Source organism: Phocoena sinus, chromosome 3 (assembly GCF_008692025.1).
Source record: "Phocoena sinus isolate mPhoSin1 chromosome 3, mPhoSin1.pri, whole genome shotgun sequence".
In the NCBI taxonomy this organism is placed as follows: domain Eukaryota; kingdom Metazoa; phylum Chordata; class Mammalia; order Artiodactyla; family Phocoenidae; genus Phocoena; species Phocoena sinus.
Window position 1 is genome coordinate 113,745,366 of NC_045765.1, and position 218,753 is coordinate 113,964,118.

General features: G+C 36.6%; 2 protein-coding genes and 1 non-coding gene across 8 annotated transcripts; 2 read left to right on the top strand and 1 right to left on the bottom strand.

Moving 5' to 3' along the window:
• Positions 1-6,238: 6,238 nt before the first annotated feature.
• POLK (DNA polymerase kappa) lies at positions 6,239-81,996 on the bottom strand. 4 transcript variants are annotated; one of them, XR_004349071.1, is made up of 16 exons: positions 81,898-81,957; positions 50,030-50,193; positions 43,664-43,783; positions 34,714-34,866; positions 30,729-30,860; positions 26,471-26,624; positions 22,512-22,751; positions 21,222-21,346; positions 19,742-19,908; positions 17,331-17,363; positions 14,047-14,143; positions 11,518-11,689; positions 8,832-9,791; positions 8,294-8,336; positions 7,873-8,059; positions 6,239-7,065 (listed from the first exon to the last, which is right to left on the bottom strand). XR_004349071.1 is itself a non-coding variant. In XM_032625711.1 (16 exons), exons 3-16 carry the CDS (start codon positions 50,183-50,185, stop codon positions 7,975-7,977), a joined length of 2,637 nt encoding a protein of 878 aa, XP_032481602.1. In that variant the 5' UTR covers positions 50,186-50,193; positions 78,516-78,681; positions 81,898-81,996; the 3' UTR covers positions 7,146-7,974. The 4 variants fall into 4 exon arrangements, 3 of the variants coding, with proteins under 3 accessions (XP_032481602.1, XP_032481604.1, XP_032481603.1); XM_032625711.1 differs by lacking the exon at positions 6,239-7,065 and adding an exon at positions 78,516-78,681 and having other exon boundaries at positions 7,146-8,059; positions 81,898-81,996; XM_032625713.1 differs by lacking the exons at positions 6,239-7,065; positions 81,898-81,957 and adding exons at positions 62,077-62,154; positions 63,470-66,868 and having other exon boundaries at positions 7,146-8,059.
• Positions 81,997-82,189: 193 nt separating this feature from the next.
• CERT1 (ceramide transporter 1) lies at positions 82,190-211,437 on the top strand. 3 transcript variants are annotated; one of them, XM_032625715.1, is made up of 18 exons: positions 82,197-82,722; positions 87,541-87,675; positions 120,371-120,487; positions 138,740-138,847; positions 139,641-139,779; positions 144,819-144,902; positions 155,112-155,269; positions 159,432-159,524; positions 181,679-181,765; positions 184,088-184,180; positions 184,687-184,764; positions 191,050-191,145; positions 198,930-199,062; positions 199,909-199,979; positions 202,551-202,679; positions 203,229-203,358; positions 204,575-204,711; positions 211,282-211,437. In XM_032625715.1, exons 1-17 carry the CDS (start codon positions 82,627-82,629, stop codon positions 204,700-204,702), a joined length of 1,875 nt encoding a protein of 624 aa, XP_032481606.1. In that variant the 5' UTR covers positions 82,197-82,626; the 3' UTR covers positions 204,703-204,711; positions 211,282-211,437. The 3 variants fall into 3 exon arrangements, with proteins under 3 accessions (XP_032481607.1, XP_032481606.1, XP_032481605.1); XM_032625714.1 differs by lacking the exon at positions 211,282-211,437 and adding an exon at positions 208,171-211,248; XM_032625716.1 differs by lacking the exons at positions 184,687-184,764; positions 211,282-211,437 and adding an exon at positions 208,171-211,248 and having other exon boundaries at positions 82,190-82,722.
• On the top strand, positions 133,634-133,706 carry TRNAG-CCC. The gene has a single exon. It is a non-coding gene; the product is annotated as a tRNA-Gly (tRNA).
• Positions 211,438-218,753: the final 7,316 nt, after the last annotated feature.

Below are 218,753 nucleotides of genomic sequence, written 5' to 3' on the forward strand. Positions count from 1 at the left end.
CTTAGGCCGTTCTTCGTACAGTTGGGAGAAGTGTCGAGGTTTGCTTGATGACCAACACTATCGGAACTTAAGTACTGAATCATTTTTAAATGGGCTTCCAGAATTATATCTAGAATAAAGTAAGACTCAATAGCCTCTCTGAAGATGGAAAACCTTGGTACCCCATTTTAATGCAGTGGTAACCTACTGGACTCCCCATCTTGGGTTTTATTTCTTTCTTAGTGGTTTATAAAATAAAGAATTGATGAAATATAGTAAATTATTCTGGGCAATCATGTGCCTAGCTAAAATTCTAATAATATGGAAGAAAAGTAGAATATTGAAGGACAACCAGGATATCTCCATTGAATCCCTAGTACATAAGCACTGTTTGATGGATTACAAACAAATAAAACCATGGCACATCTCATGCCTGTGGATGGGTTCAGAAGTTAAATTAGAAGTTGAGCATATTCTATGAGTGAAAAAAAAATTGAGTCCTAATAAAATAGAACTAGATCTGACCCCAGAACTGACCCACCTTTTTGGTACACACAGATGGATATGAGTGATGTTAGGAAAGCCTTGTCTATAAAAATGCACAGAATGGTTTAGAGAAGGGAAAGAAACTGATGAAAGCTGAGAAATAAGTTGGAAGGCCAGAGATTAGGCAACTGTTGGGGATTTGACAAAAGGAATACAAAGAAGTGGATGTTTTCAACAGGCCCTACAAGGGTAGACAGAATTCAGTAACAGATATGGGTTCAGGTGAGGTTGTGTGTGTGTGTGTGTAGTATGTATATACACACATATATATATGGTGTATGCACATCTATGCATATGTATATGTAGGTATATATGGGTTTGAAATCATAACAAACTTAAGAGACCGCGATTACAAGGAAGTGCGAAAACTATTTGCCTCTGAATTATCTTCTGTCTCCCTGAGCCTTTTGTAGACAGCAATAATTAGAAAATAAATTACCTCACACTTGTAAGGGGAGCAGTCCAATATACAATTTAATAAATGGAATCATGTTTTCAATACTCACCATAATATCATTTGAGTTTTTCTTAAACAACTGTTAATCCAATTATGTATTACAAAGCAAAAGTGATTATCCCTTAATGATTCAACAAAAATACAGCTTTTGCTTTAGGGGTATAAACACCACCTCTCTGTGATGTTCACTAGAGCCCTACCAGCACCAGGTATGCTCAAATGTATTACTGCTTTTCAAAATGGAACATTACTGGACTCCCTGGTGGTCCAGTGGTTAAGACTCCACCCTTCCACTGCAGGGGGCACAAGTTCAATCCCTGGTTGGGGAACTAAGATGTCACATCCCACAAGGCATGGCCAAAAAACAAAGGGGAGATTACTTATGAAAAAAAAAAAGAAAGCAGACAGCAGGCACCAGGTGTGATTTTCAAAATGGAATATTTCCTCAAAAATCATTTTTTTTAGCCCTAGATTAATAGTCATATTTTGAGCCTTTTTCCAAATATTTCCAAGCGACCCCAAAAGAACACAGCAATAAAACATTTATAAAGCAAGCAATTACCCAATAAAGGGAAAGAAGTACAATTCTCTCTTTCCAGAATGCCCATCCTTAGGGCCCAGCTTGAGTGCAGCCATCTATGTCGGCCACCCTGTCTTCACAGAGAAAATTAGTATGACAGTAATAGACACCAGTCTTTGGGCAAACATTATTCATTCATTTATGGGTCAACAAATGATAGTTAACACCTACTGAGTGCTGGGCTTTACACTTCACACTTATAATTCAGAGATCATTGAAAGACAGTCCAGCATCTCTAGCAGCCTACAACCTAGAAGGGAGAGACCGCAGCAAAGCCATAACAAAGAATGTTTCAGTGTCTTCATAGAGAAACAGGAGCACAAAGGAGAGACTAATCAGTTTTCCTATGGGACAGAGAGCCTTTCTTGAAGGTGGTCCTTGGGATGAGTTGAAAGATGAATAGCTGTGTATGGTTACTGTGTATGGAGAGGGCAAAGGGGCATTCAGGAAGCACATTCTGGGCAGAGGGAGCAACTGAGCACGACACCAGAAGGGAGAAATAGCTTGGTTAATTCAGGAGACTGCAAGCTATGCAGTGTGACTTGACCGGGCTCGAATGCCAAGCCAGTATTTGGTGTGCACCATGAACACTGATTTTTGGGAACTCGCTTGTGCTGGCACCCAAGAGCCAACTGTTAAATTTTCAGGAACTTTGTGAACTGGTTGACATCGTGTCAATAGCTTGAAATCTGTCATGGTATTTGCACCATAGAAATCATCATACGCTGAAAATCAGTCCCCTTCTCAGCTCCCACTGATCCTGGACAGAATTGAGAGCTTTGAAATCTTTTTTTGTTTTGTTTCTAATACGAGTGACGTTATGAAAACATTATAGCTAATGTGCAAAAAATGCACAAAATGGTTTAGAGCAGGAGAAGCTGAGAATCAGTCGGAAGGGTCAGAGTTTAGGCACTATTTATTAAATAGTAAATACTTTTTGTACTGAGCTGTCTAAAATGTCCATACCCAGGCCAATACTACTCTATTAGTGTACGGTATTAATTACTACAGCTTTATAATGAATCTTGCTATGTAATAGGGCCTGTCCTTCTACCTTATTTTTCTTGGGCCTTTGCTCTTCCATATAAAATTTACGATCTACTTAACAACTTCCAAGAAAAACCATGAGAAGTTTTGTTTTGAATTTTATTGAAATTATAGAATAATTAGGGGAGAAGAGTTATCTTTAAGATAGTTATTATTCCTATTCATAAATAGGATTATTCTTTTAATTTACTCAGACTGCTTGTCTTTCAATAATATTTTGTAGTTCTGAAGTACTTGCACTTTTTTTTTTTTGCGGTACGCAGGCCTCTCACTGTTGTGGCCTCTCCCATTGCGGAGCACAGGCTCCGGACACGCAGGCTCAGCGGCCATAGCTCACGGGCCCAGCTGCTCCGCGGCATGTGGGATCTTCCCAGACCGGAGCACGAACCCGTGTACCCTGCATTGGCAGGCGGACTCTCAACCACTGCACCACCAGGGAAGCCCCTTGCACCTATTTTGATAGATACCCGTCCCGCCCCCCTGACAACCCGCTGCCCCTTTAGGCCCTTATAGATTGTTGTCATGAAAGAGATTTTTATATTTTCTAATTGGTTATTACTGTTGTACAGGAATGCTACTGATTTTGTACATTGATTTTGTAGCCATAACCTTATTGAACTTTTTAATTAAATGTAGATTTTTTTTGGCTGCGCTGCACAGCATGTGGGATCTTCCCTGACCAGGGATTGAACCCATGCTCCCTGCAGTGGGAGCATGACTCTTAACCACTGAACCACCAGGGAAGTCCTAAATGTAGATTTTTAAAGATGTGGACAAACACATCATCTGATAATAAAGTTATATAGTTTTTTTTAATAGGTGAGGCACAATTTACTAACAGAACCTGATTTTGTTTGGGTGTAGCAACGTAGCCAGCTAAAAACTACATTTCCAGGTTCCCTTTAATATGGGGAAGCCACATGACACTGTTTGGTCAATGAGATGGAAGTGGAAATTGTTATGTGGGGCTTCCAAGAAAGTTCTTTAAAATGGGACAGACTTGCCCTTTTGTCCTTTTTACTTCCTCATCTTCCTACCTGGAACTCATGTGTAAGGCTGGATATAGAAAAGTCCATCCATCTTGCGGCCAGAAGTTGGCCATGTGAGGCCAAGAAAATCAGACTGTGAACCCATCTTTGAACTATCGAGCTAAAGTTAACCAATGAAATTTGTGTTTTGTGGGAACACTAGAACTGATTTTTTTTTTTTAAGACACTGATTGGGTCTCTGTAATTCACAGCTGAAGTAAAATTCTGAAGTGATACAGAAAGCAGGGTGCTGAAAATAACAAAATCTAATATACAGAATTGGCTTAGTGTTTGAGGGAGGGGCTTTGAGGAGTGGTGATATATATCACAGGTTGGGAAGCTGGTGACTTGTCTGGAGTTGATAAAATATTTGGTCAAATTGTCAACTTCGGCAATTTGACTTTGGAGAGCAGACCAAATGCTGATTGAGGCTGTAGCATTAGGGGAAACATTAGGAGAAAAACTCAAAATGTTGTCATGGGATGACTCCTTGCTGTGTTCAGCAAAGTCCTAGCAAAGAGAAATGTACTGTTTCTCTGTTGAAGCTAGTAGCCTGCAGAGATGAAGGAGAACATCACCTTACTAAGGAAAGCGGTTCCTGCCATTTTTTTTGTGTTACTTTTTATCATGATATAGGCCACATATGAACAAGAATCTATAAAATACATACATACAGTTTAAATAATATTTTTAAAATAAACATCCATGCAGTCACCACCCAAGACAATAGAAGACTGTCAGCATCCCAGCAGCTCCATGTGCCATTTCTCAATCACATTCCCTTTCCTCCCCACAGAGGAAGTCATTATTCTAACTCTGGGGACAATAATATACTTGCTTCTCTTAATAATTTGATCTCATATGAATACATCCTTAAAGCAATATACACTGTTTTGAACTATATAAACGGAATCATGCCGATGGCATCCTTCTGTGATTTGCTTCTTTTGCTCCACGTTATGTTTGTGATATTCATCCACCTTCTGATTAGCTATTTCCTTCATTTTCACCACTGTGTAGAATTCTACTGTTTGAATCTACGTGAATGTACAATGGTAGACTCTAACCATTCTACCAGTGCTGAATATTTGGTTTATTTCCATTTTTTGGCTATTACAGTGCTGCTATGTGCATTCTTGCACGTGCTTTCTAAAAAACATGTTCAATCGTTTTCCCAAGACATTGTATCAGTTATGGCTCTGCCAGGAAAAAAACTGTATTTTGAGATGACTTTTAAGAAAGGGACAGGGCTTCCCTGGTGGCGCAGTGGTTGAGAGTCTGCCTGCCGATGCAGGGGACACGGGTTCGTGCCCCGGTCTGGGAAGATCCCACATGCCGCGGAGCGGCTGGGCCCGTGAGCCATGGCCGCTGAGCCTGCGCGTCCGGAGCCTGTCCTCCGCAACGGGAGAGGCCACAACAGTGAGAGGCCCGCGTAACGCATAAAAAAAAAAAAAAAAAAAAAAAAAAAAAAAAAAAAAAAGAAAGGGACAATTTACAAAGGTGTGGGCAGGGTGTGGGGAAACCACAAAAGATAGGGCAGCATCTCAGGGCTAGTAAGGGCAAGGCTCTGTTGCCACCCCTAGGATGAGGGGGTGAGGGCAAGGAAAGGATTATCAGAACCTGGAGAGAGAGCAGAAAATGACATATGAAGAAGTTGTGACCTTTCGTCAAGGGACTTAGCCAGCTTGACATGATTCTTCAAAAAGGTATATGAGGGAATAAATAAACAACTTCATCTTCTTTCCTCCCTGAAACCTACTGCAGTGGCTGCCCGCTGCCATGATGCCTCACTGAACTTAAAGCAGGGTGGAGGGCACAGAGTAAAATCAGGAGGGCAAATGGAAGATAACCAGCAAAGGCGTATATTTGGGAGTGCAGTTGCTGGGGTGTTGAGTGTGCACATCTTCAGAGTTACTGAAGAAGGACAAACCGTTTTCCAAAGAGATTGTTTTCAAGTAAGAGTTCATATTGCTCCATATCATCACCAAAACTTAATATCATTGGATCCTTTCAGTTTTGTGAATCTGGGAAAGGTATTACAATACCTCTTTGTGGTTTGTTTGTTTTTTTTCATTTCCCTATTACTAAAATGGCTGAGGATGTTTTCATGTTTCTTGGCCATTTGGATTTCTTTCTATGTAATGTGTCATCTAAAGACTTGTCCAAATTTCTATTGGCTGTCTGTCTTTTTCTTAATGATTCATAGGAATCATTTAGATATTCTGGATTATATATATACTGGATACTAGTATTTTGCCAATTACATGTGTTGCAAATATGTTCTCCCAGGTGGTTCCCTATATTCTGACTCTCTAAGTAGGTAAGATTATAGGTGCTTATTCTTTGTGGTTTTGTTGTATTTTCTTTTAATGCCCCCAAACAAAATTATAATAAAAAGAAAATGAGTTGGATTATTAGATAAAACAGAAAGGGATGTGGAGAAAATTCTGGGCAAAGAAAATAAGAGTGAAAGCAACAGAGGTGGGAAAAGAGTGGAAAAGTAAGGAAACCATTTCTACTGGCTAAAGATTAAACATTTAAAATTTCATTTTAAATTTTTATTAAATATTACTAAATGATAACATTCAATTAAATGAATCATCTAAGTGAAAATAATTTAGTATTCACTCTAATGTTGAAAACACAATAAAAATGAACTTGAAACAAGATAGAATAGAAAAGAACAAATATGGTTCTATCTACTTTTCAATACATTAAATCAGTGCTTCATTGAACTTAATTTTGTAGAGAATTAATGTAAGCAAATCACACAATCAAGAAGCGTAGCTCTACAACTAGGTATTAACCATAGCGTATAATAATATTAGGCATGACATTCGTATGTTAATAAACTTAATTAAGCCTAATTTTAATCCATCTAGTAATTTAAAGTCCAATTACCACTTTGGCCAAAGGTTGTGCGAGATCCTAATTTACGGTACTCCTGAAACATTGTCTTTATACATTTAGGTAATGAGCTATAAAATATGAAAAGAAACATGAGAACAAAAGATTCAGTTCCTTAAAGCAGTAATAGAAAATGGGTTCCATCTTCATGTTTCAATTAAATAATTGTTTTTTTGATAAAAACTCCTCTATTGATAGCACAAAAAATATTTGGAACAACTACTTAAGCTAACTACTGTTAAGCTGTCTTCTTTCGTGAATATTAATGAAAACATGATAGAAATATAACTAAGATAAATGAGGTGTTTTAACACACATTAATCTTTTGAATTGCACATTCTTCTCCAGAAGGTCATAATAAAAATGAAGTGGGGGCTTCCCTGGTGGCGCAGTGGTTGAGAGTCCGCCTGCCGATGCAGGGGACACGGGTTCGTGCCCCGGTCCGGGAGGATCCCACATGCCGCGGAGCGGCTAGGCCCGTGAGCCATGGTCGCTGAGCCTGCGCGTCCGGAGCCTGTGCTCTGCAGCGGGAGAGGCCACAGCAGTGAGAGGCCCACATACCGCAAAAAAAAAAAAAAAAAAAAAAAAAAAAAAAAAAAATGAAGTGAGTGTACAATTTATCCTTTTTTACAGATTTGTGTAAAGTACAAATATAACTGCCAAGAAATGAAATATTGCTATTTAAAAGTCCTAGATAAGAAAATAATTACCTTGAATCTTAGACTAAATATCGTTTTTAAAGTGAACCAAGTGCTTATTCATTAGATAAAGAAATTTTAAATTAAAAAAAATCAAATGAATAATCATATTTTACAAAAATTCTTTTAACACAGCAAATAATACTGTGACATTATTTTCCTGAAGGTAACAAAACCACTCATGCTAGTTCTGCTAAGCTAATGCTCTTCATAGAACTTAAGATGAGTATTAATTATGAATGTTCATGAGGTATCTGAAGATACTAGGAGCTAAAGTATAATTATACAAAGTTGTAGAAGATACTAAGATCAAACATAGCAGTCCAGTGCCAACAAAGTGGTTAAGTGCTGAAAAATTCTTATGCTAAAATAGGTTTATCTGAACTTCTGAGAGCCCTTATAAACGTAAGTTTTTATAGTCACTATAAAACATAATAAAGAAGGAAATCACTTCCTGATCCCACTCCTAACTTCTCATTTTAAAATTATCTCTAACAGGACTGATTTCCAATTGAAGTATAATGGAAGTGGAATTCTCATTGTCATCAAAAAAATATACAGAAGTAAATTAGTATATATTCCAAATTCATATAAAGGAAATGTCATTTGGGGAGGGCTTATTGCACTTGCCTTTCACTCAATGAATCTGTAAGCCTGGAATGAGGAAGAATACATTCATTGATTATAAAATAACAAGTTTCAATCAAAAATTAATGATAAAATGTTCAACGTTCATTTAAAAAATATATCAAGGGTGTGTTTGGGACTGTTTGGTTTTGTTTTCTTTGATGCCGAGTACTTTGTCATCAGTCCTGGCCTGGAATAAAAAAGAACATGCAATTAAAATGCATGAAGAACTACAAAACAAAAAACAAAAAAATATAAAATAATAAAATGCATGAAGAGATTTAAAAAATTGTTTATGCAAATAATTGATTTTAAAACTTTTACTTAATGATTTCTAAAAGCAAATTTTAACATTTCTTAAAAATCAGACCTCAAAATATAACAATTTCACAGCCAGCTTTATTAAAACTCAAATTAGCCATACCTGTTTGCTTTTGTTCCAATCTTCTGTATTTTGCCTGAGTTATCTTTAGAGGGAAGAAATTCCACAATGAATGACATGAAATAATTAAAAAGCTTTCTAAAAATTTAAAGAGTTAAGGTTGACTGATTAAAGATAATAAAAACCTCCTTAGTACTACATTGTTCGAATTTATATATACCAGAAGCTAATGTATAGCATAATTTCTTTGTAACTTACTTGTTTCATTAGTATTACAGCTGATTTTGAAGTTGGGTTAGAGTTGGAACTACCAAAAAACAAGTTAAAGAGACTTTTTGGCTATATAATTATAGTTAAGTTACCACTGTGCCTTGGCAAGTGTTCTCTGAAGGAATTTCTGTTTTGATTAGATCACTCAGCTCCCTAAACCATTAAGTTCATTCTGTGCTAAATCAAGCCCAAACCAGAGGTTTCCCAAAATTTAGAATCTAATGTCTTCAGCTAATTCTAACCCACCGTTAAGGTAACTAACATTTTCCTAAATGGCAGCGTTCATGGACTATGTAAACTGTAAACTTACCAGTACTTGTGGTGCTTTCTTTGGGTTGGTTAACTGGATTAACCTTATCCTTTCTCAGTTCCTGGATAATGCCTTTATTTAAGCAAACATCTACATGCACATTGAATAGGGTAAGATCTGAAGTCTTTTGTTCTAGGTTACAAACAGGACAAACGAGGACTTGGTCACTGATCACTTCATATAAATAAGGTTGTAGGGGCTCTTTCCTTCCTAATGATGCAACATCTTCATTTTCCAGTGACACAGCGCAACAATTCTGAGGACAGTGTTCCATATTAAATGATTTGCTTGGAAGACTAGAACATTCCTCTTCACTGTGCTTATTACTTAGCGCATCTACACCTTCTGTATTAGATGGATTACCAGTAGTCTCTGCCAAGTCTACAGAATCTACTGATGTGATCTCTGTATTCTTCTGATGAGTTTCATAATCCTGCTTCTCACAGACAGAAACAGAATCATGTACATTTTCTTTCTCGTTCACTTCTGTAGAGGAAGCATGTGAACGTGAGGACATTTTAGAGTTTCCACTGACGGAAGGTCCATCAAGACACGCATCTACATGTTTATTAAAGGCTTCCAGACTGATGCTTCTTTGCTCCCTGAAGCAAACAGGACAAGTAAATATATGACAGTTATCTGAATTCTCCAATGTTTCTAAATTCTCACTCATCCTTTTCTTTAAAACGTGGAAGAACTGTGATGTCTGTAAACTTTGTTTATCTACAGTTTCACATTTAAATGTGTCCTGGTAGCTCCAATTCCTTTCAGATCGTTTTTTATCAAAGAAACTCTTCTTATGAGACATTTCTAGAGGTTTTAGAAACTGATCTTTGTCAGTTTTCTCTGGTATACACCTGGTGGCTGACAGGGCTTGGTTTCCAGGCTGTAAGAAGCCAATAATGCTCCTTTGTTGGCATTTCTTCTCCTCTTCATTGGGAAAACCAGATAGTCGCACCCCTAAATTAAACCAACCATAATTAATCCATTTCAAATTCAATAGAGACATTTTGCATAATACTATTATAACATATATGAAAAAGGCTGTTTAGCCAGAAATAATAAGCAACACTGTATTTTCTGAATTAAAGGATGCTTTTTCAAAGTGGTATTATGAGTAGAAATTAACTTTCTTCATAAAGCTGGGTATACTAAATAGTAAGTATCTACTGGAGTTAGCATGATTATATAGGTCTTTCAGTTAATACCTGACACATGATACCATTAAATATCGAGTAACTAAATGGAGTCAATTGCATAGATTCTTTAGCTCCCTTTTTTGCAATAGGCACTATTTTTTAGAGCAATTTTAGGTTCTCAGCAAAGTTGAGTAGCAAGTACAGAGAGTTCCCATATACTACTTGCCCCACACATGCACTCCTCCTCCACTATCAACATCCTACACCAGAGTAGTACATTTGTTACAATCAATGAACCTATACAATCTATCTATACTGACATGACATTATTACTCAAAGTTCATAGTTTACATTAGGGTTCACTCTTGATGTACATTCTATGGGTTTTGACAAATGTACAATGTACATGTATCCACCATTATAGCATCATACAGAATAGTTTCACTGCCCTAAAAATCCTCTGTGCTCTGCCTATTCCTCCCTCCCCCGACCCCTGACAACCACTGATCTTTTTAGTATCTCCATAGTTTTGCCTTTTCCAGAATGTCATATATTGGAATCATACAGGATGTAGCTTTTTCAGATTGGCTTCTTTCAGTTAATAAACTGTAATAAACTGTATATAAGTTTCCTCCATGTCTTTTCATGGCTTGACAGCTCATTTCTTTTCTTCTCCCCCACCCTCTACTCCAATAGCTCATTTCTTTTATGTGCTGAATAATATTCTGTTGTCTAGACATACCACAATTTCCATTCACCTACTACTGGAGGACATCTTGGTTGCTTCCAAGTTTTGGCAATTATAAATAAAGCTGCTATTAACATCCACTCTTTAGCTCTTTTAGTTAACATACTTTATTCAAATTGACTTCAGTGTGTGCTATTTTTCATATGTGAAAGTATGGCTAATGACGCATTCTTAGCAGTAAAGTTGGCATTTGGAGTGCTTATCCGTAAACATTCTCTCACTCGTTCACTTTGGAAACATGGTTTATTTATCTTTTTTTACCATGTGATGGCTAGAAATGTGGTTTTATAGTGCCACAATCCCTTATCTGTAATTCTGAAATCCAAAAAGCTCTGAAAATTGTAAGCAACAAATGGTAATTGATGACAAGATTGGTGTGAGACTATTTAGAGTCTTTACAACTCAGTGTGAATATTTTTTTGTTTTCCTACAGAAATAATAATGTGTTTGATCATGAAGCGCTGCTTCAGATCCCAAAGGAGTATTATATAATATACTCAACATGCAGTGAATTTGCTTTCTAAAATCTGAAAAGTTTAAAATTTTGAAAGATACCTAACCCCAAGGATTTCAGTAAGTAGTAAGGAAAAGAACGACTTTAACTGGTTCTTACTGGAATTAAACTAATGATCGTGGCTTCACATGCATCAGGTCCTAAGAATCAAGAAAAATGGCAGTAGCATAAGTACAACTTCCTAAACAGGTTTAAGAAATAAAATAGAGGTAAGAATATTTCCCAAGTTGATTCTATGGAAAAGTCTAGCAGATTTAAGGAAAAACAAGTAAAGAAAAGTCATACCCATAAGTCTTAATCTCAAGGGATGTGGAAAATCAGCATCAATTTCTGTTCTTAGTAATTCTTTAGCAATAGCAAATATTTCTTCTGCAGTAGAAACAACAGATGAAACTGTAGATGCACGAGTTTTTACTTCAAAATTCACATTCTTTAGCTTAATGGTAACAGTTCTACCCTGTAACAAACAGAATACATTATTATATATGGCTCTTTAACTTCCAGAAAAAAGTTATTTTACAGGATAGAAAAATTCAGAAAGGTCTCTTGTGTACACAGAGTGCGGAAGTATAATCAATTATTTACAAAAAAACATGGTAATGTGGAGCTTTTGTAGGAGGAGGAGGAGTTGTTGCCCTACCCGCTGTGCCTAAACAAAACAGTAATGAAAGACAGCAAAAACACAATTTTGGCTTATGTTATAAAATAATGACTCAATCTATAATGGTCTAGGGGCTGATCATAGAGTTTTCGTATCCACACTCCCTTCCCTGTGTTTGTCAACTGCATCATATAATAGTTTCTATATAAGAGAAATTTCTAGGAAGGAAGAACTCCAATGACACACTAGTTGACAGGTCTTATAACAACAAAACACTAAACTTACAATTTTAATTCTCTGGGGTTGAGATCATTCAATGTTAAAGATCAACATTCATTAAATAAAGACCCTAAAACAGTGCCTGACGTATATTAAATGGCAATAAATATTAACTATTACAATTACAAAAAAAAACCCATGGTAATGAAAATTGTCATAAAGAGTAACTGAAATCCATAAGTAATCTAAAAATCCCATTTTAGTCAGTAATTATTACTTCCCTCCCCAACTGACTTTTTATAAAAGACTTTTATATAAAGGGCAAAGTTAACTGATTACTTTTCTTTTTACTGAATCCTTTTTTGAGGTTAATTCAGTACCTAAAAAGATAGGAAAAAAAAATCTTTCTGAAGGGACCTCATTGAAAAGATCTTCTGGACAGCTCACACTTATTGTGTGCCTACTATATGCCAGATATTATGTTAAATTTACGTGTTAGAACTCCTTTACAGTTATTGCTTAATGGATACAGTTTTACTTTGGGATAATGAAAAAGTTCTGGAGATCAAAAGTGTTGATGGTTGTACAATCTGAATGTACTTAATGCCACTAAAACGTATACTTAGAAAGTTAAAACAGTAAATTTTGTTTTGTATATTTTGCTACCTCCTGGAGGTTGTTATTGTAGGTTAGGCTTATTGACTCACTTCCAAAGAACAGAGTATGGAAAGGGAAAAGTAGTAATTTCACAGTGGAGAAGCCTAGCAAACACTACTTTAACCAAGTGAGGATGGTTATTCTCACGTGTGATATCATGTGGCTATCATATACCTTGATGGGATGTGATGAGAAGGATACTTCATTTCTGTGGTATTCTTTCTAAAAACCTATAACCCTGGTCTAATCATAAGAAAATCATCAGACAAACCCAGATTGGAAGACATTCTGCAGTATACCTGGCTAGTATCCCTCAAGACTGTCAAGGTCATGAAAAACAAGGAAATACAGAGAAACTGTCAGACTAGAGGAAACTGGGAAGACATGAAAACTAAATGCAATGTGGTTCCCTGGACTGAACCCTGGAACAAAGAGAAGAAGAACATGAATGGAAAAAAACAGGTAAAACAAAAATACTGTCTGGATTTAGTTAACAGAAATGTGTTAGTGTCAGTTTCTTAGTTTTGCAAATGTACTATGATAATATAAGATGTTAATAATGAGGGAAACTGGAAATCTTGATAATATCCTTATACCTATTCTATAAATCTGAAATGATTCTAAAATTAAAAGTTTACTTAAAAAATTTTAAAAAAGAACTCTCTATATATTTAAGGTATAAAAGAGAAGGATTATAAGAAAATATTCATCAGATATCCCTTTCTTTGTAATAACTTTTTATTGCTTTTGTATTATACTTTGTAATAACCCTACCTCTGTTTTGAGAATGTTGGAAAAATACTAAACATGGATTGTTGTGAGTGAAGATTATACAATACAAAGTTCAAAGCCTTCCAGGTTTTGTTCTCAATGTGTTAAGCAACCTGGATTAAGGCCTTGAAACAAAATGCCTATTCCAGAAGGTCACTGTCTACCTGACAATGACATTAAAGGATAATTGGAAAGGCATTTATAACAAGCACAGTTCTAGGGAAATTCTTCCCTATCCCTTATTCTTTACTGCCAATATAACTCTGATTTTGAACTTATTCAAATGTACTCCCAAGGTAATATAAACTTCTCTGGAATTATACTGGAATCACTCCAACCTCATAAGTTGCTTCTCATAAAATGACCTCATCATAGGCCTCAGATAAGGGTCAGAATTCAATGTCTCTATTGAAGACAAGAATTCTCTTTTCTGACACATCCCAATTTGTATTTAAATGCAAAATCTAACTCTTGGTTTAAGGTAGCTTTTTATTATTAAAAATTTAAGGTAGCTTTTTATTATTAAAAATTTAGAAAACTAAGAACACTGCATAAAAATGAAGTACCTTAAGTCCTTCTTTCTGCAGATCTTGAGCAAGTTCACTGCAAAGTTCTTGGCACAAGCTGTACTGTTCTTCTGCTTTACTTATCTCACTGAATGTCCTAGAAAGGCAAGAATGATTTTGGTGCACAAAGTAAACTACAATTCAGTATACTTTAGAAATGATATAGTACATGTAAATGGCCTAGCATTAAGTTATATTTTCTACAGTACAAAGTTTTCAGATGAACTAAGATATGATTAAGTAAAAACATCCAAGATCTTCTTAAATAATGGGAGATTGTTTATAGCTAAACTGATTAGCAAAGGTGCATTTGCTCTCTACAATATGTTTTAAAAGATGATTAAAGTCACCAACATATAAGGATAATGCCCTCAAAACTTACAAAACATTAGGATACATATGTATACAGACTCTGCTACAGAGGATTATCTTAAGAAAGTACAAATGAGAACAACATTCCAATTACTGCATGTGTATTTTCTGTAAGCGAATTATCTTCAAGTAGATTTAAGGGGTTGGTTCGTGGCACCTACATAAAGTCATCTAATAGGCAACCGGAAATGGAGGGCTGGTAAGACTAAATGTAGAACTTGTGACTTCATCCGCACAAGGGTATTGAAAGGTCATATTAACATAAAGACACTAAAGAGAGAGTGGGGTAACCAGTAAAAAAGCCCGAGCAAACCCTGAATAGTCATTCAGTGAAAAGTCCCGCTTCTAACTATTCCCAGCTACCCAGTTCTCTTCCCTAGTGGCAACCAATATTGCCAGCTTCCTATTCATTATTTATTCCTCTAGAATACTGTATGTATATAAAAGCAAACAAGCAAACATTTCCCCTATATAAACAGTAGAATATTAGATACATTATTTACCACTTTGCTTTTCTCATTCATCCTGGTGAGAGTTCCCTATAAATAAATAATTTCATTTATATATGGCAGCATAAATTCTAATTTAAAGATGTAAGATCATTTAACCAATCCTCTATTTGTAGAAACTTATTTCCAATCTTTTGCTATCACAAAAAAAAATGCAGTGCATAACCATGTATACATGTAAAATGACATGTGATTACACCAGTGGAATGTATGCCTAGAAAAAGAACTGTGGGATCAAAGTACATGTGTATCTGTGATCTTGGTAGATACTGCCAAATTGCTTGCCCCCTGTGGTAGGCAAAATAATGGTCCCTGAAGATGTTCAAATCCTTATCTCTCAGAATCTAGTACTTTACATGGTGAAATGAACTTTACAGATGTGGTTAAATTAAGATGAGGTGATTATCCTGAATTATCCAGGTAGGATATCCACTGTAATCTCAAGGGTCCTTGTAAGAAGAAGGCAGGAGGGTAAGAGTCAAAGAAAGACAAAATGTGAGAGTTGAAGATAGAGAATGGGGCCATGAGCCAAAGAATGCAAGAAGCCTCTAGAAGCTTTTAGTAAGGAAATGGATTCTCCTCTGGGGCCTCTAGAAGGAATGCAACCCTGATGACACCTTAATTTTAGGACTGCTGACCTTCAGAATTGTAAGAGAATAAATTTGTGGTAATTAGTTATACCACCAATAAGAAACTAGTATACCCTCCTTTAGAGTTTAATAGCTTTTTCACTCCCATAGTCTTGCCAATAGAGTGTGCATCTTTGCCAACTGAATTAGTGAAAAATGCTATCTCAGAGAATTTTCAATCTGAATTTCTTAAATTATACGGAGACTGAGATTATTTTCACATGTTTATAAAGCCATTTTTACCATCTTTTCTGTTAACTAATTAGATCTTTGTTCACTTTTTTCTATTGGTTTGATGGCCCTTTCTTAAGAAATATTAATATTAGTTAATATTAATATTCTTGTACAGCAAGCAATGTTCTCAATAACAAGACAAAATAGAAGAAAAAATCATTAAATAGGACGATACTATCTCACTTTTGGATGCTTTTTTCCCCTCTTTTCCTTTGACTGCTTTTATGTAAATCACAGCCTAAAACAACAATTTTTATCAGTCATTTACTGAGTGTGTTGTCTTGTAAAAGTCATTCATCTTTTCTAGGGAACCCCCTTGCACTGTTGGTGGGAATGTAAATGGATACAGCCACTATGGAGAACTGTATGGAGATTCCTTAAAAAACTAAAAATAGAATTACCATATGATCCAGCAATCCCACTACTGGGCATATACCCAGAGAAAACCATAATTCAAAAAGACAAATGCACCCCAATGTTCATTGCAGCACTATTTACAATAGCCAGGTCATGGAAGCAACCTAAATGCCCATCCACAAACGAATGGATAAGGAAGATGTGGTACATAGATGAATATTACTCAGCCATAAAAAGGAATGAAATTGGGTCATTTGTAGAGATGTGGATGGACCTAGAGACTGTCACACAGAGTGAAGTCAGAAAGAGAAAAACAAATATCGTATATAAACACAAATATGTGGAATCTAGAAAAATGGTACAGATGAACTGGTTTGCAAGGCAGAAATAGAGAACAAACATGGGCACCAAGGGGGAAAAGGGGGGGTGGTAGAGGTGGTGGGATGAGCTGGGAGATTGGGATTGACATGTATACACTAATATGTATCAAATAGATAACTAATAAGAACCTGCTGTATAAAACATAAATAAAATGAAAAAAAAAAGTCATTCAGCTTTTCAGATCATGAATAATATATGTGCAAAATGAACACAACCTTAAACTAGGTCCACGGTTCTTAAATGTCTTAGTGGAACTTTGGTTCTTTGAGGAGATAAGCGAGGGACTTTTCAAACAATGACATATTTCCCAAAACAATAAGGTTCCATCAAGATTTCATTTGACTTCAAACAAGATTGTAAACCACTGAACTAGATCACCTCTAAGCTCTTGTTCATCAGTATCTTACTATTTGATGTCTATGGTTATTCACCAATATTTGAAGAACTTCAGGAAGAATTTCCATCATCATTTCTTAAATTTCCCAAATAACTACTCAGTATAATTTTTCTTATAAATAAGCCTATAAATTAAGATTTAGAATCCTAAAATGCTTGGTTTTCACTGAATAGGAACAAAACCAACATTTAAAAAAATAACTGCAGTTAAATTTTTTTCCCATTGAGAGCACAGCAAGCAAAGATAATAAAGTATTGCACTGGAATATTTACTGTAGGAGTATCAACTGATGAAAATTGTTACTTGGTTTGCAAATAGATTTTTAAATTTCAGTGAAAATTTACTAAAAATTAAAAATTAGTTTAAAATAATACAAATTATGAATAATTAGTAACAAAACATTACCTCTCAACACTCATGCTTTTCCTCTCTCCATCCCTTGAAATTAAAAAAAAAAAGCTTTTATTTGCTTTCTCAAAGAAGACTGAGTTTCTTTTAGTCAACCAAGATGATTTTACATCAGTTACCCTTTAGAGATCTCAATGTTTTAGATTAAAAGTTATACATCATGCAACACAGTGAGTTTTTTAATCTAAAAATAAAACTATCACCAAAGAATGTAGAAAGATATGCTAATATAATTACATGTGTGATGGATCAAGTCTATATCTATCAAAGACAACAAATTTGAAAACAGGATGATATTATAATTTGTTCCTATTAAAAGCCTGAATATAAAAAATCACAACTTACAAAAACCAACAGAAGGTAGTAGCATAATGGCTTGCAGTTATAAGATATAATTAAATTTTAAATAATTTAGTATCAATTATCTAGTTTTTGGCCTAGTACATTAATAATAGCCTATTTATTATTCACTTATACCACTTTATAGAAGCTCAGTCAAAATTTGCCATACAGCAATAGGATGATGGTTGGGAATCTGAACCACCTAGTTTGGTTGGATTCTAGCTGCTCTGGTAGGAGCAGTTAAAACCAAAAAGCTGAAATGACATGTAGATTATTCATTTTCCTAATATTTCACAAACCAATTATGAATCAAGCACTGTTCTAGGCCTTGGAGATAACAGTAATGAACAAAACAGACCAAGTGCCTGACTTTAAGAATCTTATATTTTAGGGACTTCCCTGGTGGCACAATGGTTAAGACTCCATGCTCCCAATGCAGGGAGCCTGGGTTCGATCGCTGGTCAGGGAACTAGATCCCACATGCGTGCCACAACTAAGAGTTCACATGTCACAACTAAGGAGCCTGCAAGCCACAACAAAGGAGCCCGCCTGCCACAACTAAGACTCAGTGCAACCAAATAAGTAAATTAAATAAATGTTAAAAAAATAGTTATAAAGAAACTTATATCTTAGTGGAGGGAGACAAATAAACATAGCAGTAAATATGGAACAGGTTAGAAGGGGAGAAGTACTACAGATTAAAAAATAAAGCAAATTAGGGAAACAGAGAATGTTGATAGAAGGGAAGGTAAATTTGCTATTTTATATGGTTAAAAATTACCTATGAATTTTACTTAAAAGCATTATCTGCATCTCTACCACAGGTTAATATGTGCTATATTATATTAAAAACAGTATTGTTTTCAAGCACTATGGAAATAAAAAGAGGATAATTTTTGGATTAAAGAAGAAAGTTTTATTTCTCATCACCTTCATGTACTGGATAATTTATAGTACTGTGATGTCTTTCTCTTATCTTTCATTATATCCACTCAAGATCAAAGTCAGCTACCTGGACTTGAAAGAATGAGGAGCATGGAGAGATGAGAAAAATAATAGCACATGCCTTGCAATCTCTGTAAGATATAGCAGGTCTAATTGGTTAATCAAACTTATTTTACATGCCTCCTCAGTAATCTTCTTGTTTTCCTTTAGTTTAACTATATGAATATAAAAGAGTTATTTTGAGGGCAGGCTAACAAGATGATAACAAAATCGTAAAAATAGTGCCCAGTGTTAATTTTCATTCTTGTTTCTAGTGCCTTCTTTTCACCCACCCTAAACAGTGTACCCTTCTAGCTCTGGGATCCTTCTTTTTAAGACCTGGATGAAAGAGTGGCAGGGAGGAAACACAGAGCCTCTCCTCTAGCCGTTTCCTCTTCTCTTAGATCTTTGCATGGCTGGCCCCTTCAGGTCTCTGCCTCTGGAGAACCGCTGCCAACCCCATCTCTTACCCCCTAAGTCAACATCTATGCGCCCCCACTCTGCCTTACTTTCTCCATTTGTTTATTTGGTTACTTTTTATTTCCCACACTACTCTGCAAACTCCATGAAGGCAGGACTTTGTCTTGTTTACTGCTATTATCCCCAGTGCCTAGAACAGTGCCTAATGCAAAGTACTCAGTACTGAATGAATGAATCATTTACAAATCTGGAAAAGAGAAGAAATACAGGTAGTTCATGAAGGCTTTCAACGAATCGTTAAGTCTACTTGCTTTAAAGGGTGAGTTCTGCAGTATGAGCCATCTTTCTCACCCCCACAATCTGATCACCAATATTCTTACGTTCTGAACAAAGAACAAAGCAGGTACAGAAAAGAAAGCACCCATCATTCCTCTTATCCCTCTATCCAAATGTTGTAGCCAACAACCTAGGAGTGATTTTTTATTCCTCTTTTCCTTTTCTCTCACATCCAATCTTTTGACTCTATTCAAAAATTATATTCTGAATTGAGCTAGCCTAAAAGAAATTTAAAACATGTTATCCTTGTAGTCTCTATCTCAATGGTGAAAACTGTTATTTCAGCAAATGCTAAAAAAAAGCAGAATAATTATAAATACAGATACCTTGCCAGCTGTGTTGAACCTAGACCCAGGGAAATATGAAGGAAATAATGCCAAGATGTTTCAGAGAAAAGGAGAGAAAGTAATGCCCTCTGTTGGTATAGTTCTGTACAAGTAATAATTCCAAGGGCCTTCAACATTTTCTCTGTAACTTTTCCTATCCCAGAAACCTAGAAAAGAATCAACTTATCATTAATACATTTTGAAATTAAGATAAGAAGTGATATTATAATCTCATCATATATTTTATAACTAATAAAAGGTATAAATAATGTGCCTAGTTTCAAAAGTCACACAAGAGAACGGCTTTAGTACTTTTTGGCTATATTTCCTAAACTAGTGTTCCATGAAAATTAAAAATTTTAAATTTCATGGAATTTTTAAAAAGCATTTAAAAAAGAGTTCTGTGGTCATATAAACTTGGGGAATGGTAGGATAAACAACTTTTTATTCCCTTTTAATTTTTTAAAACTGAAGTATAGTTGACGTACATTATATTAGTTTCAGGTGTACAACACAGTGATTCAACATTTATATACATTATGAATCAATTACCACAATAAGTCTAGTAATCATCTGTCACCATACAAAGTTATTATAATATTACTGACTATAGTCTCTATACTGTACATTACATCCCATGACTTTTTTTTATAACTCCAAGTTTGTACCTCTTAATCTTCTTTACCTATTTTGCCCAACTCCCCACCCCCTCCCCTCTGGAAACCACCAGTTTGTTCTCTGTAACAATCAGTCTGTTTCTAGGATAAACAAACTTTAAATGAACTTTTTTACTGTAAGAGTTATGAATCTTCAATAAATTAATATCTCTTGTGACCCACCAAGGGTGGTACATTCCAAAGTTCTTTGACCCCAGAACGTTTTTTAACAGAACACCCATTCATACCTTAAAAATACATTGGAAAACACTGCTTTATAGCTATGTCTTATATATACTAAGCTATTCAGTAGTCATTATACATTATATATCTTGATATAGACTTTCTTCTGAGTGTTGAAAATGTTTATTTAGATTCACTAATATACATTATGCTGAGTCAGGAAAGCAAGCCCTAGAACATCAAATAGTGTATAGTACAATTATTATTTTTTAAAAAGCATATATATACAGAATAATCTAGAAGCTGTAAAAAATAATAAAATATACCCTTTCTATAATCCCTGAGGAATCATTTTACCATTTTAAAGATGGTAAAGTATTTGGGTTTTTTTTTTCTGGTCAAAAACAATTAAAATTCTAAATCTTTTCAACAAACTTTTCAACAGACAAGCTTCCTAAACCTCACTTTTAGGATTTCATAGAAAGATTTCTTCAAGTCCTAATTAAATCATCCATTATCATTCTTGCTTGTTAGCTATCATTTTAAAAAGTTTCTGAAAGAATGATTACTATCATCCTAAATAGTATTTCTTCAGAACACCGAGTATATATATAGATGACAAATTTTGCATAAAATTTCACCTTTCTAATGGGTAAGTCCTTGATGAAGTCCATCACAGCTTGTCTATTAGGGAGAATTTGGTATTGTCCATTTGGTTTATTCTTATCACTGCATACTTTCGCTAACATTGTATTTGGTGCAATGCCTTAAAAGAAGAACACTCTGATGACTCAAAGAACATGATATGTATGATTTTAAAATATGTGATAACAACACAGAAAAAAAATTAAATGCAAAAATCTGAAATGAGGAATGCTACTTTAAAAATAACATTTGATTACTATCTATTTCCCCAGGGCTTGCTATGGTTTTAGGAAAAGGAATTGTATTAGTTATTGTGGCAGCAGAAATGAGGAATATTTAAATCTCCATGGTATTTTAAAGTCTAAGAGTAATTTCTGAGTTTAAGTGATATTATTAGTTTACTTACTGTATTTAGTAGGAATATAGGGCTGTCTTACAGAAAAGATGGAGAATATAATTTAGGATGGATGTTTACTCTTTGAAAAGGTCTTCTGTATAGATTATCCACATAAAGAAAAAAATAATCAAAGATTCTGTTTCCAGTATATTTAAAACAATGATAATGAAATGCGTGTATCCTTTTTATGCTACTCACAAAGCAAATTACCCCTTTTCAGAGAGGTGTTTTATAATTTCTAGGTGTCTTAATGATTAAGATAACTTGAAATAGGCATATTCAACTATGATCATCAAATAGTTCAATTTTTATACACATTTTTCTAAAATTTATTACTTATTCTCATGCTTTGGCATAGGAAGAAAAGACTAACCCAATCATAATATGGCTTTCTTAAGATAATCTAGAGTCCTCCTGAATATCAGTTTCTATGCTAAGACACAGTGATACCCTCATGAGTTATTGGCATATGTAAAGCTCTTTTTCCTTTCACCAGATGATCCTAGATTGCTATGTTGCTAGTTGGTGTTTTTTCCTGTCTCATCCATATTTTGTGTGGACATCTGTGGTCTCTCTTGCACTGTAAGTCTTCAAAGGGAAAACAAAGTATTATGTCCAAAACCAATTAAAATATATTTTGTGTTTCAAAAAAGATAGCTACATGAGATTTATGATAAGTTTTTGCTTTGGACACATGGGTTTTTGTGCTTAATTCCAATTTACCTATAGGTTCACAGTATTCTGAATAGGTATATTGTCAGAAGTTAATAAAAAAAACAGCTAAGTAAAATGTTATTCTACACTTTATAGTGAGAAACTACTAATATTACACTATGTTAGCTAGTCTGAAAATTATAACTATTGGAACCATCAATATCCTTTTAAGTACCTGCACTGGCTGTCAGTGTAGTTTTTTGCTCGATTCTGAAACGCATTTCCTTTACCACTTCCTCAGCTGATGTTCCAAAAACAATTGAGTTTTGGAGTATTTGAAGATTATTCAGTTCTTCAAAGTTCACTTGGAAAGGATTTCCTGGGGACTGCAAATCAGGAGGACTATCTTCAAAAAGTAGAGGAGAGATGGATCGTTCTTGCTCACGCAGTTTATTAACTTCCTTTCCTGGTTTATCTAAATTATAAACAGCAACAGTAATTCATCTTCATTTTAAAAAGTACATACTTCATAAATTAGGTTTTCCTACAGTCTTTCTAAAGACAAAACAAATCTAGTTTAGTTTGCTTTCTAAGAACCAAGGTCAGAAATGTTAGCATTTATATTTTTAACTGTTTACCAAAGAAAACACTGATTCTAAGTTTTTCTTAAAAGGAATATTATCCATTTCCATTGTATACATTTTAAAACGAAATATCTTATGTAAATCTCACTAATTTTTGTACTGAAATTAATTGAAACCCAGAATTGGAATTAGATTCACAGTACTTTTTTCTCAAAAAGATGAAAGGTTTTTTTCCTTTACTCATCTCTAGAGGAAAAAAAGAACCTTCTTAAATTAGAATTTAGGAATAAGGAAAAAGGTGTTAAGCAACACAGAGCAATTATGCCTGAAAGATAAATTTTGCTTTTGGAGGGGGAAAAAAGCCTAAAAAATTTTTTCATTCAAGGAAGAACTTTTCAAATGTTAAATAATCTGAATTTTCTTTTCTCAAATGCTGATTTTAATTTTGACTTGTTTGTTTATAAAGTATCACTTTTACTAAGAGCACATCTGAAATCAATAGAAATTACTTCTGGAAGTCATATTTCTTTAAATATATAAATTCTTAAGGTCTAATCAGATTAACCATGGTCCAAGTTTAAGAGCGAGAAGCCTTCGTTATTATCAAAAGGCAGTAAACTAATATTAATATTAAAAAGTAAAGTAAAAAAACTAATCTGGTTATTATCTCATTTTAGTTGCATTTTTCATAAATGAACTGTGAAATACACTTACATCTATACAGATACTAAAAATGTCCTTATGAACAAATCCATTGAAGACTTTACTTTCCGGGCTTAATGGAGGAGAAATCAGTTGAAGTGTAAAATTGATAAAAACTAAGATTAACAACAGAGCTTTCTCATCCATTTCATAATTTTATTACACATAAATGTTTTCCAAATTAAGGTAAATACAGATGCAAAAATTAAATTTCTAGTTTCAAGACACATATACTTAAAAAATGAAGATGGCCTTTTCAAGAGATTTTATAAAGATAATATAAATAAAATGACAGACACCTAATTAGTTTCAAATTTTTAAGTATGCAATATGAATTAAGTTACAGACAGGTATTTTCCAAACCTGAATTCCCAGGCCATATACAAAACAAGCCTTATTTTCAAACTTACACTAGCTGTTATTTATGTACTTTAGTTCCTTTCATTTTCCATTATCTGGTTTTAAAATGCAGAGCAATTCAGGGGGATTAAGACTAAGGCACAGCTGAAATGGTATTTACCTGGACCCTCTTGTTCCCAACTAGATGTGTGAAAGTCAAGGTAAAGAGCTACGGAAAACCTGCAGGCCACGTAAGGCACGTTCACAACCTCCTTCGGCAGTTCCTTATGCCATGTTTTGTACCTCATGCTTCTATCACACTGCCCTCAGGGGAGCCACTGATCGCAGGACACTACAGCAGAAAGCAAAGCATGCTGTTTTCAGGCTCATTGTTTAGAGCCGCTGCTGAATGGTGTAGTTATCGTTTCAATCTGTCTACTTCTCTGCGAGGCCTGGCTATGCAACCAACCGCTGAAGTGGTTTCTTATTTGCTTTCTGAAAGAAATATCTTTATAAGCCTCATAACTGAGGTGATCAGCATATAAAAGTAAGGTTTCTTATAATTTGAAACAGTAGGATTAAGATCCCATCTGGATGGCAAGTGCTAAAAAGTATACAGTACAGTATTTTAGTTTTTTACGTTGTCTGGCACCATCTAGATTTATGAGAGAATAAACATAAAATAATAATAATTATTATTTTATTTCTTTACAGACTGTGCCTTTTAGAAAAGGGGCAAACAGCAGAAAAATCCCTTGGACTTTAGAGGAAGGTATATCAACCACCTGCCACGACTCCAACTCACTGTTGACAGCTTCTCTGGGCATAATGTGAAATCAGACATGCCTGAAAGTCCAGCCAACAGGGACTTATATATGAAAAAAAAAAGTTAAACTATTTAAATTGCTTAAGAATATGAAATACATGAAGAGGAAAGTACATAAATAAATGTTAAAAGCAACGATATTAAAAATTCACATCCTCATAATAAGTGTGGACATATAGTAAATGAAAAGAACATTAGTAGAGAATGAAAACATTTACCTTAGTCCCAATATAATTTTTTTATAACATATTTTGAAAGTAGTTATTATAGGACACCCTCAGGGGATGCTTTGACATAACTATTTAATGGCTCCCCTCCTTTCTCCTGTGAAAAGTAAGGAACTAACAAAATAAGATTTTAAGCAAAGTGACATTAGACTTTTTTTTTTTTTTTTTGCGGTACGCGGGCCTCTCACTGTTGCGGAGTACAGGCTCCGGACGCGCAGGCTCAGCCGCTCCGCGGCATGCGGGATCCTCCCAGACCGGGGCACGAACCCGTGTCCCCTGCACCGGCAGGCAGACTCTCAACCACTGTGCCACCAGGGAAGCCCGACATTAGACTTTGTGTGTCACTTCCTCAAACAATAAAGTTATACTAAGAGCAAAAAACCTTTTGCTCCAAGCCTCTGTGTCCAGAAGTTATGTTTGTTTATTGTTTAATGTTTCTCTTAAAGAGAGAGACCTACGCCATTAGAGCTCTAAGTAAGGTAATAAAATTATGATTCAATGTCCATACTAAATTTGCTCCAAAGATGTGAGCCCCAAACAATGGTAAAGTTAGAATTTTATGGCATTGAGGATCTACCATTTTTGCTTCAGGGAAAGTTACAAAGAGCTTCCCCACCACAGCTTGTCCCCTCTGAAGCACTTAATGAGTTGTACACATAAAACATGGCTATGGGTTTTGAGCAAACCCTCTATTTCTACCTTTTCATCCAGGTGAACTTTGCTCAGGGGTCCAGGGCAGTGCTGGCATTTGAAGTAATCACACCTCTGACAGAGGACTGAAAACAGTACATGTATTATCTGCATGATTTTTGGCATTGTTTTGGGTAGGTAATAAGGGGCTCATTTGAAAAAAACCTTGGGGTCATAAACTTGTTTCATTATATATAAAAAGAATCAAAATAAGATCTAAGGCCAAGAAGGGAGTTGGGGAGTCATTAATTTCGGCAAGGTTAAGAACAGCAATCACTGTATAAACAGATTATAGAAAATTTGGGAAATAAAGAAAAAAAACCCATCCAATATTTTGATATGTTCGAGGCTAATTAAAAAAGAATCTATTTTCTATTAACAGCTACATAAAAAGGCCACTATAAACAAAGAACCTCCTCAGATTCAAGGCAATCCAACCCCTGGTTAGTTATATCTTACGGAAAAAACTGCTATGAAATTACTTTGTTTAGGGACTCCGCACACTCTTAAAGTCTCGAGATTTAACAATCTCATTTGATTTAAAAGTGGCATTCCACATATTTATCTCAGAAAACCCACTTGGTTGTGCCGTGCAGCTTGTGGGATCTTAGTTCCCCAACCAGGGATCAAATCCGTGCCCCCTGCAGTGGAAAGCGTGGAGTCCTAACCACTGGACCACCAGGGAATTCCCTGATTTTTAATTTTTAATACTTTTTCATAATAAAGCTATATTTAGTCCTGCACCTATGCATCCTAATGAGTTAACTGGTTAATTCAAAGGATTTTTTGTTTGTTTTTAGTCTGAGTATTCTAATAAATTGCTTACCATTTTCTAGAGAGTTCCCTGTTTTGATGAAATACTTCCTTTTGTCCTCAGGCCAATTTTGTCTTTCCTCTAAATGCTTTGTTATATTCACGTAGGCTTCATCAAGACTCATGGCCATAAAATTGGGATCATAATCAGCAAGTATTTCCTTAACCTTCAAAAGGAACAAAATGGTTTAATTTTGCTGCCAAAGTAAAACGTGCCACATACAGCTGATAAGAAACATTAATAGTCTTACTTTGCAACTATAGTAAGGATTCTATAATCAATAGCTCATGGATTTAGAGAATAAATAATTTACTGCTAGGGCAAGTTTGTCCAAATTCTCTTTTGTATTAAAGTAGATCACAAAGGCAGAAGACCATGAAATAGCTTCATTTGATTCAATCTCTATTTAGCCACCTATATCTATATATAATAAGTGATTCAAATAAACAACGACATCATTCTGATAGGCCCAGAAAAAATGGTTAAGCAACATAATTTTAGGTGGCAAGTCAAAAGCAGAAGTGGGAACAATAGGATCCTGCTCTCCCATACCTTTTACTATTGTTTTTGTTCTTCTTTTTCTTAGGTAAGAAGTGGATTTATTTATTTAGTTAGTTATTTTTAAATTTTATTTACTTATTTATTTATTTTTGGACTGCGTTGGGTCTTCATTGCTGGGCGCGGGCTTTCTCCAGTCGTGGTGAGCGGGGGCACTCTTCGTTGTGGTGTGCAGGCTTCTCATTGCGGTGGCTTCTCTTGTTGCAGAGCACGGGCTCTAGGCTTGCAGGCTTCAGTAGCTGTGGCGCATGGGCTCAGCAGTTGTGGCTCGTGGGCTCTAGAGCACAGGCTCAGTAGTTGTGGCTCATGGGCTTAGTTGCTCCGCAGCATGTGGAATCTTCCCAGACCAGGGATTGAACGCATGTCCCCTGCACTGGCAGGCAGATTCTTAACCACTGCGCCACTAGGGAAGTCCCCAAGTCAACTTGTTTAGAGAGAGACACACTCCACAGCCAGAGCGCGGGCCATTTCAGAAGGTGAGAGCGGCCTTGGGAGAAACACACTCCACAGACAGAGTGTGGGTCATTTCAGAAGGTGAGAAAGGCCCGTTTTTGTTCATTTTAAAAAGGAATAATCTTACATGAAGGTATTATGTTGCTTTAGAAAGTAGTTCTACTCCAATTAATTATAAAATGTCCATAAAACTTCACTCAGTACACACACTAATGCATGTATCCATTCAGAAAACAAAAATCAGGATTTAGAATGGAAAAGATGACAAAATCTGTAGTGTAAGTCTGTGTCTATATTAAATGATGGGGAAAAGTCTGGAGTTGCATCTTGGGATAAAAGAAATATGTAAAGAGATCAGAATCTCTGCATGATTCCAGAAATGCCTTTTATATAAGATAGTTTTATTATATGAAAGTTTTTTTTAACCACTTAAGTATTAGCTGAAGTTAGAGGAACTGGTTGCCAAAATAATATGTATATTAGAAAAACATACTTGCTGAATTATGTTATGTTTCACCTAGTGTTTAAAAGCTGTCTGCCTTATCATGAGAAAATTTTTTTTGATGCCTTATAAAAAGAAAGCATTTTAGCTTAATATAATTATGAACAGCTGAGTCAAGGGTAATTTTAGAAAATGGTGGCATAAAACTTGGCCAAGCTTTACTCAGAGAGTACCTTAATTAGCTTTGTTCTTGTAGAAGAAACCAATTCTACAATGTGCTCAAATGGAATCTTTCTAGTGAAAATGAAACTCTGGAATGTCTGTAGTTGGCAGCCAACTAAGATTACTCTGAATGAGAAGTACTCTCTGGAGACAATGAACACTCACTAACTTCCTTTACACAGGATACTGCTTTAAGAACAAAAATAGACTCCAGTAAAAATCAAGCACTTAGGCTTGGAGAGCAGTTAAAGCTATTCCATTCTTTTTGGATAAAACGAAAATGCCTTTTTCTTACACGTTTAAACCAAGCCATAAATATTAATGCATTTATAATCAGTGAATTTGCACTGTAGTTCATTTACAGATAAGAATCCATTTGTCATCTGCAAATAAACTAGTTAGATCCTGATTGAATTTGAAGAAAGATTTCTCCATCTTATGTACATAACTAAAGAGAACTAAAAGCAATTTAGTTCTCATTGTCATATTGTCAGAAGTTTTACTGAGTTAAAGTAGAAGTTAAAAAAACTCTTACAAAGTCTTTGGAGGATTTTCAAACTTATTAAAAGCTCATAATATGATATACAGAATGCCAACAAACACATGAAAGAATGCTCAACATCATTAATCATTAGAGAAATGCAAATCAAAACTACAATGAGATATCATCTCACACCAGTCAGAATGGCCATCATCAAAAAATCTATAAATAATAAATGCTGGAGAGGGTGTGGAGAAAAGGGGACACTCTTGCACTGCTGGTGGGAATGTGAATTGGTTCAGCCACTATGGAGAACAGTATGGAGGTTCCTTAAAAAACTACAAATAGAATTACCATATGACCCAGCAATCCCACTACTGGGCATATACCCTGAGAAAACCAAAATTCAAAAAAAGTCATGTACCAAAATGTTCATTGCAGCTCTATTTACAATAGCCCGGAGATGGAAACAACCTAAGCGCCCATCATCGGATGAATGGATAAAGAAGATGTGGCACATATACACAATGGAATATTACTCAGCTATTGAAATTGAGCTATTTGTAATGAGATGGATAGACCTAGAGTCTGTCATACAGAGTGAAGTAAGTCAGAAAGAAAAAGACAAATACCGTATGCTAACACATATATATGGAATTTAAGGGAAAAAAAATGTCATGAAGAACCCAGGGGTAAGACAGGAATAAAGACGCAGACCTACTGGAGAACGGACTTGAGGATATGGGGAGGGGGAAGGGTGAGTTTTGACAGGGCAAGAGAGAGTCATGGACATATACACACTAACAAACGTAGTAAGGTAGATAGCTGGGGGGAAGCAGCCGCAAGGCACAGGGATATTTGCTCGGTGCTTTGTGACAGCCTGGAGGGGTGGGATGGGGAGAGTGGGAAGGAGGGAGACGCAAGAGGGAAGACATATGGGAACATATGCATATGTATAGCTGATTCACTTTGTTATAAAGCAGAAACTAACACACCATTGTAAAGCAATTATACCCCAATAAAAATGTTTAAAAAAAAAAAGCTCATAATATTTATGGTTGGCATTTTATCTCTACTTAAGAATACAGTAAAACAGATAAGCAGTAACCTGTGTGAACCTGCTTCCCCTTCCCCACCACCTCTGCAGATGTAGGCACAAAAGCACTTGCTCTCACAGGCTGTTTTTCAAAGAATTTTTTAAAACTTAAAAAAAACTGGGGGTGGAGTATCATTTTGATTTGGGGGAGGTTTCACTGCTAGGGGAAATGTGGAATACAAACAAGAAGAGCGAATCTAAAGGCAATTTACGAGACTAAATGGTAATAAGTGGGAGGCCAGAGTTTTTAAGTGTTTCAATCCAGACGGTAGGCTTTAACGCACTGCATTTTGCCACAGTAGTCTAAAAATGTTTGAGGTCATATACTAAAATTTCAATTTATGACTGAAGTTTTAGCAGTGCCATGATAGTCCAGCTGTTACCACAATTAGAGAAAAGGGCAGTTTTTCATATATGACAGTTTAGGCAATTTTAGTGAATCATCAAATCTTTATTTTTCAGAGAACCTTTTCAAAGCAATAGATTATTCCCCTTTTTCTTTGATTACACCCTCTGGATCTTAAATGCTCATAAGCACCTTCCCTAGATTATGGGGCAAGGAGAGAAGCTAATCAAAATAAATTAATTTTGTTACTGTTTAAAAACATTGATAAAAAATTTACTCAGAAAAGAGCTTGGAATTAATGACTTGGAATTAATTCTGTAGGTTATAAATAGAAGGTGATTCTAGAAGAAAATGTACATTGCACATTAACAGAAAAATAGCTAAAGTTAATTTAGGTTATAATTAAGGCAATTCAGAGTTTTCTGGAGAGATAAGAGTTTTCTATGCAGACAGAAAAACACATGGAAAAGCAAAGAACTGGGAAATAGAAGAGTGTATTCTGGACACACATGCAGCTCAGTATTTGACATATAAGCTGAGGAAGTGGTAGAAGGGAGACTTAAAGGGATAAGCTAAGGCTAAATTCTGATGTGCTACAGTATTTGGACTTGACTCTGTAGATGATAGGAAATCAGCAGAAGGCTATAAGTAGGGGTGAGACATCAGACTTACCTCTCTACTCACAGCTCGGTATTTGTCAAAGTTTGGGGGCACTATAATAAGTTGTGGGCAGAGTCTTTTTGCAATGAATCCTGGCATGGCTGCACGAACACCAAATCTCCTTGCGTGGTAATTCGAAGTAGACTGAAAGAAAATGGACCACGTGGGGAAAATATTCAAACCTAAATGGACATATTGATCCATGCTTTCAAAAGAAACATTACTGATGTGCATTTTCAATTCAAGGACATTTCTTTTATAGGCCACTGTCTCAAATCAAGCTTTGATTTTATCCTGTTATGGTATAACACCATGACCCTCTCCCATTGCTGTACCATATTTATAACGTGACGTGAGGTAATAAGCAAGACTGTGCTAATAAAAAGGTTCTCTTACATTTCCAGTAACTAAACTTCATTGGATTTAATGCATACCTGTAATATAGTATATATAAAAGTTTAGATGATAGTGGGTGATGTTACATTAAAGTAATAATATAGTAGTAGTCAAGTAATAGTTATAAAGCAATATAGTACAAATAGTATAGAAGTTACAAAAAGTAATAGTATGCAAAGTAATGGTATAGTATAATAGTATGGATTTGGAATTTTGTAAATTTTTGATCTAGAAAAAAACAAAACAAAGTTCTAATATATGGTCAGTTAAATCAAGTCTCAAACATGAAGTGATTAAAGCATAAAAGAACTTTAAAAATTAAGCTTTATTTCTTAATGCTTGAATATCTTTTTTGGTGAAAACATTTTGACTACGAGATGGTACTAAACAATTATGAGAGTGTTGCAGCAAAAATAGAAATGAGATTTTTGTTTTCTGATAAACAAGGAAATAAGGAAACAATGAATAGGCTGGGGAAACAACATAAACAGTACTGAAAGAGTTAAGCAATCTTGGTTATTCTTTTTTTTTTTTTTTTTTTTTGCGGTACGCGGGCCTCTCACTGTTGTGGCCTCTCCCATTGCGGAGCACAGGCTCCGGACGCGCAGGCTCAGCGGCCATAGCCGCTCCGCGGCATGCGGGATTTTCCCGGACCGGGGCACGACCCCGTGTCCCCTGCATCGGCAGGCGGACTCTCAACCACTGCGCCACCGGGGAAGCCCAATCTTGGTTATTCTTTAGCTGTTACTACTAACAAACACTTGTAGCTAGACTTGTCCTTCACAAAGCTGATTACTCTCTGACTCCATACAAATTACCCTTTGCACCTGGCACTTCTTCTCCCCCTACACTCCCTTGTAGCACTCTTCATTTCAGAAAGAAGGTCACGGGCCGATAATCACTGTCACCAGACCCAGTTGCTGAGCCTCCTGATGCCAGCTTTGTCCATGAATTTGCAGAAGAAAAGAAATGCAAGACCTTCATTACTCTGAGCCATATCACCTACCCTAGACCACGAGCCCCAGGCTATACAAACTTCCCCTATTACCCAGGGAAGGGGCACAGCTCTTGAGGTGCTACCCTGCTGTTACCCCCTTTGCCTGGCAAAAGGAATAAAGCTACTCTTTTCTACTTCCTCCAAACCCTGTCTCCGTATTTTTTATTCGGCGTTGGTGGACAGGGAGCCAAAATTTTGTCATCGGGAGTAAAAAGAACATTACTTATTAAATCCTGTTGATGAAGATACCTGACAACAATCCAGATTAATGTGGCAGGCCATAGTACCATTTAAAAAAAACTAATCACAAATGGAATCTTTGGAATCTCAACTGAAAATTCAAAGAAAGCAAACAAAATCTACCAAATGAAAGCATTATTTCAGAATGATAATATAAATTTGCCATTAATGGTTTTCAAATGGTGTTTAAGAAATCTTGATAGTATTCAAAACTATGCTAATCCTTGGTCAATATTCTGCACTAGAAAGTGCAGACAGCACTTGAAGGACAAACCAATGCTTTAAATATAAATAAATCTAATGGAACTGATATAAAAGCTAGATCTACAATAGAGTACAAACACAACTTTAGATGTCACTTCCTTTAACTTTTAGGTTTGTGGGGGATTATGAATCACAGCCACAACCTTTTACAGTTCCTCCTGTCAAAAGGTGGGTTCTGGTTCCTCATACCAAGAGACTTGGTTGTGACTTGTTTTGACCAAAAGAATGTGAGGGAGTGACATTATGCGAGTCCTGAAACCTAGGCATTAAAAAGTCTGCAGCTTCTGGAGAGATTGGTTCAAGATGGTGGAGTAGAAGGACGTGCGCTCACTCCTTATTGCAAGAGCACTGGAATCACAACTAACTGCTGAACAACCATCAACAGGAAGACACTGGAACTCACCAAAAAAGGTACCCCACATCCAAAGACAAAGGAGAAGCTGTAATGAGACAGTAGGAGGGGCGCAATTACAATAAAATCAAATCCCATAACCGCTGGGTGGGTGACTCACAAACTGGAGAACAATTATACCACAGAAGTCCACCCACTGGAGCGAAGCTTCTGAGCCCCACATCAGGCTTCGCAACTGCGGGGTGGGGGGGCCAGCAACAGAAGGAGGAATTCGAAGGCTATCGGGATTTGACTGCAGGACTTCTACAGGACCAGGGGAAACAGAGACTCCACTCTTGGAGGGTACACACGAAGTAGTGTGTGCATCAGGACGCAGGGGGAAAGAGCAGTGACCCCACAGGAGACTGAACCAGACCTACCTGCTAGTGTTGGAGGGTCTCCTGCAGAGGCAGGAGGTGGCTGTGGCTCACTGTGGGGACAAGGGCACTGGCAGCAGAAGTTCTGGGAAGTACTCCTTGGCGTGAGCCCTCCCAGAGTCCGCCATTAGCCCCACCAAAGAGCCTGTAGGCTCCAGTCCTGGGTCGCCTCAGGCCAAACAAATTACAGAATCGTGAGCATAAATGGGTGTCCAGTAAGTACTGAAGGGGTTCATATACATAATTTCACATAAATATATGGTGATATATATTCTTAATAAAATTAAATATATTTTTTTCAAATATTAGTTGATGATTTGTAGGAGAGGAGAGTATCCTTTCCTACAAACACTACTTTGGAACCAGGATTGTTAGTTGCCTGCATACTTGTGGGAGCAGAGATAATGAACAGATTACAGTTTTATAATAAAATAACTCGGGAATCAGGTTAATAGTTATCTAAGGCATTGAAAGGAGTAGAACAGGAAAGAACCTTCCTTATTTCTTTTGTATTTTTTTAATACCAAAACCCATATACTCCAGTTGCTGTTTCTAATTCCCAACACATCTTTAGCTACACACAGCTATCCTGGTCACCTTTACCTTCTACGGTGAGGGTGGCAATAGGAAAAGCAACATAGTCACAGAAGTGCAAAGGTTTCAACTCATGGAAAAAACCACATAATTACAGTACTTACATTAATGAAACATGTTACTCCTAAACTGGTGTTGGCAAACTTTTTCTGTAAAGGTTCAAATACTTTAGGCTTTGCAGATCATATGGCCTCTGTTGCAATTACTAAACTCTGCTCTTTTAATGAAACAATAATAAATGAATGGGTGTGACAGTATTCCAATAAAATTTTTAAAATTTTTATTGGAGTATAGTTGATTTATAATGTTGTGTTCAATAAAATTTTATTTACAAAGTAAGGCAGCAGGCTGGATTTGGCCTGTAGGCCATTGTTTGCAAACCTCTGCTTTAGAATAACATTTCCTTTTCTTTCTTTTTCAGTTCTCTTTAACTAGAACAGTTACTTAAGAAAAATATAATTTGCAACAGAAAGATACAATGCCACTCTACCATTTACCAGGTTTGTAACTTTGGGGACATTATTAAACCCCTCTCTGAGTTTGTTTTCTTATCTGTCAAATGGAAATAAAAATTTGTACCTCAAGTGATGTTGAAAGGATTCAGTAATTGAACACATATAAATACTCTGATAGAACTGGTGGAACTCAATAGTCTTTCCCCTTCGTGAACCAGTAAGGATTACTTGAATATGAATATGTCATGAACTTCCTATTTGTCTTTGATCTTTATCTACTTACCAACATACTCACTGATCCTACAGCAATGGGTTTATCCTTCAGTTCTGGATTGTCCCTCATTTCTACAGCTGCATAGAAAGCATCCATGTCAATGTGTACTATGGTATTGCTCAGATCCCGGCTGTGTTCCAATTCCATTGCAAATCTGTCAACCTTAATTTTTAAAAAGTTAACATATTTTAGACAACACAATATTGAAGTACCACTAATCATAACACTAATCTTTTTTTTTTTTTTTTTGGCCAAGTGACTTGTGGGATCTTAGTTCCCCAACCAGGGATCGAACCTGGCCCCATGGCAGTGAAAGAACCAAGTGCTAACCACTGGACCGCCAGGGAATTCCCAACACTAATCTTACTTTTAGTAGGTGTCAATTTGTCTGTCTGTCCATCCATCCATCTGGCTACCCACTCACCCACCCATCCCCACACCTATCTATGTATATTCGATTATTGTTTATTAAGGCTTTTATTTTCATGAACATAGGCAGTCTGTTCTCAAATATCATTCCCTACTAACTCTTTCATTTTTCAATACCTACAAGTACATAACAGGTACTTAATAAATATTTACTGAATGAATAAAGCATTCCAACTGTTTATGTATCAAATGATTCTACTGCTTTATAAATTTGGAAAACAACTTACTGTAACTAAAAGCTTCAGTTTAGGTAAAATAAACAACAACTCCCACCTGACCCATAATATTAACATCTTAAAATATTAACAAAGGAAATGTACAATAAAAGATTATACTTCTTTGGCATATGATGTTTATGCTGAATACTACTGTACAATCGATCATCCTAAGGCATACTGTAAACATTTCCTCTGTAGAATTGCTTTTATAAGGCTAAAATTTGATAACTGTTAGTCTATCCAAATCAAAATTGAAAATTTAATCTGTAATTTATCCTTTCATGAAATTTCAACATATATAAATATAGCAAATATAACAGTGAAGAATCTTTAAGGAATATTTTTTTACAGAAAATTTTACAGAAATTTTTTTTACAGGAATTTTCTTTACAGAAAAAGAGTTGGATTGATAAGAAAGAAGAAAGAGAAATGAAAGAAATAACCAAAGTAGGGCAGTAAGAAAAGGGTTTATGTAGCAGACATGCCCATTCCCAAGTGTTCTTTTTTTGTGGCCTCTACTACACAGGCTGAAAAAGTTAAATACACAGTTTTCTAGCTTCCCCTGCAGCTGGGGGTGGCTGTGTGACCATTTTGATTTAGTAACATATAAGGAAGTCAGTAAGAGCATTAAGTCAAATCATGAAGAGAAGAGAAAAGAAAGCTATTGAATGAAACAGAGTACATAGAGAGCATGGAAGAGTGTCTTGGCACATGGTACAAGTTCAATAAATGCAATCTATTACTAGAAGGATCACTGGAGAACTGCATAACAAAGCAGTAAAAAATTAAGGGAAAAGCAGCCAGAAAGAAATAAGCAAGTGGGGTGAGCTCTGGAATGAAAGCAATTTCCATCATGTGGAGATCCCTAGAGTAGGTTTCCTAAAAGGTGGAGAGTTTCAGGGGCATAATTTAGCTTTTTCCCCTCGTTGGACTTCAACCTTGTTTTCATTCTGCAGAATTTTTTTTTCAAGGTCTTCCTTCTTAACATTATAGTGATGCCTGGCCTACTAGCTACAAGTTAAAACCGCAACTCCTCTTTTTTTTAAAAAAAAAAATTTATTTATTTATTTATTTATTTATGGCTGCATTGGGTCTTTGTTGCTGTGTGTGGGCTTTCTCTCGTTGTGGTAAGCAGTGGCTACTCTTCATCGCGGTGTGCGGGCTTCTTATTGTGGTGGCTTCTCTTGTGGAGCGTGGGCTCTAGGTGCACAGGCTTCAGTAGTTGTGGCACATGGGCTTCAGTAGTTGTGGCACACGGGCTTAGTTGCTCTGTGGCATGTGGGATCTTCCCGGACCAGGGCTCAAACCCATGTCTCCTGCATTGGCAGGTGGATTCTTAACCACTGCACCACCAGGGAAACCCCGCAACTCCTCTTTTAGAAACAATCACCCTGATTCATATTTGTTTCCAGTAGCCACAGTGAGACTTTCTAGAGGATCCATTCCTGTTTAGGCTGCAACTCACTGAATAACCTGGGGTACTCTGTGCCTTCTTCAGGCTGTTCCTCTGTGCAGAATGCCCTTCCTAGTTCTGTCACCAACCCTTCAAGGATCAGCTCAGACGTGTCTCTGTAACTTAATTGGATCTCTGTCCTCTATGCCACAGAATTCAATGTTCCCTTACTTGTTTTCCTGCTCTTACTATGGCACTTACTGTAATATTAGACTCTAAATTGTGAGTTCCATCAGGAGAAAGACCTTATCTGCTTTAAAAAGTTTTCCTCAAAGGGAGATAAAGGGTACAGACTTCCAGTTACAAAATAAATGAGTCACAAGGATGAAGTGTAAAGCATGGGGAATAATACTGTAATAACTTTGTAAGATGACAGATGGTAACTATAGACTTATCCTGGTGATCATTTCGTAACATATAGAAATATTTAAACACTATATTGTGCACCTGAAACTAACATAGTGTTATAGGTCAATTGACCTACTTCAGTTAAAAAAAAAAGATGAGTAAGATTTGGGGTCTAAGGTACAGTATGATAACTATAGCTAACAATACTGTACTGATATGTGAAAGTTACTAGAATGTAAATTTTAAAGGTTCTCACAATGAAAATAAATAATGGTAACTATGTAAACAAGCAAACAAACATAAATTCTTTCCTCATAAAAGAGAAAGGGAGGAGAGACTTGTACACCCATTTATACATATCAGTATAAATTGTATTCTTTTATATATATATTTATTCCATATATATAATATATATATTTCTGATTAAAAAAGAGAAAGTAGTATTTGTAGAAAAAGTTTGGAGAAGGCTGATCTCATGCAGTGAGATAACACACCTAATAAATGGAATGTTTTAACATTACTCCAATTTATCATCCAGATTTAGAATAACTATTTCTTCTAGTATGTCAATTTCAAACTAGAGAATAGCATCCTGGCATAAAAAAAGATGTAAACAGGGCTTCCCTGGTGGCACAGTGGTTGAGAGTCTGCCTGCCGATGCAGGGGATGCGGGTTTGTGCCCCAGTCTGGGAGGATCCCACGTGCCGTGGAGCGACTGGGCCCATGAGCCATGGTCGCTGAGCCTGCATGTCCGGAGCCTGTGCTCCGCAACGGGAGAGGCCACAACAGTGAGAGGCCCGCGTACCGCAAAAAAAAAAAAAAAAAAAAAAAAAAAAAAGATGTAAACACTTCATGGAGACTAATAAAAACAAGGGTAGATTAAAAACGACTCTATATCAATCCAGAAAATGTGCCTTAGATTTGAGTCAACTGAGAATAAGGGAGCAGCATCTGAAATACCTTAACCCAGAAATGCTGAAAAGGAAAAAGATAATAAATAGAAAACAAACCAAATGGGAAAAAATTCTCCTTAGACTCATACATTAACGCTATGACAGTTTCCTCAGCAATCTATTGTCTTTTCTGTGCTTAAAACAAGTGTACAGGTGCCAAAAGGAAACCTCGCCACTGAATGACTCACATTCCACTTTGCTTTACTATCTCTCATTAGTCACCCTTATCTGAACTCTTTTCTTCTACATCTACCAAATGCACACCACCACTGCTTTTTTTCCAGTTTCTTCTACTGAAATTCTCATTCATGCTTTCCTTTCTTCCATTTTTCCTTCCAAATGACTTCCAAGTTCTGATCTGAGTCTCTAATATGTACCTAGTCCCTCTTGCTACAGTTCAGAGCCAGTGTGTATCACAGTGGGTTTTTGTTTGGGTCTCAAGCCTGTCACTTACTAGTTACATGATAGTGGGTAAGTTAATCCCTCTCATCCTTTCTTTATTTGTAAAGAGGGACTAAACCATTTTAAAAGGTTGAAAGAATTAAGAGATACCCATATGACTCACTTATCTAGGGATATGGTAAGGGCTTAGTGATATTAACTATAATTTTTAAAGTAGAAATGACATTTATAAGTATATTATATGTAATATGAAGAATGCTTCTTATGTTAACTCACCTAATGGTCAAATTAATTGAGAGAATAATTATTATTCCCATTTTATAGATGAAACTAAAGCTCAGTAAAATTATTAAATTTGCCCTAAGTCATAGAGCTGGTAAATGTTAGAATTAGACCTGGAAAACAGGTTACTCTAAAGCCTGTGCTCTTTCCATTATTTTATGATACTTCCCTAAAATGAATTCTTAAAGTGTTTAACACTGAAATAAGCTCAAATCAAGCTCTAGTGGTATATTTTATATCATATTATGTCTTATTTATGTTTTAAAAATCCCCCTTTTGGATTACATTTAGGAGACTACTTCAGATATATTGTTTTCCATTTTCTTGACTTAATATTACCCTAAAAATTGTTAAGTAAATCTGGGTTCTCCAAATCAAGTGTTAAAGTGGTCAAAATGCACTGATTTGCTGTGTAGTTGCCATTTAATATAACATGGATGTTTGTCTATTCAGTTCAAGAGCCCATGTTACAATAAGATGTTTTGACAGCTACAAAAATGATTGTGCTTTTAAGAAGTTTAATGGGGATGGGATGGGGTGGGGAATACTTAGGGAGTTTCTCAAGAAACATCAAGGGAGTTTATGCCTACAGAGCTTTCTTATCTTATCACACATAATAAAATCTACTACTTGGAAATTTCATGACTCTAAAATAGAAACACATTTCCCATGAAAACCTCTCTGTTCTTTCAGACCTTCTAGACTCCTTAGGATTTCCTCAATACCCTCCCACTTATACAACTTCTTTTAAAGGAAGCTCAAAAACTGAAACAATTTTACAATCAACATAAAACACATTTCCTGCCATTTCCCTTGCAAAAGATGCCTCAGAGCCTCCCATGGAATATCAACTAAAACCGTAGCAAAACCTGAAGTACTGCTACACAATGTACGGTATTTTCTGTTTCCTCAGATTATTAGCATATTTAAGGAAATGAGCTTTAAAAGTAGTATAAACAGCAAGAAGTTGTTATATTGTACCACTCCTATGTATTACATTTTTAAAACTTTATTAAAGATATTTGTAGACTATAAATCAATAAAAGTTAACAAAAAGGAAAAGTAAACTGCCTAAGGATTAATATCAACTTAAAAACAGTGTTACTGCGGGCAGAATAGAATTTCTTTTTAACTTGATGAAATAATGCTTAAACTTATGTGAAAGAAACAATGCATGAGAAAAAAAATTTTTTTTCTAAAGAGTAGTGAGGGGGAATATTAAACTATATTATTATGATTCAATAAATAAAACTGCATGGTACTGATATGGGGAAAGATTCAATTGATTAAAAGACAGTCCAGGGACTTCCCTGGTGGCACAGTGGTTAAGAATCTGCCTGCCAATGCAGGGGACACGGGTTTGAGCGCTGGTCCAGGAAGATGTCACGTGCCATGGAGCAACTAAGCCCATGTGCCACAACTACTGAGCCTGCCCTCTAGAGCCCACGAGCCACAACTACTGAGCCCATGTGCCACAGCTACTGAAGCCCACGCACCACAACAAAGAGTAGCCCCCACTTGCCATAGCTAGAGAAAGCCTGCGTGCAGCAACGAAGACCAGACACAGCCAAAAATAAATAAATACATTTAATTAAAAAAAGAGGGCTTCCCTGGTGGCACAGTGGTTGAGAGTCCGCCTGCCGATGCAGGGGACACGGGTTTGTGCCCCGATCCGGGAAGATCCCACATGCTGCAGAGCGGCTAGGCCCGTGAGCCATGGCTGCTGGACCTGCGCATCCGGAGCCTGTGCTCTGCAACGGGAGAGGCCACAACAGTGAGAGGCCTGCATACCACAAAAAAAAAAAAAAAAAAAAAGAAGAGAGAGAGAGAGAGAGAGAGAGAGAGAGAGACCAGAAACAAATCCAAGCACAATGAAAATTTAGTATATGGAAGTGCCTCATTTCAATTCAGTGGAGAAAGGACTTATGATTAAATAAATGATGTTGGGACAAGCGGATCACCATTTAGGAAAAATAATACCATTTAAGGAAAATATAATACTATTTAAGAAAAATATACTTCATACATTACATCAAAACAAATTCCAAATGGACTAAAGATTTGAATATAAGAAAACTATAAAAATACTAAAAGAACATACAGGCTTGGTTGTGAGGAATAACTTTCTATGCACAATACTAAAGCCAAGAAAAAAATTTTAACACTGCCGGATTTGATTACATAAACATTTAAAAATGTATAGGGAAAAAAATCCCTGCAAAATTAAAAGACAAACAACATATTAGAAAAATCTTTACAAGTGGCAGAGAAAAAAATTTTTTCATGTATAAGATCTATAAACGAGGAGAAAACAAACTCCTCTAGAAATGTGGGCAAAGAGTACTGCTTTAGACTGCTAGTTGAACCCTGAAATCTACTCTCTCTTCCTTCCATAGTAATAGATTTTTAGCTGACACATGGCCACCCAGCTAGAGAACATATTTTACAGCTTCTCTTGCACTTAGGTGTGGCCGTGAAACTTCAATGTGAGCTAAAGTAATGTGCGCAAATTCTTTTTCACTTGTTTAATAGTAAATTACTTTCCTTCGATGATATTTTCCTGGTTCTTTCTTCCTTCCCAGAGGCTGGAATATGGATTGAAGGTAATCCATTTCTGTCAATCCAGGTAAGGATAACACTAGGGGATGATAGAACAAGACAATGTAGAACCTGGGTCTCTAAATTACTATGGTGATCAGAACCACCAGACCAGCTGGGACTACATACCTATTATGTGGGAAAGAAATAAACTTATTTGAAACCATTATATTTTTGAGTCTCTTGTGCTAGCTACTTAGCCTATATCCTAACAAACAGAATAAAGGAGGATATTCCCACAAGAAGGAAATATTGATGGCTAATTCATATGTGAAAAGACATTCCTTCTCTGTCATAGTCAAAGGAAGGCAAATTAAAGCAACCATGAAATAATATTTTAGACACTGTATCAGCAAAAACTAAAAGACTGATAAAATTGATAAAATCTAGTTTTAAACAAGTATGTGAGGAAACTAGCACTTTTATGTTGAAAATGTAAAATGGTACCATCTTTGGTGAAAATAACAGAACGGGAGAGTACAAAGATACATGAATACAAATGATCATCCCAATGTTGTACATAAAGCAAAAAACTGGAACCAAGGTGGGATGAGGTAAATAAATTATGCACCTCCATACAGTGGACTGCTATGAAGCATTAAAACTGATGATTTGACTGACAAATCATCTTTAGTCATGATAGCAGACCACTTAACACAGAAGATAAAAAACTAGCTTGGGGCTTCCCTGGTGGCACAGTGGTTAAGAATCTGCCTGTCAACGCAGGGGACATGGGTTCGAGCCCTGGTCCAGAAAGATACCACATGCCGCGGAGCAACTAAGCCCATGTGCCACAACTACTGAGCCTGTGCTCTAGAGCCCTTGAGCCACAACTACTGAAGCCCGTGCCCCTGGAGCCTGTGCTCCGCAACAAGAGAGGCCACTGCAATGAGAAGCCCGTGCACCGCAGTGAGGAGTGGCCCCCGCTCGCTGCAACTAGAGGGGGCCAGTGCACAGCAACGAAGACCCAACGCAGCCAAAAATAAATAAATAAAAAATTTAAAAAAACCCCAAAACTAGCTTGTGCTCTAGGAAAGCATATATCAAAAAAGAAAATGACACACTGTAGTTTGATAAAGAAAACAAAATTTATAATCTTTGAACTCTATCATGAAAATAATTTTGCAGCACAGTAGATTAATATTATAATTTTATTGTTATGTTATAGCTTAAAGTGCTTTGTAAAACTGAATCCGATTTTGATAGAGGGTAAAACCTTTTTTTTTAAATTAATTTATTTTTGGCTGTGTTGGGTCTTCTTTGCTGTGTGCGGGCTTTCTCTAGTTGCAGAGAGTGGGGGCTACTCTTCGTTGCGGTGCGCGGGCTTCTCATTGCAGTGGCTTCTGTTGTTGCAGAGCACAGGCTCTAGTTGTGCGGCCTTCAGTAGTTGTGACACATGGGCTCAGTAGTTATGGCTCACAGGCTCTAGAGCTCAGGCTCAGTAGTTGTGGCGCACGGGCTTTGTTGCTCTGCGGCATGTGGGATCTTCCTGGACCAGGGCTCGAACCCGTGTCCCCTGCATTAGCAGGCGGATTCTTAACCACTGCGCCACCAGGGAAGTCCCAGAGGGTAAAACTGTCTTTAAAAGTAAACTTTAATGTTACTGCTTCGAGTTCTCAGTCTACCACATGATGCTTTGCAGCTTGGCTCTTCTCAAACTCTTCTATTGAAATAACTTTTAATACCACAGAAACTGAGTATTTACTCCCCAAAGATGCTGAAGAAGCCAAAGGCCCCACAGTTTTAGAAGTCTTGTGTTTTATCTTAAAAGTTCACATACATTTGGCACTCTACCATTTACATGACTTTTCGTTTTACTGTAACACAATTATGTTTTAAAGTACTTTCAAATTTAATTGGCTAACATGTTCCCCCAAATCTTTTTTGCAAAATTACTTTTGCAGAAAACATGCCACATTTATCTTGTGGGCTTTTCTAGCTGCAATGTACATACATAATAAAAAGAACAAAAGCTTTGGATTAAATCCTAGCTTTGCCAACTACCTGTCATATGAAGCTGGGCAAGTCACAACCTAACTAAGGCTCCATTTACTCTTCTGTATAATGCAGGTGATGATGTCTAGGGGTGGGTCTTCATGTAAAAGGGTAGAGCAGTATTTAACAAAGTTGTATGCACATTTGTTAAATTTTATGCTTTACAATGTAATGAACATTTACATTTCACCTTGTTTTCAGTTATGACTTGACCATGATGCATTTTAACTATCAATTATTATTCTACCAGCTTCCACTTTATTTAGCAATTGAATTAATACCTGTAATTGTGCTTTCCTTAGCTGCTGGCTGGTAATTTGAGCTTTTTGTTGCATCATATTTTCAATTCGTTGGTTGACTTGCTTTTCTTTCTTGAGCTCATTTCCATAAAATCTGGACCCCTACAGAGGAAAACAAAATAAAGTATAAGAAGAATGTTTGAAGGAAGCATCACTGCGAACCTGATGGCTAAGAGCACAGACTCTAGAAACAGAATGACTGAATTCAAAACTTACCTCCATTACTTACTAGCTGGGTTACCCTAAAATTAATCTTATTATGTTTTAGGTTTCCTTATCTGTAAAATGAATTTATAGTTACCTAAATCATAGGAATCTTGTGAGGCAGGATGTAGCACAGTACAAACTCTAGAGATGAGTACAGATCTGCACTCAGAAATAACAATGTGTCCTAGGTGGGATCCTCCGGGCATATCCAAGGTCTTAGTCAGCTGGGTCATCAGTTATCTCCTTCACTTTCACTTAAAAATTATTGTAAAAAATTAACTAACAGAAACCTCAATTAAATAGAGTCAGAGATCAGAAGGGGGAGCTCTCATGCCCTTTGATGATAGTAGAAAGCAAGACAAAGAAGACTCCTCTTCTTTTCTGGCAAGAACTCAGCCAATAAAAAGTCATGGACTCTGTTTACTATACCCTTGCCAACTTCCTTTTCCCTTATTGGAAAGAGTTTTCCTCTTCAGTTTTGCTGGGGACTTGCATTTGGCTTGTCATGGTTGCAGACCTTGAACTGCAATTTTCCGCTGATCTTGAATAAACACATTTTTTTTAGTGGAGAAATAACTGGCAGTCTAGTTGTTTTAGGTAAACAGTACTTTAACAAATTTAATGTTAGCCATTAAATAAAATGTAGAAAATAACTTTTAGAAAATCATCTGTCATTCCATCACTGAACATACTATCTATTTATAAGGTTGATGGACATTTAATTATTTTCACTTTTTGGCTACTACGAAAAACGCTGCAATGAACAATTGTGTACACATTTTGTGTCGACACATGTTTTCATCTTCCTTGGATATGTACCTAGGAGTGGAATCTCTGCGTTATATGGTAACTCCATGCTAAACCTTCTGAGGAACTGCCAGACTGTTTTCCAAAGTGGCAGAACCATTTTACAAACCTACCAGCAACGTATGAGGGTACCAATTTCTCTATATCCTTGCAACATCTGTTACTGTCTATCTTATTTTTTAAATTAATTAATTAACTTATTTATGGCTGCATTGGGTCTTCATGTGCGGGCTTTCTCTAGTCACGGCGAGCAGGAGCTACTCTTTGTTGCGGTGTGCAGGCTTCTCATCGTGGTGGCTTCTCTTGTTGCGGAGTGTGGGCTTCAGTAGTTGTGGCATGTGGTTTCAGTAGTTGTGGCGCACGGGCTTAGTTGCTCCATGGCATGTGGGATCTTCCCAGACCAGGGGTGGAACCTGTGTCCCCTATATTTAGGCGGACTCTTAACCACTGTGTCACCAGGGAAGTCCTGTCTTATTTATTACAGCCATTCTAGGCTATAATACTATGAATGGCATCTCATTGTGGTTTTAATTTGCCTTTTTCTAATGACTAATGTTGAACATCTTCTCATGTGCTTATGAGCCATTCTTATATCTTCCTTAGTGAAATGTCTATCTTTTGCACATTTTTTGATTGGGTTGTCTTCTTATTTTGCAAATATTTTACCCTAGTATGTTGCTTATCTTTGTATTTTTTAATGGTATCTTCTGAAGTACAAACATTTTGAAATTTGATGAGGCCCTATTTGTCAACTTTTTCTTTTACTGGCTGTGCTTTCAGTGTTGTATCCAAGAAATGTTTGCCTAACCAAAGATCTCAAAGATTTTCTTCTATCTTCTAAAAGGTTTATTGCTTTAGTTCTTACATTTAAATCAATTGTGAGTTAATTTTCAGTGTATGGTGTGAGTTAAGGGTCTAATAAGTTCATCTTTTTTGCATGTGGATATCCAGTTGTCCCAGTATCATGTGCTGAACAGACTATCCTTTTGCCTTGGTACAAATATCAATAAACTATAAACATTTATTTCTAGACTCTCAATTCTGCTCCATTGTTCTATATGTCTAGCCTCATGGCAGTAGCACATTGTCTTGATAACTGTAGCTTTATAGTAAGTTTTGAAATAGGAAAGTCAGACCCCCATGCTTGTTCCTTTTTACAACTGTTTTGACTATTTTAGGTGTTTCTCATTTCCATATAAATTTTAAAATCTGTTTGTCAATTTCTGCAGGAAAAAAAAAAGCCACTGGAATTTTGATGAGGGAAGTACACTGAATCTACAGATCAGTTTGGGGAGAATTGCCTTCTTAACCATATGGAATCTTCTCATCCTTGAATAGGCATATGTCTCCATTTTTTAGGTCATTACCTTCCCTCACCAAGTTTTTGTAATTTTCAGGGTACAATTGTTGCACTCCTGAAATTCCTTAAGACTTTCTATGTATTAGATCATGTCATCTGTGAACAGATAGTTTTAGTTCTTTGTTTCCAATCTTGATGCTTTTTATTTCTTTTAGTTGCCTGACAGCACTGGCTAAAATGTTCAGAACTAGGTTGAAAAGAACAGGTGAGATTGGACATCCTTGCCTTGTTCCTGATTTTCGGGCAAAAGTGTTTAGTCTTTCACCATAAAGTATAATGACAACTATAGGATTATTTTTTTTGATTTTTTTGTTTTTAAATTTTTATTGGGGTGTATATGTTTTTATAGATGTCCTTTTTAGGTTGCAGAAGTTCCTTTCTATTTCAAATTTATTAAAGAGTTTTTAGCATGAATGGGTATAGGATTTTGTCAGGTATGATTTTTCTGCATCTATTAACATGACCATGTGTTTTTTGTCCTTAATTCTATTAACATGGTATAGTACATTAATTGATTTTTGGAGGCTAAACCAACCTTGCATTCTTAGGATAAATCCCATTTGGTCACGCTACATAATCTTAATATTTTGTTGGATCCAGTTTGCTAATATTTTGTTGAGGACTTCTACATTTATAAAGATCTATAATCTTCTGCTTGTCTGACTTTAGTATTAAGGGGATACAGGCCTCATAGAAAGAGTTGGGAAGTGTTCCATCCTTCTTTATTTTTTGGAAGAACTTGTGGAGTATTGGTATTATTTCCCCTTTAAATGTCAAATAAAATTCACCAGTGGATACCCAGGAAAAAACCATAATTCAAAAAGATACATGCACCCCAATGTTCATTGCAGCACTATTTACAATAGCCAGGTCATGGAAGCCACCTAAATGCCCACTGACAGATGAATGGATAAAGAAGATGTGGTACATATATACAACGGAATATTACTCAGCCATAAAAAGGAACAAAATTGGGTCATTTGTTGAGACGTGGATGGATCTAGAGACTGTCATGCAGAGTGAGGTAAGTCAGAAAGGGAAAAACATATATTGTATATTAATGCATGTATGTGGAACCTAGAAAAATGGTACAGATGAACTGGTATGCAGGACAGAAATTGAGACACAGATGTAGAGAACAAACGTTATGGACACCAAGCGGGGAAAGTGGCAGGGTGGTGGTGGTGGCGTGATGAATTGGGCGATTGGGATTGACAGGTATACACTGATGTGTACAAAATGGATGACTAATAAGAACCTGCTGTATAAAAAAAAAAAAAAATCACCAGTGAAGACATCTTGACCTGATCTCTTTTTTTTCTTTGGCGGGGGGGGAAGATTTTTAATTACTAATTTAATTTCTTCCCTTTTTATAGGTCTATTTGGATTTTATGTATCTTCTTAAGTCAGTTTTGGAAAATTGTGAATGTCTAGAAATTTGTCCAATTTATTGGGATTTGTTTTAAAATACTCTAATTTCCACCTCCAAAATTCAGTAGGGAGAGGTAAGTGAGAAAGATGAAACAATATTTGTAAAAACGTTGATAACTGTTGATGCTGGGTGATGATTACCTGGGATTCACTATACTATTCTAATTTTGGGTATGTTTAAAATTTTCTGATTAAAGTTTTTAAAAAGTAAATTGCTATGGAGCGGCAAGAATTAGAAAATTTCAATTTAAGAAAGATATTTCAGATAAACTCACCCCTCTTCCCTACTAGAGGAATATATATTATATAAAGTATACAAATATATTAATATATAAAATACATAAGTATCTATTCTATGATTGCTACATATTAATATCATACAAATTTATATGGAAGAGCAAAGATTCAAGAATGCCTAAGATACTCTTGTAAAAGAACAAAGGCCAAAAAAAGAGAACTTGTTCCAACAGATATCAAGACTTTAAAGTATTGTATTTAAGATCATGTTGTACAGTGCAAGATCAGACAAATAATCTATTAGAACAGGAGAAAGCACTGCAGATCAGTAGGAAAGGATGGACTATTTAGTAAATGGTACTGAGACACGGGGAAAGAAAGAGGGAATATCTGATAGGGTCATCTAAGATAACTTAAATATTCTATTTCTTAACTTGAAAACTAGGATCATAGGTTTTACTCTTTGTCTTTTAAAAAATTGCTATGATGAAAATTTCAAAGAAGTCTGAAACAGAAAAATATAGAGGTTGCTATAATAAATATAATATAATAAATATAATATAATAAATATATAAAACTATCACTGAGATTTAACAACTGTTAACATTTTGCTTAATTTCCTTCAATGATTTTTTTAAGTGAACTGTTTTAAAGTAAATTACAGATATAATGACATTTAGCTATTCTATGGAGTATTTTAGCATGCATCTTTAAAAATAAGGCCATTTTCCATATAATATGTAATCATAATAACATTTCATAACTAATAAAATTAACAATAATTCCTTAATATTATCTAGTATCCTCCCTATATTCAAATTCCTCTAAATGTTCCAAATGCATTTGTTCCAACCAGGATCCAATCCATATGTTATACTTCCTTATTTCATCTCTTAATTATCTTTTATTGATACTTTAAAAATTGTATCTACATTTTATATGCTTAAAAAATTATTTTTCCCTCAACTCTTTATTTTAGAATTTCCAAATATTCAAGAGTTGAAAGAATAGTACAAGGAACACCTATATGTCCTCACCTAGATTGACCAATTGTTGATATCCTGCTACATTCGGTTTCTCTCCCAACTCTTATGTGTGCTTGTGTGCGCACACACACACATACACACACACTCACTCTCTCTTTCTCTCTCCACCCTCTTTTTTTGGCTAAATCATTTGAGAGTAAGTTGGTGCAGTTATCAGCATGCATTTGCTAAGAATAAGGATATTCTCTTAAATTTTACACCTTTCTGCATGGATATTTCATAATACATAAATGAAACCCCCCAAATGGTAGAAAAAAAACCATTAAAGAACTCTTTTATGATCTTGGAGAAAGTCATATGTAGTTAACTAATTCAAGTACGTGAAAAGAAGCAAACGAAAAACTACTGCACAGGACTAAACTACCATGAGCAAAGTCAAAAGGTAAACAATAATCCAATGGAAAATTGTGCAAAGGGTAAGAAGAGACAGTGTGTAAAAAATACACATATAAGTGGCTTTTAAACATATGAAAAAGATGTACAATCTCACTTTTCATAAGAGAAATATAAATTAATGTGACCCTATGTTACCATAGACTGGCAAATCCAGAAGTATAGTAACACATTACATTGGTATGGTTGCAGCATGGTAAAACATACTCTCACATATTGGCAGTGGAAATGTAAATTGATACAACTACTATGGAGGGCAATTGCACAATTAATTAAAAACTGCACATGCATATATTCTTTCATGCTATATGTATTTGGTGGAATAATTCCACTTCTGGGACTCTCTCCTATAGTTATATTTGCACATATGTAAAGTTATGAAATACAAGCTTATTCACTATAGTATTGTTTGTAAAAATGGAAGACTAGAAATGACTTATTATATGTCCATCCATAAAGATTCTGACTAGTTCAATAAAGTATAGGATATCCACATATGCAGGCATAAAAAAGAATGAAGATCTCTAGTTTCTCATACAGAAAGACTTCAAAGATATATTAACTGAAATAAAAACAAATAAACCACAATTGTACTATTCTCCTATTGGGGTGAAAAAAAATGGGTGAAAAAAGAAGATATATGTTATTTTGCTTTAACATGCATACTATGTGCATGTGAAGTAGAAAACTGGATGGCAAAAGCAACAGAAGAGAAGGGAACTTATTCTATATGCATTGTAGCTTAATAATTTTATATATTAAAATATTTAAAATTATAATTAAAAGGATATTTAAAATACTAATTTTCTTTTAAACAAAGTTAAAAAGTTACTAAATTAAAGATATTTAAAGAAAAAAGAAACATACCTTTGTGGCTTCCATTATAATTTTGTTAATTTTCTCTTTATCTAATCCTTCCATTCCGGCTTTATTATCATTAAGTCCCACCCTTAGCAGAAGATCATCTTTGTAATTGTCATTCTTCTCCTTTGTGCTGTCATTCTTCTCCTCTGTGCTATCCATGGTGTAAACTTAAAGTAAAAAAAAAAGTTAAGGTTAAAATGGCTTTTTTGGGAGAGGGGTGGACATTTAAAAGTTAAAATGATATAGAAATCAGCAAAATAAAAATGACAGTTAAGATTTTTTGGCTATGGAGAAATAATTATTACTCAGATTTTAAAATTATTATTCCAAGATTACCATACTCTTGGAGGGAAGAAAGGAATCAACATTTCCTGCCAACCTATGCTAGCCACTATGCTTGGTGCTTTACACTTGAATTTTACACAGCAGCCCTGAAAGGTAGATATTATTATTATTATTTTTTTTTTTTTGCAGTACGCAGGCCTCTCACTGTTGTGGTCTCTCCCGTTGCGGAGCACAGGCTCCGGAAGCGCAGGCCCAGCGGCCATGGCTCATGGGCCCAGCTGCTCCTCAGTATGTGGGATCCTCCCGGACCGGGGCACAAACCCGGGTCCCCTGCATCGGCAGGCAGACTCTCAGCCACTGCGTCACCAGGGAAGCCCAAAGCTAGATATTATTATTCCCAATATAAAGAGAAAAGAAACCTAAGTTTTAGAACATGCCTAGCAACACAAATTTGATAATAAGTGACAACATCTGTGTCCGACAGTTCATGTTTTTCCCATATTAATACACTGTATAAGAAATAAATACAAAATAAGTTTCCATGCCTAACATTAAGATCAAAAACATTTATTACCTACTGTTTGCAGAATTCTATTCTTAAATCAGTGAAAAAATATAGGAAGAAATATCTATCTACTTCCAGGAAATCATTACATTTTACAATGTTATGTCACTTCTAAGATTAATTTCAAATAATAATTCTTTAGTGTCTTTATATAATTCTTTATAATTTACCTTCACATACATTCACTTTTAAAAACAATTATTACAACCATGCAAAGTAGACTTGCTCATTCTCATGTTAGGGAGAAAGAAATTTGAATTTCAGGAAGGTTAAGTGAATTGCCCATCACAATGGGTAATTATGATAATAATTGATAATAAGCAATTGTGATAATTATCTGATAATATGCAAAAGAACTAGGATTTCAATCCAAGTCTTCTTACTCCAAGTCTAAAGCAGCTACCATGACATCACAGCTACCTCCAATTTGGGGCTCACTTATACTACAAATAAATGGCCAGGTGAATATCTGCCATGAATCTACAACAAATTATGGCAGTGATTTCTCATTTGCATGATTTACAGAGGGTTCACTTATTCTACTCTGCCTTGAGGACCTTCCCTCCCCACCGCTCCCGTCCTCTACCCTTCCCTTCTTTTCTTTTCTTTCTATTTAACATCCATCACCATATATAGTTGTTTTTTTTTTCGTGTGATGAAAACTTTTAAGATCTACACTCTTAGCAACTTTCAAGTATACAATACAGTATTAACTATAGTCACCATGCTGTACATCTCCATGACATTTTATAATTGAAAGTTTATACCTTTTGATTCCCTTTACCTATTTCCCCCATCCCCCTATCCTTCACCCCTCCCATCCACACCCCATCCCTGCCACTGGCAACCACCAATCTGTTCTCTGTGAGTTGTTTTTTGTTTTTGTTTTTAGATTCCACATATAAGTGAGTCATACAGTATTTGAATTTCTCTGACTTATTTCACTTAGCATTAATGACCTCAAGAGGACCTTTTCTTGATAGCTGCTTCCATTTTTGACACCAGCAAAGAATAAAATAAATTATGGAAGGAAATTTGAATACTGTGATTATTAGTGACAGTCCCATTAGAACAAAAAAAGTGAATAACACAGTAGTTCTCAAACTTTGTGACACATTAGAGGGATGTCTGGAGGGATCTTAAAACGCCGGATGGCCAGGTTGTATCCCATACCAAATAAATCAGAAATTCTGGGAGTAGGAGCCAGATACCAGTATTTTTAAGAGATGCCCAAATAATTCCAGTGTGCCCTAAAGTATTGGAACCACTAGTGATGTTGTTTCTAGGTACCTAAGGGAATATAGGTTGATTTTCTGTTCTTATCATTTGAATTCTTTTCTCTTCAGCTTTCACATTCAGCCTAATATTAACCTGTATTTTGCCTTATGCTTTAGTAATCCAATAATTTATCATTTTCTAGTAAAACAGGTGAATGTAATTCATTCATAATTTCCCCAAACCAACACTACTGAAGAGGGAAGAGGCTAAATACAGACATCCTACATTTAAGCTGCCTTGTCCTTTAAATGTTAAAATGTACGAAAGGAAAAGAAACAATTATTGAATGCCTGCTACTTCACATATAGTATATTACTTAGCCCCAAAACTCTGAGAATTGGTTTTGGTCCTTAATTGGCGAGAAGAACTGGGCTACCAGCAATACTGGCGCCAGGCAAAGTTGTGAGATAGGTAAAGTTAGTTTTCATTACCTTGCTGCCTTTTTTTTTTTTTTGGCCGCACTGAGTGGCTTGTGGGGATATTAGTTCCCCAACCAGGGATCAAACCTGGGCCCTTGGCAGTGAGAGCCCGGAGCCCTAACCACTGAACCGCCAGGAAATTCCCACCTTGCTGCCTTGTTGATTGATGCCCCATCACCAGGTAACATACATCCAGTTTCACGGGCACAGACTTACTATCATCTACATGCTAATGACTTGCAAGTTTATAGCTCTAGTCCAAATGCCTGCCTGACATCTCAAATTTAGCAAGTCTGAAATTGACCTTCTCATCTGCCTCCATCCCCAAAACCAGCTCTAATTTCAGCTTTCCTCATCTCAGCTGAGGGCAACTCTAATCCCCTCCAATTGCTCATGCAAAAAACCTTGTAGTGATTCTTGACTCTCCTCTTTATCACACCCCACATCCAAACTGTCAGGAAATCCTGTGGGCTCTACTTTCAAAATGCACCCTGAATGTAACCTCCTCTCACTATTTTCACTGCTTTCACACTAGTCTGAACCACCATTATTTCTTGCCTGGATTATTGCAACAGCAATAATCTTAAATAGTCTCTGTTCCTACCCTTGCCCTCCTATAGTCAATTATCAACACAGTAGCCTAACTGATTCTTCTAAATCATGAGTTAGGTCATATCACTCCTCTAATAAAAACTGTACAATGGCACCTCATCTCACTCCAGTATAAAACCCCAAATCTTTACTGAATCTGTATCCCTATTACCTGTCTATCCCTATTACCTGTACCCTATTACCTGTCTACCCTCATACCTAATACTCTCCCCCTAGCTCACTGCTTTCCAACTTTGCTGTTCCTCAAATCAGCGAGGCACACTCTGACCTGGAGGCCTTTTGCACTGGCTGTTCCTTCCTCCTCGAGGGTTCTCTGGCCAGATATCCTCTTGTCTAAACCCCCTTATCTCCTTCAAGTCTTGGCTTAAATGTCACCTTCTTAATAAGGGCATATCCTGACTTCCCTATTTAAAATTGTAGCCTGATTATCCCTCCTACACCCTCTTTCCAATGCCCCATTGCTTTTCATAGTTTACTTACTTATTATGTTTATTGTCTACCTCTCCTGTGAAAATGTAAGTTCCATGAGGGCAGGGAACTTTTTCCCCCACTGATGTATACCAAATGCCTCAAACAGTGCTTGGCACAGAGTAGGTGGTCAACAAACATTTGTTAAATGATCAAACTCAGTTTATATCATTTTCTCATTCTTTTATTCACATAGCAAGTTCACATAATCACATTAAAAGATTGGGAGAAAAACTGCTTTTCTGAAGTTAATTTAAAAATACTTTGTTTTCCCTTATTTCAATATTACATATGTAAGGACAAGTATATGAGCTTAACCACTTTTGATTTTATAAGCCTTATTTTCCTATGATATTTCATGGTTAAATTGGTTTATTAAAGCTTTCAGGACTTCTCTTATAAGAATATTTTGAATTTACATATTAGAATGTTTGCTAGGCTCCATTAATATTAAAAAATTCTAGCTCGTACAGTATTTGAATTTCTCTGACTTATTTCACTTAGCATTAATGACCTCAAGAGGACCTTTTCTTGATAGCTGCTTCCATTTTTGACACCAGCAAAGAATAAAATAAATTATGGAAGGAAATTTGAATACTGTGATTATTAGTGACAGTCCCATTAGAACAAAAAAAGTGAATAACACAGTAGTTCTCAAACTTTGTGACACATTAGAGGGATGTCTGGAGGGATCTTAAAACGCCGGATGGCCAGGTTGTATCCCATACCAAATAAATCAGAAATTCTGGGAGTAGGAGCCAGATACCAGTATTTTTAAGAGATGCCCAAATAATTCCAGTGTGCCCTAAAGTATTGGAACCACTAGTGATGTTGTTTCTAGGTACCTAAGGGAATATAGGTTGATTTTCTGTTCTTATCATTTGAATTCTTTTCTCTTCAGCTTTCACATTCAGCCTAATATTAACCTGTATTTTGCCTTATGCTTTAGTAATCCAATAATTTATCATTTTCTAGTAAAACAGGTGAATGTAATTCATTCATAATTTCCCCAAACCAACACTACTGAAGAGGGAAGAGGCTAAATACAGACATCCTACATTTAAGCTGCCTTGTCCTTTAAATGTTAAAATGTACGAAAGGAAAAGAAACAATTATTGAATGCCTGCTACTTCACATATAGTATATTACTTAGCCCCAAAACTCTGAGAATTGGTTTTGGTCCTTAATTGGCGAGAAGAACTGGGCTACCAGCAATACTGGCGCCAGGCAAAGTTGTGAGATAGGTAAAGTTAGTTTTCATTACCTTGCTGCCTTTTTTTTTTTTTTGGCCGCACTGAGTGGCTTGTGGGGATATTAGTTCCCCAACCAGGGATCAAACCTGGGCCCTTGGCAGTGAGAGCCCGGAGCCCTAACCACTGAACCGCCAGGAAATTCCCACCTTGCTGCCTTGTTGATTGATGCCCCATCACCAGGTAACATACATCCAGTTTCACGGGCACAGACTTACTATCATCTACATGCTAATGACTTGCAAGTTTATAGCTCTAGTCCAAATGCCTGCCTGACATCTCAAATTTAGCAAGTCTGAAATTGACCTTCTCATCTGCCTCCATCCCCAAAACCAGCTCTAATTTCAGCTTTCCTCATCTCAGCTGAGGGCAACTCTAATCCCCTCCAATTGCTCATGCAAAAAACCTTGTAGTGATTCTTGACTCTCCTCTTTATCACACCCCACATCCAAACTGTCAGGAAATCCTGTGGGCTCTACTTTCAAAATGCACCCTGAATGTAACCTCCTCTCACTATTTTCACTGCTTTCACACTAGTCTGAACCACCATTATTTCTTGCCTGGATTATTGCAACAGCAATAATCTTAAATAGTCTCTGTTCCTACCCTTGCCCTCCTATAGTCAATTATCAACACAGTAGCCTAACTGATTCTTCTAAATCATGAGTTAGGTCATATCACTCCTCTAATAAAAACTGTACAATGGCACCTCATCTCACTCCAGTATAAAACCCCAAATCTTTACTGAATCTGTATCCCTATTACCTGTCTATCCCTATTACCTGTACCCTATTACCTGTCTACCCTCATACCTAATACTCTCCCCCTAGCTCACTGCTTTCCAACTTTGCTGTTCCTCAAATCAGCGAGGCACACTCTGACCTGGAGGCCTTTTGCACTGGCTGTTCCTTCCTCCTCGAGGGTTCTCTGGCCAGATATCCTCTTGTCTAAACCCCCTTATCTCCTTCAAGTCTTGGCTTAAATGTCACCTTCTTAATAAGGGCATATCCTGACTTCCCTATTTAAAATTGTAGCCTGATTATCCCTCCTACACCCTCTTTCCAATGCCCCATTGCTTTTCATAGTTTACTTACTTATTATGTTTATTGTCTACCTCTCCTGTGAAAATGTAAGTTCCATGAGGGCAGGGAACTTTTTCCCCCACTGATGTATACCAAATGCCTCAAACAGTGCTTGGCACAGAGTAGGTGGTCAACAAACATTTGTTAAATGATCAAACTCAGTTTATATCATTTTCTCATTCTTTTATTCACATAGCAAGTTCACATAATCACATTAAAAGATTGGGAGAAAAACTGCTTTTCTGAAGTTAATTTAAAAATACTTTGTTTTCCCTTATTTCAATATTACATATGTAAGGACAAGTATATGAGCTTAACCACTTTTGATTTTATAAGCCTTATTTTCCTATGATATTTCATGGTTAAATTGGTTTATTAAAGCTTTCAGGACTTCTCTTATAAGAATATTTTGAATTTACATATTAGAATGTTTGCTAGGCTCCATTAATATTAAAAAATTCTAGCTGGTATTTCTACTTTGGGAAATTAAGTTACTTTGTTAAATTTAATTTGTTTGATTAATATTTTTCAATTATATCTAAATCTAACAAAAATCAATGGACAAAGGTAATAACATACTAAGTTTTAGTATACTTGGATCTCTATGAGTTCCTTTTGGTACTATCATTTGTGTTACTATGGTGAGTCTGCTTTTGTTGTTATTGGTTAGTATTTCTGTTATTTTCAAATTTCTAAAATTTCTCATTAGCACTGGTTATCTGTATTCTTCCCATTAGTGCTGAGTTTCTTTATCTAGAAGTCCACAAATTGAAAGGGGGAGCTTCTAGCAGAGATGATCACATAATATAACAAAGTATGATAAATTCCATATTTTTCTGGGAAGTGAGATTTAGTACTACTTCAAATGGCTTTGTACGGACAGCATATAATGGAAGTGCCTAGTATGATGTCTGGTACATGATAAACTCACAATCAATACTTATTATTTATTATTGTTATTAAAGTTAAGCCAAATTTCCAGAGCTGTGAAAATCACTAGTCCTACTTTTCTTACTTCGCTCTTTAAGATAAAGAGACTCTAAAAGGGAACAGGGTACACTGTGAGCATCCTTGAGAAAAAGCTAATGTTCACAGATCATATAGATGAATTTTGTTTTGCTTCCAAAGAAGTATTTGTCCTACGATTACTATGCACTCACATATAGTCACATATATAGTCCCAAGGTCTATGAATGGATATAACTGTGACTTACAAACAAAAAAATTTTTTGAGAAAGAGAATAGTCAAACATTTTTATAGTTCAATATTACAGAATACAGTCTGTTAACTTCAATTCAGAAGCTGCACAAACAGTAATGCACACCTCAAAGGAAAGAACTTTGGGTTCCTGTGGTTTAGCATATTGGTTTAAAAGCACATTTTCTCTGAAAATATTCAAATTCTTCCAGTCTGATTCTACCACTGACTATTCTGGTTACCAGTTTAAAAATGTAAGGGCAACCTCTGTTTTGGTGATAGTAAGAAAGGAAAATTAGAATTTTTCAGAAGGAATTCTAAGAAAGAAGTTTTCTGTGGTAGGGTTCCTCCTCCGTATAAAAACCACACAAAACTATGTAAACAGTATCAAAAGTGCTTAGCATATTGTCCAAAGTCACCTGGAATTAATCTACCAGGAAACAGGTAAAATATACTAAGGGTAACAGAGAGAGAGAAGGAGAGGATCAAGCAGGAGGGGAAGGAAGAGGGGAAAGAGGAGGAGGGAAAACTGAACTATAGTAGGCTCCCAGACAGAGCTTGCTTCCTACTTCTAACATACTGTAAATAACCAAACTCAATAACCACCACCACCCCCGAAAACCTTTATATGTCTTAAGAACAAATATTATTTTTAAATCCCTCAAATGTTCAAATATTTAATATCTGAACAGATTAAGCACCCACTATAAAACTTCAGACTGTGGTTAAATGTTCTTTTTACAATCTACACTTAAATACAGTGAATTAAATGTATCAAATTAAGAATATTACTCTAATTTTAATGTAGTAATTTCCAAATTAATGCCTGACTTAAAGTTTCTTTATCATTTTCATTTCTTTTTTATTATTATTATTTTTTTTTTCTTGCGGTACGCGGGCCTCTCACTGTTGTGGCCTCTCCCGTTGCGGAGCACAGGCTCTGGACGCGCAGGCTCAGTGGCCATGGCTCACGGGCCCAGCCGCTCCGCAGCATGTGGGATCCTCCCGGATCGGGGCACGAACCTGCGTCCCCTGCATCGGCAGGTGAACTCTCAACCACTGCACCACCAGGGAAGACCTCATTTTCATTTCTTATAAAAAAGTTTTTTAAATTTTCAAGAAAATTAAAAAATCACAACCCCAAGACTTTAACAGATTAATTTGTTAACATGTTCCTCTCCAATTATTTTACACACACATATATGAACATATATACTCAAACTGCATGCCTACAATTTTTTAAAGAAATTAACATTTAAAAAATAAATTTATTTATTTAATTTATTTTTGGCTGTGTTGGGTCTTCATTGCTGTGCACGGGCTTTCTCTAGTTGCGGCGAGCGGCGGCTACTCTTCGTTGCGTCACACGGGCTTCTCATTGCAGTAGCTTCTCTTGTTGTGGAGCATGGGCTCTAGATGCACAGACTTCAGTAGCCGTGGCACATGGGCTCAGTAATTGTGGCTCGCGGGCTCTAGAGCCCAGGCTCAGTAGTTGTGGCACATGGGCTTAGTTGCTCCACGTGGGATCTTCCTGGACCAGGGCTTGAACCTCTATCCCCTGCATTGGCAGGCGGATTCTTAGCCACTGTGCCACCAGGGAAGTCTCTACAATTTCTATATGATGGGAATTAAAGTACAGAGGCACCTCTGTATTTTTAGCTTTAGTTTTTTATATCTTTTCAAAATAAGATGTACAAAAATTTCAAAATTATTTGAGATAGGATTATTTGCAATATTTAAAAATTTATGTGTATCACTGAAATAACAGAAATTATGTAACCCCACAGATCTTAAACCAAGGGGATGTATGCTAAAAGAAAACTTAAGTTGGGAGTTCTCTGGCGGTCCAGTGGTTAGGACTTGGCGCTTTCACTGCTGTCCCCTGGGTTCAATCCCTGGTTCAGGAACTAAGATCCCATAAGCCACATGGCTTGGCCAAAAAAACCCTCAACCTTTCACCAAGGATTTAAGGTCTATTCTTTAAGAGAGAACCATGCATATATTCTCTTCAATTGTCTTTTTCCTTCCTGAGTTGCCTATTAATTTAATTTATTTCAAAGATGAATGAGACAGAAGGCAGTCAAAAACCCTACACTCTACATAATCCTACAGATGTATAACATTCGCACTTAGAGAATAATAAATTGAAATTATCTGCTTCTTAGTACAGAATGAAATATATCCTGATACAAAACACATTAACTAAACATCAGTTCAGGGACTTCCTTGGCAGTCCAGTGGTTAAGGTTCCACACTTCCAATGCAGAGGGCACAGGTTTGACCCCTGGTTGGGATACTAAGAGCCCACATGCTGTGTGGTGTGGCCAAAAAAAAAAAAAAAAAAATCAGTTCAAAGGTAAATTCCCAAAGCTCAGTTTATACATTCCTATTCTGATGATGAGTTGCATATTTTGTAAAAAGTCTTCCAGGTTCTTTAACAAGGAAAACTTTGTTTATACTCACACAAAGGAGGTAGGCCAAGAGGTTCTTTCGTTGGGTATTAGATCAAGTCAGCAAAAATATTTACTTTTGTAGACGTGATACCAAACAGATTAATTGTTTTAGTTGAGGTATATAGTAAAGCATACAAACCTTCAGGGATAGTTGAATACATATGGTCTTAGAAAAGGAGGAAAAGGTTCTCTTGTGGTACCATTTGGGTACTGTAATAATTTTTAAAATTCTACAATCTCAAATGCTACCATTTTAATATAGAATTGCATAAGAAGCCAGGATAATAAGGGAAGGTTACACCACTAGTAGGAAATTTCAACTATTATATTATCACTATACTATCTCCTATATTATTGGAAGGAAAATATTTAATAAAGTCAGAAAGAGTTGTACAGGATATTATTTTATTTTCCTATCCTGGGAAAATGATCACTTCAATTACCCCCTCTGCCAAATGGCTCCAATTTTTTCTGAGCCCTAATCTTGATCCACTGCTGATTTCTTAAATTTCTCATAGCTCTAACAGTCTACGGCAGGAGTTTAAAATATTTTTAGCAACGTAACCCTTTCACATGAAATCACAAACTTTTCCTTAAATCTTTGTTCTACAAATGCTGTACAGCTTTCTTATAATTTCTTCATATATATTCTATCACTAAAGTAAAAGAATAGGTAGCCTAAAGAAAAGGAAAAGTTAATAATAACATTCATTTCTTTGGTTCTCCTGATTCCTTAGAAATACCTGTGTGAACACTGATATATACTGAAATTGTTACCAACTCCAAGACTGAACTAACAGTTTTCAGCTGACAATTGTTTACTATTGATGAATTTTAAAAGATGGTTTCCATAAGAAGTCAGGCTCTAAAAATCATTATTATTATGTTTTCTTCCTGGTCTCATACATGCCTGAAAACCAGAAACAAAAACTTAAATTAAACATCCAGAAAATCTGCCAATCATAGGAAAAAAAAATTAGTAAGAAGTTGTGATTTTGTAGTAGTTAACCCAAAATGATTTAAAATATATCCACATGCCTCCCCCCCACCCTAATAAATAAAAAACTCCATAAGTATCTGACTTTTGTTCAGATTATACTCTGTTAAAAGAACTTTGGTTTTAAAAATTAACAACCTATTTGTAAACTATTACTAACATAGTTATGAAAATACATTTAAATAGACATGACATAGAAGAGCATCTGATAACAATGGATCTGGAATTTATATTAAATTAGCAAAAATAATTATTCTTGATGAGATGATCTCTTTCAGGGTTATATGCTATAAATGGGGGGGTAATAATGATTTGGTTTTAGTGATACTAAATTTGCTCTGAAGCATCAAATAACATTAAAGGAAGGTTTGTGAAAGGAGCATAAATTTAAAAACCCTTGCAAAACACTGAGCTAGAATAATTTATTAAACTATCATCTCTTATACAATAAGTCATTTATGTTAACTAATGTTATTAACCCATAAAAGCAAAAGTAGTCCAGACTTACTGATACCTATTTTTTTCATAACTAGATCTAAATATGCTAACTGCTTATTTTAATATTCAGAAGACTTAATAAAAAGAGTTCAGTTCTAAGAGGAATTTTGACACAGTGCAAAAAGTATGTGCTTTGGGGGCTTCCCTGGTGGCACAGTGGTTAAGAATCTGCCTGCCAGTGCAGGGCACATGGGTTCGAGCCCTGGTCTGGGAAGATCCCACATGCTGTGGAGCAACTAAGCCCGTATGCCACAACTACTGAGCCTGTGCTCTAGAGCCCGTGAGCTACAACTACTGAGCCCACGTGCAACAACTATTGCTGAAGCCCGCATGCCTAGAGCCCATGCTCTGCAACAAGAGAAGCCACTGCAATGAGAAGCCTGCGCACTGCAATGAGTAGCCCCCACTGGCCGCAACTAAAGAAAGCCTGAGCGCAGCAACAAAGACCCAACACAGCCAAATATGAATAAATAAATAAATTTATTTAAAAAAAAAGAGTATGTGCTTTGAAGCCAGAAAGACCTGAACTGAAACTTAAACTGTGAAACTTAACTAAATTGTGTCTTCTTAGGCAATTTATGTGATTTCAAGGTGTATGAATCTTGGTATTCTGCTCTGCAAAACTTACTTTTCAGGGTTTCTGAGGATTAAATGTGTGATATATAAGAGCCCACAGTGCAGTAAACATATAGTATGCATGCAACAAATGTGGAGTCTCTCCTCTCACTTTCATTCTTACTTATTTCTCTAAAATGTGATGAAGCCTACAGGCCTGGCTGTAAATATGAGCCTGTAATCGATTGAGAAATGATAGAAAAATAAGAAAAATCTTCATTACTCAATAAATGACAGTGAAAAAAAATCACACACACACTCTCCCTCATCTCCATACACAAAAAATGCCACCTAACTTTAGGGAAGTTGGAAAGAACAAATGGCACCCACCCTTTGGATCCTGTGGAACTCAGTGAACCAAAAGGGAATATTCTTCATGGCATTTAAGGCTATACCACTGACATGATCCTAAAATTCAAGTCAAGATACCAAGCAATTATATTTTAGTTTACCTTAAGTGTATGAATATAATATTAAGGTAATCAAGTCTAGACATATTTGAAATTTCAATATTAATACCTAATGTTGAATTCAATCTCATAATGATTAACTTGTATGAATGTACTGTCATGTTTGGCATGGCTGATTTAAAAATCACATATATTACTGTCTAGAATATGTACAGAAATACTTTATATTAATGAAGGTTGACAAATAAATGCATTTTTAATATTAAAAAAATCACATTAATATACTTGTAAGAATAAATCAAGTTTTCAGAGTAAGGTTTTTAATTAAATTCCAGAATATTCCCAAGACAATCTCTGGAACTCTAGTTTAGAACATGTATATTCTAAAAATGTAAATATCTGCTAAATGCTCACATTAACAAATAATTTTCATCCCTTAATCTAAAAATGCACTTGTATTATATAACCTTCACAGGTAAGCAAGATGTATCTCTGCCTCTGTAGGACACCGTAATTTTCTTTAAAAAAGGAAAATGAATCCCTTGCTTTGGTTTCCTTATGGAATTTTTCTTTTTGATTTCCAATCTAATAATCATTGGAAATGTTTCTACCTTCCTTACCAGCCTGAAAGGTTGGGAGTCAAGCAGACTCTGAAAACAGCATCCATTTATTTCAACAGAGATTAGAAGCACATAACTTGTTACCTCCTTTACTCAAAGGTTTAGAGCTAAGACTAATAGCAACCTTGTTTTGGGACTTAAAATCTGGCTTCTTGCTATGTGATTATAATTATAAACTGTTAAAATAAAGTATTGGTTTTTACTAAAGGGAGAACTTCAATTTATCAGATTTCAGAATTTTAAACCATAATGGCATTAGCATATTTGTAAAACCTACTAAGTTAATATTTTTGCCAAAAAGCCCCTGCCCAATGCCAGTAAATTATGGTTAGCTAACCCTGCTATTAAATCTGCACATGATATAAAATTATGAAAATTGGTCAAGCGTTGACAGTAGCTTGAGGCATGTGAAGCACTCATTTCTTTACTGCCAAGTACAACAAGAAACAAAATTTCATTTATAAATGAAATACCCATTTCCTAATACTACTAAAATAATTATCTTTAATAATACTTCACAGATGCTAGGAAAAACAAGAAAAAGGCACAACAAAAAAATACTATGTGCAATTCAATGACCCACTTCTTAAAGACAGAATACAGCAGAAGTGATAAGATGTCATTCCCAAGAATGGGTTATAAAACAATGTGACGTCTATCTCGAATATTCTCATTCTCACTTGGATTACTCACTCTGGGGAAGTCAGCTGCCATGTGAAGCAGCCCTGCGAGGAGCTCCATGTGTGTGAGCTTAGAAGTCGATCCTCCTCCAATCAAGTCTTCAGATAAGACTTCAGCCCTGCATAAGAGCTTGACTGCAACCTTATGAGCCACAGGCACTCAGTTAAGCCCCACCAGGATTCTTGATGCATAGAAACGGTGAGATAGTTAACATATATACTTTTAAATATATATATATATTTACAGCTTACTATCAAATTTTGTAATTATCTCAGCATGGAACACCACCAGTCTACAGACCACATTTTGAGTAGCAGTGCTTTAAAACAGCTGTTTTCCTTCTTCCCTCCTTCCTTCTACCCTTCCCTCCTTCCTTACTTCCTTTCCTTCTTTCCTTCTTTCTTTCTTCCTTTCTTTCCTTCCTCCTTTTGCTGCCCCACGCAGCTTGTAGCATCTTAGTTCCCAGAGTCCTAACCACTGGACCACCAAGGAACTCCCCATTTTCATTTGAATAAAGGTGAAAACTGAAAACATACTAATAAACTGATCAACTAAGTAACTTTTATGCCAAATAACTTTTTGTCCTAGAATCTGTGCAAAAAAAATTAGGCAATATTTTTTATACTTAGTACAACTAGAATATAAACTTCCAAGAGGGCAAAAACTGGTACAGTGCTAGGTCACTGAGCCTGTTATTTAATACATGTATGCTGAATGAGTGGCTGATGGGCAGATTAATATACAGGAAGCAATAAAATTAATGGTAACACCTCAGTTAAGTCTTTTTAAATGCAATCAAAAGTTAGTATTTGGATCTTACAGTGTTTTACATGCATTATCCTATTTAATTTTCTGGAGAGATGAGGAAACAGAAGTGCAGATTTAGTAAATGTCTTAGATAAGGTCATAGAGATTTGCAACTATTTCAGATCTGGCTTCAAAGCCATCACACTTAACCACTACACTATAAATACAAAGAAGATGAAATAGAAAATTAGTAAAATTAAAAAAAAAAAAGAAGAGTACTTGTTTTGTAGACTGATATGGAAGTAACATCAAAGTGGTGTGAATGATAATAGATAAAATATCATACATTCACTGTAACAGAAAGCACAAGTTAGGGTCTAAATTTATTTTTAAATGACATCATGGTCTTGAAAACTCTCTAAAAGCCTAGGAAGTCTTCAGATGAAGAATATGAAATAATAACAAGAAAACTAAAATAAAATTATGAAAATATGATGTTCATTCAGACTTTTCTAAAAACCAGGAACTTTTGAAAGAGTATCCTGAAATGTGAGAAACACTATACAAAGAAAAATGCATTTGGGGATCAAATGCAGATCTTCCTAGTGATCCAAAGGGCAATTTCTTCAATAATCATAGCAACTAAAATAAACAGTTCGTTTTTACCAGGCACTGTCTTACCTAATAACTTAAATAAAAATCAATTATCAAAATAAAAGGCCCTACGGACTTCCCTGGTGGCACAGTGGATAAGACTCTGCACTCCCCAATGCAGGGGGCCCTGGTTCGATCCCTGGTCAGGGAACTAGATCCCACTTGCATGGCACAACTAAGAGTTCACATGTCACAACTAAGGAGGCCTGGAGCTGCAACTAAGGAGCCCGCCTGCTGCAACTAAGAACCATTGCAAACAAATAAATAAACATTTTTTTAAAAAAATAAAGTTAATTGTACTTTAATGAAACTGAAAACAAAATGGGTACTGATTATATCTTGAGACCAGAACCTTGTCCCCCCACAAAAATAAATAAATAAATAAAAGGTCCTATATTTCTCCCTAAAGTGACACATGAAATAAAGGGAAAGCATTATTCATAAAAAGAAAGACTTCCTCTGAAAATGAGAGCTTCTTAGGTATGGTCTTGGTACAAGTCAAAGTAGCAGCAAAAATGATTTCTCTTTTACAGTACTGTCAGCCAAACTCTCTAAAGTTGGGGGAAAAAATAAAACAGATGAAAATAGAAAATATGAATAAACAATAACATTTTCTAACAACTTACCATATGCTAGGCAGGTACTAACTGCTTGAGAAGCATTCTCTAATTTATTCTTCATGATTATTCACTAATTTAGATATTATCCCAACAGAGCAAATATTAGTAAAATATATAAGGAAATTGAGGCTTAGAGAATTTATGTAATTCACCCATGATCACAGGAGGTGTCCAGGCTGGAATTCAAATCCAGATTCTGTCTCCAGAGCCCACATTTTAAATCTGTACACTAAATATATAAATACTGCCTAAGATGCCAGTAGGTTTATTTTACCTTCATTCTTTTTTTTTAGGGGGGGTTGTGTTGGGTCTTCGTTGCTGCATGTGGGCTTTCTCTAGTTGTGGTGAGCGGGGGCCACTCTTCATTGCGGTGCGCAGGCTCCTCATTGCAGTGGCTTCTCTTGCTGTGGAGCATGGGCTCTAGGTGCGCAGGCTTCAGTAGTTGTGGTATATGGGCTCTAGGACATGCGGACTTCAGTAGTCGCAGCACGTGGGCTTAGTTGCTCCGCAGCACGTGGGATTTTCACGGACCAGGGACTAACCCTGTGTCCTCTGCATTGGCAAGTGGATTCTCAACCACTGCGCCGCGAGGGAAGTCCCTTACCTTCATTCTTGAAAGATATTTTTATCAGACATAGAATTGAGTTGACAGTTTTTTCTTTCAGTACTTTTCAGATGTCTCTTCACTGTTTTCTAGTCTCCATTGTATCTGTTAAGACCACAGTCATTCAAACTGTTGTTCCTTATATTTGATGTGTCATTTCTTTCTGACTGCTTTCAAGTTTTTCCTCTTAATCTCTGGTTTCAACAGTTTGGTCATGACGTGCCTAGACACACAACTTCCTTCAAAGGACAGATCTAGACCAGGTTCCTATATTCTCCGTGAACAGTTCCTTCTACTCCTGCTTCCTCTTCATCTGCCCTTTTAAAGATCTGAAGGTTTTCTCTGTCTCTGATATGCAGCAGGGCTGCCTTCCTCATCCCCTCCTACCCTCATATTGCATATATTTAATTTTTTTCTCTTTTTCTAAAATTTCCCCTAATGAGAAAGAGAAAAAATGCTTTCCAAGGCTTCAAAAATTCCCAACATTTCTTTTCCAAGACTATGACCTACAAAATTTATTTGAATTATATACCCGAAATATCAAGCATTATACTAATCTTACTCACAATATAGTTTGGGTTCTCATTCCATAAAAAACTAGCAATAATCCCTAGAAAGAAGCAAAGGGCTTTGTGGAGAAGGGCTTTGCCTCTGGAATTTACCAGCGTTTCTTTACTTCGTACATCTTTTAATATGTCTGCTTGAGGCTAAAGTAAATAATAACCCATGTTGGTCATTGATTCCCTTGAATTCCGGTTGATTTTTGATAATCCTCTTAGATCATGATGTATAAAGTATGGTTCCACTGTGAAATGCTTGCTACAATGGGATATACATGATAGCCATGCATTTTTTATGTGAAAAAACCGAAAAATTCTGTTAATATTTTAGATATTTCTAACAAAAATGACCTATTGAGGTGTCCCTAAGGTCAGATATTTATTATATACTTTATACTTTTTTTAAATTACTCTAACTAGTTCAGATTTGGTTATGAAATAAGATTAGAAATGTGGTCATATTAACTCTTGGTATACCACAAAGATCTATTAGACTCAATTGTAGTTTTCGAGTTTTTTTCTTTGAGCAAGTTTATTGTAAGCATTGATATTTCAAATCTTATTCCTTCTTAGGAATCTTCCAAAGAACAAAAAAATTTATTCTTTTTTTATGAGAATAAAATTCACCTCATCTTGCAATTTCTGTAAGGATCTATTTGAATCCTTTGTAAACTGAAGATACATTATGGTGATCTCTATAAACTGAAGATATTTTATGGTATCTTAGGGGTTTTATTCTTCCTATATCTTGTTATTTTATCATCCTAGGAATTATTTAATCATTACTAATCAATTATTTTTTCAAATAATAAGAAAATGGAATGGAACCATCTAGAAAGATGATCTAGTAGTAAAATAAATCATCACTATTACATTGTTCTTCAGTTTTCTTATTGTGTTGCCCATAGTATCATATCTTTGAAAGAAAGTAAAGAGAAGCATAAAGACACTTTTTTTTTTTTTTTTTTTTGTGGTATGCGGGCCTCTCACTGTTGTGGCCTCTCCAGACGCGCAGGCTCAGTGGCCATGGCTCACGGGCCCAGTCGCTCCACGGCATGTGGGATCCTCCTGGACTGGGGCACGAACCCGCGTCCCCTGCATCGGTAGGCGGACTCTCAAGCACTGCGCTACCAGGGAAGCCCCAAGACACTATTTTTGCAGGGTTTTTTTTTGTTTGTTTGTTTTGGGGGGCTTGTTTTTTTGTAGTTTTCATTAAACATAGTTGAGAGTTCTAAATTTTTCATTTTCTGCCCATACTGGCAAGAAGAGGAAATTTGACAGAAGAGTTTCACAATTATCAGACAAATCAGAAGATAAATGTAAAGAGATTAATAGCATTCTAAACTATAATGATGGTGAAATTAATTTTATAAGCAAAATCTCAGACTGAAATTTCAGATGATTCAAATAGATATATTTTCTGAAACTCAAAAATCAATGAGTAAACAATTCACTTTTAAGAATAAAAAGCAAATATGGCATTCCCACCCAGTTTGTCATTCAACAGGAAGGACTTCATCACAGCATATTTTGCAACAAGAATTTGGAATATCCCATTTTGCTAACAGGATGTATGACACTGTTCTTTCAGCCTTTATGATGTTTGTGCACTGTTACTTAATATAGTTTGTAAGTGCACAAATGCTTAATGCAGATATTATACAAAAGGGATAGCAAAGAAATAGATGGTGAAGAAGTGAAAACTTTATTGGCCTTCATTCTAACTAGTGTTTATAAATATAAAAATGAAAATGTTTTACAATTATGAAGGAAAGAAAATTTTTTTTTCTTTGACAAGATTATGAGAGGTCAAAGTTTTTAATGTTATTGTATTTGGATGATCTAAGTGCAAGATAAAGAGCCAGAAGTAATGATAAGCTAGAATCTATTAAAGATGCATATGAAATCTGGGATATTTATTTATTTATTTATTTATGGCTGCGTTGGGTCTTCATTGCTGCGCGCGGGCTTCCTCTAGTTGCAGGGAGTGGGGGCTACTCTTCATTGTGGTGCGCGGGCTTCTCATTGCGGTGGCTTCTCTGGTTGCGGAGCATGGCTCTAGGCGTGCGGGCTTCAGTAGTCGTGGCACACAGGCTCAGTAGTTGTGGCTCGTGGGCTCCAGAGCACAGCCTTCAGTAGTTGTGGCGCATGGGCTTAGCTGCTCCGCAGCATGTGGGATCTTCCCAGACCAGGGCTCGAACCTGTCTCCCATGCATTGGCAGGCGGACTCTTAACCACTGCGCCACCAGGCACAGTGGCATGTGGGATCTTCCCGGACCAGGGCTCGAACCTGTCTCCCCTGCATTGGCAGGCGGACTCTTAACCACTGCGCCACCAGGGAAGCCCTGGGATCTTTATTTTTTAAATGGGTAGTTCCAGGATCATGCATAAAAGTCGATGAGCAGCTAGAGTTACTTTCAAAGGACATTACCTATTTCAGGAAAATATGAAATAAAAACCTATGTTTACTAAGTTTTGATTTTTATTACAATTTCTAATAACAATGTTGTTCACTATCCCTTTATTGTTACTTTTCAAGATTATTCATAAATTACTCCAAAACATAAAAAATAAAATGATAATAAATGCAAATTACTACTTTTCATGATACAAAAGAGTTAAATCAATACATAACTCCTTTATCAACATTGGACAAAAGGATGATTGCAACAGGCTCTAGAGATCACTTAAATTATTTATGGGTAGGGACTTCCCTGGTAGTGCAGTGGTTAAGAATTCGCCTGACAATGCAGGGGACGTGGGTTGGAGCCCTGGTCCAGGAAGATCTACGGGAAGATCCCACATGCTGCAGAGCAAGTAAGCCCACGAGTCACAACTACTGAAGCCCGTGAGCCGTGCTCCGCAACAAGAGAAGCCACCGCAGTGAGAAGCCCACGCACCGCAATGAAGAGTAGCCTCCACTCGCCACAACTAGAGAAAGCCTGTGTGCAGCAATGAAGACCCAAGGCAGCCAAAAATTTAATTAATTTAAAAAATTATTTATGGGTAATTAGAACATAGTCTTGCTAGCAAACACACTCCTTTAGTTATCAGTCATAGAAAAAAATTGTAGACTGGCTACATAATATGTTATTGCAGCTTGAAAATGTGTGTGGATGAATTTTCTTTTAAGAAAATTGTCAAACTAAAGAAAAAGTATGCAACATACCTAGAAAGTAACAGGTGCTTAAATGTTTAATAATACTAATCATAGTTGTTGTTTGTCTAAATAAAGTTGGCCCTCCGGTATCTGCAGTTTCCACCTCCGGGGATTCAACCAACCAATGCATCTGCAGTTGGCTGAATCCACAGATGTGGAACGCAGATATGGCAGGCCAACTATACTATGCTGCTATTATATGAGGGACTTGAGCACCCTTGGGGTCTTGGAAACAAACCCAACCCCCAGAGGATACTGAGAAAACTGTATATATATTAAAAGTACATAGTATAGGGCTTCCCTGGTGGCGCAGTGGTTGAGAGTTCGCCTGCCGATGCAGGGGACACAGGTTCGTGCCCTGGTCCGGGAAGATCCCACATGCCATGGAGTGGCTGGGCCCGTGAGCCATGCCGCTGTGCCTGCGCGTCCGGAGCCTGTGCTCTGCAACGGGAGAGGCCACAACAGTGAGAAGCCCGCGTACCGCAAAAAAAAAGTACATAGTATAAGTCTCTGAAGTTCAAAAGTCCAGGCTAGACTATTTACTAGCTAGGACCTTGGACAACTTATTTAACTTCTTTAAACTTTAGTTTCTTTACATGTAAAATAAGGATAATGTCTATCTTGCAGAATTTTTGTGAAAAAATGAATACTAAATGTAATAAACCTAAAACAATGTCTGACATTGAGTAGGTCCTTAACAAATGATACTTCTTTCTTAAAAAAACTATGATAGAATTTGGTTCTTTAGTTTCTCATGAATTTTAACAGTGCTTAGTGATTTTTCTCCTGGGCCTTGTTAATTGCAATTCCTACAACTTCCCTTCAATCATCAACCAACTAAACTTATTCGATTAATCCATATATACTGAACACTCACTATGTGACAGGTAATTTTAAAGCTTTACTTGCTCTTTAATAATAATGTAACTGTTAAAAACATATCAATAGTTTTATTACTTATTTTTGTCTATATTTTGAAACAGTCTAGCATTATTGTCTACATTCTTAGACATACATTTCTGTATGCTAGAAAATAATGAATCTATGAAAGATGTCGTATATATCTCATTTTTACAGCACCTTAATCAGGATCATCATATAGCAAGTTCTTTAATAAATACTTTAAATGAAGATGAAGATAACTGTATATTAATAAACTATATCACCATAACAGCATGCATATTCCATAATAATATTTTTCATCTTACTTGACTAAGAAGAAGAGGACCTGAAATTACAGTAAAAGTGAAACAATGAAAGGGGTGGGGAGAAAAACAGGAAGCAAACACATTTACAAAATAACTATCATGAAGATTCTACCAATACTTAAGAATACCACAATGCTCTATATAGTATGGCTTTAACATATCAACAAAATAATTTTTCAATGTAATTTCTCAATGTAATGAAAAGAGGTTAAAAGTTAGAGACTCAAAACCTTGGGGAGAAAAACAGAAAGGAAATGTATACATGCAGAGAGTGGACACTAATATCCCTGTTCATCTATTACATATGTACACTATGTACTTTTTAGACTAAAGTATATTTTACTGTTATAGTGAAACCTATTAAATGACAACTACCCCTGACAAGTTTTAACCCACGAAACCAAATAGATACAAGTAAAAGATAATGAAATACAATTTCAATTTTATTCAACAGTAAGAAAGAATAATTCTGCTTAGAACAGGCCTGACTTGGCTTTCCTCTGAACAGGAAACAGGACAGAAGGATAGCCTACATGCTCTTCGAAATTCTGTTTCTGAAATCAGTCTTAATGCTGAATGTTAGAACTGTCCATGAGATGTGACTTATTCCTAAGTAGCTGTATGCAGTGTATTAAGGTATCAATGAGAACCTCCCCCTCCCCCCTCAAATAAAGTTGTCCTTGGAAAGTTAAATGGTAAAAATCAACACACAAGGAAGTCTAAGATATATATGCAAACTCACCTTAAGGATCAGAGTAACAGGCAAGTCCTAGCAGTATGAACATAATATAATAATAATAATTGATGTCAATAAAACAAAGTCTTCCAATCCAAATGGAGTTAGAAACAGAGCAAAGAAAAAGAAAGTAAGCAAGGTAAATAAATATTGGCAATGCCTAGTTAAATATCCATCATCACAACAGGGATAACCTAACTTAGTGCTACTAATCATTTAGAATCATAATTGAGGAAAAAAATATGAGACTGGGATATAGTAAAAGGACATCAAGCCTATATTTGAAACCAAGATATGAGGAGCAGTCACAGGGCTGGGGAAAATGGTGAGAATTTTCAGGGCTCTTGAGCTAGTGAGGTGGGAAAAAGGATCGAAGTAAGAATTAAGAATGGGCATAACATAATTTTCACTATTCCTATAAGTCAATTACAACAGGATGGAAAGCATGTTATGAAGGTTCTATTACAGCTTTTACTTCTTCCAGCTTCTCACTATTTCTCACCTACTCCCTCCTCTGCTTTTCCCATCACTACTGCCAATGACTGCTACAGTAGAGGAAGAACAGAAAAGGAAGAAAAATAGTGACAGACAATAGTAATGCACAACACATATAAACAACAGTAATGCAGGGGAAGGGGAGGAATGAGGAAAAAAAAATAGTACCAGCATATATAAGAAGGAGAGAAATTCTGCAGCTGTCTGGCTGTGGGGACCATTCATACATAAAGAATGCACATAAACTGGTCAGATTAACTACAAGGCTCCTTTTACTCAACTAGATTTTATGATCGGCTTTCGGTATTTTTCTCAGCAACCAGAAAATTTGTTCAACTATTTAAAAAACTTGACAGATCCTTTAATTAAGTTAATTCATAGATGGTACACTTGGGTTACTTACACTGGATATGAATATACCTGTAAAGATCTAAGTCTAAGAGAAAATCACTAATTTGGGAGATAGGCAGGCCAGATGTTGACTATTGACAGGTAAAATGCAATCATTTTTTTGCACCAACTCAAAAGTTTAAGATACATAGGGGAGCAATGCCCTCAATATTCCTACATTCACTTTACAGGTTTGTATACGACCTCCTTATTTGAATACACTCACAAAGATATCACAAAAGAATTCTGTATAATGTCATAAAAGATGAATACATGCAAGTTTCTTGTAGCCCCTAATATTTCTGAAACTGGTGCTTACATCATCAGAAATGGACACAGACGCATTCACATTTTACATAAATGAATATCCACTTTGATATACTTATGTAAATATCATTTTACAAATGCATATAACACCACAACAATTGGGATATACATAGTAATAAAAAGACTGGTTATACTAATGCCATTTATTAACTTAGCATTTATTTAATACACAACCAAAGCCATATGGTTATTAAGGATGAAGCCCTAGGATTCACCCAGGGAGTGTCTGCTTGCTCACTCTGAACTCAGGGAGAATCACCATAGTGGCAGAAACTACACGATTCTTTAATAGGCCTGACAGGAACACTAAGCCTAACAGGCTAATATGATTGATTAATAGTCAAAACAGGAAAAGGAAAAAAAAAAGCATTCAAAAGGGCAAGTAGTACAGGCTAAACTGGAAAAAGGCTTGCAGAGGAGCTCTTAAATCTTTTAAACTTCTGAACTTCATTTAGGGGACATGCTGAATGTCACACACAGAGTTATAAGCCATAAAAAGATCTACCAATTTATAATATTTCTAATGTGACAAGACTCATTAAACAGTTTACATGATAACTTGGTGGAAAGAGATCAGCAAAGGAGGACAATCCTTTTTTCCTTTAAAATTCCAAATAACCATTGTCTTCACTAAAAAGACCTGGAGCAGGTGGCCTACAGAGATCCAGTAGAAGTAGGATTAGATAACACGATTAGAGAACAGGATTTATCACTGTCAGGTGGTAGGAGTAAAAGTTACCTGCTTTTAACTTACAAAATACTATAGTTACATGTATACCTTTCTTATCTTGTTTTTTGTTCTAATCTCCTTGAATGCAGACCCCCACAACCCTCGCTCTTTTTTTTATCTGTCACGATTTTAAAACTACCCACAGGGCTTCCCTGGTGGCGCAGTGGTTAAGAATCCACCTGCCAATGCAGGGGACACGCGTTAGAGCCCTGGTCCAGGAAGATCCCACATGCCGCGGAGCAACTAAGCCCGTGCGCCACAGCTACTGAGCCTGCGCTCTAGATCCCGTGAGCCACAACCACTGAAGCCCATGCACCTAGAGCGCGTGCTCTGCAACAAGAGAAGCCACCGCAATGAGAAGCCTGTGCACCGCAACGAAGAGTAGCCCCTGCTCGACGCAACTAGAGAAAGCCCACGTGCAGCAACAAAGACCCAACGCAGCCAAAAATAAATAAATTTATAACAACAAAAACTACCCACAGTAGTCAGCATTAATATCCTGCATATTAGATGCTTGTTGAATTAAATTATTAACTGAAAGATAAGGTAAAATATATTAATTATATTGACTGCCTTCTATGTGCTGAGCACTACTCTGGGGACTAAAATTAGAAAAAAAGTGGATAAAAAATTTTAAACTCATGTTTTAGTGGAACAAAATAATATATGCAGTCTAATACTGCACATATTAACCATTTATCATGTGCTAGTATGTGCTTATGCCTTTGAAAAGAATTAATATCTGTGTGGTGCTTGACAATGAGATTTTCACATATGTTAAATAATTCTTTCTCCTCAGAATGCCCCTTTTCTTACCACTACAGTTAGAATATAATGCAAATTATATATACTAGATATGCCTATTGTTTCCAGTTGGCCTTCCACTCCCAACAAACCACAGAAGAAGTAGACTTACATTCCACACTTTTGGGAAAAGCTGAGTAGAGCACTGGCTGGCCAACTACCTATTTCTTTTAAGAATCTGAACTAAGAGACATTGAGAGAGCCCTGAAACTGACAGGTAGTTAAAACAAGTTGGACAACATGCAAGATGAAATTTGAAGAGACAAATAAACTGAGACTGAGAACACAAGAACATAGAGATGAAAGATATCATGAAGCCCCAGAGATGAATAGAAAAACACCAAATCCTTATTTTCCAAGTATTGAAATACGTGTACGCGGCCCAGCTGAGGATTCAGAGATCTCTACAATAACATTCTCTTATTTGAGCTACCCCAAACATATTTCTGATTCCTTTAGTCAAAGAGCCTTGATAAGATCAATAATAGTATAATATCCAACTGGTCAACCAAAATAAACACCGATAGAAGTATTCCAATGTGGTTCATTCTGAAATTGTAACCTCCTACCATTATCTCCTTCCAATAGCTTGCTCAAATGCTATCCTACCACCATACTTTGTCTTCAAGTATTGGGGCAGGGCAGGGTGGTGGGAGGGCGGGGAGGAAGGACTCAGACACACTACTGGGCAGCGTAAACTAATGCAAACTTTTTCGAGGACAATTTGATAGTCTCCCACTGTAAAATATTCTGTTTGAGCAGCCCACTATTGGGAATTTACCCCCAAAAAAGAGCTATACAAGTGCACAAAAATAAAGTTAAACTAGTGTTTCTTTATAGTGTTTTTGTAATAGCAAAACATGAAAAATGTTGATTGCCCATCAAAAAAGGAATTCTATGCAGTCATTAAAACAAACACTACGGGGCTTCCCTGGTGGCGCAGTGGTTGAGAGTCCGCCTGCCGATGCAGGGGACACGGGTTCGTGCCCCGGGTCCGGGAAGATCCCACATGCCGCGGAGCGGCTGGGCCCGTGAGCCATGGCCGCTGAGCCTGCGCTCCGCGACGGGAGAGGCCACAACAGTGAGAGGCCCGCGTACCGCAACAACAACGACAAAAAAAAAAACGCTACGAAATAGATGTTCACAATACACTGTTAAATTAAAAATGCAATTTGTACAATGGTAGAGTATCCCCCCCATCACACACACACACAGACCTTCCTTGACTTATGATGGGGTTATGTCCCAATAAACCATAAGCTGAAAATACCTTTAGGTAGGAAAAGTATTTAATACATCTACTGAACATCATAGCTTAGCCTAGCCCACCTTAAATGTACTCAGAACACTTAAAATAGCCTACAGTTGGGCAAAATTATCCAATACAAACCCTATTTTATAATAAAATGTTAAATAGCTCACGCAATTTACTGAGTACTGTACTGAAAGCGAAAAGCAGAACATGTAATTTACTGAGTACTATACTGAAAGCGAAAAGTGTATGGGTACAGAATGGTTGTTAAGCCCTCATGATCATGTGGCTTGCTTCCACTGCCCAGCATCACAAGAGAGTATCATGTCACATGTTGCTAGCCTGAGAAAAGATCAAATTTCAAAATTCAAAGTATGGTTTCTACTGAATGTGTGTTGCTTTTGCACCATCATAAAGTCGAAAAATACTAAATTGAATCATTTTAAGTAGGGGACTGTCTCTATATGTTTATATTCTAAAAATTACAAATAGTGCTCTTAGGGGGGAAAAAAGAAGGGGGAATGCTTAAAAAACCAAGTACAGTCCTCCCTCAGTATCCACAAGGGATTGGTTATAGGACCCCCTGCGGATACCAAAATCCAGGAATACTCAGGACCTCTATGTAAAATAGTGCAGTATTTGCCTATAACTTATGCATAGCCTCCTGTATACTTTAAATCATCTCTAGGCTACTTATAACACCTAATACAATGTAAATGCTGTGTAAATAGTTGCTGGTGGGCAGGAAATTCAACTTTTGCTTTTTGGAGCTTTCTACAATTTTTTCTTTTTCTGGATATTTTTGACCTAAGGTTGGTTGAATCCGAGTATGCAGAACCCATAGATAGGGAAGGCCGACTGTACCATATTTCACTGCTTCAAGAACACACACTTTTTTCATTTAAAAAATCGGGATGCTTCACATAATCCTTGTCAGTGAGACAGCAGTTGTGACATAACTGTCATTACGTATGTATCAAAATGTGAAGGACAGGGGTCAGCAGCTTGGGGAAAATAACTCTGAAGACAATGATGGGGCCTTTTTAAGAAATCCTGTAATCATCAATTCTCTTGATGGTAAAGAGGAAAATATATGGAAAAACAGGGACATTAACAACTCTAAGTTGAAAATTAATTTAGAACACTGTGTAAAGAGATTAATCTTTAATTTATATCATTTATAATTACCATTTCTTCTCACAAAAGTGATACATATACACATGCACAAACATACGTGATATATTTTTTTCATACAAAATGGTACAAAGAGAAAAATTCAAGTGGTCCATAATTTCACCACCTAGATTATTATTCAAGACATTAAAATAGGTCAAAAAAAATCAGTTGTTTTATTCATACGCTGTATTTTGTTCACTTGTACTTTAGTTTTTAGACTGTTGCTACTCATAGATCATTACCTCTATTTCATAGATTAGTATCTCTAAGTTTTCAAAATCAAGTTTCTTATGTAAATCCCCAGTTTTTAACTAGTTATGTTTCAGTTGGGAACAGTATTATAAAGATTACAAAGAACATTTAAATTCCCAGGTTAGCTAAAAAGGACTATTTAACTCCAAATGCATCTTTACCATAATAAATACTGTGAGAATACAGAACCTATAAGCTCTGTTATGGACTAAATTGTGTTCCCCTCAAATTCATATTTTGAGGACCTAACTCTCAATGGGACTGTATATGGAGACAGGGCCTATAAGGAGATATTTAAGGTTAAGTGAGGCCATAATGGTAGGGCCCTAATCCAATAGGGCTGGTGTTCTTATTAGAAGAGGAAGAGGGACCACAGCCACCCAGACTGTGGTATTTTGTTATGGCAGGCTAAGATACTAACGAAGGCTTTTTATAGCATCATTTAAAAACATTAGACAATGTCTTCAATTTCAACTTGGGACATCCTCTCCTACTACAGTTCTAGCATCAAGAAGAAATATTCCCGGGAATTCCCTGGTGGTCCAGTGGTTAGGACTCCATGCTTTCACTGCTAAGGACCCAGATTCCATCTCTGGTCAGGGAACTAGGATCCGACAATCCGTGCATCGCAGCCGGGGTGGGAGTGGGGGGAGGCACGACTGGATATTCCCTTCCATGCCTCTACCTGTTGATCAGTAAAATTGCAAGATTCTCACTTCCAGCACCTCTGGGTTTTTGGCTTCTGTGTCATTGCAGTGAGAGAGTGAGGTATGGATGAAGGCTTTGGGATTGGTGTTTTGTGGAGAAAAAAGGTGGGAGAATGAGGTGAAGTGGAAGATGGGGAGAAAGAAGAGGAACTGAAGAACTCTAGTGGGATGAGAATGAACGCTGCAATCAGGATAGTTGGGCTCAAACCGCAACTATGCTCTTTACTGCTGTATGACCTTTGGAAAGTTACTTAACTTCTCTGGGTTCAGTTTCTTCATGTGAAATATTAGAAATAGAAATAATAATAGAAATAGGATAGCAATAATAAATTCTTCTTTGGGGTTAAATAAGACAGCATAGATGTAAGCAGTGGATAAATGAAATGCGCAAAATCATTAGTTGAATTAAGAGCATAGTTGCTCTGATATACTCACCTACAGGATATGCTATTTATTTACACAATTCTTCCCACTTTTAGAGGTATTCCGAAGCAAAGAAAAAAATATGATCTTTAAAATCAGATCTGTGTTCAAATCCTAAGTCCAACACTTAGTACCTATTTGACACTGGATAAGTTACTTAGCAGCACTGAGCTTCAGTTTCATTATCCTTAAAATGAGCCCAACAATGCTCACCTTATGTGGTTTATAGGGAATAAGTTAGATCAGATATGTAAAGTGCCTGACGGAGGCTAAGAGTTAATACTGTAAAGATGTCATTTTCTTCATAAAATAAGTGCATTCTTAATCCAAATTCCAACAGAGTGTTTCATGTAATTTGACAAGGTTTTCTAAAATTCATCTGGAAGAGAAGATATACAAAAATATCCAAATGAAAAAGAACATCAGGAGAGTTTTGGTATTATATACGAAAATAGTATAAAGTTAAATAATTAAAACAGTATGGTATTAACACAGGTATAGACAAGTAGATCAATGAAAAAGAATGGAGTCCAGAAACAGACCTAGATATATGTAGATTTTGTGTATCATATAAATATAAGAGGGCTTCCCGGGTGGCGCAGTGGTTGAGAATCCGCCTGCCGATGCAGGAGACATGGGTTCGTGCCCCGGTCCGGGAGGATCCCACATGCCGCGGAGCGGCTGGGCCCGTGAGCCATGGCCGCTGAGCCTGCGCGTCCAGAGCCTGTGCTCCGCAACGGGGGAGGCCACAACAGTGAGAGGCCCGCGTACCGCAAAAAAAAAAAAAAAAAAAAAATTAAATATAAGCATAAGAATAGGCTATTAAATAAAATGTTGGGCCAAGTGGCTGTCCTTAAAAAACAATTCCTACCTTATTCCATACGCAAAAATAAATCCCAGGTGGATTCAAGTTTTAAGAGTTAAAAAAAAACTACTAAAAGAGAAAATATGGAATATTTACAGGAAGGTTGGGGAAGGTTCTAAGTTAGCGAGAAAACTGAGAAGCTGTCACTCTCACCATAAAGAGAAAGCTCATGTATTTTACTACTGTATTGCAATTTCTTCCCATTAGCAAAAATGAAGTGAATCCCAACCTCTAATGTGGTATTCTGAACAATATACAAAAATCCTTCTGTACTTAAAAACATTTTTAAATAGTCTTGTAAGTATAGAGAGACAATGTGGCAATAGCTTTTATTTATTTATTTAGGCCATGCCATGGGGCATGCAGGATCTTAGTTCCCCCCCACCCCAGGGATCGAAACCATGCCCCCTTCAGTGGAAGCGCGGAGTCTTAACCGCTGGACTGCCAGGGAAGTCCCACAAAAAAATTTTTTAAGACAATTTCTCTCATATTAATTTTAAATACAATGAAACAATTTCCTACTGATTAAGTGGATACTGTAGTCATATTAGTGTTGGTGGTTACAGCCACACAACTTAGAAATGCATAAGGGATTTCCCTGGTGGTCCAGTGGTTAAGAATCCACCTTCCAATGCAGGGGATGTGGGTTCGATCCCTGGTCAGGGAACTAAGATCCCACATGCCACAGGGCAACTAACCCCTTGTGCCGCAACTATTGAGTCAGTGCGCCACAATGAAGAGCCGGTGTGGCGCAACTAAGACCCGATGCAGCCAAAAAATTAAATAAATAAAAAATATTAAAAAAAAAAAAGAAATGCATAAAATACAATAGAAAGTTCCATTTAAAAATAAATATAGGGACTTCCCTGGTGGCTCAGCGGTTAAGAATCCGCCTGCCAGTGCAGTGGACACGGGTTTGATCCCTGGTCGGGGAAGATCCCACATGCCGCGGAGCAGCTAACCCTGTGCCCCACAACTACTGAAGCCCGCACGCTCGAGGGCCCGTGTGCCGCAATTACTGAGCTTGCGTGCTGCAACTACTGAAGCCTGCATGCCTAGAGCCCATGTTCCGCAACAAGAGAAGCCACCACAATAAGCCCGCGCACCATAATGAAGAGTAGCCCCCGCTCACTGCAACTAGAGAAAGCCTGCTCACAGAAACGAAGACCCAACGCAGCCAAAACACTTTTTAAAATAAAACAAAAATAAATATATACTATGCTTCCATGATTCTAAATTGCATTATGAAGTGGAGTTCTCAACAATTCACAATCATTTCCTTGGGATTAATGACATTTTAAAACCTAGAGCTCAAAAGAATCAGAAAAAGGACGTCAACTATATTAGGTAACCGGAAGGCAAAGCAAAATTTAATTGCTACAATATTTGATATTCTAAAGGTATAATTTACTAATTCAATAAAGAGGAAAAATATGCTAAGTGGGTTTTTTTTAATGACAAAATTTGGATTATGTTTTAATTAACATGTTGACAAAGTATTTTCAAAAGCTTTATCTCAAGGTTTTATTCATCTGAATGGCTTTCAACTATGCATTGTCACTTGATTTCATAATGGAAAAATGATTTGTAACTGATTTACAACAGATCCAGCATTTTTAAGTGTAAATCTAGGAAAATGAAAGATTCATAGGTACTTCTCAGAGACACTTTCCAGCATTCTGTTTTTTTCCTGAAGATCCCAGTTAAGTTGACCTCTTTGGCTACCAGCGCTATTTCCGGCCACTGTGCCTTTTCCCCTAGACTCAAAATTTCACTTCTATTCTCCTGTCACCTGCAGTAAGCAGGTATTCTTTCTAAGGTTTAATAAGTAATTTTACTGTTGGCAATTATTAGGAAATTGACGAGATGGAGAAGTAGCAAACAGGATGAAAGAACTGAAGCTACAAAGTTATAGCTCTCCCCATAAAAGTTATCCTTATAATGTATGCAAAGAGACTAAACAAGATTTGTTAGATCTTCTACTGGTCTTTCCACTAATTCAATTCTAGTCTTAAAGAAAAGCCAGCCTCCTATTGCCTAATCCCTTATTACTTAATAAGATCAGTGCACTTTGGTTTTTGTTATACATGACAGTTTCTATTCCAACTCCTCCTGTTTCAGAGGAAGGCAGGTCAGTAGAGATTGTTGTTAACTTGGGTGTCAGGAAAACACTCATTTACAACTAAGAGAAAACTCCAGGCTCTCATCTCACATTCTTATTTTACTCTAACAACTCTTCAAAGTCATTTATTCTCTGACATCTTTAAAATTACTTTCCACATAAAAACTCTGTAAATCTAACAACGAAAAGCTCTTGCTCTGGTGAGAAGGGACTAAATGCTTCCTTCTAAACAGGGAAACGTCGTGTGAAGTCTAACTTCTAAAGAGCGAGATGGAAGACCTTCGAAATTCGCAGAGGTGGTTTGACGGAAAGAAACGCCCTTGTTATTAGAGAGGTCGCAAACCCCTGGCCCCCGGTTGAAGCGGAAGCGCCCGGTACACTTCTGTCCGGGCAAGCGGCAAGATACTCCCGGGCTTTCGGGAAGCCGCCATGGAGGGCAAGCCCGGGCATCCTCAGCATAGTTATCTCACGTCCGGGCCCGCAAGCCCGGCATAAGTTCGTCATAAACACATTAGGCTGAGATAGAAACGTGGCCGAGGGGACGGGTCACGCAACTGTCAAACGAAGCCCACCCGCCCATTGCTCGTCCCCAAGGCGGCAAAACTTACCAACACGACTCTCTCTCCAGTTGCCTCAGGACCGCGACTACAACTCCCAGGAGGCTGCGCGGCGTACGGAGCAGCGTCCTTCCCAGAATGCAGCACAGTGGCGTCCCCATCCCTCCTTCTCCTTTCTCCGCTCCTCCTACTTTTCTACATGGCGTCACCCGGGAGGGCAGGAGGTAGGTTGCGGGAGGGCACTCCGAGCCTCGGCGTGTCGCGTCAGACGTTGGGAGGAGGACGGGGCGGGGAGCTGGGGGAGAATGGGAGGACGAAGGGGAGGGGAGAGGGGAGGGGAGAGGAGGGTAAATAGTGGGCCAGGCAGGAAGATGGCGGCGGTAGCGGAGGTGTGAGTGGACCTGGGTCTCTGCAGCTAGATTTTCTTTTCCCCTCTTCCTCCCCTTTTCGTTTACCCCGAGGTTGGCATCGAGGGGGCTGAGTTCGGGTGGCAGCGCCGGGCAGAGCGCAGGGGTCACGGCGACGGCGACGACGGCGGCGGCGGCTGACGGCTGGAAGGGCAGGCTTCCTTCGCCACTCGTCCTCCTTCCCCGGTCCGCTCGGTGTCAGGCGCGGCGGCGGCGCGGCGGGCGCACTTCGTCCCGCCTCCACCTCCCTCCTGCTCCCGAGCGGGCACTCCTTCCTTTGCCATCCTCCGACGCTTCACCCCGGGGACTGGGCGCCTCCGCCGGCGCAGCTCAGGGAGCGGGGGCCGGTCTCCTGCTCGGCTGTCGCGCCTCCATGTCGGATAACCAGAGCTGGAACTCGTCGGGCTCGGAGGAGGATCCAGAGACGGAGTCCGGGCCGCCTGTGGAGCGCTGCGGGGTCCTCAGCAAGGTGAGCAACCCGCGGGGCCGAGGACCCCTTGCCCAGACTCACCTGCGGCGAGGCGAGCCGATGAGGGCATGGGGTGGGGCTGGGCGCGAGGCACAGACTCTGCCGGGGCGGGGGCTGCGGAATGTGCCGGGGTGTGGGCCCGAGTACTGCGGCACGAGTGCCCGGGCCAGGGTTGGGTGGGGGTGGGGGCAGAAGGGGACTGTCTTCCTCGCCTGCTCTGGGGCTCGGCGGCCTGGGACCGGGAAAGACCTGTCCCAACCCCGGATCCTTTTTGGGAGCGGGATGCGCACCGTGACTTGGGACCCCGAGCGGCAGCTGTTCGGGTATAGCAATTTGGGTTGGGCAACAGCGGTACCCGAAGGACTGGGCATGGGAACCGTGCACCTCAGACCTCTCAAACGAGATTAGTCTGGAGATGCCAAGCAGAATAGGGTTGAGGGATTTCTGCAGACCCTGCTTTTGAGACAGAAGCCGGAGCAACTCGGCTTGGTGCTGAAATCTGAGGTGATAAACTATGCCAGGCTAGATGTAGTGAAAGATCTCAATGAGAGGAGGAGTTCTGTACTTTTCCCCTTACTCTTTACCCCAGTTCAGAGAAGAGCTATTGAATAGTCGGGTGATAGGTACAAGAAATATTCATTGTAACTTGAAACCTGTCAGAATGGAGACAGACCTTTAGTCCAGGAAAAAGAGCATTATTTAATAGTAAAATATTCTTACAGTCAGTGGGCCAGAGTAAGGAAAAGACATCTTACTTTTACTAAATTTTTTAAAACTACTTTTCCAAAATTTTTGCAAAGCAGATAGTCATTTGTAGAGTTTGAAAGCTAATTAATTGAAATGGATGAAGCCCTTTTTAAGAGAGAAGGTGGGTGATCTTTTCTTTTGGTAGTACGTAGTTTGGGGTTTGTTGGGGTTTTTTTTTTTTTCTTTTTTTTTTTAACGTTTTTGCTATGAGAAGATCCACATTGTCTTTTTTACTTCCTTCTCTCTTCCTGTTAAACTTTTAGAAATGGCTGGAGCTAGCAGTTAACTTGGAGAGGGGGAGCAAGGTCCAGTCTCTCAACAGGCTGGTCATAAGATCCTAGATCATGTGCAGCCACTGGCTATTAAGAAATCACCCTGCTTCCAGTATACATACTTTGGCTAAGCATTGGGAAGTTGTTTGTGGAATTGTTTCATACTAGCTTTTATATTGTCTTTAGAAGGCTGAGAAAGGACCTAAGAAAGGCATAAGTATGTCAGAACTAAGGCTTGCAAGTGTTAACTTTAATTTGCATACGGAAAAATTATGGTGTGTGTTGATACTGTGATCATTATTGGAATTTCAGTGAAAAGTTTTCAGTAAAGTGAAGCTCCCTAGGGTTTCTTTGGATTAAATGTATTGTGTAATTTAAGAATCTATATTGAACACGTTGTGCAATAAGTATACATTTCTCTTTGGAACTGTTATGAAATGGGCTCTTTGCTTCTCAGTGATTCAGGTAATTTCACCCCTTTTTTCTCATTAAATGAGAAGCAGACTTCCAAATTAGTATTGTGGAGTGTTAGGTATTTTACAAAACAAGCCATACTTTTGAACTATTGATCATCACTTTTTGGGGGATAGGAGGATCATAGTGATTGGTGGAGTCACCAGTGCTCTGAGTATGTACTATATATGAGTATCTGAGTATCACTTACACAGAGCAGTGTAGTAAGTGTATACTTTATGACAAAAAAATGGAAGACTGTCTTCTTGATATCTAAGTGTATAGAAATGTAGTATTTGACCACTTCTTTGGTTCGTAAATAACTTCATTGTTGCTGCATACATAGAATCAACGTAGTTTTGGTGTTCTTGTTAACAGCTATGGAGGAGATTTCCCTGAAATTAAAAAATTTATGGTTACATATGTTTTCTTGGAAGCTTTTTAATCAATAATATTTTTTAATGAATGAATGCTTTTGAATTTAAAGTACATACGTATTTTCAGCCTTTGTATTCACCTGGTAATTTTAAACAAAATTAGAACTCAGCCTCTGTTCTTTTCCTTCTGCTTAGTAATGTAGTTAAGTCCAAATACTAATTTGTTTTGTCCCCCCACTCCTCCCCCCACCAAATGGAATGGTGGTGGAGGAGTAAACTTGTACACCAGCCCAAAGGTTTTTTTTTATATAAATATATTTTCTACAGACTTGCTTCTTAGGCACATAAGTTCCAAAAATACTGGATAGACAATAATTCTAGGTGGTTATAACAAATATCAAGATAGATTGTGGATGGGGAAACATTCATGCCTTAGTAGGACTTGAGAGCAACTAAGCCTTGGTCAGTCTCATCCAATTCCTTCTGAATTCTCTCCATCCTTTTTATCTTATCTTTACCTTAACGTTTTTTCCACATACCTAACTGTTGGCTGAAATTCTGTCCATGTGTAGAGTCCATCTCAACTATTCTTTTCATAAAGACTTTTCTTATTTCACCAACCATCCCAGAGCTCCTTCCCTTGAATTTCTATAGCATTTTATTAGTAACTTGCTTCTGACTCTTATTCTAAATGTATTTTTTTTCCTCTTGAATTTATGCTTGCTGGACTATTGGAGGCAGGAATGTTTGCTTCTCCTGCAGTGTCTGCATATTGCCTTGTCTCTGTTAAATGGGGAAGAGCCAGGGAATGTTATGAGGGTAGAGAAAAGGCAAAAATCTGCCTTCTAGCTGTGAATAGGAGTTAACATTTTCTGCGTAAATCCTGAAGCTTATGTAATTATTGGGTCCTCGGTAAGAAAAAAATATGAAAATATGGACACATGATTTCTAGGGCCCCTTCTGTCACTTTGGAAGGTGTCTGTTCTTGTGAGCTTCCCTGAAGGTTTCTAAGCTTCATTAGCTATGCATAGCTCTGCCTCCAACTGAGAAAATACTGTGTGCTTGGCAGTGTTCTAAGTCTATTCTTGCTTAATGTTAAACAACTTTAAGAGGTAGAGTTTGAGAAACAAACAAACAAACAAACAGGTAAGTAACTTGGCCACAATCACAGTTAGTAGCTTTCTGACGGGCAGTAATTGGAAGCGAGGTAGGATTAAGGTATGCCAGTCTAAACAATTTGTATTACAGGCAGTTGGGAGTTGTTCATGTAAGTTTTGGAGCTGGAGGCTCAATGAGGTTAATATGTAAGATAAGTAAGCAAAATATGCCTAATAAGTAAGATTATGTAAGTTATGAAATAAAAAGCAGAAGATATCAGAGGAAACGTTATTAAGCCTTCTCAGGAATCCAGGAACCTGATAATTTGATTGGATTACTTGAAGATAAAGGAGTCAGATTTAAGGGTTTAATAGGAAGGAAAGATGAATAGGAGTTGATAATGGGCTATAAAGATTAAGAAGGAACAGTCAGGTATTGAGTATCTCCTAGGAATATAGTAGGTGTATTCACGATTTTATTCACCCATTCAAATGACTGAGGAAAGAAACTGAAGTTCAGAAAAGTTAAATAATTTGTCAGAACTTTTCACACAGCTAGTAAAAGTAGTTGAGTCTCTCTGATGTTGTATCCACTGCTCTGTCCATACAGTACAGGAACGCTTAGCCAGGTTTGAGTCTGAAGGATTGTGGCAGTAGCAGTATAGCCAAGGAAATAGGAACAGAGGGGGATGTGCATCCTATGGGTGGAGGTAAATTTAGTTTTGTATGTAACCATCATTATTTCAAGTCGCTGTCTTAAGTGGTAGTAAATCGCAAGGAGTTAAAATGAGGAAATAGTGATTAGAGAGCCCTCAGGAAAGAATGAGTTAACTTGACAGCATGGGTCAGCTCTCAGGGAGGGGCTGTAATGATGGAGTTTAGAAGATATAAGAGCTGAACCACATCTCAAACCTGTGGAATTAGGAAATAGTAAAGAAAAGATTCCTCTGAGCCAATGCAGTATATTTTTAACAATCCATTTAGAGTTAGTTTTTGGCAGATAGTTTTTGAGTTAGCAGATAGTTTTTGGAATTGTCTGTGCTTAAAACCCCAGAGCATAAAAATATGCAATATCAACAATTGCCATAGAGGTTACATTTCTGCCTTTGCAAGTTTATTGATTGTAATCTTCACTGTGCAGCAGCGAAACTTTAGCAACACAGAAACCATTTGTAGGTACTGGAAACAGATAATCCAAGTATGTTTTTGAAAACCAGTTTTATGTTTGTATTTTACTCTTGAGTTTGAAATATAGATCTTCAGAGAAACTTAGAAAATGAATTAACTATTCTATAATATTGAGTTCTGTGGAAGTAAAAATAAAGTTGATGTAGACTTTCTAAAGATTAATAATCTATTTTTACTTTAATGTAGTTGTAAACATCATACATTTTCATGTAGGAATAACTTACAACAAAAATAGAGTTTGGGCCATGATTGACTTCTACTTCTGTTGATTTAGAAGGCTTCATGCAGTACTTGGTGTAGGAGAATGACAGACTGTATAGCCAAACTTACTTTTCTATTGAATATGTCAATTATGACAGGGAGCAAAACAATTTAAGAGATTTGAAGGTGGTGAGGAGGGGAGGATGAAAGCACAGAAAGAGTAAAGCAGAATTTTTAACTGAAATGTGCTTCAGTTTTATTCCTCAAATATTAGAAGAAAAATGTTATATTTTATTTATAATTTTGTAGAAATTACTGAAAATTATATACAATCTGGAAAATTTTAACTTTTCACTTTTTTTTTTTTTTACTGTTTATAATTAAGTTAGGACTTCTCACAGTTTGGTTTTAAACTTAGATTGACTGCTGTTTCAGAAAGTTTGGATTTCTAAAAATGTAATTTTTTGTCTTTTTCTCCTCCAGTGGACAAACTACATTCATGGGTGGCAGGACCGTTGGGTAGTTTTGAAAAATAATACTCTGAGTTACTACAAATCTGAAGATGAGACAGAGTATGGCTGTAGAGGATCCATCTGTCTTAGCAAGGCTGTCATCACGGTAAGCTCCTATTCTCCTTCATTCAACAAATACTTATTGAGCATAAGTTATACACCACGAACCTATTCTAGGGGCTTGGGATATGTCTATGAACAAAACAGATTAAGATCCTTGCTCTTGTGGAGTGTGCAGTCTAATATTTTTTTCCATAAAATTATTTTAGAGTGTATTACTACATACTGTTATTTTATATAGGCATGTAGTATTTATCTAGTTGGTTACAGCAAGCCATTAAACAAGGGCTTCAGAAAAAAAGATGTTAGATGGCTCCATATCTGATAGATGGGGACAGTTACTTGGTGAGTTATTGAAAAAGTTAAAGCAGGAAAATAAAAGATACATATCTTAACATTTAAAATTTTTGACTTAAAATATATAAATCTAAATTCACTTGCCAACTTTATGATGTAGAGCTAACAGTATATCTTTGAATATGGAGTTGAGAGAAGTTGTTCTTATGTAAAGTATTATATCCATAATGCCTGATTTGCAATTTCCAGTTTTCATTCTCTAAAGTGGAATAAAAACTTAAAGATACTTTTGAAAAACCATAAATATAGGTTCCTCTTTTTGACTTTTAATGTTTTTCCCTAATATTTTACAGATGTCTCACCTTTATTTAATTTAATACCTTTTAAAAGAATGACTAACCTTTGTTGAGTCATTCATCTTAGCTTGCATTCAATGTAGTTTACGTAGAAACAGCTCTCTTTGCTCTTGTATTCCATAGATTTACATGATGTTTAAGTTATGTAAGAACTACAGCAAGTAAACTGGCATAAACAGGTTTAGGAACAACCAACTGACTTGTTAAACATGTAACTCAACTAGTGGGCCAGAAGTACCTGAATATACTAAAAATAGCATACTAGTTGAGAGTGGTCAGCATGTTGAGGCATATTTAATAAAGGGCAAAAAAAAAGGTATTGTCTAAGGCAGGTCAGTTAAATGGAGGTCAGTTAAGGAAGCTATTGTAGTTAAAATCTAAAAATGGATGTGTTAAAACAATCATAGATTTTACTGATACATTCAAAGAGAATTCATGTTACGTTAGAGTTTATATTGTTTATAAAGATAAATGATGTACTTTGGATATGTGTTGATATCTAAATATGACTTACATATGTTTATGTTACACATTTAAGTAAAACCATGTAGTATTTTTCCATCACTTTTTATACATTCTGCCCCTCTTATATATTAAGAGTTTGAAAATAAAAGCTTAGTTGGATATTGAGTTGGAAAAACTTATAGAGGGGTTGTTTGGAAATGTTCAGAATGAAACTACTACTCTCCATTCTTATGGACAACTTTAAAGAAGTAGTTTGAACATAAAGGCTCACTATTTATTTGGACTGGTATGTGGTACGTTATAATGTACTTTTGAAATTGTATCTATTGATAGTTAATATTTTGGGGTTTTATTTCTCTTGAGATAGATCACTATTCATGCTAGAGGAAAGAATCATGGATAGTAGTGTACTTTACAATCTTGAAATGTCTTCCCTTGGTTCTTCCCCTTCTTCCTTCTTTTGCATATTGTTGGATGCTTGTTAGTTACAGTGCTTGTTTGACTCTTTGAAAATAGTTTATATCTTTATTGTTTCCTAACTAGTAGTATTCCTAGAGTACCATGCTAGTTTAAATTTAGTTATCCTGTCTTGAATTATGGACTGTGGTAATAGTGCATGGCTTATTTGGGGAAAAGAAAAACTTTTAATAAATATTTACATTGCATCTGCTCAGGAAAAAACAATGTGTTAGTTCTTCGTAGATTTTTTGTTGTTGTTATTTTGGTATTTTTGTTATCTGTATTTGCTTATAGAACTTTTCATTGTGGTTCATAATCAAAGAAATGAGTAGGAAAGCAAGACAATTTGAAAACACTGAAGGGACCTAGTGGAAGTACTCACTGGGCTAAGTGGTAGTAGAGAAGGTTAAAAAAAAAATGAATGTAGCAGCAGAATCTGAGTGGTAGTTAGTCTTCGCTATAGTTTAACCAGGTGGTATGGAGAAACACAAGTATTTATATTCCTGAACTTCTTCAACTCTGTTCCTATTCTGTCGGTTCATAAGTTCACTGTTACATATTTCAAGGAAATTACAAAATATAACTGAATCCAGTGAACTTCTCAGAATGAAGTTTACAAATAGAGTATGTATTTGAGTTAAATTTTTAAAATGTAATACTAACCTCTGTTAAATAGGTATCTTTTGCTTTTCTTAAATATGGGCTATTATATGTATCAATTCACCTCTGAAGGCAAAGAATAAATATGGTTGAATTTGTGCATGTGACATCCTTATGAAATTGATAGTATTCATATATGAGGAAATCTGGACTTGAAAAGTTATGACTTTACTGTAACCATTCATTAACATATTTATTATTTGTTGGTGAACCTAATGTTTGAGCCCACCTTTTCTGATAGAACCTAATTCATTGTTAAATTCACTATTATTTTAGCTTAACAAGTCATTCCTTATTCAAATCATGTTCTTTAGTAATGTGATAATAAATTGAGTGAAATACTTTTAAGGAACAAAGTATTTCCTGGGAGAATTTGTTACCTGGAAATAATTCTTAACGTGAAGGGATTGGGAATAAGTTAATGAGAGGAAAAATAGTACTCTGTCACTTTTTGGGAAGTCACCTATTTGTATGTTTAATAAATGTTTGTAGAAAGTTGAATTTCTCAATTATTATAGTTTAATAGTTATTTGCTTAAGACCCAGTCCCTGCTACAAAACTTGCCATGTAGTAGATGTTCAATATATGTTAGTTGATCAACCAAAAGCAATGTTTATGGAGTATTTAAACTGTTATTTATTTTTTAAGTTCTGTTGTTTTTTTTTTTTTTTTTTTTTTTTTTTTTGTGCTACGCGGGCCTCTCACTGTAGTGGCCTCTCCCGTTGCGGAGCACAGGCTCCAGACGCACAGGCTTAGCGGCCATGGCTCCCGGGCCCAGCTGCTCCGCAGCACGTGGGATCTTCCCAGACCGGGGCACGAACCCGTGTCCCCTGCATTGGCAGGCGGACTCTCAACCACTGCGCCACCAGGGAAGCCCCCTAAGTTCTGTTTTTAAATAAAGTACACGTGGTAAAAAAATATCCATGGCATGAAGAGGTTTAAAAAGTAAATGCTTCTCTTTACTCTTAGTCCTGCACTCAAGACATAACGAAAGTCAAATTTTTGGTCTGTCCTTCCAGGTACTATGTATGCCTATATAAGCATTTATTTGTTTATATCCTTCATTTTCATTTACACGGACAGCATCATACTAAATCTATCGTTCTGCACCTTGTTTTCTTTTAATATATCTTGGACATTTACTACATTTTGTTGAATATTGTGGATGTACCATGTCTTATTTATTTGCCTCTTCCCTGTTCTTGGAAATTTAGGTCATGTTTAAATTTGTTTTACTACAAACACTCTTGAAACAAGCATATGTAGTATTTAAAATTTTTTTTTTATAGTTACTGTCAAATGCCCTTTCAGAAGTACCACTTTTCATTCCCACAGATAGTACATGAGTGTCCCTATTTCCCCATACCCTCAAATATATATATTTTTAATTTGGTTGCACTGGGTCTTAGTTGCGGCAGGTGGGCTCCTTAGTTGTGGCTCCAGGGCTTCTTAGTTGCTGCATGCGAACTCTTAGTTGCAGCATGCATGTGGGATCTAGTTCCCTGACCAGGGATCACACCCAGGCCCACTGCATTGGGAGTGTGGAATCTTATACACTGTGCCACCTGGGAAGTCCCTCCATACTCTCAAGTATTGAGGAAGTCAGGTTTTGGCAAATGTTAAAATATTTGGCAAAGTCTCATTATTTTAAGTTGCACTTTTTTATTCAAGAGGGTAACTTCATATGTTTATAATTCTTTTTTTCCTCTTCTCATCGCTTGTTCATCTCTTTCTTAGTTATTGATTTGTAGCTCTTTATATCATGATATTTGGCAATTTGTCATATTTATTGCAAATGTGTCCCCCCAGGTTGTCATTGTCTATTTTTTCTTTCCTTATTTTATATTCTTTTTAAGCCTTAACAGAAATTAAAAAATTTTATGTGCTCTTATTGACTTTTTCCTTTATGGCTTCTGTATTTAGTTATGTTTAACTAAAACATAGCTCAAAGACTATAACTCTATATAAATGTAGTTACATTTTCATCTACAATTTGAATTTGATTCCTGTGGGAGTTATTTTAGTATAAGAAGGGATGTGGGGCTTCCCTGGTAGCACAGTGGTTGAGAGACCGCCTGTCGATGCAGGGGACACCGGTTCGTGCCCCGGTCCAGGAAGATCCCATGTGCCACGGAGCGGCTAGGCCCGTGAGCCATGGCCGCTGAGCCTGCGCGTCCGGAGCCTGTGCTCCGCAACGGGAGAGGCCACAACAGTGAGAGGCCCGCATACCGCAAAAAAAAAAAAAAAGAAGTGATGTGGGAATTAAGCTTTTTAATTTTTTCCCAAATGGCTAACCATGTAGTCTAATACCATTAATTGAAAAATTCACCTTCTCCTCACTGATTTGAAATGTTACCTTTTTTGTATATCACATTACCATGTGTATTTGAGGTTGTTTCTGGACTCTCTTCTCTTCGGTTGGTTTGTCTATTACTTTTTGTACCATACATAAAATTATATTGCTAATACTTCATTAATCAGTTCTTTAAACTGCTAATGATCCTTTTGTGAAAATAAAAGAAGTGGTTTGTTTGTAGCTACTGAGATTAGAAGACGTTTCAGGAATTAGGTAGGTAGAGATTTTTGGTAAAATGGAAATAGTAATGTCTTTAGAATTGGTTTGCCTAAGTTCTATCTATAGTCCCAAGTCTTACCTTAGATATCTGACTTTGTATACCTACTATCTTATAAAACTTCTTTAATTACCAAATGAATGGGATTCGTATTATTCTTATTATAGGTTGGATATAGTAAAATTTATTCATCAATTTAGTGTTTCAATATTCTCAGATGGAAAACTGAAAGGTAATGAAAATGTTTACTGCTACATTGAAAAAAATTTTAAGCCAAGTAGGTCTTAAGTAGGTAGGGGTTAGAAGGGAGGAAATTTAAAGATCCTGGCACAATTAAAGAAGCCAACAGAGATGTAAAAGAAAGGGAAGGGGGTTCCCCTGGTGGCGCAATGGATAAGAGTCTGCCTGCCAATGCAGGGGACATGGGTTTGATCCCTGGTCTGGAAAGATCCCACATGCCGCGGAGCAACTAAGCCCTGTGCACCGCAACTACTGAGCCTGTGCTCTAGAGCCCACGAGCCACAACTACTGAAGCCCACATGCCTAGAGCCCTTGCTCCGCAACAAGAGAAGCCTGCGCTGAAACGAAGAGTAGCCCCCCGCTTGCTGCAACTAGAGAAAGCCCACGTGCAGCAACAGAGACCCAACGCAGCCAAAAATAAATAAATAAATTTTAAATTAAAATTAAAAAAGAAAGGGAAGGAAATGTTCAAAATTGAAAAGGATCATTAAAAAATTTTTTAAGTGCCAAATAAAGAGTAGTCAGATGTAAACAGTTTTTTTTTTATTTGCGGTATGCGGGCCTCTCACTGTAGTGGCCTCTCCCATTGCGGAGCACAGGTTCCGGATGCGCAGGCTCAGCGGCCATGGCTCACGGGCCTAGCCGCTCCGCGGCACGTGGGATCTTCCTGGACCGGGGCATGAACCTGTGTCCCCTGCAATGGCAGGCGGACTCTCAACCACAGCGCCACCAGGGAAGCCCTAAACAGTTTTTGAGTAAACTATTTGTCAGTAAAACTGGAAAAAAAAAATTTTTTTAATGTTTAAAGTTTTCAAATGTGGGATTTTAAAGTAAAAAATTGTGATTTAAATTGATGTTCAGCAAATTGGATCTCACCAAAGATGAGTAGGGCCATAACTAATCTTCATACGAGGAACTCCAGATTAGTAAGAAGTCCAAGAAGTTCACTTTTTATCAAACGTGCAATTTTGCTCTATTGGACTGTGTTAGTAAGAACCAAAGGAAAGACAGGAAGGTATATCGACCAGTAAAAGCATTAGATAGATACTAGTTGATAATCCTCTTCATTTGAGGAGCATTTGCAAGTGAATTTCTAAAGAAATTAGAACCTTATACTACTAAGATTTATGCCTTTAGAAACTAATATTATCTGTTCAGCAGTTCATTTGGAAATAATTATTTTCCATCTTTAGGTAACTGGAATGTAACTCGAATAATGTAATTCAAATAATTAGATATAGTGGGAAATATTTAAAATATTTGGTGAGAGGTTTTGGAAGAGGAAAAATATAAAGAAAGGTACCAGTTGAAATGTAGAGCCAAGAATGTTGAAATAGCTTATCCAAAATTATGTAATTACAAAATGTGTTAGTTTTTTAGGGTTGCCATAACAAAGGACCGCAAACTGGCTGTCTTTTTTTTTTTTTAATTGAAGTATAGTTGACTTACAGTGTTTCAGGTGTATGGCAAAGTGATTCAGATATATGTGTGTATGTATATAATATATATATTATATGTATATACGTATAATATATATACGGATTCTTTTCCATTGTAGGTTATTATAAGATACTGAATCTAGTTCCCTGATTTATACAGCAGGTGCTTGTTGTTTATTTTATATACAGTAGTTTGTATCTGCTAATCCCAAACCCCTAATTTATCCCTCCCCCACCCCCTTTCCCATTTGGTAACCATAAGTTTGCTTTCTGTGTCTGTGAGTTTATTTCTGTTCCGTAAATAAGCTCATTTGTATCATTTTTTAAGATTCCACATATAAGTGGTATCATATATTTGTCTTTCTCTGTCTGATTTACTTCACTTAATAATCTCTAGGTCCATCCATGTTGCTGCAAATGGCAGTATTTCATTCTTTTTTTATTATGGCTGAGTAATATTCATATTTTATACACACACACACACACACACCCCACATCTTCATTATCCATTCATCTGTCAGTGGATATTTAGGTTGCTTCCATGTCTTGGCTGTTGTAGATAGTGCTGCAGTGAACATTGAGGTGCATGTATCTTTTCAAATTACCATTTTCTCTGGATATATGCCCAGGAGTGGGATTGCTGGATCATGTGGCAACTCTATTTTTAATTTTTTAAGGAACCTACATCCATCCTGTTTTCCATGGTGCCTACAGCAATTTACATTCCCACCAACAGTGTAGGAGGGTCCCCTTTTCTCCATACCCTCTCCAGCATTTGTTATTTGTGGACTTTTTAATGATGGCCATTTTGACTGGTATGAGGTGATATCTCATTGTAGTTTTGATTTGTATTTCTCTAATAATTAATGATGTTGACCATCATTTCATATGCCTCTTGGCCATGTGTATGTCTTCTTTGGAAAAATGTCTATTTAGGTCTTCTGCCCATTTTTAATTGGTTTGTTTGTTTTTTTGATATTGAGCTGTATAAGTTGTTTGCATATTTTGGAAATCAAGCCCTTGTTGGTCACATCATTTGCAAATATTTTCTCCTGTTCCGTAGGTTGTCTTTTTCTTTTATGATTTCCTCTGCTGTGTAAATGCTTTTAAGTTTAATTAGGGCCCATTTGTTTATTTTAGCTTTTGTTTCCATTACTCTAGGAGGCAGATCCAAAAAGATATTGCTGTGATTTATGTCAAAGAGTGTTCTGCCTATGTTTTCCTCTAGGAGTTTTATAGTATCTGGTCTTACATTTAGGTCTTTAATCCATTTTGAGTTTATTTTTGTATATGGTGTAGAAAATGTTCTAATTTCATTGTTTTTACATGTAGCTGTCCAGTTTTCCCTGCACCACGTATTGAAGAGACTGTCTTTTCTCCATTGTATATCTGTGCCTCCTTTGTCGTAGGTTAATTGACCATAAGTGCACGGGTTTATTTCTGGACTTTCTGTCCTTTTCCATTGATCTATATGTCTGTTTTTGTGCCAGTACCATGCTGTTTTGATGACTGTGGCTTTGTAGTATAGTCTGAAGTTAGGGAGTGTCGTTCCTCCAGCTCTGTTCTTCTTTTTCAAGACTGTTTTGGCTATTCAGGGTCTTGTGTTTCCATACAAATTTTAAGTTTTTTGTTCTAGTTCTGTGAAAAATGCCATTGGTAATTTGATAGGGGTTGCATCGAATCTGTAGATTGCCTTGGGTAGTATGGTCATTTTAACAATATTGATTCTTCCAATCCAAGAACATGGTATATCTTTCCATCTGTTTGTGTCATCTTCAGTTTCTTCATCAGTATCTTATAGTTTTTCAGAGTACAGGTCTTTTGCCTCCTTAGGTAAGTTTATTCCTAGGTATTTTATTCTTTTTGACATGATGGTAAATGGGATTATTTCCTTAATTTCTCTTTCTGATAGTTCGTTGTTAGTGTGTAGAAATGCAACAGATTTCTCTGGTAATTTTGTATCCCCCAACTTTACTGAATTAAATAACAGAAATTTATTGTCTCACAGTTCTAGAGGCTGGAAGTCTGGATAAAGGTGTTGTCAGGGTTGGTTCCTTCTGTTGCTTTTGATGGTGTGCTGACAATCTTTGGCATTCCTTGGCTTATATATGCGTCATCCCAATCTCTTCATTCATGTTTACATGGCATCCTCCCTGTGCACGTAACTGTGTCCAGATTTCCCCTTTTTATAAGAACACCAAGTTAGATTAGGGGCCTATTCCACTCCAGTGTGACCTCATCCTAACTAATTACATCTCCAGTTACCCTATTTTCAAATAAATTCACATTCTGACATACTTCAGATTAGGGCTTCAACATACAGATTTGGGGGTATGCAATGTAACCCATAACCCATGAAAGTATCAGCGTTAAGACTAGAACTCAAGTCTCCCAATTCCCACCTGGTGTTATTTTATTTTATTTTATTTTTTGTGGTACGCGGGCCTCTCACTGCCGTGGCCTCTCCCGTTGCGGAGCAAAGGCTCCAGACGCGCAGGCCCAGCAGCCACGGCTCATGGGCCCAGCCGCTCCACGGCATGTGGGATCCTCCCGGAACGGGGCACGAACCCGCGTCCCCTGCATCAGCAGGCGGAGTCCCAACCACTGCGCCACCTGGGAAGCCCACCTGGTGTTATTTTATTGTACGTCAATGAGCATAGGAAAAATGCATATACAATGCATTTTATGTTGTGTAAGACTTGCGGGAACATGACTGTTAAATATTTATAAAGCAACTCTTTAAAATTTGTTTTGAACAAAACATCTTATTAAGATAAAAAGGGTTTTTTTTTCCTTTTAATCCTAAGAAGCTCTGTTTGAGATATATGCTTCTTACTTACATGTAAATTTTATCAATTTTTTTCTAAATAAAAAAAGTGAAAAGAAATTTGTGATTTATTATTACTGTCTTCTGTTAAATCTCTAATAAATATAGTTTGTATTTTAGCATTCAAGTTTCCTTAAAGCAAGGAATACACAAAATTTTCTACATTTGCCTGCTTGAAATAGTTAGCAAGAAGCTTGTTTTCTTAGTTTCTCTGAAGATCTTTTAAGCTTCACATATACCAGTTTTTACTTAGTATTTTTTTAATTAAAGTACAGTTGCAGGTATACAGCATAGTGATTCAGTAGTTTTACAGTTTATACTCCATTAAAAGTTATTATAAGATAATGGCTATAATTCCTGTGCTATACATACTTAGTATTTTATCTTAATTTCCAAAGTGCTTAAAATATCGTTCATGGGCTCTGAAGTTAAACCTGGATTTAGATCTTGGCTCTGCTTCTTATGGCTAAAAGTACCTTTGAACAGATAACTAAAGTGGTTAAAGATGGGTGCATAAGATCTAAGGGTGGAATGATTATGTGCATTAAACAAAATAACAAAAGCACTTGTACTTTTGTTCTTGGCAACAAAAGAGGCACTCAGATTTCTTTAAGTTTATTTTGTGATATGTTTGTATTAGAAATAGAGCCTACAGTTTTAAAAGAACAAAGGAGAAGCTGGCAAAGCTTTTTATTAAAGGGAGAAAAAGATGCAAGTGACTTACTAAAGCCAGAATATGTGACATGTCATATTTGAACAGGTTCTCATGCATTTCCTGTAAGCAATTTCCTTCAGTGGAACCAAGTGGTTCTGTTTCACAACTTAAAAGAAATTATATGTATGTGTGTATAAAATATATAATATATAAATGGTTAACTGTTTATATGCTGTCTGCATGTTCCTGACAGATTGTTTTTTTTCCCTTGTTCTACTATTTATTGTGTGTGGGTTTTTTTTTTAAGGCATATTGTACCTTTTAAAAAACCAGATTTATTTAGGCATAATTTACACTCAGTAAAATTCACCCTTTTTAAGTGTACAGTTACAGTTTTCACAAATGTATATAGTCATGTGATCACTACCACCATCAGATTATAGACAGTTTTCATCACCCCAGAAAATTCTCGCCTGCCCCTTTTGTAATCGGTTACCTCCCCATCCCCAATCTCTGGCAACCACTGTTTTGATAGTTTTATCTTTTCCAGAATGTTATATAAATGGAATCATACAGTATGCAGCTCTTTGTGTCTGGCTTTTCATTTAGTGTAATGCTTTTGAGAGTCATCTGTGTTACATGTATCCCTAACTTACTCCTTTTTATTACCGAGTACTGTTCCACCATATATATGTACCAAAGTGCGTTTATCCATTCACCACCTGATAGATTTATGTTTCCAGTTTTGGGCTACCATAAGTAAGGCTGCTAAACATTCAAGTACAGGTCTTTGTGTAAATGTTTTATTTCTCTTGGGCAGATACCTAGGAATGGGATTGCTGGGTCCTATGGTAGGTGTATGTTTAACTTTATAAGAAACTGCCAGGGACTTCCCTGGTGGTCCAGTGGTTAAGACTTCGCCTTCCAATGCAGGGGGTGTGGGTTTGATCCCTGGTCGGGAAACTAGATCCCACATGCCTTGAGGCCAAAAAACAAAACATAAAACAGAAGCAATATTGTAACAAATTCAATAAAGACTTTAAAAATTGTCCACATCAAAAAAAAAAAGAAATCTTTTTTTTTAAATTGGGGTATAATTGTTTTACAATGTTGTGTTAGTTTCTACTGTACAGTGAAGTAGAGTTCCCTGTGCTATGCAGCAGGTTCTTTTTTTTTTTAATAACAACTATTTATTTATTTAATTTTTGGCTGCGTTGGGTCTTGGTTGCTGTGTGTGGGTTTTCTCCAGTTGCAGTGAGCGGGGGCTACTCGTCGTTGCAGTGTGTGGGCTTCAGTAGTTGTGGCACGTGGGCTCAGTAGTTGTAGCTTGTGGACTCTAGAGCGCAGCCTCAGTAGTTATGGTACACGGGCTTAGTTGCTCCATGTGGGATCTTCCTGGACCAGGGCTCGAACCTGCCTCCCCTGCATTGACAAATGGATTCTTAACCACTGCACCACGAGGGAAGTCCCTGTGTAGCAGGTTCTTCTTAGTTATCTCTTTTATACATATTAGTGTATACATGTCAATCCCAATCTCCCAATTTATCGCCCCCCCCCCCCCGCCCCCCGCTTTCCCACCTTGGTGTCCATACATTTGTTCTCTACATCTGTGTCTCTATTTCCTTTTTTTTTTTAAAAAAAAAAAAAAGAAAGAAAGAAACTGCTAAACGGTTTTCCGAAGTGGCAGTACCATTTTGTATTTCTACCAACAGTGTATGAGAATTCCAGTTGCTCAACATTTTTGTCAGTACCTGTTTTTTGGGTGTTTTGTTTGTTTGTTTTGTTTTTTATCTTAACTATTCTAGTAGGTGTGTAGTGATATCTCATTGTGGTTTCAATGTGCATTTTTCTAATGACTAATGATATTGTACATCTTTTCATTTGCTTTTTATTTATATCTCTTTGATGGTATGTCTGTTCAAATCTTTTGTTTCTTTTCATCTTCTTAATATTGAGTTATGAAAGTTCTTTATATATTCCAGATACCATAATTTCAGACATGTATTTGGCAAATATTTTCTGCCAACCTAACAGACTGATTTTTGTCACTGTAATTAGAAAATAAATTACATTTGAATATATATTTTGCTGAATTTTTGGGAACCTTTGAAGCTTATTTATTTCCCAGAGTAGTATCCAAAGATACCAGAACTATTATTAGTTCTTTTCTTAGGTTATTTGTATGGAGGCAACATTTCTCACAATTTTTTTAATTTTAATTTTTTAGTTTGGGTCTACAGTGGCACACTGCCATTTAATTAAAGTGACAAAGCTTTAGGTTTAAAGTTACAAGCTGACAACTCATCAGGGAGTGATTTCACCAGGGAAGCTGGTATTACTGTTGAGTTTCTTCCTTGAGTGAGTGCTGTGTAGGCTTGATCTCTGTCCTTTCTTCATCTAAGGAAGGAAACCATAGCTGATAAAAAGAATGAGATACGCTCTTAGTCCCCAAGTAGAGATATATGTTATGCAACAATTACTTCTTTTAAAAATATATGTTCTCACTAGTGAGGATTTATCACTTAAAAAAGAAAAAGATCATTTATAAATTGATTATAAGGAATCAAGAGACCAAGAAGTCATGACCAGTTGAAGCTCATCCAGAAATTAAGGTGGTCTCTAAAGTGATAATGTCTTGAGGGTGGGAGATCGGGTTGGGTAATAATTTTTGAAAACTTATGTATAAACCCAGTTTCATAAAGTGAGGTTTCCTCCTGTTATGAAAAACTTCAAGTGGTTTCATTTGGCTTTTAAAAAATTAGGAAGTTCATCCAGGTAAAGATTCATCTACTCTATCTCCTTGCCCATAAAAAGAATAGTAAGTGGTAAAAAGTTTTTTAATCTGGGCTTCCCTGGTGGCGCAGTGGTTGAGAGTCCGCCTGCCGATGCAGGGGACACGGGTTCGTGCCCCGGTCCGGGAAGATCCCACATGCCATGGAGCGGCTGGGCCCGTGAGCCATGGCCGCTGAGCCTGCGCGTCCGGAGCCTGTGCTCCGCAACGGGAGAGGCCACAACAGTGAGAGGCCCGCGTACCGCAAAAAAAAAAAATCTTTAATCCCAAAAGGGAGAAAAGTGAGGAAACAATAGAAGACAGAATTTTAGAAGCTGGAAAACAGGGACCAGTACTAAGTGAGTTTGTAGATCTGAGAAATCCAACTCCTAAGCTATGAGTTGGGTATGCTGTGAACTAGATTTCCATCACAACTGTATAATACTTCAGCAGTACCAGATACCTCTTGAAATAAGAATTGGGAGTGGAAGTTGTAAATAAGGAAGATGAGTCAAATATCAGTTTAAGAAACAATCACATCCCCAGATTTTTCTCCCCCAACTGTGGGCAGTTGGGTGATTGACCCATCCCTAACCTGACAAAAGATGGTGTATTGTTCTTTTAGGGTGGATAAAATAGTGATCTCTGGACTGGAAAGTGGGGAAATAGGCACTAGAAAAAAATTGAAAGCAAGGAATAGAGGGTGATTAAGTATGCTGACTGAATACTGAAACCTCCGTCCATCCCATCCCACTCCTCTTCCCCACTTGGTTCCCAAAACACTAGCTAACAAACTTTCACTCTCAGGGCAGGAGGTTGCTGGAGTCTTTTCTAGAGAATCCAACCAGCTCAAGAGGAAAGACCTAATGAGAGCATTAGATCTTCCCCAACAAAGTAGACCAACTACATTATCCCACAGTGAAGCCCATCTTTGACTAAACTATCCATGGCCTTACAGCTTCCCATCAGTTTTTAGATCCCCCACTTTTGAAAATGAATAGTCAACAACTACCAGGCATGTGAGGAAAGTTTTCAGTATGAAAGAGATCAAGAGAGTAAATGCAATACTAGGCAACAAATTACTCAAATATTCCACAAAAATAAGAAAATGTGTTAGTATTCCCAAAGAGCTAAGAGTATTTGGAATCATTAAATCAAAAAGTATACTATTGGGACTTCCCTGGTGGTGCAGTAGTTAAGAATCTGCCTGCCAATGCAGGGGACATGGGTTCAATCCCTTGTCCAGGAAGATTCCATATGCCGCAGAGCAGCTAAGCCGTGTGCCACAACTACTGAGCCTGCGCTTTAGAGCCCGCGAGCCACAACTACTGAGCCCATGTCCCACAACTACTGAAGCCCACGCACCTAAAGCTCGAGCGCTGCAACAAGAGAAACCACTGCAGTGAGAAGCCCACGCACCGCAACAAAGAGTAGCTCCTGCTCGACGCAACTAGAGAAAGCCCATGTGCAGCAACAAAGACCCAATGCAACCAAAAAAAAATTTTTTTAAAGTATACTATAAAAAAGGAAGAAGAGTATATGCATCCTTTTGAATTATGGTTGCACCCTGATATTCATTGCAGCACTATTTACAATAGCCAGGACATGGAAGCAGCCTAAATGTCCTTCACTAGAGGAATGGATAAAGAAGATGTGGTACATATATACAGTGGAATATTACTCAGCCATAAAAAGGAACAAAATAGTGACATTTACAGAGATGTGGATGGACCTAGAGACTGTCATACACAGTGAAGTCAGAAAGAGAAAAACAAATATCTGTATGTGGAACACATACCTGTATGTGGAATCAAGAAAAATGGTAGAGATGAGTTTATTTGCAGAGTAGAAATAGAGTCACAGATGTAGAGAACAAACTTATCTTACCGAGGGGACAAGGGGGGATGGGATGAATTGGGAGATTGGGATTGACATATATACACTACTATGTATAAAATAGATAACTAATGAGAACCTAGTGTATATAGAACAGGGAACTCTACTCGATGCTGTGTGGTGACCTAAATGGGAAGGAAGTCTAAAAAAGAGTGGATATATGTATACGTATGACTGATTTACTTTGCTGTACAGAAAGAAACTAACACGATGCTGTAAAGCAACTATACTTCAAAACTATACTTAAAAATTAATAATTAAAAAAAAAGAGTTAAGGTGTTCTCACAGATATAGAGAACAGACTTGTGCTTGCCTCCGAGGAGGCGGGTGGTGGAGGCATGGATTGAGAGTTTGGGATTAGCAGATGCAAACTATTATATAGAATGGATTAACAACCAGGTCCTACCATATAGCATAGGTAACTATATTCAGTATCCTGTAATAAACCATAATGGAAAAGAATATGAAAAAGAATATGTATACACACACACACACACACACACACACACACATACATACATGTATAACTGAATCACTGCTGTACAGCAGGAATTAACAGATTGTAAATCAACTCTACTTCAATAGAGTACATTTTTTAAAAGAGAAAGTATAAAAAAGAACTCTTAGAAATTATAAATATGGTCGCAGTGATGGAAAAAAATTGGAAGGGTCAGAAGTTAGAATTATAGACATTTCCCAAAAAAGTAGAAAAAAGAAAAAAAGATAGTGAATAGGAGAAAAGACAAAATTAAAGGAATCATCCAAGAGTTTTGAGATTTGAACAATGGGAGCTTCAGGAAGAGAGAACAGAGAAGAAAAGAATCATCAATGCAAGAATGCAAGAAAAATTTATGGAAATAGAGGACATGAGTTTTCATACTGATAGGGCCAAGGAGGGGCCAACATAACAGATGGAAAAAAAAAAATCATAAAAGAAACATTTTGAGGTGAGTCAGACCACTGAGAAGAAAGAAGATCCTGAATGCTTCAGAGGGAAAAAAAACAGATCACAGCAAAGGATAAGGATTCAAAGTAACTGTGGACTTCTCAAGAACAACCCTGGAAGCTAAAATGCAATAGGCCATGCCTTCCTTCTTCTGAAGAAATATTTTCGACCCTGAATTCTGTATCCAGCCAAACCACTAAGGAAGTATAAGGGCAGATAAAAGCATTTTAAAATATGAAGGTCTTAAAAAATTTACTTCTTGTGGTTTTTTTAAAATGTTTTATTTTAGAGATACATAATTAGATCTCTAAAGATGGAGCGATATGTTTTGAATTTGCTTCAGAATAATGCATTTAGTGAAGTGTGAATTTGTGAGGGTATAGTGGAAACAAGAATGACTACGCGTTAATAACTGTTGAAGCTGAATAGTGGTATGTGGGGGTCGTTCTTTATTTTTGCGTATGTTTGAAAATTTTCATAATAAGTAAGAAACACACATTTTACATTCTTCTGGAAAATGTGCCATTTCAAAACAAGGAAGTATTAAATAAGAGGAACACAGGCAGAGGATGTTGTCCTCAAAGTGTGATATCCAGGCCAGTAGCATCAGTATCAGCTGTGGACTTGTTAGAAATACAAATTCTCAGGCCCCACCTCAGACCTAATGAATAAGCTCTGGTTATGAGGTCCAGCATTCTGTCGTAACAGACCCTCCAGGTGATTCTGATGCGTGCTAAAGTTTAGAACCATTCTCCTAAAGCAAGAAGACTAGCTGTGCTCAAGAAGAGAATAGACATGACTGGTGGTTTATTCCATCTAATTTTCTTAAGTGCTTCTTCACTGGACTTTGATAGTTGATGTTACATTTAGATCAATCAAGTGTTTATATATAAGGGCAGAGAAATTGCTATTTGTTGTGCTGTTATTGCTAGCAATCTGAATGTGTGTAAAAGGTTCAGACTTTGGGAAACTGTTAAGGTTGGCGATTGTCTCAGAAATGGAATAGTTAGTTACAAGAAGAGATGAACATCCTCTACACCAACCTGGCTGTTTGTCTAACTGGCACCTTGACATTCTCTGCTAACATTGCCCATTGAATTCTGTGTTTACCTAGAATAAAATGTCTTTTTCCTCCTCCATTATCAAACACCTGTCTTTCCTCTGGGCTCAGTCTAAACCACAACTTTTCAAAGAACCGCTCCTTGTCTTTTTGTCTTAACTATAAGATTTTTAGAAAAGTAACATAGACTGAGTGGCAGTTATGTGGTAAGCATTGTGCTAGGTATTTTGCACGTCAACTCCTTTGGTAGTCATAATACTCTCCTTATACATAACCAAATAAATATTACCTTATATTGTATATTTAACCTTTTCATATATGTGCTTTTATCTTGTTTTGTGCCTTTGATTCTTATAGGAGAAATAGTAATTGCCCACTCTTGTTTCAAGGTGGAAGGATTTCCATTATCCCAGTGGTTCCCAAACATTAAGTGTTCATCTAGAATCATCTAGAAGGCTTGTTAAAAACAGATTCCTGGGCTTCCCTGGTGGCGTAGTGGTTGAGAGTCTGCCTGCCGATGCAGGGGACACGGGTTCGTGCCTTGGCCTCGTACCGCAAAAAAACCCAAAAAACCAAAAAAACAGATTCCCGTTGTATTTGCAAGTTCTATGAAAAAGTAAATTTGTTTTGGAAGAGACATGAATATTTTCAAGTTATTAAGTTGTTATTACTATTCAGAAGACTTGGAAAGAATCAGTTTTCAGAGCTAAGTTAAGGTCATTAAAATGTACTTTGATCGTGAAGCAGTCACAATCAAATAAATTGTGGTAAAGTTTTGTAACATACCAGTAGTGTTATCATTACAAACATATAGTGTATTTGGGACTCTGCCATCACATTATTTTGAGCAGAAGTTTCTTTATGGGATTATGATTTCTAGTGTCTAGCATAATACCTTTATAAAAAGCCTGTCAGTTGAATAAGAGCAAATGTTTGTATTTCTGTTATGGATTTGATTTTCATAAACTGTTAGATGTTATTCAGAATTATTGAAGAAGATGACTGGAGCTAAATAAAGTTATTTTTGGCCAAGATATATTTTAGGTAGAGTGCAATATATCAAAAGATGTTTGTTTATATTAATTTACTTACTATGAAATAGTATAGTTTTATCATAAGAGGAAATGTGCATGGATGCAAAAGTTTGCTTTTTATGATTCTTGGGACAGGTTCTTTTTTTAGTTATAGACCATTACCAATAAAATTCCATTACAAGTCCACAAGGGATTTGCAAACATGGTGGGAAAGGATTGCAACTTTATTTTCACTAACTTTTAAGTGAAATTTAGCATTTTCTTTAATTATTAATGTAGACAAAAATCACAGTAATATTGCCAGTATCTGACTTTTTTACCAACAGAAATTACACATAGTGTCACATGGCATTACCTGTATTGCAGATATCTCAAAATATCACTATCACTACCTATCACTAGATATTAATTTAAATATAATGTGAGTCACAAATGCAAGCCACATGTGTAATTAAAAACTTTCTAGTAGCCACGTTAAGAATGATTAATTTATTATATTTTATTTAACTTTATATATCCAAAATATTATCATCCTAATTTATAGTCATAAAAATTATTACTGAGATGTTTTGTTTTATGCCAAGTCTTCAAAATCCAGTGTGTATTCTCACTTACAGCACATCTCAGTTCAAATTCGTCACACATGGCTAATGACTACTGTATTGGACAGCACACATGTTAAAGCGTATTAAAAATGAAGAAATTGGGGGCTGCCTGGTTCATGGTGTAGCCTTTATTTGAGGGTAAAAATTGAGAGGGTTTTGTTTATTCAGAAATTCTCAAAATTGTGGTAAAAATAAGAGACAAACTACCCAGAGGGTATATCAAGTCAATATGTTAAATGAAAAAAGTTGAAATGAATACTTATAATTCGCTTTCCTATATATTTTCCTGAAGGTTGACAAATTAGAAATAAAAACAGAAGAAATCTTGGGGAAGATAATATGCAGTTGGGGGCCATGAAGTTAATCAGAGTGACTTTGCCTGGGAATCTGTTATCAGGGTCTGCTCTTTTAAACTAACATATATTTGTTACGAAGGTTTTGTTATTTTAGCATCTTTTATTGTAGGGTAATCTGGGGAGGTTTCTCTGGCAAAGTATTCCTGTATTTTAGTGAGTTTGATGCCACTAAATTTATGATGCACCATTATTTTATATGCCACGTTGCCAATTCTAGTTGTATCAAGTAAGATTTGTCCTTATTTCAGAGATTTTAAAAGGGGGTAGTTTTTATAATGGGTGAAATGGGGTATTTGAATAGAAGATTCAAGGAGGAAAAGGAATCAGGGGATAGGTAACTGGGAAAGGAGCAGCAGTTGTAAAGGCCCTCCTGGGCCACTTGAAGGAATTCTAAGGAAGCCTGTATGGCTGGAGTGGAGTAGACAAGGGGGAAAGTAGTAGGAAAAGAAGGCAGAGAGGTTGTGGGACCTGACCATGTAGAGCCTTGTAGGTTATTATGAGTACTTTGGCTTTCATGCTGAGTGACATGGGAAGTTATTGGAGGCTTGAGTAGAGGAGTGATTTGATCCTTGTAACAGGATCACTTTTGGCTGCTGTGTTAAGAATAAATTGTAGGAGGCAGGAATGGAAGCAGGAAAATAAAATCAGGCAGCTGTAGGAGGCTATTGCAAGTAATCCAGTTGAGAGACAATGGTGGCTTGGACCAGAGTAGCATTGGTGAAGATTATGAGAAATGGTTGGATTCCAGATTTATTTTGAAGGTAGAGCAGACAAGATTTGCAGATTTGCTGATGAATTCCTTATGAGGTGTGAGGAAAATGAGGAGTCAGATGACTTCAGGTCTAAGCAACTAGTAGTTACCATTTACAGAAATGTGGAAGGAAGCCTGCAAGAGGAGAAGTTTAGGGAAGCGAATCAGCTGATCAGTTTTGGATATGTTGAGCTGCCTCTTAGGCACTGAAGAGAAGATGGAGGAGGCAATTAACTAAAAGTCAAGATATCAGGGAAGAGGGCCTGTTTGGAATTACAAGTTGTATATGTTTGTGTGTGCATGGATGTGCATGTATGATGTGTTTGTGTGTGTGTAAATTTATCTTTTGGTCCTCACATCATTGATTTCTTCAGAATTCCTTTTTTTTCCCCCCTGCCGTGTTTAGTCTTTGATTTTAATGTTAGAAGTTTTCTCAAATATTTGATGACATTGGTTCCCCTTAACAATGAGATGTAAGGAGAGATTAAGCAGCTGGCTGTCCGCATAGGACAGGGAGATCAGCTCAGTGCTATGAGACCACCTAGAGGGGTGGGATAGGGAGGGTGGGAGGGAAACACAAGAGGGAGGAGATATGTATATGTATAGCTGATTCACTTTGTTATAAAGCAGAAACCTACACACCATTGTAAAACAATTAGACTCCAATAAAGATGTTAAAAAAAAAAAAGCAGCTGGCTGTCAGAGGGGACTGTTGTGAGTAGAGAAAGGGTAGAGTTGACTACTGGTATCTTTTTATGTAACCTTTATTTTGAAATAATTTCATACGGAAAGGTTGTAAGAGTAATGTAGATAACTCCCATAAATACCTAGATTCACCAGTATTTTAACATTACAACATTTCTTTCATCATTCTTTCCCTCTACACACATACACATGCACACACATTTTTTTCTGGGTCATTTGAGAATACATTGCATACATCATACTTCTTTTCCCCTTAATACTTTAGTGTGTAATTTCCAAAAGAAAAGATATGCTCTTACTAAGTATGTACTTTGGCTATCAAATTCAGGAAGTTTTATATAATACCTTTTTCTAATTTACAGTATACATTTATCGCTTGTTCCAACAGTTTCCTTTATAGCATATTTTTTCCTTTCAGTACAGAATCCAGTCCAGAGTATATATTGCATTTAGTTGTCATGTCTCTTGGTTTATTTTAATCGGGAGCAGTTCCTTAGCCTTTCTTAGTCTGGCATGACACTCATATTTTTGAAAAATACAGGCCAATTATTTCATAGAATGTTATTCATTTGGGGTTTATCTTATAGTTTTTCATGGTTAGATTCAGGTTGTGCATCCCTGGCAAAATAGTACTAAAATGATGTGATGTCCTTCTCAGGGTATCACATCAGAGGCACATGTTTCTGTTTGCCTCTCATATGTGATGTTAATTTCAATCATCCAGTCAAGGGATTGTCCAGTTTTTCTGTTTATAGTGACTGTTTTTCTCCTTGAAATTAGAATGTAAGCTCCCTGGGAAGACATTTTAAGACCATGTTAAAAATCCTGTTCTTCATCAGAATTTTCACTTTTTGACTTAGTGACCATTTATGATGCCTGCCCCACCCAATCGTTTCTGTGATTGCAAAATGGAGATCTTCCAGCTCTGTAAACCCCTTCCACATTTATCAGTCAGCATTCTACTGTTTCGTTTTTTAAAAACCCTCTCTTTTTGTCCTATTTGTTAATAGAATGGACTCATATATTCCTGAATTATTCAGTGAGCTACTGAATTATTCAATCCACTGCTGTACTTATGTATTTTGATGATCAAATTGCCCTTGATTTGGCTAATTGAAGTCCCTTAGAGTTGGTTCTTTGGTCCTTTCGACATTCCCCCCATGACCACCTCCCCATCTCCAAAAGCACTTCCTTACCTTTAGGCTCAAGATTTTCCAAGTTCATTGTGTACCTTACCTGTTCCAGTCCTGGAATCAGCCATCTCTGGAAGCCTTGATTGCTTTGGGTAGGCAATGGTATCAGATTGGGGTGGGAGTGGGGGTCTTATTATTCAGTATAGACTTTGCCTTAATCTTCCTTCCTATTTTAAATGTTGCACCCTTTTTTTCAGCTTTCCTTGATCGCCGTTAGTTTAAGGGTTCCTTTAGTTCAACATACCCAAATAGAAAACCTCTAATCTTCCGCTAGAGGGATAATTGGGCTATTTTTAGAGATGGTATCTAGGCAGACTAACTGTTTCTTTCTTATAATCAGTCTTTCTGTTTGTAGCTTCAGAGGAACCTGGAGCTCCAAATTACTGATTCTCATTCTTTTATTCTTTCTGTGCTTCTGTGGCACAAATAAGCTTGCTACTTAGCCTGTCCTCCCCCACCGCTGTACACTTAGATGAGGCTGGTTCAGGGAGTTCTAAAAGAATATGGAGACTGGAACTGACTGCCACTGCCAGAGCTAAGGACCTTTGGTGGGCAGATGTTGAGGGGAAGCAGTAGACAAAGAAAAGCACATGTTTTTTCTACCTTCTTCCTGGCTGCCAGACTCCATCTAGCATATTGCCCATATTGGGAGAACCTAACAAAGGAGGCTAGCAGGGGAGAAATGTAGTTTGTAGCATCCCAGTCCAGTAGCACAAAACAGTATAGAAGGGTGGATTTAAAAAAACAATAGGCTAGGGCTTCCCTGGTGGTGCAGTGGTTGAGAGTCTGCCTGCTGATGCAGGGGACACGGGTTCTTGCCCCGGTCCGGGAAGATCCCACATGCCACGGAGCAGCTGGGCGCGTGAGCCATGGCCGCTGAGCCTGCGCATCCGGAGCCTGTGCTCTGCAGCGGGAGAGGCCACAACAGTGAGAGGCCCGTGTACCGCAAAACAAAAACAAAAAACAATAGGCTAATAAGTGGCATGCTCAAAATCTCCTCTCTGCTTTTGAAGAATGCCCTACCATGAGTCAGAGTAGGTTTCCCACATGAATCTGCAAAAGCCTGATACTCAATTTTCCCTCCCACCCCAGTATCCCTCCACCCACTGAACTCCCCTTAGTTAATATGAACATATGAATTAGGCTGAACCAATCAGACTGCTGTTACACTACCTTCCCTTACATCTACCCCTCCTTGTCTCCCTTAGCTCTACCTTGATTGTGGAGCAGAATCATATGGAGAAGCAGAGACAAGTTTTTCTTCTGATGATACTGGCAGCTGCAGCATCCAGTCTGTGGTGGCAGCAGTGCCAGTAGTGGCTCACAAGGTCCTGAAGAGGAAGCAGCCCTGTCTATATAGCTGGCACCCACAGTGCAGTCTCAGCTGGGGTTCTCTTGCCTAATCTCCCCTGGTTCCTTTCCATTTCTGATCTCATTTATTCATATTTCTTAACAATGTAAGTTGCCTGATACCTTCTAAATAAATTCCTTTGCTTCTTGAGTAAGAATCATTTTCTGTTGCTTATAATTTAGAGTACTGATTGATTTATTTTGTTTGAATCTGATAGGATTTGACGATTTCCTTGTTAAAGAAGATTTAACATTTAGTATTTATTTGTAAAAAAGAGTTAGATGCTCTGCTTGGATAATTTAAAGTCTTTGACTTTAATCTCAGTGTTGGACAGATTATTTGGCAATGAGTAGAATAAGTGTCATCTTCATTATAGTGGTGGCACTGCGTGGCTAAAACTTCAACAGAAAAACCAGGCAGCGTCTTTCACCCCCAGAACCTGGGAAAGGTACCTGGTACAACCAGGGCTGCTGGAGAATGAGGGAACCCCACAAAAGAGAAGCCAAGAAGGGGAACTCAGAATTGTGTGTATAACCTCTGCCCAAGTCTCTGGCTGACTCCTGAACCATGCATGCATGAGGCAGTTGGAAAGCAGTCTGAAGTGTTACCTGAGTCACTGCTACCATGGCAGAGACTCGGGGGAGCTAAAACTCCTTTAAAGAAAACTGCCATTTTTTTAGCTGTAAGGACCAAAAGGGGCCCAGTTAATAAAATAATCTGGAAAAATAGAGCCTAAGAAGGGGAACCCCAGATTCTGAGTATAACACTCTGCCCAAATTTGTACCTGACCCCTCAGCAATGTGTATGCAGGCAGGACTGAAAGCTTTCTGAAATGAGGTCCTAGATGCTGCCCATTAAACGTACAACAGAATTGGCCATTTGAGTCTAAGCAAAAAGTTGCCTGCTAAAGCAAAAGCATTAGTTTTCATAGTAATATAACAGAATCCAGAATTCACAACCTAACATTCACAATGTCCAAGATCAACTCAAAATTACTCAACATACAAAGAGCCAGGAAATTGCAGCATGTTCTCAAGGGAAAAGACATGAATGAATGCGAAGTTCAAGATGAATTAGATGTTGGAATTATCTGACAGAGATTTTAAAGTAGCTTTTATATAATTATTTGAGGTAAAAGAAAATATGCTTATAATGAATGAAAAGGTAGGCAGTTTCAGCAGAGACAAAGAAAATATATAAAAGAACTAATGGGACTTTTAGAACTGAAAAGAATGATATCTGAAATGAAAAACATTCACTGTATAGGATTTATAGTACATAAAGATGACAGAAAATCAGGATTTTGAATTTAGAGCAAAAGAAGTCATTCTTATTAGTAGAGGTTTTGAGGTTTTTGTGTTTGTTTTTAAATGAACAGAACCTTAGGGATCTCTAGGGCAATTTCTAATTAAATGGGTTTTATGAGTCTCAAGAGGGAGAAAAGAGGGTAAAAATTTTTTTGAAGAAATTATATTAAAAAGCTTACCAAATTTGGTGAAAAATATAAATTTACAGATTCAAGAAGCTTAACAAACATGAAACAGGATAATCTTAGTAATCATAGTCAAACTGTAAAAACCAAAGTTAAAAAATTTTGCAAGTAGCCAGAGAGAAATAACATATATTGGGGGAGAGTGATTCAAATTACCATACACTTCTCATTAGAAACCATAGAGGCTAGAAGATACAACATGTTGAAAGAAAAAACTTTCCATTCACAATTCTGTATTCAATGAAAATATCCTTTAAAAATGAAATGAAATAAAGATGTTTTCAGATAAAGGAAAATTAAGAGAACCTGTTGTGGGCGGACCTGCATTACAAGAAATGCTGAAGGAAGTTTTTCATACTGAAGGGAAATACACCAAAGGCAAACTCAGATCTTTAGGAACTAATGAAGGGCATCAGAAAAAATAAATATATGGGTAAATATAGGATTATATTTTTCCCTCTTAATGCTTTTAAGATACAAAAAATGTGAATAAACCAATGTCTAAAAAATCTGAATTTGTTCATTTCCCCCCCCACCAAGAAAACACATCCATATAATTTCACCAGTATATTCTTTTCATATATTCAAAGAAATAATCCCAATCTTTACAAACTCTTTACAACATACATTATGTGGGCAGCATAACCATGACACCTAGGCTTGTCAAAGACATCGCAAGAATATAGAATTACAGCTCTGTATCTCTGGTAGACATAAATACTGTATTCCTTTACAAAATATTAGCAAATCAAATCCAATAGTATATAAAAAGGACCAACTGGGGTTTATTTCAGACATGCAAGGTTAATATAATTATATTAAATCAGTCATTTTAACTCACTGTATTAACAAACTAAAGACAAAAATTCATAACAAATTTCGGTAGAGGGAGACAGACAAGAAAAGAGAACTGTTTGACAAAATTCAATACTCCTTTAGATTGAAAATAAAAATTCTTAGGGAACTAGAAATAGAAATAACATCAACCTAATGAAGGGCATCCACAAAAACCCACAGCTGACATCATGCTTAATGGTGATATATTATGCCTTTCCCCTAAGATTAGAGATAGGGCAAGGATGTCTGCCCTTACCACTTCTGTTTAACATTGTACTGGACATCCTGGTCATTTCAGTAAGGGAAGGAAAAAGATATAAAAGGGCATAAAGGTCAGAAAGGCTGAAGTAAAACTATTTGCAGATGACATCATTGTTCTATAGATCAATGGTCCCCAACTTTTTTTGCACCAGGGACAGGTTTCGTGGGGGACAATTCTTCCATGGATGGGAGGGAGGGGAGGTTTCGAGATGATTCAAGCCTATTACATTTATTATGCACTTTATTTCTGTTATTATTACATTGTAATATATAATGAAATAATTATACAACTCACCATAATGCAGAATCAATGTGAGCCCTGAGCTTGTTTTCACTTGCCACTCACTGATGGGGTTTTGATAGGAGTCTGCAAGCAATTGATTTATTATGGTCTCTGTGCAGTCAGACCTCTCTCTGCTAATGATAATCTGTATTTGCAGCCACTTCCCTGTGCCAGCATCACTGCCTCACTCCCCCTCAGATCATCAGGCATTAGATTCTCATAAGGAACGCGCAGCCTAGATCCCTCGCATGTGCAGTTCACGGTAGGGTTTGCCATCCTATGAGAATCTAAGGCCACCACTGATCTGACAGGAGGTGGAGCTCAGGTGGTAATGCAAGTGATGTAGAGCGGCTGTAAATACAGATGAAGCTTTGCTCACTTGCCCGGCCCTCGTCTCCTGCTGTGCAGCCCAGTTTCTAACAGGCCAAGGACCGGTACCATTCCGTGGCCCAGGGGTTGGGGACTCCTGCTGTAGATTCCTTCAGATTTATTAGGTAAACAGCTTTTAGAACTACTATGTGAATTTTGCAAGTTTGTAGAACATAAGGTTAATATACAATTATGAAATGTGTTATCATATGCTGTAAGCAAACTGAATTTTTAAAGCAATTTCACATACAGTAGCATAAAAAAATACTTTAGGAATCAGTCTAACATTGTATACTGTACTTTGTACACTGTAAACTGCAAACTATGTGAGCTTGTCAAGATAAAGAAGACCTAAATAATTGGAGAGATATTATGTCCATAGATTAGAAGGCTCAGCATTAAGATATCACATCTTACCATATTAATCTATAGAAAATCTAAGATATTAATGCAATTGGTACTAAAATTTTTCTGGAAATATATATTATGCAATGCAAACTGCCTAGGCTAGCCAAAGCAATTTTTAAAGAGCATAGTTTGAGGACTTAACACCACATGATTTCAAGACTTGCTGTTAAGCAACAATAATCAAAACAGTGTTATTGGAGTAAGAATAGTCATTTAGATCAATGGAACAGAATAGAGAGTCCATAATTAAGCCAAGCAAGGATGTGGAGTAACTAGACTTTGATAGACTGCTGGTAAGAATGTAAAATGGTGCAGCTACTTTTGGCATTTCCTTAAAGTTAACTGTATACCTATTTTATGAGTCAGCCAGCCCATTCCTAGGTCAAAAGAGGAGAAAATTTATGCCCAAAGACATGAATTTTCACAAAAAATTTATTCACAATTCCAAAACCTGTAAATAGTTGTCCAACAACAGGTGTGAATGAATAAGTAGAATATGTTACATCCAGCATAATTTGCTCAGCAATAAAAAGAATGAGCTATAAGACAACAGCAATATGAATGAATCTCAAAATTGTTATACTGAGTAAAAACAGTATATACTATCTGATTCAATTTATATACATTTAGAAAAAATGAAAACAAATATACAGTGAAAGAAAGCAGATCGTTGGTTTCTGGAAGCTGGTGACAGAGGAAGAAATGTTCTGCAGACAAGCATGAGCAATCCTTGGGGGGTTATGGAAATGAAAACATTTCCATCTTGACTGTAGCAGTGATTTCATGGTTATATGCAAGTGAAAAAAACATTGAATTGTACTATTTTTTAATTAATTTATTTATTTTCTGGCCATGCCGCGCGGCATGTAGCATCTTAGTTCCCCAACCAGGGATCAGACCCGCGCCCCCTGCATTGGAATCGTGGAGTCTTAACCACCCGACTACCAGGGAAGTCCTGAATTGTACACTTTAAATGGAAAAGTTTATTGTACATTAATTATATACCAACAAAGTTTATTAAAAATTTGGTTGACTTTCTTTGAATTTCTAGCTAAATCTTCCTACACTCTCTCCACTGAGTTTAACTTTTTAGATAATCTTTTCATTCTACTTTTCTCCCACTAGAGAAATCCTTTCTAAAGCATCCTGTTATACTTTTCTAATCTAGACTTTTCTGTCTTCTGCATAATTCTGCTGCTGGCATTTTCCTTAATGTCCTCCTGGGAAGTCCCTTTGCTGCTTCTTTTCCTGGATCTCAATTGCCTCTTACTTCTCTTGGTTACTCCTTCATTTTGGTGAAGCATATCTTCCAGTTCTGAAAGGTAATTATTTCTTCATCTTCACGGTTTAGAATTTTCATACTGATTAAGGGCCTGAGTAGGAAACCCTTAAATATTATTACTATATTATTACTTTTTTTTATTACTATTACTATTTTCTCTTGGATTACTTAGTTTTCCTATAGAAGGAAATATAGGAATCTTCCTTATAGGCAGAAGGAGGTAGAATGAGCAAGCATGGGTGCCAGCCTTCTGGGAGTCAAGTAAGGGGAGGAATCCTTTAACATGAATACTTTTCCTTAACTGCTCTTTTTCCTTTCCTCCTGCTGTGGAGGAATGTCCCTTCTTCTTATACCTAATATCATCTCTCTGAGAGGTGGGGCCTCTAATGTTACTGCACAGAGGGATGGGCAAATGGGGTTCCAGGGGTCTAGTTGCACCTTTTTTTTTTTTTTTTTTTTGCGTTACGCGGGCCTCTCAATGTTGTGGCCTCTCCTGTTGCAGAGCACAGGCTCCGGACGCGCAGGCTCAGCGGCCATGGCTCACGGGCCTAGCTGCTCCGCGGCATGTGTGATCTTCCCGGACCGGGGCACGAACCCGTGTCCCCTGCATCGGCAGGCGGACTCTCAACCACTGCGCCACCAGGGAAGCCCTAGTTGCACCTTTTAATGACTTTTGATCAGTTCTGTTTTCAGCTCTCCCCATGCCTTTATCTTTAGGACTACTTGATGCCTCCAATACAAATTGGCTTGTTTTGTCTTCTTTTCCCTTGTAGATGTTTACTTTTTAGCATTTTCAGGCCTGCTAATTCATTTATCACATTCCAACTTTAAATTTTGTTGGTAACTTTTTTTCTTCTTCTTCTTTGTGGATTTATGCCTCTTTTGTTCCTATAAGATTCTTTTGATAGTGGATGTTGTGACATATATTAAAGCCTTAATTCTCATTGTGATGGTAATTTGGAGATGAGGCCTTTGGGACATAATTGGGTTTAGATGAGGTAATGATAGTAAAGCCCCCATGGTGAAACTGGTGCCTTTATGAGGGAATGAAGAGACCAGAGAGCTCTCTCTCCTCCATATGAGGACACATGTAGAAGGCAGCCATCTGTAAACCAGGAAGAGGGCCCTCACTGAGTGCCCTCCCACGCTGACACCCTGATCTTGGACCAACCTCCAGAACTGTGAGAAATTTCTGTTAAAGCTACCCAGTCTGTGGTATTTTTGTTATAGTGGCCCTAAGAACTAACAAGACAGGCAAAGAGTGGATATAAATGCCATTTCACCTTTTGGTTTATTTTTCATCCTTAACAGTGAATGTTGTCATGATAAAGAATGAGGCCCACCTACATTTTCCTTTATGTAGTTCGCTTTCTTCCATAGCATGCATTCTCATTCTCAGTGGGGGCTGATACTTGGTTCTTGGGAAAGTGAAATAATCTTAGATATTACAATATCTAAGTGGCCCTCCAGGAAGAACCTACTGAACAAAATCTTAATTCTTACTGTTTACTTTCTCTCACTAAAGAGAATTTATTTTTCTCAGGGTGGGGGGTGATAATGCAAAAAGCTTGAGAAACATTGTTCCTATAGCATTTTCTTTATTCTTAAATAAACTAATTTCACAGAATAAGTCTTCAAATTGATTTTTCCTGGGCATAGTATGTCTGATCTGTAACTTGAATATTTTATTTAAAGAAAAGATAGTATCCTTGAATTTTTTGTTACACTTGTTAAATTTTCCCCTTTCAAAACACCAGTTAAATCATTTGCTTGACCTCCTTCTTCACTCATTATTATATTTCTTTCACTTTGTATTTTTCTCAGGTCTGTTCACCATGCCCCTTTTAGCTTTGTTTGCTTTTTGTTTGTTTGTTTGTTTGCTTTTTATTGCTGCTTCTGATGTGGTTTCAACTCATTTCTTTTTTCTTAGGCTATCAGCTTATTTTTCATTGCCTGCTGCTTTATCTCTTCCTTAAAGTTTATGGTTTGTTTTTTTTCCTGAAGATAGCTCATGTCATCTCTTACAGTCTACCACCTCTTGTAGTTTTCATCTACTTTTGGCCTTTATACCTTATTTGTTTTCCTTCTAATAATCGTCTGTCAGGGCTAGGACTAGGATGAGACCAATGAGGGGCTAACCTCAGTTGTAAAATGTAAGAGAGCATCAAAAAACTCAGTAATCAAGATAAATATTATTTTAATGCATATTTTTGGAGTAATGCATAATGAACAAAACAATGAAATTCTAAATAAAGACAAGATCAGTTGTGTTTGAATGAAGCAGTCTATCTATAGTAGTTCCCTCACCCCACCCTTTATCAGCAGTTTTGATTTCTGCAGTTTTAGTTACCTTCAAGGTCTGAAAGTATTAAATGGAAGATTCCAGAAATAAACAATTCATAAGTTTTAAATTGTATGTTATTTTAAGTAGCATAATGAAAACTCTTATGTGCTGCTCTGTCCCTACCAGGGCGTGGCGCATTCCTTTGTCCAGTATATCCATGCTGTATATACTTCCTGCTCATTAATACCTGTATAGGAAAATACATAGTACAGTTGACCCTTGAACAACGAAGGTTTGAACTGCACAGGTCCACTTATACTCGGAATTTTTTCAGTAGTAAATACTACTTACAGTACTACCCAATCCAAGAGTAGTTGAATCCAAGGTTGGTGAGCCCCAGATGCAGAGGACTGACTGTAAGACGCTTGGGCTTTCTACTGTGCAGAGGGTCCACGTCCCTAATCGCAGTATCGTTTATGGGTAAGCTGTATCTATAGGGTTTGGTACTATCTGTGGTTTCAGGTATCCACTGGGGGTCTTGGAATGTATTCCTCTTAGGTAAAGGGAGACTGTTGTATTATGTGTTTAAGGGGGTTGTGTGTGTGTGTTGAGACATGATGTAAGCTTTATTGTCTAGACTTTGATTTATCCCCCTAAACACACCTCAACAAATCTGTCATTTCTTTTGCCTTGTAGACTTAGCTTCCTACACTTATTCACTTTTTAGGGATTCAAGCCTTCTGTGTTATTCACAAACTCCCTATCACCTGAAAATTGGTACATCTCTTTTCTCTGCCACCTATCTCTCAGATTGTTGATGGTAGAAATGGCTACTTTGTGTACACTTTCTGCCAACTCTGTCTCTTTGAGCAGATATTGAGATATTGCATCTCATAAATGTATGACATTCAAATGAAATTTTCAAATTCTTTAATTCTAGATTTGTAGACTGTCATTTTATTCCATTCCTATGTATAACTTTATCTATTAAAAGCTTAAAGTTCTCCATATATCGAAACTTTGAAACATAGAGAGAAGAAATCATAATTGATATACTTAACAGATTTAGTAATGGCAAAGTTTACTTATGTTGATTTCAGGTTTTATTAAGTCACTCACACCCAGAGAAGGCTTAATAGCAGGTTCCTGTTTTTAGGAATATTTAAAGTGTGGCATTGGGCTCTCTGGAAGATTGTGAGGAAATTTTGAAGGTATAAAAGCTGGAAAAAGTATTTGCTGGAGAAACTAGTAAATTTCTAACTATAGGCGGCCCTCCATATCCACTGGCTCAGCATCTGCAGATAAGGAGGGCTGACTGTACTGAGCCATTTATATAAGGGACTTAGGGATCTGAAATTTTGGTATCTGAGGGGAGCCCTCGAAACAGTCCCCTGCAAAAAACAAGGGACGACTGTTATATGTATTACTTCTTTTTATTTTCTAAAGCTTTAATGAGAATATTGAACATAATATAAAATAAACATTTTTAGGAATAGTCACTAGAAATATAATAATCATTATGAAGTAAAAATTTAAAAACCTCTCTGCTTTTTAGAACAGTAGACTGATCAGATAAATTGTTTACTTAGTTCTTCAGATAGTATATATGCTTCCCTTCCTCCAGGAAGCTTTTCTCAATAACTGGATTCCATTCTTAAGATTTAAGAATATTTGGCTTTCAGTTAAATTTATAGTCATTATATTTATGAGTGTTAAATGTTGTATTTTATGTATTTCTGTGTTCATAATTATTGAAGCGGGGTATGCATTGTCTTGTTTTTTCCTTTTTTCTCTGTAGCACACTCTATCTCTCACTGTAGTCCTAACTATGATGCCCATCACATAGTGATTCAGAAAGTTTAACTTGTATCCTTCAGCCAGTCAGAATCATGAATTGTTGTCTTAATCTTAAAAGAGAAATTGTTTCATAGGCTAAAGACATTGTGGAATTATCTCATATTGTTTTTGTTAAACTGATAAGGAGATAAAAGATTGATGCTGTCAAAGGGGGAAAGAGTAAACACAGTATGTAGATTGTGTTCAGCAAATAAGTTTATTGTTACATTGACCAGAGAGGATTCTCTGTCCTCTAAGGCTAAGATTGTTCACAGGAGAGGAAATTGATTGTGCTTTATCCAGTAGAAGAAGTGGTGGTATTTGTGAAATAGATCCTGTCATATTTGAACTTATTCATTGGTGGAAAAACAAGTATATAAAATATTTATTTTATATATTCTTATGAAGAATGTGAAACGCTGAACCAAATAGTTGACATTTTTACTAATGTTTACATTTTGATGGAAGCAGTTTCCTCTAGCTATCTAACATAGGTCTGATGTAAAGTTCATTTTATTTTTGCTTTTCACTGGAAGCTCTCCTGGCTGTTGCGATCCAAGATGTGTAAAAACCTAGAAGTTAATTTGAAATACTTGGGAGGAACTGTTAATGTTATAAAAATATCTTGTTTATCAAATGTAATGAAATAAAACTATTGATGATGAGAATTTACTTTTGAATAATGGAGGCAGGAAAAAAATTAGTAAACGTCTTTCATAAAACTTACTTTGGCCCTTTTTAAAATTGTGCTTTCAGTAGTATTCTCACTAAACTAACTCAAAGAATTTGAAAAATATCTTTTTTTTTTAATATGTTTGTAGTTTATGTGTCAACTCACTTGTGGGAATAGTGAATGAAACTTAGTTTTTGGTAACTATGCCCTTGTGCTCTTTATTTGAAATGTCTTCAAAAAAATTATTTGAGTAGAAAAATAAAAGAATAACAAGAATCTCCCACCAGCTAGAATGGGTAAGTTCATGTTTTTGCTGTAGGGTGTAGCACTTCTAAGAAATATAATTAACTTTGCTTTTTTTCTCCTTTTTGTCCACAGCCTCATGATTTTGATGAATGTCGCTTTGATATTAGTGTAAATGATAGTGTTTGGTATCTTCGTGCTCAGGATCCAGATCACAGACAGCAGTGGATAGATGCCATTGAACAGCACAAGGTGGGTCTCCAATGTTTACCTGTCCGTAGAGACCTAGGCAAGAGACTGGTGGTTACTCCTTTAAAATAACTTTGAGATGTATATATGTTCCTGAAAAGTTGAACATGATTGTGGTAAAGATTAAAGTGGTACAGATGTAAATTTTTGAAATAATTTTATTTCTAACACTTGAGTTACACTAAGGGAATTTTCTGTGATAAGTATTTTTAATTGTTATTAAAACAAAATATGCCCTTTTATATAAAACAAATTTGGTTTTTATATTTAGGGTTTGCTTCATAGTGAATGCCTTTTATATGATCTGGATAAAAGGATTCTTAAAATAACATCAAATTTTAAAATCCTAATATTTGAAAGCTTCAGTGTTAATTTTTGTTGTCATTTGTAACCATTTGGGTATATTCTTAGTATAAACATTTGTAAATTGTTAAATTTTTGTAAATATGAAATTTTCTAGTAAACCTTGAGAAAGTCTTCCTTACCTAAATGTATGAGCCATATTCTTGTAATTTAAAGCTAGTTTTTGACTTCTGCTATGAATAATTGGTAAGTAGACTAAAGAAATACATGATATTAATAAGTATGCATTATTAGCTAATTCAGTATATCATGGTAAAACAAGGAATAGGGAAAGTTATAAATTCACCATGCCACTCCTGATTGTGGCTTAAGAAAACTTTGGACTTGTTCATATACTTGTCTGTACTTGTTCATTTGGGTTTCACAGAGTTTAGTTGAAACACCTGTTTTGGTTATTTAACAGGCACAAAACATCTACACACAGAAACACAACAAGAAAAACCAGTCTGACCTGGGATACTACAGGCACATTCTTCTTGATATTGATCATGCATTGGCTTTTATTTCTTGATTATGAATTTTTCCCAGCCTAAAGAAATCTGACTGTGTAATGCTTTCTTTTTCTCCTTGTTTTAGCTTTAGAGTTATATTGCTTTAAAACATTTTGTGAATCTTAGTTATCTTGATATTATTACCTCAGAAAACAGTCTAAAAATGAGAAACAGTTTTCTTTTATTTAAAAGTGATGAGCCGATAGCTAAGACATGGAAGCAACATAAATGTCCATCAACAGATGAGTGGATAAAGAAGATGTGGTATATATATACAATGGAATATTACTCAGCCATAAAAAGAATGAAATATTGCCATTCGCAGCAATATGGATGGACCTAGAGATAATCATACTAAGTGAAGGAAGTCAGATAGAGGAAGACAAATATTTTATGATATCACTTATATGTGAAATCTGAAAAGAAGATACAAATGAACTTACTTACGAAACACAGACTCACAGACATAGAAAACAACTTATGATGACCAGTGGGGAAAGGAGAGGGGGAGGGATAAATTAGGAGTATGGGATTAACAGATATACACCACTATATATAAAATAAACAACAGAGATTTACTGTATAGCACTGGGAACTATATTCAGTATCTCATAATAACCTGTAATGGAAAAGAATCTGAAGCTGTATAGCTGAATTAATACAATATTGTAAGTCAACTGTAGTTAAATAAAAATTTAAAATAAAAATAAATAAATAAAAGAGAGATGAACTAGAATTCCAGAATCTCAGTGCTTTGGAGCTGGGCTTACTTGGATACAAGACACTGCAGCCTCTGCCATGTACGACATATGTGACCTTGCCTGACAATTCACTTCTTCTAAATGTGTTTAAGAACACATGAAATAATATATGTAAGGTTACTTACCAGAGTGGCTGATGCCTTTTCCCATTTATGACACAGTGGAAAAAGAAAGGGTTTTGGGAGTCACAACTAAATTCACTAAAATTATACCATGTTTTTTATGGATGAAGAGTTCTACATTCAATGAGAGTTGCTAAATGTGCATATAAGGAGAGTGGCCTATTTTGTGTAGTTAATCAGGGCCAGCCCTCTTCCTAGTGATTAAAGACATTATTAAGTAGAACTAATTTATATGTTTATATCTGAGATGACCTTTAAAGGCTTAATGCTAGCTTTCTCTGTTTTAATTAAGCGTATGTTATTTTGCTCATTCTTCTTAGTGAAGCTGATTCAGGAATCTTTGCAGGTTCTCGTTTTATTTTTTCTCCTTGGATGTAGAATGATGCATAAAGCATATATTTCTTCCATATCATTGATTTCTTTGCACCCTTGAATAATGGATAGAATATAATCTTTGGGTCTCCCTCAGAGTATTGTGACTTAATGTTCGATAACAGATTTTTGGTGAATTTAAGTTTAGAGAATAGGTTCAACAACAGCGTTCCAGATACATTGTATAAGCTTTCTGATTTCTAAATATGGTTTATTCATAGACAAGGAGAAATCATTGTTAATTGTTATTCTTATTAGTACTTATTTAATTTTAATGTAAAACATGTGATATGTACCAATTAAACAACGTATCAGTGAAAATTTAAATTGAATTTGAATTCTAAAAATAAATTGAGTTCTTAAACTAACATAGGAGGGAGAAAATTCAAGAGCTATCACCAAACATAACCAGCAAAGTTTTCTTTTTTTTTTTTCCCCCCATAGATCAGGAACAGGGAGGTAGTGAGGAGGTGCATCCTGATTCATTCTTCAAAATCACTTAAGACTATTAATGTGGAACCTAAGTTTAGTAATTTTACTATTTAAGCAAGCATTCTTATATTGATATTCAAAATTAAAATCAAATTGTTAAGGCATGATGATGATGATGGTGATAGGAGCTGCTGTTTATTGAGGGTCACCAAGTACTAATTATTGTATTATGTACTTCATGTGCTTTATTTTCTGTCTACTATCCTGAGAGATGAGGGAAATATTGTTTTACAGACAAGGAAACAGGCTTAGATTAAACTTAAGTAACTTGCCAGAGATTATACTACTTTTTGGCTAGTGGCTACCTAGGATTCAATTTTATGTTGATTGTGCTTTCTATCAGTTACCATTGGCAGAATGTTTGAAAATAATTCCCATAGGCTCACCTCCTGCAGGTTAGAGTGTGTCATCTGAGTTCTGCTACCATATATATACAAGATAAATATGAACACATCTTTCTGCCCGTGGATTGCCGTAACAACGTTTTATTGTAGTGTTTAAGCACTGGATACTGGTGCCTGACACATGGGGTTAAATCCTGGCACTATTACATAATAGTTGTGTGACCTTGGTAGATTACTTAAAGGAGAAGAGATGACATAATGCAGTATATACCCCCCCACACATCTCCCCACAAAAAACAAACAAGCAAGCAAAATAACCAAATTGTGATAAATCAAGAATATTGTATAATATTGTGTAATATTCCCATCATTCTACCTCACTCACTTCAATTCAGAGTTACTTCCATGGCACCACCTGTCCTTATGATGGCCAGACAGGACACTTGGAACAGCGGACCTGTCTTTTTCTCTTCTCATGTCATCACATAGTCCCTCATTGCCTTTGCTATTAGGCCTTTGTTAGGGCTTCCCTGATAGGTTTTAGCTGGAGAAATTGGAGGTTTCTATTCTTTTGTTTCCAGGAAGCTGTTATGCTCATTATAATAACCTTTATATATCAGTCAGTTTCACATACATACATACATACCAGGAGTTCTAAATATTTTATAGAACCTCTTCAACAATAATAATATGGTAGAGGTGATGATGATGATAAACTTTTTTGAGGATTAGAGTGTGCCAGATATAGTGATAAACACTATACACTTTATCTCATTTTACTCTCACAATCTTATGAGGTTAACATTATTGTTCTGTTTTTACTGATTAGGAAATTGAGACATAGAGTGGTTAAGTAATTTGTCCAAGGTTAAACTGCTAATTAGTGAAGGAGCCAGCATTCAGACCCAGGTCTGTATGACCTGAGAACCAGAGCTTTTATCCAGCAAGCACTTCTGCCAATCCTATAAGTATGTATTCATGGGAAATATATTTTGTTGACTTAACTCATGGGCTTCTTCAGTCACAAGGTTCATATATTTTTTTTATTTTCTTCATATCTCTGGTGTTCGTTTTGGACCATAAAGGCTCAGAGTTACAACTTCTATGTAGGAATTAGCACAGCATTGGACACATAAATTTTCCAGTTGAAATAACTTACAGTATTGTAAAACAGGTTTTATGAGGGAAATGTGTAATTTTTGGAGGTTTTTTTTTTTTCACCCTTTTATCTTCATGGTTGGTGTTAGAATGATCACTGACAGAAATACACTAGGGTTCTATGTTCTTTGTCTAGCTCTGTTGTTTTGTCCTCCTTGGTATTCATTCCAGCATAACTTGCTCAGTACAAGCGAAGTTTTAAAAAGATGATTCTATGATTTAAATTTTCTCAATATATTAGAAATTGTGTAGTTCACTGTGACATTAGACAAGTAGTCCCTGTGGAAGAAAGGTATTTCTGAGGTCATTGTTAAATTCAAAGATTCTATTTTAATTTAAAATACGGAAAAGGGCGTATGTATACCAGACCAGTAATTTTATTTACAGTAGTGTGCTGGCTTTATTATGTGGAATCCATTCATATTCTGCATTTCTCCTTAGGATTTGAGACAACACTAAATAAATCTTTAAAGACAGGGTGTGCTTTTTTTTTTTAATCTCTTAGCCATCTGCCATGTTGTCTTTGAAGTTGAACGAGATTTTGTTTGTGAAAATTATTTGAAAACAAAGAGCTGTATGAATGTGAAGTTAAGATGGTTATTTTTTATTTGGATAAGTTAATATATTTCTAGTAAAGATGTATCTATGTATTATTTAAGGGCTTCTGTGAGCGTTTTCTGCGTAATTAGTTAATAAAGGAAATATGATAAACCATCTGTTGATGCTATTTAAAAGAATTACAGGATTACTCCTGGAATCTTCTACAGTTGCAATGTGTGTGATTTTGAGTAAACACAGTTTCTTCTTACCGTGACAGAAATAGGCTCCTCTACTTCACCACCCCATCCCTCAAAAAAAAAAAAAAAAAAAAACTAGCAGGAAGGCTCTCCTTGCACTAGCAGATATAAGAATCTTGTTGAAAAGTTAAGTTTTTTGGCTCTGACAGAGTTTGTGGTAATCATGACATTCCCTTATTTCCATAAGGGAGCAACCTTAGTAGACCCTGAAATTTTGGTGGTCATGGACCACCCATATTCCCCATATTTTGGAAATTATCTGATATAAAAGGAGTCATAGGAAAATACACAATTTAGGGAGGAAGAATCCAGGTAATTTTTACAGATGTTGATTTTCTTTGGTGAGAATCTACAGGCAGTTGTTTTGCAATTTAATGTATATGCATTTGTTCCTTTGTGAAGGCCCACTAATTCATATGTGAAGCTCCATTTTATTACTTTCAGAAGAAAGGTTTATTCTCAGCCCGAGAAGTTAAGGGATTTCTGTCCAGGAAATTATGTGGAAAAAGATTGTCACAGTTGAGCAACCTAAACAATGCCCAAGACTCACTTTAAAGATCTTTTTAAAATTGTCTTGCTATTTGCCGTAATGAGTTTTCTTTTTCCTGTGGTGTGTCAGGGTCAGCTTGATCTTGGTGCTTTTTCTTTACTTTTAGGAGCAGTTTCTGCTTATTTGACACCTTACTTGTTTTTGTCTTAAATTTGACATAAACTTATTAGAAAAGTATTTTTAAATAGGTAGGTAGCAGAATATACCTGTTTCTTCTTAGCACTTTTTAAATATCAAAGTCATATAAAGTCATCCTATCTCTGTTTGCCTTTTTTTTTTTTTTTTTTTTGACCGCACGATGTGTGGCATGCAGGATCTTAGTTCCCAACCAGGAATCAAACCTGCACCCTCTGCAGTGGAAGCTTGGAGTCTTAACCACTGGACCACCAGCGAGGTCCCCCGTTTGCCATTTTTAACCAACTATAATACTGGAAAATTTTCTTAACAGATTCTAGAGGTTCTTTCTATACTTGTCTGCTTTATAAATGATTATCATGTAAACTTAGCTTTGCAGTTTTGAATCTGATTAATTGGCAAAGGCTTAAAACTACTATTTTTTAGTGTATACTTTATATAAGTAATTTCATGGGGTCAGTGGACTAGAACCAATTTTTCTTTTACATTATTTTCATCATTACCGCAGTGATGAAGGGATGAAGATGGAATCAAATTTTACTTTTCCTTTACATTCAAGAATTTTAATTTTTGAGGGAAGTGAAAATCCAGTAACTAGCTGCCGGAGTAGTCAGGCCTTTGCCATTTTCTCAAATAAGTTGTAGAAAAACCCAAGTAGGTGGTATCACAACTGAACTTTATTAACCAGCAAAAAACCTTCATTATGTCTCCGGATGTTTCTCTCAAGATAAGAAATTTGGTTAGTTTCTAACAGTGGGAGTTAATTGCTAAATTGCTTGCAGTAATCCATACATGGTTAGTAAATTTTTTTTAACACCTAAATGTAGATAGTGTCATACTACCATGATTTTAAAGGTTGGTGAAATCAAGAAAGAAAACATAGTATTAACTTATATTCTTAGCGTTCTGGGAATAAAAATAATTCTACTGTCAAGGGCTTTTAAAATAACTTTTTTAGTTTCTGTTGCCTACAATTTTGTTGCATGCAAAAGCTGAATTCACCTGAGCCAACATTTGCATTTGTCCTTCCATACGTCGCCTAAATACTTAATGAAGTATATCATCTTAAAAAGAGGGAATAAATGTCACTAATTTGTACTTTTCAGCCAGGTTCTTTTATCTGAGGAAGGTGTTTATCTTTTACCAAGATAGTAAAGGAAGAATCAGGATTTTACATGGAACAGTGAATAAAGATATTTAGGTAGCTAATCATATTAACTGTGTGGTTAGTTGAGGAGAAATAATTTGACAACATTTGATGTCAGAAAGGTAGGGAGAGTCTTACAAGTCAACAAGAAAAGTTTACACAGCACAATTTAAAAAAAAAGGCCAAAAGTCTTGATCTGGCACTTCATAAAGCAGATATCCAAATGGGTAATGAACATATGAAACGGTAGTCAGTGTCATTAGTCATCAGGGTGATGTCATTAGTCACCACTGCAAATTTAAAGCAGTGATACCAGCATATGCCCATCTGAGCGGCTTAAAAAATAAAAAGATGTAACACCAAGTGTTGGTGAGGCTGTGGTACAACAGGTGTAAACTGGTGAAACAATTTCGTAGAATCTACTAAAGCTGAGCATAGTTGTCTGTCTAGATCAAGTGAGTATTGAAAGTTTGAAAACATCTCACAAGTATTGATGTCATAGGTTCATCCATTTTTAGTTAAGCTTTTTAGGGTACAGGGGGTACAGGCCAACCCGTGTTACCTTGAAAAATGGGAATATTGCCAGGAACCAAGAAAATTTATAATGCCTTACCTGCAAAGAAAGCTGAAACTGTACACTTGTTACTGAGTGCTTTTATTGTTAACAAAACTCAGTTAATCACCTGCCCGCACCTACAGTTAATGTAGCTTAGTTTCATTCTGTTATTTCTTCTCTCTTTCATGACTCCTGTTTATCTGTGTTTTGCTCTCCCGTCCTACTTAGTTTGTTTTTCCTTGCTTTGTCATGACCTTTTCCTACTTTCGGCTTCTTTTCGGCTTCAACTCCTGCCGCTATCTGCCCTGATCTCTTGGCATTTCCTAAAGTAAATGTCTTGAGAAAACCCGATTGCCTTTTTACTCCAGGTTACTATTGGCCACCCTAGGTCCAATTATAATGAATTGTATATTTACTTGTACTTAAAGGATAGAGTGGGATTGGCAATCATTCAAATAAAATGTTCTGAAAAGGTATTCTATAATTTTGTATAGAGTTTACCAAACTTGCAAGTTTTTGTAATGCTTACCACATATTTGCTACTAACAATTTAGGTAAATATTACTAGATGTTCAGCTGATTTCTCTTTTATTAGTCTGTAATTTGCTTGCAGAATGTTTCTTTAGATAAGAAATTTTTAAAAAAGACAGTTAATCTAGAGTTGAATAACTGTTCCATATTGTTACTATAGAAAATATTAAAGAAAATGAGGCTGTGTGCTATAGAAGTCCTTTTTTTTATTTTTAAACAGTGTTTCAGTATTGTATTTGAATTTTTATTTAATCAGGAGGGAAGATTTCTGACAGTCACCAGGACAGATGGGATTCTGCTTTTTCTATATCTGATGTGGAAAAGTAATGGTGGGTGGCATGGCTTACGCATATTGACAGCAGTGGAAACTATTTTCTAATTTTACTTGCTGAGTATATTGGACATTAGCTGGGAGAAAGTGTTTCTTAAAAGTATCAAGGAACACAAAACTGCTCTTTTTCACCAAACACATCTTTTTAGCTAATAGCTTAAAAATGATTTTGCTTCTGTTGTCTTTATTGCCTGGTAAATATTCTGGGCTGGTTTGGTATTGAGGTATGAAAGACAGCATTGGGTTAAGAATCGTAAGAATAGGTAGCAAAGTAAATAATGTTCTACAGGTTAAAATGTTATACTGAAAAAAATTCTGGGGGCTTCCCTGGTGGCGCAGTGGTTGAGAGTCCGCCTGCGGAAGCAGGGGACACGGGTTCGTGCCCCGGTTCGGGAAGATCCCACATGCCGCGGAGCGGCTCGGCCCGTGAGCCATGGCCGCTGAGCCTGCGCGTCCGGAGCCTGTGCTCCGCAGCGGGAGAGGCCACAACAGTGAGAGGCCCACGTGCCGAAAAAAAAAAAAAAATTCTGTCATTTTTTAGTCATATAGCAAGTTCACATTCTTGACAGACAAGACAGGATCATTGGCAAGAATGCTTGTATCACTGTTCATACCCTAGCCTAGTTCTCTTCAGTAGTACCCCTTTGAACTGTACAGGGATAGATGAGTAATTAGGCACTGTTATCATTTAATTCTCCTGGAAGTCTTTCACTGCAAGTGTTATTCCCATTTTGCATAAAAATGAAATTGAATGGATTATGAGAACATTGATCAGTGAGTGGTAACATTCCAAGAACAGCAACCTCAATTTTTTGTAATACACCCCCCCCCTTCTAGTTAATTTCAGCTTTTTCTCATGGATGCGTAGTTGAATACTAAAAAATAAATCATCAGTCTGCCTCCTTAAAAGAAGAATCTTCCCCATACAGTTAGATCTAAAAATTCTTAGCAAGTCTTTTAAAACCATTCCTGCAAGTAGTTTTATTGATTAGATTTCATTGGTTTTTGCACTGGTTTTTAAAAGTAATTTTTGTTAATTATAAGGAAAAAAAATACAAAACTACCATCAGTCTTATAACCAAGACAATTATTCTTCATTTTGGTGTATTTCCTTCTTATTCTCTGTACATTTTACCCCTAAAATATTATGGAAATAACAAGTTTATATCCTGTTTTTTAAAAAATCTAACATCATTTTGTCCATATAACACAGCTTTATTAATATTTCATTGTATTATCATTTTGGTACTCATTTGCTTATTATAAGACCTTTAGATTGTTTCAATTTTTTTTTTTTGCATTTAGTATTTAATGCCTTCCTACATATTTTCCTGTAGTTTAACTGTGTCCTCATAATAGATTATCAGAAGTAGAATTGCTAGGCTTAAGGATACAAGCATTTTTGATATATGTTGCCAGATTATTTTCTAGAAAGATTGTGCTGATCTACATTCCATCTGCAGAATGTGCAGATCTTCCTTTCACTGCATCTTTACCGGCATTATTAATTTTTTAGCCCTTTCTAAGTGAGATAGATTAAACATGTATTCTGTGACTTTTTTTTTTGTTTTTATTTTTGTAGAGGTGATATATGATTACTGTAATAAAATTCAAACAATATAGACAATACTGAAAACTATAAAAAAGAAAGTGAAAATTTAGGCCACATAGAAATGACCACTGTTCATCCTTGGTAAAGATTCCTTCCAAATATTTCTTTACATGTATGCCTTAGAGTTTTACATAAAAGATACCATACTGCTTTGTAGCTTTTCCTTCACTCAACAGTAAGTTATGGGTATCTTTTCATGTTTGAAATAGATCTCCGTTCCTCCCTTACCCCCTAAGAAAGGAATTATAGAAAATTTAAGTGTGGGACCAAAGCCCCAGAATAATTAAGAATGTTCATTTACTGACCATTTTTTTATGTGCATCTGTTTCTTTTAGGATCCTTGCAGGAAAGAATTAATGGTTCAAGTCCCCTAGCCAAATACCATCTTAACGTTTCAGCAGTCCTGCGTGTACCACTGATACATATTGAACCTGTTTTTTCTCTTATTGGGACATTTAAGGGAGCCTCAAAAAGTAATATTAATTGTTTTGCCACTGTCGTCTCTTTGCAATTAGATAAAAAGAATGGGATTATGACCTTTTTATTTTGTGCCTATGAAACTTCCTTCTAAAAGAAAATATATTTACATTGGCCCTTTTCTCTAGGACAAATCATAAATTAAGAAAGTTAATGAGCAGTGTTGGTATTTTGTTACATCTGCTGCTAGCTTCTTTTTACATTTATTTTCCTCTATATAAGTGTTTCTGGAGTAGAGATATAAAGGAATATCCTGCCTTTGTGGGAAGGTGAAGAAGGAATGGTAGCTAACACTTATTAAGCACTTATGATGTAATATAAATATTACAAAATATTATTAAAGATTTCTTCACTATAAAGCACATTTCTTATAACTTTGTCTATTTCTTCAAGTTCTACTATTTCAAGACAGATATTTCCTTACAACAAACAGATGCTAGAACAAAAGACTTCATTACAACAGTGCTAATACAACACATTTTAAATAATGGATAATAAGTGAATATGGAGGCTGATAGTAGTTTAGTTTAATTGTACTTCTACCTCTAACAGGGACCTATAAGCAGTGTATGGACTTGATCCAAGGAGAAATATGGAGCCAAATAGGATTTAAAACAGAAAGTGAAGAATCAGATGTCTGTTTTTAAAGGACCACTCTGGCTACACTAGAAAGGATTTCAAGAGGAACAAGACTAAAAGTAGTTAGAAATCTGGAGGATTTATCCAAATGAGATACTAGGTGACCATAACTAGAAAATGGCAGTGGGAAAATAGAGAAAGGGACAGATTTGAGAGAAGTATAAGCAAAGTCTCTGGATGTTGAAGCAACATAGTAATGATTAACATCATGGGCCCTTGAATCTGGAATTAAATCCTGGCTCCCTTATCATTTGCATGACTCATTATGTAAAATTACCTATAAATGGGTATAATATTAGTGCCCATTTTACTTAGACTATTGAAAGGATTAAGTGAGATAATGCACTTAAAGCACTAGCATCATGCCTGGCACAAAGTAAGTATCCGAAGTATTAGCTTTTACTATTGGTATTGGTGTTATAATTTATCCAGGGTGGCTCTCTGAAATTTATATATAAAATATCCATGTAAAATTGCTCAACTCTTTCATCAGCCCTCCTCTCAAAGCAAAACAAGAAAGATCTCCCTTATCCTTTAGTTTCACCTTCTAAAGCTAGGGTGGAAAAATCGCTTAGCAGTCTTCCTTTATACAGCCTCATTTGATTTATCTAGTTATTTCTTACCTCCATTTTGTTTTTGTTTGGTTGGTTGGTTGGTTTTTTTGCGGTACGCAGGGCTCTCACCGCTGTGGCCTCTCCTGTTGAGGAGCACAGGCTCCGGACACGCAGGCTCAGCGGCCATGGCTCACGGGCCCAGCCGCTCCGCGGCATGTGGGATCCTCCCGGACCGGGGCACGAACCTGTGTCCCCTGCATCGGCAGGCGGACTCTCAACCACTGCGCCACCACGGAAGCCCATTACCTCCATTTTAATGTCATTAAGAAATGACAGTTGGACTTAAGGGGGAAGGATTAAAAAAAAAGATAAGACTGAGTTTCAGAGTGTCAAAGTTAGTTTATATAACTAACTTCGTATCTTTTGTATCATGGATTGGATTCTTAAAAAGCTTTTGGTGCAGAGGCTGTACTCGTAGCTTCCTGATAAGTCTACTTTAATTTCTCCTATAGATAAAACAATGTGTCATGGAGTTCAAAACCCTAAATTAAAACTGTAAGAAAGAGGAAGCTCTGAAATCAAGGAGAGTAGAGGCAGCTATTGTTAACTCTCTACTTCTACAGTATCATCTTGTATTTGGGCATTTTTTTAGTACTTTGGATTTCCATAGGCAGTGTCTTATTTTCTTTTACTCCCCTAGCATTCTTTTAACACTTAATAGGGTGTGCAATAAGGCCTTGGTTAACCCTTCCAGCCTCATATCACTACAACACTGCTTATTTAGATATTTCTGTAAAGGAAAGCTTACCTCATGCTTATTAGAAGAAAATGCAAAACGAATAACCAACTAAGGTCCGCAACTAAGGTCCATAAATGACCTTCAAAGGAAGTATTTTATTTGTTACTGGTTTTTAAATTATGGTACAAGAATGACTAGGAAACATTCCAGTATGATTTGAGAAAAGTATCTTGAGGGTAAGCAAATGTTCTACTCAGTGAAGTTAACTGTATTGCTGCTGGGTTCTAAGCAGTTAGAAATGGATAAAATCTTTTATAATACCATTTTCTTAAATATATTTTAAAATTTCTTTGATTCATGAGGTACTGCAATTTCTGGAAAATGTTGTAGGTTGAACCTTTCCTCATCTGATACATTATTAGTGTTGCTCTTCTGAATAAATAGTGTTTTTTAAAAATAAAAATCTATTTATTTATTTTTTGGCTGCATTGGGTCTTCATTGCTGTGCAGGCTCTTCTCTAGTTGCAGCGAGCAGGGGCTACTCTTCGTTTGCAGTGCACGGGCTTCTCGTTGCGGTGGCTTCTCTTGTTGCAGAGCACAGGCTCTAGGCACACGAGCTTTTGTAGTTATGGCATGTGGGCTCAGTAGTTGTGGCTCGCAGGCTGTAGAGTGCAGGCACAGTAGTTGTGGCGCGTGGGCTTAGTTGCTCCGTGGCATGTGGGATCTTCCTCAACTAGGGCTCGAACCTGTGTCCCTTGCATTGGCAGACAGATTCTTAACCACTGTGCCACCAGGGAAGTCCAACTGTGTTACGTTTTAATCTTCCCAGCTGGTTCAACAAACGGCTTTCTTATATTTGGCCTCCACTGGATGTATACATTTTTAGCCTAAGTTTTGGTATTTAGGTTTAGTGTAGAGAATTATAATTCTAGACTAGCCATATCATTTTAAAGATAAGAAAATTAAGCCCAGGGGACTTCCCCGGTGGTCCAGTGGTTAAGACTCTGTGCTCCCAATGCAGGGGGCCCAGGTTCGATCCCTGGTCGGGGAACTAAGATCCCACATACCTCAACTAAGCCTGCACACCACAACTAGAGAAGCCCGGGTGCCGCAACAAAGACCCAGCGTAGCCAAAATAAATTAATTAATTAAAAAAAAAGTTAAGTCCAGGAAAGTAATGACTGACTTGTCTAGTTGTATAGTGGTGACAGTGACAGTCGAGCAGGTCTTCTCTCTGTTATCATTGTGTTCTTTATATTTCAGAGGCTACGGGGGGATCCATACGTATTTGAAAGGCTAAATAGATGAGATTTTAATATTTATAAGCGTGAAATTGTCATGCCAAATTTTATTATAGCAAATAATATATGTTTACCTACAATCATAAATAAAATTGTTGCCATTGTAACTTATTATGATACTGTAAACCATAATTTTATTGATTAAATTGTTCTCCTGGCTATAGTGTCTTCTCATGTGGTTTGCTTTACAATATTAATATTGAAAGTAGATGTGTGGGTGCTGGCAACATAGCAAGCGCATTTGGTTTTATTATGGGTTTCAGAGTTTCAGTTTCTGGAAAATGCTCCATTGTTCTAATGTTAAAACGCATTTGGTTTTATTATGGGTTTCAGAATTTCAGTTTCTGGAAAATCCTCCATTGTTCTAACGTTAACATTTAATCTTCTACTTTCTCTCTTCCCATAATTAAAATGGGAAGAAACAATAGGGAGACTATGCCACAAAATAGGTAATTTTTGACACCATGAGGAAGTTAATTTCTTTCTCAGTTATTTTGCTGTGCTTCTTGCTGGAGAGTGTTATTAGGAAAATGAATAAGTTTTTCAAAAGGCAGGTGCTATGAAAAAAAATAATAAGCCAACCTATTTCCTTTATTTTATACCACTGTTTTTTGGAGTATAGATAGGCTGATGAACAGACTGTGCAAAATGAAAATATATGTTTATCTCCTACATGAATAAGCCAAACTATAAAATTTAGCTGTGACTTTAAGGGAGTTTTCTTTTCAAATCAGTTCTTAGGCATTTCTGGTCCTTTATTAAATTCATAACTTTGAACTATATGACTTAATTTATCAAGATTTTAGGTGTTCTCAGAAAATCAAGATACAGAAAGTACAGGTACATACATGCAAGGGATTTAGTCTGAAGGTTACTATTGTACTTTGACCAATAGTAACCTTTGTGTCAGCTTTCCAAGTATACTGCTTGGAAAGTGCTACTGACCCCCTCTAGTGGCCAAAAGATTACACTCCCCACCCCCAAAATAAGGAGGAATGTTATAACAAAGGTGTGGTCTCATTACTGTAATATTTAAAAGAACCCAGCCTTGTTCTATACGGGACATGTTCAATAAGTGTTTCATTGAACCAAAATGTCATTGTATGTTCATGCAAAACATGTTGAGGAATACTGCTTACAAACACACAAATTTGGGAAAGGGGTTTTTTTTTGCAAAGCAATTTGTGTGAGGGATCTTAAAGCGTATATGTTGAAAGGAAATATTCCTATAGTAACTGTATTTGAATTCCACATTATTAATTTTAGATGGAAATTGGTATTTTCAAAAATACTGTATTGGTGATTAGAGCTTGTAAGTAAGCTCTACTTTTTTCTTATGGAAGAATAGGGTTAAGAAAAAGCCAGCATGCCTTTAAAGTATTATCCCTAAAATCATACCAATGAGATTTTAAAGGCATGTCAAGACTTTTAGGAACATTTAACAGTGTATATCAGTTGTGACCATAAAGTAATTTCTTCCCATTTCCATCCTTGGAAATTTCCCTCACCCCCACCTTGGAAAAGCAGACCTTGTTAAATTCAGAATGAGTATTGTTGCCTTAAAGTGGACATCTTGGAAAGCCAAATAGATGTCAACAACATTGCTGCTTTTCAGAATAGTTTTATAACTTATCTTTTAGAATCATTTTAGCCCCTGTGACGAAGTGTTTCTAAAATACTGATATCTTAATGATAGATTATGTTTTTGAGAGAAATCCAGTACTAAATCAGAGCCATGTCATATGACTAAGAAAGGCAGTCAAGCTTAATTATACAGTTTATAGCTATTTCTTTGAAGTAGTGGAACAGTTTTAAAAGTTTTATTCTGCAACTCCCTGAAATGATTTTAGATAGCTCCATTTTTTGGCTGTATCATAAAATTACTCTAAATATTGTGGTAGTACCATCAGGAATCTTTTATGCAATGATAGCATCATTGGCACAATTATAGACATTTCCAGAATGACCGGTTTTTAAACAGTGAGGATTCATTTGTATGTGCATTTGTTAAACACTTAAATTATTTATTTTAAAAGTTATCCCAGTGCAGATACTGACATAGAGTGACAAATGAATCCCCATTATTTAAATTGAATAAAATGGAATTGGTCTTCATGAGTATACTTTATTTTCTTTTTCCTTGGAATGATGTATATAATGCAGTTTATTTAAGTGAAACTTTATTAAAGGTAGAAATACAATTACTCTAAACTCTTAGCCTCAACATTCATTTACTGTCCATTACTTAAAATGTACAGCAACAGTATTGCTATAGTAGAGTGTTTTGTTCTATCATGTCTTTGTTGTAAGGAGATATTACTGTTTTGAAATCGTGGAACCTGAAAAAACAGGCAAGGATGTAAGAAGTATGTTTCATAGTCAAAAAACATTTATTAAAGCTTTGTAGTGTTTATATTTCGTTTCAAGATTTTAAAGTTTTGACTTACTCCGTTTAGGACTCATTGATATAAAGCAAGTAAATGGAGAGGGTAGATTCATTTGGATTTGGATTTGAAATTGTTTGGTTTTAAATATTTTTCAAATAAATATCCAAAATTTGTTTTTAAATAAAATTTTGATTGTAAATTATGGGGTAGTTTTGTACTTAAATGGGCGGTTCAGATTAATTTATGCTGAGAAATGAATGACATATAGGTGTCTGAGATAAGTGATTGCTGAAGTACGTACCTTATATTTTTGGTCCATCACAGATAGATTTTTCTTATTTTTATTTATTTATTTTTGCGGTACGCGGGCCTCTCACTGTTGTGGCCTCTCCCACTGCGGAGCACAGGCTCTGGACGCGCAGGCTCAGCGGCCATGGCCCACGGGCCTAGCCGCTCCCTGGCATGTGGGATCTTCCCGGACCAGGGCATGAACCCGTGTCCCCTGCATCGGCAGGCGGTCTCTCAACCACTGCGCCACCAGGGAAGCCCAGATTTTTCTTATTTTTAATTCCAATCTTCTATATTTAAATCTAACGAAAAACTTTACCAAACCAGTACAACAATTAAAATGTAGAAACATTATACTTAGAAAGTTAGCATTATTGTCAAACGAGAAAGAGAAACTAGAGCCATTTTAGTTAAGGAACCTAGCTCAGTACCTTTGTTCCAGGACATTATTTGATAAGAAGTCTTACTTTTTTTATGAATTGCATGATTTCTGTAATTAGAATTTTCTTTTTGTGGGATTCTGTGATACTGAAACAAGCTTACCTTTTTTTCTTTAGCTAATTTATTGAGGTCCAATTTATTGTACCTTTGATTCCATCTAGTCATGAATTTATATGTAATTTGTTAGTAAATTCAGAGTTAGGAATATATTGCAGTACCGTTTATAGGTAGAGTATTTTATGAACAGGCATTATTAAAGTATGACAATCTTACTTTGACTCTTTAGCGACCGGTATGTACTGGAAGCTTGAATTTTTAAGAAGCTGCACTAGGTGTGATGCCAAAAATGATTAGATATTATTTTACCTCTTAAGTTTAGTGTCTAGGATTAAAACTGTGCAAAGTACTTGTAAAAGAATAACAGTAGGAAGAAATCAGAGATCCCAAAATACTTGAGCAGGTTTTAGGTACTTGGAAGTTGTTTTTTTCAAATGTTTAATTCTTTTGTCCATGTTTTTAGTACTGCATTTTCCTAAGGAGGATGGGATGCAAAATTGATACTTTAAAGAGTGCCAACTCCATCAAAATTAGATCACAGTTCTGAGTCTAACTAAACCCCAGAAAGAGTTCAGTTATCTTCTATGATGTGATTACAGAATAGACTGGCAAAATTGGGGATTTTCTTTGTGCCATGAACTGTCAAGGTAGCTACAGAAATGGAAGAAATGCAGTCTTCTTACAGAAGGTACAAGTCCACTAGTAGTTACAAAATGTAAACTATTAAAATTGAGTGGCAAATGCCATAATCATGATATGTTAAGAATGGTTGAGAATACAGAGACAGACTATCTGGAATAATAGGAAAGGCTTCATTGAGACAGTGATGTTTGAGCTGTGTCAGGCTAAATAATTCATCTATAAAGAAGTTTTCCTTTTTTTTCTTTTTTTTTTGGTCCTGTTCTACCAAAATTTTTTATTGTGGTAAAATATGCATGACGATCTGTCATTTCAGATATTTTTAATTGTACAATTCTGTGATATTAAGTATATTCACATTGTTGCTCAACCATCACCACCATCACCATCCATCTCCAGAACTTTTTCATCTTCTCCAACTCCAGCTCTGTACCTAGTAAATTCTAACTCCTCATTCTCCCCTCTTCCTAGCCCCCTGATAACCACTGTTCCACTTTCTGTCTCTATGAATTTACCTTCTCTAGGTAGTTTTCCTATTATTAAACTCTTTTAGCCAACTAGCCCAGCATGTAGTTGGTATTCAGTAAATTTCTAAATGAAGTGGCAGTTAGGAATTGAAAGCATTGCTTATGCCAGCGGATTGCCTATATTTCTTGAGTGAACTCAAACTACTAATTATTGTTACGGTAACCTTAACAAAAAATTTTTTTGCAATAACCTTACTACTTTTTAGGGGAACTTTTGTTTTCTCTTAAGTATTTTTCCAGTTTTATTGAGATATAATTGATATATAACATTGTATTAGTTTAAGGTTTACAACATAATTATTGGATATATGTATATATTGTGAAAGGATTACCATAGTAAGTTTAGTTAACATCCATAACCTCACGTAGTTAAAAAGCTTTTTTCTTGTGATGATTAAGTATTTTTTATTTAATTTTTTTCATGTAGTTTACTTTCCTTTTTAGACTGAGTCTGGATATGGATCTGAATCCAGCTTGCGTCGACATGGCTCCATGGTGTCACTGGTGTCTGGAGCAAGTGGCTATTCTGCAACATCCACGTCTTCATTCAAGGTTTGTGGTTATGAATGCTTTAGTACTGAATGTTGTGAACAGAACTTATTTGATAGAATAAGTTTTTTTAAAGAATTTTCCTACAATGTAAATTATTTGAAGTTGTTACAGAATAGTTTTTTAAGAGGTAAAATCATGACTCATAAAAATAAAATGAACACATGTCAGAGATTTTGTTTCATTCATTAATGAAATAAGATGTTAAAGAAAAAATGTAGTTCAAAGAAGAATGTGAAGAATGCTGGAATGATTTTGCTAATATATGCAAAACTAATCAATAGTCACACATTAGTAACCAGTGTACCTCCACTGGACAAAGTTCATTTGCTTTTCTATGGACAAGAATCATTTACATTACTCTCAGTTTTCTATGACTTAAAGAGTTGTAAAATAGCTCAAATGCAGTGAAATCAAAGACTTCTATATGATCGGACACCCTCTCCATGGATGATACTTACTATTCCTTTCAAAAGACACCCAGTAATATTTTTGCCCATTTTAAAGTCTTTCACAATTTATCATCACAGTGTTTAATTTGAAAATATTAAATGTGGTGGTGGCAAGTTGTCAGGCTTGCTCTCATTTCCTTCAGGCTTATCACTGTCAAGCCATTAATTACTGAGTTTCAAGTCCGTCCCTGGAAATAATACATTGAACTTGACAACTCTCCCTACTCCATGCCCTCAATAGTAAGATACAGACCTTAAAAGGTGGTGAAATACCGTGGGACTAAGTATAAACAAATTCTAGTTTTGTTAACTTGGATTACATCCCCCCGTTTTGTGTTTTGCAGAAGGGCCACAGTTTACGTGAGAAATTGGCTGAAATGGAAACCTTTAGAGATATCCTATGCAGACAAGTCGATACTCTACAGAAGTACTTTGATGCCTGTGCTGATGCTGTCTCCAAGGATGAACTTCAAAGGGATAAAGGTTAATTAGGCTATTACCACTATTTAAAGCCTCTTGATCTTAAGGGTAATGTCTTTAAGTGATGAAGGTAATTATAGTCACTTTTGCTGTACACCTCTAATGTAACAGATTTCAGTGTCCACATAACTTGTCTACTTTAATAACATCCTAATTAATCTGATCACCCATACCAGATATCACTGAAGATTTTAAAATGGTTTTTGAGCTCTTTATTCCATTAAAAAATATAATATCATCTTGATAATATGGGGCATTTCACATGATTATGTCTAATAAATGTACCCTATGACAAGTCTTCGAGACAAGCATATGTTTATGTTAAATCCTCCAGATCTGGAATCAGTCGATCTTTTCATCCCTTGCTCTTCCTCTTCCTCTCCCTCTTTACCTCTCTTTCTCTCCTTCCCTCTGTCACCCTCCCTTCCTCTGGCCTTTTTCTCATAGAAGAAGTCAATAATGGAATTACATACACATGTAAAAGTAATTTTAGTGAGTTTTTTTTTTAAGAGAGATGATCTTTAGTTATAATGTGAATTTTGAAGTTACTTTTCATTCATTACTGCTAAATATTACTGGTGTTGTCAATATCTGTTCTTTAGTTTTTCTCTTAGTTTGTTACAGTGGGCAAAAATGAACTACTCATAACAGTATTACTAAATCATTCTGAGTTCATACCCAGTATAACTAAGTTGCCTAACATGGTTTCGTTTCTTTGTCTTATTAAATGTCTTTGATCTGAATTCATATTCTTTTTGTTGACTCACTGGCAAGATGGTGGAGTAGAAGGACGTGAGCTCACCCCTTCTTACATATTCTTTTTGTCTTCTCTGTTCTTTGTTCCCTTTTTCTGCCTTCTTTTGGATTGAATATTTTTTTTTATTTTTTTTTTTTTTGCGGTACGCGGGCCTCTCACTGTTGTGGCCTCTCCTGTTGTGGAGCACAGGCTCCGGACGCACAGGCTCAGCGGCCATGGCTCACGGGCCCAGCCGCTCCGCAGCATGTGGGATCCTCCTGGACCCGGGCGCGAACCCGCGTCCCCTGCATTGGCAGGCGGACTCCCAACCACTGCGCCACCAGGGAAGCCCCTGGATTGAATATTTTTTATAATTCCGTTTTCTATCTCCTTTGTTGGCTTTTTAGTTATACTCTTTGTTATTATATGGCTACTTTAGGGTTTATAGTATGCACATTTAAGTTATTACAGTCTCCCTTCAAGTAATATACCCACCTCCTGTATTGTTTAAGAACCTTAGAATAATGTATTTCCATTTCTCCCTAAGACTGTGCCAAGGCAGTTTCGCATTCTCTAGCCAATTCCCTGTGACTTATTCCAGGTCTGTGTTATAGGAACAGGTGTTATAGGAACAGGTGCTTTTCCCTGCCAAAGTACATAGGCTTTGGGTACTCTTCCCTGGTGGAATCCTCTCAGATGGTTCTTTCTATGACCTCTATAGTTCCTCAACTTGTATGTGCTGTCAGTACTCTGCTAAATACTCAGGGGACCTTCTGCCCATCTCCAGAGTTCTCTCTCTATACAGTTCTCTCCTCTCAAGTACTCTGCCTTGTGAACTCTACTGTCCTTTGTCTCTCTGGATTCTCAGCTCCATTTCTTCACCTCAGAGAGTCTACCAGGCTCCTCCTGGGTTCCTCATTACTCTACAGCTTGGAAACTCTCCCATGGCAGTAAGCTGGAGCATTCACAGCACTCACATCATTTGTTCCCCAGCCCTTAGGGATCATCATCCTTTGTTGCCTAATATCCAGTATCTTGAAAACCATTGTTTCATATATTTTGTCTGATTTTTTAGTTTCATGCTAGAGTATAAATTCTCTCCCTGTTATTCCATCTTTGCCTGAAGCGGAAGCCCATATTCATCTTAAAGCACTTAATTTTACCTGAAGTATCCTTGAAGTTCTTTATATTTGATGCACTTTTAAGTTTTTGGTTCTTTAACATTTAATATTTATTTCTCTAAAAATAAAGACAGTTGAACTTCTATTTCTCATTAATTTAAAAAAGTATGTATACTTTTTTTTTGTCAAATTAGACATTACACATCAGCTTTCATTTGCTTGCAAATAGCCCTTTAAACTAAAACAGGATGTATACAGATTTGGATTCCTTGTTTATTTTTAAATGATTCACGTCAATAATATATAGCATTTTGAAGACAAAAGTGATAGTGGAAGGAGTGGAAGTTGGGATGTAATAATAACCATGTTGTGTAGAAGATTTGAAAAATATTTTTAAACATTATTCATGTTTTATTATATAGCAACAGTCATAGACTAATGTATTAGTTGTTAGGGATGCCATCGCCAAAGTACTCTATAGACTGTGTGGCTTAAACAACGGAAGTGTATTTCCTCACAGTTCTGGAGGCTAAAAATGTGAGATCAGGGTTTTGGCAAGTTTGGTTTCTTCTGAGGGCCATGAGGGAAGGATCTGTTCTAAGCCTCTCCTTGGTTTGTAGATGATCATCTTCTCCCTGTGTCTTCACATCATCTGCCTTCTGTAAGTGTCTGTGTCCAAATTTCCTCCTCTTATAAGGACACTGGTCATATTGAAGTAGGGCCCATCCTCATGACCTCATTTTAATTTGATTACCTCTGTAAAGACCTGTCTCCAAGTCCAGTCACATTTTGGAGTACAGGAAGGTTAGGACTTCAACATATGAATTTGGTTGTGGCACAATTCAGCATATAACAACTGATTTCCCTATAAATGGCTATTTTAAGAAATGTTTTTAAGAGTACATGCTGGGTAAAGGTGAAATAAGAACATGGACCATAGTTTCCTACTTCGACTATAGACTGGAATTGCTGACCTAAGGATCTCTATAGATGTACTTTCACTAAATTATCAAGACTAAATTATCTGTGACTTAAAAATTTTTTAAGAAGAATCACTGTTCTTCATTAAGTGTGTCATTGAAATGATAATAGCAAGCTCTCATTTTAGGTGTTCAGTGTTTTCATTTAAAAAGTTTTATCGTAATTGCTAGTAAGGAGACTTAACCACACACATACACACGCACACCCCCCACACTTCAGTAAGATTTAATTAACCATTTAGGTCCAGATACTCTAGGATTACAGAAGTAGAAGACATTATCTCTGACCTAAACATATATTTTAAAACAAGACATATATACCATATTAAACATAAAGGTTCTAATCTTGCTCTTCTATTCATTATTAGTTTGATGACTTGAAGTAGATTACTTAACATTTCTGCACATCTCTTTCCTCTGTAACATGGATGTTGTATCCAGCACATATGATTGTGAGATTTAAATCAGAATATGTATATTAGCCCTGTGCTTAATAGCAAAAAATCAATAATAGTTGCTATTATTAATGTGGTTGATTTGGATTATTGCAGGGGTAATGAAAGCAGAAATGTACAAGATCCAGAGATGGAATTTAGCATAATAGATTTGAGGGCTGGTAAGGGAGACCAGTCTGATTGGGATGGGAGATTTGTATTAGGACAGTGGTTTTAAATCATGTCAGGCATCCCTTAAAGGTGCCTCAATGATGGACAAGGAGTGCTTGGTTGGGAAGGAAAGGGGGAGGGCCACTCTTTTAGCCAGAGCAGCTCTTGTTTTCATCAGTCTTATATTTTGAGTATTTACTAGAAAAAGAAGGCTGAAAATCCCTGTTTGGTAGTACTAGGCTATTGGATGGTTAGAGATATGAAAGTGAATCTTTAGGAACCCAAGGTAGATACTGAGGAGACAAGCGAAATGCAGACATTTCAGTATTTAAGAGCAGTTAATCAGATTAGTAATGAGTCAAGGTCAGGATGTTGTCTGATGATTTAAAATCAGTAATGATTTAAAATCAGAGCAGCACTGTAGTAGTTAATTTCTTAGAATTGACCATATTTGCAAATTATTGATGAAAAGACAAAGATCCACAGAATCTGGGAATTTGATTAATCTTGGAACTAAGGTGTTTGCAGAGGCTTCAATATGGATACTGAAGTCTGTAGGAATGATGGATGTGGAAAAGAAAAATGTCAGTTGGATACTGTTAGCAGTTAGCTGGTTATAAAATAGTAGGTGTTAGTAGATAATAGCAGCTTATGATTTGAAAAAGTTGTTATAGATGAGTGCAAAATTTTCAGGTGATGAAAAAAATGAAATAGCCCAGTAATTAGAAAATTGTAGTACAGAATAAAGGTATTTTCCAGGGTAATTACTACCATTTAGTCACGGGAGGGAGTAAGGAATAGTAGTGGGCTTTGCATCCATTGGAGAGAGTTAAAAATAGATGAAATGTTCCTCATAGAGCCAAATTACTCCTGATGTAAAGAGAGATAGGCAAGGAGTAAGACATTAGTTTAAAGTGAAGATTTATTCTGTAGAAAGGGAGTTCCTCAAACGATAATAAACTAAAGAAGCCATTCAGAAACAGAGAATAAGGTTGGGGGCTCAGGTTTAGAAATTTGCACTAAGAAGTGGAATACATAGTGCAGAGGATTAAGTACGTTAGGCAGTAGAAGAAGGGATAGTACGTAGAAGAAAGAGGTATGTGGAAGAACACAGGGGATTCTGTATTTTCTGGAATTAGGTAGGTTAAAATGGATGTCCAGGCACAGACACATTGGGATGAATTAAAATTGATATCACATCTATAAGTCATTATATTTTCCCTGCATATCCTAGAGGCAAGATAAAGTATCTTCTGCATGTACCATTACTGTCCTCTTCAGTCTTTGTAGGCCTCTGGTAGAATTATGAAATCTCCCCAAGGTCAGGAGGAAGAGATAGGAAGACTTAAAAGACAGAATAAATCGTATCTCAGTATCATCCCTTACACAAATGAGAATGGGTACAGTTTTTATAAGAATGTATTTAAAGACATTCCGCAGCATATTTATTGGGCATACATTGATAAGCACTGAAAATACAAAGATGAATAAAACCATGTACTCACAGAATCCAGAGTATATTTACTCTGTTGAACATAAGAATAAACTGGTTAATTTCTATATGCTTTCATCCTGATATCTTTCAATATATTTTACTTAGTGGTAGAAGATGATGAAGATGACTTTCCTACAACACGTTCTGATGGAGACTTCTTGCATAATACCAATGGCAATAAAGAAAAGGGTAAGTAGTAAAATTTTCCCCCTCAGTTGGGTAAAATACACTTTCTAAAGTTACATAATAACTAACTATATAACAAGAATAATTCATGGAATAGTTAAGAAAATTTTTTTAAGCTGGAAAGCGAAAATTTTCTTCTAAGAAAAGACATGTAGGTAATATATACATTCTGACATTAAATAATCTGACAGCTCATCTGACAAAGACTTATTCTAAATTTTAGACATTGGCCTCTTATTTCAGTGGTATTTGGTAGAATCAGTTTCTAGTACTGAAAAAGTATTTCTTGGGGAGGAAACATTGTAATGGAACTTGAATGTTTCTTTAGAGTGTATTTCTCTCTGTTAATGTTCTTTTCTCTCTCCACTTGATAAGCTGGTGTTGCAAATTATATAATCAGTGTTATTAAAGGAAAATTACTGAAATCACTGATTTCACAGCACAGTTGTTTATAGACTCAGGAGCAAGGTGGTTTATTACATATATCAGTTTATTTCATATATCAGTTAATTGTTGCTCTGTTTATAAGGACTCACTCATTAGATGGAATTCTTAATTGTTCATTGGGAACCTGTGTTTTACAACAACATGGATGAACCTGGAGGGCATTATGCTAAGAGAAATAAACCAAAGACAAATACTGCATGGTATCACTTATGTGTGGAATCTATGTATGGGGCAGGGATGGGCAGGGAGGTTGTGACAGAAACTTGTGATTCATGGTCAGTGCTTTCTTTTAACATATCCTAAGAATAAGCTGGTATGGATTCCTAAAACTTTTTTTAAGTTGCAAATAAGCAACTTTCTTTCTTCAGAATCACCGACAGAGAATAGACTGGTGGTTGCCAAGGGCGAGGTGCGGTGGGAGAGGGATGGATTGGGAGTTTGAGATTAGCAGATGCAAACTGGTATATATAGAATGGATAAACAACAAGGTCCTACTGTATAGCACAGGGAACCATATTCAGTATCCTGTGATTAAACCATAATGGAAAAGAATATGAAAAAGAATGTTTATGTATGTATAACTGAATCACTTTGCTGTACAGCAGTAATTAACACAACATTGTAAATCAACTATATGTCAATTAAAGAACAGAATTCCTTTCTTAATGTTGATGGAAATTAACTCTTGAAAATCATCATAGGTGGAAAGTTTCTTTTTATGGCTAAGCTCTAGAAATAAGTTAGTCAGAAGCATTGAGTATAATCCGGTAAAGTGAACAGAGCATATAGTCTTTAAATCTGGAACTACTTGATTGTAGTCTGGGATTAGGGTATTTTAGTCATCTCTCAAAAACAGGGTCTTAGTCCTAGATTGATCAACTGTTGGAAGAGGGAAAAATAATACTCTGTTCTTGGGAGTGGTCATTGTAATGTTCTTACCATTAGGGAGGGCCATTATTAAAGATTAGGTCTAGATCAAATATTGTGATGTAACTATACTGAAGTTTTTTTAAAATTTAGAACTAGTTTACCAACCTACTAGTAAATATGCCAGGAATAGGAATGGGGGGTATGGAGCGAAGACTAAAACAGGAGTAAAACTTCCAGATATTCTAAGATGAGAAGAAAGGCAATTAAAGTAATTTGAAGATTAGAGCAGAGGAGAAATTTTTGAATTAGAAAACATCTTCCTTAGTTAAAGACTTTTAAGAGTTCTAGATCACAGTGAAAGGAATGTTTCCTCAATCTTTTGTGAACAAACTTCTCATCTACCTCTATATAAGTTTTCTTCTGTTAAATTCTATACCATCTTTTAAAAATTATATTTCTAGAGACAAAAGGAGAGATTTTATGACAATAAAATACATATTTGCATGTAACAACAGAGCCCCAAAATACATGAAGCAAAAACTGACCAAAGAGACAAGTCAATAGTAATAGTTTGAGACTTCAATAACCAACTTTCAATAATGAATAGAACAAGTAGGATAAAGATCGACAAGACAATAAAATATTAGAATAGTCTAAATAAACAGACCTAGTAGACATTCACAGAACACTCCACCTAACAATAGAAAAATGTATATTCTTCTCAATTGTTCATGGAATATTCTTTATTATAGACCTTATGCTTGGCCACAAAACAGGCTTTAATTAGTTTAAAAGGACAAATCAAGCAAAGTATGTCCTCCAACCACAGTGGAATGAAATTGGCAATTAATAACAGAAATTTGGGAAATTCAGAAATATGTAGAAATTAACACACTCATAAATAACCAGTGGATCAAAGACAAAAATCACCAAGGACATTAGAAAATACTGTGAGGTGAATGAAAGCAGAAACACAAGATGCCACAACTTATGGGCTGCCACAATACTTAGAGGGAAATTTGTAGGTGAAACACATTTATTATAAAGAAGAAAGAGAATTGAAAAACAATATGGAGAATCAATGAAACTTTAAGTTGATTCTTTGAAAAACAAAGTTGACAAACTGTTAACTAAACTGATCAAGAAAAAAGGGGAGAAGACTCAACTTACTAAAATCAGGAATGAAAGGGAGGACATTACTGCTGCCCTTACAGGAATAAAAAAGGTTATAGGGGGATGCTATGAACAGCTGTATGCCAACAAATTAGATAACTTAGATGAAATGGACAAAAGTCCTACAAAGACACCAACTATTGAAACTATGTCGAGAAGACCTACAAAATCCAAATAGACCAATAATAAGTAAAGAGACACAATTAGTAAAAAAAACTTCCCACAAAGAAAAGCCCAGGCTCCAGTGACTTCACTGGTAAATTTTACCAAACCTTTTAAGAAAAATTAATACCAGTTCTTCACGAATTCTTCCAAAAAGTAGAATAGGGGGAGCACTTCCTAACTAATCATTCTCTGAGGCCAGTTTTGCCTTGATAACCAGTATCTCTTAATGAAACCCACAGTTAACATCACTTTTAATGGTGGAAGACTGAATGCTTTCCCCCTAAGATCAGGAACAAGATAACCTTGTTCCTAACTATTGTTCAACCTTGCCACTTCTGTTCAACAATGTATTAGAGATTCTACCTGGACAGCTGGGCAGGAAAAATAAATAAAAAGCATCCAGATTCAAAAGGGAGAATTAAAACTTTCTCTGTTTGAAGATGCCGTTATCTTACATAGAGAAAATCATAAGGAATCCACTAGAAACCTATTAGGACTAATAAATTAAGACTGCAGGATATAAGATCAGTATACAAAAAGTCAATTGTATTGTATTGGCCAAAAGGTTCATTCAGTTTTTTCTGTAAGATGGCTCTAGTAGCACTTAGTCGGCTTTAACGTCATTCAAAACAATTTTGTTAGATTGTATGTTACAGCTGGCATATCAGCGTGCATTTTAAAAAAGATTTATCAAAATTGGTGAAATTTTGCGTAGTCATTTTAATATTAAAGATGGAAGAAAAACAATGTTTTCAGCATTTTATGCTGTATGTCAAGAAAGGTAAAAATGCAGCTGAAACCCAAAAAATGATTTGTGCAGTGTATGGAGAAGGTGCTGTGACTGATCGAACACATCAGAAGTGGTTTGTGAAGTTTTGTGCTGGAGATTTCTCGCTGGACAATGCTCCATGGTAGGGTAGACCAGTTGAAGTTGATAGCGATCAAACTGAGACATTAATTGAGAACAGTCAACGTTATACCACATGGGTAATAGCCGACATACTGAAAATATCCAAATCAAGTGTTGAAAATCATTTGCACCAGCTTGGTTATGTGAATCGCTTTGATGTTTGGGTTCCACATAAGTTAAGAAAAAAAAAGACTTCTTGAACGTATTTCCACATGTGATTCTCTACTTAAATGTAATGAAAACAGTCCGTTTTTAAAACAAATTGTGATGGTGATGAAAAGTGGATACTGTACAATAATATGGAACGGAAGAGATTGTGGGGCAAGTGAAATGAACCACCACCAACCACACCGTGGGGCAAGTGAAATGAACCACCACCAACCACACCAAAGGCTGGTCTTCATCCAAAGAATGTGATGTTGTGTATATGGTGGGATTGGAAGGGAGTCCTCTATTATGATCTCCTTTTGGACAACCAAACGATAAATTCCAAGTACTGCTCCCAATTAGACCAGCTGAAAGCAGCACTCGATGAAAAGCATCCGGAATTAGGCAACAGAAAATGCATACTCTTCCATTGGGATAACTCCAAGACTGCACATTTCTTTGATGACCAGGCAACAACTGTTACGGCTTGGGTGAGAAGTTCTGATTCATCCGCCATATTCACCAGACATTGCACCTTCGGATTTCCATTTATTTTGGTCTTTACAAAATTCTCTTAATGGAAAAAATTTCAGTCCCCTGGAAGCTATAAAAGGCACCTGGAACAATTCTTTGCTCGAAAAGATAAAGTTTTGGGAAGATGGACTTAAGAAGTTGCTTGAAAAATGGCAGAAGGTAGTGGAACAAAAGGGTGCATATGTTCTTCAGTAAAGTTCATGGTAAAAGTGAAAAATGTGTCTTTTATTTTTACTTAAAAACTGAAGGCACTTTTTGGCCAACCCAGTATTTTTTATACACTAGAAATGAAGAATATGAAGATAAAGTTAAGGAAACAGTTTTGTTTATAACAGCATCAAAAAGGATTAAATACCTAGGAATAAATTTAACAAAAGAAGCACAAACCTTATATTATGAAGACCACAAAACATTATTGAAAAAATTAAAGAAGACCTAAATAGATGGAAAGATTTGCCCTGTTCATGGATCAGATGACTTAATATTGTTAAAAATTCAGTATTCCCCAAATTGACCTGTAGATTCAATCCAGTCTTTACCAGAATCCTAGGTAGGATTTTCGCACAAGTGGACAAGCTAATCCTAAAGTTCACATGGAAATACAAATGACCCAGAGTAGCTTCAACAGTCTTGAAAAAACAAAGTAGGAGGACTCACACTTTCAATTTCATAACTTACTACAAAAGCAACAGTAAAGTATAGTTCTGGCATAAGGAAAGATATATAGAACAGTGGAATAGAATTGAGAGTCTAGAAATAGACCCTCACATTTATAGTAAGATAAATATGACTTTTCACAGGAGTGCCAAGACAACTCAGGAAAAAAGTCTTCTCAACAAATGGTGTTAGGCAGCTGGATATCCATATTTAAGGAATGAAGTTGAGCCCCTACTTCACACAAACACAAAAATTAACTCAAAATGGATCAAAAACCTAATTAAAAGAGCTAAGCACCATAAAACCATAGAAGAAATATAGGAGTTAATCACCTTGAGCAAGGCAAAGTTTTCTTGATCTTTAGCAAAATTTTAAACTTTTGTGCTTTAAGGAAACTATCAAAAAGTGAAAAGATAACCTACAAAATGGGAGAAAACATTTGCCAATCATTTATCTGGTAAGGGATTTGTATTTAAAATACATAAAGAACTCTTACAAATCTATAATAGACAAATATCTCAGTTCAAAAATGGGCAAAGCATCTCAATAGACATTTTTCCAAAGAAGATATACAAATGGCCAGTGAGCACCTGAAAAGTTCCTCAACTTATTAGCCGTCAGGAGAATGCAAATCAAAACCACAGTGAGACACCACTTCACACCTATTAGGCTGGCTGTAATCGGAAAGAAATACCATAACAAGGTGTAGCTGCTTTGGAAAACAGTCTGGCAATTCCTCAACATATTATACATGGTGTCACCATTGGACCTAGCAGTTCTACTCCTAGGTATATATTCAGGAGAAATGAAAACATACATCCATATAAAAACTTGTACATGGATGTTAATTGCAGTATTATTCATAACAGTCAAAAAGTGGAAATAACCCAAACATCCATCCACTAACGAATAGATAAACAAAATGGAACATTTTTTAGCCATATGAAGGAATAACATACTTGACATGTGCTGTAACATGGATGAACCTTGAAAATATTATGCTAAGTGAAAGAAGCCAGTCACAGAAGACCACTCATTGTTACTTTATATGAAATATTCAGAGGCAAATGGTAGGGCAGAAACTGTATGAGTGGTTTCCTAGGACTGGGCAGTAGGGTTGGGGGAAATGGGAAGTGACTCCTAATGTATGTGGGATTTGAGGGGATGGTTCATAAAAATGTCCTAAAGTTTGATTGTGATGATGCTTGTACACTCTGTGAATATACTGAGAATCATTTAATTGTATGTGTTAAATGAGTGAATTTTATGCTGTGAAAATTATATCTCAGTAAAGCTGGTATTTATAAAAAGACTAGGGAATTCCCTGGCAGACCAGTGGTTAGGACTCTTGCTTTCACTGCTGAGGGCCTGGGTTCAATCCCTGGTCAGGGAACTAAGATCCCATAAGCTGTGTGGTGCCACTAAATAAATAAATAATAAATAAATAAATAAAATGTACACTTTAAATTTTTTAAAAAGTGTAAATAAATTCACTGACTTAGTGCTGTTCAATTTTTTGGCCTCTACTTTTTCTTGGGGGGAGGGGGGCGCACCATGCAGCTTGTAGAATCTTAGTTCCATGACAAGGCATTGAACCTGGGCCCTCAGCAATGAAAGCACAGAGTCCTAACCACTGGACTGCCAGGGAACTCCCTGGCCTCTACTTCAGATTAAATCAATCTAAAGTCAGAAATTTCCTACCCCTAAACCCTTATTTCTAATGATTAATTGTATTAATTACATGTCAAAGATGGCTACTTGCATGGATTTTTTATACCTATTATATTTTCCAGTTGTTCCCATTTAACTATATTTTTAACCATATTTTCTAACCAGTTTTTTAACTTGTATTCCTGTTTTGTAAATAATATACAAGAGCATATTGTCATCTACTATATAAAATAATGACAGTAAATATTAACTAATCTGTCAAATCAAGGTATACTCTTGATGAAACTCATTGAGAGGCAATTTAGTGTTAATGGAACATGCATTACTCTATGAAACATGATTATCATCTTGTCCTTTTCTCCCACATAGTCTGTGTACAGATGCTCATACATTAATTGTCTAAATGAAGAAGTTGGACCAGCCACAGATCACTTTTCATTGTCTTTCAGCTCACAGATTTTTCATGTGAGAATATTTTAAATTTAGTTTTTTAGCCAACTGTATCTTACTTTGTTAGAATAATCATATCTATAATAGACCAGTAGTCCCAAATCAGTTGATTGTTGACCTTAGTACGATTAATAGCATGGTCATAATCTTAAGCCATGTTTCTTCTTTATCATAGTAGACAGGTGAGAGATTTAAACAAAGTTGCCATCCTGTATGTCCAGAAGGACACAGTCATTTGGAATATTTCAGGTGGGGAAATGAAAAAATCCTCACCACAGAAACTCAGGATTCCCCCTTAGGTTGCCTACTATTTAAATTAGTGTTTGGGAGTTGTAATGAAATGAAAGGATTACAAATCTCTTGGCTTCTGTCAGTATTTGTTTTTATTTTTGACATGTTGATGTTAGCTTCTGGGTTCCTTGATTTTCTGAATGTTACCACCTTTAAAAGAGTTTTGAACTGTATAATGTCAGTTCAACTAAAAGAACTATAGATTTGAATGATAATTTTAAGAGCTTAAGTACTTAAAAATCTAGATTTATAGATTATTTTATAATATCTTTCATCTCTGCCCTTCATAAGCATGGTTACATTCACATACTTTGAACTTCCTTTTGCTACAGTGTATCATTTTCCCAGAAGAAACTAAGGCATGCCACCTTGTCTCTTTAAGATCTTCTTTCCCTTGTGATCAGCTGAGACATTTAGATGAGTATACTCATCTAAAATTATTGAGTACTTTGGGGTTTTGCTTAAGTTTTTGCATCAAGATTAATGTAGTTCTACAAGATAAGGTATAAGAGACTTAGAGCAAAAATCAAAGTAACCAGTACTTAGAGGAGCCCAGTGGATGACAAAATAAGATGAGGTTTTGTCTTCATGACCTTCATTTCCTAACAGATGTAACATGAGAGAAATTTATTTCAGAGACCTTACTATGTTTGAGACACTTACTTTCAACTGTTTGAAAGTTTAAAAATCTGTTACATAACCCTTGTATCATTCTGAAAAGGATTTGAGGGTGACAGCTTCTGAAAGTAGTTAAGTGCAGCTGAAGAGGTACATTTCTAAAAGTTTTTTCAAAGACATTTTATGTTGGTCTTTCATCTTGTACTGACTGTATATAAATTAGCAAACAGCATGGAGGACCCATTATTACAATGGCACACATCCTCATATATAGGACACAGATGACTTTAAGTTTCTAAGTTGATTATTTTAAAAAATCGTAGTTTGTAATAAAACATCAGTCTTGGTAAGAATGGTAGAAAATAGTGATAGGAAAGATCTTCAGAAAATACCAGAAAAAGAAAATAGGTTTTAAAACAACTTTACTGAGATATAATTAACATGCCGTAAACTACATATATTTAAAGTGTACAGTTTGGTAAGTTTTGATATTATCATGAAGCTGTCACCACAATCAAGACCATTATTATGTCCATCACCCTCAAAAGTTTCTTCCATCCCTTTTGTCTTCCCTTCCTCCCTCCATTCTCAAACAACCACTGATTTTTCTGTCACTATAGATTAGTTTGCATTTTCTAGAATTTAATGTAACTGAACTCAGTGTTTTTGCCTGATCTCTTTCTTAGTTTGAGATTTCTCATTGTTGTTGTACGTATCAGTATTTAATTTCTTTTCATTGCTGAGTAGTGTTCCCTTGTATAGATAACAACCACAGTTTCTTCAACCCATTTGTCTATTGGTGGACATTTGGGTTGTTTACAGTTTGGGGCTGTTATAAATAATGTTGCTGTGAACATTCACATACAAGTTTTTTTTAGGTACATATACTTTATTTCTTTGGGCTAAATACCCAGAGGTGGAATGGTTGAATCATATGGTAGGTATGTATTTAACCTTTTAAAAATCTTCCAAGCTGCATTTCACCAGTCATATTTATGAGAGTTCAAGTTCATCCAAACCCCCACTAACACTTGACGTGGTCAGTCTTTTAAAATTTTAGTCTTCTAATAGATGTGTAGTGGTACTCACTGTAGTTTTAATTTGCTTTTCCCTAGTAACTAATAGTATTGAGCATCTTTTCATCTGCTTATTTGCCATCCTGATCTCTTCTTTAGTGAAATGTGTGTTCAATTCTTTGGTTCAGTTTTTAATTGGGTTGTATGTTTCCTTATTGTTGAGTTTGAGATTACTATATTTTGCATATTATAATACAGAATATGCCTATATTAATATATAGATAGATAAAGGATATGTCCTTTATCATACATACTCTGTGCAAAGGTTTTCTCCCAGTCTGTGGCTTGTCTTTTCATTCTTTTTTTAAAAAATTTTAAAATAGATATTACATGTATTTAAGGTGTCCAATATGATGATTTGGTGTACATGATGAAATGATTACTGCAGTCAAGCTAATTAATGTATCTCTTCACAGTTACCATTATTTTATTAACTGTAGGTTAGCTCTCTAGACTGACTTATCCTACATAACTGTAACTCTCCTTCTTTTAACAATGCCTTCAAGAGCAGAAATTTTAAATTTTGATGAAGTTTAGTTTGTCAGCTTTTATGGATTGTGCCTTTGCTGTCATATCTACATATGAGTTTTTAAAGTTTAAAGTATCATTATTTCATTTAAAGAGTTCTATTGAAAAGGTTTCTTATTAACTATAGTATAAGATATTATGCTCTCTTATTTGCATCTTATGAGTTTTAAGATTTTTCATTTAATTCAAAGACTTACTTTGAATTAAAATTATAATATGTAAACATAAGAACTGTTTAATGTGTGCATTGGTCCCCAAATTATATTTGGACATTACTTTATTCATTTTCGCAGTTTCTTTTCAGATATTTTTTAAATTCAGGATTTCTCAAAATGTAAGGTAGTTCTTGCCATAATTCGGTCTCACTCTAGGCTGTCTTGAGTGTTATTATTAAAGTATTATTCCACCTACCAGTTTCTTCACTGCGTGCAGCATAGCAAATAGATTTCAGGAAACGGAATGCAGCAAAAAGGACTTGAGAGTACATATGCTGTCACAGGCCTCTTTGCTCATAGAGATGGATGCAAATTTTAAAATGTTGGCCAACAGGAAGGAAATTACAGTTTGAAAGTCTGCTCTGATGTGATAGTTTTCTAAAAATTTTCTAATTTTAAGTTGTGCTGAGGAATGATTTCTTTGTTAAAAAGATTTTTAGTGAATAATTTTTTTTTTCAGTATTTCCACATGTAACACCAAAAGGAATTAATGGTATAGACTTTAAAGGGGAGGCGATAACTTTTAAAGCAACTACTGCTGGAATCCTTGCTACACTTTCTCATTGTATTGAACTAATGGTAAAACGTGAAGACAGCTGGCAAAAGAGACTGGATAAGGTAAGATTTGTTTTTCTTCTTTGTAAAAAATAGTCAGATTTTGTTTGTTTATATACTGACCGAACATTTAAACCAAACTAACTTCTTAGGGAAAAATCTATTGGATTGAGAGAAGTAGCAGGTGGTACTATTCCTCTGAAACTCTGTGAGCATCTTAAACTCATTTTTCTAATGAGATTCACCAGTTATGTATTTGGTTACTGTACAATATGCATTCTTCATTGGATTTTAACATAAAAGTTTTTGTAATGGTAATAGTAATGCTTTGGAATAGAAGTAATGAACCATTTGACATTTCCTAGCTTTATTGTGTAATACATGAAACTGTACTTAAGTTATATGAACTACTAAAAACACCAATTTATAAAGTTAAATATTAACTTATTGCATTCATGGCCATGTATGTTTTCCAAGGTCATTGTGATATCCTTTAACACACATTTTGTTATTCCTTGAACATTTGCCTTATGTTCACCTTTCCCACCTTTGTTTAAACTGCAGTACTGATAATAATAATATGAATCTTTAGTTGCAAGTGTGAAGTAGAATTTGGCTCAGTGAATTTGTTTAGTAGGAAAACGTTTGTTTATAGTTTAACATCAATAAAATCTTAGAACCAAAGCATACCTTAGAGAATTTTGTTCTAGTCCAGTGCCATCATTTTATAGAAGCAGCAGCTGAGGCCCAGAGACTTGTCTAGAGGTGTTAAGCAGCAGAATAAGAAGAATTTTACTCTTCTATATTTCAGCTCTGGATATCAGGGCAGACATCAATCAGAATCTTATCATTCATTAGTGAGTCATATTGCTTGTGGTATTTGAAGGTCTTATCAATGTGAACAGAACACTAAGGAAAGCAATGTCATCATTGATGTAATAGCAGAATGGCTACAGGATTTAAACAGCACGGTATGTTTAAGAAGGTCCCCATGTTTAAAGAAAACAGAATTGGTCAGAATTCTTACGTGCATGTGAGAGTAAGCCAGGTTGACTAGCAATATGTATTCTTTTAAAACAAGCAATGAAAATGTCCATTTAAGGTACACGCAGATACTTCATTATTATTTTGGAGTAGAACTGTTACATTGTCATAGATTTGAATTTTGGATCAAATTCAATTTTTAGAAGATTCTCTGTTCACACAAAAAATAACACTGAGAAAACAGGACAATCCCTTAAATCAATTAGACTAATGGTTCAGGAGAATCATTCAACTTATCCATATTAGCTTATTCAAAACTTTTTGGCAACTTTCTCTTAAGCTCCCCTCTCTTCAGTCTACTTATCCTTCACTAAAGGATCATCATCTCTAGTCATATGCTCTAACCACACTGCCTTAAAAAATTCATTAAAAACAAGACATGGCTTCCCCATCTTTTTGTCAATCAAATTTCTTATTTGAAAGGGATGTGTACTTGCAGTTGTCTTCAATGTTGGTAATCTTATCCATTCTCTTTCTTTATTGGGTAGCAACAAGTAGACTATACCAAAGGATCTGTGAAAAAAACAGTTTTGTTAGACCACATTTAACCAAATAACACTCACAAAAGATGGTAGTATTAATTGAAATCTGCAAATGGCTGTAATTTGTAATCCTTTTACAGGTCTATCTGATGTCAAATCTTATTCACCTTTTCCACCATAATTTTTTTCTCAAGGTTGATATAGGCTCCTAGTTACATTTTACAGGAAATGTAAGTCCGTGTGTGCATACACAGTATATACATATATATTCAATGTGTGTGTATACATGTGTGTATATATACATATGTGTGTATACATATGTGTATGTGCATACATACATGTATATATACACATGCTGTGAAGATTAGGAAGTTCTTGAATAGAGAGAGTTGTTTATCAACAAACATGTCTTTTAGGTAATTCATGTAATTGAGGAGGAAAATACAGTGTTAACAACATGGTTTACTTGAAACTGTTGTTTTATTCAAGAAGTATTTATATGCTTGTTGTGTGCTAGACTCTAAGCTAGAAATGAGAAAACAGTAGTGTACAGGAAATCATTTTTCAAGGAGCTAAAAACCTAATGAGAGTGATTAAGTAGGTGATAGGTGATATAATAATAGCTATTTAATAGCTGTTTGTGTACCTTTTATGTAGATTTCTAATATATGTTTATGTATATAATAGATATACACATACAATAGATGTGTATAACATACATACAAATCTCTAATAGTTCTCTGATTTTATGTTTAATAGCTCTTATGTACATTTCTAATGTCATTTCCATTGTTCTTACAGCTAAATGACTGAATATTCTTAGTTACCTATGAAAATAATTCCTTCTTTTCTAGAAGAAGTGTACTTAATTTTTAGCCAGTCGTGTCCAGGAAGACCAAAAATTCTAAGATTAAACAAATTTTAGTTGTTAAGAATGTTAATAAGAAAAAAATTATTCATTGAAGATGTTTCCTTATATTAGTGGATTTACAAGTGTGTAATTTCACGTTTTTTCGCTTTCCTTGAAATCATTTTAATATTATTGCTGTGTTGTGTTTTTGTTTTGTTCATTTTTTTAAATTAAGGTTTAACATATATACAGTGAAGTATACCAATCTTAAGTGTACTGCTTGACGAGTGTTATACACATGTATACTCCCCTGTAACCACCACTCAAATCAAGATGTAGAACTTTTATAGCACCTCAGAAGGTTTCTTCATGCCCCTTCCTAGTCCGTGCCGTACCAGTACCTCAAGAAGTGACCACAGTTTTAACTTATACAGTCATAGATTAGTTTTGCCTGTTCTTGAACAGCATGTAAATGGAATCATACAAAATATACTCGTGTGTCTGGCTCGCTCCTCCACCCCCTCAACACTGACTGTGAAGTTCATTCATCTTGTAACTTTTAGTGGTAGTTTATTATTTTTTATTGTTGTATAGTATTATTGCTGTATGCTGTTCATTGTGTGATGAATTTTCATTGTACGACTTCAATTTGTTTTTTCCTTTTTCCTGCTGATGGACATTTAACTTTTTATATTTTGGCTGTTGTGAATAAAGCTGCTGTGAGCATTCTTGTACGTATCTTTTGGTGGATATATGCACTCTTTTCTCTTGGGCACATACCAAGCAGTAAAATTATTGATTCACGAGGTATATGCTTAGCTTTAGTGGGTAGAGGCAAACAATTTTCCAAAGTGGTTATATCAGTTTATATTCCCACCAGCAGTAGATGAGAATTCCAGTTGCTCTTCACCCTTGACAACACTTGGTATTGTCATTTTTTTTTGTGGGTGATTTTTTGTGTTTTTAAATTTTAGCCATTCTGATGGGTCTGTAGTCCTGTTTTCTCTTCAGTACACAAAAATCAGTTAGTCTTTGGGCCTACTGAACTAATTCATTGATTTGCACTAGCTTAATTCAGATAGGGTTTTTAGAAGTAGTTAAGCTCTGGGTGAGTTCGGTGTGGACTTTAATTTAGCCCTTTAAATATTTGAGGTGAGGGAATAAAGGCATTAGGTTCTTTATAAGCTTGTAGGGCTTTAATATCACATTTGACTCATTGTAGTCCATTGTTGTAAAAAAAAAGTTTGAGGTTGGTGTCAAGGCCAGCCTTTTTACATTTTGTCCTTGGATCTTTGTGCAAACTCTTAGAGCCATAGAACCTGTCTATAAAAGGAGAAGGTTAAAGTAGAAATCTAAGCTCTTTTTCAGCTCTAAAATAATTTTAACCAGCAGTTGGAAAGTATAAGAAAGGTATCTTTCTTTAGAATATCTTTTTGCATTTATTGATTCTACCAATAATTGAGTTATTTTCTTCCTGGCATCCATTACTTGACTTTTTGTCTGTAACAAAATTAATTTAGCTCCTACTGGGGGAAACAAACACGTGAATATATATTGTAGGCATTTCTCTGGTACTAATTTATCCTTTTTTTTTTTGAAGTGTAGACACTTTGGTAGTTACTCAATCCATTTAAATATATAACCTACCTATAAGGTGATCTTAGTGGTATTTTAAATGGTAGCTTGTATGTGATATATGGCCCAGAAAAAAGTGTTTTCTTGGGCAGAAGAATACTCATTTTTCACAGAAGTGGAGTTATTTTGGGGCCAAGTTATAAAATTTTGATGAAATGTAGAGAAAATCCCACTTGACATGATAAATTTTTCACTTGCTTTTTTTTTTAAATAGGAAAGTGAGAAGAGAAGAAGAATAGAGGAAGCATACAAAAATGCCATGACAGAACTTAAGAAAAAATCTCACTTTGGAGGACCAGATTATGAGGTATGAAGTTATGTTTTTGGTCTTAGAGAAACACGTAGCAGATTTATATATATACATATATATATATATATATATATATCACAAAAGTGATTAATTTTTACATAATACTTTACTTTTAAATGTTTTGAATATTTCATAATGTATATATGCTAGGCTTACCCTGAAACAGAATTTTTTCTTTTTCACCTACAAAGCTTTAAAGGGCTTTAAAAGACTTATTACTAGGCCTGTCTACTTTATAGGACAAGTTTTTGTCTCCCCTGTTAGGGTGATACTTACTGATATTACATTCTAATTCTTTTTTTCTTTAATTTTATTATTTGAAATCTATAGATGGTTTATTTTATTTTATTCTTTGGCCACTCTATGAGTCATGCGGGATCTTAGTTCCCTGACCAGGCATTGAACCAGTTACCCCTGCATTGGGAATGCGGAGTCTTAACCACTGGACCACCAGGAAAGTCCCTAACTCTTTTTTTTTTTTTTTTTTAAAAAAAAAAGCAACCTACAGAGGAACAACCTGAGAACTTTACAGGTGAAAGATTTTAGGCTGTGCTGTATACTGTGAGGTCTTCTCCATAGCAAAGCATGAACTGTTCAAATTGCCATGCCTTTATGTTTGGAAAATGTCTGAAACCAGCTTCTTTTCCCTGTTGGTTATTTGTTAAGCAGTTAGTAAAATCTGCCTCTCCATATACAAACACATACAGGAGTGGCAAGGAGTATCGTTGACATAGAAGAAGAATGGTAAAAAAGTTAGGCTGTATTTAAGAAAGCAGAAGAAAAATTTCCTGCCATTTTTATTCTAGAAAGGAAAAAATAAGATCTGCTATTGACAATATATATATATATTTTTTTTTTGCTGTACGCGGGCCTCTCACTGTTGTGGCCTCTCCCGTTGCGGAGCACAGGCTCCGGACGCGCAGGCTCAGCGGCCATGGCTCACGGGCCCAGCCGCTCCGCGGCATGTGGGATCTTCCTGGACCGGGGCATGAACCCGTGTCCCCTGCATCGGCAGGCGGACTCTCAACCACTGCGCCACCAGGGAAGCCCTATTGACAATATTTTTTACGTTGGAATTGATTTCCAACTGTGAAAATCCATAGTATGAGACTTGAGCGGTAATTTTATTTTATTTATTTTTAAAATGTATTTATTTTTAATAGATCTTTATTGGAGTATAATTGCTTCACAATACTGTGTTAGTTTCTGTTGTACAACAAAGTGAATCAGCCATATGCATACATATGTTCCCATATCCCCTCCCTCCCATCCTCCCTATTGCACCCCTCTAGGTCATCGCAGAGCACCAAGCTGATCTCCCTGTGCTATGCTGCTGCTTCCCGCTAGCTAACTATTTTACATTCGGTAGTGTATATATGTCGATGCTACTCTCACTTCTCCCCATCTTCCCCCTCCCACCCCACGTCCTCAAGTCCATTCTCTATGTATACATCTTTATTCCTGCCCTGAAACTAGGTTCATCAGTACCCTTTTTTTTTTTTTACATTCCATATATGTGCATTAGAATACGGTATTTGTTTTTCTCTTTCTGACTTACTTCACTCTGTATGACAGACTCTAGGTCCATCCACCTAACTACAAATAACTCAATTTCTTTCCTTTTTATGGCTGAGTAATATTCCATTGTATATATGTGCCACATCTTCTTTATCCATTAACCTGTCAATGGACATTTAGGTTGGTTCCATGTCCTGGCTATTGTAAACAGTGCTGCAGTGAATATTGTGGCACATGTCTCTTTTGGAATTATGGTTTTCTCAGGGTATATGCCCAGTAGTGGGATTGCGGAGTCATATGGTAGTTCTATTTTTAGTTTTTTAAGGAACCTCCATACTGTTTTCAATAGTTGTATCAATTTACATTCCCACCAACAGCGCAGGAGGGTTCCCTTTTCACCACACCCTTTCCAGCATTCTTTGTTTCTAGATTTTTTGATATTAGCCATTCTGACTGGTGTGAGGTGATACCTCATTGTAGTTTTGATTTGCATTTCTCTAATAATTAGTGATGTTGAGCATCTTTTCATATGCCCCTTGGCCATCTGTATGTCTTCCTTGGTGAAATGTCTATTTAGGTCTTCCGCCCAGTTGTTAATTGGGTTGTTTGTTTATTTTCATATTGAGCTCCATGAACTGTTTGTATGTTTTGGAGATTAATCCTTTGTTGTTTCATTTGCAAATATTTTCTCCCATTCTGAGGGTTGTCTTTTTGTCCTGTTTATGGTTTCCTTTGCTGGGCAAAACTTTGAAGTTTAATTAAGTCCCATTTGTTTATTTTTATTTTATTTACTCGAGGAGGTGGGTCAAGAAAGATCTTGCTGTGGTTTATGTTAAAGCGTGTTTTTCCTGTGTTTTCCTCTAAGAGTTTTATAGTGTCTGGTTTTACATTTAGGTCTTTAATCCATTTGGAGTTTATTTTTATGTATGGTGTTAGGTAGTGTTTTAATTTCATTCTTTTACATGTAGCTGTCCAGTTTTCCCAGCACCACGTATTGAAGAGGCTATCCTTTCTCCATTGTATGTTCTTACCTCCCTGGTCATAAATTAGGTGACCATATGTGCATGGGTTTATCTCTGGGCATTCTATCCTGTACCATTGATCTATATTTCTGTTTCTGTGCCAGTACCATGCTGTCTTGATTACTGTAGCTTTGTGGTATAGTTTGATGTAGGGGAGCCTGATTCCTCCTGCTCTGTTTTTCTTTCTCAAGATTGCTTTGGATATTTGGGGTCTTTAGTGTTTCCATACGAATTGTAAAATTTTTTGTTCTAATTTTGTGAAGAATGCCATTGGTAGTTTGATAGGGATTGCATTGAATCTGTAGATTGCTTTGGGTCATATAGTCATTTTCACAGTATTGATTCTTCCAATCCAAGAACATGATATATTTCTCTCTGTTTATGTCATCTTTGATTTCTTTCATCAGTGTTTTATAGTTTTCTGAGTACAAGTCTTTCACCTCCTTAGGCAGATTTATTCCTAGGTATTTTATTCTTTTGGGGGGGATGGTAAATGGGATTCTTTCCCTAATTTCTCTTTCTGATTTTTCATTGTTGGTGTATAGGAATCCCAGGAATTTCTGTGCATTAATTTTGTATCCTGCAACCTTACCAAATTCATTGATTAGTTCTAGTAGTTTTCTGGTGGCATCTTTAGGATTATCTATGTATAGTATCATGTCATCCGCAAACAGTGGCAGGTTTACTTCTTCTTTTCCAATTTGTATTCCTTTTCTTTCTTTTTCTTCTCTGATTGCCATGGTGGGACTTCCAAAACTATGTTGAATAAGAGTGGCGAGAATGGACATCCTTGTCTCGTTCCTGATCTTAGAGGAAATGCTTTCAGTTTTTCACCACTGAGTATGATGCTTGCTGTGGGTTTGTCATATATGGCCTTTATTATGTTGAGGTAGGTTCCCTCTGTGCCCATTTTCTGGAGAGTTTTTATCCTAAATGGGTGTTGAATTTTGTCAAAAGCTTTTTCTGCATCTACTGAGATGATCATATGGTTTTTATTCCTTAATTTGTTAATATGGTGTATCACACTGATTGATTTGCATATATTGAAGAATCCTTGCATCCCTGGGATAAATCCCACTTGATCATGGTATATGATCCTTTTAATGTGTTGTTGGATTCTGTTTGCTAGTATTTTGTTGAGGATTTCTGCATCTGTGTTCATCCGCGATATTGGTCTATAATTTTCTTTTTTTGTGATATCTTTTTCTGTTTTTGGTATCATTGTGATGGTGGCTTCGTAGAATGGATTTGGGAGTGTTTCTCCCTCTGCAATTTTGGGGAAGAGTTTGAGAAGGTTCAGTCTTAGCTATTCTCTAAATGTTTGATAGAATTCACCTGTGAAGCCATCTGGTCCTGGGCTTTTGTTTGTTGGAAGATTTTTAATTATGGTTTAAATTTCATTACTTGTGATAGGTCTGTTTATATTTTCTGATTCCTCCTGGTTTAGTCTTGGAAAATTGTACTTTTCCACGAATTTGTCCATTTCTTTGTGGTTGTCTATTTTATTGACATATACTTGTTTATAGTAGTCTCTTATAATCCTCTGTATTTCTGTGGTGTCAGTTGTGATTTCTTCTTTTTAATTTCTAATTTTATTGATTTGTGTCCTCTCCCTTTTTTTCTTGATGAGTCTGGCTAAGGATATGTCAATTTTGTTTATCTTCTCGAAGAACCAGCTTTTAGTTTTATTGATCTTTGCTATTGTTTTCTTCATTTCTATTTCATTTATTTCTGCTCTGATTTCTTTCCTTCTACTGACTGAGTTTTCTTTGTTCTTCTTTCTCTGGTTGTCTTACGTGTAGGGTTAGATTGTTTATTTGAGATTGTTCTTGTTTCTTGAGGCAAGATTGAATTGCTGTAAACTTCCCTCTTAGAACTGATTTTGCTGCATCCCATAGTTTTTGGATTGTCGTGTTTTCGTTGTCATTTGTTTCTAGGTATTTTTTTAATTTCTTCTTTGATTTCTTCAGTTATCTCTTGGTTATGCAGTAGCACACTGTTTAGCCTCCATGTATTTGTGTTTTTTGCAGGTTTTTTTCCCTGTAATTGATTTCCAGTCTCATAGCGTTGTGGTCAGAAAAGATGCTTGATATGATTTCAGTTTTCTTACATTTTCTGAGGCTTGATTTGTGACCCAAGATGTGTTCTGTCCTGGAAAATGTTCTGTGTGCACTTAAGAAGAAAGTGTATTCTGCCACTTTTGGGTGGAATATTCTATACATATCAATTAAATCTATCTAGTGTATTGTGTCATTTAAAGCTTGTGCTTCCTTATTTATTTTCTGTTTGGATGATCTGTCCATTGGTGTAAGTGATGTGTTAAAGTCCCCTACTATGATTGTGTTACTGTCGATTTCTCCTTTCATGGTTGTTAGCGTTTGCCTTATGTATTGAGGTGCTCCTATGTTGGGTGCATAAACATTTATAATTGTTATATCTTCTTCTTGGATTGATCCCTTGATCATTATGTAGTGTCCTTCTTTGTCTCTTGTAATAGTCTTTATTTTAAAGTCTATTTTATTGGATACGAGTATTGCTACTCCATCTTTCTTTTTATTTCCATTTTCATGGAATATCATTTTCCATCCCCTCACTTTCAGTCTGTATGTGTCCCTAGGTCTGAAAATGGGTCTCTTGTAGACAGCATATATATGGGGCTTGTTTTTGTATCCATTCAGCAAGTTTGTGTCTTTTGGTTGAGGCATTTAATCTGTTTACATTCAGGGTTGTTACTGAATATATATGTTCCTGTTAGCATTTTCTCAATTGTTTTGGGTTTGTTTTTGTGTATCTTTTTCTTCTCTTGTGTTTCCTGCCTTTAGCATTTGTTGTAAAGCTGGTTTGGTGGTGCTGAATTCTCTTAGCTTTTGCTTGTCTGAAAAGCTCTTGATTTCTGCCTTGAATCTGAATGAGATCCTTGCTGGGTAGAGTAATTTTGGCTGTAGGTTTTTCTCTTTCATCACTGTATGTGTATCCTGCCACTCCCCTCTGGCCTGTGGAGTTTCTGCTGAAAAATCAGCTGTGTTATTTTTTGTTTTCCCCTTTTTGCTTTTAATATTTTTTCTTTGAATTTAATTTTTGTTAGTTTGATTAATATGTGTCCTGGTGTGTTTTTCCTAGGGTTTATCCTGTATGGGACTCTCTGTGCTTCTTGGACTTGGGTGACTATTTCCTTTCCCACATTAGGGACATTTTCGACTATAATCTCCTCAAATGTTTTCTCAGCCTCTTTCTTTTTCTCTTCTTCTTCTGCGACCCCTATAATTTGAATGTTGGTACGTTTAGTGTTATCCCAGAGGTCTCTGAGATTGTCTTCAATTCTTTTCATTCCTGTTTTCTTCATTCTGCTCCTTGGCAGTTATTTCCACCATTTTGTCTTCCAGCTCACTATTCGTTTCTGTGCCTCCATTATTCTGTTACTGATGCCTTCTAGTGTATTTTTCATTTCAGTTATTGTGTTGTTCATCTCTGTTTGTTTGTTCTTTAGTTTTTCTAGTTCTTTGTTAAACATTTTTTGTGTTTTCTCAATCTGTACCTCCATTCTATTTCTGAGATTCTATATCATCTTTACTATCATTACCCTGAATTCTTTTCCAGATAGATTGCCTATTTCCTCTTCATTTATTTGGTCTTGTAGTTTTTTACCTTGCTCCTTCTCATGTGACTTATTTTTTTTGCCGTCTCTTTTTTTGTGTGTGTGTGAGTGGGATTGTGTTCCTGTCTTACTGGTTGTTTGGCCTGAGGCTTCCAACCCTGGAGTTTGTAAGCTGTTGGGTGGAGCTGGGTCTTTGTGCTGAGATGAGTACCTCCGTGAGACCTCACTCTGATGAATATTCCCTGTGGTCTGAAGTTCTCTGTTAGTCCAGTGGTTCCAACTCGGAGCTCCCGCCCTAGGACCTTTGGCCTGACCCCCAGCTCGTGAACCAAGATCCCACAAGGCACGTTGGATGGCAAAAAAATAAAAGAGAGAGAGAACAATAACAAAGTAAAAAATAAAATTAGGAAACTAACAGATACATTAGAAAGGATATGAAAATAAAAATATAGGGCTTCCCTGGTGGCGCAGTGGTTGAGATGCCTGCCGATGCAGGGGACACGGGTTCATGCCCCGGTCCGGGAAGATCCCACATGCTGCGGAGCGGCTGGGCCCATGAGCCATGGCCGCTGAGCCTGCGCGTCTGGAGCCTGTGCTCCACAACAGGAGAGGCCACGACAGTGAGAGGCACGCGTACTGCAAAAAAAAAAAAAAAAAAAATATAGATGAATCAACAACCAGAGGTACCATAGTTACCACAGTAGTAAAAAAGAGGGAGAGGGAAAAGAGAAAACAAAAAAAGAGAAAAAAAAAACGGGGAAAAGGCCTTGGCTGTGGAGGGCGGGGCCTAAGCAAGGGTGAGGTTTGGGTGGTGGGCAGTACCTATGCTCAGGACCCACAGAGTTGGAAAAGGCCCTGGGGGCTGTGGGGGAGGGTGTGTGTGGCTTAGGCTTAAGGAACAGAAGGGACCCAGGCGTGCCCCCCACCCCTGGTCTCAGAGGGCAGGGGACCTCACCTGGGAGTCCAGCAGACTTCCTGGGCTCAAGTCGGCAGGGAAAACACCCTCCTTCTCTCCTGCTCCTCCTGTCCTAGAGGGCCCCTTCCACCTGCCTCTCCTGTTCTACCCTCAGCCTCCTTCCTATGACCCCAGGACCAATGCGGACAGGGGAAGGGGGTGTCCTTGGAGGGCAGGGGACCAGCCTGGGATCTCAGCAGACTCCCCAGGCCCAGGTGGGTGGGACAAACACCCTCTGATGAGCGGTAATATTTTTAAATTGCTAAGCTGTTATCTCATTCCTTCTGGAATGTACAAAAATTACATAATTAGCTATCGTCTGGGATTTTAGAAGTCTAGATTACTGAAATATTAGCTGTTACAATTTTAACTTTTATTCTGAAGCTGAGCAAAGTCTTTTGCTATTTTAGGTTTATTTTGGGGAGGACTATCAGCTTTTAAAAATTACCCTATTTTTTTCATATTATAAATAAAATAGATGTACATTATAGGAAGATTATAGAAAATACAAATAAGCCTATCTTTTTAATTTAACAATATGTGGTACCCATTTATCTCCTATGAGCAATATGTAAGTACTGTATAATTTTATATTTGTTTATCCCCACTTTGGTCAACACAGATTATATTTCAGGGGAGAGACCAGGGTGGAGAAAGGAGGGTCCTTGTGCTAGGGTTATGTGTTTATTAGTTTTTTAAAAAATTGCTTGATCGATGTGATTTAGGCTTTCTTTTAAAAATGTTTATTGGTCATTTGTATTTCTTCTTTAATGACTCTCGTACACATCCCTTCACGTTTTTATTATTAGAATTTGGGTGTTTTCCCCTATTGATTTAGAAGATGGGCAGGATTGACTTTATTTCTCAATTATTTTCTTCTTTTTATAGTTTTTAAAAAATCTTTTTAATTGTTCATTTTGTCATATAAAAGTTTCATACTTTCTTGTAATTAACTCACAGTCTTTTGGTACACTTATCTCTACATTTTTTTTCATGTTTTAAAAAGCATTCTCTTGTCAACCTAAAGAGGTAAACTGAGACATGCTCAAATTACCAGAAATTGAGTTTATTTCAGAACAGCAGAGGAATTACAATTCGGGGAATGCATGCAGTACCAAGTTACAGGCAGTTTTGTTGAGGGTTTGGGGCAGGTTGTATTTATGGGCAAGGAGTACAGACAAGGAGAGTCTAGCCAGAGTCCAAGCAGTAAGTTCTTTGGCTTGAAGATGGGGAGAGATACTTGGTAGATGGTCATTGGTCAGGAGATAAGGCTCAGTCTTCTGATTATCTGGCATTTATGGGAAATCCTTCTCTCAGTTCTTAAATTCTGTTCTTCAGAGGGTGCATGCATAAAATTCTCCATTTCAATCTTTTGGCCACACTGTGAAGCGTGTGGGATCTTAATTCTCCAACCAGGGATTGAACCCGTGCCCCTTGCATTGGTAGCAATGTGTCTTAACCACTGGACTGACAGGGAAGTCCCATCTGGTTCCATTTTAGATCGAAATCCTTTCACACTCTACTTCAAATAATCTTCTGTATTTTCTGTTCTTTTTTTTCTAAATGGTCTCTCCTAAATATATTAATATATCTGAATTTTTAAAAATTATGGTGTAGGGCTTCCCTGGTGGCGCAGTGGTTGAGAGTCTGCCTGCTGATGCAGGGGACACGGGTTCATGCCCTGGTCCAGGAGGATCCCACATGCCGCGGAGCGGCTGGGTGCGTGAGCCATGGCCGCTGAGCCTGTGCATCCGGAGCCTGTGCTCCGCAATGGGAGAGGCCACAGCAGTGAGTGCCACTGCAAAAAAAAAAAAAAAAATTATGGTGTAATGGAGGAATCTATATTTTATTCCAGTGGCATTTGTTGAATAAACCATCTTTTTCCCAGCCATTTGAAATGCATCTCCCTCTTTCTCTTTTAATGAAGAAAATAGTTAAGGGCACTTCAGTTCTTTTTTCACCATCTTCCTGTTGATGAAAAATTAACAAAGAAATGGAAAATATATTCTAGTCTTATTGAGAATTACAAGCTAGGAACAGCATCTCAGAAAGCTCTGAGAACTGTTCCATCCATTAGAAGTGTTTTTTAGACAGGATGTACATCATATCAAATGACATAATAGTGACAGTTTACACAGTTCACTTCTGTAGGTACAAAGTGGTAGGTAACCTGACTCTTTACAAGATTAACAAAGAAGGTTATCTTTTAAGAAGTTGTCTTTTTTTTTTTTTTTTTTTTGGTGGTACGCAGGCCTCTCACTGTTGTGGCCTCTCCCGTTGCGGAGCACAGGCTCAACGGCCACGGCTCACGGGCCTGGCCGCTCCGTGGCATGTGGGATCTTCCTGGACCGGGACACAAACCCGTGTCCCCTGCATCGGCAGGTGGCCTCTCAACTGCTGTGCCACCAGGGAAGCCCCAGGAGTTGTCTTAATGCTAGAAGAATGTTGCAGTTTAGGATTGGGCAGGTATTTTTGCCGATGGGGAAAATTTGGTCATGATGCATAATGCAGATATACAGTACACTGTAGAGGGGAAAGAGGGGGCCAAAAGGCAGAGAAAATTTTTATGTTAAAATTTTTCTTTTCTTGCCATAAAATATGAATTTTATTTCAAAATTTCCTCTTTCTGATCATTAACCTTTCGATGGAACGCATTAGGTGATCAAATATTTGGTCCCTTGATGCCAGGGTGGTTGCTTGCTTGCCATTGGTCCATTGTGTCCCTCAATGTTGGGTCCTAATAGCCCTGTTCTCTTTTTTTGGGGGATGCGGGGTGGAGTGGGGAATTATACTAGCAGAATGTTTAGCAAGGACTGGGAGCCAATTCTAGGCTGTCCAGTAAGACAAGACAATTCCCCTCACATGTGCATTATGTATGCCTATTATTTTATAGAGCACTGTAGACATGATCCAAAGTTTTAAGTTGTTTACACATCATTATTTTACTACGAATAGGTGATACACAGCATGAAAGGCAAGAAGCTATCACCTTGTAAGTTCCACAAACTAGTTTAAGTTGCCAGTAGAACCAATAACATCATTAACAAAGATTTAAGCCAAGATCCTCCTGAACCAAACCCTTTTCCTAGTATTTCCCCTAAACTGGGAAGAGGATTTTTCAGAGTGGAAATTTGACTTTTTTTTTTTTTTTTTTTTTTTGTGGTACATGGGCCTCTCACTGTTGTGGCCTCTCCCGTTGCGGGGCACAGGCTCCGGACGTGCAGGCTTAGCAGCCATGGCTCATGGGCCTAGCCGCTCTGCGGCATGTGGGATCTTCCCAGTCAGGGGCACGAACCCATGTCCCCTGCATCGGCAGGTGGACTCTCAACCACTGAGCCACCAGGGAAGCCCTTGACTCTTTGTATAAGATGAGTTAACAAATATCGTGGCCAAATGGTCATACCATTGGAAACCTGATAGAAACCAGTGTTCTCACATTACAGATTGACATCAGAGATTGACAGGAGCTACCCATCAGTGACCTTGAGCCCAAGGGAAACGAATAGCATATCTTCATAACCAACCTGAGGAAAGCCAAGGTCATAAACTTGTTCCATAAAACCATTGGGTCCTCTTAGGGGCTACCCAGTATTCACCATCTAATGAAAAGTATTGTTTATGACCAGGTTCAGAACAGGTATCATTAATTGGCCAGGTAAGACTTGAAGCTCCTCGATGGGCAAAGCCCAGGACTTCTACCCCTCAGGTACCTGAGGCCGGGGGTCTACCCCAGTCCTCCCCCCACCCCCTGGCTCCTAGAACAGCCTCCCTGGCCCCAGGGCAATGTACCAGGCTGGCACTGCCCTCGCCACCACCCCCCAGCTGCCCTCAGCTGTCTTCCCTTGTGCACAGCCCTCTGTGCTGTCCACCCCTCCCTCTGGCAGGTAGCAGGGCAATAGGTGGGGAGGAGCTGCGGTCTGTGAGGACCAAGGTGGGGCTCAGGCCCTGTCCTCCTCCCCAGGAGGGGCTCCGTATGCATTCCTTGGTGCTCTCTGAGTGCAGCTGACGTCCTGCCCATTTGGAGCAGATGCCTGTGTTTGCGTGCCTGTCCAATGTATATTGTATCTTAGCTTCCATTTTTAAAATTATTCTGTACAGAGAGATGCAGCAGGGGGGTGGGAGGGCAGAGTGGACAGAGGGAAGCCACCCTGCACCCGCACTGGGTGTCTGGGGTGGGAGCAAGAAGGCTACAAAGGGTCTGGCCTGGCCCAGGCCCCACCTTGGGCTCAGCACGAAAGGGCTTTCAATGAATTAAGTGAAAACTTTTTTACAAAAACGCAAAAATAAAAGCTCCAAACGTATTAGAAATAAAATATGAACTTGCAAAAAAAAAATTAATTGGCCAGGTAATAGCTTAGTGATCTCACTTAGTGATATTGGCAGTGATACTAGCTTGCACAGTGCTAGAGTTTCTTTCTTTTAAAATAAAATTTCTAAGGGCTGTCCAGTTAGAGCCTTGGAGAGGAGAAATCTACCAAGGCAACCTGGGAGTACTGGACATAGGTAATTGGCCACAAACCCAGTAATTAGATTGATTTTTGAAACTTGCAAATGATTGAGCTCAAGCAAAAGTGTGAGGAGAAAAAAAAGTGTGAGCAGTTGTCAAAGTAATCAGTATACAGACCTAGTACAGCATCTTGGATCAGCTGTCTTCTTCAGATGTCTTTTCTTGCCGGTCTGGTAGTGCTGTTCTTAGTCAAAGTCAAGTGTCAGAAACAGGAGTTGCAGTTTATTCAGGAGAGGAGGCCTGATATGCAGTTTATTCAGGAGAGGAGGACTTCCAATATGGCTATAAAGAGTCCTTTATCTGATAACCTGTTCCAGTATGAATAATCTCCTGGTTGCAGGTCATGGCACATCTGATCTTCATCCAAAGTTAGATTACTGTGATAAGCTTCAGAAACAAACTTGGAGTGTCCTTTTAATAACTAAACTTTATAATAATATAACAACAAGGAAACTATCTGGGAAATGAGTCTTAGGCAGTAGTAAATAAAGACCTCATTTAATAAAACTAGAATTTAATATCCACTGAAACAATCTATTTCTCTCTAAAATTACCCTAATTTCTACCAAATGTAGCCACATTAAGACTAATTGGTTTGCAAAATGTCTGGTTAATTGACAACCTAGGCTCTTTAAATTGGCTGTGCTGGAACTTTTCACAAGGAATCTCAGGTTGAACTTTTTAAAAAAAAATTCTCAGGGCCAGGAAAGCCACACTAAAGGCATGTCATAGATTCCGCCTGTGACAGCTGTAGATTTGGGTGCTAGGTTTGGGTGAATTTCTCTCTTCTCGTAGTCTCCTGAATACCTTGAGATTCCTGTACCTGTTAGGAGGTGACCTTCCTTATTACCTGAGAAAGTTGCTAGGAACCTAAGAGTTTACAGATTCTGAAGGGATCAGGTAGAGAGAAAAGATAAATGTTTCAGTTCTACATACAGAGTTGTGAATTAAAGGTTTCTTTATATCTGGAAAACAGATTAAAAACAAATAATATTTCAGACAAAAAACAAAAATTGTATAACCATACTCATAATTTCACACAGTCTTATGTGACTAATCCTTGATCTTAATCTTCAGTTAATGGTTTTATGAAGCCATCAGGTTTTCCATCAGAAGTCTTTAATTTCTTACCCAGTTCAGTGGTATGATCTGAAAGTTATCAGAAACCTATACTTGTCCAAAAGTCCTTTCTGTGAATCTTCTTCAAGATGAAGCATTTTTGCAAAAACTTCAGAGTAAAATAATAACTGTCCATAAATGATAAAAGATTCAAAAAGTCAAGGCTAAAGACCTGATTACGATGCCAATTGACAAATAAACTTGGTTACTGTTGTGACATACAACAATTTAAGATAATTACTAGAATTATGACTGATAACATTTTACTAGGACATACCAGATTTTTAGGAGTTCTATATAATTTCTAGAATTTCTATATTGATAACATTTACCCATATGATATAACCTGAGAAGTTTTATCACCACTCAAATTTGACAATGCTTCCCATGTAATTTAACATACCAAATAAGACTAATTAGTTTAATATTCCTCTCTCTGGGAGGGAGAGAAAACAAATATTTTGAGGCATACCAGGGACCCTTTTTTGGAAAACCTCAAAGTTAACTAGAGGTCCAGTGAACTTCATTTAGAATTCGATCTTTGGGACATTTGTCAAAAATATCAAAAAGGTTCAAAATACCTAGTTAAATAGGATCATAGGTCACTGTGAAACAATACCCATTCATTTAAGCAAAGTGACAATAAAAGATCTCAAAGGTAATAAATCACTTAAAGGTAAAGAAAGTCACACAATCTCTTACCAAAAGCAGCTCGATATTTTAAGAAAACTTTGTGCTCTTAGAAAACTAAATTCTGGTTTTGTACACTTTACCTTTAAAAATCATTTTCTTAACTAAACTCAATCTTAGCCAATCCTGACCACGTACAAAACTCTTCTCTCAGTGTTCCTTTTCCTCGACCCTTTTACAACTTTCTGTATCCATATTATTTTGTCCCTTATTTTCTTTTCCATTCAGAAACAACCAGCTCTAAGACAAAACTACCCTGTTTTTCCTTTAACAAAATGCATTTCCATTCCTTATACCCTCTTTTAGTGAAAACATACTTCCCATTTTCCTTGGATCCTGAAATGTTTCCCTTATTATTTTAGTAGCTTTAGTTACACATATAATTCTTAACCTTAAAACATAGTTTCTAGCAAAAACTAAGTAAGCAATTATGAACTGTCTTTTCCGTTAGTATTCTTCAGATTGGCCAGCTTATAAATAATATTTATGGTTCTAGAAAACATTCTCTTTCTTACAGAAAATGTCTTAATGTGACATCAAACATATTAATAGTCCTAACTAACCTTAGTTTCTTTGAAAAAGGAAACCTATGCTCAGTGATTAATGTCCCAGTATCTTAGCTGGAAATGACCTGGGTATTCGATGGATTCCCATTATTTAAGTTAATTTAGCACAACGCTAAAGTTTCAAGTTACCAAAATCTGGAAAGAGTATTTTAGATAGACATCCCCAAAACACAGTTATTCCTAAAGAGTTAAAAAGTTTCATCGTATTGTTATTTTTTCTTGCTGAACAACTTTCTAACAAGAATAATAAGGTTTTATTTGATTTCTAGTATACCTAGGTACAATAAAAATATTATACTTAATGTTGATGACTCTAAAGACATGTCTGTATTAATTAAACCAACAAGCTTAAGCTAACTTTAATACCAGATATTAATTCAGTACTGAATATTTCCTAGATCACATAAGCCTGAAATTCATTCTAGCCAGGTTCTTTTGTATTTCTGAATATTTATATAAGTGTTTAATTTCCTTTAAGCCAATTAAACAGAGCTCTTTTACAAATTAATTTTTGCAGTACCACACATCTACAACACACCTATGTAAATATGAAGAAACACACAAACAGACACAGAGACCTCATAGTGCCCATTCCAAAATTTCAGCCAGGAATCAGGTGTAACAATATAAAACCCTCGGTTATAAAAGAGATTGAATTCAAATTGGGTTTCTGGCAGATGGAACAAATCAAGATCACCTATCTAGATTGCTAAAACCTTTTTACTAGTATTTATGAGAAGACACTTACGATTTCTATTTGTCATTAACAAGTCAAGTATCAAGTTATTTACCCTCCCTCAAGGCCAGAAAAAATTTCTTTTTCTCTGTTTACAAGCCTCTTAAGATAAATAAGGGGACATTTTGGGAGTGGTAAAAAGATTGGTGGGCTTTGGATTATTTCTGGAGCCATACCTCTGGTCCTATAAAGACTAGATTTGTAAAATAAGGACAGTTTTTTGTTTTTGTTTTTTTCTCAAAGAATTGGGTGGCCACCTCAGTGATTTCAAAGGACTGACATACCCCTTCACCTTTGTTGGAATGTCTTACTTTCCCTCATGTAGCTTAGGGAAGAAGCAGCATCACCCCCCTCCAAAAAAAAATTACTATCAGGTTCCAATTACCAGCTATGGTCAGTTTAGTCAAACCATTGGCTTCCCACCTCCCAACTTGGTAATTAATTTATTATTTTAATTTTAATTAGTTAGTTGCACCGGGTCTTAGTTGCGACAGGCGGGCTTCTTAGTTGTGGCAGGTGGGCTCCTTAGCTGCAGCTCGAGGGCTCCTTAGTTGCAGCTCGAGGGCTCCTTAGTTGTGGCTCACCGGCTCCTTTACTTGTGGCATGCAAACTCTTAGTTGCAGCATGCATGTGGGATCTAGTTCCCTGACCGGGGATTGAACCTGGGTCCCCTGCATTAGGAGTGTGGAGTCTTAACCACTGCGCCACCAGGGAAGTCCTGGTAATCTGTTTATAAACACTTTTAAGGATTCTTCCTGGGTTTAAGAAATTATTTAACTGTGGCCCTCAGTTCAGCCTTTGATCTGAAGAGGCTTGCCTACAAGCCTCATGTAGTCCCATTCCTAAAGGTAACCATTTAATAGGATCTTCTGAGTAGAAAGGCAATTCAGACAGGAGATTATTAGTAGATGGGAACAGTAGTTAAAGTTTTAGGTACCTTTTATATCATTAATCTTTTATTAGCTTTCTACAACAAATCTTTCAATGAGGCTATTTTGAAATTTTGAAGCCTTTTGGGGCTTCTGTATACCAATTGAAATAGGTACAATATTTAAGATGAGAGCTCTCTAAAATTTTAACAATTTAGTAGACTTTCCCATTCAAAGGATCTAAGAAGCTAGCCCGACAAATATTTTTCCCTGCTAATATAATTTTAGAAAAGAGAAAAACTCTTATTGCTGTTGAAAAAAATCAGTTTGGGAGTGCCAGAAGAACCTATCTCACCATTTCAGGGCACAACATCCTTTAGTTCCGATTAAGAACTTGCAAGCATACATAAACCCAGCTGGTATTCCCATAGGTGACTGTCCATCTGGGAGCTGTTAGGCCTTTGAGGCACAATTTCCTATTATTTCATAGCCTAATTCAGATATGGGATATGAGATATGATCTGCACAGCTTTCTGAGGACAGTGTTGTAGATCAAATATGTGCTGCTTCTGAGTCTAGCCCCAAGGAGTTAACCTTGGGTTGGTTTGACTCTTGTACATGGCTCAGTTTCTCCCTGTGACAGTCTAAAACCGCCATGGGTGCTGAGGGCACTAGGTTATCAGCCTCTGTTGTGCCCCGTCGGATGAGCAGTATTTACCTAATGGTTGTAGTGGATCTCCCTTATTCTTCAGAGCTGAATAATTCAGTCTCTCATTTCACTAGCAAAAGCTTTGTTCAGAACATATATCAACTCATTTTTTTCAGTGTAAGCCAAAGTTAACAAAAACCCAGCCACCTATGTTTCCCTGGGCCCCTTGTCTAGATCCCTGAAGTCCTGCCCAAGAACTGCACCAGTGCCCCTTAAGACTCCAAGCCTTAAGTGAAACAGCTCAAATAAAATTTCAGGATCGTTACTCAAACAATGAGATCCAGATATTAGGAGAGCTCACCAGAACACCTGAGGAGTACTGAGAAGTTGGTGGGGCTCAATGGACCCATGCTTGGTACTGAGCACTAGCTCTGGGTCGACTCCAGGTGTTCACTAGTGGGTATCTCTGATATCCTGCCAGCTAAACCATGCATGTCAACAAAAATGAATCAGTCAATCTGAGAAAGAAATGCATGTCAACAAATGCATGTCAACAAATGCATGTCAACAAAAATGAATCAGTCAATCTGAGAAAGAAATGGAAATTTTATTTGAGCCAAATTGAGAACTGTTCTGCCCATTAGAAGTCAAAGCACAATAATATAAGTTTTTTGAGACAGAGGGCGGTACATCAAATGATGTAATATTGACAGTTTACACAATCTAGTTTTACAGGAACAAGGTTGTAAGTCATGTGACCCCTTACAAGATCAAGAAAGAAGGTTATCTTTTAAGGAGTTGTCTTGTTGATGCTAGGAAAATGTTGCACCTTAGGATTGGGCTAGTATTCTTGGGGAAGATTTGGTCAGGATGCATAATGCAGATATACAGTACAGAGTAGGGGGGAAAGAGGAGGCCAAAGGGCAGAGAAAATATTTTTACGTTTAAATTTTCCTAGTCTTGCCATAAAGTATGAATTTTATTTCAAATCCCTGTAGTATCAAGTTATGTAATTCTTAAATAAGCTAGGGCCTGTTTTTACACTTTTTTCCCTTTTGGAGTTTTGAACCATCTGTATTTACTTGTGTTCATACTACATTTGCATGGATTTTAGACACTAATTCAAAATATGACTTTGTTTTGGTCCTTATCAAACATTCATGATGTTCTAGTTATTGAACAAAGTTTAAATGTTTCTGTCATCTGTGGCCTCAGAAATTATAATCTTAAATCCGTGCCTTAAGATGTTACTAATGTAAGACACTGCTAGGCATGGGTGATATTGCAAGGAACAAGGTAAACAAGGGTCCTGCCTGAGGGCCTTAGCTGCGTACATAATGGGAACACAGAGTAGTTAACAGGCAATTAGAATAATGTATGTTATGGAACACTTTAACACTGTGAACACAGATATTGAGTCAGGGATGGCTTCCAGATGCAACGAAGTCTGAGCTAAAACCTTAAGAATGAGTCAGCTGAGTATTTGTTAACCAGGTGAATAGCCTGTAAAGTGTTTGCTTATAGGGGCTGAGAAGAAAGAAGACATTTGGAGACCAGAAGAAAAAGAGCATTTTGCCGCAGGGTAACGCAAAGCACTTATCTGTGGAGGGTAGAGCCAATCAAAAGTAGGGAGTGGCAAGACTGGCTAGAACCAGTATCCTCAGGCAATGGGTTTAAGTCATTCTTACTTCCTGCAGTGAGGAGAGTGGACTGAAGTTGACTGTTGTGACTGAGGGCTTGGAGACTTTTTCAGTATTACAGGTGAGAATTGAAGATAGCCTACATGGACAAATCAGATATTTGGAAGGTAGAACTGAAGGGTGCGGTGACTGAATGAGGGAAAAAAGGGATTCAAGAACAGGCCCAGGTTTCTGCCTTAGATAGATTGATATGGAGATGAGGGAAGAACAGGTTTTAGACATGGTGCATCTGAGTTGAAACATTCACTTGAACATTCCATCTTATACATTATTAGATGTAAAGATCTAACACTTAGGAGAGAGGTGGACAGGCTATGAATTTGGGAATCATCAGAAGATGAGTAAGAATGCTGTAGGGAGAGCAAGTGTGGAACCCTAAGGAGCACTCAACGTTTAAGGGGTAGACAGAGGAGGTGCCTGCCCTGTCAGTGCTTACTTAGAGAGGAACGGGAAATTAAGACTCGCAGGGGAAAGATGGCTCCAAAGAGAGTCATTAACATAAGAAATGCTGCTAATAATTAGGGCAAGTAGATAAAGACTTTGAAGTGACCCATAGATTCAGCAATAAATAGCTCTTTTCTTTGGTAAGCGTGAGGAGATAAAAGTGTTTCTTTTAGTTTTTTAATAAAGGAAAATCTATTCCAATTACTTTAGTTCTCCCTCAGATTTTTAACGCTGTAGTTCCCAATTGGTAAACTCCTGAGACTCTGATGTAATTGAATAGATTGAATGAGTATTACAATTTTTTAAAGAGTAGATGTGGTTATGATCGATAGAATTTTTAAATCATTAGAAAATATGTTTGAGTTCAGAATAGATTTGGGGTATTTTATATTTTTCTCATATCAGCAGAGACCAAAGTGATACTGCTGTCATTTAAGTGTCTGAAATGTTTTGGCTTTATAAAGGGAGTCCTTCAGGACTCTTTCATGATCCAGCTGGTCATTAGATGGTTATGTCAGGGAGGAATAAATTTTCCTCTACCCTTCTATGTTCTTCTGGCTCATCTAAGAATTAAATTGACATGAGGCAGATTAACAGAAAATCAAAGTTTAATAATATGTATATGTGGGAGAGATCCAGGAAAACTGCGTAACTCAATAAAATGACTGAAACCCTCACTTTAAATACCATCTTCAGCTAAAGACAAAAGAAAATATGGGCGTAGTGGTTTGGAACTTAAAAGAGGTGTAAGACAATTCACAGGAAGATGGGAATGCAAATGTTTGGTAAACAAATGTTTGCTGGGCCATGCAGAAACAGTGGGACACACAGTAGGCTCTGGTCTCTAGACCCTGCTGAGTTTCCCCCATAACACCTAGCCAATATTCTTCGCAGGTATCTCTAGTGATAGCTCTATTCCAGGAACAGACCCTCTATCTAAAATTTTTTTAGGCAGTGAGAGGGGAAGGTCAAAGTTTCTTCCTGAGTCTTTTGGGCCTTAATTGTTTTTAGCTCAAAATAATCCACATGCCAAAGAGACATTTTGGGGTGGTACGTTTTGCTCCCCTGCAGTTATATTCATTTAATGGTAATTCATCAAGATGTGTACTGTTCTGTATGTGTGTTGTAGTTAAATTAAAAGTTGTGGGGGGTGTGTGGTTTGAAGTGACTTGAGGGATCCCCATAACTCTACAAGAACTACTACATTGAATCAAGATTTCCGATATGCCTGTGTGAAATGACAGGAGCATTACAGCATAGTTCTTCCCTCTCTTCTTGTGAGGCCCCAGGTTGTGGTAGCGCAGGGATGATGTTGCTTCATACTTTTTAATGGAGTAGTGACGACTTGGGATTTATTCCAGACAGACCCACAATTGTCTACGTGTCTTATTTTGTATATTTAAAAATTGGGGGAACTTAAACCCAAGCATGCCTTTTCAGCCTTCAGTTTGATCTCAGGTGGCCTCAGCTTGCAGACGCTTGAAGCAGGGTTTCGGTTCCCAGCCAGAGATTGAGGTCGGGTTACGGTGGTGAGAGCACCAAATCCTAGCCACTAGACCAGTGGTCAGTGACAAGGCCCTGGTCCTTCAGCTTTGCAGAAAAGAATTCCCACAAAGACGGAAAGTAGTGAAACAAGTAAAGTGTTTATTAGGAGGAAGAAAAGAGTTATACAGTACGTGTGGATAGACACACAGGCAGACTCAGAGAGTCACGCCCTTGTGGTAGTTTGAATCACTTATATGGGGCGTTTCTTCCCGGTTTCCTTTGGCCAATCATTTTGATTTGCCTGGTTCAGAGTCCGTATTTGGAATATCTCAGAATCCTCCCATGTGTGCATGCACATCTCTTAGCCGAGATGGATTCTACTGAAGAGGCCTATGGGTAGTTAGCATCATTTACTATGGGGTGGCGCCCCCTCCCTTTTTGACCTCCAAGGAGCCTTTCTGTGCATGTGTAGTCAGGGAGGTCTCCTGACTTCAAGAATGAGAAATATGTGTTCTCTTATCTTCTATCTGGGCAGGTCCCAGCCTCCTCCTCCTATTTTCATCATAGAGTATCCACAGAGAACAAACTCCAGCTGTTTGCCCCAGGGGCCCATCTATCTCCTGCCTCAAGTTTAATAGTAATATGAAGCTGCTGTAGAGAGGGATATTTCCCCCTCTGCCCCTCTTGAGTTCTTGTGGCTGGACTAATAATAAAATGGACACAAGATAGATTAATAGGAGAAAAACAAATTTTAATTCATGTGTGTGTGGGTCCCACAGAAATGGGACCAAAACAGTGGCCAAAGCAGGCAGGTTTTTTACTCTCAACAAAGAAACAACAAAGTTGTGAGGGCAAAGAAACTTAGGTTTGGGGTGCCCAATTAGTGAAGAATCTAAACAGAGTTTGGACTTGGAGTAGTAAATTTAAAATGTAACAAGATTTGTTTATATAGGTTTCCTGCTTCTCAGACCAGATTCCCTATCTTTGACAATAATGTTGTCCTACCTCCAGATGCAGGGAATACACATTTCACATGAGATTTGTTTCCTGCTTTCAGGGAGACAGGAGTGTCAGAGTGTCCCTCTTGCACTGGCCATCTCTTGAGTAACCTTAATTCAAAATAATCAATGTGCCACTGAGGCACATTTTGGGGTAGTCTACTCTGGGCCCCAACAAAGCTATTGTTCCACTTATAGTCCACTTAAATTTGTTTTAACACAGCAAGATACACACATAGCTTGCTTGTTTCCATTTTGCTATTATTCTTTATATTTTTATCTTCTGATACAGCTGAGGTTCTACTTGGATTAGAACTACTTGGAGGACTTATTAAACACACATATTCCTGGTTCCACCCAAGACCTACTGAAAAGTAATTTCTGCGAATGGGGGCCTGGGAATTTTCATTTTAACAGATTCCCCAGGAAGTTCCCCAAGCGATTGAGAACCACTGCTGTACCATTCTAAGCAGGCTTTCAAGCATCAGTTCAACTTTTTTTTCTCTATGATATTATTGTCTTTGCTTATAGGAAGGTTCCCCTCAGAAGCCCTATCTGTACTTCTCATTGGCTATAGATCTGCAACTTTGTACTTAAAACCTTCCTGCAATTTTATATGGTTTCCGTCGATAAGTCCTCAAGTCACAGGTACTCAGCTCTGCCACTGTACCATGAAAACAGATATAAACAATACATGAATGAACATGATTATATTCCAATAAAGCTTTATTTAAAATTCATATAATTCCCACATGTCATGAATTTTTTTTTTTTTTTTTTTTACTTTTTCCTTTTTTTTTTGGCCATGCCACTCAGCTTGTAGGATCTTAGTTCCCTGACCAGGAATTGAACCCGGGCCCTCAGCAGTGAAAGCGCAGAGTCCTAAGCACTGGACCGCCAGGGAATTCCCCATGAAATGTTGTTATTGTTTCCCAGCCATTTAAAAATGAAATTCTGAGCTTAAAGCCCATTCTGAAAGTAGGCAGTAGACTAGAATTGACCCACAGGCCATAGTTCACCAACCCCCTGCTCTAGATTATTGCCCTAACACAGTGTCGGTCAATATACAGTAAGTATTTGAGTACTGAGTGAGTGAATTAATTGTAACACTCTGTGCACTGCTTTTGCACAGAGCAATATGTTGTTCATCTTTGTGATAATATTACCTAGTGTACTAACTGGTTCAGAAATGTTTGTCAGCTCACTTTTCAACTTTCTCCTAGAGTTAATGCCAGGGTTATCAGTGTTTTCTATTTGCTTGAATCAACAGCTTTTTTTTCCCCTGTATGTCTGAATAGGAAGGCCCAAACAGTTTGATTAATGAGGAAGAGTTCTTTGATGCTGTTGAAGCTGCTCTTGACAGACAAGATAAAATAGAAGAACAGGTATGTATATTATTAAAAATTATTTAAACTCCTTGATGTATGTTATTCATATAAATAGAATTTGAAATCATGATCCTAATAACCTAAAAATGAACTCTTGTCTACAGTGAGTCACAAATGTAGAAGAATCTTTATAAGTCACTTTATTGACCAATTTCCAAGCAATAGAAAGAAGACTAATGATTGTTTAAAGCAAATATGCATAATTAACATGAAATTAAATGGAAATATTCTGCCTGTTCCCCTTGAAGTATCCAACCTATTATCATTCTGTTAATACAAAGTATATATTTGCTCTGAGTAAAACAGTCTCTTTGAATTTCTCTTCACCACCAAGTGCCATATGAATTCAAAAGGAAGATGACCAAGAATTTATTTTTCTTCTATGTTAGTACCATTCAGTTTTTATTATTAACCCATTTATTGCTTTCACTACCTTCACCTTAATTACTTCCTCACTTTTAACTTTGCTCAGTGTTTTTTCATCATTAAATTCACAGCAGTTATACCCAGCTCCTTCTGTGGAAATTGAAGGAAGGCATTTCTAAAATCCTTTAACTCTAGTTTCAAGATTAATTTGATCCTTTACCTTTAATTCTGCAACAATGCAGTTACCATATATTACCACTAGATGGTACTTAAAGATGAATTTTAGTTATTCTTCTCAAGACTTTAAGCATCTTGCAAGTAAATCATATGTGTATCAGTTTTATACTACAAATTAACTTGCATAGAAGAATTGGCTTGTTTATTCCCTCTGATTGCTAGGGCAGTCATGGCTATTATGCCCATTTACTGATCTATCTATCCGAGGGTAAGTCATCTGCAATAGTGGCTGTTTGCTTTTCATGCTTATTTTTCCCCTGTTTTTTATCAGTGATGAAAAGTTTGTCACATTAATTTATAAAAGCTTATTGCTCATTTTTTATACCCAAAAGATGCTACACAGCACTCAATAGAACTTTCAGTTCCTAAATAAGGTCTAGTTTTGGATGCCAAAAATATCTGAAATAGCATCATTGTATTTGGTTTTTTAGGGTGTTTTGGGTGGGTTTTTTTTTTTCCCCCTTCACTGTGTTTTCGCTTTTGTTTTAATCTAAGATGTGTTATTTCGTGAAGAATAGCAAACTGTGAGGTCAAGACAAGTTAGTCTTAGTTTTGCCAGTAACTGTGTAGCTCTAAACGTATCACTTAAATCCTCTGGGCCTTGGTTTTCTAATCTGTGAAACAAGGAGTTGGACAAGATGATTCAGGTCATCCCTTCTGGCTCTAAAATGCTCCTCCACTGAGTATCAATATGGTGGTTGAGTTGGAGTTGAAGAGAATCAATAAAAACTTCTGTATGGGGCTTCCCTGGTGGCGCAGTGGTTGAGAGTCCGCCTGCCGATGCAGGGGACACGGGTTCGTGCCCCGGTCCGGGAGGATCCCACATGCCGCGGAGCGGCTGGGCCCGTGAGCCATGGTCGCTGAGCCTGCGCGTCCGGAGCCTGTGCTTTGCAGCGGGAGAGGCCACAGCAGTGAGAGGCCCACATACCGCAAAAAAAAAAAAAAAAAAAAAAAAAACTTCTGTATGCTTTAGAAAAAAGAAATATTCACAGGGCGATCAACTTATAAATATCAGTCTATTCCTGACACTCTAGTAGATAAAAACAAGTCATTAAACAGACCATGATTTTATTTGCCTAAAAGCCAGGCACGTTGATATGACAAAGATAATCACACACACAATACAGCATAGTTTCTGGTACAGTATATTTAGTAAATATTTATTGAACAAGTGAGAAGAAACTAGGCAAGCTGAGAAGGAGGCAAGAGGTTAAGTGGCAGCTTAACAAGAGTGAGGTGATGGGATGAAGGCAGAATACCTTCATGGAAAGGAGACAAAGCTATACATGATATGTTCTTTTGAACATAACTGAAGCAAACAATGATTATTGGTTCAAATAATCCAGCCCTCCAAGGCCCTGATGATGTGGAATGATTGGAATAATTTGGCCAGAGTTTGGATAAGAAAATTATTTTGGTAGCAGTGTTAAGGTTGATTCATGGTAAATGGTGCCGTGCTGGTATTGGAAATTCTGACCGGGAGCAAAAATAAAAGAACTAATCCTTGGTAGTGTCTACGGAATCCAAAAGAAGAAAATTGGGATACATGAAGTGTCAAGATTTGGCAAGGCTTGTATCTTTGTATCTTTAGAGTAACTTCATAATTCAAATATTTATAAGAACTAAAGTGTTCAGTAATTAAATGTTATATTATCCATTCTTAAGCTGCAACATACACTTCGAAACCTTCCCATTTAACATTATATGTTTTCTTAGTCACAGAGTGAAAAGGTCAGGTTACATTGGCCTACTTCAATGCCATCTGGAGATGCCTTTTCTTCTGTGGGGACTCATAGATTTGTCCAAAAGGTAAGCTAATGTCACAGTTTACTAAAAGTATATGCTATATTTTTCTTCACTGCTGACGAAACTATCCTGTTATATAAAGTCTTTTTCCTTTTCTTGAATTTAAGTAATGAGATTTTTTGGTATTACATGTTTTCTTCCATATACATCCTCCAGAACTGTTAGAAATCTTCTGAACATAATGTTCTTTCTTTTTTATTTAAGGGGGAAAGAAGGGTGGGGGAATAGGGAGTGGCTTGTCCAAAATAGTTAACCAGAAGCATAGCCAGTGATATTAGATCGCTTTTTCTTTTGGGGTTAAGTGGTATTATTTTGTAGTATTGGAAACACTGCATTCGATTTTGGAGCATAACACATAATAGGTGCATGAAGTCAGCACTTGCTGCTGAGCTTGTTTCATATAGTGCTTTGTTCTCTCTTTCTTTATCTTGTGTTTGGAAGTTGGTACTGAATGCTCTGTTGTGCCTTTGTTCTGATTACTTGGTTTTTTCTTTGTCTGTCTCTGGTAGCCCTATAGTCGCTCTTCCTCCATGTCTTCCATTGATCTAGTCAGTGCCTCTGACGATGTTCACAGATTCAGCTCCCAGGTACTGTATGAATGTATAGAGTGGACTTGAGACTTTCTGTGCTATATTTCAGCCTGCTTTCCCAGTTCCTAGAAATCTTTTGGTTAGGCCACTTGTTTTGGTTTTGAATTTTAAATAGTAACATCAAGCATTAAAGAAAGCCTTCCTTATCTGCTAAATAGTTCCTCTGTCAGGCTTGCATGTGCCCTTTGTATCCTCTATTGTGAATAGCTTGGAATTTCGCCATATAGGAGATACTCCTGAAAGATTTCAAATTGAATTGAAACGAATAGAAGGTACCTGGTTTTTAACTATCCTGTGATATCTGTTTCTTCAGACAGGATTCAGCAACTTTTGTGGACATGGTCTATAGGATATGTTATAGCATTAAAGCATTAAAGCCTTACTTCTAACCTAATTTAAAATATCTCATAATATTTTCAACAGGGAAATAATTTTTTAAGTAAAATTTGTCTCATTACCATTATACTAAGCTTCATTGAACAGGTTGCGTTTTGCTTTGGCAAATTATCCCTGGAAATGAGTATTCCAGTCCATATGATAAATCTATGGAAATTGATTTTAAATTATTTAGTATCAGCACGGGTTAGGAATTTAGGACAGGAAGCTGGATGCTTGCAGTCTCTGCCCTCATAATAAAATCAGAGTATCAATGGAGGAATATTTTTTTAGCATCAGCATTAGGTTAAAAAAATTTTTTTAATCTTCACATATTTGCCATTCAACTTTGTATTTTTATGGTGTTTGCATTTTCTTGGATTGCAATATGTCATAGTATGTTAAGAACCTGAGCTGTGTAGTCGAAATGACCAAGTTTAAATCCGGTTTCCTGCATGATGTTTGACAACTTTTCTAACTCCTCTGTGCTTTGCTTCTGTCATCTAGCTAGGAATGTGATAGAGCTAGAACCTAGCATGTAGTAAGTGCTCAGTAAGTGAGCTTTTATCATTATAATATTATTTCTTTGAGCTAATCAAAATTATCTACATTATTTTTTCTCTATCAGAGTGTTCCAATAAAACAATTTTTAAGTCAGTTTAAAACAGGCATACAAATAAAATTTACATTAGTTTTCAACTATGTAATAAATAAGAAAATTAAGTTTAAGACTTAAATTTTTTTCTGACTTTTGTAGTTTTTTTTTCCTTGAACAATTTTGGGAAAGAGATGCATCAGTTCCTCATCAGAAATTACCCGTAGCCAGATTTATTACAATATTTCTTACCTATTGCTCATTCATTTACGTATGCTTTTAAAATAGTGACTTATACTCACAATAAATCATTGACCAAACTCGATTATATTGGGAGACTTTGGTTTATTCTTAATTAAGCTCCACCTTGCATTAAAATAATAAATTAACAGACTAAAAGACATCAGTACTGGTCACCATTTTCCCTTAAAATATAGAAATATACAGGCTATAAATTTTTTAAAATGTAATGAGAGCAAGAAAAGAATTTGAGCCGCTGATAGGTGCCTAAGATTTAGGGCTTCAGAACCCAGACCTGGGCCTTAGCTATAGAGATATAGAGCTATAGAGATATATAAAACAGCTAAAAAGCCTTTGAATACAGGTGAACTATCACTGAGAAGCAGGTGTCCACATTTTTATAAGACTGTCAAATTGTAGCTTCTTTACCTAATTTTTTGTGTAACTTTTGTGTATAAGTTGAGAAAAATCTTTCTAGTATTTTTTTTCTAATGTATGATGTTTGTTATTGATCCGATTCTGTTTTTAAACTTTTGATTATTCTACTGTTTTATATTCCAGAAGAGGAAATGAAGGAAAACAGCATTGAGGTCTTCAAGTATTTATTTTCCTTGCTAAAGTATTTGTTGTCATTAGCAGACTTGGGCTCTGGCAGTTAACTGTTGATTAATTTGGCTTTGCTATATACTTATAAGTCTTGGCTCATGACTGTTTTGTTCTTGTTGAAATAATGGTCATAGTCCTGCTTGAGTAAGATACTTAAATGTAGAACTGAGAGATTCCTTGAAAATAACTTCAAATAAAATATGTGACTCTACTAGGAAATTACTAGCAACACGTGAATCTGTATCTGTCTGATGGACAGATGTTGGAAATGAAGTAGCTCTCAATGAAAGTGTATAGAAAGTAGGAAGGACTTAGATTTATAAATGGATCTTCTTGGCCACATTTATTTCTATAACAGTTACCACCTAAAGATGTCACCTCAAAAATCAAAGGGAAATAAAAAGCATCCTTAGTTGGGGGAAAGAAAAAAAGAAAATCAAAGGGTGGGTAGTACATCTGTGGGTTAATATATGATGAGCATCACCATTGCAAAAACAATTCTGCGTAAAGCTTTTTCCCACTTTTGTGCATAGTAACATCATTGTTGTGGTAATTATTTATTTTACCCCTCCCTTTTTTATTGTACCAGTATAAGTAATAGAATGCTAATTTAGCTGAACTAGAAAGTAAATAAAATTACTAGATCACTATTAATATTCTTATGCATATCCTTTTTCCACATATATGTAAATTAAATAAAATCAGTCACATATTGATTACACACGCCTTAGTAATTGTTTTTTTCTACCAAAGTAGGTAATTCTATATATACTGTTTTGTAACTAGCTGTTTTGTTTTTTTAAAGCACACATATAATTAGGCCCATGTTCCCATCAGTAAATATAGGTCTAGATCTCCTTGTATGGATATGATTACTAGATTTACCTACTCACCTAATATTGAACACTTAGTTTATTTTCAGTTAGTCTCTGTTATTTAATAAATAGTGCTACATGGGCGTCCTTGTAAATACAGCATCCTTGTATGTACATCTTTGTACACTTATCCAATTATTTCCTTAGAATATATTTCTAGAAGTAGAATTTTTAGGACAAAGGCCATGCACACACCCAAGTTTTTTATTCTTATTGCCAAACTGTTCATTAGAAAAGTTGAACCAGCTACACTCTCAGGTCAGTTTTCTTTTGCTATACTGACGCTGAATATTATTATTCAGTTAATATTTGCCAATCTGATAGAATAAAAGTGTTATTTTTCTTCTCGGCTAATTGCATTTTTCAGTGAATTGGCTATTCATGTCCTTGACCACTTTTCTTTTGGGTTAACAGTACACTGTTAATTTGTTATTAATAAATTATTGAATCCAACAGATCCCTTTATGACTCTGTAACAATAAGCATAGTTGTATTCCTTTCACATGGGTAAGAAAAAGAGATCCAAGCTCTGTTTGAGCCCTTCTGAGACTTTTGTTCAATACAATTTTGTTGTACCATCAAAGGACATTTTTCTATTAAAGTTTCTATATTAATAATATTAGAAAGATCCAATTAGATCTAGCCTCCTAAAATGGCATACTGAGTGATTCAAATGTGAAGTGAAAGAAAAGGTAAGAATTGGAGTGCCATCACCTTCTATTTCAAATCTGTTTTGTCTTCAGTTTTTTCATAGTTCATTTGGTATGAGGATGCTGTATGTAAGGTGCAGAAAAATCAAGGGCATGATTCCTGAAATTATGCTTAGTGTAAAATTCAGCCTTTTTTTTTTAAGTGATAGATGTTTCTAGTAACATTTTCTAGTAATCAAAATTTGAACCTGATAAGGTAGAAAATTTGGCATATGTTTATTCTTGTCATCCAATTAATGGTCCCTAGTTTCCCACTTATTTTCGATGTAGAGTCGTAACTGAAAACAGTAAATGGAGCATCTTTAGGTTTATATCTGAAATGTGAGTGTGGTCACATGTGTCCAGGTCATTGCCCCTATAGAAACATTGGCTACTGCATATTTTAACATAAAATTCATAATAGTGAAATTTTACCAGTATCATCTTTCTTTTTAACCTTAATGTTATTACCTCAGGGAATATACCATAATGGATAAAGATTCCTTGATGAAGGCTTTGCAGACATGGTTAGTACAGTAATTGGGTACTTCGATAGTTTCATTAATTTCCTAGGAGCACAGTACTGAATACATCTTGTTTGTTTCTCTGTTGGACTTTTTCAAGCCCTCTTAAGGAAATAAATGAGGACAAAAGACAAAACTTTTCCATAGATGCAGTGGTAACCATTCTTTCATCTATCTAGAAAGACAATGTTGAATGCATTTACTGTACATTGTTTCAAACTTAAGTTACCTTATATCAATTTATATTTGTGGAATCTGGTTTCTATTTGCACTGAAGCATAAATCAAAAACACCTCGTTTTTCAAACACTTGAAATAACTAATTGAGGAATAATCTCCTAAACAGAAACACAATTACCTGCAATATTTTTCAACAAAAGAGCTAAATGGCACTAAAGGTTTTTTATACAGAACTCTCTTTGTTTTTTAGCAGAATAAAATCCTTAACATTCTTCTTTCACAAGTAATCCATTTAAAGTAGGGCCTATTTGGGGGAAACATTTCTTTCTGCCTCTAATCTCATAATAAATATGGGTGTTCTTAACTCCAGTGTCGTACCTAAAAGTACATACGTATTCAGATCTGAAGATTTTTTAAGATCTTGGGATCTAAAAATCATAAAAAAACTTTTCCCAATCATGATGTGACACAGACAAATGAATCAAGCCAGCGCTACTGTTGAGGCTTTATTTATGCATACTAACTGGGACTTCTTTGTTCTTCGTCTTTTGGTAATAAAATACGTTTTGTATGTATTATTTGTAACTTGGAGTCCTACATTAGTCATCCTTACCCTCTCAAAGCAGATTTCAAAATTTTAGAGGCACAAAGGTTTTTTCCAGTCAGCCTCTGAAGTTATGTTTTCTAATTAAGGCTTTATAAAATTATAGAGGTACTAGTAGTCATGTTTTAAAATTTCTTTCAAGTCTCTAACCCAGCACCATTCACATTAAAGGTTATGAATAAAGAAATAATATATTATGTAATGTTTATTTAGTACGAAACTAGATTGTAGAATTTCCTCATAATCATTTTATCAAAAACTTTTCTGGTGATCATTGCCAATTAAAGAGATACTTAAAGCCATAACTACTTTCAGTAACCAAAATTGCATTCTGAAATCCAGAAAACTTGGTTTACACATCACAATAACATATTGATAACATCCTTTTGTGTAGAAAAATTATATCCCCAGGGTGAATAATTTTCAGATCTCTGCCCCCAAAGCATTCATGTATTTATTTCAAAACACATGTAAACCTGGTTCTTATGTTTCCCTGACAAATGCAATAGACTTTATGTAAAGTAAGTAATTAAACTTAGGAATAAATCTTAAAATTGAAGTATATAATATGCATATTTTTCAACTCTTTTCTGCCTTCTCTTAATAATATTACTAGGTAAAACAAAATTATGAGTAAAAGTTTAGAAAATAGAACTTAGAAACTAAGTGTCTATGTGTAGATGGTAAAGGTGCCAGTTCCTTCAGAGATGATCTTTCTGTCACTTCAGTTCTGTTTAAAAATATGTTTCATAATAGGAAGGTTTCCAAAGAACACTTAAATGAAATCTTACCAATAAATCTGATTGAGGATTGTGGGAGTGTGAACTTTTTGACCTTATTTGCTTATAAAAGATGGGTAGGGGTAATTTGATAGTTAAAAGCAGAGGTTGCAATTTAAATTTAGTAAAAGAAATTTAGTAAGAAATTTAGTTAGAAATTTAGAAAGAATGAACTATTAATAAAAGGTGATAATTTGCAAATCTTTGTGTGTATGATTATTAGCATTGTCCCTAAAAGAGTTTAGACCAATGAAATTGGAATCAAATATGTAGAGGGATTGGTTATTTTTTAAGTTGGCTTATATTCATGATAAAAGAGGAGCTTATCAGTGAAATAACAAAAATCTTCTTACCTTTTTATAGAGAAGTCTTGACAAATAACGAGCTTTCTAATATCTCTATATAGTCTTAAATATAGGAACATTGGACTAGGTCATCTCTTTGTGCCCCTTTTACCCTTAATGTTCCATGATTTTATGCTTTAAGACACTATCTCTGTAAGGATGCATTTTATGATGAAGGAATAATTTTTTTTTTTGGTCACTTGATGCGCATTAGGCCAATATGTTATTAGAGTGAAGCACCTTCCTTCCCCACATTTCTCCTTCCTGTCATTAACCTGGATATGATATCTGGAATGTGGACTAAAACTCTTCAACACTATATAAAACCTACTAACCTTTGTGCATTTGGTTGCTTAGCTTTCTAAGAACATCATTTCTGAGCTGAAGTAAACTGAATACCATTCTGTTTTAGAGATTATGACATAGCTATTAATTGGAGGAGGATTCTTATGGCTCTATTTTTCTTTTTAAGGTTGAAGAGATGGTGCAGAACCACATGACTTACTCATTACAGGATGTAGGTGGAGATGCCAATTGGCAGTTGGTTGTAGAAGAAGGAGAAATGAAGGTAATTCCCAGTGTATTGTTGTAGGTTGCTAATTGCAGCCCTGTTGCAATCATACTATATTATTACTATTGATATAAGTAAGATAGCATTTAAAATTTTTTTTTAAATAAATTATTACATGTGATCAAAGAAGCACTAAATATTGAGAAATAAAATGTCCTTTTGCTTCCCTGGTTTAGCTTTTACATAATTTCTTTATGATCATAATATAAATCTGTGCACAGGTCATTCTGTTTTACCTAGGCCATGGAGAAAATAGTTTGGGGGTTTCAGTATGAACAGGTCATAATTAGCTGATGTCTCTCTCTTCGGATATTTGTCTCTTTTAATATACTAAATGTTGTGCCCAGATGTCACTTTTTTCCCTCTTTGGTCTGTACCTCACTTCCTGGTCTTTCTCTCACTGCATCTTTTTTTGATATTTGGACATTGGTTAGCTAATCTTGCTCACATCCCTAAACACAGAAGACAGTAAGCGCAAGGAACAAGAGATTGAGAGCTGGGTTGAAAAGCAGCAGCAGCAGCATTGAACTTTGGATTACCTCATGCCCAAGGTGCTATGCTAACAATAAAGAGATGTTTAGTAAGACTCCCTGCAAGCTGAAACTTTGGTTGGAGAAAGAGGACATTGACATTTAAAAGATTACTTAGGGCTTCCCTGGTGGCGTAGTGGTTGAGAGTCTGCCTGCCGATGCAGGGGACACGGGTTTGTGCCCTGGTCTGGGAAGATGAGTCCGCCTGCCGATGCAGGGGACACGGGTTCGTGCCCCGGTCCGGGAAGATCCCACATGCCGCAGAGCAGCTGGGCCTGTGAGCCATGGCCGCTGAGCCTGCATGTCTGAGCCTGTGCTCCGCAACAGGAGAGGCCACAACAGTGAGAGGCCGTGTACCGCAAAAAAAAAAAAAAAAAAAAAAAAAATTAGCTTCATTGGATAACAGTGAGTGAAAAGTACAGGTGAATAGTGGAGAAAAATTGGAAAAGAAAGAGATCTCTGATTTGAGAGATTGTTTTACACTGAGGAGCATTTGAACTATGTCTAGAAATGGAAACAAGTTATGACAAAGGTGAGGTGAGGGCATTTTAGAAAAGAAATATAACATGAGCTAAAACTTCAAAGCAAATTTTGTATTCAGTTTTGTATAGACTTTTGACCAGAATTATTCTAGCAAATGAGATACAATATTGGATGTTGGGATTTCCTCTCCTGAATATGGAAGAAATTAAGAAATAAGATAGAGGAGATAGGCAAATGAGATACCAAAATGTTAGTTATAATTCTAATAAGCTGATTGGAGAGCATGAAGACCAGGTGCCATGAGGTCTTGCTAATATGTTACCCCAGAATTAAACATAGTACTTCTAAAAACTATTTTATTTATTTATTTTTGTCTGTGTTGGGTCTTAGTTGCGGCATATGGGATCTTTGTTGCAGCACGCGGGATCTTTCATTGCAGTGCGTGGGCTTCTCTCTAGTTGTGGCACACGGGCTCCAGAGCACGTGGGCTCTGTAGTTGTGGCACATGGGCTCTCTGGTTGAAGCTTGGGGGCTCAGTAGTTACAGTGCACGGCATGTGGGATCTTAGTTCCCCACCAGGGATCGAACCCATGTCCCCTGCATTGAAAGGTGGATTCTTAACCACTGGGCCACCAGGGAAGTCCCCTAAACATAATATTTCTGGCATAGCTGGAAAGTCCCAGGCCTTCCCCCACAAGAGCAAGCCCCAAAAGCAGACCAGCATACATCCTGTCCACAGGAGGAGGGGTTGAGCCAGGCCTGCCTAGTCTTCCTTCTGTGCTCACCATTCAGATGTCCCCATTTCCCCCCAAGGAGGAGGAAGTGAAAGGGTGAAGAGAAACCAGGAGTGATAGTCTAGATGATGGTCTTCCACGTGGAATGAGTGGTAGAGAAAAAGTTCTCCTACAACTTTAGAGAGAGAGAAATTGGGGCTGGATTATGGGGAGTATTAAATAACCTACTAAACAGAATTTTCTGTTGTCTGTAGCAGTAGGCTAGCCATTGTACACAAAGTAACATTTTTGGAGGACTAGGCTGATAGGGATGAAACTAGAGACCAAGAAAACCACTTCAGAGAGTCAGGTATGAGGTCATTAAAGCTTACCTAAAAAAAGTATCCAGGGCTTCCTTGGTGGCACAGTGTTTAAGAATCCGCCTGCCAGTGCAGGAGACACATGTTCGAGCTCTGGTCCAGGAAGATCCCACATGCCCCAGAGCAACTAAGCCCATGCACCACAACTGCTGAGCCCACACTCCACAACAAGAGAAGCCACGACAATGAGAAGTCCACGCACTGCAACAAAGAGTAGCCCCGTTCGCTGCAGCTAGAGAAAGCCCGCACACAGCAACAAAGACCCAACGCAGCCAAAAATAAAATAAATAAAATAAAAATTTTAAAAAAAGTATCCAATAGTAGAAAAGTCTACTTTTCTACATCCATCTACTATGGATGTCTTATAGAAGATTAGTAATGAGCTTAATAGCTACATGAAATGTGAGGGAAGGAATCAAAAGTCTAGAGTTCCCATGACTGGGAAAATATCAGTCCCCATAGCATGAATAAGTATGTAAGGAAAGGTACTTTGGAGAGAGAGATTGTAAAAGAAAAATAATGTGAAATGCCTCACAGTGTTTGGCACCATAGGCACTCCATAAATTGAGAGCTGGTTTATTCATTTTTCAAAAGAACTTACTGCAGAGCTGTCTAAAGTAGCAAGCCCTCTATAATTTTGAAGTAATTAATTTTGTTCAGCAGTTTATGTATACAGTCTCAATATTTAAAGCAAGACAGACCTTTAGGTTTGCAGCCTCAGTATTTAAAAGCAAGATATCATTGATCTTTAAGCGATTTTAGCTTTCCATCATTGGTTCAACAAATTATTGAGTGCCTGCTGTGTTTCAGATACTGTTCTAGATGGTGGGGATACAACATTGATCAGAGCTGCCTTAAGTCATTGTCCCTAAGGAGATTATGTTCCAACTAGCTTTATTTGGCCTTCTTAGCCATGTTGAATGGTCTTTGAGAATGTTCAGTAAATAATGCCTAATTTAAATTGATATATTTACTCCTTCAACGACTCACAGTAATTTAGTCATTCATCATATATGCATTGTTTCATAGTTGGTGTTTACCTTGGATTTGTAGGGGGTTTTTTGTTTTTTTTTTTTTTTTGCAGTATGCTGGCCTCTCACTGCTGTGGCCTCTCCCGCAGCAGAGCACAGGCTCCGGACGCACAGGCCCAGCGGCCATGGCTCATGGGCCCAGCCGCTCCGCGGCATGCGGGATCCTCCCGGACTGGGGCATGAACCCGTGTCCCCTGCATCGGCAGGCGGACTCCCAACCACTGTGCCACCAGGGAGGCCCAGATTTGTAGTTTTAAATATTTTTATGTGGTAATAATTTGAAATTTTAAACTTTTCGGCAGAATATTTATGTTCCATAAGTATATTTTCATACATAAAATTCTAAAAAGCTGCTGAATGATAAAACATGACTTCAAGTTTGTAGTTTTGGGGTTGGATTTTTTTTTTTTTAACATGTTTGGGGTTTTAAAAAATTTTTTTTAACATCTTTATTGAAGTATAATTGCTTTACAATGGTGTGTTAGTTTCTGCTTTATAACAAAGTGAAGCAGCTATACATATACATATATATCCATATCTCCTCCCTCTTGCATCTCCCTCCCACCCTCCCTATTCCACCCCTCTAGGTGGTCACAAAGGACCAAGATGATCTCCCTGTGCTATGTGGCTGCTTCCCACTAGCTATCTATTTTACATTTGGTAGTATTTATAAGTCCATGACACTCTCTCACTTCATCGCAGCTTACCCTTCCCCCTCCCCGTGTCCTCAAGTCCATTCTCTATGTCTGCGTCTTTATTCCTGTTCTGCCCCTAGGTTCTTCAGAACCTTTTTTTTTTTTTTTTTAGATTCCATATGTATGTGTTAACATATGGTATTTGTTTTTCTCTTTCTCACTTACTTCACTCTGTATGACAGACTCTAGGTCCATCCACCTCACTACAAATAACTCAATTTCGTTTCTTTTTATGGCTGAGTAATATTCCATTATATGTATATGTGCCACATCTTCTTTATCCATTCATCCGTCAGTGGACAATTAGGTTGCTTCCATGTCCTGGCTATTTTAAATAGAGCTGCAATGAACATTGTGTTACATGACTCTGAATTATGGTTTTCTCGGGGTATATACCCAGTAGTGGGATTGCTGGGTCATATGGTAGTTCTATTTGTAGTTTTTTAAGGAACCTCCATACTGTTCTCCATAGTGGCTGTATCAATTTACATTCCCACCAACAGTGTAAGTGGGTTCCCTTCCCTCCACAGCCTCTCCAGAATTTATTCTTTGTAGATTTTTTTGATGATGGCCATTCTGACTGGTGTGAGGTGATACCTCATTGTGGTATTGATTTGAATTTCTCTAATGACTAGTGATGTTGAGCATTCTTTCATGTGTTTGTTGGCAGTTTGTATATCTTCTTTGGAGAAATGTCTATTTAGTTCTGCCCATTTTTGGATTGTGTTGTTTGTTTTTTTGATGTTGAGTTGCATGAGCTGCTTGTAAATTTTGGAGGTTAATCCTTTGTCAGTTGCTTCATTTGCAAATATTTTCTCCCATTGTGAGGGTTGTCTTTTCGTCTTCTTTATGGTTTCCTTTGCTGTGCAAAAGCTTTTAAGTTTCATAAGATCCCATTTGTTTATTTTTGTTTTTATTCCATGTCTCTAGAAGGTGGGTCAAAAAGGATCTTGCTATGATTAATGTCAGAGAGTGTTCTGCCTATGTTTTCCTCTAAGAGTTTGATAGTGTCTGGCCTTACATTTAGGTCTTTAATCGTTTTTGAGTTTATTTTTGTGTATGGTGTTAGGGAGTGTTCTAATTTCATTCTTCTACATGTAGCTGTCCAGTTTTCCCAGCACCACTTATTGAAGAGGCTGTCTCTCTTTTCTCCATTGTATATTCTTGCCTCCTTTATCAAAAATAAGGTGACCATATGTGCATGGGTTTATCTCTGGGCTTTCTATCCTGTTCCATTGATCTATATTTCTGTTTTTGTGCCAGTACCATACTGTCTTGATTACTGTAGCTAGGTAGTATAGTCTGAAGTCCGGGGGCCTGATTCCAACAGCTCCATTTTTCTTTCTCAAGATTGCTTTGGCTATTTGGGGTCTTTTGTGTTTCCATGCAAATTGTGAAATTTTTTGTTCTAGTTTTGTGAAAAATGCCATTGGTAGCTTGATAGGGATTGCATTGAATCTGTAGTCTTTGGGTAGTATAGTCATTTTCACAGTGTTGATTCTTCCAATCCAAGAACATGGTATATCTCTCCATCTATTTGTATCATCTTTAATTTCTCCCATCAGTGACATATAGTTTTCTGCGTACAGGTCTTTTGTCTCCTTCAGTAGGTTTATTCCTAGGTATTTTATTCTTTTTGTTGCAGTGGTAAATGGGAGTGTTTCCGTAATTTCTCTTTCAGATTTTTCATCATTAGTGGATAGGAATGCAAGAGATTTCTGTGCATTAATTTTGTATCCTGCTACTCTACCAAATTCATTGATTAGCTCAAGTAGTTTTCTGGTAGCATCTTCAGGATTCCTCTATGGATAGTATCATGTCATCTGCAAACAGTGACAGCTTTACTTCTTCTTTTCCGATTTGGATTCCTTTTATTTCTTTTTCTTCTCTGATTGCTGTGGCTAAAACTTCCAAAACTATGTTGAATAATAGTGGTGAGAGTGGGCAACCTTGTCTTGTTCCTGATCTTAGTGGAGATGGTTTCGGTTTTTCACCATTGAGAATGATGTTGGCTGTGTGTTTGTCATATCTGGCCTTTATTATGTTGAGGTAAGTTCCCTCTATGCCTACTTTCTGGAGGATTTTTATTATAAATGGGTGTTGAATTTTGTCAAAAGCCTTTTCTGCATCTATTGAGATGATCATATGATTTTTCTCCTTCAATTTGTTAATATGGTGTATCACATTGATTGATTTGTGTTTATTGCAGAATCCTTGCATTCCTGGGATAAACCCCACTTGATCATCATGGTGTATGATCCTTTTAATGTCCTGTTGGATTCTGTTTGCTTGTATTTTGTTGAGGATTTTTGCATCTGTATTCATAAGTCGTATTGGCCTGTAGTTCTCTTTCTTTGTGACACCTTTGTCTGGTTTTGGTATCAGGGTGATGGTGGCCTCGTAGAATGAGTTTGGGAGTGTCCCTCCCTGTGCTGTATTTTGGAAGAGTTTGAGAAGGATAGGTGTTAGCTCTCCTCCAGATGTTTGATAGAATTCGCCTGTGAGCCTTCTGGTCCTGGACTTTTGTTTGTTGGAAGATTTTTAATCACAGTTTCAATTTCAGTGCTTGTGATTGGTCTGTTTATATTTTCTATTTCTTCCTGGTTCAGTCTCTGAAGGTTGTGCTTTTCAAAGAATTTGTCCATTTCTTCCAGATTGTCCATTTTGTTGGCATATAGTTGATTGTAGTAATCTCTCACGATCCTTTGTATTTCTGCAGTGTCAGTTGTTACTTCTCCTTTTTCATTTCTAATTCTATTGATTTGAGTCTTCTCCCTTTTTTTCTTGATGAGTTTGGCTAATGGATTATCAATTTTGTTTATCTTCTCAAAGAGCCAGCTTTTAGTTTTATTGATCTTCCCTATTGTTTCCTTCATTTCTTTTTCTTTTATTTCTGAGCTGATCTTTATGATTTCTTTCCTTCTGCTAACTTCGGGGTTTTTTTTTTTTTGTTCTTCTTTCTCTAATTGCTTTAGGTTTAAGGTTAGGTTGTTTATTTGAGATGTTTCTTGTTTCTTCAGGTAGGATTGTATTGCTATAAACTTCCCTCTTAGAACTGCTTTTGCTGCATCCCATAGGTTTTGGGTTGTCATGTTTTCATTGTCATTTGTTTCTAGGTATTTTTGATTTTCTCTTTGATTTCTTCAGTGATCTCTTGGTTATTAAGTAGTGTATTGTGTAGCCTCCATGTGTTTGTATTTTTTACAGATTTTTTCCTGTAATTGGTATCTAGTCTCATAGCATTGTGGTCAGAAAAGGTACTTGATACGATTTCAATTTTCTTAAATTTACCAGGGCTTGATTTGTGACCCAAGATATGATCTGTTCTAGAGAATGTTCCATGAGCACTTGAGAAGAAAGTGTATTCTGTTGTTTTTGGTTGGAATGTCCTATAAATATCAATTAAGTCCATCTTGTTTAATGTATCATTTAAAGCTTGTGTGTCCTTATTTATTTTCATTTTGGATGATCTGTCCATTGGTGAAAGTGGGGTGTTAAAGTCCCCTACTATGATTGTGTTACTGTCAATTTCCCCTTTTATGGCTGTTAGCATTTGCCTTATGTGTTGAGGTGCTCCTATGTTGGGTACATAAATATTTACAATTGTTATACCTTCTTGGATTGATCCCTTGATCATTATGTAGTGTCCTTCTTTGTCTCTTGTAATAGTCTTTATTTTAAAGTCTATTTTTATCTGATATGAGAATTGCTACTCCAGCTTTCTTTTGATTTCCATTTACATGGAATATCTTTTCCCACCCCCTCACTTTCAGTCTGTATGTGTCCCTAGGTCTGAAGTAGGTCTCTTCAGACCGTAGACAGCATATATACAGGTCTTGTTTTTCGTATCCATTCAGCCAGTCTGTGTCTTTTGGTTGAAGCATTTAATCCATTTACATTTAAGTTAATTATCAATATGTATTAACGTGTTTTAAAATATATCCTCTAGGTATACAGAAGAGAAGTAGAAGAAAACGGGATTGTTTTGGATCCTTTGAAAGCTACCCATGCAGTTAAAGGTGTCACAGGACATGAGGTCTGCAATTACTTCTGGAATGTTGATGTTCGCAATGATTGGGAAAGTAAGCTGCCATTATTAGTATATTTTGATAAAATTATTAGTTTGAATTTAATACCTAATCTAACCTGGCTTTCTACATCTGATCTATGGTTTACAAAGTCAATATAGAAAATATCTGGAGAATCGTATAGGGAACTGATAATACCTTACATTTAAATAGAGCTTTTCACTGTACAGAATGCTTCTCAGTAAGGTATAGCATTTGATCTGCTACCTCAATGATCCTGTGTGATAGGTAGGTAATAAAGTAAAATTCAGATAGCTCAAGTGACTTGTCATAGATCACAGAACTAATTATTGAAAAAGCCAGGACTAAAATAAAAGGTTTCTGTTTTATCATCTTCTCTTTTCCTAGACTGTTTTGTTTCCATCATAAATTGTAGATGAATCCTGCTGTGGTTTGTTTAGAGTTATTTGATCCCCTCAGGCATCAAATTTCATAAATATGGGTACTTCTGAACAACATGTTTATCAATGGCAGTTTGACACTCTCACAAACATAGTCACCTAAACCTAAATAGAACAGTTTATTCAGCTTCAATAAATTAAGGATTATAGGGAGGGGAGGGGCCATAGTGTTAGGGAATAATTTGTGCCCTAGTAATGAAATGGTGATTAGAATTGCTTTCTTGCGATGGAAGCTAATGAGATTTCCTGGTGATTAGGTCTCACAGCCACCACCTGTAGCCCTAATACTAAACCGCTTTCCATTTGGACTTAGCCTATGTAGGGCAGGATCCTGTTCATTTTACTATAATGTCCATTCGTAATTGACTTTCTCAATAATCACATTCTGGGAAAAGGTAATATATCTTTTTTGACTACTAACATTTTTTCTTCATTGCAGCAACTATAGAAAACTTTCATGTGGTGGAAACATTAGCTGATAATGCAATCATCATTTATCAAACGCACAAGGTAAATATCTTTTCATCCCAAAAGGATTCCAGCGTAGTTCAAACAGAAACATAAATTCTCTAAAGTAAAATTTGCAAGGAAATTAAGTGCCACAAAAGATTTAAAGACTTTATTAATAATTCATGAATTTCATGTATTTGAAAGGTAATTTCAGTTCATTTAAAGCAGAAATGGGTGAAAATAAGAACCTGAGAAATATCCAGAAACAGTGTGTTTGACAAAGATGTACAGTTAGTTCCGCAAACTTTTAAGTCTGAACAAGAAAGTACGAAAATCCACTTAAATGTTTTTCTAGCATCTAGTCTCTAGAGGAGATAGATGAATTACCAAATATGAAAGTGAATCAGTTTCCTGTGAGAATAATAAGGAAATGCAAAGTATGTTATTAGTCTATGTTAAGACTCAGAAGTAAAGGTGATCTAAGTGGATTATCTGACATCAAGGGAAAATTGCTGAGCATCAGCTATTGAGAGGATGGTCATACACGAGAGCACAAAGAAACATTGTTATTTAAATTGGTTGCCTTTCACTTCATTTCTTCCTCTGTTAATGCAGATATTTAAATTATAGAATATTTATCTTATTCTGCTCTGTTTCCTCTCTGAAAATAGCCAAATATTATATTGAATAAACAATAATAAAATAAATTAAAAATTTGTAGAGATCTACCAAAAACAATATTGTATGTTATATAAGAAACATGATAATTCAGTAAGTACTTCATTTTTCTTTTTTAAAATAATTTTTAACTGAGCTGAATATTTGAAAATATTTTAGGTTTGCTGTGTATATCTTGAGCTCAGTCTTATCATCTGAGGCATCTTATATTTAACGACTATGACCTAGGCTTCCTTTTACATAACAGCTACTCAAGAAATGTATAACAATGAAGATTCTGTTTCAACCTACTGATTGAGGGGGGTCAAAAGTGAAGTCTAAAATTTAGTAGACTTTAAAATATTAGTTGTCCTGTAATTTGCAATGCAAATAAATGACCGGTCATTTAGAATCAGAAGACTCTTATTCTGTGAAGATAATTGATCCTGGAAAATGGTCTGCTGAGAGTACTTCACTTGGTAAATAGTAGATGGAGGGGAGGACTATATAGATTATATTAGGATTATTTCTGGAAAAATAAAACTAAAAATTATTAAAATAATGTACTTTATATGTAACAAAATTTAAGTTACAGTTGTAATTATTTGAATAAATGACTTGTCCTGGCATAATTTTTTCAACAAAATCCAATAACTATTCAACATCTTTCTTTTTAAATTTGGCTTCTTTTATAATATGGTCTTAAAAAGAGCTTCTCATCTCTTGATATTTGTCATTCTCACTATTTAAATTTATGTCTTATCATCATCCTTGTGGATTTGTATCCATTAGTTCTAATATGGCCACATTTTCATTTATTACTGGCTTCACATACATTTGCCCAGCACTACTTTCATCAACTTAATGAAACTTTGTATCTTTAAAAGATGAACCGTTTCACTTTGCAAATGCTTTGTGTTGTATTGACACTGAGTTGTTGGCGATTTATTAAATTCAGCAATCGGGAAAGACCCTGTGCATATTTTCTCTCATTTAAAAGTACATAGTCCCAGTTTTCAGAGACCTAGGTTCCATGTCATTCCAACAGTATGAAGTTGGAAGATTAAATTACTGGTTTGGAATTCTTTAAATATGGTTATGATATCAAAGGAGCATGCTCTTTCCCTAATATACTTGCTTTTAAAATCTTCGCTCTGAACAGTTGAAACAGAGGTTTAATACTATACTTAAAAGTGGGGCTTCCCTGGTGGCACAGTGGTTGAGAGTCTACCTGCCAATGCAGGGGACATGGGTTCGAGCCCTGGTCTGGGAGGATCCCGCGTGCCGCGGAGCAACTAGGCCCATGAGCCACAACTACTGAGCCTGCGCGTCTGGAGCCTGTGCTCCGCAACAAGAGAGGCCGCGATAGTGAGAGGCCCGCATACAGCAAAAAAAAAAAAAAATTATTTATATCATTTTATGTTACATATATATTACCAAATTTAAAAAGAAGGAAAAATAGGGTCTTCCCTGGTGGTCCAGTTGTTAAGACTCCTCACTCCCAATGCAGGGAGGCTGGGGTTGGATCCCTGGTTGGGGAACTAGATCCCACATGCCTGCGTGCCACAACTAAGACCCGGAGCAGCCAAATAAATAAATAAACATTTTAAAAAGAAAAAAAGAAATAGCAGAACATTATTCCTTTGGTATGTTCTTCAAAGCCTTTAACTCAGTGTTCATAATCAATCCTTTGGTGGGTGCTTTCCATTTAAAATTTGACAGATGTTACCTTAAAGGCATTTATTAGTTTTACACTTGTTTCTTTGTTAGTTCCATATTATATATAAATAAAAAGTAGTTCAAATTTTGGGGACTTCCCTGGCGGTCCAGTGGTTTAAGACTCCGAGCTTCCGCTGCAGGGGGTGCAGGTTCAATTGCTGGTCAGGGAACTAAGATCCTGCATGCCACGTGGTGCGGCCAAAAAAAAAAAAAAAAGTAGTTCAAATTTTCAAAAGATTTGTACTTCTTCCACAGAGAGTGTGGCCTGCTTCTCAGCGGGATGTATTATATCTTTCTGCCATTCGAAAGATACCAGCCTTGACTGAAAATGACCCGGAAACTTGGATAGTTTGTAATTTTTCTGTGGATCACAGCAGTGCTCCTGTAAGTACATTGTATAAATGTGTATAATTGTACAATACAAAGCTAAATATACAACACAGGGCAAAAATGATAAACGCATACCACACATACAGAGATAATTGATTTGAAAATGCTTCTTACATTTTTGTTTATTAAAGTTGGCTTCTTGGAAGAGTATAGCCACTGTGTTATCTGAGGGCAACAGTCATGGCCATGAGCATCCCAGCAGGGTTGTTTTCCTTTCCTCCTGAGGTTAGATGAGACAGCTGAATGGGTAGTATAGGTAGGCTATTTCTCACAGTTGTCTCTCAAGCCATGATCAACTACTGGCAAAACCTCTGTGGTTTCTACCTTGGTTTAGCTCCTTTTACTACATAAGAGGGGGCGGAAAACCATTCCTGGTGTCGTATCAGCTTGGCATGTATTCTTTATTAGTGCTTATGAGATTTTGTGGGAGATGTAGATGAGTTACGGTTTTGGTTAATCTAATGTAGAATTAGACCAGAAGAGGTTACAAAATACTGGGTATCTTCTACACTGGTGTTTTGTTTTTACTTTTTGTTTTGGCAGCTAAACAATCGATGTGTCCGTGCCAAAATAAATATTGCTATGATTTGTCAAACCTTGGTAAGCCCGCCAGAGGGAAACCAGGAGATTAGCAGGGACAACATTCTATGCAAGATTACATATGTAGCTAATGGTATGTATTTTGGTTTTGTTTTTGCTACTTGGGAATATGGATGTTTTTATTGTGATCTACATGATAACTGACAGTTTGGAAAAATACCATTTATAAATGTCTTTTTAGTTTTTATCCTTTAGATTTAGTAATTTTTAATTTGGAGAGATGTATATCAAAATTATTGGGAATCTTTCAAAATATACATGTCTGAATAACTGCTGTATCAGAATTTCTGAAGCTGGGGCTGGATAGGTAAATTTTTAAACTTCATCTTTAGATCACTATTACATATTATTGGTTTTAAGAACTGTTTTACTAGATATTTGCCTAACAGAATATGTGTAATTAGGAAAATAAGCAACAGTGAGAAAGAAAATTAATACTTCTTTTTCTTCCCAAATTTTCAAAGACCATTTAGTGATTTAGAAAAATGTTTACAAAATAATGTTAAGTGGGGTGAGAAAAAGCATATAAAATACCATTTCAGTAATTTTTAAAAGAATATATATGTGAAAAGTTGGAAAGAAATACAACAAAATGTTAATATTGAATTGTTGCTTGGTTGTTGGATTACTGGAAATAGTTTTCTTCTTTTTTACTTTATAATTTTGGTTTTTTGTGTGTGTTTTTGTTTTTAATTGAAATAATAGTTGATATAAAATATTATGTTTCAGGTGAACAGTTCTTTTTCTTGTTGTCAGGCTTTTTAGTTTTCTGAATCTTTGCTCCCTGCTTCTTTCTTAGTTGCTAGTGACTTATTTCACATCGGCCTTCTGCTGGACAGCCCTGTTTATCACTTGTTATGGTTCCTTGCTACACCTATTTCCTACCTGCAGTAGTTACTGGAGTCCCTCTAATAAAACTTCAAGCCTTCTTTATTACAGGGCCATCACAGCTAGTATGTTTAAAGAGACAACTATGCCTGAGCAAGCTACTATTTGATTATAGTAGAGTTCATTGAATAAATCTGCCTTAAGTAACCTAAAGTGTTGCTATACTAGTATTTACTTATAATTTAGGGAACCAAGAACATTTCAGAACAGTAATAAATGCTTTCTTATTTGTTATCTGTTCTCATCTGGTGGTTAGTACAGTACTAAGTACTGAGTGGTCAAGACTTTTAAGAGATGCTTTTTCAATGTGAGGAATTTTTAAAAAACAAAGGAACAAAATGAGTGCTTTACGTGTATTTGGAGAATTATCTTAACAGTTTTCATTTTCCTTTGTCTCACAGTAAACCCTGGAGGATGGGCACCAGCCTCAGTGTTAAGGGCAGTGGCAAAGCGAGAGTATCCAAAGTTTCTAAAACGTTTTACTTCTTACGTACAAGAAAAAACTGCAGGAAAACCTATTTTGTTCTAGTATTAACAGGTACTGGAAAATATATGTTATTCTTTTTTTTAAACTTTATAGACTAATATGGCTCTGCAGACATTACAAGTTAGTTTTTGAAAGTAGTTTCTTTTACATGATGTTTCCAGATGTGAAGAGTTGTAGTTTTTATAGCCTTTAAAACTTAATTTTTCATTATTTTTTCTGTTTATGTTAGATAGTGTCTGCTTAATTGAAGGAAATTTTAATATTATAGAACTATAAAATTTCAGAAGTACAAATCCCCTATGTTTCTCCCTTCCCAGAAATTAGTGTTACGTTTGTTGTATATTCTTCCAGACTTGTACATATGTATTGACATATATCTAAAAATTTTTTCTTCAAAGCATTATCTTGCAGCTTGCTTTTTCTACTTAATATATCTTGACTGTTAGTCCATATAAAGATATGAGACATACAAAACCATCTCATTCTTTTAACATCTGTTGTATAAATGTTGCAGAATTTATTAACCACTGTCCCATGTTAATGTCTGGTTGGTTCCATATTTCTACTGTCAAATAATGCTGCACTGACTGTCTTTGTGCAAGGAGCTGAACTCTTTAATTTTTCTTAAATGAGTGACATGTTAACATGGTTCAGAAGTCAAAAGTATGAAAAGATACGCAGTAAAATTCATCCCCAGTCCCCTGCTCACCCAGTTCTGCACCACCACACTTGCCCCCCCACACACGCACACAAGTGTATAACTGCTGTGAATATGTTCTTGTGTCTTTCCAGAGATGTTTCATTTTCACCTGAATAAGCAAATACAAGTGTATTCCTCCCACACATACACTTATTGTTATTGAAAGAAATTGCATACTCTACTCAGGGTTCTGCATCTTGCTTCTGCATATGCTTTATCTCGAAGGTCTTTCCATATTGGTGCAGAGCTGCTTTATTCTTTGTTTATGGCTATGTAGAATCCCATTTGTATGGATGTACACAATTTATCTAACCAATTCTCCATTTGTAGATGTTAAAGTTGTTTCTAATTTTTGCTAGAGCACACAGTATTGCAGTCATATCCATATGTCATTTTGTATGTGGGTAAATTACTAGATGTGACACTGCTGGCACTTCTGGGGGGCTTGTGCATCTGTAATTTAGATATTGGCCTCTGTAGAGGTTGTATTAATTTACCATCTCACCAGCAATAACATGTTGGAATGCCTGTTTCTCTGACCCTCTCACACAATGTATGAAATAAAACTTTCTGATTTTTTTCCAACTTGATAGGTGAAAAATACTCTCCCAGTGTAGTTTAAATTGTGGTCCTCTTGGGAGTTCCCTGGTGGCCTAGTGGTTAGGATTCCAGAATCCCTGGTCGGGGAACTGAGATTCCACAAGCCACGTGGCATGGCCAAAAAATAACTGTCATAGTCCTCTTGTTACAAATGAATTTGAGCATCTTTTCATCCATTTGAAAACCATTTGTATAATTCAATTTCTGTGAAACTCTCTGAGTGTTAACATTTAAATTTGTAATAGATATTACCAAAGTATAATTCACAAGCAGTAAGTGCTTATGACCGTCCTTCATGCTCACCTACATTGACTGTTAAATCATTTGCTGAGAAATTTATATTCTTGAGTCAATTTCTTTAGATAAAAATAATATAGTTAATAACCATATACAGTTGACGCATGAATGTCGTGGGGGTCAGGAGCGCTGGCCCCCTGCACAGATGAAAATCGAGTATGACTTACAGTCCGCCCTCCATGTCCTAGGTGCCTCTGCATCGAGGATTCAACCAACCCCAGATCGTGTAGTACTGAAAAGAATTTGCATGTAGTTGGATGTGCGCAGTTCAAAGCCATGTTGTTCAAGGGTCAACTGTAGTGATTATACTTTTAATTAAGTCTGGTTTCTGATAATGTTTATAGTGTGCTATTTCTTAAAAAAACAAAACTCAAAGCCTAAATTTATTTTCAGACACGAACACAAGGGTTAGTGCATTGATGTCCCAGATATGTAGCTTTTCCCAGGAAAACAGGTTACATGAAAATGTTAAACAGGTTCTAGTCTTACTTCTCTGAATGGTTAGTGTTTGGGACAAAGCCTGACCTTTGAGGGATTCTCTTAAAGCATAAATGCACTGCCAAAATGCACTGTTTTTAGGATATCTTGTACTTCAGAATTGTTGTGGCTCGATCTGGACACATAGCTTCTTATTGATTCTGTCACTGCACCGTATTTATCAAATACACTGAAAACGTGATGCCACACGATGGCATCAGGCTTGTCACCTTACTTAGCTGTGCATCTCTCCCCACAGCCTTAAGATTTCTAGAGTTGCTGTTTGCTCGAACCAAGACCAAGCTTGCAGCTCTATCTGTTTTCCCTCTTCACCTTTACCTTCAGCCTTGCAGAGAAGGGTAGAAAATATAACTGGGTATTAAGCAAAAGAAATCAGAATGCAGTTATATAATAAAACATGCTCTCAACTATGTTTGAGAAGAATAATTTTGAAAATATTTGCAAAATACATGCTAACATGTCCACGGCATTTGCCTCTAAACTGTTGGATTTGGGGCATTGTTTTATTGACTGACTGTGTGTGTGCCCACGAGTGTACACATTCTTCTTTTGTGGACCTAGAGGGAAGGGCTCAAAATCCTTGGAAAAGAATTCATATTAGAGGAAGGAGATGGTACCATTGTTTGTGGACATGTGTGTGTGTGTGTGTGTAAAGATAGAACTGGAAAGACTCACTGGCCAAAACTTAGCTCTGGCCTTTGAGTCCAGATTGAGCTTCTTTCTGGCAGAGAACCAAATTTTCATTTACCTAAAATAAATCTTCATTTACCTAAAGTAATAATTGTTTCATAATAATTTTGGAAGATGTATGTATGAAGTGGATCCTAGCATTGAAACCTTAGGAAAGCTAACATTCTTAATTTTGGTGATGGAGAAATAGTAACTTTCAGGAGTGTGTATCATCTTTAGAGAAATTCCATAAAGAGTTAATGAGGCCCAAAGATATTTAAAACTTAGTCAAAACTCTTAAACTCATTTGACACAGTATTTCTTAAGATAAGGCAGACCTCTTTCCCATAGCCTAAATAAATTTTTTTAATTCTTGATAAATGATATTGTATAGCATAGTTTTTATTGAACACTGAGAAGAAGGAAATTCCACTTTATGAGGTACAGATCCAGAAACCTCTACTTGATTCCCTCTTTGCTTCTTGTAGCACATTGCCCTTTTTAATTTTTTCTAACTTTCAGAACATTTCTTATACCTTCTGTTCCTTTCTGATGATAAATTTCAAATATGTAAAGTTAATAATTTTACATTCTTAAAGGTGAAAAATTCTTAAAATATAAACTTTGATAAAGATTCTGTGCATTGCATGAGTTCAGAAGGTAGGAGGAGTCTGTTCTGTTAGTCCTGCAGCTGTTAGTAAATAATACAGTGCTGAGTGTTTTACTTGTCATTTTCTTTCCTACAGTGACTGAAACAAGGCTGTGTGACATTCCATGTTGGAGGAAAAAAATTAAAAAACAAAATTGAATGCTCTAAGCTGGAACATAGGATCTATAGCCTTGTCTATGGCCCAACACCTTGGCCTTGTGTACAAAAATGAAGAAATACTGCAATAGCAAAGCTGAACATCTTAACACTAGCTGTCTTCTGCTAGATCTCCTCGCTCAGCATATAACTATAAATACATGTAAAGTTACATGTATATGGCTATATTTTTATTTGCTTGCTCCTAGAAGAGAAAAAAAAAATCAACTTTGAATCACAACTAGGAATCGATGCTTTAATTTTTGGAAACTTTTTCAGAATTTTTAATTTACTATGGTTTGGCCTAAGATCCTCAGTTGTACCAGGCTTTGTGCACAAGAGAAAAAGCACAAAAGTTGGACGCACATGGGGCATGTGCTTTCTGTGCACCAAATTTCTGGATGGGGTTCTTTTTATAGGCCTACAGTCAAATCTGTGTCCAGAATTTTTTGACATTTTTGCTTTGTATAATCATAGAATTCATTGCTGCTGATTTCTATAATAATTCATGTTGTCATGTAAAGTGTCTCTTAATAACTGAGGGCTGTCAATAACCTGTGATTTCGCCTTTTCTATAGTCTTACTCCCATGAAGAACTTTGGTTCTGATGGAGAAAGAGTGAAAAGCTTTATTTTTTTCTCCAGATATCTTTATATTTCTATTGTATTTTTAGTTGCGTACTGTGTGCTACAGATTTTTTTCAGTTTGTTACAAACACAATTTGGTAATTTCTAAATTGGTTCTGCCTGCCTCCAAACAGAAACATCTGTACAACCTTATAGGCATAAACTACTTTCTGGTAAAACGGTCAGAATAAAATGAGCTCATGTTTTCCTGAAATTGGTGAGAGGATATACGGTATTACATGTTCCAGCAAATCTCACTGTTTGAGTTTGGCATTTGATTCTGTATTTCTAGTATTCAGTAACACGTGGTTGTTCTTCTAATTTGGGTCAGTTTAAAAGATACGTTGCGAGATATGCGTAGAAAATGTGGGCACCGCTCCTGTTTGCCTCTTGATCAGAAACTTCAACAGGGCAGTAAAGAAGACCATGTGATTCAAACTGAAATTCTTTCTTTAGTTGCTGTAAGAAGTTAAACGTAAAATACTTTTTTTAGTTTTAGGCCCCTTTGAAAAACCCTGAAACATGGAGCAGAGGCAGGGAATGGTACTCATTGAAGTAGAAATGACCGCCCACTTCAGAATCTTCACTGTGTTTATACACAAATGTGCTTACGTAAATCAGAGGCATTTTGTAGATGCTTTGCTGACTTGTTCATCTCTATAGAAACACAAAAACCAGACCCATTTTGTAAAGCAGGAAATCATGTCACGTGGAACATGTCCTGTATATATTTCCTACATGGTAATGGAGTCTTAATGATAAATGCAAGGTGATAATTTAATGATGGGATTAGTCTGATCACTTAATATACACAATCCTGGAAGTGAATTACTTGCATCAGATAAAGTGGTATTTATTAGTCTGTACAGAGAGGAAAATACATATAAAACATATGCTTACATTACATGCACGCAGATTTCATGCTCCATAAATCTTTTCTATTTTTTAATTTACCTTTCTCTAAATGATGTGCATGGAATATGCCTTATTACAGAAAAATACTATTCATAATTTGACTACAAGGAAAAAGTGCCTATATGGTGGTAATGCTAGTTAAGGCAAATAAGACAAATTATCTTATCAGTTTACTACATCACCAGTTAACATTTTATATTGTGATGTTTAAAAAAGAAAAGTTTATACCTCAAATGTGTATTTTATTTTACAATCAGTTGTGGGATTGGGGTTGGGAGTATGGGAGGGTTGGGGAGGGAAGGTTTATTCACCATAGTAGCCACTGATGGGAATCTTCAAAAACAATTCTATATGCCCGCTATAAATGTTTCTCTGTTTGCCATTTCTGGTACTATCATGACTAAATTGGATAGCTTTATTTTACAAAGGTATGGAAAGTTTACAGAGCAGTGTCTAAACCTACATTAGTTGCATTTGCACTAAATGTTAATGATATACTTTTGCAATTCTGTAAATGATTACAGGAAAAATATTTGTATTAAAAAAAAGAAGAAAAGTAAAGGATACATTTTACCTTCAGGTAATTGCACTGGTACTTCACTAGGGTTAATCCTGCCCAACCAGATTTAGAAATGAGTTGGGGAATATGAAAGGAGTTTAAAAGAGATCAAAATTTGGAGAGGTACTAGCCCTTTAGACAGCATTCAGACCCTCTAGAATTATTTCCATAAGGCTAATTCCTACATATTGAATATACATGATGTTTTCTCATCCACAGTTATTTCCTACTTCTCTTCCCCAAGCAAAAAAAATATATATCATTTTACTCTCTTTTCTACTCAGTTACTCTTTTGTACTGTGATAGAAACATGAAAAATATTGGTGATGAGGGGTTTTGTCCCTGAGTGCCCACTGTACAGTTCAAGAGAGCACAGTATTTCACTTGTAATTCAGGGCTCCTGATTTTGAGATGGAGGGTGTCATGGCAGCTCTTGATTTGGGTTTGCCACAGGGGTAGCCAGACCAAGGAAGAGGATGACTGGGAGGGATGTAGGAATACAAAAGAAGGAAAAGGAGGAATGGGGTTCCCATTTGTTCAGTTTCATCAACTAATTTGTACTCCTATACAACATCAGTGTCAATTGCTATTGAGAAAATTGTAGTTGGGCTGAGCTGGTTCTCTTGTGAAATTGTGCTGATTATCTTTAAGCTTATCAGTTGTTTGTCCAGTTAAACACTTTCACCACTATTTGATCCAAGTTGTACAGACAGTGTATTTGGATTATTGTCATTGTTCATCTACAAACTCAAAACATAATCATTTTAAAGTACCTTGGGAGTGTGTAGAGTGTATTCTAAATAGCTTTATGATCCTGGTGATGTTTTTAAAAAATAATAAAGTTGGATCTTCCATGTTACAATCACAAAATTAAAACCAGTATTTAAAAGTGGAAAAGTATTAAAATATTATGGACAAATGTGCTTGCTTGATTGTTTTTCTTAACCCCCAGGTACTGCCCTACATAATTCTCTGAGTAGTTAAGAGCTTGAAATACTCCATTTCAATGTTCTTCAAACTGTATGTTGTAACCCGGTTGGGCATCAAGAAAACTACTGAGTTGCAACCTAAAAAAATTTTAAGAAAGTAGAACAGAATGGAATAGATCAAATACATAGGATGTAATAAAGGTAAATATTTTGTGAACCTTTTTACATATATGTGTGTATGTATGTATATGCATGTATTGTATATACACACACACAGACGTGTGTGTGTGTGTAGTAGGTTACAGTTTTAAATGATTTTTTTTTTTTTTTTTTTTTTACTATGGACCCTGGTCCAAAAGTTTGTTTTCAGTTGCTAGAGAGTGAAGCCGTATGCAGCTGGGTGTTTCTAAAACCCAGCCAGTCATACACACATGAAAGTTTGCTATATGCGTTTAACCATAAAAAAATCATCCCTCATTTATTTAAATAATATGGCCAGCTCCACTTGTTACACTCAGGGAATTTACACCCTAGAACCACGATGAGATGGGAAGTGTGGATTTGCAGTTCACTTGGTCGTTGGTTTCCTCCATATTGAAAGGCACTGAGCATATTTCTCTCCTGGTGTTCAAAGAGAAATACCATACAAACAATATGACCTCACATACAAGCCAACTACTTAATCTCAGGGGATGCTGGAGAGAAAATCTGGCTGTTGTGTTGGGTTTATTGACAGAGAAATAGTATTGTCACCCTCATGGCACACTTTTAAGAAGCTTTTCAAGAACAATTTTTAACTTACTGCAGCTTTTGCCTTAGGCTTGGCTTTGGAATATAACCTGTAAATACGGTGTAGTTCTTTTTTTTCCTTATTTTTTAAACAGCAGGTCCTTATTAGTTATCTATTCTATACATATTAGTGTATACATGTCAATACCCATCTCCCAATTCAGCCCACCCTCACCACCACCCACCACCCCCCCACTTTCCCCCCTTGGTGTCCATACGTTTGTTCTCTACATCTGTGTGTCTGTTTCTGCCTTGCAAATCAGTTCATCTGTACCATTTTTCTAGATTCCACATATATGCATTAATATATGATATTTGTTTTTCTCTTTCTGACTTACTTCACTCTATATGACAGTCTCTAGATCCATCCACGTCTAAACAAATGACCCAGTTTCGTTCCTTTTTATGGCTGAGTAATATTCCATTGTATGGATATATATATATATATATGTGTGTGTGTGTGTGTATATATATATATATATTATATATATATATAGTATATATATATATATACCACATCTTTATCCATTCATCTTTCGATGGGCATTTAGGTTGCTTCCTTGACCTGGCGACTGTAAATAGTGCTGCAGTGAACATTGGGGTGCACGTGTCCTTTTGAATTCTGGTTTTCTCAGGGTATATGCCCAGTAGTGGGATTGCTGGGTCATATGGTAATTCTATTTTTAGTTCTTTAAGGAACCCCCATACCGTTCTCCATAGTGGCTGTATCAGTTTACATTCCCACCAACAGTGCAAGAGGGTTCCCTTTTCTCTGCACCCTCTCCAGCATTTGTTGTTTGTAGATTTTCTGATGATGCCCATTCTAACCGGTGTGAGGTGATGGCTCATTGTAGTTTTGATTTGCATTTCTGTAATGATTAGTGATGTTGAGCACCCTTTCATGTGCTTCTTGGCCATCTGTATGTCTTTTTTGGAGAAATGTCTAGGCCTTCTGCCCATTTTTAGGTTGGGTTGTTTCTTTTTTTGATATTCAGCTACATGAGCAGCTTGTATATTTTGGAAATTAATCCTTTGTCAGTTGCTTCATTTGCAAATATTTTCTCCCATTCTGAGGGTTGTCATTTCATCTTGTTTATGGTTTCCTTTGCTGTGCAAAAGCTTTGAAGTTTCACTAGCTCCCATTTGTTTATTTTTGTTTTTATTTACATTTCTCTAGGAGGTGGGTCAAAAAAGATCTTGCTGTGATTTATGTCAAAGAGTGTTCTTCCTATATTTTCCTCTAAGAGTTTTATGGTGTCTGGGCTTACATTTAGGTCTTTAATCCATTTTGAGTTTATTTTTGTGTATGGTGTTAGGGAGTGTTCTAATTTCATTCTTTTACATGTAGCTGTCCAGTTTTCCCAGCACCACTTATTGAAGAGACTGTCTTTTCTCCATTGTATATCCCTGCTTCCTTTGTCATAGATTAGTTGACCATAAATGCTTGGGTTTAGGGCTTCCCTGGTGGCGCAGTGGTTGAGAGTCCGCCTGCTGATGCAGGGGACACCGGTTCGTGCCCCGGTCCGGGAGGATCCCACATGCCGCGGAGCGGCTGGGCCCGTGGGCCATGGCCGCTGAGCCTGCGCGTCCGGAGCTCTGCTCCGCAATGGGAGAGGCCACAGCAGTGAGAGGCCCGCGTACCGCAAAAAAAAAAAAAAAAAAAAAAAAAAAAATGCTTGGGTTTATCTCTGGGCTTTCTATCCTGTTCCATTGCTCTACATTTCTGTTTTTATGCCAGTACCATACTATCTTGATTACTGTAGCTTTGTAGTAAAGTCTGAAGTCAGGGAGTCTGATTCCTCCAGGTCCATTTTTTTCCCTCAAGATTGCTTTGGCTATTCGGGATCTTTTGTGTCTCCATACAAATTTTAAGATTTTTTGTTCTAGTTCCGTAAAAAATGCCATTGGTAATTTGATGGGGATTGTATTGAATCTGTAGATTGCTTTGGCTAGTATAGTCATTTTCACAATATTGATTCTTCCAATCCAAGAACATGGTATTTCTCTCCATCTGTTTGTGTCATCTTAGATTTCTTTCATCAGTGTCTTTATAGGTTTCTGAGTACAGGTCTTTTACCTCCTTAGGTTTATTCCTAGGTATTTTATTCTTTTTGTTGCAATAGAGAATGGGATTGTTTCCTTAATTTCTCTTTCTGATCTTTCATTGTTAATGTATAGGAATGCAAGAGATTTCTGTGCATTTATTTTGTATCCTGCAACTTTACCAAATTCATTGATTAGCTCTAGTAGTTTTCTGGTGGCATCTTTAGGATTATCTATGTATAGTATCGTGTCATCTGCAAACAGTGACCGTTTTACTTCTTCTTTTCCAATTTGTATTCCTTTTATTTCTTTTTCTCCTCTGATTGCTATGGCTAGGACTTCCAAACCTCTGTTGAGTAAGAGTGGCGAGACTGTACATCCTTGTCTTATTCCTGATGTTAGAGGAAATGCTTTCAGTTTTTCACCATTGAGAGTGATGTTTGCTGTGGGTTTGTCATATATGGCCTTTATTATGATGAGGTAGGTTCCCTCTGTGCCCACTTTCTGGAGAGGTTTTGTCCTAAATGGGTATTGAAGTTTGTCAAAACCTTTTCCTACATCTACTGAGCTAATCATATGGTTTTTATTCAATTTGTTAATATGGTGTATCACATTGATTGATTTGCATATATTGAAGAATCCTTGCATCCCTGGATAAATCCCATTTGAGCATGGTGTATGATCCTTTTAATGTGTTTTTGGATTCTGTTTGCCAGTATTTTGTTGAGGATTTTTGCATCTATATTCATCAGTGATATTGGTCTGTAATTTTCCTTTTTTGTAGTATCTTTGTCTGGTTTTGGTATCAGGGTGATGGTGGCCTCGTAGAATGAGTTTGGGAGTGTTCCTCCCTCTGTACTTTATTGGAAGAGTTTGAGAAGGATGGATGTTAGCTCTTCTCTGTGTTTGATAGAATTCACCTGTGAAGCCATCTGGTCCTGGACTTTTGCTTGTTGCAAGATTTTTCATCACAGTTTCAATTTCATTACTTGTGAGTGGTTTGCTCACAGTTTCTGTTTCTTCCTGGTTCAGTCTTGGAAGGTTATACCTTTCTAAGAATTTGTCCATTTTTTCCAGGTTGTCCACTTTATTGGCATAGAATTGCTTGTAGTAGTCTCTTATAATGCTTTCTATTTCTGCGGTGTCTGTTGTAACTTCTCCTATTTCATTTCTGGTTTTATTGATTTGAGTCCTCTCCCTCTTTTTCTTGATGAGTCTGGCTAATGGTTTATCAATTTTGTTTATCTTCTCAAAGAACGAGCTTTTAGTTTTATTGATCTTTGCTATTGTTTTCTTTGTTTCTATTTCATTTATTTCTGCTCTGATCTTTATGATTTCTTTCCTTCTGCTAACTTTGGGTTTTGTTTGTTCTTCTTTCTCTAGTTGCTTTAGGTGTAAGCTTAGGTTGTTTATTTGAGGTTTTTCTCGTTTCTTGAGGTGGGATTGTATTGCTATAAACTTCCCTCTTAGAACTGCTTTTGCTGCATCCCATAGGTTTTGGATCGTCGTGTTTTCGTTGTCATTTGTCTCTAGGTATTTTTTGATTTCCTCTTTGATTTCTTCAGTGATCTCTTGGTTATTTAGTAGCGTATTGTTTAGCCTCCATGTGTTTATGCTCTTTATGTTTTCTTCCCTGTTATTGATTTCTAATCTCATAGCGTTGGGAAAGATGCTTGATATGATTTCAATTTTCTTAAATTTACCAAGGCTTGATTTGTGACCCAATGGGTGATCTATCCTGGAGAATGTTCTGTGTGCACTTGAGAAGAAAGTGTGATCTGCTGTTCTTGGATGGAATTTCCTATAAATATCAATTAAATCTATCTGGTCTGTCGTGTCATTTAAAGCTTGTGTTTCCTTATTTTCTATCTGGATGATCTGTGCATCGGTGTAAGTGAGGTGTTAAAATCCCCCACTATTATTGTGTCACTGTCGATTTCCTCTTTTATAGGTGTTAGCATTTGCCTTATGTATTGAGGTGCTCCTATGTTGGGTGCATAAACATTTATAATTCTTATATCTTCTTCTTGGATTGATCCCTTGATCATTATGTAGTGTCCTTTCTTGTCTCTTGTAACATTCTTTATTTTAAAGCCTATTTTATCTGCTATGAGTATTGCTACTCCAGCTTTCTTTTGATTTCCATTTGCGTGGAATATCTTTTTCCATCCCCTCACTTTCAGACTGTATGTGTCCCTAGGTCTGAAGTGGGTCTCTTGTAGACAGCATATATACAGGTCTTCTTTTTGTATCCATTCAGTGTCTTTTGGTTGGAGCATTTAATCCATTCACGTTTAAGGTAATTATCGACATGTATGTTCCTATGACCATTTTCTTACTTGTTTTGGGTTTGTTTTTGTGGGTCCTTTTCTTCTCTTGTGTTTCCCACTTAGAGAAGTTCCTTTAGCATTTGTTGTAGAGCTGGTTCGGTGGTGCTGAATTCTCTTAGCTTTTGCTTGTCTGTAAAGCTTTCAGTTTCTCCATTGAATCTGAATGAGATCCTTGAGTTATCTTGGTTATAGGTTCTTCCCTTTCATCACTTTAAATATATCATGCCACTCCCTCCTGGCTTGTAGAGTTTCTGCTGAGAAATCAGCTGTTAACCTTATGGGAGTTCCCTTGTATGTTATTTGTTGTTTTTCCCTTATTGGCTTTTAATAATTTTTCTTTGTCTTTAATTTTTCTCAATTTCATTACTGTGTGTCTCGGCGTGTTTTTCCTTGGGATTCTCTACACTTCCTGGACTTGGGTGGCTATTTCCTTTCCCATGTTAAGGAAGTTGTCGACAATCTCTTCAAATATTTTCTTGGGTCCTTTCTCTCCTTTCTCCTTCTGGGACCCCTATAATGTGAATGTTGGTGTGTCTAATGTTGTCCCAGAGGTCTCTTAGGCTGTCTTCCTGTCTTTTATTCTTTTTTCTTTATTCTGTTCCGCAGCAGTGAATTCCACCATTCTGTCTTCCAGGTCACTTATCCGTTCTTCTGCCTCAGTTATTCTGCTATTGATTCCTTCTAGTGTATTTTTCATTTTAGTTATTGTATTGTTCATCTCTGTTAGTTCTTTAATTCTTCTTTTTTTTTTTTTTTTTTTTTTTTGCGGTACGTGGGCCTCTCACTGCTGTGGCCTCTCCCGCTGCAGAGCACAGGCTCCGGATGCGCAGGCTCAGCGGCCATGGCTCACGGGCCCAGCCGCTCCGCGGCATGTGGGATCCTCCCAGACCGGGGCACGAACCCGTGTCCCCTGCATTGGCAGGCGGACTCGCAACCACTGCGCCACCAGGGAAGCCCTTTAATTCTTCTATGTGTTTGTTCTCTAATTCTTCTAGGTCTTTGTTAAACATTTTTTGCATCTTCTCAATCTTTCCCTCCATTCTTTTTCTGAGGTCCTGGATCATCTTCACTATCATTATTCTGAATTCTTTCTCTGAAGTTTGCCTATCTCCACTTCATTTACTTGTTTTTCTGAGGTTTTACCTTGTTCCTTCACCTGGTACATAGTCCTCTGTCTTTTCATTTTGTCTGTCTTTCTATGAATGTGTTTTTTGTTCCACAGGCTGCAGGATTGTAGTTCTTGCTTCTTCTGTCTGCCCTCTGCTGGATGAGGCTATCTAAGAGGCTTGTGTAAGCTTCCTGATAGGAAGGACTGGTGGTGGGTAGAGCTGGGTGTTGCTCTGGTGGGAAGAGTTCAGTGAAACTTTAGTCTGCTTGTTTGCTGATGGGTGGGGCTGGGTTCCCTCCCTGTTGGTTGTATGGTTGTTGTTGGTTGTTTAGGCTCCAGGACTGGAGCCTACCTGGGCACTTTGGTGGGGCTAATGACAGACTCTGGGAGGGCTCACGCCAAGGAGTACTTCCCAGAACTTCTGCTGCCAGTGTCCTTGTCCCCATGGTGAGCCACAGCCACCCCCCACCTCTGCAGGAGACCCTCCAACACTAGCAGGTAGGTCTGGTTCAGTCTCCCCTGTGGTCACCGCTCCTTCCCCTGCGTCCTGATGCATACACTACTTTGTATATGTCCTCCAAGAGTGGAGTCTCTGTTTCCCCCCAGTCCTGTCAAAGTCCTGCAGTCAAATCCCGCTAGCCTTCAAAGTCTGATTCTCTGGGAATTTCTCCTCCTGTTGTTGGACCCCCAGGTTGGGAAGCCTTGATGTGGGGCTCAGAACCTTCCCTCCAGTGGGTGGACTTCTGTGGTATAAGTGTTCTCCAGTTTGTGAGGCACCCACCCAGCGGTTATGGGAATTGATTTTATTGTGATTGCGCCCCTCCTACCGTCTCATTGCGGCTTCTCCTTTGTCTTTGGATGTGGGGTATCTTTTTGGTGAGTTCCAGTGTCTTCCTGTTCATGATTGTTCAGCAGTTAGTTGTGATTCTAAGTTGGGAGTAAGTGCACGTCCTTCTCCTCCATCTTGAACCAGTCTCCAAAATTGGAAAGGTGTAGTTCTAACTAGCTTTTTTCAATTGAATTGTTTTTATAGTGTCTTCCAGATTTTCTCGTCATTGTTTGAACTAGACTACCAGAGGACTCATATTGTTGGCATTTGCATTGTCTTCCGATTAAGAAATTTTTTGTGAACCCTCTGTGTACACTTTGAATAGCCTTAAACAGGTATCATAAAGTTAAACTACTTTATTTGGCCTCTTTGTTCTGCTGCAGAGAATTCTGTGAG

Coding starts and splice junctions, on each gene's coding strand:
- CERT1 (XM_032625715.1), top strand. CDS start 82,627: ATGTCGGATAACCAGAGCTGGAACTCGTCGGGCTCGGAGGAGGATCCA. Junction 139,780..144,818: donor TGAACTTCAAAGGGATAAAG/GTTAATTAGGCT, acceptor TATTTTACTTAG/TGGTAGAAGATGATGAAGAT. Junction 155,270..159,431: donor GGCAAAAGAGACTGGATAAG/GTAAGATTTGTT, acceptor TTTTTTAAATAG/GAAAGTGAGAAGAGAAGAAG.
- POLK (XM_032625711.1), bottom strand. CDS start 50,185: ATGGATAGCACAGAGGAGAAGAATGACAGCACAAAGGAGAAGAATGAC. Junction 26,625..30,728: donor ACCGAGCTGTGAGTAGAGAG/GTAAGTCTGATG, acceptor TTCCTTTTGAAG/GTTAAGGAAATACTTGCTGA. Junction 21,347..22,511: donor TACACTGACAGCCAGTGCAG/GTACTTAAAAGG, acceptor TCTTCTTTTAAG/GCATTGCACCAAATACAATG.